This window comes from Sceloporus occidentalis, unplaced genomic scaffold (genome assembly GCF_023333645.1).
Source record: "Sceloporus occidentalis isolate IW3139 unplaced genomic scaffold, rSceOcc1.0.p SCAF_5, whole genome shotgun sequence".
Taxonomy (NCBI): Eukaryota; Metazoa; Chordata; class Lepidosauria; order Squamata; family Phrynosomatidae; genus Sceloporus; species Sceloporus occidentalis.
Window position 1 is genome coordinate 116,103,268 of NW_028316985.1, and position 288,358 is coordinate 116,391,625.

The 288,358-nt window shown below is 39.5% G+C and overlaps 2 protein-coding genes across 6 annotated transcripts in view; both read right to left on the reverse strand.

The window, feature by feature from the left end:
* Nucleotides 1-31,189: 31,189 nt before the first annotated feature.
* On the reverse strand, nucleotides 31,190-144,070 carry GABRG1 (gamma-aminobutyric acid type A receptor subunit gamma1). Its single transcript, XM_089525187.1, has 9 exons — nucleotides 143,966-144,070; nucleotides 96,570-96,718; nucleotides 85,020-85,087; nucleotides 64,624-64,844; nucleotides 53,090-53,172; nucleotides 48,143-48,280; nucleotides 47,171-47,323; nucleotides 42,830-43,041; nucleotides 31,190-31,622 (listed from the first exon to the last, which is right to left on the reverse strand). Exons 1-9 carry the CDS (start codon nucleotides 144,064-144,066, stop codon nucleotides 31,344-31,346), a joined length of 1,404 nt encoding a protein of 467 aa, XP_089381313.1. The 5' UTR covers nucleotides 144,067-144,070; the 3' UTR covers nucleotides 31,190-31,343.
* A 58,572-nt stretch (nucleotides 144,071-202,642) lies between these two features.
* Nucleotides 202,643-288,358, reverse strand: part of GABRA2 (gamma-aminobutyric acid type A receptor subunit alpha2) — a 91,740-nt gene continuing 6,024 nt past the window's right edge. For 4 of the 5 annotated variants that reach the window (XM_089525189.1, XM_089525191.1, XM_089525192.1 and 1 more), the window contains 8 exons: nucleotides 288,207-288,322; nucleotides 245,778-245,845; nucleotides 229,518-229,738; nucleotides 227,772-227,854; nucleotides 216,953-217,096; nucleotides 216,130-216,282; nucleotides 210,482-210,684; nucleotides 202,643-204,178 (listed from right to left, as the gene is read on the reverse strand). In XM_089525189.1, coding sequence (XP_089381315.1) covers nucleotides 203,849-204,178; nucleotides 210,482-210,684; nucleotides 216,130-216,282; nucleotides 216,953-217,096; nucleotides 227,772-227,854; nucleotides 229,518-229,738; nucleotides 245,778-245,845; nucleotides 288,207-288,322 — 1,318 coding nt within the window. In that variant the 3' untranslated portion in view covers nucleotides 202,643-203,848. The remainder of the gene's footprint in view (nucleotides 204,179-210,481; nucleotides 210,685-216,129; nucleotides 216,283-216,952; nucleotides 217,097-227,771; nucleotides 227,855-229,517; nucleotides 229,739-245,777; nucleotides 245,846-288,206; nucleotides 288,323-288,358) is intronic. The other variant, XM_089525193.1, reaches the window with a different exon arrangement.

Consider the following 288,358-nt stretch of genomic DNA (forward strand, 5'->3'; position numbering starts at 1 on the left):
GAAAAACCAATTAGTAAATCTGTGCATCAGTTCTGTTTTGAAGCATTGCTAGACAGAGAGAGAAGTTAGTGTGGATGCAAAACAGCAACATCAGTCTGGCAATTATTTTTAAGATTAGTTGATATAGTTCATCCATTGAAGAAGCCATGACAGCAATTAAGCCACCAGGGTAATATATAAGCAGTGGGGAGAAGAGATGAACATTGCATAGACTGAAACCAAAATATAAATCAGACTCTAGTATTCATCCGCTGCTAGTGTTTGTAAGTTATAGCCTAAAACTGAGAGTGCCAAAGTGAGCCAGTGACATATTAAAATCCCAAGCACAAATAGGTACTTCAGATATTAAATGTTCCATATTATGGATTCCAGTCCTGTTGGTTTTTATCTCAGGCATTCCTGACTTATAGGCTAGTTTAATATTGCAAATGGAAAGTATATTCTTCATGGTAAGCCCATGGGGTTTATCTACAGGCTGACACACCATAGTGTTCACTGTATCCAAACTGGCTTCAATCAGCCTAACATGTCTAGATAAAACTTTAATTTGAAATTGTATGCAGTGGAGAATATTTGATGGGCCTTTACCCTTCTAAACTAGGCAGTTTCTGCCCTGGTAAGCAAAAATTTAACAATGTGAGGGTTTGATTGACGGCAGCTAAACAAAATCTAATTCTTAATTTATTAATTAATAACCATCTGATTCATTTTTTATTATTTCTGCAATAATTTATAATTGTGTAATATTATGAGAAATCATTATTTTGAATAATGTATGGGTTATCTAACTATTGGTTTGATTACTTAGGTTTGATTTATTGCTTCTATTCATTCTGCAGAATGTTTCATGCTATTTAACTCATTTATTTCCTCTTCTCCCAGCAACATATGAATAAGACAGAGACAGAGACAAAAGCTAAAATCAGGAACTGAGACCCTATAGTAGTGAACAACTTCTACAACTGTCCATTATGCAAGTGGTGTTACTTTCTCTGCACTCAAAGGGAGGTGCAGGGCATGGAGAAAGCTGCTCACTTGTCTTCTCTTTCTCAATGTCTGCCTTTGGCAGAACCCAAGTACTATGGGAGACAAAGCACTATGAGAAGGGTGTCTTGGTCAGTTGCTTGTGCCAATGGATAGATGATTGTCCAAGACACAAGCCCTATAGTCTTTTGGTTCCTCAACCTGGAGTCGGGCATCTGAGAAACAGACAGAGCTTGCAGCTTTCTCCCATTTGGTCCCCCCCCCCCCCCCGCACACACACACTTTTGTCACTGCTGTTGTCTTTGCCTGTTGATTCTTTGTTTAGCACTGTAGTTTAGGAGATTATGTGAAGTCGAAGGAATATGAAAGACACTGCAGACTGAGTCAGCCAGAAAAATCAGCAGAAGCAAACACATTAAAAACCATCCTGGGCGTAAAATGCTGTATAATTCTGGACCATGTTAACAACTAACAAGTTAGAATGGAAACCATGCACTATGAGGAAAGACTCAGGGAGTGGGGATGTTTAGTCTGGAGAAGAGAAGATTAAGAGGTGATATGATAGCCCTGTTTAAATATTTGAAGGGATGTCATATTGAGGAGGGAGCAAGCTTGTTTTTTGCTGCTCCAGAGACTAGGACCCGGAGCAATGGATGCAAGCTACAGGGAAAAGAGATTTCACTGCAACATTAGGAGGAACTTCCTGACAGTAAGGGCTGTTCAACAGTGGAACACACTTCCTAGGAGTGTAGTGGATTCTCCCTCCTTGGAGGTCTTTAAGCAGAGGCTGGATGGCCATCTTTTGGGGATGCTTTGATTTAGATTTCCTGCATGGCAGAATGGGGTTGGACTGGATGGCCCTTGTGGTCTCTTCCAACTCTATGATTCTAGGGAAGCCATTGAAATCCACAAGCATCTGGACAATCTTAACAGGAAATATGAAACCCTTAAAGGTAGCAAAGTTTGGTTATCAGTCCTGAAAAACACTAAAATCAAGACCCAGCAAAAGCAAATGAAAACCCAGGGTCAGGGGTTTTCTCAGCAGACAATGGATCTCTAATTAAACAGACACTAATCCTCTTTGTATATCTTCCCACCCTGAGGCCTTGCCATTCAACAACAGAACAATACACAGATTGACATGGAAATCACTCCTCCCTACCCAGGGTCACAAAATATATACATACCCCACTCACTTCCATGCAAGCATTCTCTGAAGATGCCAGCCACAGATGCTGGCAAACATCAAGAACAAACTCTTCTAGAACATGGCCACATAGCCCGAAAAACCCACAAAAAACTTAGGAGATAACTCTATATGTTGCTATTTAGCAGAAGTAATTGGCTAAACTAAAATTCCCAGGTTTGTGTAGGAGGCTGTGGCCATGACAGTAAAAGTAGTAAACTGAAACAATTAGATAATATAGATGCACTCTTATTTTGTCCTTTCTTGTCCTCTTCCTCCTTTCTCTCTCACTGCAGCTGTACTGCAGAATGAATGCAGTTTGACACCACTTTAATGGCCATGGCTGAATGCTATGGAATTCTGGGATTTATAGTTTTGTGAGATATTTGGGCCTTTCCTCTCAGAGTTCTGGTGCCACAACAAACTGCAAGTCCCAAGATTCCATAGGAAACAACAGTGGCAGTTAAAGTACTGTAGTGTCAAACTGTATTAATTCTGAGTGAGGCAGCAGTCCCCCCTGCCCCTCACATTGTGTCTTCTCTTTTTGCTCTGTTTTTTTTTCACTGGCTTCCTATGTCTCAAAACTCTAGCCACTCTCTTCTGCTGCTGGTAGTATTTAATCATGAAGTAAGGTGTAAGTAAGGCCCTAGTATTGGCATCTACTGGCATTTATAAAAAAAGGCCTGGATCAATGCCACAACTGGGGAAGTGGCAGAGGGAAGATTCAGCATACCCTAACAGAGGCTAACAGAATTTAGAAGTACCGTATTGTTTGGGAGGGAAGTTTTTGCTGTTGGTGTGTGCCTTCAAGTTGATTCTGACATAAAGCAACCTAAAGGAACCTACTATGTTTCCCTGGAAAGATTTGTTCAGAGGCTGAGTGGGGCTACCGTTGCCATTGCTTTCCTCTGAACCTGAGAGGATGCCCAAGATCACCCAGTGAGTTTCCATGGCTGAATGGGAATTCAAACTCTGGGCTCCAGAGTCCTATTTGAATACTCAGACAACCATACCATACTGCCTCTGTGTAGGAAGGACATGTAATATTAAATTACACATTGAAGGGAAGCTATTTATTTTGATAAATTTGCTTTGGGTTTTATTGTATGTTCTACGTTTTAGTCCAAATCATTATAAAATCAGACTGTGGCTTGCCTTTACCCTTTAAAGTAAAACCCTCCATTGCCATTGCCACCTCTTGCTGTAAAAATGTTCATGTAAAATGTGAGTTTCTACTTTTTCTCTGCCCTAAACCCAAGGAATATCATCCACCACAACAGGTTCTAATACCGTTGGCCCTGCAGATCCATAGTCTGCATCCATAGAGTCAACATCCATGGCTTGCAAATATATATTAAAAATTCCAAAAAGAAAACCTTAGTTTTGATTTATATATATTTATATTTGATTTTTATAAGAAACCACCATTTTACTGCACCATTTCATATAATAGGAATTGATCATCCACTGGTTTTGGTATCCAGAGGAGTCCTGGAACCAAACTTTTGTGGATACCAAGGGCCCACTGTATTTATTTATTTAATCTGTGTTTTTCCCCCTAGTACTGCTAAACATAAATACAAGAGAGATCATGAGCTCTTAGTTTACTGAAGAAAGCTTCTACTTCCATGTAGCCTTGGACTGAAAAAAGGAAAGCAAAAATTAAATCTGTGATAGTTTCACTGGGAAGCCATTTTCTGATCATAGTTTCTTGGCTTCCTCTCCCTGCATTTTAAAATGTAAAATGCTAGCATCAACCATCTTGCCTAATACATGTTTTATTTGGGTTAATGAAATAATGATTATGAAGTCCTTGGCTCTCTTAATGCACTGTATAAATGATGGATATAATTTGTATAAATGATGCATATTCTTTTAATGGTTGATATTAGAACATATTGACTGATTGTGTAAGTAAAATGGAAACCCTCCAAATGCTTGGAGTTTTACTGAGAGGAGAATGATAGAAAACATGAGCTTTTTTCTTTTTTAAAAAAAAAAAATTTAAAGTGTTCAAACTACTCCTTTTAAAAAAAGCTGGTGTATTGTTATAGATTGAAATATCATTGAAATATTACATTGGTGTACCACATCATACATTACCTAAACACAGTAATACACACAGAGAGAGAGCATGCCAGCCCTCCATATTCATGGTCTTGACATGGTTTTGATTATTTGCAAGGTCAAGGCTGCTAGCCCAGGCATTCCTCCTCTTCCCTCCCAGGCTTTTCTCCCCAGGAGAAAAAGCCCAGGAGCAACTCCCATCTTTTTATCAGCCATCCAGGCAGTGATCCAGCCAGGAAAGGGAAGAGGTGTCTCCATCCCCTAAGTCCTTTTGCCTGCCCCATTGCTCTCTGGGTGGAAGGGAAGGGAATGGGAAGGGAACGGGGGAAATGTATGTTATCACGTGGAAGAATGCCGCTGATGCTGCAGGAGTACCCAAACAGTTCTCCACCCGGCCCACGGCAGCCAATTTTGAAGGATTCAGAATCATTCTTCAAAATTGGCTGCTGTGGGATGGATAGGAAACTGTTTGGGTACTCCCGGTAGCATCAGCGTTCTCCAAGTCCCGCGAGATAAACTTACATATTTCCTTCTCATCCTAAGCTTTATCCCTATTGAAGCATTTCTATCTAGCCATCCATGAGTGATTTCAAATCCAATCAATGCTTTCTCACTCCAAAGTTAAAGCCCATCAGCCTTTCTGGAGTCCTATTGCCAATACCAAGGGGAGGCCACCAGGTCATTCTTATACTGCAGGATAGCACCATGTACCCCTCGAAGTGCAAGAGAGGATATAAATATCTACCCTACACGTTGTCAGTTTGCTGCTACAGACCAAAACTGTCACACAGGCCAGAGCTCTGCTCTCTGTATAGCCCTCGGACTCTGCCTGAGCTACTCTCCATCTTCTATGGGCTCCCCTTTCCTGGTCAGGACTGATAATTACCACCCCTCCAATTCCTAATTTCTTGCTCTCCAACCTTTCACACCTTTCTTTCTGTATGGTTCTTAAGGTTGCAGTGGATTTGCTTGTTTGCATGCACCTTTGAACGTTTCTAAATAATGCCATTTTATTTATTTGAAACTGAAATCCCTTTGTAGCGAGTATACATAGATGAAAAAGCTCCCCTTAAGTAATCCAACCTCTTGCAGGCCTCCTATTGAGTTAATCATTCCCCCAAATATCAAGGCGATTCAGTCAGTGTTGGTGGGGACCCCAAGTCCCCCCACCTTTTGGGGTAACTCTTGCTATAAGTAATACTAAATGTCCAGAGGGCCTCCAGAGGAAAATAAATCCAAATGAGTGGGAATTGCAAGTTGATAATAATAATAATAATAATAATAATAATAATAATAATAGGATTTAATCTGGGTGGCTTACAACAGAGGGGATAATAGGTAGTTCCCTGCCCTCAGGCTTACAATCTAAAAAGACACGACACAAAAGGAGAAGGGAATGGTGAGGGGGGAGGGGATCAGGTCCAGCATTCTTCTCTCCCTCTGAGGCCTGGACCAAGGCAGATGGACTGGAGGGAGGGCTCTTCTTCAGGCTAGCCCTGATGGAGCTGGGCCTGCCTGGTCAACTCCCTCGCAGGCCGGAAGATGACAGTTATGGAGGGAGGAGTCTCTTCTTCCAGGCTAGCCCTGATGGAGCTGGGCCTGCCTGGTCAACTCCCTCTCAGGAAAAGTTAATGCATGAGTAACTGCTCTACATTCATGCCTGAATATTTTATTGGAAGGTGACTGCCATTGCATGGAAGCAAGTAATGCTCAGGTGACTTTAGTTAGTTTGAGCATTGCTCAAAGATAGACCCTGTCCTAGTCTGAGGATGTAATTCTTTGTACCTTTATAGCACAAGTTATCCTTCGTCACTCCTGCTGTGATAAAAAAAAAATTCAAAGGGATTTCTAAAAGAAAAAAAAATGAAGCAAGCACCTTACTGGGTGCTCCTATTTTTCAAGATACTAGACACCTTCCTATCCTTAGGGAAGTCTTTGCTATCATGTAATGTGATGCAAATTCCAGGTTACAATTCCACTTGAAGGAAATAAAAATTGCCAGAAACTGGTAAACAATGGTAAATATATATTCCAGCCTCAACACACATCTCTGCCATAAGGCTGATCAATCTACTATTCCTTTCTCTCAGACCTATTTCCAACCCTAGCAATTCTGTTCCTTGCCTTTTAATTTTTTACCGTCTTTAATAATCCAAACAAATTTTATCAAGGGCAACATAAAAACCAGTCTGATGAAAGAAAGGAATGACAAATTAATCGGCTTTCAGCAAGGACATACAATAACAATGTTTGCAAAGGAATACTTTAAATGCCTGAAGTATTTCACCTCCTCTTCTTCTCATATGTCATGAGAAAATGTGAACAATAATTAATTGCATACCTTTTAAATGATGGAAGGTGTGCTTTCCTTCTTCAGTTTGTAACTGTGGTACAAAAGAGTGAAAAATAAGACAATTTCTCAGAACAAATGGGCATAGAAAATTGTCCAGTGGCATAAAATTTAAAGATATATATGGCTGTACTATCTATGATTCATTTTAAATAATTTATGAATATTTTTATGCTAGGTTTTCTAACGCAACATAGATATAATCTATAACTTCCCTATGGCACTTTAAATATATATTTAAAATAACATGATTCACATTGACTTTATGGGAGAAGGCATGGCCTTTAGAAGGTGGCACTTTTATACCAAACCTGTGAAGTCACTTTTTGGGATAGGGAGTAAAGTATGCTGCAATTGTTTCAATTCTCTTTTCAAAATGGAGCATCTGACTGCAAGAAGAGGGAAATGAACATTTCCAATAGAGAAGGGGATGATTCCCAATAATGGTTTATTTAATAGATAAATACTTCCAAATAGGAAGGAATATTCCAAAATATTTGAAAAAAAATGCCAAAAATGAGTGTTAAGTGTTGAGAAACTCTCAACAAAGAAATTCTTGGCCTGACAAGAACTTTTGCAATTTCAGACTTATTCTGCACAACACTCACACTTTGTTTTTTGCACAGGAAACACCAAGAAACAGCATTGCAGCAGTATGATTTTCTATCCAGAATGTGCTGTTTTCTGTGTAAGAAAATGTTGTACTGGATAAATCCCACACTGCAAATAGTTTTCAAAAATGGCAGAGTTTTCAAAGGCATTCTTGCAGTGGGAAGAAAATTGATACAATTAATTGTTTCTTCCTTTGAGAGCAAAATTAATGAAAAACAACATCCCTATTCTTGTTATGGCAAAGAAGAAAGAAAGAAAAAAAAAAACCCAGCAGATTGTGCAATGATCTTACAAGACCCTGTTTGGCTATGAGATCCAGGAACAACATTTGCATGCTGTCTTCTGTCCAGTCGTTGAAAGATTTGGCAGTCATCAGATGGCATTTATCCATTCTGTGTCATATTACTACCAGAATCCCTCTGAAGACCCTTGGTAACTATCTTCATTTACTTTAAGGTGAGATCTGAATATTTCACATTTGGGGAAGGACCACAGATAAATGGTAGAAAATATGCTTTGCATGCAAAAGGTTGCAGGTTCAATTCTTGGTATGACCAAGAAAGGCTCAAACAATTCCTCTCTGAAAATGTAGCGCACTGCAGCCTGAAAACAGTGCTGAATGAGAAAGGCCAAGAGAATGACTTAGTATGAGATTTTTTTCCCTACGTTCCTGTTTATATATAAAAATACTTCAAATCTTTATGAAATGGATTTTCAGTTAGGAATCAAATAATAAAATAAAAAAATGTTATCATCATGCCGTGAAATAGCACCACAGTGAGGGACTTCTGGAGAAAATGGCTTCAATCTAAATGTTTGGCCCAAATGGAATAAACTCACTGACGCAAATGTGAACTTGGTAAATCAACACTTAGGAAAGTGCCATTGACTCTGTCTGTCTCCTCCAGCTGGATCTAAGAACTGGATTTAGGTAAGTGAAAATTGCCAGTGAACACCTGGAATGACAAATGCTGTGACCAGTACTAAGATGAAATGTAGGCTACAATACAGTAAAAGGAAAAATGGGATAAGCAATTTGTGGGATTCTTCTTTTGCCTCTAAAACTACCCCAGTGTTAAATAGAAAGTTGTCTTTGAAAAAATATTTAGCAGCTGAAGCTTATTTTTAACTGGCGAAGCAAGAGACTGAAGGTGGAAACTAATGCATGAAAAACAGGTGCTCACCAAGAAAGCAATGGCACTTTCACTAAGTTACACAAGATTTTCCAAGGCTCTTTCTCACTGGGTACATTGAAAGAAGAAAGAATCAAGTGGTCCCCAAATATTTGGAATCTTGAAGGTTAAAAGTAGAATCCTCAACACAGTGTAGAAACACAGCCAGTGCGGAAGCTACATCACATGTGTGCGTTTCTGTACTCAGAAGCTGATAGGATAAGGCTGCCTATTTCTCTACTATCTGTCTTCAGGGAATCAAACTGTGTGTTTTGAATAGTATACTTTTAAAATTTTGTTATCTTTTATTTTTAGAAATAACATACATTATAGCTACCTAGCACAAATATACCTGGAATTAACTGTCTGAACTTTATCTGGGTGAACCCCTCTTTATGGCCTCTTGTACCTCCAAATGGTATGTGGATGCTGAATTTAAAAAATAAAATAAAAATCCAACTTTGCCTTCTCAAGGAACTTTGATGGGGGAAGACTGGTGATCCAGATTCTTGAATCTTGTTAACCCTGATCAGAATGGCTTTGGTCTGGATTGATCTGCAACAAACTGAGCAGCACTGAGTAGTACAGCAGCCTTGTGAAATGGGATGGGAATTATTAATTTGAAAAGACAGAATGATTGAACATACAGATGTGAAACCACTGAAGATATAATCACTGGATGTATCCTCAATCCTTAAGAATGGACCTTGAAATGAAAGATTCCAGAGTTGGTGCTGGGATAAATAAAGAAACTATGTGGTACCATTAGTCCTTTAGTAATTATGACAGGAAAGCACTTGTTATGTTTTAGATGACATGCACACTGCACAAAGTTATCCTGGAGTGGCTTCATGACAGTTGAATAGGAACCACCTCAAAGCACTACATAAAGCAATGATTCTAGGAATTATAGCATATAATATCTTTTGGGAAGTTCTTTGTTCTGTCATAGAAGTCTGCAAGGAGAGTCTATTTTATAGGGAAAAATAGTAGCCACTAAATTGTACCCCCAGTTCAGTGTTGTCCACCTCATAGCTTCTCATTGGCCTGCTCTTTTCAGCTTTAACTACCTCATACTTTTCCCCGAAGTGCTTCATAATTTGAACATAGAGAGTAATACTAAGCATATTGTAAAAGCTTCAATTTCAGTATCTCAATTTTTAAAAGATAGTCCCATTATGAATGGCTGCCCTAAGTGGTCATAAGGACAATTTAGCTTTAATTTATTATTTCCCTTAGTGTCCTTTAGGAATATTGGGATGACAGCACATTCCCATTCATCTTCATAGTAGCTGCTGAGAAATGTGAAGGTTGTCTGTAAAACAATTTTCCTATTTAGCTCAATAACCACTTAGCAGTTTTAGCTACCTTCTCATCTCAGCAGAGTCACAAATCTTGTATCTCATAGTGTGTTATGAACCAGTATATTAAAAGCACTATTTTAAAAAAAAGCAGGGATAAAACCTACGTACTGTGATGCAATCCATGCTACAAAGATCTTACTACTTGTATATGCTGTCAATCCATCATTACACTTTGGAAGGGGGGGCAGTAGCTTGTGTATTTTGTGAAACTTTGGCGCATTACAGAGTGCCGAAAAGCGGCGCTCTGCCTGCGCCGTCATTAGCTGCGCCGAGAAGCCCCAGCGGCCAAACCGCGAGGCTTCTCGACACAGCTAAAAAGAAGCGCCAAAATGGTGCTTCTTCTTGCGTCACAGAAATGACGCAATGAGGCACCAATGGCACACTCGACACGTCATCTTCACGATGCTATGTGCGGACGCTAAGCGTCTGGCACGTAAAAACGACCGCGCCCGTGTGTATAGGGCGCGGCCATTTTTACGCCCCCGTCACGTACTAGGGGTGAGGCCGGTATGGACTCTAGGTCCTCGGCCAACCCCTAGCATGTGACGGGGGCACCGCAAAGGTCCGTGCGGAATGGGCGATTGCTATTCCTTAGAAGCTTACTAGGAGTTCCATCATCTAGTGAGATCAGTAAAGATACAACACAGTTAGACCTTGATTGTAGAGATTCCTCTGAAAATTATAATCCCAAATCCTGGATGTTCTCTGCGTCCACTCTCAGGTCTGCTCTATTTTCAGGCAATGACCTGAGTAGACTTGGATAAAGCTTTTTGGGCACTGAGAGTGCTTTTTAGTCCAATACAGAATACTCAAGAATTCTGCCGTAATCAAGTCTTTGTAAAAATTGAAAAGTTTGAATAGTTGATATTCTGCAGCTGTAAAAAAGTAAAAATCAGTGCTAGGAATAATTATTAAAGGGACAGAAAAAATAATGGAAAGCTGTAGTGTGGGACATCTGGAATGGTGTATGCAATTACAATTATTCATATCAAAATTGACAGTATGGCAGAAAGTGCAAAAAAAATGTTGAGTATATTGTCCTGGTAACTAAATAATCCTCCTTTCAGGAAGTTTAGAACATTTGGCATTTGTCTCTTCCAACTCTCTGATTCTATGATTCTATTCTATGATTAATTTTGTGGGGGAGCAAGTAAGGAAGAATATGGTAAAGGTGTGTGGCATCATACATGGTGTGGAGGCAATGGGGGAAAAGTTGTGTAACCCCCTCCCCCTCATTTCTTATAATAGTAGAAGTCAGGTTCAATAGTACAATTCAAACTGCCTGACTGTCATTTCAAGGACAGACAAAAGAAAGTATGTGTTCACACAATAAATAATTCACTTGTAGAGTTGGCTGCCACAAGATGTAATGGCTGCTGGCTTTGATGGCTTTCAGAAAGGATTAGGCTTGTTCATGAAGAATGAAACTATCATTGGACATAATGGCTCTTTTCAAATTCCAGGTTCTCAAATATGCCTCAGTGTACTAGTTGCTTGTGAAGAGCAGCAAAAGTAGGCTGTCAATTTCAAACCCCACTTCTGGGCTTCCCAGAGTCCTTTGGTTTGACCACTGTGTTAAGCAGAGTATTGAAATACAGAAAGGCTTGATCTGATCCACCAGGGTTGTAATTATGTTAAAGCCATTGCCCTAGAATCAAATGTGGGAGTTTAAAATATTGCTGGCTTTGTATCTGTGGCCTGGTACAGATGAGCTAAAAGTGGTGTGGCGCCACCGATACTAGTGTTCGGGAGCATGCAACAACTGCACGCTCCTAAACCCTAGTACGTACGGGCACCATCATGACTGCGTGGCCTGCCCACATGGGGTGCACATCCATGATGCAAGCGCTGCACAGTATCTATATGTTGCTGTGCTGTGTTTGCATCACTGATGCGCCACAATGTGCTAATGGTGCATTTGTGGCATCAGGCACGCACTCCTAAAAGAACCTGGTTTTTCCAAGTTCTTTTAGGTGTGGAGGGTTTGGCTGCTGCTCCGTCCCTTGGGAGCCGAAAGGGGTGGCTGCAGACCGCCCTTTCAGGGTGGTCTACAGCCCCACAGTGCAACTATGACAAGTTGTCCTAGAAACTCCAACCTTGTAACATGTTGTATCCCTTCCACTGTTAGCAGCACTATCAGTGCAGGACTTCAGGGCAGTCATAAAGGATACACTCTAGCACTGAAGAGTAGCATGGATTAGGACCTGCTGAGTGCTCAGTGGCTCAGAAGGGTTGTTACGGACAAAACATTTGCCTGTAGCATGGCACCCCTTTGCCAATTTGGCAATTTGCTCTGTTCCACAGCAGTTATCTATCATGCTGTATTTCACAATGCCTGACACAACAGCATAATGTGTACCTACTTTAGCAAACACAGAGACGTAAATACTACAGCTGTAGCCTTTGAAAATTGTGGTTAATTTCATAGGAAACTACCTGACACATTTATTGTTTTTCTTTCCCTCCAACATGTTAAAATGTGAAATAAATTGTGTTTGGCATTACAACGGATTTTGTTTTATTAGCGTCTTCAAAGGAGAAGAAAATACACATCCTGTGTCATAAATAAACAACCTAAGAAGTACTCTTTCATTTATCACACGCTGACCAATCAACTACACAGCAAGTCACCCAAGTAAAAAGAAGCATTTGAAGAGCTTTATAAAGTGTGCTGTTTAACCACATATGATTCTTATCGCATTACTGTCTGGAAAATCACAGCACACTCCTATCGGTTTCCTTTGTTAAAAGGGCACACTAATAGCTTGATTTAAACTCGGTGGTTATAAAAAATGCCTTTGCATTTGGAAGGCATTATCTATCTTTGTCAAAATGTATGCAGACGTTCTCTTGGGATTTACATCAGACTGGCCTAAAATGGAAGGGAGCAAGGACCCGAATTATCTGTTTTTCTTGCTCAAAGATATAGTTCTAAAGAGAGGTTGGTGTTAAGGGAGAAAGGACCTGCTGATAATGTTACTGCACAAGTGTCATTTCTTTCTCCTGTCCAAGAACAGAAACATCATATTAGGCCAGGGTCAGGCAATTTGGTGTCCTCCAGATATTTTGGACTACAGTTCCCATAAGCCTTAGCCAATATCGCTAATGATGTTGTAGGAGTTGTAGTTCAAAGCATTTAGAGAAAACAGATTGCATATCTGGCACTAGGCTGTCCATCATGGGTCCAGAGTTACAGATGATGTGCTGAAGGTCATATTGAAACTTATAGATTTGCCACCAAGCAACTTAGAGATGGAGTGTATCACATGGAAGAGTACAGGTATTGAATGGAGCCTTGCACTTCCAAATCAGGCCTGTTTGGAACTCTGGATAGTCATTCAGTGTAGATAATACTGAACAAGATGGTCCAGTCATATGACTCAGTGTAAGGCAGCTTTCTCCATCCATGTCTTTTGTTTCTTTTCTCATTATTCTAAAATGCTAGCAAAACCTATCTCCAGAGAAACATCTCATTCTACCTGTTTGATTTTTAATGCACCACATTATTTTGTCTTGCAACTTGAAACACTGTATTGATAACCTGCACAACCAAAATGTTCTTTTTCAGTGAATTATTGGCAAAAAGACAGGGGCAATTTGTGGTGTGGTGTTTTTTAAACTATTTTAGGAGAACTTGTCTGCTTCATTTAATTGCATCCCCCTTCTCCCTTTTTATTATTGCAAATCTTTGGCAAGCTTCTGCAAAGGGGGAACCAAACAATGAAATGCCATTTAGTAGGCACTCACTGTGTTTCGATAAACACATTGCTCATTCTCTAGAAATGATGTGTAAAGGCCACAAGTAACTACTGAGCATTTTATACAGCCCTGTTCAGATCCCTTCTTAGTGATTACCATGTATTAAAACACCTATTAGCAATAATAGCCCATAAGCAGAATACTAAGTCCAAATTAATGGCCAGTGAAAATTAATGGCCTATGGCTTATTCCAACTGGTAATTAATCCCTTGGCATTGTTCAATGTCTCAGTTTTTATTGTTTATTTTTAAAGAGCTGTCATGGTGGTGATGCTTGTTTTCTTGCAATCTGACAATGCTATCCAGTGGACTAGGCTGGGAGAGAAAATAGCAAGCTGCAGTTACTAGGTCACAAGTTTAGAGTCCTGCCAGCTCTAAATAGGAGTTGACTACAGTGAAATAATGAGCCATATTTAGAATTAACAAGGGCAAGACAGTGATTTGATGGTAGACGAGTGAGAATGCATTCTCCAAATTGGTCTGTCTATTGCCTTTTCTTTCCATTTAATGGAGATAGCATGGTTCATTGGCTTAGTGGGGTGGTGGACATCAATCTTTGGTTCTCTAGATTTTGGGTTTCAACTTGCATCATGCCTTTGATCAGATTGATAGAAATTTGAAATTAACAGCATTTGAAGGCCCATGGATTACCTAGACTGGCTTTAAATTGCCCCAAGGTTTTATTTATGTAGCAAGGGACTATAGGAAGTCTGTTTGTTGGATTTATGTAGCAAGGGATTGTAGGAAGCCTGTTCCTTCTGCTCATATATGACAAGCCTTATTTTTCATCTGTAAAAACTGCCCTTTTGGCTATGAATAAGCAAGCCCTTTTTGGAGTATTTTTCAGAAAGACATCCCTTTCTGACAGACTTCTCCTTATAATGCCTTATCCTCAACCTTGTGACTATGTTTGGGTAAGAAAGGCTGTCCATTCCATGCTTTGGAAACATGATAAACAGGAAGTGGTGATGGGGACACTACCTGAACATTAATCTGAATTGTTGATTAATAATGGAGAACCTACTAAATCATAGGATTATGGTAGTGATCACACAAAGATTTTTGGTTCAGCTGTTTTGATGACAGCAGAACAAATGTCCCATTATCTTTCCAAGGGGACTGGGTCTTTATATTTAAAAAGAGGTGGTGGAAAGAATAGGTTCCTTTTTTTAGTTTTAAGAAAATTATTCAGTATCTTTGAGCTGACATAAATCACTCTGCTTCTTTCCTGCCATGTTTGCAGAGGAAAGATGTGGTTAACTTTAGATCAGGTGGCCAGGTGGGGCTTAGTTTTTAAACCTTTTAAAAGCCCTTTGGCAGCTTTGTGTCACTGTAGTGCTCCCCATATCCTTTCTGCTGCATTTGGAGTCCAATGCCTATCTGTGTTGTATGCTCAGAAATGTGACTGAGAGAAAAGGAGAAGTGTGAAGTCGAAGGCTTATATAGCTTGCATCTATAGTTTTTTTCTGAGTTTTTTGGGTTATGTGGCCAGCCATGTTCTAGAAGAGTTTATTCCTGTCGTTTCGCCAACATCTGTGGCTGGCATCTTCAGAGAATGCTGGCATGGAAGGGACTGGAGTATATAGATATATTATGTGACTCTGTGTAGTGAGGAGTGATTTTCATGTCAACGTGTGTATTGTTCTGTTGTTGAATGGCAAGACCTCAGGGTGGGAGGATATGCATAGAAGATTAGTGCCTGTTTAATTAGTGATCATTGTCTGTTGGGAAAACTGTTTGTTTTTTTTTCCATTTGCATTTTGCTGTGTCTTTCCTGTTGAAGTTGTCTTGGTGTTTGTGGATTTCAATGGCTTCCCTGTGCATTCTGACCTGATCGCTGTTGGCATGGTCTAGAATTTCAGTGTTTTCAAATAGCATTTTATGCCCAGGGTGGTTTATAATGTGTTCTGCTACTGCTGATTTTCCCTGGCTGACACAGTCTGCAGTGTTTCTCATGTTCCTTGATTTGTGTTTGAACACTGTGTTTGGTGGTCCCTATGTAGACTTGTCCACAGCTGCATGGTATGTGGTAAACTCCTGCGACTGTGAGAGTGTCTCTCCTATCCTTTGCTGAACATAGCATTTGCTGGATTTTCTTAGTTGGTTTGTAAACCATTTGGAGGTTGTGTTTCCTCACCACCTTTCCTATTCTGTCTGTGACTCCTTTGGTGTATGATAAAAATACCTTCCCTTTGGGTGGTTGTTTGTGTTCACTCATCTGGGTTTTTCTGGGTCTGGCAGCCCTTCTGATGTTTGAGCTGGAATAGCCATTAGCTTGTAGAGCCCAGTCTAGGTGCTTCAATTCATCTTCCAAGAAGTTGGATTCACAGGTCTGTTTTGCCCGGTCTACCAGTGTTTTTATTGTGCTTCTTTATTGTCCTGGGTGATGGTTGGAGTTCTTATGCAGGTATCTGTCTCTGTGTGTAGGTTTTCTGTATACTGTGTGGCCCAAACACTGGTTCAGTTTGTAGATGACCAGGACATTCAAGAACTGTAATGTTCCTTCCTTTTCATTTTCCATTGTAAATTGGATGTTTGGGTGGATGTTGTTCAGATGTTTCAGACAGATCTTCTTCTCCATGGGTCCAAATGGTGAAAGTGTCATCCACATATCAGAACCATGTTGTGGGCTTTTTTTTGGTGCTGTTTCCAGGGCTTGCTTATCTTATCTTCTGGATTTTGAAAAAATATTGCCGCAAACCATCAGCTATTGCAGTTTAGCTATCACAGGGCTAAGAGGGCTTCCCATGGCTACCCCATCTGTCTGCCTGTAGAATCCATTGTCCCACTGAAGTAGCTTGTGCTGAGGCAATGTTCAAACAGGGCTGTGATGTCTTCTGAAAAAAAATTGCCGGATGAGTACCATGGTGTCCATTATGGGGACTTTGGTGAACAAGGAGACCACATCAAAGCTGATTAGTATGTCCCTGGGTTTAAGTTCGAGATTGCTGATTTGTCTTATGAAGTGGGCTCAGTCCTTGATGTAGTGGAGAGTTTGCCCTATATGGGTTCGTAATTGTGTGGTCAGAAAAGGAGGTGTGTTGTGGTACTTTGGAGCTTCTGTGAGTCATTTAAAAGTGTTGGAAAGATTCTCTGTCCCCACCATCTCAACTTCAACTTCAGCGACATTTTATTTTAATAAAGCTCAGCAAATCATTTCAGTTCCCTGCTTTGGCTGTAAATCAGTATAGCCCCCCCCCCCCCCCCCCAAAACACATTTTTCCATCACCTGAACATCTATCTTGACCATCTTCTGATTTATTCCAACTGGTCTTTCCTCCTCTGCCAAGACTTCGAGGTTATGTTTATGGCATAGTGTATGCAAACAGAATGTCATATTTTCACTCACTCTTTCTTGTTTCCATGTTCATGGCAGCAACCAGTAAACCCCTGAGCCTAAGGGTGAATCTACATTCTATATGATGGAGCTACTGCACTTAAAGTGGTGTCAAACTGCAGTGTAGATGCACCCCCATAACACAATCAGTTAAGTATCCAGTAAGCTTTTTTTTATTTCATAACTTAAGTGTTGTGAAATGTTTGTTGTGCAATGAGAATGCCTTCTTTCAGCCTCATACCAGAGAATTGACTAGTGTCACTTCACAGGTCTATAACACATGGATTCGTCTCTAATAGATTTGTTGCTGGAATGCAACCAATGTGAACTGTTCTGCTGAATTTCTCTGCTATCACTTCATTTCTTTCAGCGGAAACTTGTGCCATGAACAGCATTATAGGACATCTTCAAATATTTTTTAGAATTAAGAGCAAATACCAACTATTTGAATTTAATATGATTCAGACCAATTCCAATAAAAATAAATTCTAGTAATGGCATCTTTTTGGTATGTAGTGAGAACACTGGATGTGCAACATACTTTGTTCCTTCATTGACTTGTATTCTCTGTTTCTGAGTGTCTTGATAATATCTGTAACAGAATTAATGAGTAAAGATTTTTGTAGGTTTTTTGGGCTATGAGGCCATGTTCTAGAAGAGTTTATTCCTGATGTTTCACCAGCATCTGCCAGCATCTGTAGCTAGCATCTTCAGAGAATGCTGGCATGGAAGAGAGAGAATTCATGAGTATTGCTATGACAGGAGTCCTACATAAGCATTACATGAAAGAGCAAACCGAGTATGAAGGGTATGCTGAATCATACACAGTCCTTGGGGAAAATATTTGGAAATGTTATTTCTGATTTTGAGTTGTAGTCCAACAGAGTTATTTATCCCACCTCTGGTGACATCCTAAATCCGTACCCTACGACATTTCACAGAGAAAAACCAAGACACATGTGGCCAAGCAACATCAGAGTGTAGTCATGATGACAAAAGTTATCCATGGGGAAGAACAGACAGGCTGCGAGTGTTGCAGCAGTATGTTTTTGTCTGACTATAGGGAAGAATGAATTAATTAAGTGCAACCTACTTTTGCAATTTGAATTCAGCTTGCAGCAGCTCAAGTAAACAGGTGATGAAGAGGGAACGTGGGAGGATGAGAGAGAAATGGGAACATTTTAAAAGCAGTTGAAAAACTGGGATGACAGAGGCTTAATCGGGACCATCCCTGCCAAATTGGGATGATTGGATGGTATGCTCAAACCATCACACAATCCTTCCTTTATCCTGTGTGCTCATGGAATTTTTTTGCAGGACAGAGCCTGTTCTGCTCATGTAAGTTTCTCTATGCGACTTAGAAATAAAATCTACAGACCCTACCTGAGCAGAAAAGTCTATCCCCATTGACGATATTCTATTTGAATATGTGTGAAGCTGGAATAACAGAATTACAGAATTTCTCTTTCAGTTAATTATTCAATCTCAGTTGAGATGGGCTGTCTCAATGCTTCCTGCAGAGAAATGAACTCCTGCAAGACTTCTTGCCTCCAATGTATGAATGGGATGAATACATTTTTCTCTGTTGGGTGTCTACAATTTGTACAAAATATCTCTGGCTACCTCTTGGCTTTACCTTGGTGAACCAAAGCCCACATGTAGACAGCAAGCAGAGAAAAACTACTCCATTGATTAAAAAGATAGAAACGGCCTAGCTTATCTTCCGGATTTTGAAAAAATATTGCCGCAAACCATCAGCTATTGCAGTTTAGCGATGCCATTTTCCCATTTCACACAGTTTGAGTAATTGATGCAATTTGTTCGATTTGCACAAAAACCATTCTTGCAAATACAAAACCTCTCTAGATACCCTGACATCCTGTGGGCAAGAATGAGACAACTGAACATAATTTGGCTGGTCTTGACCAGTGCTTTTATTTGTTGTTTCTAGTAGGGTTGATACAAAACATTTTGGCATAAAATACCAAATAATACAGGTTTTACTTTAAATCTTTTTAATGCAAAATCAGTGGTTGTTGTTTTTTTTAATCCCAAATGTGGAAAAAACAACTTTTTTTGCAGCAATATTTAATCTCCATCTTCAGGGATAAACTTGGTATATTATTTATTCAATTTTTTTGTGTGAGAGTGGATTGAGGATTTACATACAAAAAAAGTGACTGGAGGCAGATATTTAGTTGCAAGGGAAGAGGCTTTTCCTGTGTTAGGGCTCCTCTTAGGTAGCAAAATGCCTATAATTAAGCTATGTCTGTGGCCCAGTAATATAAGCCTCAGATTTTAAAGGTGTTGGAAAGAGTGTATTTCTTCAATGTTAAATCCTACCTACTGTTCCTTATTTATTGTGACTGACTTAGTCCTCAAACTTGAAATTTGCCTCTGGAATCTGTGTGTTTGGTCTTCAGAAATAGAGTGGTTAAACTATGAACTGCTATTTAGCTTTGGATCTCCATCACTTGGCTTACCTTACTCTCTGAGAGGCCCCTGTTCTCTGATTCTTCTTCTGGATTCTCCTTTATTGACTCATCTGTTTGTGGCACAGCAGGGCATTACTGCCATTTGATCTGCCCAACCAGGAACAGAACAACTTCAAACAGAGCTGAGGCTGGCATCCTGCCTGTTTTCCCTTCAGCCAGTGGTCAAGACCATGGTTGCATCTGCACTGCAGAATTAATGCAGTTTGATAGCACTTTGGTTCCCATGGCTCAAAAGCTATGGCATTCTGGGGTTTCTAGTTCTATTTAGTCTTCTCTGTCAGGGAGCTCTGGTGCCACAACAGACAACAAATCCCAGGATTTCGTAACATTGATCAATGGCAGTTAAGGCAGTGTCAAGCTGCATTATTTCGGCAGTGCAGATGAAACTTTTCTTATTCAAGCAGGGTTTTGATAACTAACCTGCTTCTGTAGAAGGAGATTTAATGGTGTGTGAGTGCCCTATCCCCCCCACTTGATGTGTTTTTAAATTATTTTATATCAGCTGTTTTGACATGATAGAATAATTTGCTCATTGTTTTTTAAACAGTGCAAACTGTTGTATTTTAGGTGCCTGCTTTGAACCACCTTAGGTCCCAGCATTGAGACAAAGGTGGAATATAATTAAAGAAATGTTGATTAAATCACTCACTCTTCCTACTTTTTGCCAGCTCCCATGAAGTTCTCCACGAAAATGGTTTACAAACAGATGAAAACAGAAATACTCCTAGGTTCAGGGGAAAATACATTTGTTACTGTCCAGGTGATGGTTCATTTCATTCTCATTTGTTTTTGCACTCACTGCACTAGAAAAAGCTGAAATTATTCCACTAGAAAACAAATGAGGTACACAGAAAATTTTGTCAACAGAGTGAAGCAAACTGTATTCATAAGCCAAACACCCATAACATTCAATAGGCTTAATACACCTTTCCAATGTTTTACAGAATTTAGAAATACAAGTCCTTCTTCCTTCACTCCTGCCAATTCAGGATGTTCTCCATTTCCTAATTCAATCATGGGAAGCTTGCAAGTAAACGGAACAGAAAGCAAGCCCAAAGAGGTGCCAAATGAAGATGAAGTACCTTTCATTTGGCCTCATCTTCCAGTGATAGATGGAGCTTCTCCATATCACCTTTGTATAAATGGGGAAGGCAGACCTGTGATTCTTAGACTTCAGTGGAGAATTCTGCCTCTGAACAACATGGCATGTAATATGCAAAATCAAAAGGACAGGTATGGCTGAATATGAATATTGATATGGGAAGTGTGAAGCACATCAATTTGTATCAAAATTCATTAAGATGCAAGGAATCAAGCACCTACATTAGCAGTAATGATGAGAGTGGCTGGTGTTGTGGCCTTCACTAGGCAACAGATTGTGGGTGCCCGTTTCATGAGAGATGGCCTTACTAAGGACCCAAAGATACTGGTAAATTCTCATAGGGTTGTTGACACTTTCAGTGTTTTTGACGTCTAAGGAAACACATGGGGAGGGAAAAAGAAGAGGGAAATGGAGTATGTATTAGGAGGTTAAGAACATGAGAAGCTGCCTTACTGCAAGTAAAGCCATTGGTCCATCTAGCTCAGTATTGCCTGGGCAGATTGGCAGTCAGTCTCCAGAGTTTCAGACAAGAGACTTTTCCAGCCCTACCTGAAAGATGCCAGAATTCAAAGACATAGCCACGTTAGTCTGTAGAATCAGTATGTAGAGAGATCTTGTAGCACATTTGAGGCTAACTGAAAGAAAGAAGTTGGTAGCATGAGCTTTTGTAGACTTCAGTCTACTTCCCTATATGCATCTGAGGAAGAAGACTGAAGTCTACGAAAGCTCATGCTGTCAACTTCTTTATTTCAATTAGACTCAAAAGTGCTACAAGAACTCCCTACATACTGAAAGATGCCAGTGATTGATTCTGGGGCCATTTTTACCAAGTACAAATGTTTCTCAAATGTTTTTGTCCTAGGTCAATTTGACCTGGGAATCTGTGTATGTTGTTGTGTGTCTTCATTTCCAACTTATGGTGACCCTGAAGTGGCTGCATCATGTGTTTTGTTTGTTTGTTTGTTTTGGCAAGATTTGTTTAGAGGAGTTTTGACATTGCCTTCCCTTGAGGCTGAGAGGGTCATCCAGTGGGTTTCATGGCCGAGTGAGGAATCAAACCCTGGTCTCCAGAGTCATGGTCTAATACTTTAACCACTATGCCATTCTGGCTCTTGTGCATACGCTTCATCTAACTGTACTGAATCGAAGCTTGCAGGCCTTATAATGTTCTTCACTGGGAGAACCACGAGGGGCTTGGAAGGGAAGATCTCCAGTTTTTGCTGTGTTCTTGATGCTGTTATTGGGCTGGAGTCACATCCAGAACAAACAGAGTGGACCTCAGTTGAAAAAGAACTAGTTCAGACTTCCTGTAAATCAAGCCCAAAATAGCTCATACGTGGTGAGCCCATTCTGAAATCTGAAAGGCTTGGTAATTGCTAATAATATGGTAGTATTAACATTAGTCTTCCTTACTGGACAGCTGTAAAGACTACTATGTTATGGTTTATAAATAGCACTTAAATGTACAACATAAAGGCTAAATAATATTATTATAAAGAACCTTCTTCAGACTCTCTGCTCCTGTATTTTAAGGCATGTTTGTTCCAAGTGCTATCATTCTGCATAAAGCTTTCATTTTAGTAGGTATTCCCAGAAACCAGACTGTGTGCAAAGATAAATTAATTTTAAGCAGCACAATAAACAAGTAATTTCAAATTCAGTGGCTTGTACTTTCCATTTTGTACAGGCTTCTCACCATGTCATGCATATAAGACTATTCCCAGGTTACATTTTCCCTTGATGTTTACTGCATTTAGTTAAAAGTTATATAAGCTTTGCAGTAATCCTTGTAATTAATAAAATTGTAGGTCTGGATGTCATCAGAAGGCCATCCAGCCAAGATGCACTTAGGCATGACCAAGGAACTCTTCAAAAATAGCTCATGGTCTCCAGATTATAATATGCGAGAACTGTAAAATAAGAAAAGAACAAGCATATTTGACTGATGGCTTACCAACCTGTGTTGTCAGGTCTTGTTCAAAAAAGAGAATATGAATATGATCTCCATGGTCCTGCTCCTGGTGTTCTCCACAATTTGAACAACAGATATAGGCAGGAATTGGATAGGTGATCTATGTGGGTTGTGCTCCATGTGGTCCAAACATAACCTGTTCCATGCAAATCAGACCATTATGTGAATGCCAAGGGAATGTCTCTTGGAAGTGACTCAGCAAGCCATATGACTCTCAATCTCAGTATTGAAAAGGGGCTTTTAAAGGGGATGTGTTTCCTGAAAGAAGCAAATCTCAATGAAAAACAAACAAATTCATTGTTGGTACAAAATACACTGCAGAAATAATCCAGTTTGAGACTGCTTTAACTGCCTTGGCTCAGTGCTAAGGAAGCCTGGGGATTATAGTTTATTGTGGCACCAGAGCTCTCTGACAGAGAAGGCTAGATGTCTCACAAAACTACAGTTCCCAAAATTCCCTACCACTGATCTAGGGCAGTTAAAGCAGTCTCAAACTGGATTATTTCTGCAGTATGTCTTGGGCAATAGTCCTGGAAATGGCTTCAGTGTAGGCTGGGCCTTAGTTGGACAGTGGATACCACTCACATACATCACAGCTTAGATGTAGCCAAGTGATATCATTATTGCAGACAATAAAAAAGTATTTTAAAATGAGAGTAATGTTTCTTGATTATATGGTCTCAGACAATCAGAGGTCACACTTTGAATATAATAACACCATTATACTATACAACCAGTCAGATTGGACTGTGTAATGACAGCAAAAGAGCAAGAACAGTGTAAATGAGTGAATTTCATTGTTAATGTAGCTTAAAAGTCATCAGTGTTCTTTAGAAACAAAGAGTAGCTTCTGTTTAGCCTGCGTTTTAAGTGTCTATAGAGTAAGGACCCATACTGTGGGCACTTCATGAGATGGGATTACACAGGAGTGAAGCAGACGGGCAGATTGGAGTGGCTAGAGGCAGCCCTATCCATGATCGAGCCCCAGCCAGCCCAGGACCATGGCGAATGGATGGCCTGCTCTTAAAGCAGGCTGCTGCCACAGTCCCAAAAGGACCGCTGACAAGGAGTGGCATATCAGCAGCCTCAGAGTGGCTTCCAGCTGCATTGGATGTGTGCATCATCTGCACACCACGCCCCCAAAGCAGCCAGAAGCTGTACTTTTTGACCATCTGTTTCGGGCCATACTAGAAAAGGCAATAATGATTGGTAAAGGGAAATAATTCAAAGCTATAGCTGTGTTAGTCTGTAGAATCAGTATGTAGAGAGATCTTGTAGCACCTTTGAGACTAGCTGGAAGAAAGAAGTTGGCAATAAGAGCTTTCGTAGATTTCAGTCTACTTCCTCAGATGCTTCTCTGGAAGTAGATTGAAGTCTACGAAGCTCATGCTGCCAACTTCTTTCTTTCAGTTAGTCTCAAAGGTGAAACACGTTCTCTCTACATACTAGTAAAGGGGAAGGCGGTGGGAAAAGTGGAAGGCTACATTACCAGATGGACTGATTCAACTAAAAAAGCCAGAACCTTGAGTTTGCAAGACCTGAGCAGGCTGTTGATGACTGATGGTCATGGAGTTGTCTTATTCATAGGGTTGCCATAAACCTAGGCTGAATGTTGAACAAACAACAGAGTTAAGGACACAGTTAATATGAAACGACAAATTATCAGCAGCTATGATAACAGCTAACATGGTGTAGTGATTTGAGCATTGGACTATGACTCTGGGGACCAAGGTTTTGATGCCAGCTCAGTCATGTAAGCCCACTTGGTGATCTTGGGAAAGTCACACCCTCTCAGCCTCAGATGATGGCAATGGCAACCCCCTCTGAAGAAATTTGCCAAGAAAGCCTTGTGATAGGTTTGCCTTAGGGCCTCCATAAGTTAAAAATGACCTGAAGGAACAGAACAATCAACAACCTGATAACAGATTCCAGAGACTGTATGGAAAATCTGCAATAGTATTATAATTCAAAAAGATGTTTTAAATAAAATATGTAAATTGCATAGAATTAACCTCAAAGCTATCATTTAAATCAATACATAGCATTTTCCCCTTTATACTGCTTCACAAATGAATGCGAAATTTCTGTTACAAATGTAATATATGAGCGTTAGCATTGCTTGTATGAACACCTTGTCTTGTGTTGTGTTCACTTTCTAAAAAGGAAAACGGATGTAGTGAATTAAAATTGGCAGGAAAAAAATCTGCATTTTAAGATTTGGCTGTTTATTTATTAACATTCAGCTCCTGATTGAGCTCATCTTTCCTCTCTAACCATTCCCCAGTTTGCTTCCGCCCCTTATTTTCCCTCTGGCCTTTTGTCTTGCCTTGATTTATTTGAACCACTTCTTTTTCCAGTCCTTTTCCCATTAACCCACACCCAGCTAGGAACTAAACAATTAAATTCAAATGTTCAATTAAGTTGGACGTTTACTAGCAGGATTTATTTTAAAGTAAAGTTATTTAATTGGGAGAGCCAGCAAGGTGTAGTCTTTTGAGTATTGGACGAACAACTCTGGAGACCAGGGAACTCAACCTTGGAAACTCAGTGGGTGACCTTGGGCGAGTCACATTTTGTCAGCCACCGAGAATGGCAATAGAAAATCCTTTCTAAAGCAACTTGCCAGGAAGTTCACCTGTGATAGGTTCACCTTAGGGTCACCATAAATAGGAAATGATTTGAAGCCACACAACAGCAGATTTAGTTGAATTCCAGTATTAAGTTATTAAATTATTAAATGGGAGAGAGAAGGGGGGAGAACTAAAAAGTCAACAAATTTTATATTTCCAAGAGCATTGTTTACCCAAGGCCTAGCTTCCATGCATTTCGGCAAAGATACTTGCTTCTTGTTAATCCTTCAGGGTTGTGGAATTACAGGGTTTCAGTTGCAAGATCCCAACCAATGGGTATTCTTATTTTGTTCTCTTCTGGAATTGCTTAGAGCCTCCTATCTGTTCCAGGTAACTGAGCTTTGGCACTCTTAACCACGGAACATTTGCTGGGATCTATGCAGGAACCAGTAAGTTAAAGGTGACAGGTTAAAATGAGATCATAAGGGAGGGGAAAATGGAAAGTCAAAAAGGGTTTTGGGTGGGATGGCTGAGAAACTGAGTTTTCAAAAAGTATGTGTCTGCATAATTTCTCTTCCAAGTTCATAAAAGAGACAGGGTGAGATGAGATGTGGGAGTAAAATGATGGGTGAGATTCTTTGTCTTAATTAAGGTAAGCCTTTTAGTGCTAGGATTTATTAAGTTTAAATGAGAATTTAACATAAACTTAGTTGTTAAATGTCTTCCTCTCAGTGAAATTAATTGAATTAGGTTTCTTTTGCTTGTGAATGACTAACTGATCAACCTCTTTCTAGTCTCTTTCCTACCTCTGCTCCATATCCCAATCCCCATTTTCTGCGTCTGCTATTTAAATGTCCATTTGGTCCTTTCATAGTCTTTTCAAGCCCTCCTAGCTTAGGCCTTTTTGCTCTCCAGTTCCCTTTTTAGTATTTGATAAGTTACCATGGCAGCCAGAAAATATCTGCGTGTCTTGTCTGTGGCTTTGTCACCACTGCCCCTAAAAATTATTGTAGGGCATTATAATATAGATTGCAAATCAGAAAAAATAAAGTGGTAGCTTTTATTAGATCAGTTTCTGTGAGTTAAAGAATATTGAAGACAATGAGTTCACAGAACTCTCCATCAGGCAGAATAGGAAACCAGACAATTCTCTGCCTATACAGAGACAAAAGTTTTTGAACACCAATATTTCCAGTCACTTTAGACACATAGTGGCCTAATCACAAAACACAAGTACATCAGACCATTTTATACAAAACAATTAAACCAAGAAGTTAGCAAATGACTCCAGAAGCAAAGAGGTAACTATTTTCCAGACACATCTTTTATAAAGATTAGCCACATCCTATCTAATGCATCATTCATGGCAACCAAGTATGCCTATGTTCCACCCATGTTTCTATGTGAGACAAATACTAAGGGAAAGCACACAACATGAAACATACAGTGGATAAACACCATTAAGCCATAGTTAGTCATGGCACATCCATTCACATTAATAGCATGTCCCTGAGTCTGTGGGCAAGATATCTTCCACGTGCATTTCATGTTTTTACAGCAAACAAAACACCAACATACTCAGGCTACAACATAAAAGATGAAGCCACTCACTGATTCTCATTCATAAGGAGGTCATGGGAGTGGGCAATAAGTTGTTTTGGCACAATCATTTTTCCTCATGTGAACATGGTGAAAGTTGATTTTTATCCTTGGAGGGGCAAAATAGACCATCTTTTTTGTGCTGCCTTCCAGGTGGCTTGGAGTGTGGTGTTCACACACCAAAAGCTCCTAAACTCCCCAGAAGCCACCCTTGCTGACCAGATGTGGCCAGCTTCATGATGCTTCAGGCTTGTGGCGCTTACATAGCGCACACTGCTGGAGTGCCAGGAAGCCAGCTTCGGGCTGTGGCGGGGCCAGAAAAGCCAGCTTTTTGCTGGCCCAGATAGGAGAGGATCTTTTCTGCTTCTATTTGAGGTAGCTCTGTGGTAGATTGTGGCCATGATGTGCGGTTGCAGCAATGCCATGGCATGTGGCTCTGTGGCGGCCCCAAACTGCCATTTTTGGGCAGTCTTTTTTGCCCCATGGTCACTCAGGAGTGGATCTATTCATGTTTCCTATATAGGTACGTCAGAAGTGATTACAATAACCACAGTTAGCTTCTGTATGACATGATTTGTTTTCAGGATCTATGGAGCTCCGACAGAGGAAGTGTGTCTTCAATTAACCCTAGTCGTCTTGTATGATCAGATTCACTTCCAGTCAAGCTGATAGCAGGACAAGATGGGGCAGAGATGCAGTGAGACAAGGAAAATAAGCCAGAAGGATCAAAACACAGAACACACTGAAAGCACCAGTGGGACTGTAACCAGAAATAAGAATGAAATTCCCAAGTTCCTACTTTGCTGGAATTAGTGGCAAGACTCACAAAGATGGTTCTGTAAAATCAAGTAGTCTTACCAGATCTGCTATGAGCCATGATTTCTAAGAAGCTTCCTAGTAAATCAGATTAATCTCTCTATGGTTTCTTCATTTTGAAGATTTTCACACGGCATCGTTATATTGTTCCTTTATCGTCCCAAAGTGTCTTAACAGATAGACAATTCCAAAAGATTTTCACACGAGGCTGTTAGTGTTCTTAAAACGTTGATATAGCAGAATTCAGCAATAAATGATTACAAAACGATTTCAAAACAGTTGAATTGCTGAATTCTGATATATCAATGTTTTAAGAATACTAACAGCCTCATGTGAAAATCTTTTGGAATCGTCTATCTGTTAAGACGCTTCCACTACACTTTGAGATGATAAAGGAACAATATAATGATGTTGTGTGAAAATCTTCTTTGACAGAGATGGGAGGAACATTTACCAACTGACTTGCATGGCTCAGAGGACCTAATTGCTGAGAGTAAGATGTTTTCTCTAAGGAACTGTCCTAGGAACAAAGTGGATTTAAAGTCTATCAAATTTGGTGGTAGATGGTTGCCACACTATGGCAAAAGAGATAGGAGCATAGCGTGATGTCATGTCACAAGATTTGGTGAAGATTTTCAGATGATGTTGCGTGATGTTGCTATAATGCCACCATTATCCCATGAACAAAGAGGAGTTTTCAACTCACATTTCATTCACAGGACTTCCCATGAATGAAAAGCTGCTGGGAAACTCCTCTTTGTTCATGGGATAATGGTGGGATTATAGCAACGCCATCTGAAAATCTTCACCAAATCATGTGACACTGACAGGAGCATCAGGCTATGTTCCTGTCTCTTTTGCCTGTATGAAAAATTTCTAAATGTTATCCTGTGGTAATTAGGACCCCCAATTTATGTTTCACACTTAAACCTAAATCAATGTTACATGTTTCATTTAAAATTTTCTAGCCTACATCGCAAAGCAATGCAAAAAGCTCAGTCAGGGCTGGTACAGACTGTCACTAAAAGCTGCCTTGTGGGTGGGTGGGGGGCATGGTATATGCATGACACATGCCCCCGTGCCACCCAGAAGCCACCCATCTGCCCACACATGGGCTGGCTTTACAGTGCTCTGTCAGCATGGTGTTTAGATGCCACATATTGCCTGAGTGCTGCAAAGCCGCTGCAGCAACGGAAAAGATGCCCTTTTGCTGGCTCAAAAAGGAGCGGCATTTTGGTGCCTCTTTTTGAGCCAGCCAATTGCTGAATCGGGTCACATTGTGTGGCTGCTGCGGCCCCAATCCAGAGTTCAAAGGGGTGATGTGAAGCCGCCCCTTCAGGGTGTCTGTTTCAGCCCTTACTTTCCATAGCTTATGGCCAATGTTACCGCAAGAGAGTTTCATAATATAATGAGAGTGTTCATGTTAAGCTTTCCCTCCAAGAGATGAAAATAAACACTATCTTTTGAACTGTAACTCATTCTGATACCACTATATCATACTTATTTCCATTATTCTCAGTGTTTGAAGAATTCTATTCTAATATGAAGAAGAGCTTTCCACTACACATCTGGCCTTCTGCATCCATGGATTCTGCATCCACAGAATCAACCAACCATAATTTGAAAATATTTACAGACAAAAGAAAATTCCAAAAAGCAAACCATACTTTTGCTTGTTTTATGTAATGGACACCATTTTACTACACCGTTGTATGTAATGGGATTTGAACAGCCACAGATTTTGGTATCCACATGGGGTCCTGGAACCAAACCACCAAGCAGATACCAAGGGCCCACTGTAATTGTGAGATTGTTAAGTAACATCTAATGGTCTTATTAAAGGAAACATAACTCATCATAATAAGTGGATTTTCACTATCCATATGATGTGTGTGTGTGTGTCACTATATATCTCTGTGTACACTCTGTCTCTGGACTAAACCCAATGAAAGTCCAAATTATAGTAGGCCTATTGAAATGGATGGAAGTTATTAGTCACCATTTCCCTAAATTTCACTGATTGCAAAAGGTTTATTCTAGTTGGAACTGAAAGGCCAATTCTACAGATGGCATGGTTCTTACATTAAATGTTATATTTGCCCCCCCAGGATGGTTTCTCTCTATGCCATAATTAGGATTGATGACACAATTTGAGAGGGGCTAACACTGGGGTTACTGATCACATCAAATCTCGAGCAAGGAGAAGTAACCTTGTTGAATTATATCTAATGTTATTGCTCTCTACTTATATTCATGCTGTGGCAAATTGTATGAAATGTTGCTTAAGTTGGTCAAAACTAATTTGGTTGCTGTGTATCACTATATATGATATGAAGAAGAGTGTGCCAGTGTGGTGTAGTGGTTTGAGTGCTAGACTAAACTAGGACCCTGGGAAACTACAGTTCAAATACCTGCTCACTGGGTAACTTGAAACAAGTAACCCTCTCTCAGCCTAAGAGGAAGGAATGGCACACTCCCTCTAAACAAATCAATCTTGAAACAAAACAAAACTGTGATAGCTTTGCTTAGGGTTGCATTAAGTCAGAAATTATATGAAGGAACATGACAACAACAATAACAAGTCATGAACAAGAGTAAGCCAAAACAAAACATATTAGGCCCTAACAAAAAATAATTACAATGCGTATTCTGTGGCATTGTTCCCAAGCTGTAACATTTTTCTTTCCAGATGAAATCACCAAACAGTAGTGGCAACCTTAAAGCAACTTTTTCAATGTATTTCTCTCCATCTATTTTGGGTTACAACTTTCATCATCCACATCTGGCAAGGTGAATGACCAGAAATGATGGGAGTTCGCAGTTTATGCTGCAGATGACTGTGAGCAGGGACTTCCTCCGAGGGTTTTATATTCTGATAGAAATACCTTGATCTTCTTAAAAGTGATACAAATCACATTAAAAACAACAAAAAAGGTGAGCACATAAGGCATATAACATGTAGACAGAAATATCTCAATTTTAGTAACATGCTGGCTGCATGTTGCTCTCATATCTTTAACATACTACTAGACAAACTAATAAGTTGTCCACAATGTTACACAATTCCATATGAAATGATTTTTATTCAAGGAACAATGAACTACGCATATGAGATGGTAGTTAGTTAGCAGTTTCAGCCAAGTCCAGAGAGAACTTGGGATGTGTTAGATCCATGCCTTGAGTTTTCTGGTTATCTTTTTCAGCCTTAAAATAGGCTTTGCAATATGGCAAATCCTTTCTAAAGAAAAACTTAATTCCACCCTCATTATTTTTGAATGGGGGGCAATATATGTGGCTAAAATCTGTTTCTATTGGAGTAAGTGTGTAGAGTTATATCAACACCCACAAATCACAACTCCAATACCTGTCATGTCCACCTTCATCTACACACACCACCCCCCCATGGATATTTTCAAAGATTTTATTTAAAAGACATCCATTATCAGCACCATTATTCATCCCTATCCAAAAACTGGTCAAGCCAGTAGAATTAATCTAATTTCATCCTAGGAAAACATTTTTCATCAACGGACTTAAAAATTCCTTCATATGTGTTTAGTCTGTGACCAGAATCAATTAAGCAATTCTTTTTCAGTTTCCATGATCTTAAGGCTTTGGCAGTTTTGGTCTAAAAGCTGCAAAATACTTGTCCTCTTTAAATGAATCATGAAGACATTCTTAGTCTAGCCTTTAAGACACTGATCATCATTGTAATTAGTTCAAAAATGAAAGGAAAGTGCACCTTCATTTTCCTTTCAAATCTGTATGATTTGCAACAGTTTTGTAAGTAAAATGGGCAGAAGAGTTTTCTAAATATTTTTCAGTTTTAATTTTGGATCTTGAAAGAAATATCAAACATGGGAAAACTAAAGAAAAAAAGAAATGAACATTTTCATCTTATTTGCTGTGATGTGTTTAAGAATGTCAGTTCTCCCATTTCAAAGACAAATATGTCATATTTATAGGTAAAGATATCCAATCCAGTAAACAAGGTTGAACAGAGCAAAGGCTGTAGGAAAGAAGATCCTAGAATAGGAGTCAATTTTGGCCACCCGGATGTGTATTCTTCCTTCTCTCCATGATCCTGTGCGACAGTCATCAAAGCAACAAAAGAAGCTGGTGCAGTCTTTACCTTCAAGGCACTCGTATCCATAACTGTCATCACGTTCTTGAAAGTGACGGATATTGTTAATTGGAATTAATGTTGATCCAGGACGGACAGGAAGCAGTGGTGGGTTCTAAAGAAAATGATCAGAAGTTAAAGTTATGTTTGTAAAAACTAGTAAAGGCACGTCCAGCTTGAAGGGTGGAGTAGAAAGGATAAGATAAAGGCTGGAATTCTGCTGTGGAATCACACAAATGGTTGCAATTTCTTAGAGGCTGCCCAAGGAACCTACTATTCATGTTTGTGTATGCCAAGATAAACCACTGTGCCTGCCTAGGAGTTTCAGGAAGTGCAGCCCTTAGTGGTGGATGGAAACTTGCATCAACTGTTGGGCAACAGGAGAGAGCACAGTTGTGGCATGTACTGCACAACTGCACAATCCATTGCTTCATTGTAGCTATGCTGTTTAATTTTGCATGGTGAACCCCATGATAGGTTCACTTTAGGGTCACCATAAGTCGGAAATGACTTGAAGGCACACGCCAACAGCAACTGGTAAACACACGTGTGTGCGTGTGTGATGCACCTGTTCCTGGATTATGTCATTCAGACAACAAGTAGTGTTTCCAAGTTTTCAAAACAGCAATAATGGACAGACAAAATTGATGACATGCAGAACTGACAACTGACAGGAAGCAACTGTTAAGAAGCCGGTGTTCTACCTAAGTGTTAAGTACCAAATTAAAAAATTGATTTCAGTTAACTTAGTCATCTCTTACTTTATAAAACTAACATATTGTTTGCATTCATACATTTCATGATGCACACATCTACCTTTATGAAGAGCACACAATTCAAACACAGGATTTTTGGCATCTCATTTAATCCATATAAAAAGAAAAGCTTTCCAAGCCTCAAACACCTGCCAGTTCTATAAGAGAGAGACTTTCCAGCCCTCAAAGAAGGGGCATTCCTTACAATAAGGCCCACCTGCTAACCCTAATTACAGGTGGAGATGTTCTTGTTGGAAAATTTGCCTGTATACCACCACTCCATGCTAAATGAAGAGGAGTTTGCTAATTATTGATAATATATTGTATTTTTCTACATACCGAGGCTTGTTTCGATGTGATCATTCAAATATACAATATACCATCCAAAGTAGTACAGTTTGCCAAAAGCTGTGACTCATGATTCGGCTTCCTAAGTAAATAGAGGTGGGGTGGGTGGGTAGTCTGCTTCTTTCCTTCAAGTTCTGTGTTTCATTGGCTGTGCCCTCCTCTTAGCACTCACTTTTCTTCGTCGTCTCCCCCCCTATTTTCTTTCCCTTGTTTCTCCTTCTCCTGGCTCTTAAATTAGGTATTTTTCAAAACCAGAACATCTTAAGGCCACTTCACCCATGGACACTTAAAATACCTATGTGCCTCTCTAAGTGTAATATTTGAATGTCATACCTTGTGACAAACATATCAAATGTGCACAGTCTGGCAAGCCTGGGTTTTCTGCAGGGATATAATTCTTTGCTAATTTCATTTGTGAAGGAAGCAGTGAGTAATCTTAGCAATTTTCTTCCTACTGCAATAAAAATGCTGTTTTCTGCAGAAAAAATGCACCATACACGTTTAGAATAAATACCAATCTGCAAAGATTCCAGTCAGTCCAGGTTTCTCTTTGTCAGGTTTTCCTGACACCCAAGAAACATATTTTGGATTATTTTTTCAATATTTTAAAATATTATTTTAGTTCTTACTTGCTGCCTTGTAAAGTTTAGCAACTCTTGCATCAGTTTTACATTCCTCATTTGTGTTCCTACCTATCTTTACTATTTTCAAGCTAAACCAACAATTCTGGTCTCTTCATGTGGATTATGCATCTAATTATCAGTGTTCTTATGGTTCATCAATCCAAATCTTCATGAAGAAGATCACATATGCCTGGAATAATTGCAGATAGGTGCACTTCATTGTATCAGAGAATGGGGAAATCTAGAAACGCAAAAATCAAAGGTATGAGAGAAATACGCCTTTTGTTTACATAAAATATGTTCAGTCACAACATTTTCTAAAGAGCCGATTCACAGTACATCTAACATTCTTAAGGATGCTAAGGACATTTTGCGGGTGCATGTGTGTACGCATCTTCAAGTCACCTGTCGACACAGTGTCCATCATGAATTTTATAGGTTTTTCTTTGGCAAGGAATACTCAGAGGTGGTTTTGCCAGGTCCTTTCTCTGAAAGATAGCCTACTGCACCATGCATTCATTGGCAGTCTCCCATCCAACGACTAACCAGAGCTAACCTAGTTTAACTTCTAAGATCGGATGGAATCTGGTGCCTTATTTAGGCCCTACTTTGCAGATAGAGCTGGACAAATTTACTGTAAATAGTTACAGTAATTAGAGATTTGTGTAGTTTTTTTGGGCTATGTGGCCATGTTCTAGAAGAGTTTCGCCAGCATCTGCAGCTGGCATTTTCAGAGAACCTCAGAGAATGAAGGTGCCAGCCACAGATGCTTGTGAAACATCAGGAATGAACTGTTCTAGAACATGGCAACATAGCCCGAAAAACCCACAAAAATATATGGATATTGGCCATGAAAGCCTTTGAGTTGCAGTAATTAGTTACAGTTATATAAATATCATTTTAGTTGCAATTTAAAGTAACTCTTTATTTTCTGTTTTCTCTGAAGTATTTCTCTACATAGTTACTTATAGTTAGATTTAAATACTTGAATCCTGCAAGTTGCTGGCCCATGATACAAACCACACTGTGGAGGGAACACAGGCAGATCAGAATGCTGGGAACAGCCAATGAGAGTTAAGCTAGAAAAGGTGGGGTCTGCTCCCAGGAGTGAGCATAAATAGAGGGTCAAAGCAGTGCTTGGAGTTAAGTTAGGAGAGTTTTATTATTTATTTATTTATTTATTTATTTATTTATTTATGGTATTTATACCCCACCCTTCAGACCTAAAGGCTATCAGATCGGCTATCTTACTCTAAGGGGTTTCGTAGCCATGGAGGCTGGGGAAGACTGCTATCAGATGCAATTAGAAGGGGGTTTATGTACCCAAGTTAGGGAGAGATGTTGATTGTACCCTGAGGCTAGGATAGGGCAGTGAAGGGCAGTTGGAAAAGGGTTTTTAGGTACTTGAGATAGGGACAAGGAAAGTTCTTAATTAAATTGTTAAATATCCTGCAGGAAATATAGTGCTTGGTGACTAGTGGAGTCACAGATAACCAGAAGGGTTAAAAGATACAGAAGATAGATAAAGGTTCTGTGAGAACGTAGACTGTAAAGGAACATTTATAAGGTGCAAAGATAAGCAAAAGAAACTGTTAAGCCGTGTAACTACATCCTGAATGCCATCCACTAAGAAAAATTCTGTATTCAACCTGATTTGTAAATAAAGCCCTTTTGTTTGTTCAACAAGCAGTTGTCTGAGGTGGTTAAAGAAACATGCTACCAACAGAGGGCCTGAACAGACAGGCCAAAATAAAGTTGCTTCGGGTCACTTTGGAGGTATGCTGTTTAAATGGCACACACATCTTAAGCGGCCAGAAGCTGCACCAAAGCTGTGCTTCAGTCCTTAGGACTGGAGTGTGGCTTTGGCGTAGCTTCTGGCCTCTTAGGACACATTTATTTATGTTTGGGACACATCAGATAGTGGGTGTGTGGTTGTCAACGAGGAATTGGTGCCAAGCTTGTGTGTGTGTGTGGGGGGGAGATTTGAAGACCCAGAGGGCTGGCAGCTATGCGGCTCTAGAGGTGACAACTGAGTTTGAGTGTCATGTCACAAATTAGGAGGCAATGTAGTGGGAAAATTGCCACCCTGTGACATATTGGTGGCAGTAGTGAGATGAAAAAGATTAATTGTGCTACCATCCGAGAAAAGTAGTTGGGTGGGTGAGCCTCACCTTCACACACACACACTCATAATTTCCACTTTGTTGTCACTTCAGTGCTGCAAAAGCACATGAGTCAGCACTGGAACCATGTGGCATTCCCACTATACAATTTAGTGAAGCTACAGCCCTGTACTTGAAATAATAACTTTAAAAGTTTCAATTAAGTTATCCCTCACTGAGTCATAATTATGCTGCAATATAGTTAAACCTTTGCTATTCAAAAAGGGAGTTAATTACAAGTGATCCATTGTGTGTAACTATTTACTTCTAAGCTCTGCTATCAAATATATATATATATATAAGATCACAGAATTGGAATGATAGAGCTCTAACATCACAGCATTTCTAAAGATACCATTATATAACTGCAGTGAATAGGAATGAGGCTGTGAAGCTTAATATGTTGTATTATAATGTTATTAGACCCAAAAGCTTATTTCAGTTAATGTGCGCATATTTTCCATGATGGTGCTTTATCTCAGAATGACTATCTTTACAGCCTGCTAGCATCCTAGAAATGGGTCTGAAATGGAACTCTATCCAATAGCCAATTGGTGCTACTCAAATGGTTCAATAAAAGTAGCTGAAATTATGTGATTAAATTTTAAAGAGGTATTTTAGCACAAGCTGCTTTTTCAGCATTCTTGGTAACATTTGGGATCTAACAGAGGCAATTATAGTTTGCTGTGTTGTTAAAATGCAGGGCTTAAATACGTTATAATATAGGAGGCAGATCATTTGCTCTTCATGTGAAGAAATAAAAGGTTTTAGTTACGACTCATTTTTGAAGGACTACTTGCTAAACAACTATACCTTGTGAGTATATTTTCCCTTAGAATTCAACAGTAAGCATTATAGAAGGGAAATGGAATCAGTGATCGGCATAATGTCTTAGACACTCTATGGACATATTATATATTTGCAAAAATTTTATTGCTTCACCATTAAAGTTTGTATAATTGTAGTTTTTTAATACATCCAGCTCTCTAAAACGTATAAGGAGATTGTATTGCTATTGGTTTAGATGTTTTATTATTTCTATTGTATTATTACATACCTGTTTTTATTCTAATGGGAAGATTTCTTTGAAGGGTGAGTGGGTGGAAAAACAACAAAAATAAATACATAAATAAAAGTCTTGTGTAACCTATCAGGCACGTTGCTGTTGTTAACTGCTTTTAAGTCAATGTTGACTCATGGCGACCTTCCAAGACCCCCTTTCCTCAATCACTCTACATAACTCCTTCAGGCTCCTAGCCAAAGTCTCCTTGGTTGAGTCTTTCCATATGGTATATGGTCTACCTCTTTTTCTTCTGCCCACCATGCTTCCTAGTGTTACGTCTTTTCTAGTGAGTTATGCCTTCTCATGATGTGGCAAAACTAAGCCTCAATTTGGTTATCCTGGCTTCTAGGGAGAGCTCAGGCTTGATCTGTTCCAGTACCTATCAGGCATATACATATCTGTTATTTTGCTGACTTTACCAAATATATACTCCAGTGAAAACCATTTTGACTTCCATCTTCCTCCGTTCATGATTTCTAAAATGCAACATAACTCAACTGCAAATATCTGAATGAGGAGATGTGTTGTGACATCACTATGCAACTCCCGTGCAGAACAGCAAGTTTTCACAACACGTTAGTGACCGAGTGTCACTGCACAATGAGCAAGCACAATGCATAATGCTCAACAGTGGTACACAATGTCTAACTGCAGTGTACAACTACAATGCATAACAGAATACATCTCTTCAGTATTCTGAATACTTCACCCTGCGTGTGCAACATGATTAACACATCCCAAACAGGATACAAACCACTGTGCAGAAAAAACTGTTACTTCTGCAAAACGGTGGTTTTTGTGTGCAGAATGGCCATGTATATTTCTGCACAGAATAATGCCCTCAATTTTTTTTTCCGAAGTAGAAATATCAGGAGACTATAACATAATGGGAAGAATGCTATGAGAATTATTTGTTCTTGTATGTGGGGATGAACAATGTGAAATTAAATTCCCTACTTCAAATATATTGTTGCAGCTTCTCCTTTGCCACCTTAGTAACATACACAGGAACTGAGGTGACATCAGCTGTGCCTGTAGTGAAATGGATAGCCTTTTTAAATTAGTCATTGGCTAACTAGGCATTTTGTTATTTGTTCTTCCACTACTACAGTTATACATTTATTGCTCCAGCAGTGATGTCTTGGTTACATCAGTTTGGATTACTATAATGAGCTCTATATGGGGCAACTTTGAAAAGTGCCCAGAATGTCAGTTGGTCCAGAGATCTCCAGCCAGATTGCTAACAGGAACTGGATACACAGAGTACACAACTCTGTTGTTGCAACATCTCCATTGGTTCTAGTTCATTTCCAGGCACAATTCAAAGTGCTGGTGTGGACATAAAAAGCACGATATGTTGGGTCTAGACTATTTGGAGGGCCAATTGTATATCGCTGTATGAGTCCATTAGCACTCTAAGATCTTCTGTAATGGCCTATCCCACCATCTTCTTGGTTTGGCTTGGTGGGAAGAAGGGAGAGGGCCTTCTTGGTGGCTGCTCCCAGTCCCTCCCAAGGAAGGGCAGAATAGCTCCCTCCTTGCTCTCCGTACACCAGGAAGTTAAGACATTTTTATGCTATCAGGCTTTTAGGATATGAATAACATTTAATGATGTTCTATGCTGTTTTATGGTTTGTATAGTCTTTTAAGGAATGTTAATATTTTTAACATTTAATATTTTAACTTTACAAATTGTTTAATTGCTCTTTTTAAATAACTTATATTTATACTTTTTGTATAAATACAAGTTATAATTTTTTAAATCTGTATTGCTTTTAAATATGCTTTAGCCACCTTGAATCCCATTACTGGAAGAAAGGCACAATATGAATGGATGGGGGAGAACTAATAAGAATTACAATAATAACAAACCTCAGGTACGGAGATGAATCTAGATTGAACCAAACAAATTTCCTATCTTAAAGTGTTTATTTATTTATTCCTTTATTTGAGTGCACATTTGCTCCTGCAATTTGAAGTGAACAAGACCAAACACAGATTTACTACCTCAGTAAAAGAAGACCAAGATGAATGTATGGGTCTTGAGCCAAGAGAAGTGCAGGAAAAATAACAGACTAGCTGTTTATACCCTTATCCCATGCGTTATCTAATTCTTAATTAAAGTCCTGCAAGCTGGTGGCCATCACGTCATGCGGTAGTGAATTCCATGGTTTACTTATTCACCAATAATAACTTCCTTTTGCCTTTTTTCAGCTTTTCCCTATTTAATTCATGTGACATCCGCATATTTTAGTAGTATAAGAAAGGGAGGAGAAAAATCCCTATCTGCTTTCTCTTCACCATGCATAATTCTGTTTATATCTATCACACCCTCACTTATTCACCTTTTTTCCAACTAAAATTCCCAGACCTGGTACTCTTTCCTCACAGGGAACCTGATTCAGCCCCTTCATCAATTGTTTTTTTTCCCCATTTTTGTTTCTTTTTCCAGCTTTACAATATCCTTCATAAGGTACAATTAATATAACTGTTCGCAGTATTCTACATATGGTCACACCATAGATTTGTATAAAGGCCTTAAGTATCAGCATTGTTTTTGAATCCTAGTGAGACTTCAATTCCTGGTGAAGATGTTCCCAAAGCTTTTGTTGTATAATGGATATTGATGCTGGATTTGAAGGGGAAAGGCTGAATGAATGATCGTCTGGTTTAAAAACAGAGGGACCCAACAGAGAGTAATAAAGAAAATTACAAGCATGTTGTGAAGGGAAATATTTATTTGCCTTCATTATTACTTCTGTTAGATATTGTTACCTCCTTTAATTGCCTTAAATATGGACTTATAATTCACTGAGCTATACAATGACATAAACATCTAAAAATAATATATATTGTAGATGTAAAACAGCTCCAAAGGTTTGTGTTGTTTTGGCAGTGGCTTCAATCTTGAATCCCTTCCAAGGTTTAGTCAGACTTTATAGGAGCTATCATAGCTATCCTACCCTACTTATTTTGAGGACAGAATTTAGTATCTTCCATACTTCCTTGGAAACTCTGGCTAAAACTAGGAGCAGATTCAGTGCCCTGCAGACATATAAACCCCCAACCGACACTGAGAAGAATGCATCATCATTTCACTTGGCATCACACTCCAGTACAAATGTCAAAAAGGGAATCTGGGGTGTTTATTCTACAGGTAGGGAACCATCCATGTTGGAAATAATAGGCAAGTCTAAACTGCAATATATATCCTTGTACTGAGTACTTTACTATGGGGGAAGAGGAAGAACAAGGGATGGATGGGTGCAGGATGGCCAGGATACATGGGGGGGGGGGGGAGCTTCTGAATGAAGTAGGCCTGTGTGAAGCTCACAACAACAATCCACCCCAAAGGGGTGGGATGGAAAGAGTGGAGGAGAGAAGTAATTCTGGTTACTGTCAAAAGAGCAGATTGTTAAAAAGCAGTTTGTCTAAAAGCAGGAGATAGCTGTATAACAATTCTGAATAGACATTTCTTTGACAATATTTAAAAACTATTTAAAAAAACAAAACAAAAGATCTATTCTTGGATTTGGAACTACAAATTTGGCAGAGTCACACTGTGCTATAAAGATTAGTTTCAGCATTATGGTTTTAACTACATATAAAATAAATAGATGGAACTTGTTGTTGTTGTGTACCTTCAAGTCATTTCTGACTTATGGTGACACTAAGGTGGGCCTATCATGGGATTTTTGTGGCATGTTTCTTCAGAGGGGTTTGCCGTTGCCCTCTTCTGAGGCTGAAAGAGTGTGACTTGCCAAAATTCACCCACTGGGTTTCCATGGCTGATTTGGAATTTGAACCCTGGTCTCCAGAATCCTAGTCCAGCACTGAAACCACTACACCACTCTGGTTGAACTAAGAAGTAGCTTTTTATCCTTTTAGCCACTGTTCCACTTATGAAAGCTGTTGGCAGATCTCATGATTCCGGTCCAGTGAGGCATTATTCCAACTACTATGCTCAGAGATTTAGGTTTGGGTTTTTTTTTTTTCAATTTTAACATCATAGTAACTAAAAAAACCTCTTCTTATTTATTTATAAGAGATGGCTAAATTTATATGTTTCTTAATGATCTGCGGCCTATTAATATTTTAGTATGTTTACCCTTTGGGAATTATTAAATGTTCATGTTCCTCTGCACTAATCTCTTTTGAAGTTCAAAATCACTGAAGAGAGATAGTAATTGTTATTTACAGTGGCTTGAGAGAGTAGCATAATAAAAAAAGTTATCTCCAAATGTAACAAGATGATTATAGAGCATCGCCCAGATACCCTGTGACAGATAAAGTTTGTCCATGATGTCAAAATGATTAGAGAAATAGAGCTTAAATTCATATAAAGGAAAAAAAATAGGTTAGGTTGAAGATGGGCAAGTGAGAAAGAACTTGCTTTGGATTTCAGTGTCCAGCAGACAATTTAGTGATATGTCACCACAACCACTAAATTTAACAATATGTGGGCATCACATATAGAAGGTATCTGGTTAGACAAGAGAGCACTATTGTTTTTGTTTGTTGCCTCTTCATATATAGCCCTTCCCGCTAAAATAAAAACTTCACACTCTTTCCATTATACTGTCCACCATTATACACTCTAAGGAGCTTCCATCAAGGTTTCAGCTGTATTGAATTTCAAGTTCATTAATAAGATACTGTTGGGTAAGTGTTTCTACCAAGCTGATATAGAAAAGCTAAACCACAGAACAATGCTTGTTGGTGAAGCAACTCTACTCTTTTGCTCTTGAAATGTCTCCTTCATAATAACTCTCAGAACAGGGATGATGTAATTTCAAAAAATCTTCAGAACACAAATGGGATTGCTGCCTTCCTGATGATGTTGAAATGTAACTCCTTACCATTGGCTATGCTGGCTACAACTAGAGATGTAGAATTTTCATATATTTTGAAGCCATGGGGGGGGGGGGGGGGTGTTCTAATTTTTTCCAAGAAAAATATCCAAACAAATCAGAATGTTTCAGAAGAATTGGGGGGGGGGGCACTTCCTCCTTTAGAGACTGAATTTATTTGTTACTTTATCTAGCTTTGTTTGACATAAACTTTTCAGCACAGTTTATTCAGGATACAATATAAAAATACATTATTTATTTATGTATTTATGCTACAAGCAGAACTAGTTGAAAGCAACCCTCAAAATAAAAAGAGAACAGAACATTGACATTAGTAAAAGAGAACAATTTTTTTCTCCACTTGTTCTCCATAGTGTCAAGCAGACATAATGCCCTTATTTCCATAAAATGAAATTAGGAAAAGAAACCAAAATCAGGAATTACAGTGATTTGATTCTGTACTGTTGTCGTTTTGGTTAACTGCCTTCAAGTCGACCTCAACTCATAGTGACCTTGTGAATGAGACATCTCCATGATGTACTGTTCTGTTCAGGTCCTGCAGATTTATACTTGTGGTTTCCCTAATTAAGTCTATCCATCTAGCATGCAGTTTCCCTCTCTTTATGCTGCCTTGTACCTTTCCTATCATTGGTGTGATCCACTCTGGTGCTTTGTGCTGGCTTGGCCACGTACTAGGGTAGCTCATGGGGGCCACCATGATTACGTTATGCACGCGCTGCATCCAAACGGTGTTGTGTGTGCCTGACATCTCTGTGCTGCCTCGTTCCCACAGCCACCAAATGACTGCGGGAATGATGCTGGGGAGAAAGGGGCCGGGCGGACCCTTTCTCCCATGGCTGCAGCTCCCGGGGTGTCCAGGGGCATGAAGCCCCAAGGACACCACTTTTCTGCACCATAGAGAAGCAGCATTTTGCTGGTTCTTCATGGTCCGGAAAAACTCTGGATTGGAGCCGCAGGGCTGTCAGTGAGGCTGCCCTGCCCCCAACCTGGAGCTAAAAGGGGCGGGTGCAGGCTGCCCCAAAGGGGCGGTTTGTACTCCGCCTAAATTGTCTTTTCTAATGAGTTATGATGTGGCCAAAGTACAACAGCTTCAGTTTCATCATCTTGTCTTCCATGGTGAGTTCAGGCTCAACCTGTCTAGGACCCATTTGTTTGTCTTTTTGACTTTTCACAGCATCCTCAGCACTATTTCACAAATTTCTACTTCTCACAAAGCTTTTAGAAATTATCTTGGGTACACAAGTATGTGAACACATGTTTTAAATATTTTATTCACCAGTCTAAAATAAAATATTCCACAATCTATTTTTTCCAATTTTTCCAGAAAAAAGGTTTCAGGAAAAAGTGAGATTTTTTTCCCTTAAAAATTTCCTAGATTTTTCCAGTCTCTCTCCCCAGATCTTCATTTCTGTAGCTATGATTGCTAGGAGTTTTAGTTTAACAACATCTGGACTGCCACACAGTTCCTACCCACATATTAGAATTCCCATTTATACTTACCGATGACTTGTTTTTTGATTTCTTGTCTTTCTCTTTGGCCCCTTTTTTGTTGCTGGTGAAATAATGCAAGGTGCCATACTCCATCAAAGCAGCAAATACAAAAATAAAGCACACAGAGACAAAAAGATCCATTGCTGTTACATAGGAAACCTTGGGAAGAGACTTTCTGGCAATGGTACTCAGCGTGGTCATAGTCAACACAGTGGTGATGCCTGTTGATAAATGACAAAAACAGTTTTATGACAGGACCTTGGAACAGTATTTACACATTAGGATTCCATGGGATCACTAGACTATGGGGTATTCTGAGACCTACATGAAAAACAACCATGAAACAGCTGCCAATGATAATAGCAGTTCGGCACTTTTAGGGTAAACAGAGAAACAGAGATCTGCTTATGGCTTTAATTATGCGTTTATGGTATTTTAATTGGATTACTTTTGTCAGTCATTTCAAGAGGCTTCTGAATGAAAAGCAGCAAGTAAATCATGTCAAGTCACTGCAGGCATAATTTTCTACATTCAAAATATATGTATCAGAATCCAAATAAGTTTCAGAATGTTCAAAGCAGCACTGCATTCATATTTTAAAGTTGCATATATCTCTTAAGACAGTTTTGTTCCAGCAGGTCGACTGACTGTTTTGTTTATCATAATATTTTTAAGGCTTTAGATAGTTTCTGCATTTGTTCTTTTGTATTTTGATTTAAGGAATGTTTAAAATATGTTTTATGATGTTTTTACTGTAAACCTCTTAGAGAGTATTGAGGCCAAAAAGCAATATATAAATATGAATTAATATAGGCACATCACAGCAAAGGGGATAGCATATTTATTTTTAGAGGTGTATATTTCACTTTTATTGTACTACTCTGTCTGACAAACAAGCTTGCAGCTCACATAAGATCTATGGCCTAGCATAAATGATCTGTTATCATAACAGACGAAACTTTTTAACCCATATCATATGCTGGGTTCTGTTCAATGATTTCATCTAGAAATTCAAACAAGATTAAACAATGTGGTAATGCAAGAACGTAAGTGTTGTTGAATGAGACCTAACCAGAAGGAACCATCTGCAAATATTAATTTCTTTTTAATTCAGTTTTCCAATAAAATAAAGATAACATTACTTTAAAATTGTAATTTAACATGAGACAACACTCTTTTCACAGTGTAGCTGCATTTTTAAAATTGCTACTATAGTTCTGTGGGTGTGGCCTCACTAAATTATGGAGTAGACATATCACACATTTCAAATTTTTACTCATTTTTACTCAAAATCTACTCAAATATTTTCTCATGCTGTCTTATGCCATGTGTGGGTTTTGAAGTGATAAAAAGTTTGGCTGGAGAAATACATGCTTTGTATCACATGTTAATGGATTGTAGCATTCTAATATAAATGCAAGTGACTAAAGGTAATGTAGTTACTTTTGAAAAATAAGTAAAGAAAGAGTAACTTTTCAATTGGCAACTAACTACTTTGAGGGCTTTGTAACTATAACGGCTCCTTGCCAGTGGCCCATTCAGGGTTGCAGCAGTGGCCAGCTTCAGGACCATGGCATCCAGTTGCCACAGTCCCATGTTGATTGGAGTCCAACTGGGGATGGAGCAGCCAGAGGCCACTCCATATGCTGCTGGTCTGTTTGACTCCTAAGATGACAGTTGAACATCAGAGACTATTCCTTGTTATGTTGCATTTTTAATGTAAAGTATACAACATAGCATACTTTTGTTACTAGCAAACAAAATTAAGGCAAGAAATTGAAAAACTGAGGTACCCAGAATAGAATGCAATAGAATAAATCTTTGAAAGCCATTAAAAATAATATTAAAAAGAATCCTAACCATCTTTTTACTGAGCAATATGCATTAGGTCTGACCTGCAGCTTCGGTCATCGTCTAATAAATTTTAAGCACTGTTGCACAGGACCTGGCAACATTGTATGTTATATAAGGATTTGTATCTGAGAGCAACAGGAAAGCAGAAAATTGTCCTGTTCAACTTGGATATTTATGAAATATAGGCAAAATGAGGTTAGTGTAGATGTCTCTTTAATACAAACACTGGAATAACACATGCTCTGTTGTTTCTATATAACCAATTCATAGGGGCCTGTATCTCCAAATAAGATACCTATATGGGCCTTCAAGGAGAGCTGAAGAGAAAGCATAGCATTGTGCTAAAGACTTTCCAATGTTTAGGTACTTCTAAATTAATTCAATATGCCATAAGGGAATTGAAGAACCTGTTAGAGTCACTAACAATAAAGGCTGGACACTGAACTAAATCCAATTGATGCTCTATATGTCTGCTACAAGCTTTGGCTTGATCATACCCCATGTTGAGCAAAAGGTCTGAAGAAAAACTTATTGATGAGATTTATTTATCGCTGCCTGTTTCCACATAGATTATAAATCATCACTCAAAGTTAGTGAGGCAAGGTTAATGGGAATAAAGGATAATCAAACCAGTAGGTAAGTATGGACACCCACACTCTAGCGTCTACTTTCATGAAGCCTGACTCCAACCTCAGGGTAGCATTGGAAACACATTTTGGAACTTGAAAAGCCAATCTCAGAAATTTAGATTGCACCAATTATAATGTTGCTAAATTGGAAAAAGGGCCCAGCTGGGCATTGTGAAGAAGTTGTGCTATTGATTTGGTTTCAAACAGTTTAAGAGCTGTAGATATATACTCCTCCATTCCATCCATACTCCTCCACTTGCCTTGAGGCATTTAAGAATAGCTGTTGTGCTCCTCTGTGCATTATAAGCAACATAGGGGCTCCACAGACCACCCATAAGGGGTAGTGGGATGCTGGCCCTTTCCTGGCTGCATTGAGGCCATGGCAACCTCACACTGTGGTCCCAATCTGGCCTTTGGAGGGCGTAAAAAGGAGCCACAAAAAGCAGCTTCTTTTTGCACCAACCAAAGGGCACCATAACTGCAGCAGCATGACGGTATGGTGCCCCTTCAGCGCTGCATCATCTGGACAAAGTGCCGGAGGCATGCCATGATGCCACATGCTGTCTGGAGAGGTGCACATAATTATGGCGCCCTGAGGGTGTCATCAGGAAGCTGTGCCCAAACTCTGTCCACAGACCAGCCTTTTGGGCTAGTCTGTATAGGGCCATAGTGCCCATGGATTTTCATACTACCAGTGGAATGGAAGACTCCCAGATATTTAAAACAGAGACCTGATCAATGTTATGGCTATCCATACTCCAGGAATAACTCTTAGGTTGTTTGGAAAATGCCACGATTTTAGTTTTGCGATAGGTTAAGTTCTAACTGGTCCTCCTTGAAATACTGTATTAGTGCTTTCAGTGCTCTTTTGAGACTAGTAGGTGTTCTTGAACGTATTGCTTCATCGTTTGCATAAAGTAGATCAGGAATATATTTTTCATCTAGTTTTGGGGAACGAAAGTTTGTGTTGTAAAGGTGGCCCACCATGGAGTTAAGATAAAAGTTAAACAAGAGTGGAGCCAATATGCAGCCTTGATTAATGCCTTTCTTAGTGTCAATAGCATTGGTAAAGTGGCCCTGATGGTTACATCTTACTTTGAGTGAAGTCTCTACATAAAACACAGGTCTTAAATGGAGTAGATGCCAATCAATCAAGGAGGGCACCATTTCCCCCCCACAATTTGGCTTGAGATATATAATCAAATGCTGCTTTAAAGTATATAAAGGCAGCATAAAGAGAAATTGTATAGCAGGGAGAATATTTTTCAATGAGATGATGAAGTAAGGTGTGCCTGTATCATATGTGGGCACCTTTTATGTGGCTTCCTGCTTATGCTGAAAGCTGCGCGACAGAAACAAAATGGTGCATGCGCCCATGGTGTGCTCACTGTGCCACACCGCATTCACGAGCCCCATTATTATCAATGGGGCTCGAGCATGCTCACTATTTGCTTTACGCGGATCCCTGCATAAAGCAAGGGCGCACTGTACTAGGCACTGATCTATAGTAGATTGACCTTCCCTTCCCATCTAATCTACAAGTTTTTTTTTTTGTTCCAGCCAGGCCTGAATTTTCCATTGCAGATGTCTTGAGCAAAGTTTGCTAAGTGTGTTGTATTGTATTGTGAAGCCCAATTGGCCTATAATCAACAGGATTATCCTTTGGCCCCCTTTTACATATATAGGAACTATAATTGCAAGTCCCCAATCCTTAGGGTCAACGGGGTGTAAAGAGTGAGGTACCCAGTTATTTGTAGCAAGCACTACACAAAACAAATAGGACATTACAATACAAGAAAATACAAGAAAAAATATTAAAAACTGAAGCACAATTAACACTGGAGGTAATTTGGAAGAGAACAAGTACCTAAGGACGTCCTAGCAGGCACTGCATCTTTATTAATCCAGAATGAGACCCAGGAAAGAACAACAGTCAAGATGCAAGGAATGTATGTCTGGATTGTAAAATATCCCATACGTCTGCTCAGGACAAAGAAAATTGTCATGACAACATAATCCCCTGCAAGGGAAAAAAGAAATCCACAGTCAGTTTTATCATGCATATGACCTCTTGCTACATCTTCCTTTCTGTTCTTCTTCCAGAACAACATCTTACTGTGGTTGGCAGTTTTCTACTGCACAAATGAAATAATCTGCTTTATGGACGACTGATGGACATGGTAAACCTCTCTGAAAAAACCTTGCCAAGAAAGCCCCATGATAGGTTCAACTTACAGTCACCATAAGTCAGAAATTACTTGAAGGCACACTACAATAATGGATGATAACCTGGACACTAAATCTAGCAATTGAATAGAGGTACAAAAGTGAGTGTTGGTTCACACTTTAAACGGAACAACTTGGCTAGTGAAAGCTGATGTCCCCTTCCTCTCCTCTACACAATATCATGAAGAGAACCTCAAAATGCTATGAATAAGTTCAGTCTATAGAAGAGGTGGGCTATGTGCCAGGCTTCATGAGGAGTCTAATTTTACCAGCTAATGTACCTAAATCCAGAAGCAGTTGCCTAAGGAGGTGCTGTTTTCTGTGTTTTTATAGAAAATGAACCAAACTAAAAGAGTGAACCATTTGGAAAGAGGATGTAACTGTAATTATAATGATTATGCTTTATTTGTAAAGGTTCAGAAAACTTTCTGTTTATTGTTTTCTAATATTTCCTGTTATGAATGAAATAAAACAACAACATATGACAAAGAAATTTCAGCAAACGTTCTACTTTGTTTTGAAGAAATGAGGCAAGTATAATTGCATTTTCTTTATTATAGTATCAAACACAATAGGAATATTTCACCATATTAAATTGCAGGTGTTTCCTTACCAGACTGGGTATGAGAGATATCTGTTGTATTTCGTAAGCCTACGAATGCAAACTGATACAGCCGCCAGTATTTGGGATCTGCCACTTCAACAGAGGATTTCTTCCATTTGTACACAATTTCATTCTTTGGATATCCATCTAGAAAACAGGAGTACAATATGTGTGCAAAAAAAATATATATTAGTATTTCACAACATAATCCTGATGTAGAATGTTTTGACATTCTGCAGATGACTGCATGGATACATTCAGTAGTGCGGTTAGTTACTATATATAATCTTTATTCAATTCAAAAAGGAAAAAACCAATGACAAATTATACTTATATTTAGTTGTAAAACAAAACATAATAACTACACATCTACTTAATTCTTGTAATCACCTATCTTAATTCTCACTTCTCAGACCCTATTCGCATTAAATTCCCTTCTGCTCTTTTCAAATATTCTACACATAAATTCCAATCTCTAATAAATAAATAAACCTCTAGTCTGTCTGTTAATACATATGTTAATACATATTTGTTTTTATTTCTCCTCTGGTTTACTTTGCATGGTATTCCAGTTTTCTGAATTCCAGGATGACTTCAATTGCACAATAAATAAGAGCATGCACAGTTACCAAATCCTTTCATTTCTTCCATTTTTGTACCTGATTTGCTTTCCCTAAACCATTGCTATACATTGATAAAACACTACCAAAAAGCCATTGAGATGCGATGGTATGCAAGTCTGTATTGATATGTTTTCTGTGTGGTGTCTTACTTGCAGTCCTGCATATTAGTAAAACAACACAGAAAATGTATGATTATAGAATCCAATATAGAAGTTTGCTTTTTTCTCCCCATACTTGTACTAAGCAACATACACATATGCATTAGTAAACCAGTATATCAGAATATGTGGAAGGACAGATTCTGAATGAACTTTTAGTGAAGCTACTGAAGTAAAGATGAAGCAATAAATAAACTATACAGTGGTTATATTTCACCCTCTATTAAGTTTAACATTTAGAAAAAAAATTGTACTCAGTGTTTTTTTCTACCCATTACAGTTTTATGTTCTTGTGAGCAAATTAAATTTATATGCTTATTAGTGTTTATAATACTGAAAGCTAGTCAAGCTAGACATTTTTTGATAAATGTAGGTTCGCTGAGAATAATTTTGATGATTTGTTTAGGATATGTTATTCTATTAACAATGATCTTGGTACTGATGTATATGAGCGGATCTCAGAACACATTCTAAAGAATTATTATTGATGCAATTCTGTATAATTTATTACTGATTGACTGGCAGCTTGTATTTGTAGCTCCTTCCTTGACACAGCTCAAAACAGCAAATATATCTTTGAGACTGGGCCACAAGCCATGGCAAAACAGAATATTTTCATTAAAGTAGATTTCTGTGGAATTGTCATGGCTAGTTCCTCAGCAAGTGGGCCTCATATTGCAATTTTATAGGGCCAGAAACTGTATGAGCTCTGCATTCTGCTGGATTTGGAAACTGCAGTAAACCGCCTGGCTCGACAACAGTACATATGAAAGGGATCTAGGAGTCCTAGTAGACCACAAGTTGAATATGAGTCAACAGTGTGATGCGGCAGCTAAAAACGCCAATGTAATTCTAGGTTGCATCTGTAGAAGTATAGTGTCTAGATCAAGGGAAGTAGTACTACCATTCTATTCTGCTTTGGTCAGGCCTAACCTGGAATACTGTGTCCAGTTCTGGGCACCACCATTCAAGAAGGGTGTGGACATGTTGGAGCATGTCCAGAAGAGGGTGACCAAAATAGTGAAAGTCTGGAAACCATGCCCAGTGAGGACAGGCTTAGGGAACTGGGTATGTTTAGCCTGGAGAAGAGAAAGTTAAGAAGTGATTTGATAACCGTGTTTTACTATTTGAAAGAAGGTCATTTTGAGGGTGTGGCAAGCTTTTTTTCTGCACCTCCAGAGAATAGGACCCAGAGCAATGAATTTGAACTATAGAAAAATAGATTCCATCACAACATTAGGAAGAACTTCCTGACAGTAGGAGCTGTCTGACACTGGAACATGCTCCCTTGGAGTGTGGTGAGGTCTCCTTCTTTGGAGGTTTTTAAACAAAAGCTGGATGGCCATCTGTCAGAAGCGCTTTGATTGTGTATTCCTGTATGGCAGGGAACTGGACTGGATGGCCCTTGTAGTCTGTTCCAACTCTATGATTCTATTATTCATTTGTAATGGTGGTCTGCTGAGATGGGTCTGTACTTTCCTCTGACTGCAGACTGTCAGGGTTATGCAGAGATTAAGAAGATTATCAGAGTAGCTCTTACCATGAGGTAAGCACTGGTAAATCGCCTTTAAAACATTGAGGAAGTGCACGTGTGTGAAAGCCTGGCACGCTTCTTCAATGTCAGGGAATCGTTGGCTCCCCTCCAGCATCACTGAAACTTTTGGGTAGAGGGAATTACCTCTGAATGCAAAGTTTCCATTCAGAGGAAATTCCCTCTCCCTGAATAATTCAGTGATCCTGGATGGGAGCCGACAATGCCCTGATGTTGAAGAAGTGCGTCAGGCTTTCACAGGCATGTGCTTCCTAAACATTTCAGCAGCGATTTACCAGCGCTTAAGTGCTGGTCTGATAATCTTGTAAGGCTCCTGGTTCATGTTACCAAAGTCCTAGTTTCAGATCCTGAGACCTGCAGATGTTAAGTAGCTTCAGTTTTCATGACTTTCCTCCAAACAAAAGCAAAAACACCAACTGTAGGAATCATCTGTTGAGGATTCTCTTTTATGCATTCTAGCACCACCACTACCCGGTCCAAGATTTAATTCCTAGAGATTACTGGAAGAGGATGTTATTGCTGAATTAATTTAACATTATAATCGTAGCCTTGTTGTTAACTGCCCTCAAGTCGATCTTGACTCATGGCAACTCTATGGATGAGACCCCCTGTCCTCCACTGCTCTTCTTAACTTCTGCAACCACATACCTGTGACCTCTTTAATAGAGTCAATCCATCTATTCAACTGTGATTGCGATTGATTTTATTCATTTTATTGGGAATTGTTGTTTTAACTCTATTTTAGGGTGGGAGGGAGTTTTAGGATGTTTTTTTACTTGTGGTTTGTGTGTAGCATTTTTATTGTTCTCTTGTTTTGTTGTTACCCGCCTCGATCCAATACAGGGAGACGCAGGATACAAATAAATATTATTATTATTATTATTATTATTATTATTATTATTATTATTATCTAGCATCTTCCTACTTCCCTCTACCTTTCCCAGCATTATTGTCTTTTACAATGAGTCCTTCCTTCTCATGATGTGTCTGAAATACGACAGCTTCAGTTTGGTCATCTTGGCTTCCAGGGAGGTTTCTGGCTTCATCTGCTCTAGGCCCCATTTGTTTTTCCTTTTCGCTGTCCATGGAATCCTCAGCACTCTTCTCCAGCACCACATCTCAAATGAATGGATTTTCTTCCTATTTTTCCCCCTTAACTGTCCAGTTTTTACATCCATACATGGTAACAGGGAATACAAAGGCTTTTATGATTCTAATTTTGTGCTCAGTTGTATATCTTTGCATTTTAGAATCTTTTCTAACTCTTTCATAGCCACCCTCCCCATTCTTAATCTTCTTCTGATCCCAGGTATGAGAATTCTTTTACTATTTCTATTTCTTCATTTTCTAGGTTGAACTTGTGAAAGTCCTCCGTGGTCATTATTGTTCTTTTCTTTATTTTTAACATGAAAACTTCCATTGCACTTTCTTCTTTGATCTTCCTTAGTAGGTGTTCCAGGTCTGTGAGCTTCTCTGCTAGTACTATGGTGTCATCTGCATGTCTTAGATTGTTGATATTCCTTCCTCCTATTTTCACTCCACCTTCTTTTGTGTCCAAGCCTGCTTTTCTTATAATAAGTTTGGCATACAAGTGGATCAGATAGGGTGAAAGGATGCAGCCTTGTCTGATCCCTTTGCCAATTGGGAACCATTCTGTTTCTCCGTGTTCTGTTCTGACAGTAGCCTCTTGTCCTGAGTACAGATTGTCCTGAGTACAATCCTAGCCTAGTCACACTTTAAAAAAAGCTAATTGAATAGAAGGGGACATATTTCTTTCAACAGAACAAAACAACAAACAAACATACAAGCACAGTATTAAGCTGCCACTCTGTAGTATGATTATGTTTTCAAATCACAAATTATCGGACCTTGGAAAATTTCCTTTTCTCAGAATTCCTCAGCCACAATTTGACACTCTGTGAGTTGTATCTGAAAATGTAAGCTTTCTCAAAAATTGGTATTTGGTCTGCTCTTTGCTTTTTGGTATGATTAATAAAATAATTTTTGTATGATTTTGTATGATTTGCATTTCTGTGGACCTCTGCAGCCATGATATATATATGAGACTTCTTTATCATTAGTCCATCCTGTGTATATATTGTGATCCTAGTAAGCTAGGCTGGGGAATGTTTGGGCCCCAAACGCTCATAATTCCTCACCACTGGCTTTACTGGCTAATGCTTCTGGGAGCTGAAGTCCAAAGTATCAAGAGGGTCAATGGTTCCCTACTCCTACTTTATCCTGTCTGCCAGACTAAAATGCCCTCTCTCAGGATTAGTCCCATCCTAACTCTGTGAACACCATGACATTCACCCATCACTGTCCATCTGTCTTATTGCTTCCAAATCAAGAACTCTCCCTGACAGACTTTCATGGATCATAGGGCATATATATAAAAACCCTACAATATAGAGCTATATAACAGGTTTGAGACTTTGAAGACTGCAATGATTTGCAGTGTCACTTTTCTCACTGAGAAACTACTTCATCTAAATGGGAAAAAATGATATGAGGCACCAAAGAGGTAAAGTCTTTTTCAGCTGAAAAGCAGAAACACTCTGGAGCATCTCAATCAACAGGGTTACTTGAAATGAAAGAAATATATGAACTCTTTACCACCTACAGCTTGAAAACTCCAGCGGGCAGGAATGCTCATCCATAGGAAAGTTATGAAGCTGAAGATAACATTCAGCATTAATCGTCAACCTGCACAGAAGAGGAAAATGGGTTATGAAACAAGTTTCAGGACAATGAACCAAAATTAGTCCTTTTAAATAAGACAACAGCATTATTTTCCTTCCATGGGAGATATCCTAAGGGACGCTGCAAACTGCTTTTATATTTATCCTGTTACAAAAATGGTTTCTCATGTGTCTTGCAGAAAGGCTGCTTACAGTGCTGTGAAAACTGCAGGTGTAACACCTCATTAATGTATGGGATTTACTGTTCCAATAGTTTTGTAGCTTTAAATGGTACTCACATTTAAAGCCTGGAAAAAAATCATTTTTTATTTGGACCACAGTTCCCAGATTTCTCCAGCCGACATGGCTACTGACCAGAGGTAATGGTAGCAGCCAATAGGGATTGCTAGGTGGTGACCAATGCTGGGAGGCATAAGGACTGCTAGTTCTTTCCTTCTTTACTTATATTGTTGTACACTGGAAGGTCGGGATGAGACTAACAAATATTGTAGGTAGGTGATATTCTGCCACGGTAACTAAACAGATAGCCAATAGAGCCACAATCACTCAGAGAATGTTCTGAATAGGGGGGAAAACAACAACCAGAAAGTTAGGCAAACTTCATTAAGCTCTACCACAAACTGCCATCTACTAAAATGAAGTTGCTAATGCCTGCCTGTTAGGGAAAATATAACAGATTGCAGTCAGATGCAGAGAAATTGGCTTTGGACTCTGTAAGCGAATGGCATTTGGGAATGCTGGCTGTCTCTTACAATGGCCTCTTAAATATATATCCTGCCTGAGAAGGAAATGTATTAGCAGAAAAGAGGGTTGGCATTTACATAAAGTTTCTTTATGTTAATTACAGATATATGGTGTATGCATACTAAGAAATAGTATCTATTATTACTATTACTATTGTATTATTCTGTTTTAATAGGGTCATTTTATGATAATAAATAAATAAAACTTTTATTTATATACCGCCTTTCCTCCAGATCAAGGCGGTTTACATAACAAATTATAACATATGATAATTTTAATGTTTGGAATTTGTATGATTGTATGCATATTACTTGTTGTGATCCCGCCTCGATCTGCAGGAAGAGGAGGCGGGAAATAGAAACAATAAATTATTATTATTATTATTATTATTATTATTATTATTATATTTTCTTATACCCCACCTTTCTCCCAATTTAGGGACTCAAGACAAATATAAAACAATATAATTTAAAAACAGTACAACAACATTAAAATATATGAATATAATTTTTATAAAAAATAAATAATTTAAAACAGTTATAAATTAAAATGTAATATGTTAAAAATACAAACTTAAAATTTATATTGAACGTTTAAAACCCAGCCTTTATCTGTTTAAAAAAACCTGACTGCACAAAAAATGTCTTTATCTGGCACTGGAAGGATAGTAGGAATGGTGCTATCCTGGCCTCTGGAGTTGCAAAGCTTGGGAACAGTCACTGAGAAGACCCTCTTTCTTGTTCCCAGCAAACATGCCTGAGAGGGTGGTGGGACAGAGAGAAGGGCCTCTCCAGATGATCCCAAGACTCTAGTGGGATCATTCAGGGAGATACGGTCCTTCAAATAAACTGAACACTGTATATGTATAATGTTTTTTGTGGGATTTTGGGGCTATGTGGCCATGTTCTAGAAGACTTTCTTCCTGATGTTTCACCAGAATCTGTGGCTGGCATCTTCAGAGAATGCTTGCCTGGAACTCTTCTAGAACATGGCCACACAGCCCCAAAAACCCACAAAAAAACTATGGATGCTGGCCATGAAAGCCTTTGACTATCTATAATGTTCTTAGAAGTACAATATACCTCACCCTGACAGGAAAGAACAAAGCAACATATACCCTTACTCAGTCTGCTTCATACTATCTGCCAATCATAAGCACAAATGTACAGTGGACTCTTCTCCTCCATGGGGGGTGGGGAGGGGGGTTCAGTTCAAAATAAAATAAATAAATAAATAAATAATAAAAATTGTGGATGGATATGCCTCATATTATTCAATAGGTGGTGACATGCAGGTGTCCACATCAGCATGTCCATGTCCATGCACCACCATTGAATAATATGGGGCATGTCAAATCAAAGACCATCTAGCCTATGGATCATTATCCCACTGACATGGCAGGTCCACTGTAGTCTGTTTTTTGTACTTGGAAGTGTGCAAACTACTGGATAATTTCAAGACACTAATTCCGGGACCAAATGGACAACCCTTGAAACGATGCCTTCAAGTAGAGAATTGTCCTTTGTAAAATAGGAGATCTGACTCTCCCTAGAGAGCTGGTATAGGAGCAATGAACTTAAGACTTTTGAAATGCTTTACCTATATCTGCTCGAAGGCTCAACCTTCAAATTTTAAAAATAAACAGGGAATTCAAATCATTGTAAGTTTCATTTCAGCAGGCAAGTATAAATACTTTTATCATTTTTTGTCTCCTCGCAGTGAGAATGTCTTTGAAAACTGTGCAGTTTGCAAAGACTATTTTCAGTTCAGGACCTCTGTGTAAAAACAGAAACAAAAACACAGTGGTGGGTTGTTTCAGTTTAAAAAAAGAAAAGAAAAGAAAACAGTATTTTCTGTACAGAAAATAACATTCCTGTGCAGAAAATGCTGTTTTCTATGCAGAAAATAACATTTGTGTGTGTGTGTTTGTGGGGGGGAGCCACATTTACCGCCACCCCACAAGAATAAGCCCTGAAAAGTGTCTCACAACTGTCTAGGAGTCTCCATTTTTTATTTTCCCATCACCCAGGAAAGCTGCCTTTCAGTCATTTTTCAAATATTTTCTAATATCCTTTCCATCTCTAAAATAAAAATTCGAACCCTAAAACAAGCATTTTTAACATTTCTTATTACAAAATAACAAGTTTCCACCCGTCTCCTTCTAAAAGAAATCAAAATTAGGAAAGGACTGTAGTCCTGTAGCTTCCTTTTCATCACAGAGAAACAGTGAGGTATGCTAGCAGCACTGGGTTGGCAACTACTGGAAAGACTACACAGGTTTTTTGTCTGATGAAACAGAAATCTTAGTTCTTAAGCATTATGTTCCCTTCCATTTTTGATATGTTTCAGAGCTCAGTTGTCAATATGTTGCCTTTGCACTTATTTTTGTTTTGCCTCTAAGAAATTATAGCTGTTTGCTCAACTGGCAAAGCCAGAAATGAGCTGAAATGTCTCAGAAGACGCCCCCCCCACCCCGAAAATGTTTGATGCTTTTCTTCTTTTCATCCAGCAGTATCTGCCAACTGAGAACAACATTTCCTTTATCCAGTTAAATGACCTCTGTATATTGTGGGTTTTTTTTAAAATAAAACTTCCAAAAGACTCTGTGTTGTTTGTGCCATGATTCATATTTCTTAGTAAATCTGGCTGTATTATTTATAAGCTATTAATGCCCCCCCAAAAGAAATAATCTTTTATTCTAAGTTATAAAAGTTGCACAGATTCATGTTTTACTCACCATAGGTGTCTAGGTGAGTAGTCTGCCTCAACACCATAGCAATCATAATAATTTTAATAGTCAGAAGTCTTTCGTTCTCTACCATAAGGGCGTGTTGCATGTGCAAGGTGGCACCCAGTAAGCCAGAATTGTCAAATATTTCACTCCCCAGATAGTTTGCACTACAGGTATAATACTCATACCATTAGCCATGCTGCCTGGGGCTTCTGGAAACTGAAGTCCAAAACATCAAGGGCCAATGGTTCCTGAACCCAAGAGCAAAGAGTACAAAAGCCATTGAAAAGCAGCCTTATTGTCTGAGACAGGGATCTGTCTATCTACCCATGTGCATGCACATGCACACACATATACATATATACACATACAAGCACACAACACATTTTTGACTTTAGAAGGAGGCATATGGTATAGTGGAGGAAAGGTATGCATCACCCAATAGGTTCTTGCAAGCATTCTTCAGGAAAGTTCAAATTAGCCAAACCAATACTAAGGCAACTAAGAAACAGCTGCCATCATTATCTACTCTCTTATACATACAAATGGCCAGAGCCCAGAAAAATATTTGTAATTTTACCCTAACCTATTATGTTACTTTGGAAATGTGGCTTCAATTCACTTTTATTGCCCCAAAAGTAACCAATTATTCCCAATGAGTGCAAATGTTTAAGTACATGGACTGCTATCATACTGTAAGTATGCGCATATATATATATATATATATATATATATATATATATATCAGTTGATTAATTGCATTTTATTAAACAAGTAACTTACTAATAATAGAGCTGCTTCAAACTACAGATAGAATCTACTATAGTTCTAACCAAATTCTGTAAAAAATATGGAAAATGAAACAATGGTCCATAGATTGAAAACAGTCAATGTACATTCCAGTTCCCAAGAAAGGGGACACTGAGGAATACAGTAATCATAGGACCATTACATTAATTTCCCATGCAAGCAAAGGGATGCTCAAAATTCTACACTAAAGACTTTTACCATATATGCAATAAGAAATGCCAGATGTCCAAGCTAATGGAGTGCTCCAAAGAATTTCAAAGCAAATCAGCCTGTGATTTAAAGATTATATAAAAGCATTTGATTGTATAGATTGTGAAAACTATAGTTCACTCTTAAAAAAAACAAAAACAGGTGCCTCAATATTTAATTGTAACCTGATGCGTATGTAACCTGTATCCACGACAGAAGATGGAGAATTACAATAGTTTCCAATTGGCAAGGAGGTCAGTCAAGGCTGCATTTTATCACCATATCAGTTTAATTTGTATTCTGAACATATCATACATAAAGCAGGATTCAACTCAGAAGGAGGAGGTATGAAATAGGATGAAGGAATATCAACAATTTAAGATATGTAGATGATACCATAATATTTGCAGAAAATAACAAAGGCTCAGAACTATTGAAGAAAATCAAGAAAGAAAGTGCAAAGGCAGGTTTACAGTTAACATCAAGAAAAAAAACCTAATAGTCAAAGATGATTTACATAACTTTAGTAGATGATGAAAACATTGAAACAGAATGGAGACTACATTAAAAAAAATCAGAAGAAGGTTAGGACTTGGAAGGGAAGTTATGAAGAAACTATACAAGACCCAAAATGTAAAAATATATCACGGAATACTAATGTTAGGATTGTCCATGCCATCATGTCTCACTTCTGTGCATGGTTGTGAAAGCTGGACAGTGAAGAAAGCTGAAAGGAAGAAAATCAACTCATTTGAGATGTGATGCTGGAGATGAGTTCTATGGATACAGTGGACAACAATAAATAGGTCCTAGAGCAAATCAAGGCTGAACTCTTCCTAAAAGCCAAGATTACTAAAATGAGGCTTGGTCATATAATGAGAAGACATGACATGCTAGATAAGACAATAATGCTTAGTAAGGTAGAAGTAGTAGGAAAAGAGGAAGACCATATTCCAGATAAATACACTCAATCAAGGAAGTCACGGGCCTGAGTCTGTAAAACCTGAGCAGGGCTGTTGATAAGATGACTTGGAAGTGTCTTATTTATGGGATCTCCACAATCTGAAGTCACCTTGACAGCAGTTAATAATAACAACAGAATGTACTATATTAGTCATTACCGAAAGCTGGTTTAGCTACACTGATTATTCTATACAAAAATATAGTTGGAAATACAAAAATGGCAATAAATGTCCCAAGAAAGCTAAATGCCCCCCATGAACCACCAGAAATGTTTCAGGAGTAATTAATGAACGTTACTCCTGGTACCTGAATAAATGCTAGCACCACTAGTTATTATGTTACCTTTTAAAGAACCAATGGCCTGGTACAGATGGAAGATTGTCAGCATCCTCGCCGTGAACTATGGCTAGATGAGGCTGTGCATTTACATGCCCAGCAGCCCTAGTTCACGAGGAGGCCGCCATCATTGTTTGCCCCATCCACATGGGCAGCGCCATGATGGTGCAAGTATGGTGCAGCACCCAAACTGCACTGGCCGGAAGTGACGCAACTAGGGCATGTGAGCTCACCAATTGCATCCTTCCAGGAAGCTGCTTTCGGCAGCTTCTTTTTGCTCTCCAGAGGCAGCACATCATTTCCGCACCTTTTGGTTGCTGCGGCAACGATGCGGGGCAAAAACAGGCGGCACACTCATCTGTCGAGCTCCAATATTGCTAACACTGTTTCTCATTAGTGGCTGGTGACTTCCATGCCAATGGAATAGTGGTTTTTAAAAGAGCTGTCCAGTGTGCTGAAACCACAGGAGTACCTTGGACAGCTCCTTTAAAGTTCCCCACAGCACACATATGGATGCTATCAAACCCCCCCCACCCCACCCACCCGTTTCTCACTCTGTTGGAAATAAAGAAGCGAGGCACCAAAGACTGGGAGGTGGGCAATTAAGTGGCCAACTGGGCATGCAATGAGTGTGTGAAGGCAAGGCAAGCTGATGAACAAGGGGATATATCAGAGGCAGAGGGTGCCTTTTGAAACTGCAAAGCCCCATTTTCTTGCATCAGTGTTGTGGCAACACTGCACCATAACATATTTCCCCTCAATCTCTTTTCTGCTGGAGGAACAAAAGATGCTTCTCCAAAAGTGAAGCATTCTCCAAAAGAGAAACCTCCTAAAGGGAAGCATTGTTATGAGGCCTAATTTATTATATTATTTTCAAGTTCTGAAATGTACACATTTTAAATGTCTGTTTGCATACCTTTTTTCAATAACAGTTTGTTTAGACCAAAGTGAACAAATGGGAGGAGGGCACATTTCCTCCTGTGTCAGCCATATGATTATTTCCCAAACAATCAGAAGTAATAGCAGGTCATTTCCTTGTCTGGGAGTTGGTTTTTTTAACAAGTGGAGTTTTGCCACTGACAGGAATGAAGTGCAAAGGGATCCAAACTATCATATTTTTGTGGTGTTTGGGATGGTTCTTTTTGGGGGGTGGGGGGATGTTTTTCTGTCAACTTTTCTGATGGCTGAATGCTTAGCATTTGAAGTCCTGAGCACTAAGTGAGTTGCCTCCAACTTAATGGACACTGGACCAGGCAACAGAAGCCTCACTCTTTTTAGTAGCCTGGCAGTTCTGAATTATTATTCACATACAGAATATATAGCTTGGAAATGTAAGAAAGGGAAATATTTACCCTTTATCTAGTGAAAATCTCAGCCATCAGATTGCATGCAAAAAGCCTGTGGAAGCTGTTCAGCAAATATGTTTATTTCTCCCCAACACATATTGTACATGGGTTCACTCCTTTACTGATGAAGCATTAACTCAAGAGTAGGTTTTTAAAGTCTGGCAGCACACAGTAAAAAGAGCAAATTATCAGCCTGACAACAAAGATACAGGTTGAGAGATGCCAGCTCAGTCTCCCATGGAAACAGTGCCATACAGAAAGGGAGGGCACTAGAGACTGTTGGGGAGCCAAATAGCCTCAAGTGTTGTCAGATCCTGTTATTGCTACTTCAATCACGATCATCTAAGCATTGCTTTGTTTTCTGCAAAGTTCTCACCTTGGGCAAATCCAGTCACTTCTCTGTTCCATGTACACAAATATGCAGCTGAAAACTACTGGGTCCATGCTCAACCTTAAAAACTTTCTTTACACTGACAATAAAGCTGCATTAAACCTGCATTATCCAACAGCAGCTATACCATTTGCTGGGAGCAGAGGGAAGGGTATTCTCTAAGCTCTGTGGAATGGCTGTCTTTGGCTCATGTTCTTCCTCATCTGTCATGTAGAAGTAGCCATTCCATCTACCACCCTGAACTATTTCCACCACACATGGTTCTTTCCCAAAAGTATATCAGCTGCTTGGCTTTTCTCCTTTCTCTCCTTCCTTTACCATTTCTTTTTCCTTTTGTGTCATATCTTTTAGACAGCAACACTGAGAGCATAATCTGTCTTGTTTTTTATTGCTATGTAAGCCACTGTGGAAGGTTTTTTTGGCTGCATATGGGTAAAAGGGATGCTTTAAATAAAGATGTGTTATTCTGTAGAGCACTACTGAAGAACCATAAGCGCACATGCCTTCTTATGAATTCCCATTACAACTTTTCCATCTTTTCTTCTACTGCTGATGTTTTGGAAGTGACATCTTTTCTTTTTTCTTTTAACAGTATGTAGACAAAACAGTACTATGCACACAAGAGGAAGGTACCAGAGGGTTTGAGGCAACTCTGTTTTTAGATATATTTAAAAAATAGTGGGAGGGTCCTCTAAAACTCATTTCCTAGGGAGGCTCAGTCAGAGCACTGAAAACTACATTTGGCTTTGTTGTTGCTGTGTGCCTTCAAGTTGCTTCCGACCTAAGGCAACCCTTAGTGTTTTCTTGGCAAGATTTATTCAGACAGGTTTTTTAGTTTGTTTTAATTATGTTTTATGCTTTGATATTGTGTTTTTAATCTGTCATATTTTTTAATACTTTCTTAAGGAGGGGAGGGATTATAATGTTTTTAATTTTATATTTTGTCATATTTACTGTTGTCAACCGCCCGGATTGGTTCGCCACAGGGCGGTATACAAATAAATATTATTATTATTGTTATTATTATTATTATTATTATTATTATTTGCCTTTGCCTTCCTCTGAAGCTGAGAGTGTGTGACTTGCCCAAGGTCACCCAATGAGTTTAATGGCTGAGCGCACATTTGAATCCTATTCTCCAGAGTCATAGCCCAAAGATCAAACCACACTTGCTCTTTACAGTTTCCTAAATCCCCAGACCACATGAATACCAGCCTGACTGCCTAAGGGATTCTGAGAACTGTTGTACAGTATATTAAAAAAACAACTTTTCCAAGTTCTGCTGTCTTCAGAGAAGGGTGAGCATTCCCAGTAGCTACAAATTACTTACAAAAGGAATTCCTCACCTGTCTTCTAGCAGTAGCCAGATAATAGTAGTCAGATAATAGAGTAGCAGTAGCCAGATAATAAAGAATTTGGAATCCCAAATAGCAGCAGGCTTATGCTACAGCATTTTCTTTTAAGTCCAGCTTGCAATTTTTGTTTACCTTCAGTCACTGCTTTATTTCCTGCCCCTTCTCCATCTCTGTGTTGATTGTGTGAGCCTTGCTATGAGATTTTTTAGAGAGATGAAAGCAGCTAGAAGAGCAAGGGGCAGTGTAATTTCCCTCCTTGGAGATGCTCTTCAAAGCTCCTTGTAGCCAAGGCCATGTTTATAGATGAGAGAATAGTGTCATGTATGAGAAAGAAAACATTCATACCTCTGTGGATTATACTGTAGCTATATACCTATAGATGTGTGTGTGAAGTGTGGTCAGGTATGCTCTTCAATATAGTGCATTGGTCAATAAACATTGATAGTGTGATAATCAAATTCAGTGTGGATAAAGTCTTGGATCAAGGAGACCAAAGGTGAAATCCCTGCCCAGCCATAAAGTTGATTGGGTGGCTGTGAGACAGACACTATCCCTCAAGCAAGACTTCCATCACTGTGATCATTGTGAGAGGATAGGAAATAATAATTCCTATATATACTACTGTAAGCTTCCAAGAGGAACAGAAGAATACAAATGCAAGTGAGAATTTTTATTCTGGATGTACGGTATGCTTTGCATATGGGACATCAGACCATGATAAAATATTATTATTTTTATTCAATTACATAGCAGCTATATAGTGCTGCTGGGAGATAAAAATGAAAAACTTTCTTCTAAAAATTGAATAAAATGGCTGCAAGAGGATATAACAATGAAGAAAGAGAAAAGGTAATTCAGATTACAAGGAGCTCAACTAGTGAGTGGGAAGATGGAGAGGATTCATTAGGTTTGCATTTTTATATCAAACTTTCCTAATTCACATTTTCTGAACCCATAAATGAACATAAACATAATAGGAGCTTATTGCATGCACAATAAGACGGCTTACCTCTTCTGGCTTCAAATCAGGATCTGGAATGTTATCAGACCTAAATTGCTGCTGATCTAGCCATGATGCTGATGCCCAGATGCATCCCGTGTTGAAGCTTTGCTCAGGCGGTCATTTTTCGAAGTCATAAACTCCCTGATTTTTAGAAAGTGGTGGCTGATTGAGGTTTCGACCCAGGATGCATTCAGGTGGCGGCATTGTGGCTAGATTGGTGGTGATTTAGGACTGATAACATCCAGGGGTATCCTGGACCCTGATTTGAAGTTGGAACAGGTATGCTGGTTTATTTGTGCATGTGATAAACTCAGTTAACCTACTCTAGACATATTACCCCAAACTTCCAGTGCAGTTTTCAATTTTAACAAATGTACACAAAATCTATATATATTACCAAATAATATAAGTATGTCATTAAATCAAGGGGAAATACAAAAAATGTGTAAAGAGAAATGAACATGAAAATGTATCTGAATTTTTGTGCATATTTTGTTTTTAAATCTGTTACCTCACATGGAATTAGGGTGTTGGAGTAAAGCAAACAATTCTTCCACATGTAGAGCTTATTTTGAGACTCATATCAGAAAGTGTAATACATGAATCATCAGAAAGATTAAATTTTTCCATATACACATTTTCTTGGAAGCATGTCTTATTGAACTCAATAAGACACTATAGTGTGTATGTGCCTTCATAGACACAAGTTGCCTGTTGACTTAAGATGATCCCATGAATTTCACAGGATTTTCATTAGCAAGGAATACTCAGAGGTGTTTTGCCAGCTCTTTCCTCTGAAATATAGCATACAGTATCTGGTATTCATTGGCAGTCTACCATTTCAGTACTAAGAGCTGACCCTATTTAGCTTCCAAGATCAGATGCAATATGTTGCCTTTAGGGTATTTAAGCCACTAATACACTAATATTCTATATGAATGCACATAGCACCTGACTCTTAACTTCTGTACAACAGATGTGTTTCCTACTGTCATTATGTCAGAATTCTAGACAGCATATTTTGCTCAACAATACTATGCAGAGGAAAGAATCCTCTTGGTGATCTATGCTTGTATAATGGGAGAGTATGCTGGCACAAGTCCTTTTGTTGATGTTGTGTAATGAAGTTACCAGTACCTCATTGTGCAACTACTTTCCCAGGCTGCAGAATGATTTCTTAACAATTGCTGAGCAATGGTGGCAGCTTTATCCCATCTGATTCAAATGGCCACTGACTGGGTGCAGGTGCAGCAGAAGGGAGCTCCCTCATGCCGTCAGCCAGTTGGCAGCCATTACCCTCGCATGCTTCCTGGACTTCCTGTTAAAAGCTCTATCAGAACGTTATGCCCTGACACTGACAAATAAGACCTTGGCCTTAGGTTGTAGTTCCATGATCACCTATCTGAAGGAATTTCAACTGAAGAAAGTATGACTTGCTTCTCAATAAATATGCATAGGATCAGACTCCAAATACTATAATTTGACCTTTGAAAAGCTGATGTGAATATGAATGTTAAAATGTTAATGGGGGTGGGAGACAGACAATATAAAATAAAATATATCTCCTCTGTTAGGAAACACCTCTACCTTAGGGTATATAATACTCGTCCATCACTCCAAATGCGAAGCAAGCGGTTTGGAGTTGTGATCCAGTGGGCATCAGATTTCCTTGAGTTTCGGAAGAAAGTGTCTGGAATCCATATCTTTCCAACCATATTGCTATTCAACATAAGTACTTTCATGGTGCTATTAAATTTTAAGCGACTATCATACCAAGTCTGTGCAAAAATGATATCTATAGTGTACTCCTAAAAGAGAGAGAGAGAAGAGAGAGAATAATAACAGCATAAAATACTGTATGAAACACTGAACACTGTATAGTAAACAACACTGAAATCCATGTCAGGAATCAGAACTTATTCTCTAAATGGTGCGCCATAAGAGTGATTATGGGGCGAAACAGGCCGCTCTGAAGGGGTGGCTTAAAGCCGCCCATGAGAAAGCCAGATTGGGGCTGTGGCAACTACACGCCGTGGCCACCATCCACATTTTTGCTAGCCCAAAAAGAAGTGGCAAATAGCCCCTCCTTTTTGTGCCAGCAAAAAGCTGGCTTTTCTGCCCACTGCAGATGTAACCTGGCTTACAGGTGCTCTGGTGGCATGTGGTGTGTAAACACCACTCTGCTGGAATGCCCAGAAGCTGGCCCACATGTGGGCAGCTGGGTGGTGTGAAACCAGCTTCTGGGCAGCTTCAGAGCATGAGGCGTCAAAACGCTGCGCTATGAAGCTGCCCAGACAGTGGTGCAAAGGGGCGGTCTGTTTCACCCCTAAGATTTCCTAAACCAATTTGCTGTGCCAAAGAAATACAAGGTGGTAGCAAAATAAAAATTACATATCAAGTATTTGTTTTAGCGATGAATGCAATGGGAGGATGTATTTAAGCCACAGAGTGCCAAGGATATGCTAAAACCTGGTATCCACTGTTTTACCATGAACTGGTGTAAAATTGATCACAGTACTAGTGCCACAGCTTTTGAGAGCATGGGAGAGGGAGGGAGAAGGAGACAGTGGACAATATACAGAAGGAGGGCATATCCAGACTGCCAAGTGTTGTGGAAAGTACTATAGAAATAGCAATAGCAAGAACATTTCTATAGCACTTATCAGTGCACTTAAGCACTCCATAAGGAGTTTACAAAGTGTAAGCTAATTGCCCCCAACAACCTAGGTACAGTGCTACCTCGGGTTACGAAATTAATTCGTTCCGCGGCGCCGTTCGTAACCCGATACATTTCGCAACCCGAAAAGGCTTTCCGTTAGCGCTGGAAAGCCGCTAGCCGCGCTTCGCATTTAAATTTCGCGCCGAAATGAATTTCGTAACCCGAAAAATCTTTCGTTACCCGGAACAGTTTTTTCCAATCTAACTTTTTCGTACCCCGGAAATTTCGTAACGCGATCTATTCGTATCCCGGGGTACCACTGTACTCATTTTAGTGACCTTGGAAGGATGCAAGCCTGAGTCGAGCTTCAGCCCTGGCTGGTATTGAACTCGCAACCTTACGATTTGTGAGCGGCTGCAGTACAGGCATTTAACTACTGCACCACCATGGCTCTTCTTAGAAACCAACCTGTAAACTGGAACTCATTTTTGGTTTTATTTTATTTGACCATCAGTAGACTTTCCCTCCTTCTCTCCTACTCCCCCCCCCCCATCCTCTGTTTGTATTCTAGACTATGTCTATACTAGGACAGATAAAGCTGGATTTACCCAGGTAGAAATCTCCTTATTCATTCTCAGCATCCACTTCCACTCCTTTACATCACTGGTTGGAACAGACAGATTTTTGTTGTTGTCTCTGACTGTATAGGAGGTTGGTCCAGTAAGTTTCCCAATTGTAGGGCAAGGTTTATCAGTGGCAGTGTATGGTGTTTAATAATAAAATACTGCATGGGAACACATATGTATCTGGTGAGCTTTTCCTAATCTGTTTTTGAGCTGTAATGGAACAAAAAACCCAAAACACGAAACAAAACAAAGATTTCACAATGGATGAAAATGACAAGGGGTGGTTACTTTCTGATGCGCCAAAGAAATGCCCTGGTGGGGGGAGAAAAATGTCACCTTGATTTCAGAAATTGTTGCCCCATTTGGACCCATCTGGAGATGGGAGTTAAGAAAGAGAAGTCTAGAATACAAACAGAGGATAGGGGGAAAAGAGAGTAGGGGTGAGAGAAAAACAAGTCTACTGATGGCCAAATAAAATAAAACCAAAAATGAGTTCCAGTTTACAGACTGGTTTCTAAGTGAGGATAGTTTGGAGGGCGCCTCTATATTACTCCAGATTTGGAAGATTACATGTTATTTCAACAATGTGATTTAATAGAGTTCAGGCTGAGAAAAACCACACTGTGTGGTTCTTCTCAGCCTGGACTCTACTGATCTAAGGACCAATGCAGCCAGAACAGCCCATGCAGCTCATTCCTGTTCTAAGTGAGGAAACATCCTACAGAGAAATGAACTGAGTTCTGGTCCTCTAGTTCAATATGGAGCCCTGACTGATCTGGATTGATCTTACTCCACTGGTGTCCCTTGGGGAAGGGGGGGGGGGGGGAGGAAGCTATAACCTCTGTTGTTTTTTCACACAACCTCATGAAATAGGGAGACACAGTAGACCAGGGGTCCTCAAACTCCAGCCCTCCAGATGTTTTGTACCTCAGCTCCCAGAATCCCAGGTCATTGGTCAAGCTGTCAGGGAGGACTTTTTGAGGAAGGAAGGAAATTTGCATGTATGTGGTGATTAGCTGAGGCTTCTGGAAGATGAAGTCCAAAAACACCTGGAGGGGCAGAGTTTGAGGACCCCTGCAGTAGACCCTAAAGAGGAATTTAATCCACCCAGATTTCAGAAAGGGAAAATCCCCACCCCATTAGATAACTCCCCTCCCCATAGACAATTGCAAAATTTTGTTTCAGTAATTGTAAAGAATGTTGACTGCTCAATCTTGACAATCCATGCTGCTTTTCTTCTGGCATTATCCCTTTACAGCATCCTGTTAAAGTTTAGCTTAGATAATAAATTATAACAAATTTCAGTGAAGAGAAAAATGCTCACAAAACTGTGCATGCATTTGAAAAATGCAGATGAAAAAATGTGGGTATTTGAAAAATGTGTACATATAATATGGAATGGGGATAATGTGTAAATAAAAATGCACATTGCAGTAAAATGCATACAAAAATACTATTATTATTATGTACCAAACCCACACATGAGTTCCCAATACCTCCTGAGGTCTTGTGGCGTGACACTGAACTGAACTGAAAGCTTCTGGGATTCTGGGAAATGTAAGCAAAATGGAACTGGCAGGTTTTCATGTTGCTGCTTAAGAGTAAAACCCTGAAATCTCGATAGGATGAAGCTTTGAGTAATGGTACAAATGGGACTGGCTTAAAACCAGATCCTTGTCACTCTCATAGCTACTGCATCTTTGGGTTCCTCTTCACCAGTGGGTGCATGCATTGTTTATGGTGAGGCTTCACTAACACAACTGTAATTCAATGTTAGATGACAGTAAATAAACTGTAAGGCTAGGCCTTGATCACCTTTGCAATAGCATATGCAAGATTGAGTGCCATTTCACACAAAAAACAGAAGCAAACCCAGGCATGCCACCGTGTGCACTCCCCCTATGATGTCACAGCTGAACAGCACAACCTGTTGTGGACCAAGTATCTGGTATGCAAACATATTTATTGCATTTACATTTTTGCAAAGAGCTTAGAACATTAAACCTAAATTCAACTGCAAACTGAATGAGAATTTGGCCCAGAACAGATGTCCTGGAAGGAGCGGCCAGAGGCTACTCCAGCTGTGATCAGGCTGGGACCACGGCGACTGCACGGCCTGCTCCCAAAACAGGCTGCCATCATAATCCCAAACCAGCAACACCAGGAGTCAGATTAATCCACTCCTTTTTGACTTGGTCCAAAGGAATAGATTGTGGTGCTGAAGTGGTTTCTGGCCACTTTCGGGGTGTGCATCATTTCAATGCCATACCCTCATAGTGGCTGGAAACCACCTTATTTGGCCAATATGTTTTGGACCTTTGATAAGCCAGTACGTATGTATGGTGATGGCTACACAGGCCAAGATACTTTGGGAGTAGCAAAGAGTATTCTGACCCCAGAGCAGCCCTGGCCTCCTTCCCCCCCATAAATTGGGGACCTCCATCCTAATGCTATTCAGCTGTTATCACAGGTGCCCTACTGTGCCACCTAGTGCAGTGGTGGCAAGTCACTTGCTCTGATGTCAGAACAATGAATCTGGCCTCAATCACATGGCTAGGTGGCTTGTTTTGACCTCAGTGTGAGTTGCCACTGCTATTGCCATGCTGGGTAGCATAGCAGCACACATTTTAAACAGCTGCCTCAATGCTGCTTCAGGGCTCCAGATGTTCCAGTAAGATCTGGAACAAACAGTGGGATTTTAAGTCTGTTTTAAAAGGATTATACTCCAAGCTTGGTGCTGAATAGACCAGACATCATCCAGAATGTTCATGCCAGGTTTAGGGATTGGGCTCTGCATTGTCTGGACTCCTTGCTGAGAGGAGGGGGAGCACTTTGTTTGGCCCATGCAGACAGGGCCCATGTTCCACTAATTCAGTGGGTCTACTCTGAGACTAGCAATTAGATGTAGGCCTTACATTTAAAATGTAATGTCTTCTGTTACCTATTATAATCTTATAAGCTATACAGAAGAAGTTGAGTAACTCTGGAAATCCATTATGATTGCCATTGCATTATGATTTTTTAGGAACCCATTGAATTACTTTTCCCATTAGAAATATGTGGTTGTTACATATATAACAGTTTCATCTTTCTCTGTCTCTTCATCCCATCCTACAATCTTAACCTGTTGACTTATTTGATATTTTTCATTGACTTAAAAACAAACAGACAAACAACAAACAACAGTAACCTTAAAGCAGATAAGAGAATGGCACAAACAGTGGGAGGGGGGAAAATCTCCTCTCAACACACCAAAAATATATTAACAAGTTTACTAGAAAACACATTTTTAAAGTTATCATCGTCCTCGTCTGAGTGCCTAGTAAATGTGCCTTCATGAAGCCTTCATTCTCCCTGCAAAAAAAATAACCAGTTGCAGTTTATGGGAATACTTGCAATGTGGTACTTTGCAACTCCATGTTTGCATTTCATAGGCAGACTTTAAAAATCTAAAATAAAATAAAAGTTAATATGGGAGGGGGAAGTGAGATGGCTGAGACTGGCAGAGGCAAAGCCTGAACTGACTGTGTGGCACAAAGCTGGGATTTGACCCTTTATGTTTGGTTGTAAATTCTAATGAAGTAATCTGGTTTCTTTCCATAACAAGTGGGAAGTGAACTAAGTAACACGCGATGGGGAGCTCCCCTAATCATTGCTGCCAAGAAATCTCCCCCCCCCCCCCGCCCCAGTTTTAATGAAAGCAGCTGGATGCCAAGCTCTTGAAAATCAGCTTTGTTCAATTACAGATCTCAAGTCTAACTTCAGGCATCTAATTCCAGAAACCATGTCTGCACTTTATGTATGTACACTGATAAATTCCTGGGGTATGACATGATCACATTGTTCCTCTTTCAACAGGCTGGATTAATATTTTTAATACAACAGCGGCAGATCAAAGGAGGAACATCAGTCATTTAGATTTCACTGAAGAGCCATGCTGGGCTTGCCAAATTCACCTTTATACATGTATTTGTACGTTACAATTTCTGCCATAGTTTCATGTCCTTTTCTGTTGTACTGTGGTTCATAAGTCTTTTTATTCTTTTGTTTAATTTCATGAGGCATATTTTAGCCCAGTACTTCAGTTTTAAATCTAATACATTTATCATCTACTCAACGCTAAGCATGACTACCTTTATGCAAGGACGTCATGTTGGGGACACGATATACCTTGTACTGGATGGATATGTAGTTCATTATAAGCACACCTATATAGTAGAAGTGGGGAACCTTGGCCCATATGGATGCCTTGAACTACAAATCCCATTTTCTTGCCATTGGCCATACTGTGAGAGTTGAGGTACAAAACACCTGGAAAACTTACTTGTCACACTGTCCATTTCTCAAAATATTGCAACAATGTGTTTTGCAGAAAAATTAATATCAATACTACGTATTTTAGGGGAAATGTATACAAATATGTATATTCTAAGGAGGGGAAAACAGTTACAATTTAATTGTTAATTTTCACACATTTATTGCAGATGTGGAACTGGAACAGAACAGACATGATTGGATCTGTGCAAAACTGACACAGTCAATCCATCCTTGTGGTCTTGTCTGGTTGGTTCTGATGCTTCAAGATCCTTGACAGTAGGACTGAACTTGGGACCTACTGAATGTCAAACCTGTGCTCCACTCATCTATGGTCTCTCCTCCTCAGTGTATCCTCTACATAATCCAAATGCATCATCACTACACTACACCCTGTAATGCAATGTGGCATAATAGGTGGAGAGCCAAACTTTCACCATGAGACTGTGGGGGCCAGCACCTGAGCAGAGAGAAAGAGAGAGAACCACAATGACCATCTGAAGGCTACCTAGAGGAAAATGCTGGTGTTTTTGCTGCTGCCTTGGACCTGTGTTTCACTGCTCTTTGCAGGACTGAGGCCCTGTCCACCATCCAGAACAACTGCCTTTCCTGTCTGGAACATAAAAGCAGAACTCTTGCATAGGTGGGTCCACAGCCAATGGGAGGTGAAACCAAAGGGAGTGTGTCCCCTTGGGAGAGTTACTTCAGGGATATGTGAGTTCTTGTTCTTTTGCCTGTCAGAGGCAAAGGTTCGGTACCTGATTTTACCAGCAGTTTGTCTGTATAATGTATTGGTTGTTTTTAATAGTTACTGCTTTGGTTGCCCAATGCAGGAAAGATGTGTTTTCCAGAGGCCAGAGGCCACTAGAGTCACACAGGGCAGAGGGAGATACTGAGGGAAGAGGCAAGTACAATATCATTGAACAGGGGAGCGTAACAGGTGCTCATTCCCCCAAACTGTCTCTCAGGTTATACAGCCTGTATAGCTTTGGTAACAGTCACCACTGGGTCGAGAATGTCCCTGCCGAATGGCATGTCAGTGGATGAGAAAACAAGTGCTATCAGGATTCATTTCTGGATGACCATGACAACCATGAAAAACATTACAGAGCATGTTTTTTTAGCATGGTTTTCTAAGCAGTTATACATCCATTAGACAGTGCCCCCATTTATTTATTCCATTTATTTATTCCCCTAAAACATTTTAGGGTACCTTATCAAATGATTTTCTGAAATCCAGATAAATTACACCCATGGCATTCCCAACTTCTACTAAACTGGTGACCTGATTGAAAAAAGATGTAAGATTAGTTTGGTATGATTTATTCTTAATAAATGCATGCTGGCTCCTCCTGATCACTGTCATCAAGATACTTACAGATTCCTGCATAATTTGTTCAAATAGTTTTCCTGGTGTTGAGGTCAGGCTGACAGGTCTATAGTTTCCTGGATCTTCTTTTTGCTTGTTTTAAAGTGAGGGACAATGTTTGCCCTTCCTCAGCTTCTCTGTGCTCCAAGATTTTTCAAAAAATAATGGCAAGGGCTTCGGAGAGAACATCACCAAGTTCCTTCAGTACTTTAGGATACCCTGCTTGGAACTCATTTAGGTTAGCTAGGTGACTCCTGATTAAGGGCCTTTACAGACCAGCCTGAAAGATGATGCAGTGCTGAAGGGTGCCATATAGCTATGCCAACACAGCTTTGGTGACCTTTGGAGGGTGCAAAAAGGAGCCACACTTAGTACAGTAAAACTGCACTGTACTAAACACTCAGACACAAAACATAAATTTCAGAATGCATTAAAAATACATTTTAAAAGAAAACATATTCAACTGTGAATTTTCCATCTTTTAACAAATAAAACAGATTGCTAGAGCAAATACATTGGTAACAGCCTACTGAGTAAACATTTTTTGTCAGAGACACAGATCAAAAGCAGGCCAAATTGCCTATCCCTTTCTTTCCAGATTGAAAAACAACAACAGTATTGCTACCTGTAAGAGCCTTCATTACATCAGTGTAGTAGGTTTTGAGAAAAGCCCTTAATATAGGAAGGGATGGATGGGATTGAAGGGGATGAAGGATCCCAGGCACAACACAATTCAATCAGAATTTAGAAAAGATCTCAGAATTCTTCATCCAGCATAGTTACAGCAGAATCAAAAAGTAACATTTCCAGACTCTTGAGATAATGGAGAAAGAGGCAGCATCCCTACACTATTAGAATGTGAAGGCAGAAAGAGAAAATCTTCCTTTTGTTAGTCTCAAAGCATTTGAAGGAAGGGCATTTTATCCTTGGGATAGGAATATAAATCCTCACCCCTCTCATTATTGTTTGTAACTTGTATGTAATAAGAAGAAAACTCAGGCTTATTCTCATTTCCTGCAAGATGGGAAGATGTTTGTGCACATTCTCTGAGAGAGTATTCAAAATGTCAGAGGCCAAAGTAAGGTGGAGCCATACAGGAGAAGTATTCTGAATCAAGGAACATTTTAGAAATTACAAACTCTTATGAATCTCAAGGAAACATAGGTGAATCATTACCAGAGCATTATGACCCCAACCATTGACTGAGGCTACAATGCAGTGCAGAAAGAATGAAGTTTGACACTGCTTTAACTGCCCTGGCTCAATGGTATGGGATTCTAGGAACTGTGGTTTTGTGAGACATTAAGCCTTATCTGTCAGGAAGTTCTGGTGTGACAACAAACTACAAATCCCAAGATTCCACAGCACTGAGCCAGGGCGGTTGTCAATAAGCTGGTGGTGTCAAACTGCATTATTTTTGCAGTGCAGATGCTTGGTTAGTAATTTTCCCTTATGGAGCTTATTGTTTTATGATTGGCTAACGTATCTCCTGTGATTTCCTGTATGCTTGCTTGTGTTTTCCAAAACTGCTGTAAAGGGCATTGTTTGACTGATACAACGCTAGATGGTGCAGAATGAATGCTGGCATCCAGGCCAGCACTGTGTCATTATACTGTATAAAGGCCAAAATAAGAATTACTGTCTTCAATTTACTGTGCTTCCATTCCTGAACCCCAAATTGAACAAGTTCCTTTTCATCGTACAAGAACATCATTTGTGCAAATTGTACAAACAATTGTTGCACAAACTTTCAAAGAGTAAAAGGACTGTATAGGGGAGATGTTGCATCTTTTAAATCAATAAACGTGTCCATCCCTACTTGGTGTGTGTGCTTTATTTCACAAAGAATAAAGAGACTGGTTTTGTGAAGAGACATCTTGAGAAAATTGTCAAAGCCTTTGACAAAAAATTGAAGGACTCATTGTCTTGATTTTATGCAGTGAATGAGAAATATCACAATTTCTTGACAGGGTGGCTGAGCATTGAGAGACACCCTGTCTCAGTGAAAACAAGAAATGTTGCAAGTATCCATCACACCTAGGAAACCAAAATCAGAATATAGTGAAGAAAACATGTTCCTCTCTCTTTGGAAGAGGGACTTTTATTTTTAATTTACAGATTTTATTTACAGGAAATGCCATCTACAGTAACAATGGTCACATTGATCACCAAAGTCTGGTATCTTGAGATGTGAATACAAATGGCCATCTGAGAGACTTCCAAGTCACCTTGTCATCCACTGCCCTGGTCAGGTCTTGCAGACTCATATTTATTGCCAAAAAGGGTTCAGCACCTTGAATACCTCCACTAATGCTGCATCTACACAGCAAAATTAATGCAGTTTGACACTGTTACAACTGCCATGGTTCAATGCAATGCAATTTTGGGACTTGTAGTTTTCTGAGATATTTAGCCTTCTCTGTCAAAGAGCTCTGGCACCACAACAAACTACAAATCCAATGATTTCATAGGATGGAGCCATGACAGTTAAAGTGGTGTTGATCTGCATTATTACTGTAGTGAGGCAGCAGCCTAAAGAATGCAATCTAGAGTAGATTCATTACTCTCCAACAGGGAAGTCTTAAATTGGCCCTGGAGTACACCACCTCCCAAATAGTAATTATTTCATCTGCCTGTAATTTGTATTGCCTTGACATATAGTGAGAACATGACTGCATCAATGAGAAATCTAGAGGTCTATGAGAATAAAATTCTCCTAACTGGCAAAAGAATATGCATCAACGGCTTGTTTATTGCTTCCATGGACACAGCAGTAAATTGCCGCTTGGCAAATAGTTGTGTTTATTCTCCCTCTGACTATACAAATCTGTGGTAGCAGCAGTCAGTCATTATGAGTCTGCAGCTGACAGGGAACTGAAAAAGTTGATCTTGGCTTGTGCAAGGTACTGCTGGAATCCTATCAGTAGAAATATTCTGTATGCTAGCACAGCCATAGGCTTGGGAAACAAATCATTCTGCTGAAGAGTAAAACTCTAACAATTTATTTCTTTTTTTAAAAAAAAAAAGTTCTCTTATATGGACACCGTTGTTCATCTACCATGTAAGATATAATGAGACAATTAAACAACCCTTGCTCTATTTATTAGGTTCTTCTCCAGACAACATTCAGATCCATCCCATTTTAAAAACTGCATGCCTTTTCATCATAAAAAAATTACTCCTGCTGGCCAAGATATTTCTCCCCCTTTCTTGCGATAATATTCTTCTGTATTCCTTAATGGGCCATTAAACTTTACAAATTGGTCACTTTCTCTCAGGGAGGAAGGGGGGGAGCCCTCTGCTGATCTGTAATTGAGTTTCACTATTCACCTTAATCCCACGACAAAGATAATGTATTCATTCAAATAAATTACTGTGTTGCCCAGAATACTACGCTAGCATAATACAAATACAAAACAAAGTAATGTTATAGGAAAGTAGTATCAAATGTATTATGGAGTGGGTTTAGGTGCTGCCTGTATGCATAGGTTCCTCTAAGATTTAACTGTATCTTATTTTATTTCTTCCACCTCTACCTCCACCACTATCACACACATGTATGGCATGAAATTCATGAGCACCCTGACTGTCTTTATCCAACCTTCCATGATACCCCATTCACATTCTGGAACAGGTGGGAATTTTTAGTCCTTCCATTCTCCTTGCTAGTGTCCATTCTGGCTAGGGCTTCTAGGAGCTGAAGATCAAAACATATGGAAAGCTAAAGGTTCTTCACCCTTCTCTAGAATGTGAGCAACTCATGAGCAAAAGAAAGGTATGCAAAGTGATTCCTCACACTGACTGCTTATATGGAGAGGCAGAAAGGAAGTGAGACTCTGTACCTCAAGGAGGCAATCCTAGATAGCAGCAGTCAACCACTGGCCAAAGAAAGAAGAGCATTCCCCAGATGAAGGAAGACAGGGGGTTCCTGGGACCCTTCTACTGCTAGATGTGGGCGAGACCTCTTCTTCCAGCCCTTTTCTTGGTTGGTGTCAAGGCTTCAGGGCAACATGAAGCACTGAAAATGGACAACTATGGCAAAATGTACTTGCCATCACCCAGCAAACTATCAGCCCTCCAGAAAGCCTGTTGCTGGGAGTAGCCACTGCATCTTGCAAATAACTGGGGAGAGATGGTTGCAGTGTAGTTCTTTGCCACAGTGCTAAGTTGATGAGGCATTTGGGGATAGTGCAACATATTTATTGGTGATCTAGATAGTGGTGATCCTCCATAAGCTGTTGCAGGAGCTGGTGCCTAGTGAAAATTCTCTGGTGCACATGAAGTTCCCTTGAGAGAAAAGCATGGCTGTAATCACTTCTGCAACCAAGTACATGTACGCCCTGCTGTACAGTAAATGGTTTTACAAGTGGCACCTGAGTTATTTCCTCCTGCTCTTCTGACCCAACTTCTCCAGCTGTATCAGGGTTTGTGCACATTTATGCACATGCATAAATGCATGTTTCTTTCACAGGGACTGGATTTCATTGACTTACAACTCCTTCCGGTTTCTGTGCCCCTTCTTCAGCTATTGGAATAGAACCCACAATACAATGGAACCACAGAATAATAATGCTAGAGGGACTCATCCAAATTCTAGTCATGAACTAAACTTGACAATGCATTACTTCTTGTGGTATTTAACACACAGACACACACACACACACACACACACACACACTTTTGAAAAATGTGATCTACTTCATTTCTGCACATCTGACTTTCAGCAGTCTTTCATAACCTAGGAGTCAGGCCATGTTCTAAGCTACAGGTATATTTGCATTTACGTTTACAATTGTTTTCCAAAAGCTAGGATTCAAGCTAGCTTACAACACAAAAGAAAAACAAATAAAAATCAGTAAAAACTTGAGGCTCTCATCCCAACTTTACAAATATATTTCAAAATGTTCAAACTTAATCTCGTTCCCCACCTTTCTCTGCATGTGCAGTTTTTCTTTTAAGAACAACTTGCAATGCTGAGCTTTGTGTGAATTCTACTAACAAAATGACAGGAAAGTAGAACATCCTTGTTTTGTATGTGGCTCTGGAGCAACTAACGATCATTATAATTTGTGCTTGATGAAGTCTGCACATGATAATCACAACATGAACCATTTGTAGATCCTGGTTATCTATCATTTTCAAAATCAGGCATCTCATCATAAAATCAACCTTAATTTTAATTTGGCATAAAATCATACTGAATGGTTACATTCAGCTGGAGCATGTCCAGAGCAGGACAACCAAAATGGTAAAAGGTCTGGAAACCATACCCTATGAAGAGTGGCTTAAAGAACTGGGTATATTTAGCCTGCAGAAGAGAAGGTTAAGGTTAATGTTTAAATATTTGAAGGGCTATCATATTGAGGATGGAGCAAGCTTGTTTTCTGCTGCTCCAGAGATTAGGAAACAGAGCAATGGATTCAAGCTATAGGAAAAGAGATTCCACCAAAGTATTAGGAAGAATTTCCTGATGGGAAGAGCTGTTCAACAGTGGAACATGCTGCCTCAGAGAATAGTGGAGTCTCCTTCTTTGGAGGTTTCTAAGGAGGCTGGATGGTCATCTGTTATAGTGGCTTTGTTTTTTCCTGCATGGCAGGGGGTTGAATTGGATGGTCCTTGTGGTTTCTTCAAACTCTATGATTCGATGATTGATAACTATCAAGGATCATATCTTAGTTGAATGACTTGTTTCACATCCCAAAATCCAAAGTCTTTGGAAGTGGGCTTTAGGATGGAGTCCTTAGTGAATCCCTTAACCTTAACATGCTAAAGAAAAGGAAAAGAAAATGAAGACAACAAAGATAAAGATGAAGACAAAGAGGAGGGGTGGAATGAGAAAGAAGAACTACATTCATTAGAAATAAAACTGTAGGTCAGGTTGGGAAACTTTGACCCTCCATATATTTTGTAGCACAACCTATAATCCTTTTTCATAGGACATGCTGAGTGAGGCTGATGGGAAGTGTAGGCCCAGATATCTGAAGGGTCAAAGTTCCTCCACTTCGGTGCAGATGCTTTGCAAAATTATGAACATGTTGGCTGCCTGAAGAAAATCAGTAAACAGAGGCATTTATGGCAAGCTAATGTGGAGGAACACATGCCTCTTACATATTTGTTTAGTAACTGTCTTTCTTCCAGTACCTGAATTCCTGTATGAGAATTTGCTGTATCTATTTAGTTGGTTGATATGACTAGCAGCATAAAATGGATAGTTCATCTTTCTCTAGGGCTCAACAAAATTGCTCAGTTTAGCTTTCCTTCTGCATTTGAGTTTTGCAATTTGCTAAATTATGATTTTTTAAAAATGAACTGAACTGAAATTGTCACCCATCCTCTAGTTATCACTATTGGCTTTGAAGGGAGTTTCAGTCTGGCTTGGTTCCATTACTATTTGTTACCACTGACACATAGTGGCTAGTGCTGGAAGTGCTTCTAACACTTTTAAAGAGACAACACAGGAAATAATTCAAAAGATGGATGAAGCAGTCCTTTCATTTCCTAGCTATGGATGAGCTGCTATCTGATTCAGTCTCTAGCTAAAAAGTCCTAAAAATACTAACTGCTGAGAAACAACAATAACAGCAACAAAAATAAGAACTTCACAAATCCAGGGGTCCTTTTCTCTGTGTGTCTATGATGTTTATCACACTATGCTCTTAAAGAGCTACTATTCCAGTGTGACTCCTCTAGCAGCCTCCTGTTGCATGCTGGGATTGGCAGTTTTAAGGAGCTGAACTTCTCTGCCTGAGAATTCTAAATACCCCTCCTTAAAACTGCCAATCCCAGCATGCAACAGGAGGCAGCTAGAGGAGTCACACTGGAATAGTACCTCTTTAAGAGCATAGTGTGATAAACATCACAGTATCTGAATGACAGGCCATGAGCAACTGTGGTAGGTAATTAATGCATAATGTTTAGCAATATCACCCAGGACTGTCCCTAGAGCTCAAGTTTTGGCCCATAAACCTCAGGGTCTGGGATGATCCTAAACCGGAAACCCTAAGCAATTTTTTTTCTGTTCTAGATCTTTCCCAAAACATCTAAGAACAAATATTTGAATTTTTTTGAAGAGATCTAGCGAATGAAGCTCCTCTTGCATAAGCACATAACACTTGTGCAAACTTTGGATTTGTATCATCAGCTTTAAGACAGTGCCTTAAATGGATGGGGAATGTAAAGCCCTGGGGCTGCATGCAGCCTCCATGGCTCTTTTTGACACCCACAGCTATGTTAGAATCCCCACAGCTTCCAAATTGTAGGTTGCTTCTCCTGCAAGCTTCCAGCAATAGCAATTTACCCTATAAGTAGGCTGATGCGCCCTCTCTAGTGTTCAACATAAAAAAAATTACTTGTTTTCAAACCCAGTCATTTCTGCTCCCCATTTCTGGCCATTTTTCCAGCCCCGTGCAACTCCAGGAGAGTCCTTGGACAGAAAAGTGACCCTTAAACCTGCTGCACTTGCCCATTTCTACTTCACCAATTCAAAAATGAAGTCTATTCATGCAGTTCCCTGGAACTGAGACAGCTGGAAAATTGAACTGTCTCCTTGCCTGAGAACTGCAAATTCCTAAATTAGGGAAGGTAGGATGATTAACACTAATGCTACTAGTAATAATACTAATAGGTAAAGGTAAAGATATTCCCCTCTGATAAGGTTGTCAAGATGTGTCTAACTGTAGGGGGTGGTGCTCATCTCCATTACTAAGTCGAAGAGTCAGCATTGTCAGAGACAATGATCAGCATGACTGCACAGAATGCTATTACCTTCCCACCAAACTGGTACCTTCTATCTACTTGCATTTGCATGCTTTTGAACTGCTAGGTTGGCAGAAGCTGGGACTAGTGATGGGAGCACACCCCATCATGCAGCACTTGAGCCTTGAACTGCCAACCTGCTGATCTTGCAGTCAACAGAGTCAGCATCTTAACCACTGAGCCACTACTACTAGTAGTAGTAGCAATAATAACAATAACACACACATTAGCCCTTAGTAAAAGGCCCTAACACCCACTATAAGATATTCACATCTCCTCAGTTTATCCTAATTTGAATTTGTTTGACATGACACAAAATTAGCTACTCTTCAGCTTCTATGATAATTTTTTTTAAAGACTGAGGGCTGTGTGACAACCATGGCAAAAACCAGGCATGGAATGTCTTTACCAATGTACACCAACAGTCTGGAAAATCCTCTCCTGCAAATATGCATTACACTAACAAAGATAATGTATAAACTCAGTGTGTTGAATTTTGTATTCATTCCCACTCCTGCTTTTAGGAAGTGTGTGAAAACACAATGACATTTGATCTTTACTGGTTGGTAATTTTAATGTTTTTATAGTTTAAATTGTTTTATTGTGGTGATTTTAATAGTTTCATTGTTAGTTTGTTTTCAAATATGTTGTTGGGCTTCTTGAATGATATTGTGTGTGTGTGTGTGTGTGTGTGTGTGTGTGTGTAAGGGCGAAATAGAAATGTGATGATTAAAAAAACCCAAATACAGTGAAATTTAGTGGAAGCGCAATTTCTAGATCTTGTCAATTTTGCTGGAACTGTTTATTCACCCATTTTTTTTCTTTCCATTCTGAGAATGCGATGCTCCTGAAGATGCAGAGTTCTGAATAATGATTAAGTGGGTTGCAAACAGTAGGGAAATGAAGATGATAAATAATAGCAATATGGGTTAAGATCCAAGTATATTTTTGTGACTTGAACCAATGGTTTCAGGCCTTTCTTTTCAGACATTCTGTGAGCTCTCTATAGCAACTGGAGATCAAGAGGACAAAAGCTGTTTCTTCTGCAGCTTCCCAAGAGCTGCTTCTGCTTCTGCTGGAGTTTCAAAAAGTAATGGCAGTTTCTCCTTCCCGAAGATGTTCACCCACAAAAAAGAGATGCTGCCGGGGGGATCTCTCCAAGCAGTTGGTGGCCGGAAGATGAAGCTGCACCCCAGCACTTTCCATCTCCACTGCACAGCCAGGAAAAGTGAGCAGCGATCACACTCCTAGATCTTGTGGAGGTTGGGGACGAGAGGGATGGATTCTCCTTCTAGCTTAGCTGTAGGCATTAGGAAACAGTTCTACTCCCCCATCCACTGACTGGCTGTAGAGGTGCGCTGCCATCCAGTAGCTTAAGAGAAAGAATGCTTTGGAATTTATTATGTGTCAAAAACGTTTGAGGTGTGTGTCTGTGTGAAGAAAATGGCATTTTCTGTGCAGAAGGAAACATTTCTGTGCAGAAAATGCTATTTTCTGCTCAAAAGCTTGCATTTAATGCACAGAATAAATCCCAAACAATAATCTTCAAAAACACTAGTTTGTGATGACTTTCTGAACTAAACAAAAACATGGTAAAATAGTTCATTCTTGCCTTGTTGCTGTGTGTCTTCAAGGCATTCCTGACTTATGACAACACCAAGGCAAGCAAAACATGGAGTTTTCTTGGCATGTTTATTCAGAGGGAGCTTACCATTGCCTTCCCCTGAGGCTGAGAGTGTGTGACTTGCCCAGTGTCATCCAGTGAGTTTGCATGGCCGAGCAAAACAAAATGTATAATGTTTGACACCCCTAGCAAAGAGGGAAAGGACATTTCCTTGCAAACCACAATGCCTGGAAAAGTACTTATATGGGTTTAACCCTTTTTCAGGTGAGTGCAAGCCAACAAGAAAATTCTGTTCTAACCTATGGTACCAAAAATGTGATCTAGGGGATTGACACTACTGTAGCTTTTAAAAATACGCTGGGATTTGTAGAATGGAGAGGAGGTAACTGATTCTGGAGAAAGCAGGCTAACCCAGAAGAAATACACTACTGAATTCTGGGTATAAAATGCATCAAAAGAGACAATCTTTTAATAGTGCTAAACACAAGACAAAATTAATTGACATCCTTTTGTAAAAATAGTGTGAAAGAAAAGTGTGTGTAGCAAATGTAAAGCTTAGAAAGACACTATTTTAAAAAAAACCCATGAAGGGGCAAGGATCCAGAAATGATTCCAAATTAAGCCATATTTCAAGATTTTACAGTAATCCCAAAATTTAATGAACCTTTCAGCATTAAGTATGCTATTTATGCCTAAGTGTTATGCAAAGATATCAAAATATTTAAACAAATAAAGCTCTTACCTGGAAATTATCATCTGTTTAGAATATTTCAAAAATCTAAGCTGTGAACTGTGGGGTTTGGCATCAGTTTATGAATACTAACCAAATCACCTTGCTGAATAATTATGCAGCCCCCAACATGAAAACAAACTAAATGAATACTCACAAACGTTTGCCACATAAAGGTAACTGATGCAAAGAGAAAAGTGAGAGGTTAGCTTTTTGACAAATTCAACTCCATTTGTGACATCTTCCCTTCAGCCCCTGATTTTTATTTACTGCATTTATTTTTAATTTTGCAAGCCAATTTTTAGCCTAAATGAATCTCAAGGCAGCATTCAAAAACCATCAATTTTTGAGCTACAGTTGCTATTTACTAGTATGTGGACTTATCTGAAAGCACAGACTTTAAAAGACTCACAGATATTATGGACTTTGGATTGGTCTAAGGGCCAAAGCAGACCGGCACTAAACACCAGCTTGGTGGGGGCATGGGGTTTAGATGACGCACACCCTGGTGTCACCCCCAAGCTGGTGTCATGCCATCCACCCAACCAGCCAGTGGCCAGTGTTGCAGTGCTCCAGTGGAGTGGTGTTCAGATGCCACATGCCACAGAAGCACAGAAGAGCTACTGCTGTGGTGGAAAGGGTGGCTTTTTTCCATCCTCAAAAGGAGTGGCATTTTGCCGCTTCTTTTTGCACCAGAAAAATACCAGATAGGGGTCACAGTATGCGGTTGCTGCATCCCCAATCTGGTGCTCAATGGGGTGGCGTCAAGCTTCCCCTTTAGGGCCACCTGTACTGGCCCTATGTTATCTTTTGGAGTATCTCTAATATAATGACTCTAGTTCAGGCATCGGGAATGTTTGACTTTCAATGCAACATGTTCGACTACATTTCCCATAATCCTTGATATGCCAGCTGAGACTGATGAGATTCAAAATCCAGCAATATCTAGAGGACCACACATTCTCTCTTCCTGTAGATTTTCTTTTCAGATATGTCCCTGAGTTTGCTGAATGGTTATCTTCTGTCACCTCTGTGACTGGATCAGGAAGGTGGGAAACATAATTTCTTTCTTCCACTCTCTAGCAAGGAATGTGCTAATGGAATTTGTATGGAGAACTATAGCTTTAGTTTGAGGGAGTCGCAGCTAGAAACAATTTAGATAAGATCATGGTGGAAACAAAGAAAGACAGACTGAGCATCTTTAAGGTGCAAGGTCCATTAAAAAAATTAATGTAGAGTGGGTCCTCATGCTCAACAAGCTAAGCTTTCAATGTATGTGTGTATGCCTTCAAGTTGCCTGCCATCTTACGGTGCCCCTATGAATTTCATAAGGTTTTCCCAGGGAAGGGATACTAGTTCCTTCCTCTGAAATATACCCTATGGCACCTGCAGTAGCTCAAATGAAACTAAAACCCTGGATAAATTTGCACTCCTTGTGTTCTCACCACTTGGAGAATTAGGGTCCGAACAGACAGGCTAAAATAAAGTTGCTTCGGGTCACTTTGGAGGTATGCTGTTTAAATTAAGCATGCGTCCTCACAGGCCAGAAGCCACGCCAAAGCCACGCTCCAGTCCTAAGGACTGGAGCACAGATGTGGTGTAGCTTCTGGCCTCTTAAGATGTTCATATCATTTAAACAGCATACCTCCATAATGACCTGAAGCAACTTTATTTTGGCCTGTCTTTTCGGGCCATTAGTGTGTGAATTGCAAAGTTGTGCACACAGAAAGAGATCACTACAAATGATTCATGAATCAGACTACATCCGGATGGTGTCACTCTCTCTTGTTTTCATTTATAATTCTATCCAATTACTTCAATAAAATATCTGCATTGAAATATAAATTAAAATATAGATTTTTTTATTTCCCCTCAAGACACAAATGTTAATATAATTTTTGAGCTGATAACTTCACTGCAAGAATTTTAGAATCTGATGGAATGCCTGCATTTCAAACAACAGAGCAATCCTGGAAGGGAAGATCTGTTTACATCTGAATTCACAGGTATTAATTCTTCAAGCATTGCAAATAATCACACATATATTATTGTTACCTTCTCCCTGCCTCTTTACTACCTGCTCTTAGTTTTCAGTGAAAATCCCAAAACCTCCAGAGAGAAAGAACCTGTTTCCTTAAGAATGGAAGCAATAATTTAATCAGTTTTGTCCCCACTGTGGGGATGTCTTAGATACCTGGGAATGGGGTAGAATATAATTGTCACACCATCACTTTCTGAAACATGCTCTCAGTAAAGAAATGGAACCACTGTCCAGGCAAGCCCCATCGCTAACAGGTACTAATTTAGAAGAGCACCATGTTCAGTAGTTCTGAAAACTAGTGAGAGGTCCAGAACAGTCAACAAAAATAAACACCTTTTCTGGCCAGATCCTAGCAGAAAACATTCATCAAGGTACCTAACCAAGATACTCTCAGACTCAAACTCTTCACTGGAAACTAGAAGGCAGGTATTTTAAAGCACATTTGCTCTATGCAGTTATCTTACCCTGCATATCTCAAACATCAAATGCATCTAATTTATTTATTAACATTTAAAATGTACTTGGTTCATGTTCAGTTTGAGTCTTACTTAGTTTTGATCTGCCAAGGAGTCCTTTCCAGATTGCAAGGAGGATAAGAAATGAAAAGGACTCATTTGAATAAGGTTAATGTGGTTTTCCTACAAAATTTGGATTTCTCTTTTATGTCTCTAATTTAGTGAGATTTTCTTTGATAACAAAATACTTTCTTATGGGATACTTGATGTTTCAGTGATCTCATCCAAAGCAATAATCACTTTTCAAAAGGGCAAGGTCGCTCTTTCTCTTGATAGCACTCGAAGTGTGTGCATAAAATATTGGACCAAAAAAATTCTTACCTTGAATTTTTATTATAATTATGACTTACCATGTTAATTGGATCAACTGGACCAATGCTGTTGACATAGACATCGGTTTCAATTACTGTAGTTCTCACTAAACAAAACAGTAACCATAATTACATGTAAAATTCAGTATATTTCTATAGTATCTCACAACATAATTTTGTGAATCAATGAAAAACTAATGACATGGTTGAATTATCCTTTTTTTTATGAACACAGAACTGTGCATGAGTATTTTCTATATGTACTGGGATCATCATGGGCACTCTACAGACCCTGGTACTAGCCTTCAGACTGGGATACTCCAATGTGATTGGTGCACTGCAGCACTCCTGGTCATTTTCAACCATGGGAAGTCCTATTTTTATCATATGTGCACTAATCCCCAAATCTACAATATAGAAGGTGTTTGCTATAAGGACCATATGGAACACATAGGCCCATTACAGACGGGCTCTTGAGGCGCCCCTGTCACGTGCTAGGGGTTGGCCGGGGACCTAGCGTCCACACCGGCCTCACCCTTAGCACGTGACGGGGGCGTAATAATGACAGCGCCCTATAAACACAGCCGCCACCATTACTACGTTCCAGACGCATAGCGTCCACACGTCACGCGGCGCTTATGAAGTTGTGAGTGCGCCATTGGCACCTCGCGGCGTCATAATCGCACCGCGGGAAGAAGCGCCATTTTGGGGCTTCTTTTTTGCTCCACACAGGAGCCATGCGGTTTGGCTGCTGCGGCTCCCGCACGGAGCAACCAGCAGTGCTGGCAGACTGCCGCTTTTAGGCGGTCTGTAATGCGCCATAGTGCAGAAAGTCCATCAGATAGGCGGTGATGAGAAAGGCCTCTCCTATCAGATCTGACAGATGTTTTAGACTGCAGACCACATCACCCTCAGACACTTCAGTGGCTGGGGATGATGGGATTTGAAGTCCAAGACATAGAGTATATTGCATGCAGTCTCTACCCCTATGCAGACAGTCTGAACAACTGAGTTATGATTGGGCCTCTTCCTGCATACACTAACATGGAACACAACTGAAGTTTCTGAAGCTAGCATATAGAGAAAAGGCTGTCAAGTGCCAGTATATAAGGTATGATCAAGGGAGTTTATCAGACAAGGGAAATTGGAAGTATAATCCATTGGCAATCTGAATGCAATCATGGGGTTTAACGTTATTGCGTGATAACCCACTACACACAAATTCGAGCAATGGGAAGTCAGTCTGAATGCAATCATGTGGTTTCATGTTATTGCGTGATAGACTGCCACACACAAATTCGGGCAATGGCATGCTATTTTCAGGCAATGGGAAGCCAGTTCGAATGCAATGCGGATTCATGTAATTGCGTGAAACTAGCGACTTTAAGTGAATGCATTCTGGTCCCACTTTCTTTTCATTTGAATTTAAGAGAAATTCCTCCCGTTTGATAAACTCCAAAGTGTCAAATGGTATACTAAGGAAGCAAGTTTGTTTAAATTAAGCTATTATAGGAACAGTATCTCTGCAGAGGGCTAGGACAGAAAAAGGAGGCTCCCTACAGACCATTGAGGATCACTTGTGATCACTGGAATGCACAGTTCTTCTCTTAAACTAGGAGAGAGTGGCTCATGCTATACATCTCTAACCTAAGAAGAATAAATGTTGACAGTAGAAATGTTCTGCCTGAGACTGTGCACATCATCTAAAACAGACACAGCTCTTTTAGTTAATTCACATAAATTGAAACACCAATTGAAAGGGTTTTTTTTTAAAGTTATTTAAAAACCCAATAACTTTAAAACTCAGAGAGGTATGGGAAACAGATGGCAAAAAGCCACAGTGTACATTGTGATTAATGCACAGAAGTAACAAATGAGGAAGCAAAATCAAAGTGTGCCGCTAATTATGCAGCCTGTGAATTAATGTACTGAAACACAAAACCAAAGCTTTTCTTTCAGTTCCATTGAAACTCTGTTGGAGAAAGCCATTAGCTTTTTCAGCCCTTGTAATCATACTCAGACCAAAGCACACGTCAGATTTATTAATATCTCTTCAGCTAGAGTTTTGATCAATACACTACACTGGGCACAAAATCAATTACTTCTATAAAAGAAAAGTGAGACAAACCCTAAATATTTTGTTGAAAGATAATCCTGAAGAAGAAAAAAGCCATCCTTTGACTATGTCTTCATCCTACCGTTACAGCCCCCTTTAATTTGGACCATCCCACATCTTTCCCACCGAGCAATTACCTCCCTCCCTCCTAAAATCTTACTTTCTATTCAGGACGTGTGGTTTAAACTGCCATAGGTGGTCAGTAATGGTAACTTTCATGATACCTATCACACAATGCCATCTCTCTCTCATACCAGCCTTTTCTTCCAATCATGGTCAATACACACCTTGCCATTGATGGGGAAAACCCAGCAATAATTTCCCAATCACACTGGTATAGAAGTAGTCCACAAACTCACACACACACACACACACAAATGAAAGGCATGCTGGGTAGAATATAGGGCAGAGAGGCAGTGTTAAGGACAAGGGTGGAACTACCCAATTGTGCTAATGGATATGTGGCAGGGACTGCTCCCAATCCAGTATGTACACATTTCCCTGATTAACACAATCATTATGAGAATAAGGGTGATATGATAAAGTCCTCAGAGTTACATGGGGCAATGTGCAAGTTTTCAAAATGCAACATATATCATCTGAGTGTAAACCAGATTCTAACAAAGTGGAGTAAAAATAACCACAGTAAAAGACCTCACAACTGTCTCCTTTAGGCAAGATGGAACTGTGCCTTCACCCACTCAGCCAGTCCCTCTCTGGCCTGTTTCATCAGCCAAGAAGGACAAGGGTCTAAGAAATGTGTGGTGGCTTTCACCTCTCCATGTCATCAGGCTGCACAAGTTGAAAAGTATTCAGTAACACTGGACAAACAGGTGCTAAGGTTACATCCATTGGCACTGTATCAACTACAGCATGAAAGTTGCAGCGGATCTGTGACTTCATCTGCAAAGTGCCATACAAATTCTTCCCAGTGGGTCACCAAGTGGTCTGCATTTTCTACTTGAGGGTGGGTATGTAAAAGACTCCTGACCACTCAGAACAGCTCTGCTGGATGGCTCCGTGCAGATGTAATGCTGGCATCTTTAACAGCCATAGCTGAATCCTATGGAGTACTGAGCTTTGTAGTTTGGTAAGGCACTAGAACTTTCTGACTGAGAATTTTTGAACAGTGCAAATCCCGAGATTCCATTTGGCTCAAACATGGCTGTTAAAGTGGAATCATAGTGCTATAGACAAATAGTGTGAAAAGGTCCCAAGGTTTTGGAAAAAAAAATAAACAAACCAAAGTGCAAAAGTTATTGTACTAGTTAACTATTTTCTTTACAGAGGGGCTTAGTTCTTTAAAAGTCTGGCTTTAAATCACTATGAGTTCAACCATGGTAATGGTGTGGAATTTAGGGCTACCACCTCTTTTACTGAAAGGCTTCTCATCTTTAACAACTACATGGCAGACAGGTACAAAATTATTTTTCCTTATATTGGCAATACATTTGGTCAGTGTAGGTGTCTGGGAATTCCATTCAGCTCTTCGGTGATTACTTATCAAAGCCCACATGTTAGTCCAAAAATTTAATGGTAAGAACTTGATGTTTTAAAAATAGGAATGTGGAGGGAAATGAATCTGACTTATTGGTCCACCCCTAATCCTAGCCTTCTCTTTGGTCCTGACTGTTGGGTTCTCCATGCCTATGGAGTAGCCCTGACAGTAATTCCAACAAAAACTCACATTGCATGAAGTGTGTATAATAAGTCAGTAGCAACCAAGATTGCTTGACTGAAAATGAAACAAGGGATGTAACATGTTTAATAGCCCTGATGCGAAATCTATACTTAGGACAAAAGGCTACTGTCAGAATACAACAGGGGCAAAGGAGTCAAGCAAGGCTGCATCCTTTCACTCTATCTGTTCAACATGTATGCAGAACATGTTTTATGAAAAGCAGGATTTGACACAGAAGGAGGAGGAGGAGTGAAAATAGGAGGAAGGAATGTCTAAGGTATGCAGATGACACCACACTAGCAGAAAACATGACAAATCTAGAGCAACTACTAAGGAAGATCAAGGAAGAAAGTGCAAAGGTAGGCTTATTGTTGAACATAAAAATCCACAAAAATAATGGCCTCGGAGAATTTACACAAATTCAACCCAGACAATGAGTAAAAGAGTTCTTATGCCTGGGATCAAACATTGATCAGAGTGGGGACTGTAGTCAAGAAATCATAAGAAGAATAAAAAAGGGGAGGACAGCTATGAAAGAACTAGAAAAGATCCTACAAAGTAAAGATATATAAGTGAGCAATTAATTTGGGATGTGATGCTGGAGAAGAATGTTGAGGATACCATGGAGAGCCAAAAGGTCAAACAAATGGGTCACAGAACAGATTGAATCATAAATTTCTCTGGAAGCCAAGATGACTAAAGTGTCATACTTCAGCCATATCATGAGACAGCACGACTCACTGGAAAAAATAATAATGCTAGGAAAGGTGGAGGGAAGCAGTAAGAGAGGAAGGCCACATGCTAGATGGATGGACTATATAAAGGAGGTCATGGGATATGAATTTTCAGGAACTGATTAGGGCAGTGGTGGACAGGGAGTCTTGGAGATGTTTCATCTACAGGGTGGCCACAACTCTAGGGTAGAAAACAAACAAAAAAACTACATGGCTGGCATCTCAGTAGCTCTTCTCTCTATCTCTCTCTTTCTCTCTGTGTGTATATATATATAATATCAGGCCACATGTTAACACAAATTCTTTTCAACATATTTTGTGCACTCTCAAAATCTTTCCAAACTGTAGCCTGATTTGGATGTTGTGTATTTTTAGAAATCTGACCCTGCTTGTTGAACCAAACTGAGTGATGGAGATGGTGGCTTATGTGTGCATAAAAGGAAGGGCTTAATCCCAGAAATATTAATCAAGCGTCATTTCAGGCAAGAGAAAAATGCTCAGTACGATTTGGCTTTAACATGGATATGAAGATATACCCTTACCAACTCCACTGGAGGCTATGCCTCTGACATCTCTAGATCTCCCACATTTGTGACTGAAGTGTGTCCAGCTTCATTCCTCCCTCCCATTGACTATACAGAGAAGACAGATGCAGGGACAGTGAAGTGCACTCACTAGCAGCAGTTCAAGAGCCATCTGAGTCCTGACCAACTATGTGTGCCCCTATTTTCCTTCCCTGTGCATAGTGAGTTGACTTACAAAAGCTGCGTGAACCAGATTGGAGCCATTGGTGGGCCAGATGATTCAACAAAGAAAATTGTCAGACAGATGTCTATTCTTTGACAGCCCTTCACATCAAGAATGCTCCTCAGTAAAGTAGAACACTCCTGCCTTTCTAAGAGTCCTGACTGCTCAGAGAAAGCAGTGCATGTGTTCAGTTATATACCTGAGCTTTTCTCAGACCTTATGATGTCCTTGTGAATGATGCATAAGATATGTAATTGCATATCTTCTTTCCACATATTCACAAACCACAAGGACATATTTTGTCTTTAACTTTTATAGATAAAACTACTTCACAGAGAAAGTGGAGAATATAATAGCAAACGGAGTGCATATTTTGCCTGGCTCTTTTTATTAATGCAGCTATCTTGATTTTCCACTGGAAAGATATATCAAATCATGAAGAGAAATAAGGAAGAGTAGATTTTGCTAGGTACAGATGATGCCAAGTTATCAGCTTAGAGTTAGACCATTTGCCCACTTAATCTACTTCGGCTAGAAACTGGTCTCCAAGTTCTCAGCCAAAGCCTTTAAAGTAACTGTTTTCCTGAGACTTTCAACTGGAAATGGCGATGAATTAACTTGGGTGCCTCAATATACAAAGCAGATATTCTATCACTGAACTAAGGTCCCTCATAGACAACATAGGCATTATCTTCAAGTGCAACCTTTTGCTAACATTCCCCGGAATGGCTGCATGAGAAAAGAGTAGGGATGCGTACATCTATCAGCCTTGAACCATGAACACTCTTCATTTCCAGCATCCAAATCCATTCTATATCTAGTTCCATTCTTTTTTGGGGGACTCAAGATAATTTACAATACAAAATACAAAAAGAATAACACAGCTAAAAATGTAGAAGTGAGCATTAAAATGGAATTAAACTATTCCTAATATTAAAATGATTTAAACCTACACATAAAAAGATAAAAGGCAATCAAAAAAGATTTTTAAAAGCAGTGAACGCAGTTAAGTTTAGAAGAGTACAACACCAGCTACTTATTCTTTAAAATCTGTTTTAAGAACCTGCCAGAATAAAAAGAACAATTAAAGAATAAAAAAAAATTGTTTGGTGACAGAAAGACAACAAGGATGGCACCATTTTGCTCTGCTCTAGTAGGGAGTTCTGAAGTCTAGGGGGAGCCAGTGAAAGGTCCTTATCTTGTATCCCCAACAGCTGTACTTGTAATGGTGCTGGGACTTTGCTACAGGATCTCTGGGCACAAGCAGGTTCATGTTCATTTGTGTGCATGTATTTGAAAATACATGCTTTTTAAAAAATAATATGTGCATGTATTCCTCCCATTGACTCAGCTGAGATTGTGGTATCTTTTTGCATGCATATTTGGAAGGTGTTCATATTTCAATTTGGTATATTTCTCAGATTTGTGATGTGCAGACACTGGAAGATAAAAAGTATCAAGTCGGCACCTAGTTCAGGCAGTTTGGAATAGGGTAGGATAGAGATGTAAATTCTTTGACTATTTTGCCCTTGCATGTGAAGGATGAATAATTGAAGTAGCTTTCTCCCCATTGCAGGAGAAAGCAAATACTCTGCTGAAGTATTCTACTACAAGAATACACAAAAAATGCAGAAGAATTATTCTGAGGAGCAAAACAAGTACTTGGCATCTGTTTGTTCAAAAACTGTTTTTTTTTTCCTGTCCAGAAGACAGGTTTTCTGAACATAAATGTTTCTGTGCAGGAAACACATTTCTGCATGGAAAAGGGGGATAGGTTTGCTAAAAACAATCCTCTGCAGAATAATTCCTGTGCAATACTTAAGAATGGCAAAGACCAGGAGAAAAATAATGCAGAATTCTCACTAGTTATTATTCTTCCTGGCAAACCCATTTTTTCCCAATCCTAATGATAATAATAGTTTTTATTTGTATATTTCCTGCCTCTCCCTGCAGATCGAGGCAGGAGTACAACAGTACATTTAAAATTACAATTCAGTTAAAATACATTCAAATGACATAAAATCCAAAAAACACAGCAATAAGGGTTTGTTATTGTTGTTGTTACTGTTGTGCACCTCCAAGTCATTTCCAGCTTATACCAACCCTAAGACAACCCTATCATGGGTTTTTCTTGGCAAGATTTGTTCCCCTGAGGCTGTGAACATGATTGTTATCCAATGTTATTTTAATTTGTTGTCTGTCATATTTTCTTGTTTGAATGTTAAGATGTATCAATATGCCTAATGTTTAATTATTTTTGTAGAATGTGTGCCATAGACAGGTTTATTTTATCAATTTTAATTGATTGTATGTACAGAGCTGTGTGAATTTACAGGGCTTTTAAAATAAAGCCTAATAATAATAATAATAATAATAATAATAATAATAATAATAATAATAATGTGACCTGCCCAAGGTAAGCTGGTGGGTTTCATGGCTGAGCTGGAAATCAAACACTGTTCTCCAGAGTAGTAGTCCAGCACCCAAATTACTATGCCATGCTGGCTCTCTCTCTCTATCCTAGGGTACAATCACAATGAAACACGGGTAGGAATTGGGAGGCCTTCCAGAAGTAATTGAATTGCAGCTCCCAACTCAATAGCCCCTTAGTATTGGCCATACTGCCTTAGGCATCTTGGGATTGAGTCTGAACTTCTGTAGAGCCAAAGACTCGCCACTCCTGGGATGAAGATGTGTACAAAGATTTGGGGGGGGGGGGGGGGAATCATACAGAATTGATGCAGTTAAAGCAGATAGACTGGGTGAGATTACAAAAAGATTAATAACTTCCTGCAAGTGCTTTTCATTTTTTTTTTAAAAAAAAATATCTGCCTTACACTGACGAAGAACAAATACTATTCTATTTCTATGCAGAGCTGATGTACGTTTGGAGCAAAATGTACTGCTTAATAATAGAATTTGCCCCTTAAACCTTTCAAATCATGTTAACCTTGAGAGTCAGGAACTGATAGAGAAATAAAACAAAGACTGATGGTAAGAACACCCTACTTGTAACCAGTAAAATTTATTCAAAGCAGCAAGTGTCAGAAGTGGGAAAAATACATTGCCTGACTTGCAGGTAAGGTCTCCCTCTCTTCATCTTCAAAAATATAGTTATCAGAGAGAATCCAAGGCTATCTTCACATGCTGAACAATGGACACAATGTTCTATAGCAAGGATTCTACCAGAATTTTTCATCCTTGAAAAATAATTTCTCTCAATGACAAATGATAACATTTGGGAATTCCATCCCATCATTCACCATTTATTAATGCAATGGACTGAACTTTAAGCAATGATGAGTCCTACAGTAGAGAAGGAAGGTAAGTTAAATCAATTACACAAACAACTTGGATAGTCCAGCTGCAACATTAGGAGATACAATTTCAGCAGACTTTAGTGCTACATAGGGCAAAATCCAACACTGGTTAGCTCACCTGCTGGACAATGCTCACCTAAGCCCAGCCTCTGGGGTATCTATGGAATTGTGGGGATGGAAACCACTGTGGTGTGAACTGTTGTATGAATATCATTCACCATCAGAGGGTATGTTCAGACAGGCCAGGCCCCAAAGTGGCCATGTGTCTTGTGAGAACTGCTGTAGCAATCTCTCTGGCTTTACTTCGTGAGCGAAGATTCGAGAAGAATTCATCCTGCGCTTTCTACAAGCACGTTGATGACTAAAAAGGCCAATCCAAGATAAACAAGTCCGGTTGCAGAAAGCACAGCAGAAAGTTTCCATAGGTGATGTTTCCGGGTTGTGGTTCTTTCTGCATTGTCGTTTCTCTTCGAGACTCGTTTGGCGTGAGTTTTCAAAGACGGCTGCAGCATTGTAGATAGTGTGTCTCCATGCCTCCCGATGCGAGGCCAGGGAGGACCATTGTTGGTGATCAATTTGGCCGAGCCTGAGATGTTGTTTCAGGGAGTCCTTGTATCTCTTTTTTGGGGCGCCCCTCTTATGCTGACCCGTGGCGAGTTCACCGTAGAATACTATTTTTGGGAGGTGATGGTCCTTCATCCTATTAGCAATAGATCCTTGCCAAATCCATCAAAACCTCACAAATGATACATTGTTCCAGATGAGGCAAGGTTCATAGAATCTACGAAGAGTTCCTGGATTGGAAGAGACCACAAAGGCCATCCAGTCCAACCCCCTGCCATCCAGGAACTCTCAATTAAAGCATCCCCGACAGATGGCCATGCAGCCTCAGTTTAAAGACCTCTAAGGAAGGAGACTCCACTACACTCCAAGGGAGTGTATTCCACTGTCGAACAGCCCTTACTGTCAGGAAGTTCCTCCTAATGTTGAGGTAGAATCTCTTTTCCTGGAGCTTGCATTTATTGTTCCAGGTCTGGTTCTCTGGAACTTTTGTCTCAATGGTATTAAAACCCTACAAAATTCATGGAGTTGATGGGAACGAGTAATTTTCTTACAGATACAACAGAGGAAACTTTTAGGGTTGGATTTGAAAGTTAGTAGGATTTACCAATAGTAGAAATTTAAGATAAAGGATTGACAGAAGAGGAAGTTATATATCATATCATATATAACTATTAGTTTAAAAGTTGAAAGTCATCATTACTATTTCCCACCTTTTTATTTTTGTAGTTGTAGTAACTGCCATTATCACCATTATTTATTTATATAGTGCCATCAATGTACTCCAATGTGCACAGAGTTTTTTACAAGTAAAACAGCAGCAAACAGCAGCAAACAACAGCCAGCATTGTCACGAAGGCATACAAGCCAGTACACACAAACACATAGAAAAGGAGTAATGAAAATATAAAACTACATCCTGAGCATCCATTTTTACCCATTCCCATCAGGTACCAGGACTCTCTGGGTCAGGTTTCACATGTGTGTTGCAACTGTGCAATAATGGTCCCCATGAACATATGGACTGCCACCTCTTTAGATTATTTTAAGTCTGAAATGAAGACAACTCAGTTCAGAGAAGCCTATCAACTCTTGTCTTAACATAATGATTTTCTGATTTTATCATCACTTATTTGTGTTAATTTGCACTATTTTAGCCTACTGTGTAAATTTAGTTTAATCTTCATTTATTAATTTTATATCTCCTCATTGTTGGTTAGACTGTACACCATAGGCAGGCTTTTTTTACTGTTTTGGTTTGTAAAATGCTGTACAAAGCCTTTAGCACTCTATAAAATGAACACAGAGCCAGAGGAGTGTCATGATGTTGCAGGCTGTCAGGGCACTTTTGGGGGCAGAGTCAGGCACATGTCGTGAGGACGCTATGCCCAATGCCGCCCCCACTCCGGCAGTCAGTGTGTACAGGGCCTCAGATGGCTTTAAAGAGGAACTTGACAAATTCATGGAAAATAATGGGTACTAGTTATGAGGATTACAGTCTATCAAAATACTAAATGTTGTGAAACAATAGTGTGAGAAAGCTACTGACCTCATGCTCTTAATGTTGTCTTTCCCTAGGCTGCTTCTTGGCCAATGTGGGAAACAAGAAGTTGGAGTAGCGAGGCTCTTGGTCTGATCCATCATTGTTCTTGCTCTCTCTCTCTCCAACAGAATATTTTTTATGTAGGGACAATAGATTGGAAATGTGGCTACTCTCAAGTAAGCAATTAGAGAATCACATTTCTTAGCTTGTTTTAGAAAAGCCCTGAATAGCCAAGTGATTTGTCCATTTTAAAAATCTAGAGAGTATGTATAGTGAAATCAGGAGTAAAATAAAGTAGCCAAGTGCACTCCCAGACAGATGCTCCTAGCACCAGCAATCAAAAGGCATTGTGCAGCTTTCCCTCCTTAATGGGTTTTTTGTAATTCAAAAAAATACAGGAAAAGTATTTTTCTGTGGTGGGGAAACATGGGTTGGTTACAAATGGAAGGCAGCATCATCTAGACCCCCTGTAAAATTGAATATTTCATGGCAGGGCAAGCCAAAAGCATTGTCTAGAAGCACTCCAAGAATCAGTCCTCAGTTTAAATCATCATATGGAACATGCCATGTGAAAGAAATGACTAGTCATTGTATGTAAGTATCAGAACAGCATTTTAGGGTTCTGCTTATGGCATACTCCATTAAAGAGGCTCTCTCCTGTGTGAGAAACCAAAACTGAAATCCTTCTTGAAGCATTCCCAACATAACATGAAAAACAACAAATCTGTCCCCAGAATGTATTTTGGGAATCTGAAAATGCATCTTTAAAATCTCAACTGTGTTAAAAACTATGCCTGAAATCCCAAAAACTATGCTTGAAAAATTGAATAAACTTTTGAAATTTATTCAAAAAATAAATTATTTATTGAAATATGAATGCCACTTACCTCCAATGTCTGGCCGAAGTTTATTGTCATATCCTTGGAGTAAAGAGTTCAGTATATGGGTGACTTCTCCTTCATGGATCTTTGGGGCAAGCACCCACGTTTTGTTCACTGTTAGGTCTTCATCATCCTCATCATCTGCTTTATCAGTGCTAATGACAGTTGAATGAAATGTTGGAGAGGAGAAAGAATGAAACCAAGGTATGTGCAGAAATGAAAGAGCAGCAGCATTGTACAAAATAAAAATGCAGCTCGAAATAACAGCAGGAATAAGAATCAAAGGTAAAGGCAAAAGCTGACTTCAAAATGTTGGTTAGCTATTTATTTTTACAACAGTAATCTTAACCATCCTACACCATTATGAGAAGCATTTTACAAATCTGATTTCACAGTCTAAGTGACTCCAATTAATTCTCATTCTTACACATTATATATAAAATGTTACAAAGGACCTGAACAGACGGGCCAAAATAAAGCTGCTTCAGGGCACTTTGGAGGTATGCTGTTTAAATGATGCATGCGTCCTAAGAGGCCAGAGGTCGCACTAAAGCCATGCTCCAGTCCTTAGGAGTGCAACTTTGGTGCGGCTTCTGGCCTCTTAAAATGCCTATGGCATTGTACAGACCGCCAAAAAGTGTACGAGGGCCGGTATTAGGGTTAGGGAGTGTGCACCATGTACACGCTCCGTAACCCTAATATGTGCTGGCAGCATGATAATGGTGGCACCCTGTGCACATGTGTGCCGCCATTATGACATCATGCATGCACTGTGTCCAAACGGCACAGCGTGTGTGTGACGACTTCACGCAGTCCCAGGCCGCTTATGGCAGCCTGACTGCAGCACAAGAAGGAGCTCTGAGCTCTGCAACCAAACAGCTGCAGGAACGACACCAGGGAAAAAGGGGCCAAGTGGCCCCTTTTTCCCATGGCTCTGACTCCTGGGGTGTCCAGGGGTATGAAGCCCCCAAGGAGACCCGTTTTCCAGGCCATGGGGAAGCGGCATTTTGCCACTTCTCCGTTGCCCGGAAAAGTGCTGGATTGGGGCCTCTGGGCTGCCGATATGGCTACCCTGGCCCCAATCCTCTGCAGAAAGGGGTGGATGTGGACCGCCCCTTTTCCGTGGTCTGTACTGGGCCCTAGTCATTTAAACAGCATACCTCCAAAGTGACCCAAAGCAGCTTTATTTTGGCCTGTCTGTTCAGGCCCAAATATTCCCAATTTAGTATAAAACTATGAAAACAGTTTTTAAAATTATTTTTCAGTAGAATAATCAGGGACATAGTTTAGAAGGTGGTGGCCTGGAGGTAAGAAATGGAAATATCCTCATGTCTCCTCTGCTGGCCCAGGAGGGACAGATCTCCCCTCCCCCCCATACACACATATACACTGCAGTTGTTGGGTTGCTCTCTAGAGCTGCTGCCCCTCCATGGTATGCACAAACACACACTTTTATACAATGTCTGCCATGACTGGTTGGCCACTCTAAGTGGCTGGTGAGGCAGGAGGACTCCCCTTCACCCATACCTGATATGAGCCTGGTTACAACTATACAAGGACAGTTTTTGGGACTGACAATGAGCACCAACATTGATTTCAATGGTACTGACGCAGACACCTTTCCCTTCACTTGTAAAGCTCCTGAAAGAGGGTATTTGAGGTTTCCCCCCACTAAGATCCAACTTTGGTATCTTATGGGCAAAACAGACAAGCTAGAAACGCCAGCATCAGGGTGGAGTGGGTGCGTGACGACTGTACTCCGCATGCCCCAACTCCGCCTCGATGCCAGTGTCATGCCGTGTGCCCAACATCATGGCAGGGGCGTCATAGCACTCCTTTGGTGCAGCATTTATATACTCTGTGCCAAAAAAAATGCAGAAAAGCAGTCACCATGGTGGCAAGGGTGGCTATTTGCTGGCTCTAAAAGGAGCAGCATTTTGCCATTCTTTTTAGATCTGGCAAATTACCGGATCGGGGTGCGGCATGTAGTTGCTTCAGCCCCAATCTGGCACTGAAAGAGGCAGCGGGAAGCTGCTCCTTTGTGGCCATCTATCAAGCCCCTAAGTCTTTTCTCCTGCATATTCCTGTGGAGCCAAAAGTTTGTTCCAGAGAGTTTTCCAGCTCCCTGTAGCAGGTTTTTCAGGAAGCATGGGAGGAAACTGCAGGAAAGAGTAACAAAATGCCAATTCAAAGAAACTAGACAGGGCCTACATCTCCAGTAACCTGGATATGCAGTGCTTCATTTGCAATATGCTCTCCACCACTTCAGGGTCTACCTGACTATTGGTTTGTTTTTTTCAGTGCAATCTTCAAATCTGCCATATATGTGAGGCAGCGGTATTGCCACAAACCAATGAAATCTTCCTTATTGTAGGAGATATGAACAGCTAGAAGTGTTATGCATTATTTATTCACATGCATTGCACTCTTTTATTGTCTACAGAAATATAAAGGAGAAAAACTGGAGAGCACTCAATAAAATACACAGGGGGAAAAATACAGACGTGCCTGGAGGTCCTCAGTAGATGGTTGCTCAAAAGATGGCTGCAATGATACTTAGACCCAGGTATGAATGCATACATTTGTAGAATTAACAGGTTTGGGAAGTAGTGCTATTTAATTTGCATATAAAATCTGCGTTTATGTCAATGTATTCAAAGTAGTTTAACATTTAAAAGAATAGTATACAATATAATAAAATATGTGAGAATGGTAAACTTTTTGAAGTACTGTTCCCAGCATTCCTCACCACTGGCAGCATTTTCTGCACAGAAAATAACATTTATGTACAGGGTTTTATGGGCAGAAAATCTGGTTTTTTGCACTAAAAAATGTGCACATGTTGTCCATAGGTCCTCCCAAATAAAGTTTCTTTTTAGCCCACAATTGTCCTCATCACTATTTTCCAACACTTGGGAAACATGTTTTTTCAGTCATTTTTTAAATATATATTTTGGATCATTTTCATCCCTAGTACTTAAGAGGTAAAACCTCTTCAATGCCAATCTTATTTAAATTACATCATCCTGTCTCTATAACAACAACAACAACAACAACCCGTTCTGGAACCACAGTGTATAATGTTGTGGGGAAGAACTGGTATTGCTGGACCCCAGCGGGAGGAAGCCTAGGATAAAGTCATGGTACACAGGGTCATGATTTTGAGCATGAGCTACAACTTTTATTAGTCTCTATTCCCTTTGCTTCTTCTGGCAATCAACCCACACACCCAGCATTCATGCATTTTAATAATAATAATAATAATAATAATAATAATAATTTTTATTTGTATTTTCCTGTCTCTCCCTGCAGATCAAGGTAGGATTGATGGTCACTTCTAGGCCAGATAGGAATTTCCCCTCTTTTCCAGTTGTTTATTATTATTATTATTATTATTATTATTATTATTATTATTCAGCCTACTTTACATTATATCTTATGGAATTGGCAATTGGCTTAGTGGGTCTTTAAATAGGTAGTCACTTGACAGGTAATGAAGTAAGAAAAGTTAACGCACAGTGAAAACCTATAGGAGCCATTCGGGTGGCGGTATGGCCACTGGAACTGCCTTTTTAGGGCATGACACCAGAGGTAGGGAAGGTGAATCCCCGTTTAACTGGCTTAGGAGCTGTGCCCTCACTTTAAGTCTTGTGACGTGGGGAGGGATTCCCTGGGTTCAGCTTGCATTAGGGAACAACCCAGGTATTTGAGTTCTCCTTGGGACTCTGGTGTTCGCCCAAAGGGAGCTGAGGAGGGAGTTCTGGTGAAGACCTACTGACTCAGTTGCTCCCTCACCAGGTTGTTCCCCCATTGCTTATCACAGAGTTTAAATCTGCTAAATAGTTTAATAGGTCAATAAAGAGGTCCTTATTCAGCTCAAGTTCTTGTGTATTTATTTATCTTTATTCCCACTGTTGGTCAGCATCAATCTTACTTAAATCACTGCATCCTGTTTAAATAAATAAAAAATTAATTAATTAATTAAAAAACCGCCAGCTGATAGGAAAACAAGGGATCGGGAGCCACTGTTGCCTCTCTTGGCAAAGATTACTGGAGATCACAAAAGGTGTACATGGAAGTTTCTTAGAGAACAAGCTTAAAGGGTGTTGCTTCAGCTAGGAGGTTATGTTCCCTGGTCCCAGGACACTTTCTGGAGCAGCAGCACTGTTAAAAAGCAGGTAGCAGGATGCCCCAGTCCACTCACAGCCTACTTCTGCAGATTCTCTCTTTTTCTATCTATCCTAGCAAGCAGCAGCTGATAGAATTTTTTACATGGTTATCATTTTTATACTCCCCAAACATACAGAAAGGTAAAGCACATCTTGCATCACAGGAGGAAACAACATATGACATTTTAATGCAAATTTAGAGGCACAAGTTTCTTTTTAAAATCCCACAAAAGTTCAACAGTTTTACAGTTTGTTTCTTACTTGACATGTTACAATGAAGAATAAAATACTGTATTTATTTATTGAATTTATATTCTGCCTCTCTCCCAAGATGGGATCCAAGGTGGCACTAGTTCAAATATACTCTATAATAGATATTTAAAGTCATTGTATACATTTATAAATATAAATGCTGCTAATTCTTTTCTGAGAATTTGCCACTATTACTATACATGAGAAATAGTGCTAGTGTGCATATTTGTCGGTCTATGCACTATATCTTTCATAGATGCAGTGTGTGTGTTTAAACTTTCCAGCCAGTGAATGTTGAATAAAACTGAATAAAACAGATTGGTTAAATTTCCAGCTATTAAAATATCCCAGTTTTATCTATAATACACTAGTATAACAGATGGCATGCACCTCTGTTCACAGAACAAAACGCAGCAAATAATTTTACCTGTTCCTTTCCTTCGACCAAATTTCTCCTGCACTATATCTCTCATTGTCCTTGTCTTCTATTTTAGAGCTGGAACATTCAAGACACTTTAGTCACTCCAAGAAATTCAATCATGATATCAGGATCATCTCACATTCTTCCCTTAGGAATTCAGATCATCACTAGATCAACTCTCTGGGCTAGGAGTGACAATTGCTATCAAGTTAGAGCCTTCCACACAAAAACACACATTTGCATCTGCTGAAAGCTACAAAGGTGCACACTGAAAGCCACTTCCAAGCAAGGCTATCAGGACTGCAAGAAACCATGCAAGTAATTCCATGGATTTTCTCAAGTTGCAAATACAATCAGCTCTTGATACTCAGTGGGATTTAGTTCCAGGCCCCCCACCCTCGTGGATACCTAAATCCATGGACGTTCTAGTCCCATTAAATACAGTGACATAGTAAAATGATGTCACTTATATAAAATGGCAAAATCAACGTTTGCTTTTTGGAATATATACTGTGTGTGTGTGTGTGTGTGTGTGTGTGTGTATTCAAGCTATGGATGGTTGAATCCATGGATGAAAACTCCACGGATACAGAAGGCCAGCTGTATCATATTCTTTCTCAAACTAAAGACAATTTTAAAAGGAACTTGCAGTGTGGAACAAGAGCTTTTTCTTAAAATAAAATAAATCAAATATCCTACTCAACATGTGCATGCTTGAATGTGGCTTTCTGGTTTCTGGCCATCACAATTTCATTCAAAAACTGAGGATAGTTCACTAGTAAATTATTTGTCCACAAATAAACTACAGTTCGACTCCATATAATACATTTTCATTATTATCTACAACCTCTTATCAAGATGGAAAAGAAAAGAGATGCAGAGTAAAACCAATTGCATGTCCATTTATTACTTACCCTTCAATAGATATAAATTGCTGCTTTCCAAATATATGCAAGGAAATAAAATTGGTAAAGCTTGAGTGTGTCTGCAAATTCATTCAGATGATCCCCTCAAAGGTCAAAGAATGCCTAGAAGTAATTTTCTCTCTATTTGAATCAAATGAGTTTGGACTTTAAATATTCCTCCAGTGCTAAAGTTTGCAATCTCCATTACTCATTCCAACAAAATTTCAAGCAGTTGCTGGAGGCTTCAAGTCAAACAAAGTGCACTAAAATTAAAAGTGGTAACCATAGCAGTTTTGAACATATTTTGACAGACAGACAATGGTGATCATTAATTAACAAGTAAAACATAAAAATGTACAGAAGAGTGTTCTAAAATTGTATGCCCAGCTACTTTCTGAATAAGAGAAAAGAAAAACACATATTTGATATTCTTGTAATACACATTACTTCTTGTTCTTACATCTAAGTGTTTGATCCAGAAGTCATTATGTGAAGCAATCATGAAAACTGGCATATCACCCCCATTTCATTGGAAAACTACATATACAAGGAATGCCCAATACTGTATGGTTTTACTTTCTCCACTGAAATGAATGGTAATTGCTGGCTGGATCAAAGTACTTGGCTTTACAATAATTATAATATCTAGTTGTATATTTGAACAATGAGTATAGTTTTTTTTAATTATACAATTGGCTGTATTGTCTGGTCATAAAAATATGATGGCTGTGAAGGTTTAATGTCAGGCACAAATCTAGAAGTGAAAATGATTAAACTGAGGCTGTCATACTTTGTACATTTGACATGTGACTCACTTCAAAAAGATAGCAATGCTGGATAAAGTGGAAGGCAGTAGGAAAAGCAGGAGAGCACACTATAGTTGGATTGATTCAATTAAGGAACCCATAGCCTTAAGTCTGCAAGACCTGAGCAGGGCAGTAGATGGAGGTTTCTTATTACCAGGGTTACCATAAGTCAAAGTTGACTTGAGAGCAAATAATAATCGCAGCAACAAACCTCTACAGCCAGGACAAAATCCTCTTTGGCCAGCTCATTTTAGATATCCCTGCAGTCAACTTCTAGAAGATTTTTTTTAAATCCTGTTGGGTAGTCTAGAGATGGCCCATTGAACTACCTGTTGAATGATGAGTGAACATGCAGTTTAATGCAACTGGCTCATCTGCTTTATTTGTGACTGAAAACAGGATCCAGGCCCTTCTCTGCTGCCTAAGATCTGCTGGCAGAAAAGCCAAAGAAGTTAGAGGAGGAGAGAAAAAGAGCCAGGTTACACCAGATTCAAACCCTCTCCAATCCAGGGACACAGTGACAATGCAGGCATAAAATGAGTCCAAGGTGAGGGTAGTTTTGAGTGATTCTGAACACTTCTAAGTGGATAATGGGTTAGAGTCAGCAAAACCTAATTTGGTGTAGTGTCACTTTTGGCCATCTTGGACAGTTTAGAATGCTGTGGTGCAATTCTCAATTTTTCTTAATGAGGGACTTAGGGGAGACCGTTGGTAGGCATTGGAACAACTTTGGTAGGTCATGGGTGCACTGTTCTCATGCTAGGGGATTTACTCTGCAAGGGGATTTACTCTCATGCTAGGAGATTTACTCTGCTGTTTTACTTCAAGTCTCTTTCTTTTTCAAGAATGTTTTGACTGTATCTTCCTGTATGGCAGAATGATGTGGGACTGGGTGGCCCTTGGACTCTCTTCTGACTCTATGATTCTATGACAATGATAATCCTAAGTGAAAACCTTTATATTGTATGTGGGAACACTCTTACTGCATTTTTGCAAAGAAAGGCAAGTCGAGTATCTTGTAAATTCAGCCTTCTGTTTTCCAGATAATTAATTTAATTTCCAGAGTTTACTCTTCCAGTTTAATGGACTCTAAGATTTTCCCGCAATCTGCTCTCTGGCCTGCTCCCTCTATCCTATGAATATAATTTTACACTGCAGACAACAGTACCAAAACTAATACAGGCAATGATGGTATTAAAAGAGACAGACAGACAGACAGACATGCAAGGTAATTAATATGTAAATTGCTGATGCAAGTCAGTGATGCCTCATTCAGGGCCTCACTCAGCAGAATGATCAACAGGGCCACAAAATGAAGCAGGAGTGGGCTACCACATTCTGAAGTATGAGAAGTAAATGGGGTATGTGTGTCTCAAAATTACTTTATTGTATTGCTGCTGGCAACTGCCTTTATGAAAGTGCAAAAATGACCCTAAATATATGGGGAGGGGGAGCTGAAGATATTTTTAAAATTCATGTATTTTCAGCAGAGAGAAAACTATGGAAAATTTCCATTTTGGTATGCCAGAAAAATCAACATCAGATTTGCATCCCTAGTTTCTTTGAGCCTCTCATGCACTTCCTTTCTGAATTTGTTTTGTACCAGGTTGCAAAACTAGCATCTAATATGCACATTTATTTGCAAATTTCATATAATTTACATATTATTTCCATTGACTAAAGTGTGTTTGGATGTATTTTCTTTTCAGTGTTATGTATCACAATGTGTGCACTGATTGTACAAGCTTCAGGCTTATCCAGACCTTTCAGTTCAAGGTGCAAAAGTCTCTGACACTGCAGGCTGGAAATGGCCACTGCCATGTTATTGTTGATCTTCTCATCATAGTTATTAATATCTTATTTTTCTTTCTCCCAAGAATAAATATTCTGCAAAAGGGATGAGGGCTAAATGTTGTCTGGGAAGCTAAATCTCATAATGTAATGGCTGTATAGATATAATAAAACTTGTCTGTGAAATTGAAACAGGGAGAGTGCCTGTGCCACTTCATAAGAGAAAGTAGGACAACTCTAGGATGCAGGTTTGCCTTGGGGATTTTGAACCGCCCACCAGGCTTTTCAGACTCTCTTTGCTGTTCACTTGAAAGAAGGAGATAATGAGTATGATTGAATTAATGACAAATGCATATTAGTAAATCTCTCATCACTAGAGCCACAAAACAGGCTTTCTGCAAGAGAGGGACTAATACTTCCACTTGTTATTTTGAAGCAGCTTCATTGTCTGCTGCACCCTTCTGTTCACTCCAGCAAGCTTCCCTGAGAGCTGATTTATAATTAACTTTTGGAACTACATAGAAAGAAGTACTCCATTTTGGATGGCAACTCCTCCCCCCCCCCCCATTTTTTTAACCTCAAAAATGACTTTTCTTCCTAGACTGTGTGTGTGTATTTCCCCACCTTTATGACTGTTTGTCCCACGTAGTAAGGATGCAGGGCCAGCTTGTTGACTGGCACCTCGTGGTGAATGGCAATCAACTTGCCAAATCAGAATTAAGAAATGTTAGACGCACTTCCATAATCATCTAAATATTAATTAATGAAAACACCAGCATAGCTTTAGATTCGAAAAAGCAGAAAATAATTTAGACAAAGGAAAGGCAGTCAAAACAGGGGACATGAACTTAAGGGTTTTTTTTTATTGCATTCAATGGTTAGGAGGATCCTCTTATATTTTTATCTGTAAAATATGATTCCCATGCCACTCAGAACAGCATGGGACCCACTCTGTTGCACTTGCAATCATTTCCCTTATGTTTGAGGTAGTGTAGGAGGCAGATGCTGGCACTTCTTGTAGTACTTACAGTGCCCTATTAACAGTGTGATAGGACCCTCAAGACATGCCAGGAAGTTCAGGAAGCTGTTGGTTGAAGCAATAGAGAGGATTATGTTCTCCTCTGAGTGGTGTAGGAACCTTATTTTTCCAGTTAAAAATAAAACTGGGTTTGCCCCAGATCACCCTACATAATGAAGATAAGCAATACTGGGTAACACAATGACCAAGTTATTTTGTCCCAGGGTAACAAGTAACCATAATGGCTTGTCAGGGTTGTGGCTAATGAGTAGCACAGTGCATGACTTTGGGAAAGTAATGTTCAAAGTTAGTGATGGAGCACAAATGTAGCATGCAGGCATCTCCAGTTAAAGGATAGCAAGAAACAAAGCTAGGGAAAACTTCTGTCTGAGACTCTGGGGAGCAGCTGTCAGTCAAAATAAAGAATACTATGTAAAGGATAGGATTTTGTATAAGCAGTTTCATGTAATGGTGGTGAACTCTAGAAAAGCATTTAAAATAAATAGTTTCATTTCATTACACCACAAAAAAAAAACAAAAAAACAGGGCTTTGGATTTGATCTTTTCCTAATCAATCCTTCAGATTTATTATCAAGCTAAAATCAGCCAATTTAAAATTCACATTTGCACTTTACAATTAACGCTGCCACTTGTGTGCTATGGCATTTAAATTTGATCACTCAAATAAAGCATGAATTGGCCGTGAGGCTTATGTACATGTTAATAAATTTCCTCCTATATCAAAACTCTTTCCAGTGGCTTGGTCCCTGCTTAGGACTACCCTGCTTAGATCCCCGTGATCTGCTATAACAGTTATAAGAAGATACTTCATTCTGACCATGTATAGGAAATTAGATGTTGATATTGAATTTTTATAGGTTTATTGCTGTGTTTTTGGATTTTATGTCATATGAATGTATTTTAACTGAATTGTAATTTTAAATTTATGGTTGTACTCCTGCCTCGATTTGTGGGGCGAGGCGGAATATATATAAATAAAAACTATTATTATTATTATTACTATTATACCAAAACAAATTTGAGGATAGTCAAGCTAATACAAAGCCATTGTGTGTTTGCTGGTTTTTTTAAAAAATATTTATTGGTAATGATTGTATAGAAATATGGAAAGCAAAACAGTGGTTCACAAACTGGAAAAGAACAATACACATTCCTGTATTCAAAAAAGGAGATACAAAAGACTGCAGTATCTACAGGACCATTGCACTAACCTCCCATACACAGAAATGTCATACTCAAAATTCTTCAGCAAACACTCCTATCATACATGGAACGAGAAATCCTAAAGGAGCAAGCTGGTTTCAGGAAAGGAAGATGCATAAGAGATCACATTGCAAACATACATTGGATAATGGAGTGTACCAGGGAATGTCAAAAGAAAATCTGCATATGCTTTATTGACTATAGTAAAACTTTTGACTGCAAAGGCCACGAAAACATGGAATACTCTCAACAAAACAGAAGTACCACTGCATTTGATTGTCCTGATGTATATAACCTGTAGCTAGAACAAGAGGCCACCATCAGAACTGAGAATGGAAAAACAAAATGGTTCCCAAATGGGAAAAGGGTCAGGCAAGGCTACATACTATCACTCTATTTATTCAACCTGAATACAGAAACATAGTATGCAGAGCAGGCTTAGAGGCAGGAGAAGTGAAGATCAGAGGCAGGAACATTAACAATCTAAGATATGCAGTTGACACAATACTATTAGCAGAAACCAACAAAGACCTGGAACAATTATTAAAGAAGGTAAAGGAGGAAAGTGCCAAAATGGGTTTCACGTTGAACATTAAACAAACAAAATAATGCCCAAGGAAAATCTACAAGAGTTCATCCTAGATAACGGGAAAATTGAAATAGTCAGAGTCCCCCTACCTTCATTCAAACATTAATCAGAATGGAGATTGCAGCCAAGAAATTAGAAGGAGGATAGGATTGGGAATGCCAGCTCTGAAAGAAATGGACAAGATCCAAAAGACATAACTCTGATCACTTAAGGGAGGATCATCCAAGCTACTGTACTCCCCATCATCATGTACAGATGTAAGAGCTGGACAGTGAAGAAAGCTGATAGAAAGAAAGTCAACTGATTTGAGATATGGTGCTGGTGGACTGAGGATACCCTGGACAGCCAAGAAGACAAACAAATGGGTGCTTGAATATATCAAGCCTTAACTATCCCTGGAAACCAGAAAGACTAAACTGAGACTGCTGGATAAGTTGACTCAGTTTTTTGGGGTCATTTTTTTGACTAAAATTTCTAGACCTATACATGAGTATATACAATGTTTATCTACTTGCATTTGCATGCTTACAAACTGCCAGGTTGGCAGAAGCTGGAACTAGTGACAGGAATTCACCTCATCATGTGGCCTTGAACTGCCAACCTTATAAACGTCAGCAGTGGCATCTTAACCACTAAACAACTGTGTCTACTAAGCCACATGCGTCAAAACTGTGTCCTTGTGCAAGGCTTGCTTGACCTGGTTGTTTCATTTCATATGTGCATACTGTTGATTTTGAATAAAGGTTTACTGAAAGATGCTAAATTGCTCTATTCTTTCTATGTTATTTCTGCCTATTGCAGAAATGTTTCCATTTAAGAAGTAATCTGCAGGAATGTTGCATACTTGATTTAGTATGGTAGTTTTAGTATATAATAGCTTTACAACTTGCCTGGCTTGTGCTGTATCCATCAGCATGTAGTAAATGCATTTAAACTTCCATATTTTGTAATTAAACTGAGTTTTTCATTGTTTCTTTAAGAACTGATATCAATTACAATGTCATTCACTGAGAGCCAGAGTCACCCAATGGGTTTATGAGCTTCAGAGCAGATGTGATGCTGGGGATTTTGCAATGGCCTTCTGCAAAGACAGGATGTCTGGTGAGCAATATGGCAGGGCTGGAGCAGAGCCCAATGATATACAAGGACCTACAGAAGGGATCCCTTGCTTTGTGGAGACCTAGATCATTCTAATTGAACCCCTCCTCAATTAAAATGCTGACAAATAGTTAGCAGCTAGATATCTCCGGGAAGAGTTATAAAAAAGAAATTTCTTCACTTTTTATCCTGAATTCCTATCATCTGAATCACTTCAAATACTTCTGGTGATATTCAAAATATCACCAAATAAAAGAATAGATCATTTGTTACCACAGGCATGGAAACGTACACAAGTAAATTAGATAATCAGAAAGTACTATGAGTCAAAATTTGAATAATGCTTGAGCTGGTTGTTTATTCTGGACAATAATTGCTTGTGCTCTACTTTGAGTTACTAAACCATTGGTGTGGCTTTTAAGCATGGTCTGAATACCCTGATGTGTTGAACTGTTTTCTAATGTGACTGGGGACAATACCATCATAGTGGATTGCTAGTGTAATATGCAGATGCTCAAAACTTTGATATTACTTCTTCTCCTAACCTCAGTATAGCTTGCTCCACTGACTTCCATGATCAATTATTCATGTGTATCTTTTCCCACAAACAACTAGCACATCTTGAATTCTAGGGCATGGGATGGGAAACATGAGAAAACTTCTTCATTAACTAACACAACATATATAACACCAAATTAAAAGGAATCAAATGATATATAAATAAATTATAAATTATTTCAAAATATTATTGTGGAGAGCTGGCAGAGATGGGCCAGCCAAGCAACAACCAATAGGAACAGAGCTGGTGTCAATATCTTCTCATATCTTCAATCACAGTGAAGGCTGAAGGAGATAAATAGGGCTGTTGCTGAGAGAGAGAGAGTAGATAGGCTTTTAATAAGTCCAGAGATGGACAGTTGTAGTGAGGGTTCCAGTGTGAGATAGGGACTGTTATAGTAAAAGTCCAGAAGTGAGGGATCTATAGCCTTGGTGGCTGGTGTAGGTTTAGAAAAAGAACCTAAAGATAAGGATGTATTCTGGCTTCAAATAGAGCCTTGTTTGGCACTTGAGTAATTTACCACGCTACTGTCATTTACAAAGAGGGAAACAGTTTTACACCCCTAAGTTGGTGTTCAGAAATAAAGTCAAGTGACTGTCACAAATGGTGGCAGTGGTGGGATAATAAACCTCATTGTGCTGCCACTTGAATAAAAGAGTGGAGTGAATAGGACTCATTGTGACAAATGGTGGCATTGGTGGGATGAAAAGGCGCAGGGTGCTGTCATCGAAGAAACTTAGCAGTGGAGAATAAAGTGGTTGTGACAATTATTTTAATGAAGTATATATTTGACCTTTCCATAAAGTCCTGCCCTCCTGTCTCATTATGGAATGGGCATAACTATAGCCTAACAAAAGCAACACCAGTGGAACACAATCTCCATCAGGTTCTACCAAATTGAGGAGGCCTTGAGTACAGGTTCAGTGGTGGACTGTGCATCTCTACATGAGGACCAGCCTATCTATGTATGAGGAGCTTGTCACCAGTGTTTATGAACTTCCCACAGAAGTTTATGAATTTGCCATAGCAATGATGAACACAATTGTGTGCCAGTCAAATAATGGATCTTCATGGGTAATAGATTCCACTACCATTAAATGTAAATCCTGTTCTTATGGTCAAGTGGGAAATGAGTGAGTACATGATGGAGGAGATGGGATCATGATCACATAACCCAGCTGTAACCTCTATGCATTCATTGTCTCTTTTAAAAAATCAGATTTCGCAGTCTCACAAACAGAGAATATGTGCATACAGCTTGCACATTTGCAGGTCCTGTGAAGATCAGTTAAAATATGGAGGACAGGGCCTGATTCAGCAAACGGTACTCTTGCCTTCTTAGATTACATATTTCTCACTTTGCTTAATGGTTCGGGTAGCCAGAGCTCTGATGAGGTATCATGAGCTATGAATTTCCTCAGTTCTCTCTCCTTTTTCTTCATGAGTACATAAAGCCACAGTACAGGATGAGTATCCTACAAAATGGGGAAGATAGAAGAGAAAAATATGGCATGGAGCTACCATTTTACCAGCAGCCTTGTACTGTATTGATACAACATCTAAAATATTTTCATAGAAACAGGAAATATTTCATACCTACTCATTTATTATGGGTAACGGTGAAAGTAGCTTAATTGTGATTTCCAGCTAATTAGAAACAGTATCAAGAGTAGTAAATCCCTAAGGATAAACCAACAAATGAATTAATAAGACTTCTCAGTAACAGGTAGTAAGTTCATCTTTACACACAAACATCAGAGCCTTTGTTCGCTTTATAATATGAGGAAGACCGATTAGCTGAGCTTTAAGTTGTAATTAACACCTTCCACAGTGTGCAATGGGCTCAATAAAATAGAAGGAAAATGCCCTTCTCTTTGCTCCCCAGGATTTCAGTTTAGGCACTAAACTCAGATTACATGAGCACTGTAAATGTGAGTACCCAAATGAAGCTAATGAGCATGAATTTTAAAGGCTTCAGCTAAATGTGACATCCTAGTTTCAATAAACAAATGATATGGCTGAGATGACATTTTATTTTTACACAGCACAAGATTATGATGCACAAGACCCAGGGCAGTGTGCAGATGTCCTTGTCTGATCAAACATTTAAGTGGGCAGCAGCCTTTGTGATTTAAGACACTGAAAGTATTAGCAGTATCAGTCCTTGTTTATATAACTCTTTATATGAACGTGCCATAGTAACCTGATCTTCATCATTTTCACTAGCCAATATGATTCAGTCTGATGAGTCTTTATGTATTAGAAAAAATAAACTTAAGGAATTCACAAAACAGGCATTCAAAAAGGCCAGGAGTGCCACCACAGGGCAGAGTAGTGAGGATTAGTGCTTTTTTTTAGGTTCTCCCCGGATGGACTACACTCTTGCCTTTTGCTACTCTATTCAAAGAAGAGCACCATTCCTTTTTTTGAGAAGAGCTAAGGCACAGTACTTACATTGACTCATGGCTAAGCTGACCCACGTTTGTTAGGTTGATTTTTTACTAAAATGTCTAGACTTATACATGAGTGTATGCAATTAGTATCAGATTTGTTATGAGCATGTCTTTCAAAAGACAAACACCAAGTCTAACAAGAGAGAAAATATTCCTGTCTGAAGTTTTTCAAACAGAAAACAACAAACTTTCCCTAGCAATGGTAAGAACAGATAGGAGTTGTAGGTAGTCCAGGGAAATATTTTTTCCCCCTTCTCTTTGCTTTGAACACAAAACAGTTCATAATAGCAACTCCAAAGCAGTCTGCAGCAATAGAACATACAGAGCTAGCTAATCTTTAAAGGTGATTCTCCCACCCCAAGATTTATTTATCCTGAGGACCAGAGAAGAGGTGCTAGACCCTAACACATGGTAATCCTATTTTCATGCAGTGCGTCCTTACTTATAATACACATGACATATGGAAAGTTTCCCCAGGCCCTATGCTTCTTCTGGAGCTTGTTGAAAGCTTTCAGAAAGTTCTCCTCCCAGGCCATAAACAAGTGTCACCAGGGCTTATGCAAACTGAGTTCAAAGTGCAAAAGTAATTTGCACTCAATTAACTCAGCAGGGAGAGGGGAGAGGAGGGCACAATCTCATACCCTCCAACATTTCACAGATGAAAACCAGGACACATGTGGTCAAGCAATATCAGAGTATGGTTAAGATAGTAAATGTTATTAATCATGAAGAACAGACAAGCTAGGGGATGCTGAATCTGTTCTTTAGCTTGAATCTACTGGAAAGACAAGATTCTGCTCCCTCCTACCCTGAGTTAACTAAGTACGAACTACTTTTTCATTGTGAATGTACAACACAAACTGGGATGTTTTAAAAGCAGCTGAAAAAAGTAGGACAGCAGAATATTAATCAGGACTGTCCCTGTGAAATCAGGACAGTTGGAAGGCATGCTTATGCAACAAGAAGGTGCAAAAGTCAAGGTGTTAATGTTCCACTCCCTACTATGCCTCAAATAACACAATGAGATCGGGTGTATCTCCAAACTCTCTTCACAGTTACTTTTAGTATACTCATATTGGACAAATGCATCATTGCTACAAACATCTTCACACTGCACCAAACCGCCCTGGCACCAGATGGGTGCCCAGTCTTTAGAGCCACCTCAGATACAAAAAATTAATGTTACATCTCCTTCAGTTGTACTTTCCCTGTGATTTTTGTCCTAGAAAAGTCCATAAATGTACTGAGGTCCTGGGACCCAGGAGATCTAATGTAGTTAATAGTTATATGCTCAGAAATGGCTCATGGTTCAGGTGTGGTCTCCTGTTTTGCCTCATGGTGCTGTTGTCTTATGTTCTATTGCTGGGACTGATATAATTGCAGGGTAGAAGGAGGAGAGCATGCTTTGTACTGCAAGCCAAAATATTTCTACTTTTATGGGTTTTTTGTGTGTGAAACTTACCCATTTTTTAGTATACTATCCCATACTTTTACTTTTTAAAAACAATTAAATCAGTATTATTTAATACATGTCTTTCATTGCTTTTAGAAGAAACTTTCCTTCCTCTGGACTAGTTACAAGGCTCTGCAGAAGAGGACCTTCTATGAATGTTGACACTTAATGTACAGAGGCCAGCTTGAGGGGAAGACATACTTTCTCCTTTGTGGTTCACAAATTCTGAAAATGTCTCCCTCAAAGGTGTGAATGTTTTCTGCTTTCTCTGCACTTAGAAAAAAATGTCAAGATGCCGTTCCTTGAAATAGCTTTTAAAGTTATTTTACTCTTCATTATTGTTGTGATTTTAAAAGTTTTACTGTTTCCAATGCTTTTCTGAAGTTTTTAGTGCTTAGCGGTTTGATTTTTTAAAAAAATCTTTAACACCACATTGCAGACTCTAGTGGTACAGAATACAAATGAAAATATATTTTGAAAAATTGAACTTGCTTACATCAAGGGGTACTAATTTACACCAAAGTTAGTTATAATTATGAGTCTAAATTTAACCAGGTTGTGACCACAGAATCACATTAAGTGAATAGTCCACACACTTATATCACTCTCATATTTATCTTTCAGAAAATATTATGATGACATTATGATTTGCAATGAGCACAGAGTTTGGAATTAAATTATATGAGAAATGTGTTCCTCTCTCAATAGCTTCCTTTAAAAAAAAAGACACAGACTCAGATTATAGTTGCTATATTCCAGGTCTTTATCCAGTCATCTAACATGCACATCATGCAAATTGTTATAACTTACGTATTATTCATTTGCATTTTAATTATGCACATTTAGCACACTAGTAATTATATCTGGTACCATTTTTTCTACTACTTTTCTAGAAGAGCTAGTATAATATTAAAAGTAAAAAAGGAATCATGCAAAGTGATTGTTTGTTTTCCTAGTGCAATGACAATGACAGCAGCAGCAACAACAACAACGTTGTGATCATCAGATCATTACAGGCTTTTTGACTCATTTTTAACTGATAGAGAAAATGTACAGATTTTTAGCTGACAGAGAAAAGGTACACCTCCTATTCTACCCCATTCTCCCTAGCTTGCTTCACTTTACCTCCATGCCATACTTTTACTACCTGCAGTTGCCACTGCACCTCCAACTCTCTCTTCCTTTCCCCAGCTTTGCTTCACTTCATGCTGCTGCCTCTTGTCCTCCAAAAAAACAGCAACTAGGCAAAGTGGCTAGTACCACCTTAAACATAGGGCAGATTAGCAGGCAGTGGTGCCCCAATGCTGGAAGACAAGAAACAGGGGTAGAGGAAGATAAAGTAAGTTGGGGTGAGTGGCAGGGAAGGGCAGTGGCCAGGAATGTAAGGTGGGATTGTGCGACGGTAGCAACAAGAGGAATAGCTCTTTCCCTCCCACACCAGCCAGGGGAAGAACCCTCATTGTTCTTCATAAAATGAAACTTGATTTTTCCTCCCTAGACATTGACTATAAACATGCACCAAAAAAGTCATGAAAAACAACAGATTCCATGGAAACTTATATAATATTTTATAATAATTTTGCAGCTATTTCCCAGCTTAGTTGCATACCTGCTCCCTCACTCCTATGGTTCTGTTGGTTTCTATGCAGACTCTGCAAGAGCAAGCAGCTCTGTAAGACAGACTTCAGCTTGACTTTTTATAAAAAGCTAAATTTTCCAGGAGAATTATAATACTGACACAGGGAACTAGAAGCTGGAACTGAGAGAGGAAGGGTTACAATGCCAGTCACAGGTAGGAGACCTCACTTATTGCTAAATACACTCAAAGGCAGGGACAGGCTCAATTTTCACTAATGGAATTTGAAAGACTGACTGCACATTTTCTCCATAAATCTGCTCCTACAAGGCCTAGAGACTTGGACTTTTTTTAAAAAGGTAAAGACTTGGAATCTGAGCCAGACGATTCTCCTAACTGACACTAAGGCGGGATACAGACGGGCAAAAAGGGGTGTGTTCATGACGTCATGAAGGTATAGCCTTCAGATGGCCCTTACCTGAATGCCGCCATGAACACACCGCCCGCACGCCCCAAGCGGGAAGAAGCGGCATTAAAAAGGTGCTGCTTTCCCCCGCTTCTTTTCTATATACTGCGCAGCTGCGCATCTCCGTCTGTAAGCTGCTGCACCGGTACGCCAGAATTGTTACGCCGCTAATTTAAGTTGCCCATTTAAAAGCTCCGTGTCTGCTGCGTCGCATAATGAGTCGGGGTCCTGGAACATGCGCAGTTTGCACCGAGGCTCTAATTAGAGCGTCAGATGCCATGCAGATGTGGAAGCTGCAGCAAAGCTGCACTCTATTTTAATGCTCGTAACCCTAACCCTAACCCTAGAGCAACATGTACGCAGGCGCTGCTAGAATTGGGGAAAGTTTGGAATTTAAAGTGAACCCCTAGACACATTCCTGTGCCATTTTCACCTAACAATAAAAAACCCCTAAAACTTTAAATATTTACATATGTACAAGGGAGGTGATGGGGGATGGCAGGGGGACAGCGGTGGCAGCGGCGACAGCTGTGGCTGTGCATTGCAGATTCAGCAAGAGCATGGGGACCAAAGGAGAGGAGGCATCCATGATGCTGGTGACACTACCAACGTGCAAGCGGACAAGGATGCCAACACCAGCTGATCACCAGCTGGCAGGAGACCACCATTGTTCTTGGGCAGGGTGAGGGAAAAAGTTTAAAGGGGCCTGGGTGTTTTAAATGTGCACATAGGCTTTCTGCTGCCGGTGCTGAGTGCCACAGCTGCGCAGCTGCGCATCCGCCAGCCGGCAAAAGAAAAAAAAAGCCCCGTTTTTGGCCGCCCGTGCAGAAGCTGCCTCTCTCTTTGCAGCGTCCTCCGAGGCGGTGGTATGGAAACTGCGGGTCAGAAACGGCCCCAGGTGAGGCGTCTTCACTGCCCCCCATGTGGAAGCCCCATCCACCTGAGCCACGCCCCCGGGGCGGGCGGTCTGAAGGCTCCGTATTCAGAATACACCTCCAAGACGTCTTCCCCTGCCTGTCTGTACCCCGCCTAAGTGTCTTTCTTAGGCCTGTTACAGACTGCCAAAATAAAGCTGCTTCGGGTCTCTTTGGAGGTATGCTCTTTAAATGATGCATGGGTCCTAAGAGTCCGGAGGTTGCACCAAAGCCACACTCCAGTCCTAAGCACTGGAGTGCAGCTTTGGTGCAGCTTCCGGATTCTTCTGATGCATGCATCATTTAAAGAGCATACCTCCAAAGAGACCCGAAGCAGCTTTATTTTGGCAGTCTGTAACAGGCCTTAGAATCTACATAAATCCAGTCAAATGGTTGGAATGGACACCCTAGCCCAGGGTTGCCATGATATCTGACTCCATGGCTTTTTGCTACCTGATTTTTTTTTTAGCAGCAGTGGAAATAAGAGAAACTGTGGTGTCAAGTAAATTTAAAATGTCCTGCTTCCTCAGCTTCATGAGCCACTTAGATGAATTTTGTATCACACAACTGGTTCAGTGTTTCCATGAAACAAAACACTTATACAGTAGATATCCTTTGATCTTGCTGTTCCATTTCATTCACTAGCACTTTATATACCTAAAAATTAAATAGCTAATTTGCAAAATACACATCACTTTTACTGTCTTTCTTTAAGAGCTCCACAGTGTGCACTATCTAAGCACCATCTCACTAAAACTCTGCAAGTTAATGTAATGTTTAACATTATATTGAAAACCCTACAGTGGATTTGACTCAAAAAAGAACAGCAACAAAGCTTTAATTCTTCCTTTTTAATACCAAGACAAATTACCTGCATTACTTCTGCTACGACCTGGGAATTTTCACACAATCAAATTGTACCAAACAGCCTTCTTTAGCTATTTCTTGTTATTGTTGTTACGCAATCCTTTCCCTGCAAGAGCTGTTGCTTTCAAACTAAAGAATTCTTCTTCTCCATAGGAGTATGATTACAATCCTTCTCCATACCAAATTAATATCCCCGTGGGTTGTCAGCAAAGCAAAAACAGCTGTGATGGTAAGTGTCCTCCACTGAAAACCTGAAGATGATGACCAACTGTCATGAGTTCCCACTTCTACTCCTCTGTTTTAGATAGTACCCCACTGAAATTATCTAGCTGAGCTGCCACCACTAACTGACTTTAACCTCCTTAACCAGTAACTCAGTGTAAGTTACTAGGGAACATGAAATGCTTTTTCCACTTCAGACACTGCAGAGACTTCCCTTCTCCCTACTCCCTTCCCTGTGGGAGATGAGAATACTACCTGCATAAACAAAAGGTATGTGAAAGAGTGTGGGAAAAGTTTTTGTGGGTTTTAGGGCTATGTGGCCATGTTCAAGAAGAGTTTGTTTCTGATGTTTTGCCAGCATCTGTGGCTGGCATCTTCAGAGAATGCTCACGTGGAAACGAGTGGGATACACACACACACACACACACACACACAAACACACACACACTCTGTGTGACCCTTGGTTGGGAGGAGTGGTTTCCATGTTAATCTGTATATTGCTCTGTTGTTGATGGCAAGGCCTCAGGGTGGGAGGCTATGCAAGGAGGATTTGTGTCTGTTTAATTAGAGATCCATTGTCTGCTGGGGAAACCCCTGACCCTGGGTGGTTTTCATTTGCATTTGCTGGGTCTTGATTTTAGTGTTTTTCAGGACTGGTAACCAAACTTTGGGGCTTTACAGAGTGCCCAAAAAGGGTGCTCTGCCGGCGCCCGTGTTTACTGCACCAGGGAACCGCAGCGGACAAACCGCGCAGTTCCCTGGCACAGCAAAAAGAGCCCGCAAAAAGAGGGTTCTTTTTGTGGCGTGGAAATGACGCCACAAGGCGCCAATGGTGCACTTGCGGTGTCATTTCTGCGCCACGACGTGCGGATGCCAAGCGGCTGTGACGTCAAAATGGCGGCGCCCATGTAGAATGGACGCCACCATTTTGTATGTGCTCGGCACGTACTAGGGTTAGGGGCGTCTGGAAAGGACGCCCCTTCCTAACCCTAGTATGTGCCGAGCACGTACTTTTTGGCGGTGTGTAACCCACCTTTGTTAACTTTAAGGGTTTCGTCTTTTTCCTGTATAAGTTGTCCAGGTGTGTGTGGATCCCAATGGCTTCCCTGTGCATTCTGACCTGATAGTTGTTGGCATGATCCCGAATTTCAGTGTTTTCAAACAGCATTTTATGCCCAGGATGGTTTATAAAGTGTTCTGCTATTGCTGATTTTTCTGGCTGACTCCAGTGTGGGAAGAAATGAGATAAAGGAAAGCTTTATCCTAAGCAAGTAACCAACATAGCAAAAAGATATCTGAAGGCACCTTCCTTTAGGCAGTTACTTGAAGTTACAAAGTTACAATAGCCTTGGTCATATTCAGCCGAGGTTGAAAAGAGCCATAATTTCCCAAATGTGTCTATTTATACATTCCTTGTTCTATGTATTCTGAGTCCTGGATGTCAATCTGAGAGGGAAATCTGACAGGCTGGACCCCATCTGGCCCAGCCTATGATCAGATCTTTCTCTAGGTGAGACAGACACCTTAGTCCCAAAGTCTTTCTCCCTGTGTGTTCCTTGTGGCACCCTGGGGTTTTTATAACCTATTGCTCTGAAGCATCTCAAAGCTCATCTCAAAGCTGCTATCTTATTGAGCAATTGTCTCTCATGGTCTCTGTGACTCTTTTGTGATGCCAACCATAAAAAATACAACTTAAAGCCAATACATTAGCCCTTTCTGTACCTGGAGGGGAGACTATGTCCCTCAACTGTGATGACCAAAGCAGAGCCCATTATCACACAAAGTGCTCAGGATTGTTTAAAATGTATGAAAATGTTGTTAGGAAACATCACAGAGATGTATAAAATTATCATTAGTGTGAGAAAAGAAGAGATAGAAAGCCTTCGACTTCACATTAGAGATAAATTTTGTTTCTGAGGTATCCACTAAGGCTGAATGGTAAGGATCCAGGTCAGATAAGAAGAAGACTTTCTCATGCAATAGATAATTAAAGAGTAGAATTCACTACTATAAGATCTATGGATGACCACACACATGGATGGCTTTGGAAGGTGACTGTACAGACTCATGGAAGATGGAGATATAAGTGGTTACTAGTTATGATGTGTATGACTGTGCACATATATGTGTGTACTCCCTTCAGTACCACAGCAATATGTCTTTGTATAGTAAGTCATGAAGAACAAATGTGGGAGACTATTGTTGCAGTCATGTCTTGCTGGCAGGCCCTTTATGAACAACTGGCTGATCGCTGTGTGCATAGAAGCCTTGACTAGATAGGCCTTTGACCTGATCCTGCATGGCTCTTCTTATGTTCTTATGCTGACAACAACTGACTGAACCAGGGTTTGTGCTGGCTTTGTTCATATTTGAATGATCACATGCTGAATCTTCTATGTGGAACAACCTGAGCAGAGATCCTGGGCAAGCCAAGTGACAGTGTGGAAAGACACTGAAGAACAGAAAACAGAGCTCTAACTAACCCAATCCATTCTGTCCTTGCTATCTCTTCTTCCCCAGGCACCTGACTAGAGCTGAGCAGCATGAGAGAAGGCCCAGCAGGAGCAGGATAAAGGACAGCAGAGGAGGAATGAGAAGTAAAGGTGGGATGGGGTGGGGGAAGTAACATTTCCTTAAGCAATTGAATCCTTGATCATCTTTATATTTTGATCCTCAGCCTCCAATGAACCCTGACTTTCTATTCTAAAATTATTTGCTTACAAAACTATTGAGAGCCCCCAGTGCTGTAGAATGACAGCCACTCCCAGAATTCTTTAGGAAAGCCTTAATAACCAAATCTTTTATAAGCAGGTGTACGATTATTAGTTCAGCTATTCCTAAAGTTGGGAAATTTAAACCTACCAGGAGTTTCTAAAACATGGTGGCTCTCCAGATTATGTGGCCTTCCAGAATGTTTTTAGTATGCAGCTTCCACCACTCCTAGCTAGCATTGCTAGTGGTCAGGGATGATAGGCATACCAGTTCAGTGGCGTTCCCCATTCATGACCAGAAGCTTTAAAGTGACTCTTACTGTTTTGCTGCATTTAACAACTGCTTAATCATTGTTAAACTAAAAAGAAAAAAAAAGAAAAAAGAAAGAAAAGAAATACGTCTTCCACCTCTTCACAAGTTCTCTTCTATTACATTTTTGTCCATTTCAGCTTTTAGCTTCATGACAGTGGCAGTGTGCATGTGGTCTTCTCTATATTTTGCAAGATTACAGTTTTATTTGCTTAAAGATTTTTTTTTAAAAAAAGAAAAACTGATACACCAAAGGCAGTTCAGTGCCTTTGGTGTATCTATTTCTTAGTCTTAGGTCCTTCTGTTGCTTTGGATTTCAGCTCCCAGAAGCTCCAGCCAGAATGGCCTGTGGTAAGGAATTGTGTGTGTCATAGTTGAAAATCTAACAAGGACCAATGGCTGAGCATAAGTGATGTAAAGTAGTAAAATGTTTGCCCAGTTCCTGAGCTTTGGAAATAACTCACAATAAATAAATAGTTACTCACAATTAATTCTTTTGACAATAACCAAGCCAAAACTATGTTGCTCTACAGTTGTAACTTTGGCGCGTTACAGACCGCTGAGAAGCGGCGGTCTGCTGCCGCCGCCGGTTGCAGCATCCGGGAACCGCAGCAGCCAAACCGCGTGGTTCCCGGACGCTGCACAGAAGGAGTGCGAAAATCGTGCTCCTTTCTGTGCCCTGGAAGAGACGCCGCAAGGCGCTAGTCGCGCACTCGCGGTGTCACCTCCGGGGCGACACATGCGGATGCAACGCGTCCAGCACGTAAAGATGGCGGTGACCGTGTGTATAGGGCGCCGCCATCTTTACGCCCTCGTCACGTGCTAGGGGTGAGGCCAGTGTGGACGCTAGGTCCTCGGCCAACCCCTAGCACGTGACGGGGGCGTATTAAAGGCCCGTCTAGAACACGTCTGAGTGAGGAATAACTTCCCTATTGCCACCTTGCAGCTGTTTTAGTTACTATTATAATTGTGGAAATGTTCACAATTTGTAGCATTCAGATTGTTTTAAAAGGTGAATATTTTAACTCTAGTTGAGAAATGTTAGACTAAATAGCTACTTTTTAGCCTCCAATCACAATGGTAGCTACATTCTTTTTGAGCTTTGGTACTGTAACTCTACTATTATCTTTTAAAAGTACATCCCCCAAGTTCTGCCTAGTACAGTCAGCCCTTCTTATACACAGATTTTTTTATACACGGATTCAAGCATGCATGGTTTGAAAATGTTCAAAAAAAGTATAAATTTCAAATATCAAACGTTGATTTTCCATTTTTTTTATAAGGGACACCATTTTTCTATGTCATTATTTTTAATGGGACTTCAGCATCCACGGATTTTGTTAGCCACAGGGGATCTTGAAACCAAACGCCAGTATATAACAAGGGTCCACTGTATATACATGAGGAACCAGTCCACCAATGAGTAAAGGGCTTTTTGAAACCAAGATAAATATTCCACAGTTTTTTTTTAATTGTATTTACTCTAGAAAATGATACCCATTGCTTAGGGCTTTTTCACCCTTATTTTTTTAACGGCTAGGTTATCAAACTTGTGGTAGCTTGATGCATACAGCAGGTGCTACATCTCTTCTGAATCATAGCAGCTGTGAAGTACATCTCCAAATGACATTAAACATTTTCTTCTCCACATGATCAGCTCAGTATAATTAACTAAATTCCCAGCAAGCTCCTCACTTGAAAGAAGGGTTCCTGTGTTTCTAGTGAAATTATTTGCAGCACATCAAAAATATTCACAGAACGCAAACTGTCTTATCAAACGCAACTCTCTGAAATTCAAAATTCATTATAGAGGCAAGTTACATCAGCTGAAAGGGAAGGAAATGGCTACATGCATTCAGATTATTTGGCAGAGAAAATAAACTTCAGAGTAAATGTTTGGATGAATTTCACTTGAACAGTTATAAGAGCAAAACAGATAATTAGTTTAGACCAGAGCCGAAACATTTTATGGCGCATGGTACTAGTTAATAAGAGAAGGTGAGTTGGTAATTTTTCATTGGAGCAGTTTCTGTTAAGGCTAGATCTTTGAATTGTTCTGAATTCTCTGTCAGGATGGAATGGGAGCTAATTTCATACTATAAGCAAAGCAAAACATATTTGAAATGCAGCTAGTTCTGGTCATTTTTTAAATATATTATAGTGCCCCCAGAAAACAATATTCCTCCTCAATTTCCAAAACAGTATAGGCTACAAAGGGATGCATGAAATGCTACTGACAACGTCTGTTGTGCCTTCAAGTTGCCTGTTGACTTATGGTGACTGAGTGAATTTCATAGTGTTTTCTAGGTAAGGAATACTCAGAGGTGGTTTTGTTAGTTCCTTATCTGAAATATAGCCAACAGGTTTTGGCATTCCTTGGTGGTCTCCCATCAAAGTACCAATCAGGGCTGACCCTAGTGGCATCTCTAGGGTTGGTGAGACCCGAGTGTGGCTCATGGTGTTACCTCCATAGCCATCAGCCAGAATATGTGGGGAAGCTGTCACAGGAATTGAGGAGGTCACACAATGTGCAAAACCAATTTTGCACATTCTCCACATACAATAGCACATGCTGGGCCCAAGAGAAGCCCCCTACCCACAAAAAATCCTCCCTTCACATTCTTGCCTTGCCAAGGCACCACTACTCAACTGGGAACAAACATCCTGGTGGCTCAGTGCCGTGGAACCTCCTTCTCTTCTTCAGCAAGAGCAGCCACTGTGGGGGCCACATAAAGGTGGTGGTGACCACCACAGAGACACATTAGCGCTCATTGCCAGTCCCATTGCCAGGGCTTCTGCCAACCAGGATGAGTTCCTGAGGGTGCCAGGCATGCCACCATCACTGCCCACTTCCTCCCTGTCACCCAGTGTGATGCACACTTCCTGCACCCCCCTATTAATGCATCTGGCTGAGCCTGCTCTCCTTCCAAGATCAAACAGGATCTTGTGACTTTAATCCTTTCAAAAACAATTTTCACATTTTATCAAAATTCCTCCTCCTGCAGAACGCCCAAATTTCCTTTGAATTTATGATGGAATTCTCAAGGGAATGCCAACTGTATATTGATCAAACTGTGCTTTTACACACAGAGAAAGATTTACATGCTTGCAGCAATGCTTCCTCCATCAGAACCACATATTAGTGCAACTCCTCATAGTGCAATGGAGGATGGAATAAAACAGTCATGACAATTTTGGGGGCATAAGGGGACCTACAGCGCTAAATGAGCGATTGTTTTGTCCCACATGTGCAATTGCCACAAATCTGTAACCATTCCCTCTTAACCAGTGAGACTGTGCATTTTAATTATCAGCAATAAGGTTAGTGTGGCTTAAGCATCTATTCCCTTTATCTCATGAGGTTCTTCTATGAAGATGACTAAAGATCAGTTGCCAATATTTCATGCTGACAGCCCAGATCAAATGAATAATCATAATAAGACTTTGCAATACTGGACCTATTAGATAACATGCCATTGTTGTCTGCGTTCAAGTAGTTTCCAACTCATGGTGACCATAAGGAGGCTCTATCACAGGGTTTTCTTGGCAAAATTTGTTCAAAAGTGTTTGGCATTGCCCTTCTTTGAGGCTCAGAGAATGTAATTTGCCCAATGCTGAGAGAATGTGATTTTCCAAAGTTGGTTTCCATGGGCTGAGCAGGGAGTTTGATTCTGATCTTTCAGAGTTCTAGTACAACATTCAAACCACTACATGACATGGCTCTGTAGATGACATTTATTGGAAAGAATAATGTGTTCAGTTGCATTCTCATTTACTATTAGAAAGGAACAATAGCAATAGCAATAGCAAGTAAATTTCTATACTGCTTATCAGTGAACTAGCAACCTCTAAGGGATTTACAATGTGTAAGCCAATTGATCCCAACAATCTGGGTACTCGTTTTATCAACCTGTAAAAGTATGGAGGGCTGAGTGGACTCTGGAGCCCTCCCTGGAGTCCAACATAGAAACTTGGCTGCAGTACTGGCATTTAACCATTGCACCACCAGGGCTCCAACTTCTCTGCATAGAGAAAAACCAGCTTTTTTTGGGAAAAAGTATTCTACAGTGCGCCCGTGCCATACGCGGGCGCGCCATACGCGGCCTGGAGCATATGCGCTCAAGCCGCGGTGCGCACGCGGGGCAGAAGGGGCGGCACGTCCCATTCAATTGAATGGGCGTGCGCACCCGTTGCGCCCCGCGCGCACCTGCGCCGCTGCGTCCCCGCGCACGAGCCCCATTGTTTCCAATGGGGCTCGAGCATAGGCGGAATTCGCCTTACGTGGAGGGATCCGGAACGGATCCCCCGCATAAGGCGAGGACCCAATGTATTCCATTCCAGAGTATCAGAATTTTCATGTGCAAAAGCCCCATGGCAGTGTATTGCTTGCTTGCTTTCTAACAGAAAGACCCATAGGGGAAAAAACACCCCCAAAAAACCTTTCTGTAGCTGGTGAAGAAGGCAGAGGTATTAATGCCACTCTTTCATTTACTCCATGGGTGGGCAGGCTTCTAAATGTTGGAAGTTATTAAACTGCAACTCTGAGCATCCCTATCCCAATGGTAAGGAATGTTGAGAGTTGCAATCCAAAAACATCTGGAGGATGGTATGATTTTTACCACTGATCTACTCTATTAAGTTATTTTTTAAGCCACTTCAAATCATTTCTAATTTTGGTTTATTGGCCAATATAAATACTTATTTCTTTAGATATCACACTGAAGCATAGACAGGCATGATTCTGGAGAACTTCTACAGTGATAACTGAGTGGAACACTTCATTTTCTGCTGCTGGTTTCTGCATTTTTTTTAATGAACTGTGGATTCACAGTGGTAGACACATTAATCTGTTAAAAGACACAAGTATAGCTTGGTTCTAGCAAACTTCTATAGAAATCACAGATCAAAGAATTACTAAGTTTATATAGCTCAATGTATATTTAATATGTAATCAATATAAATATATGTTCTCATGCATAATTCAACATATGAAATAACATACTATATATTAAGACAAAATTGCAGCGTTGGAAGTATTAAGCAGTTTAGGTTGTATCCTTCTAAGGATGAAGTGAGGTGAAATTAATATGAACAAAAGTTTTGTAAACACATGCTAGTAAGACGTATTTGTACTTGTGTACCTTCAAGTCATTTCTGACTTATGGTGACCCTAATGCAAACTGAACCTATCACAGAGTTTTCTGGGGCTGAGAATGTGTGACTTGCCCAAGGTCACCCAGTGGGTTTCCATGGCCAAGCAGGGAATCAAACACTGATCTCCAGAGTTGTAGTCTAACACTCAATCCACTACCCCACACCATAATAAACTGCCTAATGTATAAATTATCAAAAGATTATTTGTCCATTTTGGGGAAACTTTGGCCTTCCAGAGCTTTTGGCCTGCAGTTCCACAATTCCTCACATTGGCCGTATTGACTACAGAGATGAAGATTGGGAAATTCTGTCTAAAATATCTGGAGGATCAAATTTTCCCCACTCCGGCTGTCTGTCATTTTGGTAAGCCTTGTTAAGCTTATTGAAATATTTTGTTCCCTCCAAGTTGTTCAAATGTTCACCTAAATAAGAACCTCCAAAACTGATCTTAATATTTATTTCTAGTAAAAGTAGGATAAGGGACACCTGGCTGAATGAGACTATGTGAGAATGGGATCTAGGAGTCCAAGAAGACCACAAGTTGAACATGAGTCAACAGTGCGATGTGGCAGCTAAAAAGACCAATGCAATTTTAGGCTGCATCAATAAAAGTATAGTCTATAGATCAAGAGAAGTAATGGTACCACTATATTGTGCTCTGGTCAGGCCCCACCTGGAATATTGTGTCCATTTCTGGGCACCACAATTCAAAAAGGACATTGAGAAACTGGAGCATGTCCAAAGGAGGGTGACTAAAATGGTGAAGGGTCTGGAAACCATGCCCTATGAGGAACGACTTAGGGAACTGGGGATGTTTAGCCTGGAGAAGAAAAGGCTTAGAGGCGACATGACAGCCATGTTTAAATATTTAAAGGGATGCCATATTGAGGAGTGAGCAAGCTTGTTTACTGCTGCTTCACAGGACACGGAGCAATGGATGCAAACTGCAAGAAAAGAGATTCCACCTCAACATTAGGAGGAACTTCCTGACAGTAAGTGCTGTTTGACAGTGGAACACACTCCCTCGGAGAGTGATGGAGTCTCCTACCTTGTAGTTCTTTTAACAGATGCTGGATGACCATCTGTCAGGGATGCTTTGACTGAGAGTTCCTGCAGGACAGAATGGGACTGGACTGGATGGCCCTTGTGGTCTCTTCCCACTCTATGATTCTATGATATTGAACCTCTTCACCTCTTCTTTCTTGCTGTGAAGTTGACCAGGAAATAACTCCCAAAGTTGCCTTAAACTGACAGCAACTCTAGTTATTTGTCACATCATAATGGGACTAAAGTGTACCTAACTTTGGCTCAGTACAGAACGTGGAAAAGGGGCGGTCCACAGCCTCCCCTTTCTGTGCCGGGTTGGGGGCAGGGCATCTTCACTGGCAGCCCAGAGGCCCCAATCTGCTGCTTTTCCAGGCCATGGAGAAGCGGCAAAATGTGGGAAAGAGATGTCCATGGGGCTTTATGCCTCCGAACACCCTGACAAGCGCGACGAAGAGGAGAAAGGCGCGCCGGTCTGTGTGGAGGTGGCACGTTCATGACGTCATCATCCCACACTTTGTATGGACGGTGCGCTTCCAAAATGGCCAGACAAACTAGGGCTGGGGAGCATGCAGTTGCTGCTCGCTCCCCAGCCCTAGTTTTGGCCCAAGGACAGCACTTCCACTCTGGCTGTATTGGGCCTATGTCTGCATCCCAAACAGAGTCCAAATTGGATTTTAACATATCTCCTCCCCAAACACACACACCCCTCCCTCATTATCCAATTTACATTTCCCAAGTTAAACAAAACAGCCACATGCAGGTCATAATAAAGTAACAATACTACCGAATAGTACAAAAATAACTTCAAATCGTACACACTTAATCAAATTTGATACTTCAGTCTGTCAATCTGTAATGCAAGTAGGCACAACCATGGCACTCTAGGTTTTTTGTGGCTACAATTCCATAATGCCACATTAATGGCTTTCCTAGCTAGAGCTGATGGAAACTGTATAGTGCAACAACATCTGGAGGACTTTGGTTGTTCTCTCCAATGGTAAAGCATTTTGTTTAACAAATCTCACAAAGACATAAAACAGAAAATAGAAATTCATCAGCTAAAGAAGATGCCACCAATATAAGCAGCAACTATGAACAGCACATTGTTGCTCTATAGCATTACTCTAACAGATCCTGAAGTCACAGCTCACAGCTTGGGATTTGGCACAACTCCCAATGCCCTGGTGGCTAAGAGATTCTAGGAAGTGTTGTTGTTGCTGTTGTTTTTAGGTAACTCTCTGATGCTCAAATCTATACTTTTTATATTTATGTTCTGATTTTACATTACATGCAAGGCCCAGGTATGCAGCAATTTTCAGGTGCTTCCAGGCCAAAAATAAATAAATAATAATAAAATATTTATTTATATCCCGCCTCTCCCTTCCGGGATCTTGGCGGGTAACAACAGTCCAATAAAACAGATATACAGACAATACTAAAATTCCCTAATCCCTTTAACCCTCCTTCCTTCTGCTAAAATTGCACATAAACAACAAGACACAATACAATATCCCCAGTATAGTGTACTTAGTTACAAATTTTGTAACTAAGGATCAACACAGGTCAAATTATTCCAAGAGACCATCAGGAGAGGTGGTAAAAGAGTGAATGGATCAACTTGGTTAATTCAGCTGGAGGTTAGTCTGGAAAGGCCTGCCTGAAGAGATCCATCATTATCGCCTTTTTAAACACCTCTAAAGATGTAATATGGCAGATCTCTTCCTGCAGGTCATTCCATATTTTAAGAGTGGCAGCCTGGTTTTCTTTGGCTGGAGTAGGTTCCTCCCCGTGGATCTGAGTGCGCGGGAAGGATTGTATGGGAGGAGGCATTCCCTCAAGTATGCTGGACCCAAGCCATGTAAAAAGTCTTAAGTGCAGCTTAAGAGCAGATGTAACATACTAACATTAGCTCACAGGGCCCTGGCAATGTCTGTGATCAGTCAGTATTTACTTGCTCCTACCACCTCTACACATTGTGCCAAGAAAGTGCATACTGCAGTGCTTTTTTTGTTGGCCATATAGAAGCAGCCTACTGCATAATTATCCTGACACTCCCATCCTCGTACATGAGCAATTCCATAGGATAGAAGCCATCCAAGTCAAGAGCACTATGCGTCCTTTCAAATCAGAGCATTTCAGCCATGTCCTGGAAGTATATAAATTAGATAGAGGTGAGAAAAGTTGTGTTTTCTGACTACAACCCCCACAGTCTCCTAACCAGAATAACTTTTCCAAGCTCTGAAATTAGATTTCAGGTATGCCCTAACAGGATGCTGAATCACCGCCTTTATTTTTGTGACCAGTCATCATCTCCCACTGGACATTTGTCTTTTCTTCAGTGATTTCCATTGTCATTTATTACCACCTCTCCTCCAGGCTCTTGCTCAGGATTAGATGAAATACATCTATTAGAGAATAGCTCAAGCACAATATGGGAATAAAATTTATTAGGAGGATGTTTACACTTTCGGTAAATTAAGATACATACATTTCTGTTTTTGCCTCTGATTCTACATATTAATTGCAACTGACATTCAATTGATTCATTTCTCTCTCCTAAGCACACATATGTACAGCAAGGTTTTTTATTTATCAACCTCACAGCCTCAGCAACTTTTGCCCAGCATTGCCAAATCAGGATATACAGTTTATAGTTCTCAAGTAAATTTATTTGTTAGTTAAATTTATGCACCACCTTTCTTTCAGTCAGCTGCTTGCCACATATCCCTGCTAGATGTAGGTAGGTCAATGTGAACAAATGGCTGGAATTCACACAGTGAGTTTCAAGGCTTAGTGGGGACTTGAACCTGGATCTGCTAAGTCTCATTCCAGCAGTCCATTTGCTATAAAAACTGATGATGGGATGGGTAGAATGGGAACAAGTCAATGGCAAGTATCAAAAATAAGCATACAAACAGCTTTCAAGAATTGGAAATAAGGAAAGGGCAGGCCATTATGCTTAGAGAGGCAGCTACCTCAGGTGGCAGATGCAGGCAGGTGTGATGGAGAACAGCATTAGGTGTGCCAAACAACCTGTTCTATATTCTCTAAGCTATCCTGCAGAATACTTCCCCATTAAAAAGCACTAAAGTAAAATTCAATTGCCGTTGTTTGAATTCCATATGTAGAACAATGGAAAGAAATCTTCAGCCCTACCTGGAAAAAACTGGATATTTCACACAGTAAGAAAGATATAATACAAGAAGCAACATTGACAGTAGCCTGTGTGGAGATGAATGACAGCGATGCATTATTGAATCCCAAATTCTTGCGGTACCTTAGGAAATCTTTCAACCCATTTCTTATACAGAAAAGTCTTCAGGGAAGTAAATAATCCATATCCAACATCCAGGTGGTTATGCATGATTATGATCCCACATTTCAAATGGAACGCTTTAAAATAACCAGGACATAGTTCCATGCTTTTTTCTATAGTTCTTTTCATTTAGGAGTTTGATATTTGAAGTAGGCTGGTCTGGGAAGGTAGCTTACTTGGACTACAACTCCCCAAATCTCCAAGCTAACACTACCTATATGGCTAGAACCTCTGGTAGTTGTAGTAAAAAAAAAAAGCATTTATTCCAAGTGGTCTGATTATTGTGAGTTGATGATGGATAAAAAGACTGGAAAATTAAACACCTATCTAGAATGTACAAATTTGGTTTAAATGCATTTCACTGTACAATTTTAGCCATTTACTGCAAACGGTTTCATTCCTCTTAAACTCATCAATTTGTGTGCCTTCCAATAATACACAAAATGATGTAGCTAATATCTGCTAATTGAAATTTATGTTTTCATCCTTTTCATGGAAGATGCTTGTTCATATAACATAGTACATGTATCCCAGTTGAGAGGGGCTTTTTTCACTTAAAATTGTGTATGCAAATGCTCCATTTTTATTCAACACTTCTATTACAGAAATCAAGTGTAATGCTACTACAGAGAAGGAGGTCTCTATTATTCATTCAGGAAGAAATGAAGCCATTGACTGTGGGACACTTCAATGTGCAGTCACATTCTCCTGATGAGAGCCAGCAGAGAAGTTGTTGTACACTGTGGTGCTACTTTTGCACAGGAAACTAGATCGCTAGGCCAGTTTGTCCCAACATAGATGGTGTGCTTCAGATGGTTTGGACTACAACTCATTTATCAGAACAAGCAAGCATGGCCTGGGATTATGGGAGCAGTAGTACAAATGTCTAGAAGGCACACTATGGAGAAGACTGACCTTGGTCATAAAAGTATACTTCTGTCATAGGACAACTGATGTAAACAAGAATGATATATACACAGTCACACACAAGTGACCAGTTTTGTTTAGAGCAAGGGTACTACAGACATGCATTGCCTGATCAGGGATTCAAACATGATGATCAGCATTCAAGTATACAATAGTAAGTGGCCTCTTTAAGGAGAAAAGAACAGCCCTGGTGACTAGCTTGCTAAAGCAGAAAGAAAAATAGTCTCCCCCCTCCCCCCGCCTTACATAGGTTCTGGAAAATTGCACTGATTGCTAAGCTTTGTATACATATGAGAGGCGATTTTACACAAAGGTTTGTGTGATGGACTGGAACTCCAGGAGATCAGGGTTTCAATCCCCACTCAGCCATGGAAATCCACTAGGCAATCTTGGGCAAGTCACACATTTTCAGTCTGAGAGAAAAGTAACAGCAAGTATCTTCTGAAGAAGTTTTGCCAAGAAAATCCTATTATTGGGGGCCATAAGTTGGAGTAAACCTGAAGACACAGAATACCAACATTTAAATGCAAGCTTACACATGGCTGTCGGTTGGGTTCAGATTTATGTGCATGCAGCCTGGCAGAGTTAAACACACTTCAACATCCACCCCACAGCAGTCCCACATCCACTCCCAAAATAGTGCACAGAAGTTTGAGAGACCTAGCTGAATAGAACAGGCTATGGTGGAAAGAGAAGGATCCCTGAAAATTAGACAGGGGTATCTTCTATGACCTGAGGTTCTTGTGTTACTTACTTCAAAGTGACCACTGTGGAACAGATAAACTTTTAAGGATGATTAGAAAGAGAGACTGTTACAACTTCTCAATGAGTTAAATTGCGTCTCCAGCAGTCTCAATTGGGATAACCATTTTTCTAAATAATCACACTAGTGAATTATGTAGTTTACCCAGAGACAGCATATTTATGTTGTCAGTAGCACTTTATGAATAGCTACTGCAATAGCAAGATTACCACTGACTGTATGTCCTACATTTCAGTTCCTTCTAATCTTACAGCTACCATCCCTTCCTTTATGTACTCTGTGTGCATTAGCAAATGCCATCAGCCTCACTAGATTCTAACCTGCCATCCCACCACTATCCCAATGCTATTTCTTCCTTCCTTCCCCTCCTCTTTCTTTCTCTTTGATCATTCTCTTACTCTGCTACACTATTCATTCAGGTTGGACTAATATCATCTGGGATAAAATCCCACACTTCTCCTTCATCCCTTGAATATAATCTTTTTTTCTCTCCCATAGTCTTTCCCCTCTTCTTCCTTGGTGCTCAACCTTCCTTCCCTCTCCTAACTCTCCTCCCCATCATTACCAGACTGCAAGTGTTTCTCTCCCAGTTTGGGTTCCCCTGTTCTAGTTCCTTGAATATATAGTGCCACAAATGTTTATTATGCAGATTGTTTCCTCATTATGCAGATCATGATAGTGTTGACCATCATACATGTGCATCATCACTCACTCCTACCTTCTTACTCAGCAGCAATCCTTTTAAAATAGCTTTATTGACTGTCTTCCACTTCTTCTTTTATTGTAATTTATAGGGGCACAGCTTGCAGAACTAGGTATTTTGTGCAGAACTTTTGTCCTCACAGACCTCTTCTACCTTTAAGAGTTACAGAAGGTGCAGAATGTAGAGAGATCTTGTACCACCTTTGAGACTAACTAAAAGAAAGAAATTGGGAGCATGAGCTTTCGCAGACTTAAGTGTCCTTCCTCAGATAATAATAAATAAATAAATCATTTATTTGTAGCCCGCTTTTCCTGGGTAGATCAAAGCGGGTAACATGGTTGTATACAATAACAACAGTCAATCAATACATCAATATAAAAACAATTAAAACAAGGTTAAAAAATACAAGCTAAAACATACAGACTAGCTGACTCAAAAGTGCATGTGCAGTGTGGAAATAACAGATGTTACAATGTCTGGGGAAAGGCTTGTTCGAAGAAGAAGGTTTTTAACCTCTTCCTAAATTGGTCAAGGGAGGTGACTGAGTGGAGCTCACCGGGAAGAGAGTTCCAGAGCTGCGGGGCCGAGATAGAATACGCCCTCTGAGCAGTTGCAGCATATTTTGTGTCTGGAATCCTCAACAGTTGCTTCTCGGCTGATCTGAGAGCACGGGGCGGATTGTATGGGGAGAGGCGGTCCTCCAAGTACCCTGGGCCCAGGCCATTTAGGGCTTTATAGGTTATAACCAACACCTTGTATTGCGCCCGGAAGTGAATAGGCAGCCAATGTAGATCTTTCAAGACAGGTGTTATGTGGCTGGTCCTGGAGGATCCAGTGACCAGTCTTGCTGCCATGTTCTGAACCAGTTGTAGTTTCGAGTATGGTACAAGGGTTGCCCCAAGTAGAGCGCATTACAGAAATCCAACCGAGAGATCACCAGAGCATGTGCCACCCTTTCAAGGTCCCCCCGGCCCAGGTAGGGTCGCAGCTGGTGTATCAGCCAAAGCTGATAACAGGTGCTCCTGACCGTCGCATCCATCTGAGATGTAAGGCGGAGCGACGAGTCCAGAAGCACCCCCAGACTGCGAACAGAGTCCTTCAAGGGGAGCGTGACCCCGTTCAGGACAGGTGGACAAATATCCTTCCCCGGGCCCAGGGAACCTATCGCGAGCACTTCCGTTTTCTCTGGATTCAAACTGAGTCTGTTTTCCCTCATCCAGCCCATTACCAACTCCAGACAGGCATTTAGAGGAGAGATGCCATCCTTGGTCTCTGCATCAGTCGGAGACACAGAGAAACATATTTGGGTGTCATCAGCGTACTGATAACACCTTGCCCCGTGTCTCCGTATGATCTCTCCCAGTGGTTTCATGTAAATGTTGAATAGCATGGGGGACAAAATGGCTCCTTGAGGGACACCAGATGTAAGTGCCCTCTTATCGGAGCACACGTCCCCCAGCTGCACCATCTGGAGCCTACCCGAGAGGTAGGAACGAAACCACTGGAGCGCAGTGCCCCCGATACCCAACTCCCTCAGGTGTTCCAGAAGGATACCATGGTCAATGGTATCGAAAGCCGCTGAGATGTCTAAGAGCACTAACAGGGTCGCGCTACCCCTGTCCATGCCCAGATGGAGATCATCGACCAGGGCGACCATGGCAGTCTCAACTCCATAGCCCGCCCGGAAGCCAGTTTGAAATGGGTCTAGAAAATCAGTATCATCCAAGACCGATTGAAGCTGGATTGCAACTGCCCTCTCGATCACCTTCCCCAAAAAAGGTAGCAGCGAAACAGGTCAATAATTATTATGCATCAGGGGGTCTAGGGAGGGCTTTTTTAACAGCGGTTTTACTATGGCCAATTTTAACCTGGATGGAAATCGCCCTTCCCTGAATGATGCATTGATTATGCGGCGCAACATGATGGTTACAGCCCCCCCCCGAGCCACTAGCCACAAGGGACAGGGATCGAGAGAGCATGTTGTCTTCCTAACACTTTGAAGGATCTTATCCACTTCCTCAGTACTCACCGACTCAAAATGATCCAGTACAATTGAGCCCACGGAAGCTCTGGAGACCTCTACTCTGGTTCCTGAAGAAATGCTGGCGTCGAGATCAGCCCTTATCTGAGAGCTTTTATCCGCGAAGAAGTTGTTAAACTCGTCACAGCAGGCCTTGGATGGTTCCAAAATAGAGTTCAGGGAGGAGGGTAGCTGAGTGAGCTCCCTCACTACCTGAACAGCTCTGCCGGACGCGACTCCACGGACGCGATACGCGCAGCACAGAACGAGTTCTTTGCTGCGCTTATCGCCACTCCATAGGCCTCCAAAAAAGAGTCTAGGAATGCCTTGTCGGCTAAGTCCTGGTGTCTTCGCCATTTGCGCTCTAGTCATCGCAAAACCTACTCCCTATCCCTGAGATCTTCCATATACCAGGGCCGTTTTTTGGAAGCAGGTCTGAGAGGACGCTTGGGAGCGATACTGTGTATAGCCTTGGAGAGATCAGTATCCCAGGTGGTAGTCAGGGCATCAACAGAATCGCCGTCAGTTCCAACCATATACCCCTCTGGGGCTTCTTGGAACCTTTTGGGTTCCATCAGCCTTCGAGGGTGGACCATCCTAACAGGTCCGCCACCCCCGGGAGGGATCTGGGTAGATGCCTTGATTTTGACCTCTACCAGGAAATGATCCATCCATGACAAGGCGGAGATATTTGTTACCTCCGCCCACAGTATCTCCATGTCCGTGCAAAAGACCATATCAAGCGTATTACCAGCAGAGTGCGTGGGCCCTGTGACCAGTTGAGACAGGCTCATGGCAGTCATGGTAGCCATGAACTCCCGAGCTGCACCAGTTGGACTGTGGCTGGCCTCGATGGGAATGTTGAGGTCCCCCAGGACAAGAAGTCTAGGGGACTCCAACACCAGCTCCAAGACCAACTGTGTCAGCTCGGCCAGGGAGTCTGTTAGTGCACGGGGTGGCCAGTAGACCAACAGAATCCCTAAATGCATTTGGATATTGTACAGGTATAGTTTTCCTAGGAATGGGGATGCTACAAAGCTTGGGATACTACAAAGCTTGAAGTATACAAAATCATGTAACTGCCTCTATGCTGAGTGTTATGCCCACACCCCATTTGCAGAACAGGAACATTCATATTTAGATCAAGCTTAGGGTTGCTTGTAAGGATTAACTGAGCTAATGTGAGGAAAGTGTTCCTATGCTGAAAGAAAGAGAAAGAAAGAAAGAAAGAAAGAAAGAAAGAAAGAGGGAGAGAGGGAGAGAGAAAGAAAGAAAGAAAGAAAGAAAGAAAGAAAGAAAGAAAGAAATTGGAAAAGTTAGGTGTTGTGCTACAGCTCTGCCATCCCCCAACCAGCATAGTCATAGAAATGTATCCAGGTTTTTGTTTTTATTTTATTTTATTTTTTAAAGAAAAAACACATTTAAAATACTAAATACCACAACAGGAATGGTAGAATTAAATAATACCTCTCAAGAATGCCTTTAATCTGAAACAAACTGCCTTCTGTTTTCAGGTATGAATCTAGGAACAATTGGCTCCAAATGTATGCAGAAGCCTTTCTGCCTCCAATATGAAATTACTTACTTTTTAAACAGTCAATGAACATTACAATGCTATACATATCCAGTCAGAAATAAGCTCCACTGAATTCAATGGGCTTACGTCTGGCTAAGTGGACAGAGAGTAGCTTGAAGACTGAAATACAGAATAATTCTGAAAGGGGACAAATTTCATTTTTCTATGTCAACAATATGATAGTATACATATGTACAGACATACATGGATACATACTTAAAGAAAAGTATAGGCATAGTTCACCAGATATCTGAGTTACATAGCATTAAGGCCTGTACTTTTCCAGAAGTGGAAAGACCAGAAATGAAGGCTTTTGTATCTCAGACCTCTGTAGCCACAGCCATAACCATCTGCAAATATTTAAACCAAAACTCAAGGCTTCCTCTGAATGAGGAGATACTTTACTTCTGCGGACTTCTTCATCATCAGTAGATTACTTACCATGAAAAGTGTGTTACCATTAAATGGCCTTGTGACTAATTGATACCCAATGACTCAGTGAAGCCCTGTAGATTATAAGTATCTATAGGTATTTATTATACCTATAGGTAGATTATAGGTATCTATAGATAACTATAGGTATCTATATGTAACAGTATCTAATCCATTAAAAACAAAAACCGAAAAACCCTGAGATGCCCACTGTTTGGCGGGGGGGGGGGGAGGTTTTGCATTCATGTTGTCTAGCTTTAGCAGTCTTGGAGCTATGAGGAGGCAGATACAAACTTGTGTGTGTGTGTGTGTGAGTGTGTGTGTCTATGTTGTGTGTAGATCATAAAAGCAATAATCATAGAATCATATGGACCACAACAGCCATCCAGTCCAAACTCCTGCCAACAGATGGCCATCCAGCCTCTGTTAAAAAACCTCCAAAGGAGGAGACTCCTTGAATTTGTTACTATCTGAAGTGGCATAAGACAGTTTTGCTATGGGAAACCAACATGGCAATGACCAACCGTTCTAGAAATGTCCTTTTAGTTTCTTTACATCTTATTTTGCTTCCTTTCTCCCATTTAAATTAAGCCCATAAAAAACTGGACAATTTCTTGGTAAAGAAATTATGTCATATACATATCTTTTTTAATGGGAACATTTCCTCCTCAGTTCATACTTCAAGTGTTTTTCACAGTGCAACGTACTGCACAAATGTTTTCAGATGACTGCTTGCTACTTACCAACAAGGTCGCATCAAATGGAGAACATCATTCATCACAGCTAAGGATATATAACAAGATGTAACAGCTGTATCAATTTTAATGTGTTTGTTTTGTATCAAGAAAATTATGTTTTTTCAAAGAAAGACCATGTAGATTGTTCTTTCACAAATATATGGCTATATGAAGATTTCTAAAAACTGGATTATAAAAATTACCAAAATTATTCAATTAACTAATGAATATTATATTCCCCACCCCATACCAAGTATGTTTTTTGTACTTCCTTATGTATTTCACTATATTTAATACCAAGCTATCAGCTACTCATAGGAAGGCAATAGCAAACCACCTTTTGAGTATTATTTATTTAGGAAAATCCCATGAAATTCATTAGTTCACCATAAGTCAACAGAACATTTGAAGGAACACACTTCATTTTATGTTTTCTTAAATAATTAAAAGTTAATACTTTTTTTTCTTAGTCACTTAAAATGCTTTCCTCTGAATTATCTTGAGTACAATTTTAGACCTGAGTTCCAGAACAAGGAGTTGTTGGACAGCTTATTAGGAATTCCTCCATAAGGAGATCAGTAATGCTGAACAAGTTATTTGGAACAGTCCTGGTGGGCAATCTGTCAACCTTCCCCAGTAAGAAAACTTCGGCTAAGTTCTTCCATAGATTCTTAGTTCATATTGGACAACGATAAACTTCAAGAAGCCTGTACCTTATTTAAACCAGTCATGAACTCTGAAACATGCTTCAGAAACACTTTGCAATGGGTGGGGCATCCAGAAATCATGTACAGAGTCAATATAAACAGCATTTTCTAAAGTAGAAAGATTGAGATACACTGTAATACTTAATCCTCCTAATTAAGATTCTGACAATAGTGCCCTCTCAATGTTTTTGAACTGACAATATATCTTCATAAGCTAAGAAGACTAATGGCAGTTGTAAGCCAAAACATAAGAAATGCCACTGTTGCCCAACCCTGCCCCAAACTATTTATATTTACATTCAGTCAGTCCACAAATTATGCAAGTGATCCATTCTGAGACCCTTCATGTAACATGATTTTCATGTATAAACTGGAATCTTATTTTTATTATCCAAAATGACAAAGTATTCTCTCTAGGTATTTTCCAGGTCCTCCAGTATAATTCTATTGCATGCTTTCACTAGACGTTGACCACAAAGGTCACACTGACCCAGAAATGCTTAGAGAAGCATTCTTTCAAGGAATCCCTAGGTCCTCCAGAGCTTTTGGCAGAGGTATACCATAAAATCATGCTATAGGAAGTGGAAAATACCTGAAAACATGCAATACAAGCTTGCATAATACCTGGGCTGATTGTATTCATCAGTGAGAATAATATTTAGTTATGAGGCAGTACAGACCATTATTTTGTGCTAGCCTGACTGCATACTAGGGCTGAACTAGGGCAGAGCATTCACATGCTCTGATCCCTAGTTCTGCCGCCCCACTGCTATCATGGTGCATACCCCTACACACAGGGCACACCATGATGACGTCCCTTGGGCGCAGTGCCCAAATGGCACTACTCACAAAGGGTGTCATCATGGCACCCCTTCGGGGACGCAAAAAGAACTCACCCAGAAGCGGGTTCTTTTTCGTCCCTCCGGAAGCCATGGTGTCTGGTTCCCACAGCCTCCTTCCATGGCAAAAACGGGAGGCATGGGGCCGCCTGTCTGCACAGCCCCTACATTAGTATATCGGTGCTAGTGACATATGCTAAAGAATTTCTGGAAATGGTGGGTTTTCAAGAAAGAGGTAACATCACACAACTGTTCTAGAATAGCAAGATCTTCAGCGGCCAATGGTGGAACAGACAAAGTGTTTATGGAGCAAAATATGAACAAAGAAACTGACACAATAGAAGGTTTTCTTTGGCATCATCTCTATCTTCACCTGTGGTGGATATGAACCTGTATAGAATAGAAAAGATGGGTGGAATTTCTATCATGAAAAATGAGTGCATATTATCTTCTCCATAATGTCCACTAGTTTTGTTAGTTATAATGCATTTGTTCAGGAGATGCTAGTTTAATAATTTAAAGTCATATCCTCATGGCTGATCTACTCACATGACATCCTGCTGCTTGAGACCAAGACCACAGTGGAGCACCTCATCAAACCTACAAAAGACAACATGGCTGGCCCTGGCATCTTTCTTCAGTGCTGCCAGCTCCTCCTGAAAGTAGCTAAGAGGATGTGGAGCAGGTTGTAGAGCACACAGTTTGCTTCCTTAACATCTTGCTCCTTGCCCTCAATATCTACTACCTGAGGCTTCCATCTCACTGTACCTAATGGTCATTACACAAACCTCTGGCTTATAGAAATAACACTACCATAATAGAGCTACAACCTTCATTTCTCCTAATTAAGTGTGCTGGCTTTCCTATCTTTCATCATCCCCTGCCATGGAGGCAATCACAGGCATATTATGTAGGCAGCCTTGAAATGTTTACACACAGAATGATATGAATGGATTTGTAGATCAGTAAATGGGGAAAAAACATGTTTACCCACTTGGTCACTTAGAGCAGGTTTGGAGTTGTATATTTGCTTCACAAGGAAACCTGAATAGACAACTTCATAGAAGAATATTTCAGTGTTGAGAGTTGAATAAGGCCAGTTTACTGAGCAGCATACTAGGTAGGCCTAAATACCTTAAAGGAACCAGAACCTGTTTGATCCTGAAAGCGAAGCAGGGTCAGCTCTGGTTAGTGTTTGGATGGTCTAAAGAATACTGGGTGATATCAGCTACATTTGAGAGGAAAGAACTGGCAAAACCACCTCTGAGTATTTCTTGCCTAAGAGAAACCTATGAAATTCGTGGTGTCGCAGTAAATCAATAAACAATTTGAAGGCATATACATCCACAAATATATTGACATGTAGGTTTATGAACATGGTGAAACTTAAAACAAATATAAAGCAATATATCAGAGACTTTGAGATGTATGTCCTTTCAACTACTGTGCTGGCTTGAAGCTTCCATATTGGTGTGGCAGTGAATCCACTCCAGGTTCTAATCCTTAAAGGAGCTAACCTGGGTGTTGGAAGTCTGTTCCTAAAAAGGTCCAGCACCTTGGATAGCTCCTTTTCACCGCTTCATTGATCTAGGAACCACCTGCTGTTCCAGTTAGATAATTATCCAGTTAAGATCAAGCTTGTTAGGATTTTCTTCTCCCTGAGTTGTTTGAAGCTGGAGATAATTGGTCTATTTCTTTAACAAAAATACAGGCTTGGCTTGGTGGAACTGCCTGCCACAATTAAAAAAGGACATTGAGAAACTGGAACGTGAACAAAGGAGGGTGACAAAAATGGTGAAGGGTCTGGAAACCATGTCCTATGAAGAACTACTTAGGGAGCTGGGGATGTTTAGCCTGGAAAAGAGAAGGTTAAGAGGCCATATGACAGCCCTGTTTAAATATTTGAAGGGATGTCATGTTGGGGAGGGAGCAATCTTGTTTTCTGCTGCCCCAGAGAACTGCACATGGAGCAATGGATGCAAGCTACAGGAAAAGAGATTCCACCTCAACATTAGGAGAAACTTTCTGACAGTAAGGTCTGTTTGACAGTGGAGCAAACTCCCTCAGAGTGTAGTGGAATCTCTTTCCTTAGGGGTCTTCAAACAGAGGCTGGCTGGCTGGCGATCTGTTGGGGATGCTTTGATTGTGATTTCCTGCACGGCAGGGGGTTGGACTGGATGGCCCTTGCGGTCTCTTCCAGCTCTATGATTCTATGATTCTAAGGCTGACAAAATAAGAATAAAGAAGGTGTGGATGGGGAAAGTACACTAAATTTTAAACTTGCTAAGAGGATATTAAGTAAGTGTACATCTTTTACACAACCATTGCTGAGCTAAGAATACATTAAACACCCCAGTAACTTCCACCAACCTGGCGCTGTTGAAACACTGGCTGAGAATGATGGACATGGTTATCCAAGAGATCTGAAGGGCAGTAGGTTGGGAAAGGACAGCTGCTCAAGAAGTTTAAGAATTCCAGGAGATATGTCCATGTACCTAGCTTAGAAAATCTCATCATAATACCATTTTTCTATTAGCCAGTTAATGGGGAAAGACATGCCTTTAGAAAAAATCAGCTGATGTAGCTGCAGGTGTTCATATAATGAGCGCAAGGGATGTAAAGAATAATACTTGCACATTTTTATCTTCCTCATCAATGAAAAAGAATGTCTCTGCACATTGAGACACAATGTCTAGAAAATGATTGACTGCTGTGAGATCTTTTTCCTTCATTTTAAAAGGGTTTTTTTTTAAAAAATATCTTCTGTGTGAAAAATCTACTCGACATGTTTCGTGCAGAAAACATCTTTCTTACACTAACTTTTCTTGTGAATAAATGCTTCAAAAGACATAAAATTCAATAATAATAATAATAATAATAATAAACACAAGTATAAACACTTTCAAAAAATGAAGGAATTTTTTTGATTCCTTCTTTTCTACACACAACAATGAAATTAGCAAAGATTTACATCTCTAGTGACCAATGGGCTGAGAAAGTGCTGCCCTACTAAAAAAACCCACCTTACCATGTATCAACCAACCATCCCCTCTACTTACAAATTTTGAAATGTTAAGATAATTACCTTGAATTATCCTAAACGAACCATTTCCCCCAATCTTTGTCAGTTTTCATCTTCAAGTCCTGTTGTCATGGTTGACTTCCTCTCTTACCCAGTTTCTAAACTAATGCCCCTTGCCTTTCACAGCAGTTGTTTCAACTAGTTAATGATACAGATGTGTACTCTCTCTCTCTCTCTCACACACACACACACACACACTTTTTGGTACCCAAAAAGCAGCAAGTTCACAAACATTCTTTCCCAAGATGTATCGCTGCAATTGCATTTCTATGATTTCCATGAATGCCTCTGAAAAAACTAGATCGTGCAATAATCTTCCAAAGCCAACCCACCACCACCACCACCACTTAAGTTAGCCCAAAGTATTGTATATAGCTAAGTGAAGGAATAATCCATAATGTTCCAGCTGGTGTCCTATAGCAGCCTTCTGAGGATGAGAGATACATCTGCACAGAGACAGCTAAAACAGGATAGCAGAGCATGGAGGAGTTCAAGCAGTACGTAACACATTTACATGGATTTTTAACCACCCCAGACACCACATATATGCTATGTGTATGCCACCCTGCCACCTGCATGGATAATTTGGTCCGTATTGCTTAAAAGAGGAGCGACAGTCCGTTGTTAACTTGCACTGAAATGTAATACCTTTACGAAAAGTACAAACTGTTGGCACAAAGGCACATTACTTATGAATTATTAAATTCATTGCAAGGGAATAATTGATTTGGTTGCCTTCCCGTTAAATCTTTCATGGGCACTTACAAGCAATATGTTTACATTGATCAGTGAGCAACAGCCTCCGTAGGGTTCAGCCTAGAAATCTCTTCCCCATGTACGCCTTACCAATTCAACAGGCTTCACGAATTTCCGTAAGAACATCCCAGCTGTTCCATGTGTATTCAAGGAGCACAGATTTGTCACCGGTGCCTAGCCAAAATCTATCCCAAGCTAGGTAAAAAAACAGGGAGGTGGAGGGAGGAGAGAGATTAATCTGCCTTGGAGTTTCCTGACCCAGAAGTACAGCAAAGGTTTCTGAGCGCAAACATGCTTTTTTAATATATACAATCATTTCCCTTTTGGTTTGTGAGATCAGTTGCCAAACCGAGGCTTCTCAGCCAGAAGCAAAACCTCTGGACTGCAGAATTTTCATTTACTTCACTGTTAGCAAAAGAAAGAGTGTAAACTTCAGTCCGCATGGAGGCAAAAGTGCTCTTTTGAGAAAGAAATCCAGAAGAATTGCCTGTGAAGAAAGCTCCCCCCAAATCTCCGCCATCCCCAATACACTTACTTGTGGAAGAAACTCCTAAAGACCTCAGTGGAATTCATTCCCAAGAGGGACAAGATCACCACCTTAAAAAATAAGCCCAAATTGATCCAGTCTGCCCAGTTACCTAAAAACTATCCCCCCAATACTAACCATATTTACTCCGAATTTATAGGTCACCCTTTCAACTGGAGTTGCTTTCAAGAAAAAACCCAGTCTAGTACATTTTGTCAGAGAGAAGTAATAGCTGTTTCCAGAATCCCCATCCTAAACTCAGAAGAAATGCACTTAGAAGCTGGCTTAGCACTGCAGCCTCTTGCGCTGTCTTCATCCACACTGGAGAAATAAGACGGTTTGGCATCGCTTTAAGAGTCTTGGCTCAAGGCTATGGAATTCTGGGAGTTGGAGTTTGTTGTGGTGCCCAGAAACAAACTCCGGTTCCCAGAATTCTATAGCCTTGAGCCAAGATTCTTAAAGCAGTGCCAAACTGGGTTATTTCTCCAGTGTGGATGCAGTTCCTGTTGTGGTTGGGTGCCTTCAAGTCATTCCCGACTTAGGGCGACCCAATCTTGGCCAAGATCCCTGCAGAGGAGGCTTCCTTTTGAGGCTGAGAGAGTGTGACTTGCCCAAAGTGGGTCTCAGTAGAGCAAAGCTGAGAAGTGAACCCTGATTTCCATACCTGCCACTGCCTTTCTCTGAAGCTGAGAGAGTGTGACTTGCCCAAAGTGGGTCTCAGCAGAGCAAAGCTTAGAAGTGAACCCTGATCTCCAAACCTGCCATTGCCTTTCTCTGAGGCTGAGAGAGTGTGACTTGCCCAAGGTGGGTCTCAGCAGAGCAAAGCTGAGAAGTGAACCCTGATCTCCAAACCTGCCACTGCCTTTCTCTGAGGCTGAGAGAGTGTGACTTGCCCAAGGTGGGTCTCAGCAGAGCTTGTCCCTTTCCTTTCCCTTTCCCCCTAATGAGAAGTAAGGGAAAGAAAGAGCCTCAGCCTTCCAGCCCCTGAGGCAAGCAGGGCGCCGCCTACTCACCCGCTGCTGCCCAGGAGGACGGTGGAAAGGAGGAGCAGGAGCCGGACCCCTCCATGGGGGCTCCACCCCAGAGGCCACCAGAGGCAAGGGACCGACTCCATCGGCCAGGTCCTGCAGGGCTCCTCAGAGGCAGCGCAGCGCGGGCTCCTCTGCCTCTGCCTCTCTCTCTGCCTCCAGCTGCTCCAACCTCGGCGCCACTTGAAGGCGAGAGACCAGCCAGAGCCAGGAGCCCCCCATCAAACAGGTAGCAGCCGAGCCAGCTGGCCAATCCGCTCCTCCACTTTGGCTGTCCATCACCCCCAGCCGCCAATCAGTCTGGCCGAAGGGCGGGGCTTGCCTTTGCCTTTATTTATTTAGGTCCCCAAAAAACCACACTGCAGAAATATAATCATCCAATTTGAGACCCCTTTCAGTGCCCTGGCTCAATGCTAGGGAATCCTGAGAACTGTAGTGTTTGGGAGACATGGAGCCTTCTCTGTCACAGAGTGAGCTCTGGTACCATATCAAAAATGACAATTCCCAGGATTCCCTAGTACTTTGAGGCAGCTTTAACTCAGTGCTGGGGAAATCTGGGACAAAACTATAGTTTTGGGAGACATGGAGAGCTCTCTATTAGAGAGAGCTCTGGTGCCAGAATAAATGACAATTCCCAGGATTCCTTAGTCCTTTGAGGCAGGTTTAGCTGCTCTTGCTCAATGCTAGGGATATCTGGGACAAAACTATAGTTTTGGGAGACATGGAGCCTTCTCTGTTTAGAGAGAACTCTGGTCCCATATAATAAATGACAGTTTATTCCCAGGATTCCCTAGGACTTTGAGGCAGCTTTTAACTGCTCTTGCTCAGTGCTAGGGAAATCTGGGACAAAACTATAGTTTTAGGAGACGTTGAGCCTTCTTTGTCAGAGAGAGAGAGCTCTGGTGCCACGATAAATTACAATTCCCAGGATCCCCTAGCATTGGGCCAGGGCAGCTAAAGTGGTCTCAAACTGGATTTATTTCTTCAGTGTCTTTTGGACCTTATTTGTTAGGCAAGGACAGCCTCGCTAATAAAGCCTCCTCACAACTGGGATGGGCAACAAGGGCCTTCAAGGCCTTTATGACTTTTTGTGGTGACCCTTTGTGAAAGAACCACATGTGAATAACACTCATTTGTTGTGGTGTGTGTGGGTCTTCAAGTCATTTAGGGCGATCTTTACAAAATATGGTCCAAAACATACTGCAGAAATAATCCAGTTTGAAACTGCTTTAACTGTCCTGGCTCAATGCTAGGGGATGCTGGGAATTGTTGTTTATTGTAGCACCAGACAGAGAAGGCTCAGTGTCTCCCAAAACTATCGTTCCCAGATTTCCCTAGCATTGAGCCAGAGTGGTTAAAGCTGCCTCAAACTGGATTATTTCTGCAGTGTGTTTTGGACCTCTGTTCAAGGAAGTGCTGGTGTTATGTGCCTTCAAGTCAGTTCTGACTTCCTTGATGGAAGGCCATTTGTTCCAGTGCTAGTGCTTCTCTCCATTTGTTGAGGTGTGCCTTCAAGTCATTTCTGACTTATGGAGACCCTAAGGCAAATTTCTGGCTTATGGCGACCTTTATGGAATACCTTTATGTTCAAGGAAGTGCTGGGGCTTCTTAGTTTGTTGTATTGCACCTTCAAGTCATGTCTGACTTATGGCGACCCTTTATGGAAGGCCATTTGTTCCAGTGCTGGAGCTTTTCTTGTTGGTTGGGGTGCGTCTTCAAGCCATTTCTGGCCTTATGGTGATCCTGAGGCGATCTTTATGGAAGATCATTTCTTCAAGGAAGTGCTGGTCTGCCTTTGGGGTTTGCCCTCAAGTCATTTCTGACTTTGTGGAGACCCTAAGGCGACTTTCTGACTTATGGTGACCCTTATGAAATACTTTTATATCCAAGGAAGTGGACCATTTCTTCAAGGAAGTGCTTGAAAGCCCATTTCTTTATGAAAGACCATTTCTTCAAGGAAGTGCTGGTGCTTCTTTGGGGTGTGCCTTCGAGCCAATTTCTGACTTGCGGCGACCCTATCATGGGGCTTTCTTGGGAAGTTCCTTCAGACACGGTTTACCGTTGCCAGCCTCTGAGGCTGAGAGAGTGTGACTTGCCCAAGGTCAACCCAGTGGGCGTACCTGGTTCAGCTGGGATCTGAACCCTGGTCTCCAGAGTCATAGTCCAACACTCAAACCATAACACCACACTGAACCTGTCTTTTGGGGATTTTTAGTTAGTTGTGCAGCAAAGGAAGTGGTGGAAGGTGGTGTTTTGAGGGGGAAAAGGTTAACCAGTGCCCAGCAGCTGTTAGGTTCAGCCCAGGCTGGCTAGATGTCCTAACCACAAAGGAGGCACTGCAAAATGTAGGACATTCAAGAAAAATGGAGGCTATTCCCAAATAAAAGCTAAAACCGCATAAATGTAAACCCATGCTTTTAAGTCATATGCAAAATGGAGGATATTTTCAAGTTCCTCCTGGACAGAAGATTGAAATGGAGGACATGTCCTGGAAGAGGAGGACGCCTGGTCACCCTCGGTGGCTTCCTAAGGAGACCTGCCCTCCAGCAAAATTTTTATCAGGAAAAACCAAGGAAAGCTTGCCATCTCCAGTGAGAGAGCTGGCAGGAGGATTTCATCTCTGTATCTGCCCAGGGAAGTGGGTCTGCTGTGAAGCATCATTCTGCATTCCCATCTTGGGGAGCAAATTTTTCATCCTTCCATCCCTCCCACACTCTCGTATGTTCCTTCTCTTTCCCCCTTTGGAGTTTTCAATCCCTTGTGATTGCAGAAAATCAAATTATTTTCTTTTGCATTTAATATTTGTATTTAACATGGGATGCTGCCCTTTGCGGAGCCCAAGGAATTGACCCCCTGAGGGGAGAACATTTGGAGTAGTTGTTGTGTGTCTTCAAGTAGTTTCTGATTTAGGGTGACCCTAAGGTGTACTTCTCATGGGGTTTTCTTGGCAAGATTTGTTTAGAGGAGGTTTGCCATTGTTTTCCCTTGAGGCTGAGAGTATGTAACTTGCCTAAGTGGGTTTCATGGCCAAGCGGGAAATCAAACCGTGGTCTCCAGAGTGGCAGTCCAACACTCAAACCATTACGCTATGCTGGCTCTCTAACAAAGATTTGGATAACGAGGAATTAATAGATGCAAAATAAAACAAAACCAACCCTCATTACTTTGGCTTTATTTTCAGTTATAGCTACCTTATAATATCTTGTCATTCAGCACATGGTCTGCACACTTAACTCTCAGGTGTGTGTGGCCTCATTGCTGGATTCTTTCCTAATTGGTTGGAGTAATTATTCTCCTGTGTTCCTGAATTCATAATACTAAAACTGAATAAAATGACTATGTTGTCTATAAATAAAGTGGAAATAAATAAAGTGGAAAAGTGGCCCAATTCAACAGACTGGATGTATGATCAGTTTTCACATGTGGCACTGAAAGGTGCATTTAAGCATTTCTGTCTCCTGGAAATAGAATTCAGAGACCTAGCCATGTTAGTCTGGAATATCAAAAACAAAGGGATCTTGCGGTACCTTTGAGATTAACTGTGGGAAACAAGTGGTAGTTTAAGCTTTTGTAGACTTGCATCTGAGGAAGTAGACCAAGGTCCAAAACACACTGCAGATACTATCCAGTTTGAGACTGCTTTAAGTGCCCTGGCTCAGTGCTAGGGAATTCCCAGGGCAGTTAAAGCAGTCTAAAACTGGATCATTTCTGCAGTGCGTTTTGCACCTAAGTCTACAAAAACTTATGTTACAGCTTCTTTTGCACAGTCTCAAAGTACTGAAGATAAAATTGCCTGTTCTGTGTTAAACTGGACTGAAATATGCATCCAAAATGCAGAGTTCCATCAAGAGTAAGGGACAATGGCCTATATAACAAAGCTCTTTCCAGGATTTATTTGACATTAAAAAATAATTAATAATTGGAAAATCCAAGTTACATTGATAGACTTGGAATAGTCCCTTCTTCTAGCTTGTTGACCTTGTTCTTATGTAGTAGTTGTTGTGGTGGTGTGCCTTCAAGTCATTTATGATTTATGGTGACCCTAAGGTGGCCCTATCATAGGCTTTTCTAGGACTGGTCACTCAGTGAGTTTCTTTGTCTGAGTGAGGAATCAAATCCTGGTCTCCAGAGTTGTAGTCCAACACTCAAACCACTACAACTGGATAGACGGTCTTTCATATGTACTGGGTGTTATGTGCCTTCAAGTTGTTTCCAACTTATGGCAACCCTAAATCAAACCTGCCATGGGGCTTTCTTGGCAAGACATGTTCAAAGGAGGTTTGCCTTCCCCTGGGCCTGAAAGCATGTGACTTGCATGTGACTTGCCCATGGTCACCAATGGGTTTCATGGCCAAGCGCAAATCGAACCCTGGTCTCCAGAGTCATAGTCCCACTACTTCAATATAATAAAATGCCTTTAGGCCCTAGAAGCTGCAATCCTGTGCATACTTTCCTAGGTCTGAGCAGACATGCATAGGATTAGGCTGTAAAGCACTGTTAACTTTTAGAGTTGATGCTGAGGGCTGATTCATTGACCTGGCATGCATCCAAGAAACCATTCACATGAAGAGAAGCCTCCATTGGCTGTAGTAGTTATCAGTTCTGACACCTGCTACAGCGGCTCACAAAAAGCTCATTTCCATCTAGCACTGCCAGCATCATCTTCACCATTGATGTAGGTCTGAGCTTCTTCATGCAGCGGCAGAGAGGAACAATGAAATCATTGAATGTTGCTGCAACCATTTTTGTCCTTTTTATGGTGTTCAAAGGAACAAGGAACTTCTGCATGTTATATGAATGGACAGGTGGAAAGCAGGCTTGGAGGGCTTTCAGAGGGTGACTTTAGCAACTGTATGAATTCAGTATTATCTATCCAAGCTTCCCACCCCACCCCAATATTTACAATGTTTGTGGGAAATTATTTCTGGTGAAGAAATAAGGACTCTTTGGCCAATTTGTCTTGGTCAATACAGGTTTGCTACAGCACAGTAAAACAGGTTAGTAATACTAACTAATACTAATATAATACTAATATAATACTAATATAGGATTACTGATATAGGATTACTATAATTCTAAATTTCCTAAATTAAGAAAATTTTAAAAAGAGGTTGTGTGCCTTCTTGGAGGGATCCAAAATTTTAAGTCCATGGTTGATTTCAGTGGCATCACTGGGTGTGTGTGTGGGTGGGGGAGTAGGGACTGCACTAGGTGACACCTCAGAAGAGGGGTGACTTCCAATCAGGCCCTCCTGCTGTGTGTGTGTGTGCACACGCACACCTGTGTGCAGTGCTTCTGCCAGCACCCACCCTTTTTTCTCCACTGTCTTGGCTCTCTCTGCTGAGGAGAAAGCCAAAAGCAGTGGAGAAAGAGGGGCAAGCATGCCATTTCTACCCTCTCCTGCTGCCTCCCTTACCTGGCAGCCCCCAGCAGCCCCTGGCAGCCTTGAGCAGATGACATTGACTGGGCAAGTGATCACTGTGCAATGGTCAGGCAGCTGTGCAAGTATCCAGGTGAGCGAGTGAGGCAGTCGATGGGGAGGAGAGGCAGAGCAGGGAAGGCCACCATTTCTGCCCAGCAGCCCTTTGTAGTTTGGCCAGGTGGCAGGTGGCTGGGCAGAGGCATGCAAGCAAGGCAGAGGAAGGGTATGGCATGCCGCCACCACTGCCCAGCAGCCCCTTCCAGTCTGGCCAGGTGATGGGTGGCCAGGGAAGGGGGGTAGGTGAGCAAGTGAGCGGGAGGATTGGGGAGATAATAAAGGCCACTGCTGTCACCCCCCAGCAGCACTTTCTGGGTGACACCAATTTTAGTGATGCCACTGGTTGATCTATTATGATTTTCGACAGGCTTGTATAATTTTTATCTATTTTAACTGATAATCCAGCCTTTTAAGTTTATTTTATACCGTTTGAATTGTGTGTTAATTTTACAAAACTGTGCAAAACTCTCATTTCTAACTATATCATTATAAGCTTATAGAGTTTCATTTAAAAATTGGTACAGTTCAGACTATTACACATTTTAAATGGGGGGGGGGGACACAGAGATATCTTTTCAAAGAACAAGAAATATTAGATATATTGTGTTGAACGCTAATTGATAAATATAAAAAAGCACCCATAAACAGTCTGATGGATGCAGCAAGATCCACAGGCCACCACACCGCATGGCGCACAGCATCATGGTGCTCCTCTCATGCTGTGTCCGCACAACGCAGTGTGAAAGGAGCGCCATAAAGACACAGTTCCATGGCTATCATGCCCTTTCCAGAGCGCAAAAAGGAGCTGCTTTTTGCGGCTCCTTTTCATGCCTTGTAAAGGCCAGATCGGGCCACAGCGTGTGGTTGCCACGGCCCTGATCTGGCTGTAAAAGATGTGGCTGGAGGCTTCAGGGCTGTCTGCACATCCCCTTGATCATCTGTAATAGCAGCTTTGTTATGCAGTATATGGTGTTCAGTGCAAATATGAAATATATATTATATATAAATCTCTGACCCTGGGAGGATTTAACAATCTGAATTTCCTTCTCCTATTATAGTAAAGTTACTCTGCATCATAAATGACAGACATGACTTTTCAGATGGTTTAGATTAGATACCCTTGAAAGTTTTCTCACCACAGTCTCTCAATCCTCTCCTTCTTTCTGACCATTTGTTGAAATGTATAAATAAATAAAAGTTAGAAGCCTATTCCCTCTTTTATTGTTTAATGGTCCATTTAAATGGAGAGAGATTTGTTGACACCTCTAGAAATTTCTGCTGTTGATTTATTGAATGGCACGTATATGTTTTTTTTTAATATTAGCTATAATTTATGTGACTCATTAGAGTATTTTCATGAATGTAATTTGAATTATGTGCTGTCCTCTTCAAAATTTTGAAATTTAATTTGCTATTGGTATTTATGTTTATTTTTAGACTAGCCACTGAAGAAGGCTACTCAATACACTATCAAAGTTGAAACGCACTGGACCTTTTACAAAATGGAACAGTCACAAAGATTTTTTAAAGAATAAAGTATAGACCATAAATAAGTATGTGTTGACTATTCTCTTCCTTTGCCCATGGTTTATAATATGTGCTTCTTAGTACCTGTTGTTGTTAATTTTATGTAGATACATAGTTTTGGTAGCTACCTGGATTTTGTGCATTTTCATTTCTGACTTATGAATCTAAGGCAAACCTATCAAAGGTTTTTCTAGGCAAGATTTGTCTTTGACTTCCTCTAAGGCTGAGAGTGTGTGACTTGTTCAAGGTCACCTATTGGGTTTCCATGGCTGAGCGAGGATTCAAACCCTGAACTCGTGAGTGCCCAGTGCTCAGTCAGTATACCACACAAGCTCTCAGCTGTGTAGCATCCTTTATTAATTATTTGTTTTGCTAAAATCTCATGACTACATAAAAAGAAACAAATATCAAACTAAATGGGACAGCAGTCTAAGCAAACACATGAGTCACAGTCTTCCATACAAGATTGCATTTGTATTGAACTAAGTCTTTATTCTCCATTTTGCTTGTATGCATATACAATTAATATATGCAGCTAGGGCTACCATAACCCGGCTGCAACCGGGATTTTCCCGGTTTTGGCGTCACCTCCCGTCACGGGTGCCGCCAAAAACCGGGATAACCCAGGTTGCAGCGGGGTTGCGCTGCAACCTGCGGGGCCTCGCTGCCCTCCACCTCGCATGGCCGCGCGGAGGAAGAGGAGGGCAGTGAGGCCTGGGGCGGAGGAGGTAAAAGGGGAGGCGACGCCTCCTGCGTGCAGCTGCGCCACCCTCCCCGCCTCCCTGTGGCCTCCTCCCTCCTTCTCGGCCTCTGAGGAGACCGGGAAGGAGGGGAGGCCCTGGTGATCGCCGGCGGCCCCACGCCCTCTTTCCCGGCCTCCGCGGAGACCGAGAAGGAGGGGAGGCCTTGGCGATCACCGGTGGCCCCGCGCCCTCCTTCCCGGCCTCCAAGGAGACCGAGAAGGAGGGGAGGCCCTGGCGATTGCCGGCAGCCCCGCACCCTCCTTTCCAGCCTCCGAGGAGCCCGCGGCCTCTGCAGAGGCCAGGAAGGAGCGCGCGGGGCCGCCAGTGATTTAATTATGAAATGTAGGACACTTTTTTTAAAATGGAGGCTCCATTTTTTAAAAAAAAAAGTGTCCTACATTTCATAATTTTGTCCTACATTTGTCCCGGTTTGGAGGTCCTGATTTATGGCAACCCTATATATGCAAATATTATGACTTCAATGTATTCTCCTTTTTTGGTGCTACATAAGTGGCCACCAGAGGGGCAGTTATAAAAAGCCACCAGGCTCTACGATTAGGCAGACTAAGGTAGCTGCCTCGCTTGTCATGAAGAATATAGGTATTTAATTCACTGTTGTAGTATTTATATTGCCAGAGAAGGAGAGAAAGGTGGGATTTTCTACTTTACATGCTAGTGTAACTTGATCAACAATGTGTACTGATATCTGTGGGTGAAATTATTCCTAATTGCTTCTGTATTTTTTTAATTCTTTGCTGCCATTTTAATGCTGCCATGTTTGTTTAAGATTCTGAAGAATAATGTATTTTGTTTGTCTTATCCTTGAACCTTTAGGACTTCATCACATGGGGGAAGTCAGGGGTTTAAAAAGGCATTTTCCTGGAATATTCACACAATCAAGGCATTTTCCCGGGATATTTGCATGATTGCAGGAAAGATTTTCCCACACATCGCATTTAGAGAGGACTTATTCCAGGAAGAACCAGGAATGCCCCAGCAACAAATTATTCACAGGGAAATCCCATGAATAATTTGTTGCTGGGGCATTCCTGGTTCTTCCTGGAATAAGTCCCCTCTAAATGCAATGTGTGGGAAAATCTTTCCCGCAATCATGCAAATATCCCGGTAAAATGCCTTTTTAAACCACCAATTTCTCCCCGATTTCCCTCATGTGATAAAGACCTTAGGAGGAAAGGTGAAATGGAAAAGTTTATTCAATATTAATTAATCTGATTCCAAAGGCCACCTAACAGAGCTTTCTTTTTTTAACAGACATCAAGGCACCTTGCCCTTTTAGCTTTGTGTAGTCTTTCATACTGAGACCCAGCATGGTGTGGTAGTTTGAGCATCCTCACTTGACCACGGAAACCCACTGGATGACCTTGGGTGAGTCACATTCTCTCATCCTTGGAGGAAGGCAAGGACAAACACCCTCTGAACAAATCTTGCCAAGAAAAAACCATGATAGGTTTGCCTTAGGATTGCCGTAAATCAATAACTATTTGAAGGCACATAGCAACAACAATAACACCAAATCTGTATACTTCTCATAAAACATACTTCAGTTTTAAATTTCATGTGCTTCCTAATCCACCTTCCCCAGCCTTCTTCCCACACTCATGACTGAATGCACCAGCAGCGATGGACAGATTAATACGCAACCGAGCCTTTTGAAGCAATGTTAATGAGGAGCTTCTTGAGCCTCAGCTGTTGCTATGGGAATGTAAAACATCTGGCAGTTACAGGAGCCACCACAATGCATACGTACTAGCTGAACCCCTTTTAGTTCACAGTATGCTGAATTTTTGCATCCAGGCAGTTCAGCATGGGCCACTGAGTTGAGATTCTGTTAGGAGGTGGATTAGATACATTAGAGCTTTGCTGCTATTCATCGGCCGCCTTCTGTGCTGGAAAGCAGCACAGCCTTTGCTTTCTATTTGAGCTGTGCTGGCAAACACCCTCTCAAGGCCCTTAAGGCTCGAAGTATTCATAGGGTAAATATGAATTTCATGACTGAAAATGCTAATTGGTCTTAGCCCAACAAGAACATTAAGTGAGAAAGACGGCTGTTGGTTCTTTTGCTAAAATATTCCTCTTTAAGACTAATATATATATTATATCTTACATTATTTAATAATAATAATAATAATTTGTTTTATTTATATACCGCTATTCCAAAGATCATAGTGGTGAACAGCAAGTAAGCTAATTAGCAAGTAAGCTAATTTGCCCCCAACAGTCTGGGTACTCATTTTAGCAACCTTGGAAGGATGCAAGCCTGAGTCGAGCTTGGGCCCTTTTGCTGGTCTTGAACTCGCAACCTTGTGGTTTCGAGTGAATGGCTGCATACAGGCATTTAACCACTGTGCCATATTGAATTATTCAATATTATTTCTAAAAGTGCTAGAATATTCTTAGTTATTTTGCTGAACTGGATGAACACAGCAGTGTGTGTGTGCGTGCGCGCAAGTGCACGCACTCAAATCACCTGTCGTGAATTTTATAGGAGAGGAATACTCAGAGTTGGTTTGCTTTCACCTTCCTCTGAAATATAGCCTACAGCACCTAGTATTCATTGGCAGACTCCTATCCAAGTAAGGACTTTATCGCATGGGAGCTGACCCTGTTTAATTTCTAAGATCAGACAAATCTGGTGCCTTTAGGCCTTGTGTATGAACACAGATACCTCTTGGAAAATTTTGCCTTGCTTAATTACTCTTCTGAAGCCCCAACTAGTATATTACTCTTTGGTTTCCAGAGGAGTTCCATTGTTTAGACCAGTAGCACCCAAACAATAACCTCCAGATGTGCTAGACTATAACTACCATCATCCCCAACCCAAGTAGTCATTGGTTATGTGGAGGCTGATAAATTGAGTGAGAGTTTTAAAGACATTTTTCTCATACTTTTTGTGGCCAGAGCCCGTTTTGTCCATTTGGCTGCTCGTCTTGTGCCTAAACCACAAAATATCCATCCCTCTTTCAATCATTCTGAGACCACATTTTGTCAATGTGCTAAGGGGAAGTGTATACATGAGTGCCACAAGATAGTAATAGGCCTTGTTCCCAGGAGGCTTATGGTTACTAGTAAGGGCTTTCAGGAATTGTCTCTTTGTTCATTGAGATACAAACTCTTCTGATATACATGTCCCAGACTAATGCAAGGATCAGAAATAACTTCTCCATTGGATTTTGTACTTCTTGACTTTTCCAGTGCAGTACTTTTAAACCTTCTTGTTTAATAAAAACAGCCACAGGGAAGCCTAGGGTTACCATATTTACTTCCTGAGATCCTGACATCAAATATACATATTGTGCAAATTATTTTAATTTTCATTCATATTATGTAAATTTAGCACATTAATTTTTGCACTTTTCTTCCATTATGATTCAACTAAAAATCTAATCTAAAAGATTTAGAGACTTATTTTATTTTATTTTAAATGAAAGCCTCGGATCTGGGGCAGGTGATGATCCAAATTGTAACCAGGTGGCATACCTATAAATTTAGGAGAGAAACAGCCAAACTGATTGTATGGCAACCCTATGAATGCCTCAGTGCAGCAAGGCAGAGTTTTATCACACCTATAAGAGGCTGTGGTGCCCTGGTGCCACAGTAGTTAAATGCTGGTACTGCAACCACAACATTGAGTTTGATCCCAGGGCCTCAAGGTTGACTTAGCAATCCATCCTGTCATAGATCAGTAAAATGAATACCTAGCTTGGTGGAGACAATTGGTTTACAGATTATAAACTGCTTAGAGAGTGCTGAGTTCACTATGAAGCAGTATAGAAATGTAAATGCTATTGCTATTGTTATGGTGAGGTTTGTCAAGACCATGTTGCACCCTGGTCTGAAAAATGACATGGATGTGGCCACTAGGTGTAACTGGAACAGAGGTTACTACAGTTCAAGTGGCAGGTGCATGAGTCAGCATTTGGTGAGCTGTGCATCCTGGGAAGTCTGATGCAACATGCACAGAAAGTGAAGACAGCCAGAGGTGTGTCATGGGTAGTATTCTGATGCACCAGGTGCTGGGTATGAAACCAGCCTGGTTTCATTGGTAGCATGGCTGTCACATGACTTCCAGGAAGACCACCTATATATAAGGGAGAAAGTTACACCTGTTCTGAAATCTCTCCATTGACTGCCAATTAGTTTCCGAGCACAGTACAAGGTGTTGGTTATAACCTTTAAAGCCCTACATGGCCTGGGTACAGACTGCTTGTGGGAGTGTCTTCCTTCACATAATCCACCCTGCACACTTAGTTCCTCTGGGAAGAATTTGCTGCAGCCTAAGAAGACCACATTGGCTGTGGTAACCCAGAGGGCCTTTTCATCTGCTGCTTCTAGGTTATGGAACGACCTTCTGGAGGAGATCCATCACATCACCACCCTAGAAGCCTTGAAAAAGGCTGTTAAAATGGATCTCTTCCGGCAGGCCTTTCCAGATTAGCCTCCCCTTCACTGATACTGATAGCCCCCATCTACTCCTAGAAGAGGAGTTCCTGTTCTTGTAATCCACCTTCATTCCTTTGGGAAAAGGCACAATATAAATAAAATTATTATTATTATTATTATTATTATTATTATTATTATTATTATTGTCATCATCATCCCTTTTGGGAGCAAGGCTCTGGACAGCATGGTCCCAAGTTCACAGTTCCAAAGGTTCCTGGATGAACTGGATTATCTAGATGCATTTCTGTACCACTTTAATTTTGCTTTGGTCATTTTGGTGAATGACCTATGCTGGGAATTGGATAGTGGAAGTGTGTCCCTGTTGGTTCTGTGGGACCTCTTGATGCTTTTTATGCAATTGACCATGGTACACCTTCTAAGTTCTAATCCACTTCTCTGGAATGAGAGATGGGGGCACTGTTTCACATTAGTTCCAATATTTCTTGGAGGGGTGCACTCAGATAATCATGCTGGGGAATTCTTATTTGACTCAATGGCTATTGACACATGAGGTCTCCTGGGGATTAGTTGTGTCCTCTATGCTATTCAGCCTCTACAAGGAACTGCTGGGACAGGTTGTCAGGAGTTTGGGGCTCAGGTATAACCAGTATGTTAATCATACACAAATCTCTCCTTTCCATCTAATCCCAAGAAAGCTGTCTCAGTGTTAAACCAGTATCTGCTGTCAGTAATGGACTGGATGAGGGCAAAGAAATTGAAATGTAATCCAGACAAGACAGAAGCGGCCAGTTGTTTACAGCCTGTGGTGGGAGGGGTTTCATTGTCTCTGAAATCTCAGATTTGCAGATTGTGTGCACTCTTGAATTCAGCTCTTAGCCTGGACGATCAGGTGTTGCTCATGGCCAAGAGTGTATTTAGCCATTTGAAGGTAATGCAGCAGCAGTGCATGTTTCCTGAGATGTCACATTTGGCTATAGTAACATATGCCTTGATTATATCTCCTGTTTGGATTCCTGTTAACATATCTTATGTGAAGCTACTTTTGGAATATGTTTGGAAACTGTGGGCAGATTTCTGACTGGGGCTGGTTATAGGGAACATACAACTCCCCTGTTGAAACAGCTTCATTGGCTACCAGTTCATTGCCAGACAGTATTATGATCTATGAAGCCTTATGCAGCCCCATCCAGCCTATTTGAAATAGTAGTATTTCCCAACATGAACCTGTCAAGATATAAAATCCTCAGAGGAGGCCTTTTTCTTGGTCCCACAACCAGTGCAGGGACAGTTAGAGAGGACATGTAAGAGAACATTCTTGGCTGCCACTAGGCTATAGAATTTCCTCACATGTGTGGTTACATTGGTCCTCTTTCTGCTTATTTTTCACCAACAGGCAAATACTTTCTCATTTACCCAGGTCTTTGATGAGAGAAAATACATCTTAGAATATAGTATTTTCAACAAGACTATGTAGTAACAGGGGAATTATTTTATTAGTTAAAAAATACAGATTAATGGGATGAATGAAAACATGCAAAAGTTATATAGACTGAAAATAGACTGATTTGTATCTGCTATGCTAGTAATTGTCTGTAAACAGAGTGGCTAGTATCCAACAGCATGATCTCCATTTCCTGCTGCATTTCAAATGCCCTAAAACTAGTTCAATGTACTGAGAAATTTTGATATCCCAGTGGGCTGAAGGGGGCAAGAGTAAGAAATCCTAAAGTTGCTAGAAATGTAGTGTTGGATTAAGCCCAGTGTCAGAAAAATTGCAGGATTGTCCATTAAATTTTGCTGCCCGAGAGACAGTAGCAAATGCCCCCTCCCCCCAGGTAAGGCACATACTAGCTAAAACCAGTAAAGTTATTTTGGCACAAGAGGTGGCCTGGGTCTGACTCCCTGGCAATGAATGATTCTATGAAAAATAGAAGTATACCAACATAGCCATATGGTGCCTTTTAATGCTATCACAAATCTGTTGCCTGAGATTGTTGATTCAGGGCCATTACAGACTGGCACTTTGTGCCAGCCTGTAGGCAGAGTTAGAGCGCAGCGTCCACATGCTGCCTGCCCTAACCCTGCCCCCAGGGTGCCATTTTGACGCATGCCAGTCCACACAGCACACACCATGATGACGCCCTTCCAGTGCTACATCCACATGATGCAGCACCAAAGGGGCATCATAAATCTGCACTGCTGCGGCTATGGAGCCCTTTAGAAAGCACAAAAAGGAGCCGCTTTTTGCAGCTCCTTTTTGCGCTCTCCGGAGGCTGGATCGGAGCTGTGGCATCAGGTTGCTGTGGGCCCAATCTGGCCAGAAAAGGGGCGGTTCCATGCCACCCATCTCTACAGCCCCTGACTCTCTCTAACGTAGGGCTGGTTCCGAAAGCTTGTTTTAATTTGTTGCTTTTGCTAGTTATGAACATTATCAAAAGCAGGCCTTTGGGGTTTCTTTTTTTATTACTCTTCTGTAGCCAAATGTTTCAGAGCCTTGCATAAATTTGTCAAAAGGTAACATAGTGGTTTAGTCTGCCTGGAAAACTAGTTTTTTAAAAAGATATAACAGATGGGTCCAGTCAATACTTCTTTCATGCTTTTCCTACAAAAGAGTAAGGTGTGTAGGACAGGGTATGCCAGTAGATCTCGAGGGGATGAACACATACACACACCCTTCCAAATCCTGAAACACATGCTTATAAAAAGAAGAGAGAGATATTTGATGTAGCTGAAAGTTTTCCAGGTGTTATCTGGCTACCCCATGGAGATCTTGAACGGCCTCAGTCTCAGGGAGTTCCTTTTACTGCCTGACTCACTTCCAAAAGGAGTGTTAAAGGAGAAGAACTCAGTGATCACTCCACTCCATCCAGGCATTGAAACGTAGCATCTGTGAACTTGCAGTTGTAGAGCAGGCAGGAAGACTCTTTTGGGCACAACTCTCAGTGGTGTGGTGTTCACAAAATGATTTTCACAGGTGGCAGACTTTGTTATTGTGCTGCATGCAATGATCTGCAATTGAGACAAGAAATAGAAACATGAGAAGGAAACTGCGAGTGACAGGCATGAAAACCTACTTGCCTAAGAATACCACTTCATTTCAGAACTTCACAGAGCAGGTGCCATTTTTAATATTATGACACCATGCATTTCTGTGATGAAGGAGTAAGAAAAATGCTCTGCTAGAATGTAGCTGGCAAGCAGGCAGTAGGTTTTGATGTAATGATTTGTGCAGCCATAGTGGACAAAATTTATGTCAGAGTCAGCTTTTTATTGGAAGGTGAATCACAATGGGACCAAATGCAGTTTTCAATTATTTTTTAATGAGTCAATTAAAAATTTAGACTTCTAATACTTGAAAGTGCATAAGAACCATGTCAGTTTTAAGCTGCCATCTTACACATATTTACCTCAAGATAAGTCCTATTTAATATAAGGAAGCTTACTTCTGAGTAAGTATGTCCTTGTTCCCAAAGTCATGTTTCATTAGCTGACATCAACTTGTTGATGACAGATGCGTATGGGAGGGGAAGGAGACTCAGACATAGAGATATAAAGAATACTGGCCACCTTTTCATGTTTTTTAAAAGCCATCAAAACTGCTGCCTGTTTGGAAAAAAGCCAAACACCTTGCAAACACACACACACACACACACACACAATTTTGTGGTCCTCTGCTCAAAAAATTAGCAAATCCTTGCTTTTAAAAAAACTAGAACAATTTGGTACAGAAAAATGTAATCTTACCCAGTGCATGAAATGTGTACTGGACTCCAATTCATTCAGTGCTAGAGAACATTTTTAATGTCAAGATACAGATGAAACCAGGGATTTTCCTACATGGAATACAGGCTAATCAAATTGAGAAGAAATATAAAAAGATATTACACTATATAATTGCAGCAGCGAGAATAATATATGGCCAGAGATGGAAATACTGACACTTCAACGCAAGCACATTGGCTGATGAAGTTGACTGATCTTGCTGAAATGGACAAATTGACAATGTCGATCAAAGTAAATATTTGAATAATTCTAAGAAAGATTGAGAATTGTTTAATATATATTTGTCATCTTACTGGGGATATAAATCAGTTTTAGATTTTATTAAAGTAAACAGAGTTGTTATGAGGCAGATATGAATACATAATTATAGATAAAGAAGTAGAAAATATTGGCATATATTGATAGGTTGTGAGTGGGGAGTCAGTAGTAGGAAATCCAAAACGCACTGAAAAAATAATCCAGTTTGAATCCATGTAGATGTATTTGAAAACAATTACGCAAAGAAGTGGCAAGAAATTTAGGAGGATTTAATAAGATGGAATAAATTGAAACTTTCTTGGTTGGGGAGAATTTCTATAATTAAAATGAACATTCTCCCAAGGATACTTTTCTTGTTTCAGAATATTCCAGTTATAACAAATGATAAACCATTTAAATAATGGCACCAAAATGTGAAGTCAAAGCCCGAAAAACCCACAAATGGTACCAAAACCTTTCAAGGTTCATATGGAGTGGGAAATGACCCAGAGTAAAAATGAAGACTTTACAGGATACGGTTCAGAGAGGGCTTTGCCCAATCTAAAAATATATTATGAGGCATGTAGTTTCGAGTAGTTATTAGAATGAATTTACTTGGAAAGTGCAGAGTTGTTGTCATTGGAATGGAAGGATTTGAGCTATGGATTTAATGCATATCTGTTCTATGAGAAATTTAAAGTTCATCAAGATTTTGAGAACCATTTTAGAGTAAAAACTCTAATATGTGTATGGTTGAAATATAAAGAAATCCTGTGTAAGAACATCCCTTTATGGGTTACCACAAATGAAGCACATTTTAGACGGGAAAGGTTAGATAAAAACAGATGGATAAAGTATGAAGAATTGATTGACATAGAAAAAGATACAGGTAAAATAAGATTTAAGACAGAATAAGAACTAAAGATGAAGGGCTATCAGTGTGGATGATTTCTACACAGTCAGCTGAGGAAAAGATTTATTCAAGATAAAAACACTAAAGGCATTGGGAAAGCAGATTCAGAATTTGAAAAGATTTTAGTTAATAAAAAGTAAGTCTAAAATATCTCAGTTCTATGCCCTTCTGTTAAAACTGGACTTGGAGGTAGGAACTATCAACGAAAACACGATAAAGTGGGCTATTGATCTCAAACAAAACATACATTTGGATCAGTGGGGAAAATCTTGGAGAGACAGATTAATGTTGAGTTATGACCTTAGAGAAAACTTCCACAAAATGCAACATTGCTGGTATTTCACACTGGTCAGACTGGCTAAGATACAGCAGGGAATAAGTAACAAGTGCCGGAAATGCCAGGAGTAACTGGACACTTTTATACATATGTGATGGCATTACAAATATGCCAAACAATATTGGAATGAAATACATAATTCAGTTATTCAAGTTCTATCGTCCCAAGAAATATAGACCCAAAATATTATTTGTTGTAGATGCATTCAAATGAATTATTGGAAAAAAGACATGGCAAACTTTTATTTTATATGGCAACAGCTGCTAGAATGATATATGTGGCCAAATGGAAAAAAAAAGAGAGAGTGCTGGGATTAAGGAATGGATATTTAAGTTGTTGGACTGTATGGTGGCAGATAAACTTACAGCACTACTGAAACGAAAACCATGGGAAAAACCTAAAAAAGAATGGGAGCCTTTAGTATTGTTCTTGAAAGCAAATAATTATGGGGAAATGATCATAGAATTATAATGTATAATCATGAGAATAAGATCTTTGTTTGTTCTTCTGGAAGTAATAATTTCAGTGATATGTTGAAGTTAAATGAGATGTATAATTATTTAAATGAATTATGATAATCTATTTTCATTTTAATAAAATAAGAAGATGCTTTAGAATAACTATAATTTGGATATATGATTGGATTTATAAGCAAAAGAGATAGGTATAAGATATATTGAACTGATTTAACCTAGATGGAACTCAGGAGGTTTCTACTGTTGTGTTTGTCTTTAGATATATGTTGGTGTGGGTATAAGGGGTGTATATGTTTATATGTTTGTATTTATGTATTTTATATTTCTTAATGATAAAATCATAAAAATAATAAAAAATAATCCAGTTTAAGACCACTTTAACTGCCCTGGATCAGTGCAAGGGAATCCTGGACATTGTAGTTTATTGTGGCACCAGATCTCTTTGACAGAGAAGGCTAAATGTTTCACAAAACTACAGTTCCCAGAATCCCCTAGCATTGAGCCAGGGCAGTTAAAGTGGTCCCAAACTGGATTATTTCTGTAACAGGTTTTGCACCTACATTTATTTTTGTTCAGTAGTTTAGTTTGTTTTGGTATTGCCATTTGTGTCATTTTGTGTGTGTTTTAGATATATTCATAGCATTTTGTTCAGAATGATGTTTATGTTTAATAAAATTGATTAAATAATGAAAAAAGAAAAAATATATAACATTTGTTCCTATTTATGATACAAGCGGTCTTGGCGAGATTTGTTCAGAGAGAGTTTATCTTCTTCTGTGGCTGAGAGAGTGTGACTTGCCCAAGGTCACCTAATGAGTTTCCATGGCCAAGTGGCAGTTGGAACCGTGGTCTCAGACCACTACACCACACTGGCTTCTACTCAGACATAGCCAGTGCTATGGCCCTATACAGACAGGCCAAAATAAAGCTGCTTCGGGTCACTTTGGAGGTATGCTGTTTAAATGATGCATGTGTCCTAAGAGTACGGAAGCCGCGCTAAAGCCACGATGCAGTCCTAAGGACTGGAGCGCAGCTTTGGTGCAACGTCCAGACTCTTAGTAAGCATGCATCATTTAAACAGCATACCTCCAAAGTGACCCGAAGCAGCTTTATTTTGGCTTGTCTGTATAGGGCCTATGTGCATTCAGCATGTAGTAGCTCTGTTCACAGACAGATGGGGAATTATGTTGAAGGCAAGGCCAACAGGCATAACCCTGCTCAGATTGCCACATGTACGGTTGTTCCCAGTTGCTTCTTCGAGGAGAAAAGGAATGAAAAAATAAAATATTATAAAGACTTCATAGCTAGAATAAGTTCCTTCATTTCATTTTTAGGTGTTGCTGGACTCATACTGCTAGAAATCATGTTAATGAGTAATGTAAGCAGTTGAGGCATCTAATCAATGTATCTGAGAGGAAATTTTAATTAAAACGGTATTTAACTGAAGGAAATAAGGGCTTTATATAATTTCTTTTACAGGAGACACATTGACTACTCAGTAAAATGTAATTGTTTCACATATTTTCCTTCTTAGACAGAAGGAGCGTTGAAGAGTTATGTTTTTATAGTCTATTTTCTTTGCCCTTTAAACTAAGGCCTCTTCCCCTTCCATTTTACAAGAGCACTTAAAAAGGTCAGTGCATTATTTTATGTGGCATTTAAAAATGAATCTTCAGGCACTTCTGCAGCTTCTAATCCCATACTTGTGTACTAATTTTCTGATGGCAAAATTGATAGTGTGATTTAAAAAAAGCCTATCCTGTGCTTAATTCATTGATGTTCTTCAGGTGATAGATAATAATATTTGCACCATGAAATGACTGGTGGTTGTTAAAGAAACTGTGAGTAGTCCTGGTAGTCCTTCCTACAATTAAATTGATACTGTATACAACTGACTTCTTGCAATCACCTTATTTGTGGGTGGAGAAAATGGTGAGAAAATGTTACAGAGTTGCTCAGGAAAGAGGAAAAATTTGGGATCAGTTCTTCTGGTAGGTTTCACTACTAGTAGTAGCATATAGCAGTGGATTTGGTATCTAGAACTTAACTGATGAATTAGCAGGGTGGCTGTTGATAAGATAAGAAAATGCACCAAAGTGATATGGAGTGTTGTGTTAGCCCAACTAGTTTGTTATGAATGGATCTTCTAATAGGACTTGTAGTTCCATCCTTTCTGTAACATTGGTGGATGAAGGGGCTGTGCAAGCAGTAGTTGGAGTCTCGTTCTCAGCAAAAGCAAGAACTACCAAGTAACATCTGTTTGGGTTTGCTGTCCTCCTTGTTCTAGGGCAGTGGTTCTCAACCTGTGGGTCGCAACCCCTTTGGGGGTCGAACGACTCTTTCACAGGGGTTGCCTAAGACCATCAGAAAACACATATTTCCAATGGTCTTCAGAACCGAGACAAAAATAATTTTATGGTTGGGGGTCGCCACAACATGAGGAACTGTAGTAAAGGGTTGTGGCAGTTGTCAGATTCCTGTGATATTGGATGATCTGGGAATGTGACGAAGGAAAACTATGTGGGCCTATAGATTCTGCAAGGTATAAGGGTGACTGTTCTACCTGTCCTGGAGGCATCAGTGAGACAAGCAAGTTCTTCCACTCCCAGGATGTGCTTGAACCTGTGTAGAGAACTATTTCACCTCCTACTCCTGAAACTTTTGTTTTTCAAAAGAAAAAGTTTTACATTATGGATATGCATGAAGGCTCCCTTTCTGCATTTGAACTGACATCTTAATACCTATTGGGTGAACACTTACTGATTAATTATTTGGATGCACTAACTTTTGGCCAACTAATTACATCCCCTATTCTTTTTTTTTTTTGGGGGGGGGGGGGCAAATCAATTGGTCAGAAACAAGTAGAGCTTGCTTGTCATTACTCATTCAGAAAGGCATAATGAAGCTTTAGATTCACCCTGGGTTGATACTTTCCTAGAATGTGAGCAGGGAATAGTGTGCATTTGTTCCAAATCCTTACCTCCTTCCATGCTCCCCCCACCTTAACTGATCAGTCCAACATGATTCATTGACCAATTAGGGATGATTTTTAACCAATGAATCTCCTGTAAAGAGCAAAACTATTTGTCTTTGAACTCTGTGTGCGCTACCCTAATTGTCTACTCTTTAAATTTCATCTCCCGAAGTCATGAAATCAGCTGCTGTGGCAGCCTTTCCTACCTCAGCATTTGCACAGTGGGCTTCACAAAGCCCCCATGAGTTGCCTTCTATTATATTATGATTTGGTGATGTAGATACTATATATATGCTTTGTTTAGGGTCACAGAAAGCCTCAAAAATAGCATTGAAATCCTATTTGAAATGCCATGAAATAGTTTGAAATATTTCAATAAATATTCAATTACTATTCCTTACCCAACTTAAACTTGTAATTCTGTATATTTTAATCAAATACTTTGCACTTACATTTACAGAGTAAATGAACTATATTATTAGAAATCTTGTCAAGTTTTCAAATAAACAATGCCACCTCCACATCATATTGCTCAAATTATGAGCTTCTTTAATAATCCATGTTGCACATTATATTATTGAACTGTTACCTTAGGAAGTTATTTCAATGTATTTGGAAGTAAATTTACTTGAATTCAATGATACATACTTTTAAGAAAAATGAGATTAGCCTACAGTTCTAGCTCTTTCTATCTGTACCCTTTGCAAAATAGCTATCTTGTCACCATTTCTGCAATTAAACAGAGTAACTGTATTTTCATGTTATTTTCTGCCATATATGAAATTTAGAGACTGAATATTGGAGACAATGATTTCACGTCAAGTTGACTTACTTGATAACTGAGTTTCATTAAGTGGCACCTGCTTGTTTTAGCTCAAATAAACTTCTGTGATAGGAATCTAGTGTCATAATGAAGAGCTTGTGTTGATATCTGATGGTTTAATTGCTAGTCATCCCAGGATTGCGTCTCATTTGTATGAGCCAAGGGGGGAAAATTAGGTTTCATCTCATGAGTGGCCTTAGTTCATTCAGCAAAAATTATCTTGCTGAAGTTCTGCTTCTACTGTTAATAAAAGAACCATTTTCCCTCTATAGTTTCACCAAGTTTGAAATCAGTTCAAACTTTCTTGAGTCTCTTTTTCTCATCTTCCTTCCCTCACTGTGAACAAATGATATCATCTGTTCACCTAAATAATCTTGACACTATGAAGACAAAGGTATTGTAACTAGATTCAAAGAGACAAAGCAAGAATAACCTAATTTATTTTGACAAATACAATATCTCCTTTTGGTGAGCATTTTTGACATCTTGACCAGAGGACAAGTGTGCCAGATGGTATGCAGGTGCTGAATCAGTAAACACAGATACTAATCCACAGACCTTTGTAGAGAGCAATGGCCTGTTTATGTGTTTCAGGCTGCTGAGATATTCTTTAGGAATCCATCAGACAGATGGCTGATGTGGTCAGTTTTGATAAAAATTCAGCTCATTTCCCTCCCAAATGTATTCTAAATCATTGACAGTGTTGGCCACATATTAGCGATGAAACCAGTGAACTGAAGTTCTTGTGACACTTGAAAAGCATTCCTCCCATCCCTATTTTTTCATCCACCTCCTTACACCCTGCTTGTGTGTTGTTGCTTCCTCCTCCTCACCTCTCCCTGCCCTGCACAACAAGTGCCAACCTGGTTTTGCCAACTCAACGTAAATATGTGTTGCTTTCCTTAAATGGCCATCACATCTTTATATAGAGTGCAGGAAAGTAGCAGGAGAAGCAGAGCCTCTACTGCCGCCACTGTTGTACAAATGAGCAAGGGAAGATGATACAACAGTCAGATAAGGCACAAAGGACAACCTGGGAAGGAAAGACATCTCGAGGAAAGCATCCAGGTTCTTCCCACAGCAAAAGCAACAGAATTTGATGCTCCTTGGGTGTGAGGTAGTTACTTCAGCCTGATGGTATGGCTGGCTATGTATGAGATAGTATGAATTTTCCCATTACCTCATATTCAGATTTGGCTGATATTGTAACCACCTCTCACCCAAGGAGTAGCCCCGCACTTCAGGAGCGGGGAGGAGGACTGGTCACGGGTGTCAACAGCTTCCCAAAGCCAGGTACTGTGTGCACATTCACACACCCGCCAGCTTTGGGAGGCAGTTGGCAGCCATGATGGGACTCATTCCTACCTTTCCTCACAGAAGGTGGCATGTGGCAGATCATACAACCATGAATTGCTATAGTGCTACTGTGTGGGAAAGTGTGATAAGAAATGATGCCAAACTGATGTGCTTCCATTCTTAAACTAGTATGACTGTGTCAGGACAATAGACTGGTGTGGTAAAATCCAACATCTGAAATCGGGTTAGTGCTACATCCTCCTTCGATGAAGCCACATCCTTTGTCTCAGCTTAACCTTATCATCAAGGCTCAAAGATAACTATTTGTGGGAGTGATCTACATGTAGCAGCAATGTAAACAGGTTCAGTTTCAGCAGTCAATTGCTGTGTTCAGCATACGTCTTCACTAGGTTGACCCTTGGTATCAGCATTCCTGGCTTTCTAGACCACTCTTTTGTCTTCTCCTTGCTTTAGGTTATGACCCAATAGGACACTTCTCTTTGAACTTCTTTGACATTGTTTACTGGGCATGTTCTTTGCCTACCAACACTTAGCATGACAACATTTGTGGAATGCTGTACAATGGCTGAGGCCAGACTCTCCTTTCTCTTCTCATTACTCCCTCCAACCTGTTGCATGTCTCTGGCCTGCTGTGGTAGGATTTAAGCTACAGCAAAGAAGGATGGTTGACTATAATGGCTAAATTGTGGGAATTGACTTCTCATTGTCTAAAGCAGTTGGGAAAAATCATGAAGGAAGAAGTGGGAGAGGAAAGTTCCAGATCTTCTTGGGTGTTGAACTATGGCAATTATTAAAGCCACTTTCATGATAAAAAGCTGACTGTCAGTAGCTTAGAAGAAGGTGCCTAGAGGAGGGCTTGTTGTTATTTTTAAATACACATTTCCTCTGCCTGTACTTGGTAGAACTAAACAAAATCCATACATCACAGTTGTGTCACCACCTCCCACAACAGATATCACTAATATGGAAAGCTACCATCTCACAACTTGGCTGATTCTAATTTCAAACAGTATCAGCATGATGTGGATTCCCACAGTGTGGAATTCCAATGCAAACATATGAATCTGGGCTCATGTGGAAGTAATATATAATGGCACAATAAAGCTTCAAAGTAATCTACAAATTTTTTATCTCCTCCCTTAGTACATCTACTTCAGGGTTTCAATCAGGTTTGTTTAAGGCAAAACTTTTTGTTGCATCTAAAGAAGAAATCTCTGGTTTAATGTCCGTTCATTGATTAGTATCTTAAACTGTGGTTTGATCATAGTTTAAGATCACAGTGAGTACAAAAACATCAGATAAGAGTTTATATTTTTAAATATGGTGAAAGATTCTGGTTGAAACAGATCAGGTTTGAAGCATCTGTGTTGACATGTGAAGGGGTGAGATAAGCAAGATGTCAACACAGTACAGCAGAGCACAAACCTGATGAATGAAAATTACATTGTGTTTGAGAAGATGTCTATGATGTTTTATCTCTGATTTATGCCTGAAAATTTCCACTCATGACTCCAGTGCTCATTAGCCATTCATATGCAAGCCAACCAGCAAACAATATTTAAAAAGCTGTGGAAGAATGAAGGGTATAAATCAGGGTATTGCCTTTGTTTTTTGTTTTTGTTTTTAATGCTCAAGGGATGCATAAAGCAGCAGTTCCTGCTTCGTGGGGCAATGTGAACACATTGCACACTCATCTCCCTTGGCTGATCATAGTTTAAAATTGACTCCCTGGTGGTGATTTATTAGACAGTAACAATTCTTTCTGAATAGCAACATATTTTTTCTGGAACCTTTCATCTGATACAGAGGCACCTTCTTCTTTCCTTGAAGAGGAAAGCTGCTCTCCATTTTTACAGTCCTTCAATTTCAGAGAGCTCCATTATTCATCAAGGTATTCTTTTAAATATTAATCGCCTCAGCATTAAGAACATAAGAAAACTCCATGAAGTTTTCTTAAGCTTTTGCAAGGTTCTTATCCTGCCCAGGAAGTTACATTGTTACTTATAGAGTGTGAACAAATGTGTAGAAATAGTTGTATGAGAGTAATTCTCATCAATCTCGCGGTGTAGTGTGAAAAGAGACTACCCTTCTGAAATGTGAGTTGTTGTTGTTTTGCTGAAAATATTCCTATAAGGAGTTGTTCAGAAATTATCAATGCAAGTGAAGTTGAAAGTAAGATAAACGGCTTCTGCAAACATCCCTTCTGCAATGTTATGTTAATAGTTCTTAAGAAAGTTTTGAAAAGTCATATAAATGTGATTGGCTATAAAACAAACCTACAGATCTAAATCCAAAAAGCGACCAAATAGAATGTACTCATAGAATGAATGGGCCTTTCTTAAGAGTTGACTTACCAAATCCTATGCATTTAATGGATGCACTCTAGTTGGAAAAAACAGCTGGGTTTAGCCTAGAGTCTACTCCTTGGTGGTGTCTCTGTTTCACAGCAGGGCTAAGCAGTTGATTATAATCCTACCATGGGCCCTTGGTATCCACTGGGGTTTGGTTCCAGGATGCCCTGTGGATACCAAATCCATGGATACTGAAATCCCATTATATATACAGTGGCATGATAAAAGGTGTCATTTATTTATTTATTTATTTTAATGGCAATATCAACATTTGCTTTTGGGATTATATATATATTCAAGCCATGGATGGTTGAATCTCTGGATGCAGAATCAGTGAATATGGAGGGCCAACTCTACTCTGTTTTTTAGACTACAACCAAGGGTGTACTTGGCTGCACAAACCGGTCTCCATTAAGGAGTGGAGAATTTTGTTTTAGTTTGCGTTTGATAGGTTTATAGTGCCATCTCCAATTATGCATATTTCTTCACATTCAAAATGGTAGGAACCTGAAATTTAAACATTCAAATGAGGGAGAAAGTGAGATGAACAGATTATGAGAGAAATGTGGGAGAAAAATGACAGATTAATCAATGTAGGCCTAGAATCTTACACTTAAAAGTCTGTGTTGAATCTCTGATTCTTCAGCTAGGTTTATGGAGGTGATTTAGGACTGCTACCTCCTAGTGATTTGAAGTTTTTACTTTTCTTTCTTTCTTTCTTTCTTTCTTTCTTTCTTTCTTTTTTGTCTTCATATACTGGCATAAATAAATACAGCAGTTTTCTCCACACTATGGGAGAAAACAAATATGACCCCTCAGTGTTCTCAGTACTCTCCCCACAGTTAAACATCCCAAAATGTTGAAGAATTATTCTGCACAGAAAAAAACAACAACAACATGTGGTGAGTGTTACATGTTAGAATCATAGAATCATAGAGTTGGAAGAGACCAAGGGCCATGCAGTCCAACCCCCTGCCATGCAGGAACTCACAATCAAAGCACCCCCAAGAGATGGCCATCCAGCCCCTGTTTAAAGACCTCTAAAGAAGGAGAGTCCATCACACTCCAAGGGAGTGTGATCCACTGTCTATGATTCTTACTGTCAGGAAAATATGAATGAATGTTAGATTTTGATGCATAAGACCGGAAAGCTGCTTGTTGCCAAAGTCTGCACAAATTGTTAAGAAAGCATACTGGACAGCCTAGGGCTGCTGTATCCTGGAACCTTTGTCCATCTTAGAAAAGCCAAGCCTTATTCGAATGGAAAATTGGGAATTGCCAAACTCCCCCCACCTTCTGCTGACAAGGAAATAGTTGTGTTGATTGAGAGCAATCAGTACTTAACTCTCTAGTTTACTTCCATGGAATGATGACCTGATAAACTTACTCAGACTGGTACACCCCCGTTGAGAGGTATCCCGCATACTTCAGAGAAATTTAGAAACCTATCTGGATTTCAAAGAGGGTAAATATCTATACTGAAGGGCTTTTTGTATGGAGTATGCAGCCTATTGTCTCTTCTGCTCAGACCACTTAAGAGCTATTGTCAGAACCTGAACAGCACTTTACCGTTGCCCTTTTGCAAGAACATGTTGAGATGTTTCGCCCCACCCAGAGGTTTTCCTTGACTCTTATGAGACCAGCCCCCTCCTCCCCAAATTAGAAAGACCTTTAAAAATGGACACACACAGAGAGAATCCCTCTTTTAGCTTCCAAGCTGTTTTACTCCTCTTTTATTTTGAGAAATAGATTGCATCTGGTATAGACTGTTCTGTTGGTTTCTGCTGCTATCTTTTTCTGTATTTTTAATAAAGAATTGCTTTATTAAATAATAATTACTTTTGCAACAAAATCACCTTGGTTAACTGTGTGTTTTTAAAAGCTGTACCCTGCAAGGTCTGCCGAGAGCTAGTGCCTAGAAGAACCCACCTCTATCCCCAAATTAAGACAGTGCACTGCTCTTAACAAGAGTTGCACAGAAAATGTGGGCTTTTGTAGACAAAACGGGTTTTTTTTTGGGGGGGGGGGGGAAGGCATGTATTTTTCAATGCAGAACAATTCCAGAGGGACATTTGAATACAGGGAAAAAATTGAAGAGGAATATTTATTTCCTCCTGCAGTAGACTTGGAAATCTCATTTTTCAACCTGGGAAAGAATAATAATGAGCATTCAACTCTGTAAACACCTATACACATGCATGAACTACACTGCTTTCCCCATGCCTGTCATAGCTGATATACACTGAGTTTGGTACAAGGAAATGCCTGATTTTGTTTGTTTATTTGTAGCATTTAATAAAATTCACAGATTTCTTCATATTCATGCCATGTTATGTTTCTGATTTAGGTTTTCCCCAAAGATGCCATTTGCTAGAGAAAGTATATAGGTACCACATTGGTACCTGCATATTATTACCCATAAGGTCAGCTGAGGGTGAGCTGGTAGACCAGAAAGCATGTGAAGTACAAGAGGTCTAAAGTGATCCTTATCTCTTCAATCAGATGGTATGGACCATGAAATGAGAAAGAAGACTGGGTTTGTATGAGACACATAGTGAGCTTTTCTTCATACAGACAATCACATTGGGTTTTATTGATATCTCACATTCATCTGCAGCCTCTTTTTCTCCCAGTGGCACTCCTGGGTTGTTTTAGACTCTGGACTTAAAATGATCTGACTGGACAGGGCAATGGTAATGTGTATTACTTTACTTACTACAAGTGATCTTGGAAAGGCCCACACTTTTTAGATAGTAAGAAAAATAATAAACCCAGAAAGAAATGTGTGTTGCTTCAGTTACTTCAAAACATGATGTGCCGGGCCTGCTGTATTTGATGGAAATCCAGCTCATTCTGCTGAATGGAGCCTTGAATCTCTGTTCCAAAATGCTTAACTGGGAACACTTCTAAATCCACCGATAGATTGGATGACACAGACAGAAACAATTTCCTATTTGTTTTGACTAGGAAGAACTGGGAGCAGAAGCTCCCTCGATGCATTGTTATCTTATTTTTACCATATTGGTGTATGTGTATGGCTATGTTGTTTTAACATCTTTGATTTCTTTTTATTGTGATGTAGATTTATTCTATTACGCTGACTACCCTCCTTTCCTTCTAGCCTAAGAAGCAGGAGCAATGTATTATTTATTTATTTCAAATACTTGAAATAAATAATACATTGGGTTGTGAAGCCATAGTGAAATTATTATACCTCATTGTTGTGGTGGAAGGCAGTAGCTCCCATGTGTAGTAGCTTAAATATTTTGGTAATAGCACCTTGACTAGCTCCTTGAAAGTTCACAGAATAGACCCATTTACAATAGAGCCACCACTCTCCACTGTTTTGAGTTAAGTCAAATTTTTAGCATGGAAAACCCTACACAATGAAAGCAGTGAAATTTACATAAGTGTTGACTTATCACTTTACCACTGATTCAGTGTCTTTACTCTAGTTGGGCCTAAGTTGAATTTAGACTTTTCTAAATCAAGTAAGCATTGAGGAGTAAACCTTACATTCTTTAGCTAACCCTTTGAAGAAGAAGACTAACTCTTTCAAGAAGACAAAGTAGGGTAATTAAAGACAAATACCTTCAAGGAGAAGAACACTACTGTAGAAAAGCAAGACTCAACAAGTAACTAAAGTTCTAAACTAAATCTACTTTGATTGAGCAAATTTAATTATTTAAGTGACTACACTTATACATTAGCACATTCATCTTAATACTACAGTGCTGTGCTGGCCATAGCTTGTCAGCCATTCCTACAGCATTGCTGCTGCAGTTCTACAGTGCCTTAGGGATTTGCCAGTTACATGAGAATAAACTCCCCTAGTTGTCACTTCTTACTCCATGTTTTTAATCCGAGTCAGCCTGTATAATGTGACATGGGAAATTTTTGAAGACATAGATCTTTATACTTTCTCCATTTAAAGCTCCTTCCTGGCTCCAAATTGGCAAATGACTCCATGTAAGGTTATTTTTGTGGTTTGCTTTATTTAAACTGTACATTTAGTAATGAGACAGAAATAGGTGATCCAACAACTAATGCACAAATTTAAACAGATGATGTCCAGTATAAATAGTAAAAGATTACAAATTTTACATGCATATCTAACAATGGCTGTGACCTAAAGACCATAGACGGAGCCCTGCTAGATCAGATTACTTCATCCTATTTACCATAGGAGCCAATTAGAAACAATGGCTGCTTGTGGCTTCCATGTTTGTGGGGCTGTGCATCTACTCCCGGTTAAATTTAAGCATTAAAAGAGCTATCCAGGTGCTGAACTCCACCCCTAGGTACCTTGGAGAGATCCTCTGAAACAAAAAGGAAATTAAGGCAATAGACCTGTCCTTTTGTTGCTCCCAATAGGTGTTATGCAGTGAACAACTTAGGACATCCCAATTGCTGCTTCTAGTCCTTGAAAATCTATTCTAATGCTTACAGATAAATGCAAAATAATGGTAGCTGGGTGTCTTCAAGTTGCCTGTAGACTTATGGTGTCCCCATGAATTTTCACAGGATTTTCTTAGGCAAGGAATACTTAGAAGTAGTTGTCTTGCCAAAGGCAAGGAAATTGTTTTCTTTGATTCAGAAGCAATACAAAACACCTGTTGTGGTTGCAAAAGCCTTGTCATTTATTGTACACTCAGTAGTCTATACAGAAGAATATGCATAAATCATAACAAGCATGCTCCATGCTGGGAGCCCTGGAGAGATAACAGTGGAATGGACTCCTTCTGTAGCAACTCAGAAACATGGCACCACAAGTCACTTCTGCAGGTCTTTGCTGAATAGTGATGTAAAGAATTTGTGTCAAATTTTGCATCAAAACAACTGGGCTTCTTTAAAAAGTCTGGGAGAAGCTCAGAGTGGGTACAGGATAAGTACCGCCTGGGGATGGAGCTATGTGATACAATCCATTCCTGTGAGTTTACATCCTGTGCCTAGCGTGGGAATGAAAACTGGTGTGTTAATCTCCCTTGATACACCTCCTTGATACAATATGTCTTACAAGGGGTGCCCATATAGTTTGGCCAGTTTCTTCCTCTGAAATATAACCTACAGCATCTGATATTCATTGGTCATCTCCCACTCAAGAACTAACTAGGACTGACCCTGCTTAGCTTCCAAGATCAGACAGGCACTGGTGTTTTTAGGGTACCATTATGTTTGCTTCCAGTCTTCAAAGAGAGAGAGAGAACTCTAGAAGGACTTTTTAAAACACCCATCAGCAAGAAACAGCATGTGAAATACATACTTGCCCTGCAACAATCTGAAAGGAAAAGATGGTAGTTGATCTATTTAAAAGGTCATTAAGTGAGAATGAAAAGCAGGTGTTGAACAAAGTTTGCAGTTTGTCCCCATCTCCAGATATGATCCAGTACAAACAAGAGTGGAGCTATTCCAGTGTTTTAGAAATATTAAATTAAGACAATATTTTGGAAATAAGTCACAATTAACCAATAACCACTTCTACCCCAAGATTCCCTCTAAATTTATTTGCCCCTCCTTATGACACTTTTATCATAATATTTGAAAGACTAATAATGCAAGAGTTAACAAGGCTAGAAACTATAATATCTCAGCCGTGGAATAACATGAGTAGGAGTGAGAGGAGGGCCTAGAAAGAATTGGCAGCAGACATTTCTATAATTATGAAACAAGCAAACAAAGGAGGGGGAATAGTAGTACAAGATAGAGAAGAATACAAAAGAGAGGTGTTTCGGCAACTGGTTGATGACACAGCTTATAGTCCATGTAATAATGATCCTTTAGGACACATTTCCAAGATTATTGAGGTACAAGAAGGAATATCTATTACACATAAAGAAAGTACATTCCTCATAAAATCTAGTCCCAAGACACCTCTTTTCTATATCTTGCCTAAAATACATAAAGGAATGTTTCCTCCCCCAGGAAGACTGATAGTGTCTGCCTTGACTCAGTTCTAAAGCCAATAGCAATATATGTAGACCATTTTTTGAAACTTTTTATTTCCCTAATTCCATCATACATGCAAGACACCACATATAAACAAAACAGTCCTGCTACAATTGGAAAAAGATGATTTAATAGGTACCATGGATGTAAAATCATTGCACACTAATATACTACAAGAAGAAGCTTTAAGTATTAGATATTCTACTTAAGAGAGGAGAGAGGTTACACATTCTCCTTCACATTTTTAACTCTCTTGCAGAAATAGCCATGACAAAGAACTATTTCCAATTTGAGAATAAATATTGTTGGCAAATTAAGGGGGTGGCTATGGGGTGTCTTCTAGCTCCTGAAGTGGCAAATTTAGAGAAGCATTTGTGCTAAAGCTTAACATAGGATAAGCTTAAAATGTGGGTCAGGTACTTAGCTGATGTGTTTTTTATATGGAGAGGTAATGTAGACGAATTTTTAAGAAACACCATTGATATCAACATACAGTTTGGTCTAGATTACAGTAACACAGAGGTCCACTTTTTGGATTTAAGAGTTAAAAAAGAAGGTGATCATCTTATCACATCAATGTACAGGAAACCTAGAGATGTAAATACTTAGCTGCCATCCCAGACCTATGAAAAATAACATCCCTTATGAACAGTTTCTAAGGGTGAAAGAGGAACAATTTATGATGAAATTGGATCTATTAAATAAACAGTTAAGAGATAGAGGTTATCCACAACATGTTTTAGATAATGGCTATCATATAGGTCTCACTCAAAAGAAAAAGGATAAACCCCCTACATACATTGTGCATTGACATTTAACCATGTCACAAATAGTATACAGCAATCTATAAAGAAACAGTGGTTTTTTATTGAAAATATTTCAGGATGTAAAGAAAAACTAATGATTTCATACAAATGATTAAGAAATATTAAAGACATGGTGATGAGGGCAGACTTTAGGATCCCCAATAGAAAATCCAGTAGCACTGTATTTGGGGCATATATGCCCACAGGATATTGTCCATGTGGCCATTGTGTATGCTGCAAATACACAACCAAAATGAAAGGATTTAACCATTTTGTAGATCAAAAAAGATATAGGTTGTCCCATTTCAGTACTTGTAAAAGCACTTTTGTAATCTATGCAATCCAATGTAAATGCAAGAAAATATATGTGGGGAAGAACACCGAGATCTCTTAAACAAAGATTGGCAGAACATTTGTCCAACTTGAAAAATAACAGAATAGGGGCATCTCTGGTGAACCACTCTGAACAAATGAAACATGCAGCACCTGATATAAGCTTTTGAGGTGATAAATAATAAAAATGAAAATTATTTAAAGAAGAAAGAATTAACGTGGATTTTGAAATTTAAAACTTTAGTACTAGGGGGTTTGAATGAATATTTGGAAATACATATTATCTAAAAATGTGTAATAAATGGCTAAAAAAAATGTTCAACATTGCATCAGCTAGATAGAAGAGAGCTCAGTAACCTGGACAGACTGCATCATGTATCTTCTCATTGGTTCTCTTCATTGATATTACTTCAAAAATCCATAAATATCAACCCATTAGTAGTCCTAGTCCCTTCCTTCTCAGAGTGTCCACTTTGTTGAGAGTGCAGGCTGCAACTCCAGAAATCTCTGTATCTATAGGATAATATGGATAATAGATGCTATTTGATTTTTAAAGAAATTTTGTTTTAAGAGATGATTTATGTGTTGTTCCAATACCACAGCTAAAATAATTGTACTTTTATTTATTTTATATCTACCCCCTGAAGAAGACCAATTTGTGGCAAGGCCAAAACGTGTTGGGCTTTTTAAGATAATAAAATTTGTGGACCATCAACAGCACGTGGGACCTCATTTCCTTTAACTTTTCTGCTGCTTCCTTTAAACAAAATATCATTCTCATTCATGTGCTTGTTTTCTTTTTGAGACCTCCACCAAATGAGTTATCCTCTTCTTGGGTGAGGAGAATAGTTTTGTGCCTCCTCATTCTCATCAACAAGGATGAGGCAAGCAAAGGTTAACAAGAATACTTCCTTAGATACAACCCCAGGTCTGAAAATAATGATGGCATCTGGGGTGGAGGACCTTTGGCTTTCCTACCTTTGCTGTTTCTGCAATCAACTCTGCATCGTGGAATGAAAAGCAATTTAAAACAGTAGCTTTAAGGGAGTGAATTTTTTTGTTGTTGCTGTGAAAATTTTTGCAAATCCAACAGACTTAGAAATAATTGCTCCCTCTTTAGTTCCCTATGATTTGAGACACCATGCAATATTAAAGTAGCACTGGGAGCTGGGCTTGACAGAAAGTGAACTTTCAATGCTGTTAATTAACGTCAATTGTGCAAAACCCGCCAGCATCTTCCCTATCGGCAAGGAATGGAGTCTGGAGACACTTCCTCCGTAAAAGCCCTCTCCGGCACTAGCAGCTTGGCACAGTCCTCCCAAACCTGAATCTCTCTCTGCCCCCCCCCCCCTCCACAGTCAATTACATTTTAAAAATAAGTTAATTATTAGACTTATCTAGCACAATGAGCTGCTAGCCTCCAAGGGCCATGCTATCAGGTTTTTCACTTGAGGTTTTCAACTTTCACATAACTGCAGGCTCATTTGGAAACATAATATTTTATGAACACAAATTTTTTGTGTTTTTTAATGAATTTCCAATGACTCTGACGTCACAAGGAAAAGCTGGCCACATGGCTTGATAAAATCCTCTGTCCTTGCAATTGGGAGCAAGCATTGGTGAATTGACATGGGCTTTCCTCTGCGTAAATATTCAGCGTCCTTAGGTACTCTCTGTGACACTAAACCAGTTTTTTTCTGGATTGCCTGTAAAGACTTTGAGAATGGATCACACACACACATACATGCACACACATGCATACACACACATACACAAACAGATAAATTATAACAAAAATTATAGAAGATCATAGTCGTGTTATTAAATGAATCATAAAAATAGTTTTTGTGGGTTCTTTGGGGGGCTATGTGGCCATGTTCTAGCAGAGTTTATTCCTGACGTTTCGCCAGTATCTGTGGCTGACGTCAGGATGCTGGTGACACATCTGGAATAAACTCTTCTAGAACATGGCCACATAGCCTGAAAACCCCACAAAAAACTATGTATGCCGGCCATGAAAGCCTTCAAATCATAAAAAATTTACTTGGTCCTTTGAACACAGTAAGCCTTTACAGATCTAATGAGAAGTATGTCTCATGGGATTCACTGGGCCTTACTCCCAGCTAAATGGGTATGGGATCACAGTCTTAATATGTGAGAAATCAATGGACACCATATGTTAAAGTGTGAATTAGGGATACACTAAGGTATATTCTAAAGGTGGCTTGCTTCTTACTATATTGAATTTCTAGGCCATTTAGACATTACTTCCCCACCACAGTTCAAAATTATACCTCCCATTTCTCTCACACTTTTTTGTTGTACCTTTTGGTATCCTACTTGCCAGTATCACCACTCAGGCCTTTGATGAATCTTGGGTCATGTGAAGGCTCCTTTTTTTTTTTTAAGTCCCATATAGAAATAATCCCAAACAGCAAGTGATCAGTCCTTATGGGGATGTAGCAGGCTTGGAATGGTAATAGGAAAAAAAAATGTCCTAAATTTTTTAGGGGCAGAAGTGAGGGGGGGGGGTACAAATGCAAGGAAATGTGGATCCTCCAATCCTATGGGGAGAGGCAAATGTACCTCTTAACCCTTAGGAGTTGACCACTGCTGCTTTAAACATTTCTTACCAATCATATTCTTTATTCAGTAGTTATTAGGCTTATCTTTGAAACTGATAGTTTCCAGGGCTATTTTAGGCCTTTTGATTTACATTTAATTTAATTTAGGCCTTGGTATTTGTCGGGGTTTGGTTCCAGGGCCCATGTGGATACCAGAATCCACAGATACTCAAGTCCCATTAAATGCATTGGATAGTAAAATGGTGCTTCTTATATAAAATGGCAAAATCAAGATTTGCTTTTTGGAATATGTAATATTTCCAAACCATGGATGCTTGAATCTGTGGACAAAAAAAGCCCATGGACATGGAGGCTGACTGTATTCAGATATCTGAAGTACAACTGCTGGCCCTGCTGGCTAAGGCATCTGGGAGTTTAAGTTCATACTATCTGGAGAACCATTAAATAAGCAATGCCCTGAAGGGAGCTGTGTCATCACATCAGTTTCACAGCTTAATCCTTATAAATGTACAATACAATCTTGTGTTAAGGAGTTTTCACTTGGAGTTAGCAGAAGCCATGCTCCCAGGAGTCCATGCTGAATTTTCTGCCAGACAGGCAAAGAGAAACCTCTGATTTCTGGCGTAAAAGTATATGTGACAATTCTCTGTTGGAGTTGAGTAGGCAAAAACTTGAAGCTGGCAAAGTAGTGCCCAATTTGATATCAATCTCATTCTCTCTCTCTCTTTCTAGAATGCATGTATCCTATTGCTATTTAACTCAGTGGGTATTTTAGGGTTAATCTATTCCCATTAATATAGCTGGAACACATGGATACTCAGTGAATTCAGTTTACCAGTGATCACCTGAAGTGTCAGTGTAAGGATACATGCAGAGAGTCTTTAAGCAGTACTTGCCAACTTTCGGACCTCCAAATGCTTTGGGCTTGAAGCCCTAGCCAGGTTAGGGATTCTGAAAGTTGGTGTCCAAGACATCTGGAGAGCCAGCCATTGAGAAACCTGCTCTAAAGTTGCCTATGGATATCACAGCTACACTTCTTTCTTCTATTTCCTTGGTTCTCTTCCCTGCTGTTGAAATGTTTACAATAAAATCCTTGGAACAATTGCTATTTTTATTGTTCTCTTTGTGCCATATAAGTTGATGGTGGGTGTGCAGCATGGTATACTTGCTTTAGCACAGTCAGCCCTCCTCATCCACTGATTTTTTTATCCACGGATTCAAGCATCCACAGCTTGAAGCTACTTTAAAAATATACAAATTGCCATAGGCAAACCTTGATTTTGCCTTTTTATATAAGGGACACCATTTTACTGTGCCAATGTATTTAATGGGACTTGAGCATCCAAGGATTTTGGTATCCGAGGGTCCTGGAACCAAATCCCAGCAGATAACAAGGGCCCACTGTATAGGGCTAGGATTCCAGGAGATCAACATTCAAATTCCCAGTCCACCATGGAAACCCACTGAGTGATTTTGGCCAAGTCACAGTCTCTCAACCTAAGAGAAAAGTAATGGCAAACATCCTTTGTATAAATCATACCAAGAAAATCAGATGACAGGGTTGTCACAAGTCACAGTCATTTTCAAGGCATGTTACAATAAAAACCGATGGTGTCATATTCCTAATATTCCCTTTTTAGCCTTCTTGCCTGTGATGTGTGTAGCCTGAGAACATTCATTATCTTGCAGTGGACTGTGTTCTGTTTCACATGTTGCACAGAATCTCGCCCAAATTTGCTACTTAGAGCAACTAACAAGACTTGATCCCCTGTGCTGTTTGCTATATATCCTGTTTCTGGGGGTTAACAACTTAAATATGAGTGTGGTTTTAAAAAACAAACACGACTATCCCAAAGCACAGAAGGGTATATTTAATGTGCTCCCTTCATTTCTCCTGGATGGAAGAATTAGGTGGATACCCTGCTCTAACAGGTGATGTCTTTGCAGTTCAAAAGAAAGTGAAATGCTAAGCCATGTTTTTCTATTCTATAGCTTTTACTGAGATCGTTGCAATGAACCCACTAGCCCATTGTCTATTTTATGTCCAGGAATACCATATGGATATTATAGGCCTCTTTTATGTCTGACAGAAATGAGAATGTTATAGAAAGCACAGCTATTTTTCAGCAGAGTGAAGCAGACATGAGGTAAAATATTTGATGTGAATCAATATATTTCATTCATACAGAGTTTCAATCAATTCTATGTACATTTGACAAGGAGTATCAGCTGATCAGCCCTCCCTGAAGAAATCTGCCTGTAAGATATATACATTTACAAATGATTTCATTACAGTTTTTATATATTTAGGTGTATGCTTAAAAACACAACGTGTGTAGTGGCCTTGCTATGTTTTGGGGTATCCACTGTTGAAAATATGTCTTCCATCAGCTTTGCTCTTGATCAGGTACAATCACTGAAAAGAAGAGGTTGGATTTATAGGTGCAAATCTTGAACTATTCAAATGAACCTGATCATTTATAAGAATTCACTAACTTCTGCTTACATAGTCCTTCTGGTGGTCTAATGAGAAGCAAGTGGTTTGAGGGCTGCAAACCTAAATTGAAGTGGGAGATTAGTTTGGTAGCTAAATGCTTTGAGCCAATCCGCTAGGAATTCTTCTTAGAAGGAATAATCTTTGTTTAAATATAGCAAATGCTCATCTTTAGCCCTTCTTCCTTCTGAGCTTTGAGCATATAATTCCTTTCCAATTCTTCTTTGCCCTTCCCCTGCTATGTAAGTGACCTGTCTGTTCATCCAGGTTGGTCTGTTCATCTTGGTTGGCAGGGATTGATAGGAAAGGTGACCAATAGCAACAACAACAACAACAACAATGGAAGAATTGCCAGTCCTGGGGAAAATGCCACAAGCTCTAGAATAAAGATGTGTAAGGTGTACTCTTTTGTTTGATCACCCATGCCCAGATGTTCCTAATCCATTCTGCCCAGAAATGGATGATGACAGATGGATTTTGTGTAGGCCTGTGGCAACTATCTTACACACAGGGAAAGGGCTGCTGTAGTTTGTTGCTGTTGTGTGCCTTCAAGTCATTTCTGACTTATGGTAACCCTTCCTCTGTGGCTGAGAGAGAAGATCACTCAGTTAGTTTCCATGCTGTAGTTTACTAATTATAATTTGGGATTTTTGCAATGAATTTAACTTAATGAGTATTATGACCATGGCATCTGAATACAGTGTTTTGTCTTTCTTCTCTCAGTGAATGCTTTATAATACTTTGCATCCCAGCTTTCAAAACTTTTTGAAAGTAGGGTGGCCTCCTATCCTTTTTCCCAAAAGAGGAAACACATTGTGAAGTTGAAGGCTTTCATAGATGGCATCCATAGTTTTTTGTGGGTTTTTCGGGCTATGTGGCCATGTTCTAGAAGAGTTTATTCCCGATGTTTCACCAGCAGCTGTGGCTGGCATCTTCAGAGAATGCTAGCATGGAAGAGAGTGGAGCTATACATACTGTTAGTTGAGAGCAAGCGATTTACATGTTGCTCTGTGTATTGTTCTGTTGTTGAATGGCAAGGCCTACAGGAGGTCCATTTATTTAATGATCCAGTAGCTGCTGGGAATCTCTCTCACCCTGGGTGGTTTTCATTTGCATTTGCTGGGTCTTGATTTTGGTGTTTTTCAGGACTGGTAGCCAAACTTTGTTTACTTTGAAGGTTTCTTCTTTCCTGTTGAAATTGTCCAGGTGTTTATGGATTTAAATGGCTTCCCTGTGCATTCTGACCTGACAGTTCTTGGCATGGTCCAGAATTTCAGTGTTTTCAAACTGCATTTTATGCCCAGGGTGGTTTATAACATGTTCTGCTACTGCTGATTTTTCTGGCTGACCCAGTCTGCAGTGACTCTCATGTTCCTTGATTTGTGTTTGAACACTACGTTTGCTGATCCCTATGTAGACTTGTCCGCACTTGCATGGTATGTGGTAAACTCCTGCGGGTCTGTCCTGTCTTTTGTTGAGGACAGAATTTGCGCACTTTCTTGGTTGGTTTGTAGACCATTTGGAGGTTGTGTTTCCTCACCAGTTTATAAACCTTCCTCTCTTCCATGCCACCATTCTCTGAAGATGTCAGCCACACTGTTTGCAAAACATCAGGAATAAACTCTTCTAGAACACAGCCTCATAGCCTGAAATACCCACAAAAAACTAGGAAACACATTTCGGGCGGGGGGGGGGGGGAGAGAATAAAGCCCTGTAAAGGTTTGCAGAACATTTGTATTGTCTAAATGTATATGTTCAGCTACATGTTCTTGCAAAATTCCAATAAACCTTTTCTATGTTTTTAGCTAAAGTGTATTGTTTTAATTTCTAAGCTGCCTTCCGTGTGTTACATATGCATATTAACAAAAATTACACAAACCTTGATGTGGATGAATAATGAGAAACACATTAGCAGAAAACCAAATTATAACAACAAAGTTTAAGAACACAAAACAGATAATGTCACAAATTATAATGACAAAAAGTCAATGGAGACAGAATGATTAGAATGACATGAAACTGGCAAAAACAGGGTCATCTTAATCTCCTTCAGATTAGCCGTAACATCTTGAAAAATTGCCAAGATATGTATCAGAGTCAGCTACATAAATTTAAATTATGAGAGATAGCCACATGTTAATTAGAAACCCTCACCACTAAGATATCTTCTAAGCCCTGGATTTCATGGTGAAGAACTGAATTATTTAACTCTGTTTCTTGAGACAGAAAATCTCCAAATCACAATTCAGTACCAAATAAATAAATCTTCACAGTCCTGAAAAACTCACAATATTGACAAACATTACTGCATGACTGAAAAATGAACCAGATGACTGACTTTAGAATTCAAACAACTATGTGTCTCTCAGAGGGGACATAAAAATAATGGAATGGCTTCACATAGATAAATTGCAAAGTAAATGCAAAAGATTGGAGAGGGCAAAATACATTCACATGCATTCTCTCTCTCTCTCTCTCTCTCTCTCTCTCTCTCTCTCTCTCTCACACACACACACACACACACACACAGAAAGAAAGACACACACACGTTAAATCCAAAGTGGTATTTAACTCCTTGGAGTAACACTATTTAATCTGAAAATCCACTTGGTATTCCTTCATTGCAGGAATTTTTCACACTCTGTCCCATTTTATTTATGACAATGATTCTTGTATACACCTTCAAGTCATTTCCAACTTATAGTGACCCTAAGGTGAACCGATCATGGGTTTTTTGGGGGGAGGGGGGTTGGCAAGATTTGTTCAGAAAGTGTTTGCCTTTGTCTTCCTCAGAGGCAGAAAGAATGTGACTTGCCTAAGGTCACCCAGTGGGCTTCCTTATATGTGCAGTTGTACATTAAGAAATAATGAATTTAATTTAAATAAGAAATTCAATCTATTCCTTCACAATGGGACTGCAGGCAGGTGACCCACATGACTGTTCAGTCAGTTGTCTGGGTATTGTTCATGGACACCTTTAAAGCTTCTGCTGCTTTCACTTCCAAGGGTCTTTTATCTTTGAAGTAGAGTTGGACTAGATGTACCTTCAGGTAGAATTACTGTTGATAACACATCAAAAAGAAGACTATTCTCTCTGAAGTCAGAAGGGTGGGAAATCATTTCTGTGTCAGGGCCAGACTCTGGATGGGGGCCAGATAGTGGGGACATGGCCATGACCAAACCCCAGACAGATTCAAATCACTGGCCAAAGCATTGAGTGGTGCTTGTGTAATTGACACTTGTCCTGCTCTCCTGCTGCTGCCTCCTTCTTCTTTCTTCTCCATCTCCATGAATGAAAGAGTAGGCATGCACATGACAGATTTGGGGAAGAGACACATATATGCACCATTCCCTTAGTGCTTTATGCTTTTATGGTGATAAAGCAGAGAAAGGGAGTCAAGCTCACCCTCAGGTTGGTAGAAGTGTGATTGAATAGGGAGATGGGACTGGTGCAGTCTCCCACTTTTTTCCAAAGCACAGAGGCACCAGTCCATCTAGTTTGATGTGGCTCCAGAGAGCCAACTATGATACAAATCTTGAGTGATAAAGTTTTCTTCCCACTACCTGCTGTTAGAAGTTAGTGCAGTTCAGCAGCACACAAGCCCTGATTAAGGAGCAAAGACACCAATGGCTCAAACTATGGGGCAAAACAGACTGGCTAGAAACGCCGGCATCGGGGTGGAGTGGGGGCATGGCAACTGCATGCTGCATGCCTCGACTCTGTCCCGATGCCGGTGTCATGCCAGATGCCCGACCGCATTGCGGGGTCATCACAGCACTCCTTTGGCATGTTATGTATGCTGCTCCAAAAAAATGCCAAAAAAAAAAAAAAAAAAAAACCAAACAAAAAAAATGCAGTGAAGGTGGCAAGGATGGCTTTTTGCTGGGTCTAAAAGGAGCAACATTTTTTCATTCTTTTTAGAGCTGTCAAAGCACCAGATCGGGGCAAGGCATGCAATTGCAATGGCCCCAATCCAGCACTGAAAGGGGTGGACGGAAGCCTCTCCTTTGGGGCCGTCTGTTGAGCCCCTAAGTCTTCATTACATGGATTCCATTCTTAGATAGTAAAGTTACTTAGGGAGCTATTCTAATCTAATTACATCTCTAGCATGGTCTGGGAGATGAGAAAGTATGAAAAGGAGTGGAGGTTTCCCTGAGAATATCAGTTTACATCACAGATGGGTCAGAATAGGTAGACAGAGAGGAAAGTCACTTCAGGTCACTCAAACTATCTAACCTTATTCTTACTGCCCACTCTGAGGCTTTCTTTCAGGGCAGAGCGTTGTTGCATTTCCATCACCTGCCCATACATTCATTAACTGTCCCTCAAAGCTGGAGAAACTGTCCTTGTCTTCATGGGCCAAAAGGCCCATTCCCCCACATTCTATTTGGATGATGCACAGCCCAAACCTCAGTTCTGGTGTGAGCAGTCCAGATAACATCCAGCTTATTCAGTATGGGAACCAGGATATAACAACCTTAAAACAAATTTTAAAAACATACCTTGTTTGGGATCTCCAGGAAGATTCAAAGCACTCATTTTCCACATTGGGGCAGCTGTTTGCTTGGGCTGCCCAGTATGCCACCATAGAATCATTATTGGGCACCTTGCTCTGACCTCAGAAGTGATTGACTCATGGCAGTGATGGATGTGCCAGGTGGCTTAGTAGGATGCCTATGCAGATAGCTGCACCAATGTAGAAACGGAGGGCCACCTAATGGGAGCGAGGCTGGGGTAGTCTTGCAGACAAGGGCATTGTTAGTTCAGTTCAATGTGGGCATTCAATACCTAGATATCAGAGTTCAGTTATCTTTTGGGGACACAAAGAGTTCATGGTCTATTTGTATCCCTGGAATAGATACATCACTCCAGACACAAAGCACTCTGCTACAGATCTCCATGTAGCCAAATGTTAAAACCTGAGACTGAGCAGTTGATTGTAGTGGTACTATAATGAAGGATGTATCTGGGTGCAGAGGTGTTTTTCATTTTTACAATTTTACACAAGTAAAATTTATGTACTGGCAAAATATTTTTAGCACATTTGATCAACACATTTGTACCTAAGTTCTACTTCAGGTTGGGTATTTTCCCAAGTGTTTTGCAGCCCTCAACTCAAGCCAGACAGCCTAGAGTGACCTTTATCTGGAAAAAATAAAGTGCTGTCCCTGAAACCCTTGAGGAATGGCACTTTAAATGGCTTGCAGAATTCCCCCTGCATTAACTTCTTTTAAAAAATAATTTTTCAAAACCAGAAGAGGTTTTGTTCTTGCCGTTTCTGGGTATCTGGGTATATTTGGCCATACAGCCCCATGGCCAAATATAGTTCTTAGAGGCAGAAGGTTGACTCCTGAACTCACCATATTGCCTCTGCTAGATGAAGGCTGCCATATTCAGGAATAAACCTTTGCACTATGTGTTCCTTAATCTACAAAAGGAGCCACTTTCTGCAGTCTGTAGTCCAACTTTCTCCAGCCATACTAGCTGTGCCTTAGGGGCACTGCAATCTCCAACACATCTAGGCAGAACTAGATTGAAGACTGCAATACTCCATTACCTATAACAAAGACTTGTGCCTTGGATAGGTGTGTGGAAGAATATGTGTACAAATTTATTCCCCACACATATCATCGTATGTTTGCACTCTACCATCATCCAGCCCAAGGAGGAGCGAGAGGCAGGCCAGCTCCATTGGCCAAAGTAAGAAGAAGCCCCTTCCTCCTTCAATCCACCATCATCCGGCCTCAGAGGGGGAGAGAGGCAGGCCAGTTCCATCAGGCCTAGCCCAAAATAAGAAGAGCCCTCTCTCCAGCCCAACTGCCATGACCATGGTTCCAGAGGGAGAGAAGAATAGTGAGCTTGTCCCCTTCCCCATCACTATTCACTTCTCCTTTTGTGTCATGTCTTTTTAGATTGTAAGCCTGAGGGCAGGGACCTGTCTAATTAAAAAAGTAAGCCCTCTGAGAACCTTTCTTGCTGAAGAGCAGGGTATACATACTCCAAATAAACAAATAAATGGTAGTTGCATCATTATGTAGAGAGCCATCCATTCATCAGTATATGTGCACACTCATATCACCCAATGTGGTAACACACCCTCGTGTTCATACAGAGATGGCTCAGTCATCACTACGACAGACATCAGCCTCTGAGGAAGATCTAGCTCTGTGCTAGAGAATGTGTCTTTAAAACACTTGATTTCAATCCTCCCACAAAAAAAGTGAAATAATAGTCTTGCTGAAAAACAAAAGAACTTTCTCCTGGTTCTCTAGATTCTGGTGGCTAGAACAACAGCAAAAGGAATAGACATAGATACCTTGCTCTTTGTATGACCATGGGGGAACAAACATATTATTCCGGTTGAAATTTGCTATATTGGTCCTTAATATGGAGCATACAGTGAAAGGACTACTTTTCATTAATGCCTCTTATCCTTGATTTCTTTTCAAATGCTAGTCCAACGGTCATCTACTGGTGATAGAGTACAGCAAATGACTGAACTGTTGGCTCACTAAGCAGTTTTTACAGTGTGAAGCTGTCACACAGTGGAAACAATTATGTACAATGCTCCACAACAGTAAGAGACTTTGACTGTCCTTAAAGCATGGGTCAGCAACCACATCTGGCCTGCACAACCTCTGTTTCTGGTTCCCAATCTCCCATCCTTGGGCCTACTCCTTTCTTACATGACAAAGAAAGGTTTGATTGGAACCAAAGGCTTTCACTCTTTCTTAGCCTTCTTGTAATCTTTTTCCAACTAGAAGGGAAAGGATTAACCCTCCTTTTTTCACATGTTGCAATTTCAGGGAAAGGAAGGGAAATTCATGTCCAATTGCTACCCCAGCCTTAAAGAGTTAAAATATCTATTGGCCTGGAGTAAAGTTGGCAACTGTCTAGAACAGTAGAATTACTGCTTCTCAAGGCTTGCTGCCTTCAGTGAATTCAATTAGTTAATTGCATTAACAGATACTTCTTTATAATAAACATGAGAATAAAACTTCAAAGGGAAAAGAATAAATGGCACATGAGAACACAGAATATTTCCTGCTCCCCAACAGATGTTTTAATGTGGTCACCTTCCATTACAGTTGCTTCATTCTTTCTGTTTTAAAGGGGGGGGGGGGACAACAAGGATGAAGGGTGAGTAAGCCAAACAAAACATAGTATATTTAAATTAATTTTTAATAAGTACCAAAAAGATAATATTTAGCAGTATTTTGCATGGGGGTTAATAAATATTCTTTAACAGCAAGCAAAGTGACACATTCAAACATTGGTCAAGTTATTTCTTTTACATTTTCATGAAAGCAATAACTTTCCCCCCAACTAAACAAGGTCACAAATGACAGAATATTATAATCCCCTTTGTTTGTGTTTGTGTTTTCTCCATAACTATATAACATTGAAATGTGAATTGCCATCCAGAGATTTTTTTTTATGACACTGATGTTTAAAAATTACATAGACTACATTTATCATGCAGATTTTTTTATTGTGCAAGTGTATAATTGTGTGTGTGTGTGTGTGTGTGTTCCGTTTTTTAAAAAAAGCAAACAATTCATCCTCTGGTATTCCTTGTTACTTAGGTTACTCACTCAAAAAAGAAAAGATAACCAAGGTCACAACATAGAGATGATTTTAGACCCAGTACTGTTCCTGGATGCCCAGGTGGTCATGGCTACAAGTACTTCTGTCCTATTTAGCATAGTGCACCAACTGAAATATTTCCTGGAGAAGTTGGACCTTGTCAGTGACACATATCCAATGACATCCACTGGATTGTGCCTAGGATGGTCTTGTCTTTGATATGTTTCTGAGAACTTCACATCATTGAAACTGCTAAAGATCTCACTGGGGTCTATTATTAAAATCATGTAACTAATACTGTATCATCTTCTATGATTTCCAGTTTGTATCCAAACCCAAGTGCTGGTCTGGATGCCATATGTTTCCAGACTCTAATGACATGTCAAAATAAATTGGCTATTAACAAAGCATGTATAACTTGTGATCTACTTAGCAAAAACAGTCCATTAGACATAAATCTCACCAAGAGTTTATCAAATCTGCTTTTAATGCTAGCATGGGATTGCAAAAGCAATGAGGTTGTTATCTGGTAGGCTACAATGCCTGGCTGATGGTTTACAATAATTTTGCAGGATTCCAAGATAGATAGGCCTCCTGTAAATAGTTCATATATCCTTCATCATTAGTTTGGCTTCTAAAAGCCATCACATGCCATCGCCCCTCCATACCAAAAATCATCTTTTTGATGAATATGAGTGAATTAACATTTAGTGCAACCTCATCTGTTGAATAGAAATGCCACCAATTTCCCCCCCATAAAGTGTCAATGTTTTCTTTTATCAGTAGTTTTTACATTTTCTCAGTGATTGATGCAAAGTATGTGGTACATGTATCTTTTGATGCATTCTGTGCTAAAAGGTAAATGCTGTAAAACACATTACTACTAGATGCAACTAACATGATAGTCTAAAATTGATTTGCTAAAAGCAAAGAATCAAAACAACTCCTTCTTTCATATTTTGTGTTAATTTGAACACAAGGGATAGAAGAACACATCTAAAGTCCTCTTGGCCAAATATTTCATGGAAGCTCAAAATCATTAAATATCATGAACAAAATTTAATTTAGTGCAATCCTGAGCACCTTGAACACATGTGCGCTGCAGGCCAACAATGTATTAGGCTGCACTGAACAATTAACACTTTCAGGTATATGATAAACCCAAGATACAAAGCCAAATGCATATATGCATGTATTACGTATGAGGAAAAGAATACAGACTGTCTTGCATATTATTTTATAAAACAGATTTTATAATACTTTTCAGGTGTATATCAAGCCATGATGCACAGCAATTTCTTGGTGTTCCTTACATAAATACAAGTAGAGTCAAATAAAATTCAAGAAAAACAGATATAAGACAGGTCCATTTTGAAGTAAATCAGATTCCTTTACTTTATTTAACTACAAGAACACAACTGACTGGCAAAAAGAAGTCAAAAAGGGGGGGGGGGGGTGTCATATTAATTCCCGTGAAGGCTTTTGCATTTTTAAAAACGGTACAGAACTGCAAATCATGTACTTTTTTAAAGTTAACTATTTCTAAACTCTCTTTCATGACTTGAAATTCTGGAAATTTAGTCAAGGGTTAATACACAGTACAGTTCCAGAGAATGAGTTTGACAACTGTATAGAATAATCAATGAATGAACACCATATAAGAACTTACATCCTGAAAGTAAACCCAGTATGTGCAGACTGGAAAGTACAATCTCCAGCCTTGCCAAGAAATATCTATTTGAACATGGGTCTAATGCTTCATATATATTAATGTAAAATCATGTACTGTATGCATTCAGAACTCAGCACAAATAGGCTTTATGAGTACTTAGAATGCCCCATGGGTGGGAAAAAATGAATCCACCCCAAACAATACTGTATCTTTGGACTGTTTCACAGTTACACGACAATCACTTGATTGTCACTATCCACTGCAGTCACTAGCCATTGCACAGACAGAACTATCATACCTGCCTTATGTCAAACACAGAGTTTTTGACATGTTACAAAGAGCCCTCTGGCTGGTTCTCTGGCCGAGCGCTGATTCCATAAGTAAAACACACCTCTGGTCCTATGGCTACTTCACTACAGACTTTTTCCACAGGGGCACTTTGTGGGCCCACTGAAAAAGTACCTCCTACATCCCTAGTGTAATGTTTAAATGGAAGCTATGTTTGCAACCTGATACCTGGATGTATCCAGCAGCCCAAATTAACATCAAACCTGTGCATATATATTTTTTCCTGCCATTCCACTTAATTCAATGAGATTTGCTTTCTAGAAAATAGGATTTTGACACTAAGCAGTTTACATATGGGCAGCTAACCAACAGAACAAGCGCATGTAACATGGTGGTAACTGTAACCCACTTTACTCACACAAATGAGGCAATCCCTTTGTGCATGTAGCTCCCTGCAATTATGTGGATTTTTAACATCGACAACACCAACTTTCATTTTCACATTAGAATCATGGCATTTTCCACCAGTGCACTTCACAAAGCCCAAATCTTTGGATCCAATTCTTTAAAAATCCTATTATAAAACATTTTTCTGATGATCAGGGATATGGTTTCATTATTCCGGCAAACCAAGGAATAAGGCAGAGGAACTAAAAGGATACTTTAAGAAACTAGAACATCATAAATTGCAAGTTATTAGTGTTCCCATGGAAGACACATTGGCCAGATCCACAGTCTACTTACAGTAGTGAACCCCCAACAGGATTACTCTGAAGTAAACCTGGTCTGGTCTGCAGCTATTATAAGGCTACTGAGAGAAAATGCTCTACATAGTTCAACAAGCAGGTTCCTGTTTCTGAGGATTCCAGTTAACACCAGTTTCTCCCAAGTACATTCTTTTCTCTAGTAAACCTCCAACAATTACATCTTCTACTTTGTGCAAACGAAATGAAATTTTATTTATTCATCAGGTTTACTAACATTAAAGCACTTCAGCCTTTTGGAGTTCTATTGTAAAAATACATAATACATTTCTATTAAAAGTTGCCACTGCTTCACCTGCACTGTAAAACCACACTTCTTAAAATCTCTCTGTGCAAACCCTATCAGTATGCTATACGGCCCATAAATGCTTCAATACATACAATTCTTAACTATCTCATAGTATAGAAAAGTCCTGTTTCACAGTCAGTGCTCTGTAAATTGGGGGCTATTTCATACACTACATAGTTAGTAATAAACCTGGTTTTAGCCTCTTTGAATGAATACTCAACAGTTAACTATAGCTAATCCCAACTGTAACATGTGTAATCAGGTGAAACACGTTTTCAATTTTCTCTTTTTTCACAGGTATACTTTATATTTTGGGATAAACGCTTTAAACTATTAGAGGGGGAAGAAATCTCAGCATAGGTGTGATCCTAGGTGAGACTGGCTATCTTGACATGGTAAGACAGAGTCTCCAGGATTTTTCAACCTCCTTGAGAGAACGTGCCTTCAGCATCATAGCATGACACCAAATGGTGGTGGTGGTTGTGCAAAGACTCCTGTCTCTGTGCAAAACTAGTTTCTTTTTGGAAAACTAAGCACACATATACACAGCAAACACAAAAAGACAGACTGGTTGATTGCAGAACCAACAACAACTCATCCACTGCTACTCCTTTTACCAGTACAAGGCAAGATCCCCCCTTCATTTTGCATATTCAACACAAATGTCCAAATAACAATCTCAAGAAAGGCAAAATTTATCTGACAAAAAACAAAACAAAAATAAAAGACCCCACTTTGCTATTTCATAAAGAGGATTCCCTTTTCTTTGGGGAGACATTATCTTATTTATCAGGGAAGGAGGAACCAAATCATGATTCACATCCCTGATATTAATGAAAAATATAGTAGCCTTGTGTGCAAAAGAGAGGGTTTCCAAAGCTTTACCTGAATGGCATTAAAAAGACTGAGAACAGTGGCTTAGGTAATCATTGGAGCAGGAACTACCATATATACTTGACTATAAGTCAACCTCATGAATAAGTCAAGAACAGGTTTTGGTGCCAAAATTATGGATTTTGATATGACCCATGGATAAGTCAAGGGTAAAACTTAGGGGTGTGTAACAAAAGATTTAAAGGATGAAGCAAAAGAAAACAATGTCAAATATGGGCAGTGCTTTCAGGACAGATTATACTCTTGCCTTTCACCAGGGGATGGTTCCTTTTTTTAATAAGAGTTAAAGTACAGAACTTATGTTGACCCGTGGAAAAGTTGATTCAGTTTTTTGGGTAAATATTTTACTAAAATTCCTAGACTTATACATGAGTATAAGCAATATACCTGCTGAACCTTTACTTGCCATACAGATGCTGTAAAACACAGCTCCAGTAACATGTTCTAAATGAAAATAAATTCACAAGAAGATGAAGTGAGGATGAGCACCTTGGCTCTACCCTCCCAGTGTCATTTTCATCACTCTTCATGTGCTTAGGGCAACCATCTGAAGGGGGTATCCAGTTCTACCTGTGTGAATTTTATGAATCATTTGAAATCTCCAAAAAAACAGAGTTCCAGATCAATGAACAGAAGAGGCTCTTGCCCTTCAGAAAGCCATCCTACATGTGTAGAAGGGGATGCAAACAGTGACAGAAGCAGGAGGGTGAACCTGACATGCTTGTTTACTTTAAACCCATTTAAGATGCATGGATAGGGTTACAATCTCCTTTGTATAAGGAACTGACAACTCTACCAGAAAACAACAGTTCTGATCTCCAAATGTAAATTCAAATTTGTGTTTACCTTAGATGCTACTGACCTATTTAAATCAACCCAATAAAACCCACACAAATTATTCCACAGTAACACCAGAGTTAAAGGTCAGTTTCTGATGTCAGCTCAACTGCAAACTTCAAAATATGCACCTAGTGCTGTTCTTTTGTTGAAAGAGGTGTACTTCCATGAGCACAGTAACCCCACAAACCTGCTGAACTTTTAGTTAAGCTTCCTTTAAAGGAGGTGATGTTGGTCTCAAAAGATGAACACTCAATGGTCACTGCACAAGGCAGCATTTAATGCAGCTCGAGGGTGAAGATTATGCTGAATTGAAGAGCAAGTTTTTTCACCGCAATATATCCACTATGATTTTGCAATAAAGCATAACTGTATTTTAAATATAACTTCTTTTTCTAGATTTTTGAAAATAAAAGACTAATGTGGAAAAGATTAACAACAGAACATTTTTCACTTTCTTTCTTAGTCATGGAGCAGGGGAGAATACTACCATTAGATGTTCTCTGTAGTGGAATACCATGAATCAAGAGGGAAAACTCTACACATTCTGCTAACCCTAGCAAAATCTACCTCCCTATATATACATATAAGAATATAAATCTTCCATTTACTCCTACAGTGCAAAATCAACTGCAAAATGTCTTTCCATGGCTGTATCTGCACTGAAGAAATACTGATTGACACCACTTTAACTGTCATGACTCAAGGCTATGGAATTTTGGGAATTGCAGTTTGTTGTAGCATCAGGGCTCTCTGACAAAGAAGTCTAAATGGCTCACAAAACTACAGTTCTCAGAATTTCAAAGCATTTAGCCATGACAGTTAAGTGGTGTAAAACTGGAGTATTTCTACAGTGCAGATGCAGCCCATATCTCCTTATTCTGGATCTCAGACCCTTTTAAATTCTCCTATTCATGTCCCCCAATATGAGACTCTTGTTAACCATAATGAGCAATGGACCAACAGTCTAACACAATGTAGGGAAGCTTTTGATTTTCCTATATAGCTAGCAAATCTTTCTACTGCTAGCTAACTCCTGTCATTGTCTTCATCCCCAAACCTATACCCCTTTTGAAAACATACTGAATTACTTTCTTGACTTGGAAGCTTCATGGTCTATAATGGCAACATTGAATAATCTGTTACCCCTGACCACACTGTGCTGTCCTTCATCCATGTGGGAAACTCAGCCCAGAAAACCCTAGATAGAGCTGGACATGAGCAGTTCAGTTCACAGTTACCAGTTCCACTATGAGCAGTATGAAGAATAGTCATAACAACTCCTCACCAGGAGTTGCTCCACCACTTCATCTTGCTTGTCTCATAACTATGTTGCTGTCAGGGCAGAGCAATGTCTTGGGATTCCATGTTGTATGAATTCTTTGGCTTACTAGGCACAAATTCAAGTAAAAAAAAAGAATTATGAACAAAATGTGGGGAGTGATGATTATAATTACATATTGGCCATTCAAAGCCTGGACCCCTGAATTTGGGAGATTTACTTTTTCTGTTCAGGCTTAAATGCTTAATGCTTAAAAATAACAACAATAAAATAAAACACTATTTAACAGTGGATTTATTTAAGTCTTTAATTTCATACTTGATTATACAGATCACTTAAGATTTTGTTTCAATTGCTTTTCATTAAGAGTGTGTGTGTGTGTGTGTGTGTGTGTGTTTGTGTGTGTGTGTGTGTGTGTGTGTGTGTGTGTGTGTGTGTGTGTGTTTGTGTGTGTGTGTTATACATGGGGCTATTGGGAAAATAGGCAGGCGGTTAGGTAAATCCAATATGAAAAGCTAAAGGAAAAGCTAGATATTATTGGTTGGCATATCTGCAAAACAGGAAAAAAATGGGGTCCTTATTATCTCTGTGCCAAGATAACATCAACAGGGATCTAACCTAGCATTCTGGAGTGCTACAAGAGATGGGGTGAGGAAACTCGCATGGCAATAGTTACCATTACATTGCACTGCAGAAAGCTGCTCTAGCTGTGAGGAAATGTTAAGTGACTCTCTAGTCCCCAAAGCTGAAGATGCTATAGCATCAGTTTTATTGCATATAATATTCACAACCACCCTATCATTTCTGCTCCCTTGTTTTGTAATATTCACAAGCATGCATGTGTGAGTACATACACATACACAGCCTATTTGATGAGAGATGATAGTGGGATAAAAGAAATTACAGTCCTCCGTTCTCGCGGAGTTGGGATCTGTGCCCCTTGACTATCTGCAAGGGGTGAATGGAGGGAGTTAAAATGGCATTCACATGGACGCTTCCACGGGAGCATGCCTCCATTCAAGCCAATAGTGCTTGAATGCATGTGGTTTCCATTTTTGCAGGGGGGAGCTGGAACAGATACCCATGAAAATGGAGGGAGGACTGTAGTATATGTCAGCAACACAAGACCCATCATGCCATCTCTAACTCTCTAAAAATAAATATACCTTTGCCTTCTGCTCTGACGTCATGCAGATTGGATCATGAAAATGAGTGCAATGGAAAAACCTCAAGGGACAACAGTGGTTATGAACCATCATAAACTCAAACATACCTTCCCAATATGATTTCTAAAACTACTCTTTAATATATTTAGCATTTATAGAATGCTAGACACCAGTGCCATCAATATCAGTGCAACTGTGCACATCTGCTTCATAGACTAATAAACTGTTTTAGAATGCAGTCATAATACATAAGCAGCAAAAACAGATGGACTCGCTTTGTGTGAGTCACAGCTGTAGCTTGATACTTACAACCAGCCTTGTGCCACTTCTGAAACTAGCTGTATTTAGAATTTAGAATTAGGGATTCAGGAACAAAAATTCAATTTAGAAATTAATATTGTTCTCTGAGACATAAATTTGCTAAAAACAATCAAATCCCTCATTTGTTTAACTAGGTATGGGATGAGTCTAGTCATGGACTGGATTTATTCTTTTGCAGTTATTGATAGTTTAGCTTAATTGGTACTACAGGTGCTTACTGCCATAGAATAACTTTGAAGCGGTTACTCTCAAGTAGAGTTATCAGATCTCAAGGCTTGGGCTTGGGCCTGAGTCTCTAATTTTCATGAGTCATTTCCAGGATGCAAATCCTGCAGTTTTGGGGAGCCCAGCTGCAGACATGAGGAAAGGCTGTGTACAAATCTCCAGTTTAGCTACAAGAGCAGACACTTGCTACAATTTGCAAGGCTTAATTCATTTATTGTTGCAACCTGAAAAGACTCTCCAGCAGATTTTTGTGCTTCCTTCCCAGTCACTGGGCTTTATTGCACAGGCCCCTGGAATGGGCCTGGCGCATTACAAAAGGGGGCATGATGAGAACAGAAGGCGGCATAGAACACATCTTACCACACCAGAATGCCGCCACTGGAAGTTCCCATCCTGTTCTGGGTGCATCTCAGAGGAGGTGATTTTCAGGAATGCTTCTAAAGTGTTCCTAGAAATCGCCTCCTCTGGGATGCATCTGGAACATAATGGGAACTTCCGACAGCATTGGAAGCATTCTCCTGTGCATCAAGATGCATTCTATGCCGTCTTCCATTCCCATCATGCCCCCTTTTGTAATGTGCCAGGCTCATTCCAGGAGCCTGTGCGATAAAATCTACTGTGGTACCACGACTCACCCTTTGCTCTGCATCCACCTTCTGACTAGAAGCAGGTAGATTAAATTAAATGTTCCTTATTGAATCCTGAATTGGCACCCCACAGGTAAGGGTGCTGAAGATATCACTCTGTGTATTCCAATGCAAACTTAGGGGCTGTATATACAGGCGGTGCAGCCCTATGACACCCCTTCTGTGGAGAGGTGCCTATATGCTGCTGCACGGCTGCGCAGCTATGGCTCCTGCCATGTAGATGGACGTTTGCACGTGCAGCGCTAGTAGGGCTGGGCATGCCTGGATGCCCAGACCTATCTAGCCCTAATTTTGGCCCCAGGGCACCACAAAGTGCCTGTCTGTACTGGCCCTTAGATCTATTACAGCATGTATTAAATAAATGATTTTTAAAGTTACTACATCTAATGTTGGTTTGCAGCTGTTTCTAACAGTTCTGATAACTTCAGTGGGGTTACAATAGGACCCTTTATACAAGCTCAGTGTATAAAACATACAATTATCTGTGTGCAGAAAAAGATTTAGGACATATATTACATCGATCAGAGGAAAGAATAGAAACAATTTATTTGATTGTGCAAACAGTATTTTCCATACAAGCCTACTGTTGTTAAGAACATATGCCTACTGCAAACCTGAAAGATTTCTAATCCCACCCTCTTCTAGAAGGCAAAGTTCTGATTCATTATGTTTATGAGTGAAACATCACAGCTGTTCACCTAGATTACATGAAGATCTGAGAAACACTTAGGATGGGGGGGGGGAACATTATCTTCCTCCTTATTTAAATGCATGCTCCTGTGCAATGCTGGCAGCCAATGAAAAATAACAAAAGAGGAGAGTTTGTTTCATGTTACAACAGAATTATCACACACTGTACAACAATGAGAGATGTTGAAGTGTTATATTCCTAGGAACTGTCTCAACCCATATTTCATCTACGTATGTCTCATTTTCTTCACCTTGGGGAGACTAAACTGCATTAAAAAACACAACCAAGCAAACAAACACATAATCTCTGAAATCAGATGATCTACCCTTGGATGGAATCAGTATTTTAAAACTGAGGAAGTCAGAAAAAGAGAGATGGCCTTAGTCATTACCAGTAAAAGGTGGCAAGAAGTGGTGGATTTGCATATGCCCAACATTAATAAAGGTTGAGCAGTCTCCCTGGAAAGTAACATTTGATCAGGCCAAATCAACACCACTGAGATGGGCTTTGCATCAAAATTATGCCATCAGAGCCCTTTACCAAAAACAAAGAGAAAATTAAAGAAAACTTTCTACAATACTGGTATATACAGGTGCTTTACATATATACATATTTATATATTTATTAGTACCTGGAGAGTGTAGCACTGAAGGATAAATTTATAATTTACAAATAAAACATTTTAGATATGTTTAACTATATCATGAAGAACTTTTTATTGCTCACCTTCAAACCTTACACAGCTTTATCACACTATTGCACACATTTCTGTTATTACACAGATCTACATTATATATAAATAAGTATGAAAATAAGGAAATTCTATATTTAGGCTTCAAATAAAGTGCTCATTTCCCCAACCATTGTTGCAGAACACTACTGAATTTGTTAGAAGGATTTAAAATAATACATCATGGGACAGTAATGCTTCATTCTACCAGTCTTTTTGTATTGTATGAAATACTTTGTTTGATATAATGCCAGAAGATCTGTCTTACGTCTGTGCTCTAACCAATAAAATGCATTTGTAATCTTGCCATCAATATTTGTCATGCAGAGCAAAGACCAAATTCACACTAAATGAAATATTTTTTTTAAAAAAATACAAGAAAATAAATAAAGAAATAAATTAAAATACCTTTTGATTTGTATATGAGTGACATACCATGTCTTTAAGGTAATTTTAAATTTGTTTTAGAAATATTTATACAGTGTTGATAGACTTTGTAATATCTAGTTTATGCACTATACTCAAACTGTACAAAACTGCAATAAATGACACTATACGACTACATATGGTTCTACTATAAAGACACCATTCTAAAGGTGTATCCTTTTTTAAAAGGTCAACTAATAACTGCTAATGTGTATGTGAATCAAAATACTTTTGATAGGTCAAATGTGTTATTAAAATCTAAATACAGTACATAATCCTTTGTTGATGGTATGATTTATAGGATCTTTAGGGGCATAAGGAATGTTAGCAAATGTCCATGAGAAACAGTTAATGGATCAGTATTAAACATTATATAAAAATGCAAACAGAGACTTGAATTTTGTTTCCATTTGTACTTAGGAACTGATGATGCACTGAAGTTTAATTTCTTTTTTTAAAAAATGTACACCTCTTAGCAAAATCATTTCTAATATATAAAGTTGTTTTAAATTCATTCCAGCAAATTATAAAGAAGCAATTTACAAAAGCAGCAATTCTCCTTAATAATGAGATCATTCTCGTAAAAGTGAAATTAAAACAAACTACAGTTTTTGCGGACTTGCAGTTTGCGTCCTTTGCCTGTTTGCAGGGGGGGCAAAACGGAGGGAGACAAAATGGGGCGCATGCCCCTGGGTGCCCCCAGGAGCGTACCACCATACAAGGCAGTGGGGCTTGAATGTTTTTTCATTTTTGCAGGGGGTGGTCCAAAATGGATCCTCCGCGAAAATTGGGGGGGGGGGGGGCTGTATTTCCAGCATCTGCTATGTACTCACCAATATTATGAAAGAAACCCTTTAAACAGATTTCAAACAACAACAAAAAATTTACTGGAAAATCTGTATTGAGAAATCTGAGAGTATCAATATACCTAATCTAGGACAATATTTGAAAGCTTTTTCTGAACATTTGGTTTTGCTTTTTGAAAGTTATAAAAGTATCAGTTCACCAAGACTGAATAAATGCTGAAAATTAGTTTGTTGTTGGCTACTGTGTACTATTTGCTGCCCTTTATTCCAGGAAATCTACAACCCAAGATTGGGAATGTTGTCCACAGGACTGGAGACAGCAAATTGTTGATATGTATTATAACCCGTTCACAAAATATGTTTTTATCTGTATATACCATAGTTTCTAGAGTTTCTTGTTAAGTGTTACCTAAAGTCTGATAATGAAGTTTTGTGTACCAAAACTGTACAGAACTGGCTCACCATTTGGAGGAATTACTATGTTAGGAGTGTACAAGTGTGGCAGGTCTACAGATCAATTTCCTATCGCCCTGAGGGTCAGATGTGCCAAAATCATATATTACTGTGGTATAATGTAAATAACTGCCAGCAGAATAACACCTGCTTGCATTCTGCAGTCCCTGCACTGCTTCACCACTACAGTGAAACATATATGGATCACTGTTAAAAGAACAGCTGAAATCTTGTTGCATCACTGTGCAGTGCAATATGCATCTGTAAATGTGCCACAATGGGTCTCTGCATGCTCCAGATTGGGGCTTTCAGACTCATTATAGAAGCAGCCAATGTCCGTTGCAGATTGCATACACCCTGCTCAGTGAAAACCAGTTTATGTGCTGCATGCAGCCATTTACCTCTCTCCACATCACCTGGATATGACTATTGTGCAAAGTCCAATAAAAATACTTCACATGCATAATTCAAGTTACACCTGCATACATCACTGACAGGATACTGGTCACAGACTGTCAAAATGCCACCATCCTAAGAACAACAAAAAAAAAACCCTGGAAGTTGTGGGAAGTCTGGTTTTGGTTTTGAATAGCATTGTGTTACAGCAGGCCCTTGGTATCTGCTGGGGTTTTGTTCCAGGACTGCCCGTGGATACCCAAATACATGGATGCTCAAGTCCCATTAAACAGAACGGTGTTGTAAAACGTTGACCCTTATATAAAATGACAAAATCAAGGTTTGCTTTTCGGAATTTATATCTTTTAAAAAATATTTTAAAGCTGTAGATAGTTGAATCCGTGGATAAAGAATCCTTGGGTACAGAGGGCTGACTGTATTTTCTTCTCAAGTTAGCATAGTGGAACCTGTAATATATTTAAAAGGTGAACTGTCTCTCATGGAGGACTCTTCACCCTCTTTTACGTGGAGTGGAAAAAAAAAGGTGGGAGGTTTCCATAAAAATCTGGACGAGTCAAAGGCTATACAAATAGATATTGGGGCTTCATATGGCCCCATCAGGGCTTCACTTTGCCATTCCCTAGCCTTTGAGAATGGAACATCATCACAGATATGACACTACAGCTAACAAACATTCCTCATATCACTTCAGATATATGGATTGGGTACAAAGAGTGCAGAAGGAAAATGATAACTTGCTTTGATATGCAAAATGTTTCTGCAAGCATTAATTTGCACAGTATTATAATAGATAGGTTTTATAGATGCTTTCACAATTCTGCTTGTACAAGAGTGTGCAGAAGATGTCTCACCACTGGAATAATATTTTTGGATTTAGTTTAATTTCTCTCATTCATCATTCCAGTATATGGTGTAAAACAGTCCTTCCACCATTAAATTTGTGAAGTCAAATTGTACAATCAGCTGCAAATAATCAAGTGCACAGCAATCAAGTGGTGTGAATCCAAAACCATCCTTAAAGCTGCTCATCTGAATCATTCAGAATTTATAATACCTGGAAAAGTCAAGTTCTTCTACTGTATATCAACTTTTACTTTAAAAACAAAACAAAACAAAAAAACACTGAATCTCATCTTCCTTCTCATTATTTGCACCCCTGTTTCTGAAGGCTCATTTGAAAGTTAAGTCTGTGTGTGCCACTATGGGGCAAGAGGAAAAGATAAGAGAAATCTTAATTTGAAAAATTTGCTACACTTGCCAGACAACTATTCCTTTCTCTATTTAGGAGTTTATCGCATTGCTAAAAAAACCCGGCTTACCTTTCCCGTTTTGAATTCTAATTCAGGATCCAGCCAGGTATTATCAGTACATTTTGCCACCGATGCTGCTGGCCAAGAGCAGCCCAGCTAACTTCCGGCTAGAATCCGAGCTCAGCCGGCCAATTTGCAAAGTCGGGAGCTTCCCAGTTTTGAAAAGCAGCCGGCTTAGCTCGGATTCTAGCCAGAAGTTAGCCGGGCTGCACCTGGTCAGCGGCATCAATGGCAAAATGCGTCTGATAATACCTGGCTGCATCCCAAATTAGAATTCAAAACAGGAAAGATAAACTGGAGTTTTTTAGCGATGCGATAAACTCTGTAGTTTCCTAAAAAAAATTCAGGACCTGAACTGTCCCTAGAAGACAACATGAAGGATTTCATATGAAACCATTTACAGAAAACATCTGTGACAAAGCAAGTAAACAATGTATGAAATTTGTTATTAACACTGCTACACTTTTGGAATGTTTATACAGTTTCTGCTTATCAGATGTTCTGAAATTCTGTAAATTATATTTGAGAGAAGAATGCACTGGAAATTGATAAAGGCAGAATTATTTTAACAAAAAAAAGACTGAATGAATTATATAGATCCAATAACCAGAAGTGAAAAGGTTTATGTTCTTTACTTTGGTGTATCACAGCTGTTTTCTATGTACACAGCCGGTGTGGTGGGTTCAGCTTCAGCTCCCTTGATCCCAATGATTTGTCTCATCATTGATGCCTCACAAGTGGTTATGTAACACTCAAGTGCTGGAGAGAAAGGGGAAAAAAGGTTCTTGCTGGAGAAACAGTAATATGTAAATTTGCTAGGTCACCTAGACCACTGGGAATCTGTTTGTTTGTTTGTTTGTTTCCCTTTTGGAAAAGTTTTGGAAGAACCCTCACATCTAATCCTTTTGCTCCAGCAGCAGAGCATTCATCACATCACAGGTTTAGCCATCAGTCATTAACTCTGAAGGAAGAAGTTATTAACCCTGACATTCCAATAGCTTTTACACATACCTTGCATTCAGAATGGTTGCTAATAAGAGAATACTTGAACTCACCATACATATATAATATTTACATGGGCACTGCTTCCGTAAGAAATTATTAAGATTACTTTGCTTAAAAAAATCTCTCTCTTTCAAATGATAGCTTCTTTTCATTAAAGTAGAATCAGTCATTTCATAGAAAAATATTTTAAACTTTAAATTAAAAAAATAGTGTTACTAAATAGTTATGTAGGACCATATATGGTTGTATGGATATAATTCAGGCAATTTGAATCTAGGATTAGGGGAACTCACATGGGTAGGAGAGCAGACTATATTTGTCATGGGTGCCATCTGTTTTTCAGATCCCATGAATAAGGTTTGTGTACCTCCTTTGGAGATAGATGGACACGATACCTATATACATTCTGTACATATTGGTTCACAGATTAGCAGTTATTAGTCGTAAACTGTACATAGGAAAACAATCTGATTATAATGATGTCATACACCCTCATCATAAAATTAAGTTTTTAGTGTGATGGAGCAAACCCATGTAAGACAGGTTCCCTGTTTAGATATGTTGCCCAGTATACCAAGTTGAAACTACCAAATAAGACGGGAAAGACTATTCTTGACATCCTGTCAATTTTACTAACACTGTTGAAGGTTTTCTTTGCTTCTGCTGGTTTGGCATCTGGCTTTGCCTTGTTGGGCTCTGCAGTGGTAGTGGCAGTAGTTGTGGTGGTAGCACTCTTGGAGATGGTAGGGAGAGCTGAGTCTTTGGTGATATTCGGTGCATAATTGGCAACAGCCACTGCATAAGCATTGTTCTTCTTCATGACAGATGCCTTTTCTTTTTTCTGTAAAAAGATGGAATTTGATTAATCCTCTTCGATGTTTGACTAGAGGCAGGAATGAATTTTAAAAAGGTGGGAAAGGATACTTCCTAACTCTGTCTGTATTGGGGGTGAGGAAAATTTCCCCCCACCCTCCTTTTTTCCTACATGTTCTCAGGACTAATTGTCAGAGACTATGTGCTGGCGGTGGAGATCTCTTGCAAGAGGTACTAGGTAAAGGGCTTTTGAATTGAGATCAAGAGACATATGTGCTCAGACTGACAGCTACATGCAGCCCAAAGGTTGCCTTTCCCTGGGGTATGCCTACTCTTACAGTGGATCTTGATGTGGAACATGCCGGGACAGTTCCTGCCATTTGTAGACTGTGCTGCTGCCTCTAGACAGGGACCATCATCTCTCACTCTTTTTCAGCTCTGTTTGGAGCAGGAGTGGATGGGGTTACCCTGAACTGTTCCATGACAAAATGGAAGAAAGAAGGAAAAAACATGTTGTGAGGGTGGGAACAAAAAGGTGTGGTTTCTTCATGCACCTTCCTAGGAATGCCTTAGGATAAGGGGAACATTGTCTGTTTCTACCAAGTCCAAGTGGTAGAATCAAAGGAAGTGCCTCCCCTGATGATCTTGGGCAGGCCCATATGGGGAGATATGGTCCTTCGGGACTCAAGCTGTAAGTATTTTTATTTTATTTAGTTTCCATTTCTGTAATACAATTTAAAATGTCTTATGCTGTATAGATTCATATGCTTGATCACCAAAAGGAGAGCAGGGATTGGGCCATCCTGGCCTCACTAGGGAGGGACTTCCAGAGCCTGGGAGCTGCCACCAAGAAGGCTCTCAAAACCAGCATTTTGAATTGTGCCTGGAAACAAACTGGCAGCCAGTGAAGCTGTTGCAACAAGAGAGTTGTGTGTGCCCCATAGCCAGCTCCAGTTAACCACCTGGCTGCAGCTCTGTGGGCCAACTGCAGTTTCTGAGTATTTTTCAAAGGCAGCTCCACCGAGAGCACATTACAGTAATCCAAATGTGATGTAACTAGGGCATGTTCCACTGTGGCCAGATCTGATTGCCTCAGATGTTGCTGTCAAATAACCACAGTACAACATGTTGGAAGTAAGGCCAAAACTTTATTTGCAAACAATTGGTAGGGTTGGCACAAAGCATAAGGTCAGGTTCTGTGCAATCAAACCACCCGATGTAGTCTGATTATCCAAACCAGGCACCCACCCGGTGCTTGGGATGACCTAGGGGCTAAGGAACACAACTTGACCGCAAACCTTGTCTTGCGTTCACCAATTCACAAAGCCCCTAGTCACCAGGAGGCGCTCCTGCGTTCTGGCCCCCACAATGGCCAAACGCCTGCCCTATTCGCCCACGGGTACCTATTGACTCCCAAACCAGAGCTCCATAGCCCTGGTACCACAATGTGCAGATCCTGGCCTATGCTGCTGCCAAGTTGTGACTAAAAACCACCTAACAACAGCGGTGGGCGGGCGGGAGAAGCACGAAGACTTGCTCCCTTCCACAGCTTGGCTCCGCTCTGCTCGAAGCCAAGCAACCGACTGAGGGAAAGGGCCAGCAACATGGCCTTATACAGGCCTAGGCCCCTCCCTCCCTGCGTGCTATGCGGGGCCCCGCCTCCAAGGCCCAGCCCACCAATGGGCAGCCTTGGAGGACCGGAAGCCCCGCACCAACGAAACCGTCTCCCAGAGCGTCGTGGAGCGGAAGGGCCGCCCCTTCCGCCCCCTTGCACCAATAGGGAGCTGGGCAAGCCCCAGAACACTCTGGGGCTTGTAGTTCAGCCGCGTCTAACGGCAAAACGGTCTGCCCTGCAAGGCAGGCGACCGTTGCCTTCTTCAGGAACACATGATACCCATGTGTTCCTTTGAAAAAGTTACAGAAGCTTTTCTTGAAATACTTTGTTGAGGTATTGCTAATTCTCAAACCTAAGTGGAGTTATGAGGACATCTCACCCCAGGAAAAAAAGAAGTTTTCTATCATATTTGTTGCCAACAGTTTTGAAGCAATGGTTGAATCAGTTAATCTAAAATGCCTACAATGTTCATCTAAAATGTCAGCTTCCATCCATTATGATAAATCTTTTAGCAAGAGCATGATTACTTTTTTGATTCTGAATCTTTCCATAACTAGAAAGTTGATACCATGTCATTGATTAGCATCAACATTTATTATGTTACACTTTCTACATATTTTTTAATCTTCCAAACATAGCAGAAGGTCTAATTAACCTGATGACTTATTTGCAGTTCAGTTAACTTTGACTTATGGTGACCCTATGAATGAGAGACCTCTAGGAGCCCTGGTCAGGCCTGGCAAACATAGGGCTGTGGCTTCCTTGACTGAATCAATCCACAAGCAGTTTTGTCTTTTTCAGCATATTTATAAGAATAAATATTCTTCTTAATGTCTAGTTTGACTCTATGTTGTGGTCCATCATAAATGGAAATAAGACTCACTTTATATGATCAGTAGTATTCCATGCTATCTCTATTGCCAATATGTCAGAGCCTGTCTAACTCATTCAGACAAAAGTTTCTAGTCTTGCATTCTATGGCCCTCTTCAGACGGACCTTTGCGCCCCCCCCCATCATGTGCTAAGGGTTGGCCGATGGCGCACCGCCCATACTGGCCTCACCCCTAGCAAATGACTGGGGCTTCAAAATGGTGGCACCCTATACACACGGGCGCCACCATTTTGATGTGACAGACGTTTAGCGTCTGCACGTCCCGGCATCATTGGTGCACTGCGGCATCACAATCGCACCGTAAATAGAACCCGCTTTTTGCAGGTTCTTTTTGCTGCACAAGGGAGCCGTGCGGTTTGTCTGCTGCAGCTCCCTTGTGCAGCAAAACAAGGTGCTGATAGACCGCCCTTTTTGGGCGGTCTGTATCCTGTCAATGCTACTTTTCTACGTACCTGGGACACAGAATATAGATGGGCTTCCATATATAAAACCTATAATCTGAAATACTGTAGAGCTCAGTATCACATGTTTTACCATTTCTCATCTCGAAGAAGAACAATTGGGTGGGCAAAATTTGATGCATCAAACAATTAGATCAACAGATTTGTATAGATTGAAAGGATGCTCTGATTCAAAAAGAGAATATTATTTTAAATATTTTAAAATTATTTTACTATATGAACAAATATATGGGTGGTGACAGGTACCTTCTAAAAGAAGCATTTTCTATTTTACACAGAAGGTAATGTTTCAGTTGCAGTTGTCCCCATACTATTGCCAAACTGTTACCCAAAATTCCCTTCAGCCTCAGCCACTATGGTTTAGTCTCCAGGGATGATGGAAGTTCCAGTCAAAGCTGTCAGGGAACCAAATTGGGGAATGTTGTTCTATTGAGATGGTACCCAGTTCAACATATATAAACATGTTTTACCAGAACAGAAATAATATATTTTCCTTTTAAGCTATTTTTCCTTAATAAACAATTACACTTAGCTAAGTAGATTAGATAAATCATTATAATGTATTATTATTTATTTAATATGCAGAGACAGGTTGTATATTCCTTATCTGAATATCCAAAATCCAAATTGCTTTAAAATCCAAAACTTGCTTCCATGGGTGGTTGAGATAGTGACACCTTTGCTTTCTATTGGTTCAGCATACTCAAACTTTGTTTCATGCAGAAAATCATTTAAAATATTGTATAAAATTACCTTCAGACTCAGAGTATAAGGTGTATATGAAACATAAACTAATTTCATGTTTAGACCCATCTCCAAGATATCTAATCATATATTCCGAAATCCAAAAAAAAAGTAAAAACAATAAAAATTCAAAACACTGCTGATCCCAAGCACTTGGGGTAAGGCTCAACCTATATACTGTTTCTCTCCACATCTGACTGTTCCCACAGCAGTTCATGATTAGAACAGTTCATTTGGAAGACCACTGATGGTACTAAGAGTACAGACCACACCCAGTAGTGTTGGGCTACAGTTCCCTTCATCTTCAGCTAGTATTGTAAATGGTTGCACTGGTTGATCAGGAGTTATAATACAACATATCTGCAAGGCACCAAGTTGGGGAAAACTTATTACGCAGAACATTATTATAAAATGCTTACATTATGTGTGTGTGTGTGTGTGTGTGTGTGTGTGTGTGTGTGTGTGTGTAACATGCTAGTCATATGTTATTTTAAGAATAACATGATGGTAATATCTTAGTAAGAAAAACACAGGCTGTTTTTAAAAAAATCTTTTTATCGAAAAATGGGCAAAAATGCCCTCAAATCCCCAAGCATAACCCTTCTCCTAACTTATTAAAAGTGAACGTAACCAGTAAATATCACTTGCAGCATGGACTAGTGTTATCATCTCATCTCCTAGCATGCTGCAGAAAAGTAGTAGAGTAGTTTGTGGAGTTGATTTTGGGAGCATGTGATTATGGGCTGGAGTGGATAATGGAAACCAGAGAGAGAACTGAACTGAAAGTTTAAGCCATGAGTGGGAGGCATCATTCAGGCATCTGTCTTACTAATAGATATTGGAAAGGCAGATCCAAGTTCATCAGTGAACCAGTCTAGCCTAGATTTTCTTACTCCTCAGTCACCAAGTCTACCATTAGTGGTCAACTTGTTTTTGACACTGCTATATATACTCATGTATAAGTCTAGAAATTTTAGTCCAAAAACTGACCCCAAAAAATTGGGTCAACTTATCTACGTCAATGTAAATATTGTACTTTTAACTCTTCATAAAAAAACTTTCCCTTTCTCTGAGTAGAGTGGCAAAAGGCAAGAGCTTAGTCCATTCCAGAAGCACCTAAAAGAAGCAGCGAAACCCTCTACTCTCTCCACCGTGGTGCCACTTCTGATCTTTTTTAATGCCTTGGTGGGAAAATGGTGGCAGTGGCAGCTCTTTGGAGCTTCTTCTCAAAAAGCACTGAGAGAAATTGGACTTTGAAGGATTTAAATAAGATGTTTTTGTATGTTTGGTTAAAATCATATTAAAGTTAAATGCTCTAATCACTGCCAACATAGTCACCATTTTTTTTGCTTTGCGTTTTCATCCTTTTGATATATGTGCCTGGTCATCTCCCGAACACATCACACAGTCACCATTTACCACAGATCCCTTTTCATTCAACCAGCCTTTTGAGTGAGGACAAATAGTTATGCTTGCCAGAATGTTGTTCCTCTTTGTTTAATCTTTGATATACTTTGTTACATGCCTGCTAGTTTTGCCTTCAACTTATCGACAGGTAATATCAGGTCATATCAAAATCCATAATTTGGGCCCCCAAACCTACCCTGGATTTATACATGAGGCCAACTTATAGTTGAGTATATGCAGCAGTTATATATACTTTGTCTCCCTCTGGCTCCAGAAAAATTCCTTCAGGCACTCATGGAAAATGCCTCATGATATAACCATAAAACCACTCCCTTTCTGCCACGCTGCTAAAACTGCTTTGTCAAGGCACCAGAATTCCTATATATTGAACTCTCAGTATGAGCCTAAGTGTAAGTAGGATGGCTGGTTCTATCAAATGCAAGTCTTTCTGAAGGTTTTTTTTTAATGCTACCAAGCTTCTTCAATTCTATATTACATTTCCTTTCTGACAGAATTTGTGCACATTTCTTAACTGTGTGCTTTTATATGCATGCATTTTTTAAATGTACATATCTTTGCATGGAAAATTACATTGATTAAAAGGTTTTTATGTGCACTTTAGAACTATATACTGTTCTCTGCAAAGTTTTAAAATATGTGAATGTTGTCAAACACAGTTATTCCTTTCACATAACACATCACAAGCTTAGAAGATTGTTGAATGAAGTTGCATTCAGTTTAGTGTTTGCGTCTGGGAAGTTGTGAAATGAGTAAAAAGAAATTTGATAGAGTAAATTTCTTGCCTGTCCCTAAACATGGGGTTTAAATATGAGTTGCTGGGCTTCATTAGGACTCATTCATTTCTCGTGAAGAATTGCTGAAGATAATGAAATCCTGTCTAAGATTATTCTGAATGTTTAGCAGGCAGAAACAGGCTATTGTTTAATTTGTAGACAGCCTTGGGACGATATTTGTTTCTTCAAGATGAAACAGATGGAGAAAGACTCCATATGTACAATTTAATTTCTGCTGTAATGTGTGCCCAAACTGTCAGCTTCTCTTTTTTTCCACTCTTGTTTTAATCTACTCTGTCTTTATATAGGTTTAAAACTGCAATTATTTTTCAGTAATAGAAAGCTATCAACATTAGATGCTGCTAAATTGATTTCTTAGAATCGGAAGGAACTTTAAACATGCTTCATTATCACTCACCTTATCATTTACTACACTTTTTCCATCCCACGCCCATCCTCGTTTTGTGAAGTAATTTACAGTGGCAAATTCTATCAAGGCAGAGAATACAAATGCATAACAAACAGCAATAAACCAGTCCATAGCTGTGGCATAGGCTACTTTGGGTAAAGAATTTCGTGCACTGATGCTTAAAGTTGTCATTGTTAAAACTGTTGTTACACCTGCAAAGAAAAGAATGGGAGAAGGAATGTATTTGTCAGGTTCATTCGTAAAGATCATGTAAAAGACGTTTGTCATGAGAAGCTTAAAACCTATTAGTTGTCATCATGCTTGACCCAAAATACAGCTGAAAGTGACAAAGGAATTGCCAGTATGATATGCAACGTGATTAAGAAAATACACAGGGCACATGTCTGAAATAAGATATTCTGGTTTTTTTAAACTGCTATATTAAGGTAGTTCAGATATTACAAACTAGTATCAACAGATGAGTGGTTAATTTATGGATCCCTTCTTATCTATTGTACAACTACAAAACTGTGAAATTTGTGAATCTCTCCTAGAGGAAGTTAAGTGAGCTTCAAATATATCTCATAGAATTGTAGAGTTGGAAGAGACCATAAGGGCCATCCAGGCTAACCACCTGCCATGCAGGAACTCGCAATCAAAGCACCCCTGACAAACAGCCATCAAGCCTCTGCATGAAAACCTCCAAAGTAAAACACACTGTAAAACATGCATTGTACCAAGAGACAAATAACCATGTTTCTGTATCATGTCTTTTACCAGAACTGTGAATAAGAAAAAGGGGTGAAAAAGCATAAACCAATCATCCACTCTTTTTCAGCAGTGGATGGAAATGCATTGATCCTATATGCATTTCTACACATTTCCATTCTAAATTTAAATTACTACCATACTTTGGAGATCTGGGTCTGTATGTGTAGCAGACTAAGCTGATATGACAATGAAGTGGTATACTTCTGGTATGGTAGAAAGGTACCGCAAATTGGACTGAATAAACACATAGTCACAGATAAACATATAGAATAAAAAAAAACCCTCAGTTCTGAAATATAATAAATTGGAAACACACTCATAATGTATGCTACTCACTCCAGGTGCCATGGATGCCACCAAAACAGGTTTAACATTTCTGCTCTTGGAATATATGTCTTATCTCAAATCACTGGGCAGCTCTGGTAAAATGCTTCACTGCATTTTACTCACTCTGAGGTCAGAATGAGGTGCCATGCATCGATCACATGGCTGGGAGTCTTGTTCTGACCTCAGAATGAGTAACACACAGCAGTGGGAATGGCACCAGGCAGCACAGAGGGATGCATTGTAAATAGCCACCTGGTGGTGCAATAGGCCTGGAGCAAAATGTGGTTTATTTTAAATGTTTTTAAGGGAGATATATGGCAGGTTCAGTGCAGAACTGGTCAGACTTCATCCAGACAGTTTGAACAAGAACCAGGGATTTGGGTCCTTTGTTATTAGGACTACTCACCATGTGAATGGGGGAGGACAGGGCCTCATTCTTCTGAATCAAAATTTCTAAGAAAATTTGAAGAGTGTCAAGATTCAGATTTGTTCCTTTCCAGAAGAGTCCAACTTTGGTCCAGATTTTTCCTGAACTCATCTGAACCGATCTAATTAAATTTTGGATATTGGATTTCTCTGAATCCAAAGCACACCTCTATGGTTGATATAATGGATCCCAGAGCTTGGACAGAGGGGTTGAATTAATTCATATTGCTACAAAGGCCCATTTAGTTTGTTCATCCTTGCACAGTGGCTTTAGGATCATACCAGTAGTAGTACTAGCAGTAGTAGTAGTAGTCATGCTTACTTATAAACTGACTTTTATCCAGTTTGTGAGTCAAGGTGGCTTACAACAGTTAAAACAAACATAAGTATAAAAAATTACCTCATACAAAAGTTTAAAATGTCATTAAAATATCAATAAAATTAAAATAAGTAAAGCACTGGGCCAAGACTCTGGAGATCAGGATTTGAATCCCTGCTCAGCCATGGAAACCACAGGGTGACCTTGGGCAAGGCATACTCTCTCAGGATATTAAAAAATACATACACAACATAAATCTATAAATCTGACCACCAAAATAGAAATCATAAGAAGAGTAGAGACTACTGAAACAAAAAGGTTTCCCTGGGTGAATTTTAGAAGAAGATTTTAATCAGACTCCTTGTTGTTGGGTGCCTTGAATCCCATTTTAGGTGAAAAGCGAGATATAAATCCAATAAATAATAAATAAATTTCCAACTTCTGATAACCCCAAGGCAACCTTATCATGGGGTTTTCTTGGCAAGGTTTTTCCAGAGAGGGTTAGCCTTTGCCTTCCTCTGAGGCTGTGACTTGCCCAAAGTCACCCAACGTGTTTCCATGGCCAAGCAAGGATTTGAACCCTAGAATCCAAAGCCATAGTTCAATGCTCAAACCACTACCCTATGCTAATTCTTTTATAAATGGGCTCTAGATGGGTTCAAAATGTTTTTGTTTCCTTCTGCAAGACTTTCCAGACGTGAGCATTTAATTTCTCATGTCCATAGTATTAGTTTTGAATAAAAGGTTTGCTAGAATGTGTTCAGGACCCTATCTCTATTATTTCCATGTTATTTCTACCTCTGGTACCACATTTTTGGTCAAAGAAGCAATGCCCAGGAACACATCCACGTCATAAACAGAGGTATACCTGTATTTTGTTTTGTTTGAGGCATAGGTTTTGATTTTAACTATACTTTGCAGACCTTTCTTGAATCAAATATATTTATAGGCTAAGTATGCTGTTTGTTTTTTAAGCACTGGAATTTAATTGGCTGCACAGTATTATCAAAAATACACAAGTACTATGCATAAATACTATAGACAACTTAAGATTAAAAAAAAAAGATGAGAATCTTGAACCAGACAACTGTGTGCCAGCTTTATGCCTAGTCCCTGAAGGCACAATCAAATGCTTTCCAAATCCATCTTCTATGAAGAATATATTCAAGATTTATCCAATTAGCAGCACTGTAACTTTCTACACAGGCTAATTTGAAGCAAGGCAAAGACAACAAATCATCCGGTTGTAATTCACCATGGACACTTTAGGTCAACCACATTAAACAGATGTCATAAATGAAAGGAACAGAAGAGCTTGATTATTAAAACTGCCTCATTATCCCAAGTCCTTAAATGTAACCTACTGCTTAAAAGTACATTATGTCAGTAGAGTGAAAGAGAGAGGGGAGGAAAGGAACAGATTTCAGACAAGAAATATTCAACATCATTTTAAAAATAGATGCTGATTCTTTCCCCTCCTCTCCCCTGCATTCAGGAAGTGTTCCAGTATTATTATTTTTTTCTAAAAAAATAACCTTGCTCATACACATAAGAGAACACCACATTTTTTTCATGTAAAAGGGAAAGTTGAAATAATTCTGAGTTTATTCTGTAAGCACATTTGGGGTTGAATGGTCCCTGTGCACCTATTCTATTTGTAACAGAGGTGTGACCTACACCTGACTTCAGAACTAGCCCTAGAAAAGTTGCCAGTGTGAGGTTACCTCTCAAGTGATCCATCTGAGCACTTTCAAAGCAACCAAGAGTTCAGATAAGACAGGAAGACTTATTTTGGGGGATTAACAGTCTAAGGTTGCATCTGCACTACAGAATTAATGCAGTTTGACTCCGCTTTAACTGCCATGGCTCAATGTTATGGAACTCTAGTATTTGTAGTCTTGTGAGTTATTTAGTCTTCTCTGTCAGAGAGCTGTGGTGTCACAACAAAGTAAAATCCAAGGATTCCATAGGATGGAGCCATGGCAGTTAAAGCAGTACCCAACTGCATTAATTCTGCAGTGTATCAGCAGCCCAAGTTGGCACAGAGTTTTTGCCCAAAGTGAAACCTGTGAAGAATGCCTAGGACCATGACTGGACATAACATCAGAAGAAATTAAACTGAAGTTTTTTGTGATTCCTTTGAGAAGTTTCATACTTAACTAAATAACAAATATAACTAGAGTGTATTGCATTTACAGGATTTTGTGATGCTTAATATGGGGTATTTTCACTTGATGGCAACCTGGAGATTAAATTTATGAAGGAATGTGGAGACATATATACCACTAACCCATTTATTTTTGTTACTTTTAACAGCAAAGCATATGGATCTGTGCCAAAAAAAGGAGCAGCCACCAAAGAAAAAAGAGGTCTCTGCAAATTCTGGTGACCTTCAAATTGTATAAAAGTTATGCAAAATCCACCAATTCATGATTGTTCACAGGTGCACCTATCAAGCTATTACTCAAACTATTTTTCAAACTGAAGGATTTCACTTCTTTTTGTTTTCACATTCCATCCTCTGACCTACAGCTAGAGAGCTAGAGCCCTCCCTCCAATCCATCTGCCTTGGTCCGGGCCTCAGAGGGAGAGAAGAACCACTGGACCTCATCCCCTTTCCCTCCATCATTCCCATCTCCTTTTGTTTTGTGTCTTTTAGATTGTAAGCCTGAGGGCAGGGAACTGTCTGATAAATAATAATTGTAAGCCACCCTGAGAGCCATTAGGGCTGAAGGGCGGGATATAAATACCTAAATAAATAAATAAATAAATAAATAAATAAATAAATAAATTTGAGGTTCCCCATTGCTTCTTCAAGATGGAAAAGGAATAAGGAATGTCCATGGCTTGTGCAAAAATACAAACTGGCTTGCAAGATATGGACCTAATTCCCTGCATAGTATATTCAAGCAATGATTTTAAATTCTCTGTCAACTTCCCAGCCTGCACTTTCAAATGAAATTGGGCAAACCTTTCTGTCAGGTTTCTATCTTTTCTTCCAAATTTTGAAGAAATATTCAGAAGCTATATAATATGCAAACTAGGAAAATGAACAATGTCCAGGGTAGATAAGTGGTTTCTGTTGTACATCCTGTTTGAATACATCAGAGGTGAAATCTCATTTGCTGCTCCAGTCTGATGGCTTTAAAATGTGGGAATACCCTCACTGTGCAAAGTTTGTTTCATGAATTTTGTATGGGCAAATGTTTGCTCATAAAAAGTCTAGTAGGCCTCTCTACAGGCTAGGGAAGTGCCTCTCTAGCACCCAGCCTCTTGACAGCTTTGCAAATGAGGAATTTATCTCAGTCTCCAAGCTACAGAGCAGCCTCTATGCTACTATGTGTGGGAGGATCTACAGATCTAAGCTTTCTTTTAGCAGAGCAGCATTTCTGTTGTGGCACTGGTGTTCCTACTTGTGCACATAATAATAGCAAAATTTTATTTAAAAAGAGAGTGAGAGAAAGAGAGAGGGAGAAGGAGAGCTGGATTTACATTTGTTTTCAATAAGCACATTCCTAACACTGAGGCATACTTTTCCTGTCTCCACCATCAATTCCAGCAATCTACATGTTTCTCTTTCATATGTTAATTCACCTTCAAGATGCCTGGAGTGCTATAACCTATACCTGAAAGTAGCACTGAAAACCATAGCAATTTTTCACATTGCAGAATGAACTTCAATCGCAAAACAGAAGCATTGATAAAAGAGAACTGGAAAAGACATGAATTAAATGTGTTGCAGCTGGCACCTGAAATGTTGGGCTGCCTTCAGTGTTAACATGCACAACATCCAGATGTCCATCACAATACGCACCAAACACTGTCCTTGCTGGGACGGATTCTCTGTTCAACCAGAATGACACCTGGGACAGGATGACTGTCATAATGCAGGGGAGATAAGTCTGAATAACAAAATAACCAATCTTCCTCTTCAAATGAAAATGAGCTGTCATTACTGTATATTCACCTGGAGGAAAATGGATCAAATTAATAAGAATAAATATTATAGAAATCATTATGTATATTCATCTGGAAGAAAATGGATCAAATTAATAAGAATAAATATTATAGAAATCATTATGTATAACTCCATGTTTTTAAAATCATGGCAGACACTCAAGGAAAATAGTTAAAAGAGGAAGATAAATGTGCTGTGTATCTGTCTCCTCCCCCCCCCCTCCCAATTCAATAAGTTATGGAACCGAAACAGAAAGATTAAGATCATTTGGTTCTGTTGCCATTAAAGAAAAAATCCCTACTCATGAAACTTAATTCAGTTTCAAATGCATTTGCTGGATGGACTCTATGATGAGGAAGTGGACAGCAGTTTGCCAAACAAGCTGTCTATTGCCACTTATGAGAAATTCTTTGGAGCCTAGCCATGGGATTTTTCTTAAATTTGCAAGCTCTACAAAGGTCCTTCGTTCCTTCCTTCCTTCCTTCCTTCCTTCCTTCCTTCCTTCCTTCCTTCTTCTATATAAACCCACCTTTAGGTCTGTAAAGACTCTTGAATGTTAATACAAATGAAGACAAAAATTCAGGACAGCAGTCAAATAGTGGATCCCATGCAGTACAACAATGTTGGCAATTAGACAACAATGAGTTATTTGCTATATATCTTTCCTCATTCTACTTACCTGTGCTAGATTTAGCTGTTTCCTGTCCAATTGTCTGACCTAAGAGATCATACTGATTTAACCTGGAGCCATCAGGGGCCACTTCTACTGAATTAGATGCATTGAAAGTCCACTTGTAGGTCACTTCTGAAGTTGTATATGCATCTACAAGAGGAGGGGAACAAAGACATTTCTGTATTATCAAAAGACCAGAAGTGTTTGGGAATTAGCCTTTCAAGATATTCCATATAACTGCTGGATTAAATATTCAAATAATGAATAGTGAGCCACTAAAGCAGTGTGTTTCAAATATATCCACTAAAAATCTGTTATCAGTTTGAAGGGGGTGGGATGTTCAGCATATGGACATCCACTGTTCAGCATATGGACATCAGATCACAGTCTGAGGTCCTCCATGTCTCCCACTGCAGTATCCCAGTCAGGCATGTGTTACTTGCTTTTCAAGAAAAGAGGCAGATATGACAAGCCGTATTCATGATCAGCAAGTCTGCTTTGGGAAGGAGTGCACAAAAGTACAGTTTTCTCTCTCTACTCTTTCCCCTCCCCTTACTTGCCATTCAACAGCATCAGCCCTTTGGTATGAATGGACCTCCTTGTTTAGCTGCTATTGCTTATGAGAAGCTGAGAGGATGACATAGAGAAAATGAATGTGTAGGCAGTCATTCAGTGATAACACTGAGGCTAGCAGTCAGGACACAAAAATGCACTGTAGAAATGGCCTTCGAGCACCATCCTGAACCCCCTGCTCTTTTACTGCCATCCCATTCTTTTGTAAAACAGCAGTTCTTATCACTGCTCTTCAGTGCTGGAGACCCTCCACCCATGTGCTCATGCATGTGCTTGCACACAAACTTCATTTTTTCTGTATGCTCCCTGCCATGAGAGGCAGAAGAAGGCAGCCATCGTCCATGCAATGGCTGCTAGAATTGCCAAAGCCATGTTTTTCACTGTCTCCTCTTCCTCCTTCCATAGCAGGGGCCCAGGGATGGGAAGGTGGATTTTACATGGGAGTGCTGCAAATTTCTTAGCTCAACCCACTTCCCAAAACCTGAGCATAATTTTGTCACTGTAGCTTGAAATACTTTTCTTTTGTAAGGTAAATTACCAATTTCCAGGATAGTAGCTCTAATTTCTGAATTTTTTTTGAGATTATTGATAGCACCATGTCAATAAATAGTGTAGAATTTTCAAGTGCTGAACTCGGAGCCATCATTAAGTTCCTGTTTCTGCAGAAGAAAACTCCAAAGGAAATCCATAAGTGTATGCTGTTGCGGAGAAGCCCTGGCAAAGAGAATGTTCTGAGCAGACAATCAGAGATAGACTGGCAAAAAGGTAGGGGCCAACCTTAGAAGTGGCTATAAAAAGGAGGAAGACCTGTTAAGGCTGATGAGTGTGCCAAGCCTGCTGAGACAGGAAGGTGTCTTAGAACTGCCAAAGGAGGAGTTGGGAATAAGGGTTCAGCCTGAATGGGATTCAGATTCCCATATCAGGAGAAAGAATTTTAAAAGGACAAGAGAAATCTCAAATTTCAAAGAAACATCATCATTTCATGAGCACACCCTTGGTCATGTATGTTCACGAAGTTTTCTAGAAACCCTAGGCCTGGAAGTCTAAGAAGGGGAGAATAATATGCATTTTCTCTATATCTCATGCTGATACTATCATATTTTCCAGGAATTACTTAATTTACATTTTTATTTTATCACATTGGCTTGCATCTATAAAACAAAGTTACCAAGTCTGAACTATGGAGGCATCTGGCTATGGAAAGTGTACCAGAAATCATTCTTTCTCAGACATAGTGTAAATGAGATAAAAAATATTTAAAATTATATAAGAATAATACAGAGCTTTACAAAGTCAACCTGTGTGTCCCAGAACAACTATTCCTCCTGAGATATGTCTTACTTCATTTTGGCATGTTGACATAGTGGACCACCTAACTCTACATTTACTCCACTTCCCATTGACTGGAGAGATGGTTCCACAGTAGGTAGGCTTTTAATAGAATATATTGAGTTACTATCAATATATTAAAGGCCATTGGCCTGGTTCAGACATAGCACCAAAACATTATTTAGTCTGCAAACCATTGTTTGTGTCATAGATAAATCAGGCAGTCTGAGGTTTTTGTGGTTTATCTCTCACTTTTGACAAAGAATCTTCACATCTTGTCATTGGTTAGTAGCTGAAATCAGGAGGAAAAGCTAAACAGTTGCCTTCTCAGACATCTATAACCAGTTTCAGCATGGCTAAGGTCACGTTATTCCTCATTTAACCCTCTCTTCCCTTTACAACAAAACGACTACAACAAGATTGTTATTCTTGTTATATGTATTTGTGTACCATCTTTCTCCCAAAATAGGGACTCAAAGCAGTTTACAGTTTTAAAAGAACAATACAACTGAAAACATACAGGTATATGTTAAAAAAGAATTAAACTATTTACAATATTAAAACAATTCAGTTCTAAACTTAAAAGAATAAAAAATCAATTAAAAAGATAAAAAGTTATCAAAAACAGTTGAGTTTAAAATAACACAGCACTCCGTAAACCATTATTTAAACATTTCCCATATTAAAAGGCTGTTGAAATAAAAAAGGTTTTGGCTGCTGCAGGGGGTTATTCTGGCCTCCTTGAGAAGGGGGTTTCAGAGACTAGGGACAGTCACTCAGAAGGCGCTATCTTGTGTCTCTGTCAACCATGTGTCTGACACGCTCTGGAAATACATTCAAGCTCTGATTTTTAGGTCCTGCCCATTATGAACAAGGCCCCTTCTCTTCCTCTTTGGGGCATGGCTAATGAGGCATTCAAACACACAGCCAAGGCTAATTCTAATCAAACATGCATATTAATCAGCTCAGTCTAAGCATTAGATAGGATGAAGTGCTTCCCTCAGAGTTTGGGTATTGTGAAAACATTTTAATTATTTACTTTGTGTTTTATTTTCTATGTGGGCAAAAGGTACATATGTCATTTTTCCCCATGTGAAAAATAACATGATGAGAGCATCCAAAACGGCTGTGCCATACACTACTGCAAGGGGAAAAAACATTCAAATGACCTTTTATTATTATTATTGGGCAGTCACACCGTAAGAACAGTGACACTGAAGATTTGATTGTTTGGAAAGGGCAATGTTGCTTCCAGCTATATCAAAATATCTTCTTGTCTTGTTTTCTCCTGCCCAGCTATCCTATCCTGTCCTCAGTTGCTGTCAAGTCCTTTAATGCTGCATACATTTTCAAGGCATTTTCTGTCATGCAGTTTCTGATCTCTAGCCATATTTTTCATTCAATCATGAGTTCACACTTTTAAGAAAATAATATTTAAACACCACATAATGTAGCTGTCTTGCAAAACATTTAACATATTGAATCACACATCTTTACAAAGCACAAACACACTGGGATCATGATTCAAGAAGTGAATTATTAATGCTATCACCACAGTCAATCTTCTAAATGGAAAGTATTGGACAATGTGCTTGTATGAACTGATTGAACCATGACAGAAGAACATACATCTAGCCATCAGTGTCCAAGGGCCAACTTTTTATTATTATTTTATTATTTACTTTATTTATACACCTCCTTTCTCCCAGGCTGAGACCCAAGACGGCTTCCATAACACATCAAAAGCCTTGACAAAAAGACCAGTTTAAAAACATGTGAAGTCGAAAGAATCCATAGTTTTTTGTGGGTTTTTCAGGCTATGCGGCCATGTTCTAGAAGAGTTTATTCCTGACGTTTCACCAGCATCTGTGGCTGGCATCTTCAGAGAATGCTGGCATGGAAGAGAGTTGTGTATACACACACACACACACACACACACACACACACTGACCCTGGGTAGGGAGGTTTCCATGTTAATCAGTGTATTGTTCTGCTATTGATGGCAGGGCCTCAGGGTGGGAGGATATGCAAAGAGGATTAGTGTCTGCTAATTGGTGATCATTGTCTGCTGGGAAAGCCCCTGACCCTGGGTGGTTTCTCATTTGCATTTGCTGAATCCTGAATCCTGAAAAATAGCAAAATCAGGACTCAGCACACCCCACACAACTATCTGCTCAATTGCATGATTGACTGCCTGCCTGTATGGCACATCAATGTGTCCAGTGACACATTGGCAAAGCATGCACCTACCTAGCCAGGACATCCTACCTATACATACCCCCTTTCTTCCCTTTCCTATGCCCTTTGTTGGACTGACCATTTTTGTTAATGTTTTTATTAAATGCATTTTATTGCTAGTAATATGATGTGTTGGTGTTCATTTCACTTCATAGTGTGTGCAATGGGTTGATGGTGTCCCTAACAACCTGTGCACTTGTATGATCAATTTGCAGGCAGGTGACAAAAAAAAATATGGCTAGTCACTCCCTCCCCCCTCCTCTCATCTTTGCACCAGCATTTGTAGTAGTACCAATGCAATAGTTTGATCTTTCCAGCTTGAACTGGAACAATCTGGGGTTTATTTTGCTCTGGTGTTAATTCCCAGAGTGTGGCTTGGGCCTGGTTTCCTTCCATTTCAGTTATAAGAATTGTCTGCACAGGTGTGTTCCAAAATGGGATGAGGCCATTTCTTTCAGTCCATGTGGACAAACCTTCACTCTAAGAATTCTGGAGTCTCATTAAAGCCTATCACAAGTGAAAGGAAATCTTTCAAAGCCTCTGAATACTTACTATAGCTCAGATCAGAATATAAATCCCTGACCCCTGCCATTGTGTACTACAGCTCCATTCTTGGATTGTCTTTTTTCAACACCCACCTTTATCTTGCTAAAAATGGCCAATATTTTAATTAAAAAAAAAACAAAACAATTGTGTGCTCAGTTTGCTTGAAAATAAAGAGAGTAATGGATGTTTTGTGCCCAAGCTTTCCAACTCCCTTCACTCCAAAAAATACCACATATTCACTTAAGATTTCCTTTATTATTTTAACTACATTTTAAAACAAAGGTGGATCATAAGTAAGTTTCTATAAAACAACACTGCAAATGTATACATTTAATGATATTAAATAATATAATACAGTTGGCCCTTTTTATCTGTGGATTTAAGCATCCATGGCTTGAAAATATTTTAAAAAGTATAAATTCCAAATAGCAAACTTGGATTTTTCCTTTTTACATAAGGGACACCATTTTGCTCTTACTATATTTAATGGGACTTGAGCATCCACGGATATTGTTATCCTCGGGGGATCCTGGAACCAAACCCCAGCAGATACCAAGGGCCTAGTGTATTATAAATAACTGTAATTAATCTATAAGTGTATTCTGCTACCCATGATAAAATATCTATTTTGTGCTTTCATTACACAAATTGTTTCAATGTTTAATTTAACATTTAAACATAATTAACAGCATGAAATGACTGAATACACATAGAGACTGGGTAATATTTAATGAATAGCTTTCTAAAAGCCTTTCAATAGCCACTGGACCAGATCAGGACAGAATTTGAGAAAAACATTTTTAATTCTAGTGGAGGGGCAAGATCACCAGCTATATCAGATTAAATATGGTCTCCCATTTTTTTCTCAAACAGGTGTTGATAATTAATTTTGTTTTGCTGAAATATTTATTTTCATTATTGAGGATCATGTTTACATCACTATAATTATTAATTAAAATATTTATATATATTCCACCCTCTATCATAACATTTCTTGGCAGCTTTCAATAAATACAGTTGAAACAATTTAAAAATTAAAATAATAAAGATAATTATCAATTATTTCCATATAATAGTTTAAATTTTCATTCTTTATGAAAATGAACATCCATAGACTTGAACATAGCTTCAGATTATGTAATTTTAGTGTACACAAATACTGCAATGAGGCTTAATGCTTCAGCCATGTTTTCTTTGTTTAATTAAATCATGTTTTTCATGTTTCTATTTCCAGTATCTGTTCATAATGGGCATGTAATTCTTCACCAGTACTTTTTTCCTCAATGGAGGCAATGGGTAAGCTTAACAATTTTCATCCATCTCTGAGAAAGTCTTTGAAAACCATATGGTTATTGAGGCCTGTATAAATACTATAAATAAATAAATAAATATTTTCCCAATTTGGAACACATTCTGTGCAAAATTTGCATATGGTTGCTTTTGTATAGAAAAAGAACTTTTTCTACATAGAAAACAGCCTTTTCTGTACGGAGAATGATATCTCTCCAACAGAAATATTATCTTCTGTGTAGAAAAGGCTGTTTCATGTACAGAAAAATCTGTTTTTTTTAATTCAAATCAACAATGTTTGTGTAAAATAAATCTCTTTTTGTTTGCAGGAAATAACTTTTTCTGAGCAGAAAATAATATTTATTCATAGAAATACCAACAATATAAATTGCTGTTTCCTGCACAGAAAATGCTATAATTCAGAAGTTACTGTAGGTAAAATTTACACACATTTGAATTTCATAGAACATAGCCTTTTCTAGGCAGAAAATGCCATCCATCTATCCATCACTTTCTTTATATCCCATCATTCTCCCAGACTGGGATTCAAGGTGGCTTGTAGGGACAGAAAATTACAAGGAAACAAATATAGTTAAAATATACAAAAGGTGAGATTAAATAATAGTAACCTAATAATAAAATTAAAACTATTTAAAATATTACTTATGTTATTTTTGTGCAAAAAAAACACATGTGAATTTTGTGTAAAATAAGTCCCAAACGGTGAAAATGATCAGCCAAGATTCTTCTTGTCAGATTTTCTCAGCACTTGAAAGACATATTTTTAACCATTTTTTCAAATATTTTTGAATGTTCTTTACATTTCTAGAGCTCAAGGAGTACATTTTTTTTTTACTTTCCCTAACTGGTCGATGGTCAAATTCTTCACACACTGCAAGTAATGTACTTTCCCCCCTTTTCTTCATGTTAACAGGACATGTTTGGCTTCAAGTGTCCTGAGATGGCAGGATATCTTCTTCAAATACACCTCCACAATTTGGGGTGTCACATTACAGACTCTTTTCTATTTAAGACATTTTCTTTGCCTCCTGAACTGGAATTCTGCACCTGTGTATAAGATGAAAGACATGTCAGTTGAAGGTTTGGATTTGTGTTGTGACCTACACTTTTCCATGGAAAGTAAAGAACGCTGTTACAACTATATGCTATCATTTAGATTTATATCTTGCCTTTCCCTCAAGGGGCTCAAGGTGGAAAATATGGCTGTACTCTTCTCCATTTTATCCTCACATAAACCTGTGAGACAAATCACTGAGAGAGACAGGGATTAGCCCTCATTCATCCAATGAGTTGCATGGCTTGTTGGAGACTTGAACCTGGGTCTCAAGTCTTAGTCCAACACCTATAGGCTAACCATGCCAACAAACTGATTTCTTTCAGGCTAGTTTTGGCAGCAAATACAATAAGTGGGGATTCACCAGTGCAGAAGAATATCTTCTCTTCAGCTTATGCTGACTCACTATTTACGTTAAAAATACTTATAAGAGGCAATGCTTTGGCATTTCTCAGAAGAGTTACAACAAATTAGAAGAGTTACAACAAAATAAAACTTTTTGCTGTGCTTTGTATATAATATGTATGATGCAGAGGTATGCCTTTTCTGAAATACTTAGTTTAATTATGCCACAGGTAGGACTCACCAAAGGCACTTTCAAGTATATCACTACAATTCCATAGTTGCATCTTATGGAAATCCTGGGGGTTGTGATTTGGTGAGGCATAAGAGTTCTTTGGCTGAGGACTCTAATTTCTTAACTTAACTAAACTTCAAACCCCAATAGGATGGAGGTATGGCTGATGAAGTCTTATAAATGTAGTGAAAGGGCCTAAGTTTCTGCAATATAAATCAGGTTTATTAAAGTTACAAACAATGTGGACAACGAAGCAAGGGACATTGAAACACTCACCTTGAAGACAGGAGAGATTCTGCATGAATAGATGGAATTATCAGGAGATGAAACCACAGAAGCCACTGGAAAGTTGAGAATCTCTAAATGAGCAATTGAATTTATTTATTTTTTTAGGATATGTCTGTGAAAAGTCTTGCAGACAAATGGCCCACTCCAATTGGCCATATTCCACAAATATTCTCAACTCTTGTTCCTAATAATGGTTTGAACATGGTGTTTTCCAAGGCTGCACTGCTTTGTAGGATCAGTGGCAGTCCTTTCTAGAGTGTTATAAAGTTCTACCAGTTCAACTAATGACAATTCCCATGGCTGGCAAATAGTTGCTTTAACAGTATATTAGACCTGTGACTATCTGTGTTGTCTCATACTCATCAGCATTTTGCAATGTATGCTGGACATTCCTTGGTTTCATTATGGATGTGAAAGGTGATTAGTTGCCTCAGTCAGATCTGTGCCAACATCAGAGACTTCAATGCCATCTATGATATTCAAAAAGTATGAGCTTGCAACCCACCATGTTGGCCTTTGGGATTCTGACAACTGCAATATTAAGATTGTTTCTGTTTTATCAAGTAGGAATGATGCCAGCTTCTTCTAGAGTGTGGGGGAACGTTAATTTTGGGGGATAATGCCCTTGAAAGACACATCTGAGGAAACATGTTTCAGGGCTCCCAAAGAAAAATGGGTCCAGTCACCATATTAATTTTCCCAGATAACAGTAGTGCTCCTAGAAAATGTAGGAGGCTGAAACAGCTGGTGGACCCAACAATCTTGCTGTCCTTAAAGCACAGACCTTAATCATAGTGGGCTATGGCAGGATACTTGAAAACCTGGAAACCTCATGGAAACCAGGTCCTCAATACAAGGCCTATGGATACAAAATGATGGTTGTGTACTGGTTAGTCAATGTTTCTACTAGTGTAGAAAAATACAGTATAGATGAAAATATAATGGACTGGCCCCGATTAGGTTAATTTTTATTCATTTTATTCTGCATTTAAAACAAATGCACAGCAATACAGAGAAATATATCGGGTTTCAGGTTTTAGAGTGAACATGACAGATCAGAATTGTCTTTTAAAATGTGATTATATCTGCTCTGCCCAAAAGAAGATTTTTATAAAATATTTTCTCTATTTTTCTATTCTAATCTAGTCTATTTACACACCACATTTGGGCTGGAGTTTTCTTAGCCTACATGACATCTCTCATGTAGACTTATTAAAATGATAAAACTAGGGAAATCACATGTGGTAATTCATCCTCTCTTTAGCCTGAAAATACTGAAAATCTGACCTCAGATGCTGATATAAATTAGTTTCAGAGTACAAAACAAATTCACCCCCAGCAGCAAAGGTATTTTGTCAGATTAATCATATGAAGAATATGTTTTAACATAGTACATCACAAAAATGCCTAGTTTGCAAAACTAGTTTCAAAGTATGAGGGTTTATTATATAACACTGATATTCCACATTAGTCCCATCTTCTCCTGGAGTTTATTGTATTGTATAACATCATGACTCTCCAGGTGCTGCACCATGTAGGTGGATCATTTGAAAATCTATTCCTTTCACACTCGAAATAACCCACTTGAAATACCCTATCCTGCTATAGTTTAGTAACTACTTTGAGTGCAAATGTCTCATTCTCCTTAGTTCTGTTACTGGGGGCATAGTAGGAGAGATGTAGGCTGAGCGGATGCTGGAATTCCAATTCCAAGAATTCATTCTACATTCCTTGGTATGTTTTTTAAAAGAAATTGTAAAATAAATAAATAAAGTAAGAGGAGCAGTGCAATGGCACAGTTCTGATGTAATCCTATTAAGGATTACTACCTAGAGAAACCACAAAGTTCAGAAAAAGTTTTAAAAATAAATAAAGAGTAAATATATACAAGTTTAAAGAGTGAGAGAGAAAAGCAAAACTAGGCAAGTTTTGATTGGTGGGCACAAAGCATGTGGAAAAAAGTGATGGAAGCAGTGTAGTATGAGTTCATCTTCCTAACCTGGTGAAGGAGTGGGGATGGTTCCTTAATATCATCATTACATAATTGCACAATTTCAGAATTGCATAACTGTATAACTACAGCTTCCCATTTTTCAAACGATACATCAACCATGGAGCAGGAGGCAGCGCAAGCAGGGTTAGTATAAAAAGTATTGTCATATTTCAAGTGCAAGAAGCAAACACAGGAACTAACCCTATTAAGGCATAAATGCTGTGATGGTGTAAATGAGGACATTATCATTCTGCAACCTTTTCCAAGTACATGAGAAGCAGTTTTCAACCAGAACAACCCAAAACTACTGACTAGTGTAATATGCACATTAGTTTCATATCCCAGTTTGTTCGCCAATTACCAACCATGGTTTGTCTATTCAGATGCCACAATAAACCATGCTGTTTTTCACCCCCATGATTTGGTGCAAAGTTTGAACATAAACCTCTATTCTTCAGAAATCTAAAATGTAAGTGAAATAAATAAACTTCACCTTGTACAGCCTAATACAATACATAAACTTATCATTAATCAGGTGCCCTATTTTACTTTGTTTCTAAACTACTTTTAGTATACACAACTGTAGTTATGTAGGTGCTGGATTAATGACTGTATTACTATATACTGACAATATACTAGTGCCATTATATGAGAGAAAGTTAAAAAAACAACATTTGTGATAAATCATAAAATAGTATTTTTAAAAACAAGAACTCTGAGAGTCTCCTAATATGCACAAAGACAACAGCACTAAAAATGAAATTTAAAAAACCCTCAAACCCAGAATGCATAATACATAATGTAACACAATGTTGCTAAAACATATATAAATATGTGCAAATGAAACAATGACTTGTAAAACTGGTACATTACATATTTAATAGCTAGAGGCTGAACTTCTAGTCATGTTACTTACAGCTGCCAAATTTCAATGGGCATGAGTGAGCATCCATAGGGAAGTCTTCTAAGTGCATTGGACACTCGGCCTGGACTGTAAGCCTAGAAGGCAAAAGACTATATGCTTGCTTGCTGCGAAGACGTCACAGAAATCAATCACACAAAAATATATTCCAATCATAGAGATGAGCTGTGTGAAAGTAATTAAAACATAATCCAGTATTTCTTATAATTTATTGTTATTTAGTCCTTCACAGAGCTTTCAGTTATTTCTAAGAATGAATGAATGAATAATGTGCTGAAGCTATCTGTAACAAAACAATGATGGGACAGTACTCTGGGATTTATTTTACTCAGGATTTGGGCAACAGACTGGCTATTGAGGAATGAGTTTCAATGGCCTATACTGTCATTATTAAACACTTTCTCACGTGTTTTAAAAATGTTTTTCATTTGTTGGTTGTTTTGCAAAGATGATCAGTTTTAATAATATTTAATAGTAATGATGATAATTTGTGTTTTTAATTTATGTTTTTAATTATTGATGAGCTACCGATGATGATGATGATGATGATGATGATGATGATGATGTCCATACTTCTTAAACATAATTTCACATGCCCTTCTCATATGAAATTGCTTCCTTGTGTTAATCAAAAATAGTTGATTCAAAAACAATAAGGAAAGATCCCATGAAAGTTAATAACTCCAAGTTTTTTAATGACAGTCAGAAGAATATGGCACACAAATACAGAACTTTTGGTACATACACATGCCTTATGCTCAGTGAAAACAAATACAGTCACCCCTCCCTTTTTGCAGACTTGGAAGCCGTGTCCTTTGCCAGTTTGTGGGCAGCAAACAGGGGGGAGGACACAAAATGGGGCACGTGCCCATGGTGTGTGCCAGTGCATGCCCCTGGGCGAACACTGCCATTCAAGCCAATGGGATCCCTGCGAAAATGGAGGAGTGACTACATAATTTAGCTTTTGTTATTTCACTCCCAATTGCAAACAATAAGTAGATCAAACCAGAGATAAATCTTGGAGAACATCATAATTTATATATACAACAATTACCTTGGATTACACCACCTCTCCAAAGTAGCAACATTTACTAATTACCTTTGCTGGTCAATTACCGAATAAACTTTATTACAATTACTAATTACCAAGTTATCCCTCACCTTCAAATGTAACAGACCTCTCAATTACCACGGAACTCTACAAACTATATACATCCTTCTACTAGCAAATGTTGGCCATTACAACTAGTTGTATGCATGTGTGATAAGGTGAGTTAGAATGGTACAATCCTGGGATGGTGCACCTTTCTGTTTTTAGCACCCCAAAAAGTGATTTATAGCTGACTCATTCTGCTCAGCTAAAAGCTTGCTCATCTTAGACAACTGCTTGCAGTGGAATATAGTGATGGAAGTGCGGGGCTGCTGCTCATTGTGACATGGATCTAAAACAATAACAATCTTGCACAGAGGCAAACAGCCTTGGAATATAGGCAACCCAAGGTTATTCCCCCCAACCCCCAATTTTTCTGGGAAACAAGAAAGAAAGAAATTTCAAAAGTAGCAGTTCACCTTTTAAATAGGTTGCAGGGAGAGGGTGCCTGTGCAGCTACTGAAGCATCCCATTGGCACAAGGGGGCTTCCTTGACCCACCAAAACAGTCTACCATGTCCAACAGTGAATAACAGGAAAGTGAATATGAAGATAAATAAATTAATAAAAGGAGTGAAATAAAATGTTTACCTCATGGTATATAAGAGAGTCCCATCATCTTGGATTCTCAGTAGTTTATTTGGCATGGTCATGTTATGAGCGACTGACTTCTTCCCATTGTGAAAGAATGTATCTGGAGTCCATATTTTGCTGGCCATTAGATTGTTCAGTCGAAGAATATTCATAGGGCCCTTAAACTTTAACCTTTCATCTTTCCATTTTTGACGGAAAAAAACATCTATTGTGTATTCCTGTCAAGAAAAAAAGTGTGGAACTATATTCAATCTGTTTAAATATAGAAATAACACCATACTTCTGACTTTGAGCTAATAAGAAAAGGCTTGAGACGGCATCATCAGTAGGGAAGTAAATTGAAATTCTATAAATAAATTTAAAAATTCAGAAACATTTTCAGGATCCTTGGCTATATACATCTCTGTTTCACATGGGAATTGTTGTTTATGCTTCCAAAAGGTGTTCAAATTAAAATTTAAAAAGCTCTGTAGTTAAAGGTGTTTTGTAAAAAAAAAAAAAAAAAAAAAAAAAAGACAGCTACAAAGCTTCTCTTAATTTCCTTGGATGAGTGAATCTGCTGGTGCTATTAAGTGGTTCTCTCTGATTGCAATAGAACTCATTAAGATAGACGTAATATACATTTAAGAACTTCATTTTGTTGGACTGGTGAACAAAAGCCTTAATGACAGCAGCAGATTCACTCAACCAAGGCCACCTAGAATCCTCTGTGGGGTGGGGCCTGAAGGCTGCATAATTCTGACCCCTGCACAAGCAATTGCACTTTTACTTTGCCTGTCCATGAGAAGGGAGAGGACACAGAAGCAGCAGCTACTGAAGGATGCAACTGCTAGCTTTGAACCAGCTATTTCCATATGTGGGGAGTAGGTGTGACAGCCAAAGCATTTTAAGGGGGATAGTTTAGGAAATTGCCCATTCCTTGGTATAATTTTCTAAGCCACCTCTCCAGGAAAGCCTTAGTACCCTCAACCCTCTAGAGACTGAGCTTTGAGAAATAGGCAACTCAGAGCCTGCTGTAATTCCCTTCTACAGACACCACTGCTGTCTCTGCTTTCCCTGTCTTACTGTTGCTTTTTTCTAACACCTGTGTCCTTCAACATCTCTTTACCATCACTGCTGTCTTCTGCTGGCCTCTTTCACATTCATACACATTGAATTACCTCTCATCAAACAGAAAAAGGCAGGGGGAAAATCATTTTTTCCAGTCTATCAATAAAAAAGACAACAAATGTGGGAGACTAGATCTAGCTATAGAAGTCTTAAGACAATGCAAGGGCCAAAGCATCTGCGCTAAAATAAGCGGCTAGAGGCAGCTCCAGCCACTATTACTCCAGTACTGTGGCAACCAGATAGCCCACTCCCAAAGCAGGCTGCTACTGTGGCCCTGTATGAGCAACCAGCAGGAGTGGATTTAATCCTCCCCTTTTTTTGGGCCAGCTCTTGCCACCTAGGCACAGCCTTGGAGCAGCTTCTGACTACTTTCGGGTCTTGTATCATCTGAACATTATGCCCCCAAATAAGCCAGAAGCCACTTCTTTTGGCCCGTCTGTTTTGGGCCCAAGTTTATTTACAGTTCAAACAAAATAAAATTTTAAAATTTAAAACATTTTTAAATCTAGCAAAATATTATGGTAGTCTCTGGGTTCCCACTTCAAGATCCACCACCATTTACATTAATATGGCTCCTTTCTAACACTTTCAGTTACTATTGGCCTCTCTGCTCTCTTAGGGGACTATCCCAGGTTTAATACCTGTGCAAAGCATCTAGAGTTCTGCAGATGGGTGCTATATAAATAGGTATGTACACGGCTAGTGGGAGCACCAATATTGCAAAAGCAAATTGAAATATTAATGTGACTTTTAAGTTTTAGTTTAATAAACTAATAAACTATGGCCTAAATCCAGTTGTTTAATAAACTATGGTATAAATGCAACTAGACTATATAAAACCCATAAAACGTACACAACTATTGACCAAGTTGCCATTCACTGAATGAGAATATTGGATTGAAGTGTTAGGCTTGTATGAGTGATTTACTTCTAATCATTCCAAAGGTAATGATGCAGCATCTACAACTTGACACATATAATAAGTTTAGTGAATTTACAATGATCTACTATTTTCTAAATGAATAAAAGGTTACCTTAAAAATATAAACCATAGATATTGTAAACTGTTCTATTAAGTTGAAAATAACATATTTCAATGATGGGGTTTGCATCATTGTTAAAAGAAATGTAAACTGTAACTGTCATCCAGATTGGTTATTTTAGTCCTCCAAAGGCAGGTTTTTCAGCAGAATTCATACAGAACTCAACTTACATGGGAGGCATTTTTGGGCTTCAAAATAAGTATTCTGTTGCTTTGAATGGGAAATGGCAGTACAGTAGTCATATTTATAAGACATTTGCAAGAACAACAAAAAAATGTGGGGAAGAGCTGACAACTACTCAGAACCAACATTCCAAGTTATGTGAACAAAAGTTTTCTGATGTTGAGTGTTTGGGTATTGTGGAACAGCCTTGATTCTTAAGCTAGAAATGCTCCCATGGACATGGAATTTTTTGTACCCCGCAACACTGGAATTCCAATTCTGTTAAAAAATACCCTGCAAAGCACTCAAGTTTTCATATCTAACCAGATGAGGGTTAAATCAAATATTTAAATATGGATGGGGCATTCTTGGTAATTTAAATATTGATTGCAATCCATGATTTTAAATTTAATCTGCCCTGGCAACAACTAAAATAAATAAACAAAGAAAAATATTAAATCCTGCAAAACCATCCTAAGTATTATGTTGCCTAAACTATTCCCCTATTAAAATGCACACACTGATAAACTTATATAATGTTACTGGCTAATGTGTTTCTTCTCCTTAGTATTCATTGGGGAAGTGATTAGGTCTCTAGTGAACAGCTGACTAATGTTTATTTCTTTTTTTAAAAAAAAATAGGGTTTCTAAAATTTGTATGACTTTAACATTACTGTATTACTATGACTGCATGCATTTGCAGCATGGCATCTGATGCACTCCTCTTGTGTTAAATTTCTTCTGATTATGCAACTGCAAACTTCAGATTCAGCAGTCTGGAAAAGAGGAAAATATCTCCAAACCAAAAAGAAAAAGTCAAGAAAAAAATCTTGCATACACAGTTTTATTCTTTGCTTTCATTGCTAATATTGCATTCTCTCCAGATCACACTCAGCAGGTTTATTCTGAACAAATACTTCTCTGAGTGTCAAGTTCCTCTTTAGAGGTTTAGCGGTTGCTTTAACTGCCACTTCTCTTCACTTGCAAGGATGCAAATACAGAACCACACTGGGTGAAGAGTGGGCATTGACTGCAATGGGGGGAGACAATGAAATATTGCTGGAGACAAGTGGGGTGAACAAAGAATTGGCTTGATGGAAATATTTGTATGTATGCTTTATGAAGCAGAAGCAGAACACAGCAGTCTAAAGTTTTCAATACTATCCTATGTAGTCCACAGTACTATTTTTGACCTTGAAAATCCTACATTTTCAGCCAAGTGTTATTTGTCTTTGTTAAATTAAATCTTGTGAATCAGGCAATTTCAAATGCATTTTATTCCAGAAAGAAAGATGAACTTAGGCCTGAAACAGACAGGCTTAAAAAGCCAGCTTCTGGGCGTCTTGGGGGCATGGCAATTACATGATACACGTCCCCAACCCACGAGAAAGCCATGCTGAGGCTGCACCAGTGGCGCCAAAGTTGGACCAAAAAGAAGTTGTTGTTTTTTTCCTTCTTGCCAGAGTCCATTTAGGACCAAGGCAGCAGGCACCCTTGGGGTCACAATGTGTGGCCACCATGGCTATGGAGCAATCGGACCAGGAGCAGCTTCTGGCCCCTCCTTCCTGCCTATCTGTTTTGCCCCTTAGTCACTTTAGCTATTCAATTTTTTTAAAACAACAATAAAAAACAAGTTGGTCTCTTTCCCCAGCTAATCATCAGTTTAAAGTTTTAAAAGTATTTTATTTGGAAGAGTTTTTTGTGTACTTGTTTAAAATAATGTTGTACACTTCTGCACCTTTTAATAAAAGTTTTATGATTTTTCACACAGTATTTTGAGGAAAGCATGTTCTATGCACAACCATTACTGTTGTGAAAAACAGAATTTGTACTTTCCCACCTTTTTGCTGTTGCTACTGATGATATGAACAAGCTGCTTGCCTTTTTTTAATCTCACACAGTAGTGAAAAACCTCATGTCAGCTGATATTTTCCCCACTAAGAGAAGGTTCTGACACTTACTCAACAAGGAAAAGAAAAACTGTTAATATTCTTTATACCCGTAGTACTATAATTATTATTTAATGGCCCCTTAAATTCAGTGTTCGTATTTATCAAAATAAATAGTAAACATGGAAGAAACAGGCACAGTTGATTTATACAGATTATTCTAATAATCCAGAAAACTGTTCACATGTCTTTAGACTGAGTAGTGAAAATGTTAGCAGATTTTTTAAAGTGCTATTTTGGGTATGAATGTGCTTTCTGAGACTTATGCTGCAAGCATATTCCTATATAACTTTAAGTTAGCTCCCATTAAACTAAAAACGGATTGCATGGGCAAGAAAATGTTTACAAGTCCTATAATACCATCAATTTTATTCTTTACATATGCCTGCTCTCCAGTTCCTGGTATACATCCCTTTCATTAAAATATAACATGTTATCTTCTGGATCTTTTAAAAACTATACCTGCTCCTACACATTTGTCAACACAAAGCTGAAGGTCAGTGGACTGAGAGATAGAATGAGTTGTGTTTATACCAATGGAGTTTACTAGAATACCAGTTAATGTTTACAGAAATTCTATCCACCTGTTTCCATAATCCTGTCTGACATTCCCTGAAGACAATAGGTTTTTTCTCATGGTTTATTTGTTATAAAATAAGCTCTGAAGGATCAGAAGTTGATAAATTATAAGGACAATTGTCCTTCACTTTCTACTGCCAAAGGCAATGTCTTTAGCTCCATGGGCTTTAACAATACAGTTAGCCATCCATGGAACTAGACAGGTTCCTGAAGTATAAAGACACAAATATGGCCCTCCTTATCCATGGATTCTTTATCCACATCTTGAAAATATTCAAATAATATACAAATTCCAAAAAATAAACTTTGATTTTGCCATTTTATATAACGGACACCAGTTTAATTTGCACATTATATGTAATGGGACTTGTGCATCTACAGATTTTGATATCCATGGGTGTGTGTGTGTGTGTGTGTGTGTGTGTGTGTGCTAGAACCAAACCCCAGTGGATACCAAGGTCCCACTGTATCATTCAGTACTAAAGTTAGGATTGTCCATGCCATGGCATTTCCAGTTTCTATATATGTTGTGAAAGCTGGACAATGAACAAGGTGATGAGAAAATCAACTCATTTGAAATGTTACACTGGAGAAGAACTCTATGGATACTGTATACCGCTACAAAGATCAATGGGTCTTAGAGGAAACTAGGTCTGAACTCTCCTTAGAAGCCAAGAGGACTAAACTGAGAGAGTCACACTTTGGACATATCATGAGAAGACATGGGTCACTAGAAAAGACAATAACAATAAAGTAGAAGGCAGTAGGAAAAAAAGAAGAAAACCAATTACAGATGGATAGATTCAGTCCAGCCACAGCCCTGCAATACCTTATTGAGCACAGGAGAACTTTTTGTTTTGTAACATGACTTGCAAGTAATCTCATTCAATCATTCTCAATTTGTGTGTTTTTTTAAATCGGAACTGCATCTCTACACATCTTTGCAAGTTCTGTTGCTCACATGTGTCAGCACTGCAAATAAAGATGGAGTCAATGATGCAGATGTATTTGAAACACTTTCAAGGCATGCAAAGTTTTATCCCAGTCTATCTGCATCAGTTATTCTCACAGCCGACAATGTATCTTTCTGGAAACCTCAAGGGGGAGGAAATGAGATCGATTATCCCAGGTTAAGTGGGGGTGGGGGTGGAAGCCCCCCCAACTTAATTGAATGCATTTGAAATCCATGTGAACAATACAGATTCAATCTACATCCTACCAGGATTATTTTCACCTTCTGAATAACCCCTTGGAGTTTGAAGTCAATTTGACAGCAGTTAACAACAACATTGGCATATGGGAGTAGTGGGAAGAAAAGTGGGGCAGCAAGGATAATCACCACCAAATAAACAAGTAGGCAGGAGCAAGACAACAGTGGCAGTGAATAGTGGGTGTGATCAATAAGCAGAAAGATGCTCACTCTCATGCCTTCTAATCAACTGTCTGGAGCATGGGACTTAATGTCCTTTTTTGGAATTAAAGAGGCTGTGCAGACTGCCACTAAGGGTGCAAAATAGCTGCAAAAAGCAGCTCCTTTTTGTGCCCTGGAAAGGGCACGACAGCCACGGCGCCATGTTTTAAGCATTCCTTTGACACTGTGTCATGTAAATACAGTGTCAGAGGAGCGCCCTGACACTGTGCACCATGTGGAGTGGTGCACAGCATCATGCTGATATGGGGGTGAAGTCAGGGTGTGTGTCATATGGACACCAAGCCCAGGCCATCCTTAATGGCCAGTCTGCAAAGTCCCAAAGTCTGCAAAATTATGGACTGCAAAATCCATAATTAATCATGAGTTCTCAATCCCTCAGACTACCACCTCATTCTGTTTAATGGGAAGATTGACTTGAAACCAAGATATTTGCAGTCACCATGACACTGGAATACAGTGGAACCAGAGCTTCAGAAATGGTTAGAGGCATCATGGATTTCACCGTTAAAATTCTTTTGATAGCACTTAATTCCCATTCCATGGCAAATGCACCAGTGAATACAGAAAGGAATAAACAACACGATTGTTTAAATCCAGTCTTCCTTGCCCAGATTTGAAGCAAATGTTATACATTTTTCTAAGTGAACTAAAGACACTGCAATTAGCTACTAAAATTAGGATTTAGTGTTATAACTTTCCTTTGACAATTATGGTGATTAACCATTCAGATTTACTGGTTTTGTTTTTTTGTTTTGTGTTTTGGGAGAGTTCCTTTTAATTTTTTTTAAGTGAACACAGCTTTTCCTCTCAGGCTAATGTCACAATAAATTTATATCACTGGCCTCTCTAATTCTTTAGGGCTTTTCATCACAACACTAAGCTTACACATTTCATAAAAACAGCTATAAGACAGCTGAATCTCTAAAGGTGCAATCTGCTTTATCCTTACTCTTTAGCTTCCTTCTGTTAGCGTCCAATTTTCTACATAATGAAGTTGCAAATCATCTCTCCAACCTTCACCTATGACTCAAAGCATGATTGCTAATGCACTTATATAAATTTCTAAAGCAGCAATTAAAAGTTGGTTTGTACTGGAAACAAACAGATATAGCTGGTTTGCTTTGGTGAAGTCTAGAGAAAATTGCACATTACACTACTACTGTATACCCAAGTCCTGAAAAACCATGGAGAATGTCTGTGTAAGAAGATTTTTTGTAGTGGAAAGGGAATGAAGTGATAAATAGTCTTTTCCCTATGCTAGCCTGTTTCTCACAAAATACAACAAGAACGTACTTTATGTACTGCTGCACATTTTGTAGGCCTGTGTTGGCAAGCTCAAAATGAATCAGGAACACTGGTGGAGATAAAAGCAGCTGAGTCTAGTGTTAATATGCCCCCTGTGAAAATCTCTTTGCTTAAATAATTCTCACTATCGGCATGAGGCAAGAAGTCTGGCCGGAAGTCAACTAATATCTTATTTAACATAGATTTCATTCAGGGTTCGGTGATAAATCTATTGGGTTCATATTCTAATGTGAGATGACCCAATTTGCATCTCCTGGAACTGAAATGTTGACCCAAACAGAGTTTGTAATTATAATTTTGCACATGTCTGAGATGTATTCTGCACACATATGCACAGAATATTGAGAAATGTAAACTTTTGAAAAATGTATATTTTTATCAGTGGAACACATTTTGGTCAACAGACGAGGGCACACCAAAATTGAACATGTTTGAAAAATGTGCCCAAACCCACAAACATTTGAGGGCAAAATGTACAAGTATCCACATTCATTTCTAGGGTGGGGGGAGCAATTTAATGTGGATTTAAGCTGCAAAGAGCTTCCTGACTGAAACTGAAGAACCTCAAAAAAGTTGAGCCTACAAGACTTGTGCATCATCAAATTTGAGACACATAAAAGAGTTCATTTAAACTGTAATTTTATTTCCATAAAAAAGAAGTGCCCCCATGCTTCACCTGTGCACATTCTGGCATGCATACATACATTCATGAGCAATATTAAAGATCTCAGAAAATCAATCAGCTCACACTCAGTAGACATGAATTTTAGAAATCTCCTGCTTCAGCAAAAGACTGTAAACCACACTACTTACTTATTAATTATATTTGTATCCAACTTTTCTTCCAAAGAATTAAAGGCAATGAAAATCATTTCTCCCCACACCATTTTATCCTCATAGTAGTGTCAAGAGAGTATGGCCCATGGTCACTCACTGACATATCTAACTGAATGGGAATTTGAATATGGGTCAAATGTTTCTAGTCTGGTGCTTTAAACATTATACAGCTTGACATCAGCAGCAGCAAAAGCAGGAGAGAAGAAACAATGGTGTAGAAACAGAATTGCACTTGGAGCAGACCATTACACTCGTAGTACTGAACAGATTACTATTTATGTGTCATAACATCTAATCTAAATGTACTAATCTAAAATATTAATCTTCTGATTTTTTAATTTAATTTTTATTTATTTCAAGGATTTATATCCCACCTTTTCCCCACAATGGGATTCAAGGCAATTACTGGAATTAGCAATCCTGTAGCAATCCCTGGGTAGAAGCTTGCCTAGAGTATCTGTAATCATTTCTTCAGATGGACAATGCTGTATAACACTAATTAGTTGTTAGAATAATTGAATCATAGAGTTGGACGAGACCATAAGGACCATCCAGTCCAAACCCCTGCCATGCAGGAAGACACAAAGCACTCCTAACAGATGGCTATCTTGCATGCCTCTTTGAAGGCACTGAATACTTAACTCTGGAGCCTCACTGAAATACACTATGTGATTTATTGCACACTTTTATCCAGATATATGTATTTGTATTTTTCCCATCGATTGCTGTACTCTTACATACTTCCTTTGGCTCTATTCCACCACTTTGACTATTAAGTAAATTCTGCCTAAGCTGTATGTGGGTATGTAATACCATTCTTATGTCTTACCCTCAAATGTAGTCTATTCAGACTGTATCATAATCACTTAATGCCAGAATTATATGTTACCTTAGCATCCAGTAATATGCACCTGGTTATCTTAACTATATTGTGTATGGGGGGGTGTCTCCTTTCCCCTACTTCAGTTTGACAAGGTGTGTATGGCACAGTCATCTACTGCTGAATAGCATTTTCCTTTCAATGTTGCTTCATCATCCTTTTATATGTATTCCCACTATCTGTGTAAAATATTTGTTGCTTTTACTCAAATGTATTGTTGGTCACTGCCACCTATTGTAATTTTCCCAGCATCTCATTAAACTATCTTATGAGATATACAAAAGTATAAATGAACAAAACCATCAGTTGAGATTACCAGGCATCTATTCCCACTTGGTGTGTGAATCTTCATTAGCCCACAAGGGGCAGTATGAATGTTTCCCAAAGGAGGTGTCATCCTAATTTTGGCTGCATTTATGAAGTATGGTGGGCACTGCTTTCACTTTTAAAGGACACATGTATTTCATTGGTATATAGAGGAAGCCTCTGCCTTTTGACTCCCTGTTATCTGGTTACCCACTCTTTCAGCACTTGCAAATTAAAGACAAGGTCCATTCATCTGACAAGGGACCCACTCTTGTGTTATTTTTTCCTGCCTACCAAGGCATGCTTGAGATCGACCACACACATGCACACTGCTTTTAAACCAAACTGAGGGAGAAAAAGGCACCAAGCCAACAAAGACTTTGCAAAGTGCAAGAGGAGGGAAAGGAGAAATGAGTGGATGCAGGGAATCCTAAGCAAGCCACCATAATTCCTTCATGTTCCTTACCTGGGTTCTGCATTTCAACCAATTCTGGCTTTTGATAGTGCTGCAGTCCCTAACCTGCCAGGTAAGCAGGAGCTTCCTGTAGTATGCTGATTATTTCCTTATATACTGTGTTAACTTCCGTTTTGAAGTGCTTTTGTATATTTTCTATGCCCTAGGCATCTGTGTTCCACAAAGCTCTCTCAGAGTCTCTAAGACAGCAATCTCTTACATGTTTGCACACCTCTTATACTCGGCTAAGCCTTACTTTATACTGTTTACACAGCAGTTAAAAATACTGTTTAAATGTTCAGCACTCATGCAATTTCTGAAGTTTAGTGTACAGATCTTTAGCCATATTTTCTTTTCCTTATCTCGATGAGTTGCTTACCTTCCTCCACCATAATGATATTTTCATGGTCTAAATTGTTAAATAGTTATCTATTTTATCCCTACTTAAAATGTACCATAGATCACCTATGGGTAGCAGCATTTCAGCTTTGAGTTTCCTGTGTGGATAATCCTAATTATTCAACTTTTCCACTAGAAATGTTATCACCCGTTCTTCTTTGCCATCCTTCTCTCCTAATTATTTGGTGAATAGACAATGACCCCCCCCCACCCCCCTAGTATCACCAATATTCTAGTTTGCCATCTTGGCCATTCTAGACTGGATATCTTGGCAAGGTGAGACAGCACCTCAAGGAGTCTCCAATCATCCTGGAGAAATATTTGGCCTGGTGATAGACCAAGATGTTAAATGGTGTGTGAACAGAAAGGAATTGTCTTTTTTCCCCCTGTGTCTTTTTTCTTTTGAAATTTTCACAAAATATAATTAAGCATAACCCTCATCTCTACTAGTGGCTTTTCTCCTCCATGGAACTAAGGGACTGTAGAGACCACCCTTCAGGTGCGCCAGATCAGGGCTGTGGCAACTGCACACTGTGACCCCAATCCAGCCTCTCCAGGGCACAAAAAGTGGCTCCTTTTTGTACACTGGAAAGGGCGTGATAGCTGTGCCGCCGTGGTTTGAAGGTGCTCCTTTGGTGCTGCATCATGTGGACACAGCGCCAGAAGAGTCCCATGATGCTTTGTGCCATGTGGAGCAGCGTGCGGCATCCTGGCACCCTGGGGACAGAGTTGAGGCATGTGTCATGTGGATGTGACGCCCCGACTCTGCCCCCAGGCCGGCCCTAATGGCCGGTCTGCACAGAGCCTAAGTATGCACACACAACACTCTGAACAAAGCTGACCACATAAAGACATAATAAACCCTACAATATTAGTAATCCAGATTTATGCAACAAAGCAACAACTATTATATTTTTTAATATAGTGAGGGTTTTTTTAGAACTAAGAAATAAACATTCATGAAAATATACAAATCCCTTCCCCCCACAAAAGACCACAATCTTGCAGCATTTTCTATCATGAAAAGTGATTTAAAAGTTGCTCCATTTACCATGTGTGGTAAATCAAGTCACATTTTCCATCACTAGTTGGCATAATCCTCCTTTTTAAATCATGACTCATAATTAAATTTTATTTTATTTTTGGCAATTTTGCAATTTTCATTAATCTGCTTCACACAAACTTCAGTTATATTTTATATAACTGTTACTAAAACAAATGACTGCAAGGCAGAAAGAACAGAAACAGGACATTAGAGAGAAAGGTGAATTGGGGAATCCCCAAAGAAATGGGGAAAGCCCTAAGCAAGTAAGCAAATAGGTTACAACTTTACTGTTTAAGAATGACCAGTTACATACTTAGACTGCAGCCACATTGGCCCAAAATACTTCAGGAGTATCCCTGACAGTGCACTAAATTCCCCCCATTACCCTGACACTCCAGAGTGATGCCATGAGCATGCATGTGTGAACAGCCACCTGGTGTTGCTCTGAAGGACTCCAGATCTTCTGTGAAGATCTGATGCTAAAGGTGAGCTTTTACAATCCATTTTAAGAGTGTTATAATCCAAGTTCGGTGCTGAACTGGCCAGAATCAGGGATTGGTCCCTGTGTCATCTGACTGATCACTGTGAAGACAGAGGGAGGACATGTTATTTGGCCTATGCGGGCATGTACTTACTCATTACTGCAGTGTTCTAACCCTATTTACATGGAGTTGCCTCATAAACTGTATGCTATATTTCAATGAACTAGTTTCTTATTGATGTTCTTTGAACTCTGCAGTCAAAGTAAACAAGTTTTGCAGTGTGCCATACTCAGATGGTGGAACAGATGATGGAAAAATGCTATGCAATATAGGAAGCTTCCTTCAGTTCTCCTCATCAGACATAATAACAGCTACTCTATTTGTTCAGAACTATATTTATAGCTATACTTATAGCAGCAGTTTAGATTGGAGGCTAATATGTCATTATTTAGAGTCAATTCACCAGTTCCTTATTATTGTTTTCTATTCATAAATTGTTGGCACCATGCTTTCCTCCAACTGGTTTAAATCATGGTGCTGTGAGGTTGGTTTGGCTAACAGCAGTTTATTTAGGGTCACTATGAAAACTTTGTGAGTGAACATCTCTATCTGCATTACTCATCACAAAACAGATAAGTGGTAGCTACAAAAAAACTGGATATAATAATGCCATAAGAAAGACAAACAAACAGAAGATAAACACCCACCCACACCAGTTTCTATTTAAAATGAAAACAAACAAAAATAAAGCTCACTGGAAAATCAAATGACATCTTTTGATTCCCAAAATGCTTATTTTTTTCAGCTAGTAAGAAAAGGAGGAAAGCATTTTTATCTCATTTTCAATTTGCTCTAGGTATGACTTTGATTCCCTGCTCAGCCATGGAAACCCACTTGGTAACCTTGGGTGAGTCACATACTCTCATCCCCAGAAAACCCCATAATAGGGTCGTCTTAGGGTTGTCATACATTAGAATGACTTCAAGGCATATTGCAACAACAACAAGGCAATTTTACCTGTCAAGTATTCAGGAGACCTCTCAATAATGATTCCCTTTTCATTTATATATATTTTTAAATTATCATCTCAACAATTTTTTTTCTTTCAAAAGTATGGTGATAATTTCATGTTTGTTCCCACATATGTGAAAGTCGTTTATCCAACAGCAGTGTCAATACCCACTTTAAAGAAAACTCTTCTATTTTAGAGTTAATGTCAGCCCTTGGCATTAGTAAACATTTTAACCACTTTCATACAGCTGACTACTTATCTACAATCAGACCTGCAACTAATGGCTGTCATTTTGAGGCACAAATTTTCATTTCCATAAGGACTCTCTAGAGAGCTATTATGTTTGTAAATGCTAAATAGGATTCTATTATCTATTGCTGTGTGTCTTATGTTCTCATTTACACCCAAGCAAAGCAAGTGTGAAATGCTGCCAAGTGAATTCTCCTCCCAGCCATCTCGATTTTTAAAATTTCACACTTACATGTACTGCAATGGGAAATCAATCTCACAGTGCCCAATCAATAAAATGATTTATTTAGTGTAAGTGATAATATTTTGTGCCACTGGAAGAAACTCAAGATAGTCACTTGAGACACTTGAGATCTACTATAGCCAGTTGCCTATCTGAAACGACTTATTAAACTTGGTATATCCTCTTGTAGCAGACACTGGGGAATTATACAATAAAACAATAGGGAGATCTAGCCTGGACTAATCAGAATGGCAAATTGTTTTAACTTTTCATGTGAAAATATTATGTAGTCTTCTATGATAAAAAAAGAGCTCATGATGACACTAATATTTAATATTTTCATTACTGAAGAAGGCATTATTTTACTGCACAGCAGACTCAGTAGCAAGTGGTGACCCTGAGCTGTATTAAATATTACTGGGATCAAATGTGGTTGTTTGTATTCCTTTTGTAGAAAAAGGTACAACTGCTGCAACAACAATAAATGCAATATGTGCTGAAATACAACAAAGAAAGTGAATATAGGACATTACTGGAAAAGTAAATTAAAAAGAGAAAATTTAAAAAATTGAAAATGGAAAGGAGTGGTGCAAATTACAAGCAAGAAGATAAAATAAATACATATTTCTCAAAAAAGCAAGTATATTTGCATGATACCTTTCAGATTTTTTTTAAAAAGGAAGGACAGCTAGAAGGGAAATGTGAAGGCCAAATAACTTATTAATCACATCACATATATCTAAGAGGACTAGCACATCCAGTCACTATACAATGGATAGTTAAAGTGTGGATTTCCTGAATGAAAAGCCTATGTGTATTATGTTACGAAGCTTCCTAGTCAACATATCACTGGGACTATTCTATCCTAGCGATCAAATTATCCATCATATTTTGTTTTGATCTGCAAGTTCCTTTGTGAGTTCCTTATTCTTCATCAGTAAAAGCTCCCACTCTTGTTGCTAGTTAATCACTAGAAGAGGGCCAGTCTTCTGCAAAAGACTCATTATGTGCGATGTTAGTTACAACTCTAAATATTTTATTGCCCAAAACAGTAATTTATTCATGTGTTGATAAAGCATACTATCTCATGTTCAAGCTTCTGTTAGCATGTTCATTTCATTCTTTGACCCAGCAACATATTAACTTTGGATCATCATAAGAAAAGCCTTATAACTAGCTCCAGATCCCAGAGACTGTGTCATGTCAATCTTTTTAAATTGCCAGGTTGTAGTTTACTTAAAAGGCATGTCCTAAGCTGCCTGTGGGATCTTCAGTCTTCAGCTGTGCCTGACAGACCATGCTGCTGTAATTGGATTCTGTGAATCTGACACTGGGTCAGACTTGAGGTTTGCTTTCCAAGGTTGAAAGAGTAATTACAAGTAGAAACAAATCTGTAAGTGTTACTTTGATCATACCCTATCGTGGATTGATTTCTTGCCCTCAACACTGTAAAAATGGCTGCTTAGCTTCCCTTGCAAGGAAATAATAAAAAAAGGCACCTCCTGTGTATTGCACATATTATTGCATTACTGTCTGATGTACTTTCTTGAAAGGCAAGGGACCATTGGTAAACTGTGCCTTCAGGGAATCTTTCAATTACAGAGTTCCATGAGATCAGTAACTTTGTTAAGACATGGTTGAAGCTCCTTCACAGACTTCCCTGTCAACCCATGGAAGTCAGAAGTACAGAGGGGGCTGGAGTACACATCCCTAGTGCCCTCTACACACTTAGAAAACATATCTGAATAGGGCTGCAGTCTAGTTACAGAGTAAGCTTTACATGCATGGAGCATATGTGCTTCAATGTATGAGTACCTTGACTAATGGAATTAGGGGTGCAGTTTCTGTAGGGATGTGAAAAATATTTGCAGTCAGGGTAAGAAATATCTGTTCCAGGTCTCAGTGGACAAAAAAACCTTTAGCTTCAGTCTCAGGCTATGATTGGTGAAGGCAAGAGACATTTTTATTCCTATTACGTAAGCAATTCTACACCACTGTGTTTGGTGAGGGCTGGAGTTAAGTTGTTTTAGTAGTTGTGAGCGTGCCAGTATGATTATGAAACTATTTTTTTAAATTAATACTTCATGCTGCGATTGGTGGAAAGAATTAGATAATATCTTGATATAACAGACTTTAATGTTGGCCACTGTTGAAGTCAGTATGTCAAAATGTGTCTGGTCTTTGTTCAGATGTTGGTTTTTTACATCAATGACCATCCATCTTCTACCAGTGAATACAGTTGTGCCAAATGGACCAACACCTTTATTGTGCCTTTAGTGTTACTAAATTGTATGGGTTATGTATACGTTTGACTATTGGGTCTAAAGCAGAGATGGGAAGCCTGTATCCCTGCAAATGTTTCTTAACTCCAGTTTCAAGCAATTCTAGCCAGCTTGGCCAAAGTTAAAGCATGATGGCAGAAGCTCTTTAACGGCATCTGGAGGGTCTAAGATAAAAAGAGAGATCATAACAAAACAGCTGTAAATATGTATGAAGTAAAAGGATATAGTGGCCAAAAAAACAGTGTGGGTCTAATGTTTTTTTAACCAGGCTGTTTCACAAGCAGCTAGACTTTTTACTGGCTCAGACAAGGAGGACTCTGAGACCACAAAAGATTCCACTACAGACTGTGGAGCTCCTGGTAAAATGTACAGGCCATCTCCCACCCTGCGACCAATTCCCATGTACTCTTTCAGAGTTATATGTTATATTACATCACTTCGCAACAAGGTCTTGGCCACTGTGCTCTGATTAACATTATTCAAAAATTATTTCACTCTGGGGACTCACCATATCTGTATCTGAAACAGGCCCAAAACTGGTCACATAGATGTTTGTGAAGACTTCAGTTGTACTATCTGGCATAAGAAAAGAAAAGAAAGAAGAAGTGTATATGTGTGTATTTTCCTCTTTGAATTCTGTTTACAAATATGCTGAGACAGGTCCTGCAATGCATTTTCTTCAACAAACAGCAATGCATTTTTGTCAGCAAATAACAAACAGGTATTTTTGGAGCATAGCCACGAGTAGCTTTTTTTTTTTTTTTACCATTTATAAACACTGCAAAAACAGTTTCTAAAGGAAATTCAAGTGAAGCCTCTGTAATTCTTTGAAGAAATGAACAGCTGGTCATTTCTTTTGATAAGCTATCTTGACGTGTAGAGGATAAGAATATTTGTGAGAATAGCTTGCATCTTTTATTTTATGTGTTTAGTTTTTGCAGTTTTAGAGAATGCATTTGTTGTAAGTTTATTTATGGAACACTAGAAAGTAAAATGTAAAGTCCAATATAGAATTACCAATGCATAAAGTGGTCTATGAACATAACTTGGAAAGATGATTTTTTTTAGGTTGGGGGGGATATGATGTCAGAATACGTAGACCAAATTTTTGGAATGTATTCCAAAAATGTAACTTTCCCAAGCTTTGCCTAAGAGCCAAATGTTCTTCTACACATCAAAGTATGGTTGTATACACACTGCAGAAATAATGCAGTTTGACACCACTTTAACTGCCATGGCTCAATGCAATGCCTGGGATTTGTAGCACCAGAGGTCTCTGACAGAAAAGGTTAAATATCTTATCAAAAGTACAGAATCCCATAGTATTGAGCCATGGCAGTTAAAGTGGTGTCAAACTGCAGTGTGGATGCACCTGCAGAATTCCAGTTTTTCTTGATCTCACATGCTCCATTTTGGATAAAAATATCTTTGCCATTTTTACTTACACCAACATAATTGCCAAATCTTTTGGAGACACTGGTCTAATGCAACTGCTGGTCCCAACTAGATTAGACAAACAATTTCTAAATGGTAAATCAACACTAATATAAATCTCAATAATTCAATGGGGGTACCTTAGTCAGGGCAAGTAACTGAGTTTAGCATATCTCCAACTGTGGCCCTAATTAATTCCCTTCCATTCCATTTTCTCAGCAGCTTTTAAAATGTCCCACTTCTTCCCATTTCCCTCCTCTGCACTATATACATTGTTGTTCATGTAAGAATTTTGTTCAGGAAAGATGTTGGAAATAAAAATACTGTACAAATATTTTAAAGCCTTGTCCCATTTCTGTTCAGCCATCTTTTAAGTTCCACCTGAGGAATGGTGGAATATAAATGAAATTATTATCAACCATCATCAATCTTCATTAACATCCACCAACATTATCATCATAACTCTTTCAAAGTGGTGAAGATGAAGATAGGGAAATATGCATTGGCTTTCTATAAATATATGTATAAATCTTTTTACCCAAATGCTAAAATGTTCTCATTATTTGCACATATCAAGCAACTATAAATTCATTCTATAAATACAAAGAATTTCAACTGTCTGTGCAGAGCTCAATAGCAAAGAGCAAATGTTTTTGTATAGGCTCCTGCACAGAGAACTAGAAAACGTAAGCAAGGTGTAAGAGAGATGGGTATGGAACGCCATAAAAAAACTACTGTATGACTGTTTTTATAGACACAATTCATAATACCACTTAACAATTAGATTTTTAAAAAAGGAAATATACCAAACACTTATTCTACCATAGTCATCCTGTAAAAAATAATAAGTAGCTTCATAAAATAGTACAAAATAATTCCAATTTACCTCACTGTACAAGTAGAACAATGAAAATATATGAAAATAAAATTCATAGAAGGAAGGGAGTCCCAGTTTTCATAATATTCAATGATCCAATAAAGAGGCTAAAAAGCACCCAAGCATATTCTTTTGCTTTCCCCTTCCACACTTAGAAACACAAAGTTATATATTACAAATAGATATATGAGCAAGAGCCATAAGGAATCTAATAGGTTCTAAGGCAGTGATGGTGAACCTTTTAGAGGCCGAGTGCCCAAACTGCAACCCAAAACCCACCTATTTATTGCAAAGTGCCATGTCCCTCTGGCTTTCTAATAACGAACTCTGGCAAACTCTATGCTGGGGTGACAGCACATGTTCCCACAGAGAGGGCTCTGAGTGCCACCCCTGGCACGCATGCCATAGGTTCGCCATCACTGTTCTAAGGGTTGCTTTGAGATGTAACAAGTATTTCCCCCCTTTTCAAGATGGAGGTAAAGCCCTATCTTAGCCTTCACAAAATCTCCATATAAAACTGCAATAAAAGCAGAATAAAACCAAAATTAAAGCAAATATGACATAAGAAAAAATAATTGAGATATATTTGTAAGGTCCATGTGTGGTCATCCATTGTGTATCATTAAAAGGGCAATGGATTGGGAAAGTCATTTACTGCATAAAAGATTGTAGGGGAACTGAATTCAGAAAATCATTTGGAGTGCATATTCCAATGTACTAGTTATACATTTTTCCTTTCTTTCTCTGCTCCCTTGCTGTATGAAGATCTTACACAAATGTACATACATTTATTTTTCTATTATCTATTACATTTATATCCTGCCTTTCTTGCAACATGGAATTCAAGACGAATCTGTACATAAAGTTCCCAAGCAGTTACCCATTCAAGAAAAGCTGCTTAGCTCTACCATGGATGATATATGCATTTAATTTCATACCATATGAAAGAGATATATGAGCTTGAAATCACACAAATTTCCACCTAGAGAGAGTTCCTGTCCCTTTTCTTTTCCTTCTCTCCTTCCATTAATATCAAACACCAAAGGCAGCAGCTCAGCCAGTGTCACATCCTTAGATCAATACATCCTTCCAACTTGGAAGAGCAAGAAGTAAGGTGAAGAGGGAAGCCACTCATTTTCTTTACATCAGAACAGAGAAAACACAGACTGTGTATTGAACATGACTCCCCAACCTCCACTGCCCTGTATTTGCTACTACTAGCATCAGAACTGCTAACCAATGGTGGACAGAGTTCAAACTCCCAACCCAGGTTTTTGGAATTCACTTTTGGAAGGAAAGGAGACATTTTACACTGCAGAATGGCATGATGGATTCTATTGTGCACAATAGTACTCTGAAACCCTCTTCCACCAGAGAGAACTTCTTCAGTTGTGATTCTATCATTATGGCAATTGCGGCGACAGTGGGAACCTAGGCACTGGACACCAAATTTCAGCAGTGCAACCCTGGGTGAACTGGGAAAACAATGCAACCCAACCACCCCTGCAGTTTTCCCACCTTTGCTTTACATTACTGGAAAACTACACTTTAAAAGAACCTTCCTGAATATGTCACACCACAAATTATCAAATCCTGGGGAAAATTAAGTGAAGGTAGAGTATGTGCCTGCTCAAGTATGCACATTATTTCTTATATGCATCACTTATGCAATTTTGTGATTAAATACACAAGGCGTCTTGCCAACATTAACAATCCTGAGGAATTTGGGACAGGGGAGAGACAGTTATACAGCTATCAATCTTGAGATGGGAAAAACAGAAAGAAAAAGTGACAGACAACTAGATCTATACCAAGTATTCACAAGCAAAATCTTTCTGTACAGAAAACTGTGTTTTCAAAAAGATAGCAGTAGGGTGGTTCAAATGTAATATAATATAATGTGAACATAATCCATGGTTTAGCATTATGCAGTGTTATCTATTCATTCAGTATGTTTCAGTCCCATGCACTTCTTCTTGCCCTCTAACTTAGCCACTTCTATTTTACTTCTATTTTAAATTAGCCACTCTGCTCTCTTGCCCAAACACAAACTGGTTAACATGGTTTGTTTCAATTAATAATGGGAGAGTCTCTATTTTGTTCAGTTTTTCCAATTCCTAACTGTATTTTATTCCCCTCCTAGTTTTGCATCAGATTGCAAGAGTATGTATTTTCTTCACACACTGAAATTTGCACAGACGTGAACTATTTTCACAGAATCTTAGGCCCAAAACAGATGGGCAAAATGATGTGGCTTCAGGTTGGGGGCATGGCATTTAAACGATGCACACCCCAAACATGACCTGAAGCTGCACCAATGCTGTGCCAATGAAAAAGAACCAGGCCAAAAAGTAGTGGATATAATCCACTACTGCTGGTGGCCCGGTTTAGGACCATGGCAGCAGCCCACATCAGGAGAGAGCCCATGTTGTCACAGTCCCAGAGTGACTGGCACATCTTCCACCTAAGTTTCAGCACTGTCATTCTCCCCCAGAGACATGCACCATTTCCTGCTTTTCCAGAAAAGTCTATTCCACTCTTTCCAGAAAAGGTTCACCCTCCCTAATAAATTGAAGTGTAGACCCAACAGCTTGATGTTGTTTGTCTGTTAATTGTTGTTACTTCTTGTCTCAATCTGTGGGGAGATGGGAAATAAATTATTATTATTATTTATGAAACTAAATTATTTCAGCTAACCATGATTAAGATTGACCACAGTTTAGATCCAGGGTTTATAGAGAAAGAGAAAATTTATCACCTCACAGCTATGCAAGGGATGAGGAGAAGATGAAAATGGAAAAGTCAATGAATCACTGAGGGTCACCCATAGTATTAAGCTACTGTTTGGCATTATGAGAATGACATTCAGGAGCTTTGGCTTTAGTGTTATCTCCGTACACAGACTGCCAAATTGTTCCCTTGCTCCTTTCTTACATAGTTAATAATGCACTCTGTGCTATTTCATTCACTGTTCTCTAGTGCTATTTTATTTTAAAAACTGAGAAAGCAACCACAATTTATTTGTCCACAAAAACAAACAAACCCCAAATCCTTTATTGGGATCAAACAAACAGTGCTGTCCAATTCTCTGAAAGTTTTTATTAGCATAGATGTTAAGCAAAACAAACAATAAAAGGAGAAAAGCTGGCAACATGTTTAAATTCATATTGTCAGATGGCTAAAGCAGTCTTAAAATGAATTTCAAAAAATGTTCTTAAAATTTAATTATATTAGCCTCAGCTAAATGCAATGCAAATGATTAACGAGAAGAGATAGGACAAAACACAGCATTAAAACAATAGCAACAGCACACAACTAATCACAAAAAAAGCCTGCTTAAAAGATACAATTGCCCAGATCTGTCATACAGTAGTCTTGCATGTGTCACACAGAATTTGGCTTCTGGATTTAGGATTGATCAGTCAGATTTGGCGAACTGACACTATCAAGAACCCAGTTAAGAATAATGATTGGAAGCATGGTCCAATCCAACTCGTTATCACAGAGAGAGGATGTGGTTGTAATGTGAAAACTTTTTCCTCTATTACATTCCTTGACTGTTCCCACATCCCTCTTGAAAAATAATTAAAAAAACCAAAATTTTCAAGAGGAATGAAACTGAATTGCCTCTTTCCACTTTAGCTCAAACCTACTGACAAGCAAAAATTGTACAATGTCTCTAGAGCTTTTACAAGAGAAAAAACTGACAGCTTGCACCTTGTAGTACAAAGGAAGTAACTGATCCTTAATTCACATCTTAGTTTTAATTAGGTTGATTAGATGGAGTAAAGGGGGAATAAAGAGAAACGGGGGTGTGCTTATTATTTATTCCTATACCACTGCATCAAAATAAAGCTTAGTGGCCATTGCCTCCTCTTTTGCCTCTTGACTCCAAGGAAATACCAGACAGAGCATGAAGCATCCAGATAGGACAGTTTCTTGCAGTTCCACAGATCGCTGCACCACTGGTCATCTCAGAATTACAGACAATCTCTCGAATATAATGCCCTCCCTGAAATGTATTTGTCAACTTCTTATTGTGATAAAATAAGATGGGAAAGAAAGAATGGGGGAGAGAATATGCTCTTCCATCTTTGCCAAGGCAAATAGCCTATCTTAAAAGTGGGGATGCTGGAAGGGGGCACCATAACTCTATGGTTGTTAGGCCACTTCTGAAAAACCTTTCCTGGACCCCCTGGACATGAACAACTATAGGCCAGTGTCCCACCGGCAGGGTGATCGAGAGGGCTGTTGCTCTTCAACTCCAAGTGATCTTGGATAAAATCGATTATCTAGATCCATTTCAAACCAGGTTTAGGACAGGATATGGAGTTGAGACTGCCAGACAAGAGGTACTCATAGTAGGGGCCCCTAATCCAGGTATTGGGACACAGCAACCAGTCCTAGATGGGGTTACACTCCCCTCAAAGAACTGTGTTCGCAGTCTGGGGGTGCTCCTAGATACGTCGCTCCAAATGACAAATCGGGTAAATGTGACAGTCAGGAGTGCTTGCTATCAGCTTTGGCTGATACACCAGCTGTGCCCTTTCCTGGAACCGGGGGACCTGGAAACTGTGGTACACTGGTAACTTCATGACTCAACTTCTGCAATGCGCTCTACATGAGGTTACCCAGAAACTTCAGTTAGTACAGAATATGGCTGCCAGGTTGGTCACCAAAAAATCCAGGAGTGACCATATAACACCTATCCTGAAATCACTACACTGCAGACTGACTGCTACCTCCCTTCTCTTCTGCCACTAGCAGGTTGTGTAATGGCCTGCTGAAGCAGATCCGTCATATTACCAACTTAGGCCTGGTACACACTGGCCCTGAAATGCCACCCCTTTGTGCTGTGCAGCATTGCCACAGCAACCAAACGGCACAGCAAAGCTGTGCAGCAAAAAAGGAGTTGCCCAGAGTGGTTCCTTTTTGTGACGTAGCCCTATGACGCCACACCCTCTAAGAGATGTGTGGGCTCAGATGCCCAGACGTCATCTACACACCCCTGTGTGGGCAGTGCCGCTCAATAATGGTGCCGCCTACATATCATAGGGATCGGGAATGTGTGGTTGGTGTGCACTCCCGAGCCCTACTATCACCGCCAGGATGCCACTTCCTGGCAGTGTGTACCACACCTTAGATAGCTTTAAAAAGGCTGTCAAGACAGATCTCTTTTGGCAGGCCTTTCCTGAATAGACAAACCCAGTCATAAATTGAGTTCACCCATGTTTGTGTCTCCTGCAGCCCCTTCACCAGTCTGATAAGCTGAAAATTTTATGTATAATTTTATTCTATGATTTGTTTAACAGATTATTTTAATTGTCATATGTTTAATTGTCATTTTAAGGAGGGGAGGGAAGATTGGGCTATTACATAGTGTATTGTTGGAATCTTAAATTGTAAGCTGTTCTGGTTGTTTTTGTAACAGAGAAGTGGGATATAAATAAATATTATTATTATGAGGATATCAAGCAACAGTATTTATTTATTTATTTATTTATTGTTCTTGTATCCCACTTTTTCCCCCAAATGGGATCCAAAGCACCTTATATCTGAAAGGAAATTCCTCGAGCTTCCAAGCATAACTCTTATAAAGAAAGCTTTAGAAGTGGTGCTGTCATATTCTGCTTGGTCCAGAAAACCAGTCATATGAGTTTAAAAGTATTAAACTGACATATAGTTGGCTCTTCCTTTCCATGGGCTTTCCGTCCATGGATTGGAGCATCTGCAGATGGCTCTGAACTGTTTTTACCAATGCAAGTGTGTGTACGCACTGTGCCGACCCAGTCGCACACACAAAGTGCAACCATTGATGAGAATGGGGATGGAACCCCCGCAGATATGAAAGACCGACTATATAGCTGTGTCAGCCAGTGTTACTACATGGTACTATGATGGCAACTGTATTATAACAACAGTGGGAACAGTCCTTGAAAGTTATAGTGGTACTGCAGCATCTACTTCTACATCCAATACTCACAGTAATCTCCAACCCAAGAGGCTGGTGGCGATGGTAATATGTGAAAGAGTGAGCCAGTTGGCTGTAATGATAAGATGTTTGCTGTTTGGGATGTTGAGATAAAAGCACTTCATTAATAATGGAAAATTAAAATGGAAATCATGTAGCATGTTATTTAAATATTATTTTAGCAATAAGAGGCCCATGATACTGTCCTACACCATTGGAAGAATAGATATTATTTATTTTTAAAAAGAGTAACTACAGCCCGCCCTCAGCATATGTGCCCTCGCTTTATGCGGCTTCAAGCTTACGCAGACAGCAAGTGCACCACCATCCAAATAAATGAGACTCCAGCATACGCGAAATTTGCCTTACCCTGATGAGTCCAGAACTGATCCCCCACGTATGGCAAGGGCGGACTGTATTTCAAGATCTTCCCCTTGAAGATTCTCCTTTCTTCATGATAGAGCCACCTTTGTGTCACCCAACATGAATTTATCAATGCATTGCTGTTGTTGCAATCATTATCACCATGACTATCCTCATCATTTTCATCCCCATTGTTATCATCATTTTCTATATCCAGAACTGGGACTCAAGATGGCTCATAGCAAGAAAACCAAGTACAATCATCCCTCAACATTTGCAGCTTTGATACTGGTGGATTTAATTATTCATGAGATCAAGGGCACTGTGTACACACTCCTCCTCATCATCCCTCCTGGGCTAATCCCCTGGGGGGGAGCCCTGGAGGGAGAATCTGGAAAGGGTGCATGTGCCAATCCCACCCCTTTCCGGGACAGAGAGCTGCCTCTTTCCCCAAGCAGCTCTCTGTCTTGGGAAGCGGTTTGGGGAGAACAATCCCCCACCCTTTTCCAGGACAGGGAGCTACCTTGACACTCTTGACTTGGGAAGGGGTTTGGGGAAAATAAATGTGCACTCCCCTGCCCTTCCAGTGCCTCAGAGAGCTTGCTAGAGCTGTTTGAAGCTTCATAAGGGAGATGGGGGCATGCATGTATGCACTGCTCTCACTCCCCCAGCTTTATTCGAGAATTTTGACTTCCATGAGGGGGTCTTGTGCCCTTAACTTCCCTGAATGTCAAGAATAAATTGTAAAATAAAAACACAAAATTAAAATCATACAAAAATAATAGTTCAACTATAATTAAGCCAACTGTAGAATTGAAACTATTTTACACAGGGGTGTCCAGCTATGGAAGGCTAGGGGGCTGCAGTAGTCCCATCAGGAAACCTTGAAGGATCACACCGCCTCATTGCACTGCACTGTAAATAAATAAATAAATAAATAAATAAATAAATAAATAATGCTTGCAAAAGGCCTCTGATAGGCATGAAAGTATTCCCACCATCTTTTGGGGCCTTCTTCGCCATTTTAGGCCTCTCTTTCTTTTACAAGAAGAGATGAGCAGAATAATTTTGATCTCTGGGGGACCCACAGAGGACTCCAAACATGGTGGAAATTACTTCCATGCCCCCTTTAAACATTTTGGGGGGGAAAAGGCAAAATAAAATTGATCTTTGGGGCCCACAAAAATACATTGGACGTGTGCCACCCACTTTTCCCACCTTAATTCAAAACACATACACTAAAGTACAAGAATAAAAACAATAGAACAACACAGTCTGATAGATCCCCCCCCCTCCCAAATCACCTGGTAATAGAAGGACAGCAAGGAGAAAGCCATTCTAACCTCTCTAAAGAAGAATGGGGACTTTTTGGGCCCTCATGCCTTGATTTCTGCAATGCACTCTACATGGGGCTACCCTCGTGCTTGGTCCGGAAACTTCAATTAGTTCAGAACATGGCAGCCAGACTCTGTACATCCAGAAGAGACCATATAACACCGATCTTAAGATCACTCCACTGGCTGCCCATCAATTTCCGGGTCCAGTACAAGGTGCTGGTTATTACCTTTAAAGCCCTAAATAGCTTGGGTCCAACCTATCTTCGGGACCGCCTCCTTCCATATAATCCTCCCCACACACTTAGATCCTCAGGGAAAAATCTTTTACAGCCTTGTAAAACAAGGCTGTCTACAACCTCCCAGAGGACCTTCTCAGCTGTAGCTCCCAGATTGTGGAATGGTCTGCCGGACGAGATCCATCATATTACCACTCTAAACAGCCTTTAAAAAGCTATAAGGACGGATCTCTTCCGGCAGGCCTTTCCTGAATAGTTCTCCGGCTATATCTAATTGCTGACCTCTGACTTCACCACAGTTATTATATTTTTAAAGTATGTTTTAAATTCTACATTGTTTAATTGTATTTTAAAGGAGGGTGGGTTGAGGGCTCGGATTGTATATTTTTAATCTTGTAAGCCACCTCGATTGCATTTTGTAGAGAGGCGGGATATAAATAAATATTATTATTATTATTATTATTATTATTATTATTATTATTCAGCCAGCAGGAACATTTGCAATGGCAACTGGAATATTTAGGAAATAGTAGACTTAAAAAATAATTTTTCCATGCTCTAGTCCTTTTATCACTCAGTGACTGCACCATAAATGACAACATGATGCATGCATGAAAATACACTGTATCCCTCACAAGTAAAATGACATAGATAGAACTTTAGCAGCACCTCAGACACAAATACTTTTAAATGTAGTAAGATCATATGCATGATGGAATGTCAAAAGATGTACATGCATGTGCTTATCACCTCACAGACACCACTGTATTTAACACTGTCCCCTGGAATGTGTACAGAACAGTGTGCATACCTAGAGCAATTCAGCTGTGTTCTTGTTCAACACTGGCTCCTACCAATTCAACTTGAAGGGTGACATCCTTTACATTGCTCGCTTTCATTTTTGTCCTGATGAGTACCAGATAGCGGCAAGGAATTAGAAATGAGAGTAAACTATCATGACAGGAAATATGCAGATGCAAGGTTAAAAGACATGCAAAGGAGATAACAGAGGAAGGACAGAAATCAAGGAGCAAAGGTAAAGTAAAGCTTGTGGAAGAAACCTTTTATCTCTCCATCTCATATGAATTTATCATTCACTGCTTTTACTTCATGATCATCTGGATAAATAATATAATACTGTATGCAACAAGACCATGAATATAAGGTGATTGTCAGATGAGGCTAAAAAGTCCAGAATAGATGTGTCCATGGCCAAATCTTATCATATGACACTGTGATTGATCTGTAGTGCATCTGACCTCCATTCATGATTATTGTACAACTTTTCATGGTTGGGCATTCCCCAACAATTGGGTAAGTTGGGTAAAAATAGGTAAGTCTTATTGAGTCTGCTGTTCAAATACTATGAGAATGGTAGCACCTATGATCATCTCCTAAGGGAAACTGGATATTTTTCCTTCCATTTAAGATGTGCTTATTCCTCAGGAGGACACATTTCTTTTGTGAATTTACTGATACTTAACACTGATTATTTCTAGAAACAAAAAGGTCTTTAGATACTCATGCCAAAACCCTTTGCTTAAATACGAGTAAGTCTTATTGAGTCTATTGATCAAATACTATAAGTTATTATTTAAAGAAAAACCTTTTCAATACATCAAACATATAAAAAAGGAGTATTTTATGCTCCCCATTAGTTTTATACTATCTCCCATTATATATAAAATAGTTTTATCTTGGCGGAAAATAGTTGCGCTCTAAATTCTGCTCCAAACTTTCACTTTACTAGGTGGTGCCTGCATGGACCAGATTATTCTGGGAGCAGCTTGGAGTATTCTGGCCCCAAAGCTGTCCTGACCTCCTCCCTCCAGATTACCAGAGTGAAAGTGGGCAGCTTTTCACACGTGTGTCCTGCTGTGCCACCCACTACCGCAGATCACTCTCTCCGAGGCTGAAAACGAGGTGCCTAGTGTCGATCACATGACAGAGGGAGTGATTCACTGCAGTGGTGGCAGTGGGCAGCACAGTGAGATGCATTGTAAGCAGCCACCAGAGGACTTTGGAAGAACCAGAGCAGAAAGTGAATTTTTAAAATTGGTTCAGGGAGGGTATATGGTTCAGGTTTGATGTTGAACTAGTTGGATATGATATAGACAGTTCACATCAGAACCATGAATTGGGCCCTGTGTTATCTGGACTACATGCTGGAGGACAGGGGAGATACGTTGGCTCATACAGCCATGCCCTATTTCACTGGAAAATTAAATGCCAGGAATTTACAATTCAGCTGAAGTTTAAACTTTCTCTGTTCACTATGAGCATTCAAAAATGCTCATTCGAAAAAACATTTGAAAATCTTCTTGAGAACTGGTTATAGTTGTTGTTGTTCTTGTTGTTAATGCATATTGCAGTAAGACCTAGATAAAAGATTTCTGTATTTCGCTAAAAAATCTAGAGGACCAACCTATTCCAATGCTAGAAAGGATAATGTAGGAAACAAAGAATACTCATAATCAAGCAAAGACATGCTGAAATCACACATACATTTCCAAGTGTTTTAATTATCATTTCAAAGAATCATAGAATCATAGAGTTGGAAGAGACCACAAGGGCCATCCAGTCCAACCCTCTGCCATGCAGGAACTCTCAATCAAAGCATCCCCGACAGAAGGCCACCCAGCCTGTTTAAAGACCTCTAAGGAAGGAGACTCCACTACACTCTGACGGAGTTTGTTTCACTGTCGAACAGCCCTTACTGTTAGTATGTTCCCCCTAATGTTGAGGTGGAATCTCTTTTTCTGGAGCTTGCATCCATTGTTCCAGGCCCTGTTCTCTGGAGCAGCAGAAAACAAGCTTGCGCCCTCCTCAATATGACATCCCTTCAAATATTTACACAGGGCTATCATTTCACCTCTTAACCTTCTCTTCTCCAGGCAAAACATTCCCAGTTCCCTAAGTTGTTCCTCACAGAGCATGGTTTCCAGAACCTTCACCATTTTAGTTGCCCTCCTTTGGACACGCTCGTTTCTCAATGTTTTTGAATTGTGGTGCCCAGAACTGGACACAGTATTCCAGGTGGGGCCTGACCAAACAGAATACAGTGGTGCTATTACTTCCCTTGATACTATACATTTATTGATGCAGCCCAAAATCGCATTTGCCTGATTAGCTGCTGCATCACACTGCTGACTCATGTTCAACTTGAAGTCTACTTGGACTCCTAGATCACTTTCACATGTAGTCTCGTTCAGTCAGGTGTCACCCATCCTATATCTGTGCATTTCATTTTTCCACCCTAAGTGCAGTATCTTACATTTCTCTGTGTTGAATTTCATTTTGTTAGCTTTGGCCCAGCTTTCTTGTCTATTCAGGTCATTTTGAATTTTGATCCTGTCCTCTGGGGTATTAGCTATTCCTCCTAATTTGGTGTCATCTGCAAATTTGATAAGTATGCTCCCAATTCTGTCATCCAAGTCATTGATAAAAATGTTGAATAGCACTTGCCCCAGGACAGACCCTTGTGGGACCCCACTGGTCATTTCTCTCCAGGATGAAAAGGTGCCATTGTGAGCACCCTTTGGGTTTGGTAAGTCAACCAATTACAAATCCATGTAACAGTTACAATTAATTATCTTCACCTACTTAATTTAATGTGCATAAAAACTTTTTATAAATAATGTTTATTTTTCCTGCTCTAATTTTCCCTACATCCCCTTCAATTAGTGTGGAAAAAGAAACTCCACTATTTGCTGGGCACAGACACTAGTCCTTATTTCCCAATAGCTGGAGGTGGATTTACTGCCATCAAAACATGGTTACTGACAGTTTGAAAATGCCTAACCCTAATTTTGGCATTGCCTCACTCAATTTTCTTTACTACCCATTTTTAGGCTTTAGTGAAATTGGGAGTATTAAATAAATTCTTTTAAAAATATTTAAAAGTCTTTTATAAAATCTCCTCTCTGGTCTCTAGTAAAATTGATAAGGTTGTGGAAACCCTTGTCAATTCTACTCATACCAGGGGGCATGTTTTCAATGAAATTATCACTAAGTATGGTGATGGTATCTATGTATACTTGCACATCTCAACAGATGTTGTCTCTCTATGTGTGCACATTCTTGTGTGCACTGTTGATATCTACACTAGTAAAACTGTTAAGTTTTTCATCCAACCTTTACAATTTCAATTCAACCAGAAACTACAAGATGGTGAAGGAATTTGAAAACTGATTAAGGAAGTTGATTTGACTGGATTACCAATAACTAGATAAATTTCTGTACAGGGAAATAAGTAAAAATGTGAGAGGGTGGGATCCCACATCTATAGTTCCAATGCTGTACTATAGCAAAAAATAAAGTAAGTGAAAGAGTACAAATATATTGTAGAGATAACACATATGTTTACAAGGAACACAAAAATGCAGAATGGTTTAAAAGCTGCCATGAATTACCAATGTGGGAGATGCTGTTAAGCTGACAATCTGTTTATTTTAAAAACTTATGTGCATGCAAGCACACATTTAATATTACATTTCTGCCTTTTAAAGAACAAGAGAATGGTTTGCAAATGCTTTAAAGGATACCTGCAGGCAAAACTTTCTCCTTGTTTGAAAATTATTTTAAAAAATCACAAAGACCGTATTCTACTTTTAGAAGGAGGGGTCTCTTTGAATATGAATTACTTCATAAAATAAGCAAACTGACTTTTTTTTTCATTTGGAGGGTTGTATGTGTGTTTTGTTTTTCCAAATTACACCCTAACCAGAAATACTTTCTGCAGTACTGTTTCATTGCTTTAACAATCTGTTATGCAATCTGGACACAGTTAGATTGAAGTGCAGTTCTGTCCCACTTTTGCCTCTCAGCTTTCTCTGCCCCTCTCTCTCTGCAAATATCTGTAAAATGTACAGAGTAAAGTGTACTCTTGAATACCTAATAAAACCATTGGGCCACTATTAATGTTTTGAAACAGCAGGGACGTCTACGTTTTAGATTACTAGTCCTTGAAAAGCTCAACAAATTTAATTAACATGACTAAAACGTAATTCTGGCATCACTGGCAAACTGAGGTTAGTGGGGATCAAAAGATCTTCTTCCAAAGCCACTCTACATATTCACCCCACCCCACGATATGACACATTCCTCTATGGACACTGCCACTTCAACATCATTTAATGCTCACTCTTATCAAAGATTCCCTCTGTATAGTCCATTAGCCTAGACTAACATTCTTCTCTCTCAAATGCTATCTTTCTGAACAAGACATTTTTGACATGGAGGACTATTTGGCTATGCTATTCCCAACATTTCCTCCCTCTGTGCAATAGTTTTTAGCAGGGGACCAGCGTGGATGGTTGTTTAATCCTTTTCTCGCTTGCTGCTTTCACACTCCAATTTTCATCTCAAGTTTTTCCTTATGGTTTTAAACACATCGAGAGAGAGAGAGGTGTAGATGGGGGAGCAGATTTGAACAACAACAGCCTATGAAAAACCGCTCATTCTGACTAAACATCTCTTTAGTCCAATTTTCTGTTTGCACTGAGGTCAGTCAGTTGCCTAAGTGAAGACGTCGGAGAACATGTGTGATTGTATTCCTTACATGTTTTGGAAGTCCCAGAAGCAAGAGAAAAGCTGCCTGAGGTCTAAAGGATGGCCATTTTTACTGGACAAAGACTCTGTATGAGAAAAACTTTGGTTCACGAATTCCACGGTGGAATTTTGCACCTGTGATGTATCCACAATGGTGAAGCGACCACTTATTTGCAGATGAGCTAATAAAGGATGTTTGAAGATAAGATATCTCCAGCATTCAGAAAGGGAATAATTAAGTAAATTGACCTTAGCATAGTTTTTTGTTTTCACTTTTTACGAATAAGTATTTCCTTCTTTATTCACCCCCTTCTTCAAACTATACCATGCCCCCTTGCTCATCTCTTCTCTTTGGCTCTTCCTTCTCTCTTCTATTTTCATTGTGATTTGGGATTTACAGATTTCTGTTAAAAATGAGAGAAAACAGCTAACTTTGATTAACTTATTCGAGGCTTGAATTTTATTTTAAAATAGAGAAACATTTTTAGATGCTTCAAAGAAAAAATCTTGAGATTTTCTTTTCCATTCATTATCTCTCCTTATGTCTTTCTATGGATTATTTTTATTTATTTTGTCATCTAATTTTCCTCATTTTTGTGGTTGAATTTCATCAAGAGATACTACATTTCAAAGCGGTCAGATAGATTTTAAAAAGTAAGTAAAACTGCTAGATATGTTGGAACTGGATAAACTTACTAATAGGCTAAATGACAAACCTATAATGGTAGCAGAGGAAGAATGGCTACCAGTGGTTAAATATTAGAATAAGAATTGAAAAGGTATGATAATATAGTGCTCATCAATGGAATGAAAAACTGCAATAAATATATTATTGAGTTTAAATTCAAAATTATAACTTTTTTATTTTATACATGTTAACAAGTAGAACCACTATGAAAGATTTAACATGCTAAAGAGTGACTTTAATAAGATGACATTACACACACACACACACACACACACACACACACACTAAGGAGAAAGCATTAGAAGTTAATATTCAGAAGGAAATACCTGAAGAAGACTTGTATTATTATGTTCTAGTTATGCAATAGAAGAATATTTAGCAAACAATCTAAGTCTAGATATTAGATCTCATTTTATGTTTTATATGTATTTTTGGTATAAATAAAATATTTAAAAATACATTTTCTTTATGTTACTTTGGTTTTCAACTTGCTTTCCTGGGTTTATGATGTGTAGAACTGATCCAACAGTAATTCAGATATGTGATGTCTAATCAGAATTTCTGAAAGGGTTACTTTGTCAAATCCTTCTGCTTAGTTCTAAAAATTGTGCTATTTTATTGTTTACTTTGATTCATACATTAGACATTTTTATGAAGATTGTGGTTGAGTACACTGTATGTAATCCTGAGCAATTTAATAACCTTTATATCTAAAGCCTGGGCTCTCAACAGTAGAAGTGATGGACAACGTAACAAACGTCTTGTAGTTATTTGCTCAATTATAACTTTCCTTATTATCCATGCTGTTATAATTTCAGTAGTTATGTTCCAGTCAGTGTTTTATATTATTTCCTCCTTTGCTAGTCATATTATAGTTACTTAAGTTGTTATGCTGTTTTATATCATCATATATTGCTTTTTGTCATCTTATCTTTCATTTCAATAAATTTTTAATTTGCTTTACTTTTAAAGTATGCTGCTGGTGCAAAGGTCTTCTTTTGCTCACTGAAGCTATATATCAAATGTGTGTGCATGTAAAAAAGAACCCAGATTTTCAATAACTTTAGATTTGTATCTGTCTATCTGTCTGTCTCTCTCCCTCTATGTATTTAATCACACATATACACACGTATTTATTAGAATGATTACTAAACAGAATTTCCTCTCTCAAATTTCTTTGGAAAGATGGTGAGATAAATATTTCTTTTTACCTGAACTGTTCACTAGGTAGATTAGGATATAGCTTCTATGTAAATATAAATTAAACCCATTAGTAAACTTTTGTTTGAACTAAAAGTACTTGTGTTTGCTGTTTTTGAGTCAGTCTCAGTTCTTAGGGGAAGCACAGTTACACAAGAGCACATTTCTGCTACTCTGCTGTTTTAAAGCTAGACACTAACAGGCTTGGCTTTGACATTTTTGAAATTTAAATATTTTTGTTTCCTTTACAAAGGCTGAAGCCTTGGGAAACTTAAATTAGCCTACACGTATCACTTTATTTGTTGTAGTGTGTGTGTGTGTGTGTATGTGATTGACTACATCCTTCTGGGATCTAGAACTAACTGTTCTAGTACTGTTTTTAAATCATCTATGTATTTGTATACATTTTGTCCAAATAATGCCACTTCCAGCCACTTTGGGGGCATGACATTTAGGTAATGCATGCCACCAAAGTGGCTGGAAGCCACACTGAACTTATGCTGATACAGCAAAAGCTGATCTTTTCAGCAGCGGATTAAGGGGGGATACAGATGGGCAGAAAGGGGCAGCGAGATGCTGCCCCTTTCTACTGCGAATCATTGCTGCAGTGACCGCATGTCGCGGCAATGCAACAGAGGCGGCATTAGCGCCCTGGAGTGACGCTGTGACGTATCTCATGCACCGCGCTGTTTGGACATGGCGCACAAGGCATGGCATTGGCACACACGGCATATGAATGTGCACTCACCGAAATGGCACCTGGACAGTGCAGTAGAGCTTGGGAGCATGCAGACGCTCCACTCTCCTGAGCCCTAAAATCGGCCCCAGGCCGCCAGTCTGTACCTGACTTCAGTTCACTCCTGCCAGTGGCCCTTTTGGAACTATGTCGGGACCTGCTTTGAGAGGGGGCTATCCAATCACCATGGTCCCATGCCGATTGGTGCTAGAGCAGCCTCTGGCCTCTCTTTCTGCCCATCTGCTTCACCCCATGTCTATATTCCATGAAAGACATACATGACAAAAGTAGAAATTGAAGCATTTGATTCTGTTTATAAACACCCATTTTCAATAATTTCATTAAATTTTATTAAATCAACTTCCATTTTTATAGTATCTTTTTGGATAATAGTACTATTAGTTGTTTCCTCCCCAACTTTATTTACACACACACAGAGAGAGAGAGAGAGAGAGAGAGAGAGAGAGAGAGAGAGAGGTTGGAGGGGATGAGGGAAGGAAGGAACAGACTGTTCACAGAATGTGTGGGCCAAAGTGAGATATTAAATAAAAAGCAACAATCAAACCCTTTTCCCGAACAAGAGAACATTGAGAAACCAATCCCAAATCCATCCTAAAGGGTAATGAAAATCAAGTACACACACCAAATAAATTCTCTCCTGTGGTTTCCCTAAAAATAATCCTATAGGAGACTACTTAATGTCCTTCTGATTTGAAAAATCATACAGAAATTCAAAGCAGTACTTTGGGATAAATGTTGTCCTACCTAGGATATAACAGGATATCCCGTGTGGACGGGAGGCCGCCATTATGGCGCCGCCATTACATGCTAGGGTTCGGGAGTGTGAGGTCGCTGAGCACTCCTGAACCCTAGTTTCGGCCCGAGGGCAGCGCTTCCCGCAGGTCTGTTCCGGGCCAAAAGTCTTCCTGGAATGCAATAAGACATATGTCACCGTGGCCAGAAGCATCATCTCCAATTTGAGATCAATAGGATTGCAAAGGAGGAAAAAAGAATAAAACGATTCAACATAAAACAATAAACCATAACCTGCAATCCACTATAGTTATTAATAATTTAAAACCAGCATTTAAAGGCAAGAATAATCACTGTATAGCACTCTGTTTTACTCTGCATATTACTCGCCATATTACCACTATGACAGCCTTTAAAAAGGCCATAAAAACGGATCTCATCCGACAGGCCTTTCCAAATTAGCTTCCCCTCCTCAAGCACGACAGCTGCCCATCAAGGAATATAGACTCTCTCGCTTCAATTTGTCCCTTAGTTCAGCTGAACATATTTATTAGAAGGTTATTTGATATTATAATTCTTATTTTATTGTTCTGTTTCATGATTGGGATTTTTATTGTATTGTATGGTGTTTTTTAAAAAAATACTGTAACCCACCTCGATTCCTTGTGAAAAGGCAGGCAATAAATAAATTATATTATTATTATTATTAATTAATTTAATAATAATTTGTTTTATTTATATACCGCTATTCCAAAGATCATAGCGGTGAACAGCAAGTAAGCTAATTAGCAAGTAAGCTAATTTGCCCCCAACAGTCTGGGTACTCATTTTAGCGACCTCGGAAGGATGCAAGCCTGAGTCGAGCTTGGGCCCTTTTGCTGGTCTTGAACTCGCAACCTTGTGGTTTCGAGTGAATGGCTGCAGTACAGGCATTTAACCACTGCGCCACCAGGGCTCCATTATTATTATTATTATTATTATTATTATTATTATTATTATTATTATTATTAGAAAAAGTATCTATGGGCAGAAAGTCTAAATTAATACCATAAATATTTTGGCTACTTCTACAGTGAGCATTATATTGATAGTACACTACTATCAAGAAGAACATCATACAATTACAATTTCTTCTCTCTCTTTTTTCTGTCAGAGCAAAATTTGCAAGAGTCATAACAGCTAAGGAAATCTTAACCAAGGTTTGTCAAGCATATACAGTCATCCCTCCAGATTCGTGGACTTGCCATTCACAGTTTCAATATTCTCGGATGGCAAGCTCATGCTGTCCAATGGGACAACTGTTGCCTCCCTTCCTGCCTCATTTACCTCCTCCTTACCTTCACAGGGCCACACCGGCCTTGCCTCAAGTGCATTGGCCTTGCGGCAGCCGGCACACTCTTCCCTCGGCCACACCGGCTTTGAGGCAGCTGCGCCAGCCTTGCCTAGAAACACATTTTTTCTTGCTGATTTGCTGCACTTACTTGGCCCTGTCAGTCTGGCTTGGAAATCAAAGTACCAACTCATTTCAGAAGTAGCTTGGGTGGCTGAAAGAACATTTACTTTCATTCAATATGCAAGACTGTCCCATTGTAATTTCAGAAACAAAAAAGAACAGCAGCAAAAGATTTTATATTAGTGAATATTTATTACATATATGTGTGATGGCACTGTACCAGTTAGTTTAGATTCGAAGAGCAAACTCAAATTCTACCTGGCTCTTATTTGAACCGGTGTTGGGGGACTGGGAAAGGGGTTAATTATGAATTCATTGGATTGTAATGTTTTTATTTTCTTTGTTGATTGCTGTTGTATTTGTTACATTTGTATTGTATTGTTAAATTGCTATTGTATTTGTTAAATTTGCTTGATTGCTATTGTATCTGTATTTGTATCTTATTGTAATTTTTATATTATATTTCCCCACTGCTGTTAGCCGCCCAGATTCCCCATGATTGGGTGGGATACAAATAAACTATATTATTGTTGTTGTTGTTGTTGTTGTTGTTATAGCTTATTTCTTCAATCTGTCCCCTCAAATCTTTGGTACATGCCCTTGTTATTCTTCTCTAAAGTCTTCTACAGTTTCATCTTGGCTCCCAGTGCTCTGCATCTAAATAATCCAACTGTCACATCATTCTGTCACAGAACTTTGGAATGCTACTTTTTTAGACCAAAATATTCAGAATATTCTACTCAGTATAGCTGCTGGCACACAGCCCTAAAATTTCTACACTGGCTTCCTGCCCACATCCAACAAGAGATCATTGTCCATGCCTTCAAACCTATCCATCTTTTCTTGCTCCACCAGTATCTTTTGAATTGTACCATCCCTTACATCTGTACTTCAAATCTACCCTGAAAGACACTTCATTTTCTCCAGTGCTGCCTCTTATACTTGGAACCAAATCCCAGATTTCTTTTTGGGACTCAACTGATCAACTCTGCCTGTGCTTTCATGGCCTGGGTCCCAACACAGATCAGTCCCCAGGTTGGTGCTGGGATGGACAGGTGTTAATACACCCACTTGCCCCCATGTCATGGAGCTGCAACCACTGTGCATTTCTTACCATACTCTCTGTTGTAACTAATGATGTCATAGCCCTGCTCCCAGGCCCCATCACCAGGCAACACAGTAAAGTATGTGGCAGCGGATAACAGTCTCATTCAGTGGCAGCGTGCTTACCACTGTGGGACCATTTTCCAATGTCCAAAACAATTTCAGAGATCCACCAAACAGATGGGACTGACATTCCAGGGGTCAAGAAATCCAGAGACAGCAGGCAGGAGTTCAAAGTGCAGAATAAGAGGAGCAAGGTATAGATTAGTAACTACTGGTGTTGTATCCAGCATCTGAGAGCCTCCTCATGCCCTGCTTAAAAAGGGCTGCAACCAGCTGTTCCTCATTAGTGCCTTTCACCTCTGCAGCCTTAAAGACTAGCTGGTATCCAGTGGAGTAGCTTCATGTTCCCGAACTTTAGGCTGATGTTCAGCTAAATAAGCCAACTCCTGTCCCATGACAACTGAAAAACTCCTGTCACCAGGTCTGATATCAAAATGGGGTGCTTGACCATGTGCATTCAGGCAGGTGCTTTGTTTTAATGTCAGAGGAAGTGATGGGGTGGCCTTCTCACTAGCTGCAATGGAGGAGTAATGTAGGGGGTGAACAGGCTATCTAGTCACCATGAGGTTTGCCACATAGTTTAGGAAAAACTCTGCAGCAAATGGCAGGTCATATTGATCCGCACTATGGTCTTTGCCCTTGGTTCAGGTCAGATCCAACAGATCCATGCCTGATCTACAAGATTTGGGCCCAGTCCCAGCCCAGGACTAATAGCCTGCCTCAGCCAAACAGGACGGCACTTTTAAAAACCTCCAATGAAGAAGACTCCACCACTCTCTGAGGGAGTGTGTTCCACTGATGAGCAGCTCTTACTGTCAGGAACATCTTCTTAATGTTTAGGTCGAATCTCTTTTCCTATATTGCTCCATGTCCTAATCTCTGGAGCAGCAAAAAAACAAATTTGCTCTATCTTCAACCCCTATTTCTTTCAATATTTAAACAGGGCTATCTTATTACCTCTTAACCTTCTCGTCTCCAGATTAAACACACCCAGCTCCCTAAGTCTCTCCTCATAAGGTGTGGTTTTCAGACCCTTCACCATTTTGGTTGCCTTTCTTTCAACACGCTCCAATAATGAATTGTGGAGCCCAGAACTGGACAGGGTATTCCAGGTGAGGCCTAACCAAAGCAGAATAGACTGGCACTATAAAAGGTAAAGGTAAAGGTATTCCCCATTGACAAGATTGTCAAGTCACGTCTGACCATAGGGGGCAGTGCTTATCTCCATTACTAAGCCAAAGAACCAGCGTTGTCAGAGAATATTCTGTGATCATGCGGCCAGCATGATGGCACAGAACGCTGTTTACCTTCCCACCAGAGTGGTACCTATTTATCTACTTGCATTTGCATGCTTTCCAACTGCTAGGTTGGCAGAAGCTGAGACTAGTGATGGGAGTTCACCCCATCATGTGGTACGTGGGCCTCGAACTTCCAACCTGTCAATCTTGCAGTCAACAAAGTCAGCGTCTTTACCACTTGAGCCAACACATCCTGTGAGTGGCACTATTACTTCCCTTGATTTAGACACTATACTTCTATTGATGCAGCCTAGAATCACATTAGCTTTTTTAGCTGCTGCATCACACTAATCAAGATGTTCAATTTGTGGTCTACTAGGATTCCTAGATAACATTCACATGTACTGTTGTCAAATCAGGCATTCCCCCATCATATATATGTGCCTTTCATTATTCTATTACATATCATCAGTACAACCCTACCCATTTTTACTTAAAATTTAGTCCGCTTGTGGTCAATGCAATTTACCTTTAGACAAAAGTGAATAGGTTTAAGCTTCCTAGTTTTTTTATTTATATTGTTGTCACCTTAAAGATGATTCAGAATGGAAATAATTAATTAATATTATTAGCAAACTAGTAAATATTGTCTGTTTGCATGGTGAGCTTTGCTGTCCTGTGGTTATGACAAATTTAGCTTGGAGGAGGGGGAATTAATGATGATAATTTTTCAAGTTTTACTTTCTCTTGTGTTCTACTTGTTTAAAACTCAAATTCTTTCACCTTGAATATCAAGAAATTTGGAAAAATTAATAAATTCTTCAAAAACAGATACAAAATAATCCCCATTTGTTTACACACCACATCCCATAGTTACAGTGGTCTTATTTCAAGCATGGAAAAGGCTATGTCTTGTCTGCCTGCCTATCAACCTGAATGAGGAACCTCCCAGTACAAAGAGACATCAACATTAACATTATGGAATACATATGGATTGAGACCCAGACTTCGAAGAGCTACGTATTGGAAGTTTTGTTAAATGGATGGATACATCTATCAGTCTGAGTTTCTCCCATATTTTATTTTTATAAAAAGCTAAAGTTCTCTCCAGCATAAATATGGAGAAATTTGTGGATTTGGATAAATATTATAAAGGAGAAGCTGAAACAAAATTCACCATGATCTCCAACTGGAAAAAGAATTTGCCTTCTCACTATTCACATACAGGTTTTCCTAGCACTAGAGGTCAGCATGAGCACAACATTAGATCAGTTTATATAGCATTTCCATCATGAATAACATCTGTAGAAAGCCCTGTTCGGGAGACATGGAAAATCCCATACACAAAATACCAGTCAACCTCAGTGATGAAAGCAAAGATTTTCTCAACCAGACTAGTTTAATAGATGCATATTGGAACTGGATACTATGTTGAGCAGTACACTGCAGCTCATAAATAAGCACTTAATATGATGTCAGTGTTTTAACCAGAGGAATGAATAATATCATTATGTAATATTTTAATTACATGTTAGAGGGGCAATGCTTTCATTTGGGTATATACTGTCAGTGTCATGAAAATTGTAGTAAGGCATTTTAGAAAATGATGCTGACACAAAATATTTGCAGAGATCTCACTAAAATAATGTTTTCACCTTGTATCATTTGCAGAAATACTGATTTGATGATGCAAAATTCAACAAAGTCCAAAATCCACAAAACAATGATATATTTATTGGAACAACTAAAATGCATAAAATACATCATGCAAGCTTTCAAAACTTCACTGGCTACCGGTACTTCATCAGGTAAAGATATTAAAATCATACAGTATAAGAGAAGAAAAGTGATGATGTAACAGTCATAACTGTATGTTTTGTCTCAAATTTTGGTTTAGTTGTGTTTTGATGCATGTCCAAAACAACTGATCATGGCTATATATCGAGTAGGCATGAGATACAGATCTTTATTCACATCTTTTACTTTGAAATGTGCTTTTTAAAAAGTTAGTGCAGATCTTCTACAGCAAACCTCCTCCACAATATGCCTTTCTTATTTTGGAATACAGTACATATATGAGTGAGCACTATATACCATACTTAATAAAATAACAGAAACAAGAGAGTCTAATTCACGTCCCAAGGACATTATAGTTCAAATTTCAACAAAAAGAGGTAAAATAAAGGAAAGGAAGAGAGAGGCCAGAGTAACAAGGGAAATATTTACTGGTGCATTTAAACAATAGTAATCAGACTTTATTATGGCTGGTTATAAGACTATGGTTAGGCTATATGTCCCAAGGTAAAAGTGAAGCTTTTTTATTTCTCTATGACTCAGGGGTAGGCAACCTGCGGCCCATGGGCCGGATGCGGCCCGGCAAGGCCTTGGGATCGGCCCCCGCCTGGTCTTGCCGCCGATTGCTGCCAGAGCCTTTGGCCTCTCGCGTGAGGGCGTGGGGCCTTTGGCCTATCAGGAGGAGGCGGGCAAGGGGGGCAATTGTCTATAGAAGCCTCCAAAGCATGCATTTATATTAACATTTTTTTTAAATCAGCATTTTTTTTGCGTGTCCTCTATTTTTTAATAAAAGTGTCCTCCATTTGAAAATTTTGTCCTACATTTGTCCCAGTTTATTTATTTAATTAGTTTTTACAAAAATTATTTAATTATTTAATTTTTGGCTTCGGCCCCCCAGTTGTCTGAGGGACAGCAATCCGGCCCCTGGCTCAAAAAGGTTGCCTACCCCTGCTATAGCTGATGACATCTCCCAACAATTTGCCATATTTCTTTCAAAACCTCAATGGTTCTATATGGTAATTTTCTATCTATATGGTATTTTCCCACATGTGCTTTTACTGTAAATACAAACACTTGCATTTATAAAATGGAGAACTGAGCAATTACTTACATACCATATATATTCATGTATAAGTCAAAAAAATTATGCTATAAAATTGGTCCCAAAAACAGAATGCTGCTAAAAAAATGGTGGCAGTGGCTGTTTTGGGTTTCCAGGCCACAGCAGTGAGAGCACAGGGGGTCAGACCTTTTTTTACATTAGGTAAAAAGGTAGATGTAAACACTTGCCATATTCCACCCATCCCCTTTTTCATGCCATGGCTGGAAGTGCTGAAGAGCCCCTGCTGTGGTGGAGAGAGGGGAGGTCAGTGTTTCTTTTAAGATAGGATCTTCCCGGATGGACTCTTCATCACCCACCCACTCTATGTTGTTTGCAGACAGCATGCTTGCCTTCTCCTCTTCCTTCTCTTCTCCACTTTCTGTAAGGAGACAAGCAGGACAGCTGCAGACAATTGACGGCAGGCAGTGAAGCAGCTGGACAAGGCATGCATAAGAAAAGAAGCTGTCATCCTTCCAGCCATTGTTTCTTGTCTTTTGCCTGTCTTCTCTATCTGATTCCCCATCAGAGATTGGTTCAGGTGACAAAGAGGCTTGGCTCAGGGTTGTTTTGCCCCACGCCAGCCCCACTGCTTGTGACTGCGATTCTTGATCATCCTTGGAGGCCATGGTGGTGACAGCTTGATGTTGATAGCAGGATGGAATGGCAGCCTGTCTTGAAAGGACAGATAGATGGGCTTTGGCTTGGAAGAGTGGAAGGTGGATGGTAGAGCCCAAGATTTTACAGCACTTTATATGGAACTGTCTCACTATGCACACGGCAAACAAAATAGGTGTTTGGCCTATTCACTTTTTTATATAAAAAATAAAAACTTCTCTAGTTAAAAAAAAAGGAGCCAGAGAAGGCGGGCCCCCTCTACAGCCTCCAGCAGCCTTTTGCAATGCCTCAGAGGAAAAAATTGCAGCAACCATGGCTTTTTAGCATTTCCCCACTCCAGCAGTGAAGCAAACTCTGTCCACCATAGTGGGGAAATGCCAAAGAGCCACCAAGGCTCCGAGAAGTCCCATGCTGAACCCCAAAGTTTTACCCTCAACTTATCCATGGGTCAAATTCCCTAATATTGACCTCAAAATCTGTCCTTGACTTATATATGAATTCAACTTATAGTCAAGTATATACAGTAAGTAGAAAAACTTCTGCCTACAGATTTTGCAGAAAATATTTCATGTTAATAAAACTGTCCTAGTCAAACAGAATTTAGCAATAAATATTGCAGTGTTCACTGTTATGGAGAAAGAAGCCAACCACCTCCTAATATTTCTGTTTTCAGAAATGTTTTCACAAACAATAATTCTTTGTTCCATAATGAATGGCTAGTAATTTTAATACTTGCAACAGCTAACTACCATATATACCCAACTATATGTCAACCTCATGTATATGTCAAAGGCAGGTTTGGGGGCCGAAATTATGGATTTTGATATGATTCATGGATAAGTCAAGGGTAAGACTTAGGGGCATCTAAAGCAAAGGAAAACAATGTCAAAGAACTTACAAAATTCCAGCAGGCATAACTGTATGTGATCACACTAAAGACTGAATGGATGAGAGACTAGAGCGAGGTCAGTTTTTCCATGACAGTTTACACTCTTGCCTTTCACCAGGGGATGGTTCCTTTTTAAATAAGAGTTAAAGTACAGTACTTACAGTGACCCATGCATAAGTCGACTCAGGTTTTTGGGGTCAATTTTTTGACTAAAATTTCTAGACTTCTACATGAGTATATAAAGTAATTCATTCAGTTTGTGAATCTCCCTTTTGAGACTATCTACACTGCAGACCCCATGGCAACAACATCTAGCCTAATTTTTGGACTTCAAGGTTTCTTTCCCCATTGCCTGCTTTTTGTACTATCTATTGTGATATTTGTGCCCAAAATAGTGTAACTGAAATTAGATTTTCTACACTTCTATTTTGTCAAAGTCCTTTTGATGCTAACTTTATCAGTGACACTGACCAGTATTAATCTACTTGTTCAGTAGCAGAAATCAACAGTCTTCAGAACTTCTCAACAGCTATCATTTGTTGTACTGAATCAAAATGTCTTCTTCTAAGTAAGAACTTCTGTTGGAACAATATCACATTATCTCAACATTCACATTGGCCCCCTATTCAAAATACAATATTTTGTTGCTAGAAAAATGTGTCGCTTCCCCCACTAGTATTTTCACTGATGTTATAAGAACTCTGTAGAATCAGGTTGTGAAGTGGTCTTGATGAACCAATATAAGATAGTGCCCATAACACCACTAGTTTTAAAAAAATGTTTTAAAAAAATAATGTTTTTTAGTTTTGGAAAGCTGTGGGCTCTGCCATCTCTAGCCCTAAAACAATGGAAGGTTACTTATACTTAGAAAGTGAGCAGACTTGAAGCCTGTGTGATCTGCTCTGTTGTTGCTTTTCACTAGAACTTCAAATTCACCCATCAAAACATAGTCTGAAAGATAGATACAGTACTTATATAATTCCAGGCTCAAAAATGTGTTTTGAATATCAGAATTGAACAAACTTCTCAGGGTTGGGTTTTCCCCCCGCTGCTAAACAATTCATTCTGGATTACACCAGATTTTATTGATTTTAGCTGTTTCATTAAAGATGGGAATAGATTCATTTTGTTAATATTTTTTATTAAATCACAGAATCATAGAGCTGGAAGGTATTACAAAGACTATGTTGTCCTAACTCGTGCCATGCAGCAATCTACAGCTGAAGAACTCCCCATCCAACATCTGCTTAAAGATCTACAATCAAGGAGAATCCACCATGCTCAGTTCTATGTCAAACAACTCTTATTACCAGCTGTGGAGTCACTAGGAGTGTGGGGTAGTACACCTATAGAACAGCTGCTGGGCAAGGAAGAAAGGGTGCCGTGTTCCATTCCCACTTGGTCAGCAGCCATGGTAGTTCCTTCCATTTGGACATTGGCACAGCTGCAGCCATGTCAGGGCCCAAATGGACCTCATGGGGCCTGGCACTGCCCCCTCCAGACAGTGGTCTCTGAGAAGCCAGCTCTCTCCTAATGACACCATCTGTGGAGCTAATTGTTCACTTACCAAATTCTTGTCTCGCTTCCTGGGCCATGTCCTCAAACAGGAAGGTGTGATTAAATAGCCCCATGTTCTTCCAGGATCCTAGCCCATTCTGTTCCCAGAATGAGTTGGTAGGTTTTGAGTCTAGATAACTTCTCTGTTACATCATGAACTTTTGCTTTGGGAAAACAGTACACCCCTCAAGACACCTAATCAGACTTGCACACCATTGCATCTGTTCCTCTCAACAGGGAATCACCTACTACCACCACACATTTCTATTTGCTCTGGGAACTGACAGGCGCCCTGACCTCCAAACAATAATCCAAGATCATTTCCTTGCTCTCTGATACTGTTGTCCCTGTTCCTTTGTTACTGATCAAGGGGAGAATATGGACTTGATTGTGTAGGTCCAAACTCACAGTATGGTTTCTGTGTGTCACATTCTTCCTGCTGTGTTAGGGAACTACGCTCTTCCCTAGAGGCATCTGCTATCTGCTCCCTACCAGGAGAGTTTGCTGTACTCTGTTGAAAAAGTTTTCAAACCCCTTGATAAATTTAAGGGTAGATATGCAGCCAGCTTGCACTGCTGCTGGTATAACTCCTTACTTCATTAGGCAAAAACACAAACATAGCACAGCTGTTCCAGGTCACTAAAGCAGTTCCCCCATCATCCATATTCAGTCATCCTACATAGGCAATGCCACAGCGCTCTGGACCTGCCCTGCTAAACTTATTACATGCCTTCAAGTATTTTCCAAATTATGGTAACCCTAAGGACCCTGTGGGATTTCCTTGGCAAGATTTGTTGAGAAGAGGTTTGCCATTGCCTTTCCCGGCAGATGAGAGCCAGTGGCACTAGGGTGACACCAACTAGGATTGGTGTCACCTAGTGCGATAATTCATGGCGTCACCTCCCCTTGATCTCCTCTCATACCATATCATATGGAATCTTTAGGAATGTTTGTTTGTACTATTGTTACTCATAAATCATAATTCCCATATCTCACTAAATGTAATGGTAATAGTTGTTACATAAACAACTAGCATAATTAAATCCACACTTTTAAATTACAATATCATATGCACAGTCTAAATATATTTACATATACATAGTTTCATGTGCTTAAAGTGATACTTTTGTAAAATGTGATGTTTTTAAAATTTAAAAATGTTTTAATTGTTTCAATATATATATTGAGTTCAAGACCAGCAAAAGGGCCCAAGCTCGACTCAGGCTTGCATCCTTCCGAGGTCGCTAAAATGAGTACCCAGACTGTTGGGGGCAAATTAGCTTACTTGCTAATTAGCTTACTTGCTGTTCACCGCTATGATCTTTGGAATAGCGGTATATAAATAAAACAAATTATTATTATTATTATTAAATTTTCACATTTCCAACATCAAGTCTGACCTGACTTGAGTCTGCATCAAATTATTAATGTTCTTCCATGATGCATAAAAAATTGTGCATATTTCCATATGAATTCTTAAAAATGGGTGCATTTTGTCCACATTTTTTTTCAAATCGATGCACATGTTTATATATTCTCCAATAAATGGCCTAAATCCTGTTGGTAGTGCTGACTAGAGTAGAGACATTGACACAGTGGGATTTACCTATGAACCAGCCCATCACCCAACCTTTTGTGGCTCCTTTTAGCACCCGGAAAGACCAGATCGGGGTCACAGCATGCGGTTCCTGTGGTCCTGATCCAAAGCAGCTGGAGGCAGCTGCAGGCCACCCCTTAGTGGTCTGCACAGCCTCTTTGGCATTTTTATGAACCAACCCTAAGATGCAGCTGTGAATTCCAAAGCAAATCAACTCAGTCAAATTGAAGAACCCCATGCAATCTTCTTCTGCCATAGTATGCAGAAGATGAGAGCCTCCACTCTGTTCAGTAATACTTAAATCTCACTGAGCTGGCCTGAAACTTAGGGCTTGAACAGACAGGCGAAAATAAAGCTGCTTCAGGTCACTTTGGAAGTATTCTGTTTAAATGACACACACATCTTAAGAGGCCAGAAGCTGTGCCAAAGCTGTGCTCCAGTCCTTAGGACTGGAGTGTGGCTTCCGGCCTCTTAGGATGTATGCATCATTTAAATAGCATACCTCCAAAGTGACCCGAGGCAGCTTTATTTTAGCCTGTCTGTTCAGGCCCTTTGTTGTGGCTAGTGGCTTCAATGTCTGTTGGGTAATGTACCTGCTCTGGAATTTACTTTAAAGGATCTATCCGACGTGTACTTTATCCCTTCAAATAGCTTCAGCACCTTGGAGAAACTGTGAGCAGATTTCACTGACACAGGGTCGAAGAACATAGCCAATAAAGACAGTGAGTTGCCACCCCGGTTCCGAACAGGGTGCCACCAGGAGACAGATTATTTCCACCCCTTTTTTGATCATGGCATTGGAAATGCTTCCAGCTGCTTTGGAGGCGTGCTTTATTTGAATGCCACACCCCCATGGTGACCAGAAGCCGCTTCATTTGCCCCATGTGTTTTGAGCCATAGAAGCCACCAGTTACACCACCAAGACTGCAGTACTTTGCATAATTGAGGGAGAAGGAATAGTTTCCACTTAGGTCAATCATACATTTCCAAGTAATTGTGTTCCAAAGCTATGGAAATGCATACCTTGATTATATCTCATTTAGACTTCCATAACACACTCTATGTGGACTAGCCTTTGGAACCTGTTTGGGAACTGCAGCAGCTACAAGGAGCATCTAACTTCCTTGTTAAAATAGCTTCAGTGGGAACCAGTTTCTTTCCAGGCATAATTCAAAGTGCTATGTGGCTTAGGTCCTTTAGGGCTTAGGTCCAAACTATCCCCCCCCCCCAAACCCTTATCTCCCCATATGAGACTCCTTGGGTCTGAAGACCCACAGAGGACAGCTTTCTCTTGGTCCCACCACCATCACTGGCTTTAGACAAAACACAGGAGAAACACTTTTCAGTAGCTGTGGAATTCCCTTCCATGGGAGGCTAAGCTGCCCGCCCCATCCTGCTCTTCTTTCACAGGCAGACAAGGGACTGTTTGTTCAAGCAGGTTTTTTATGTGTAGTCAGTTGCAAGGTCCAGTTTATTCTTAGCTTTTGTATGCTTTTTATTATTTTTATAGGAGACGTCATGGTGCAATGGGTTGATTATAACTGAGACAAAGGTTTGACTCCTGCTCAGCCATGGAAACCCACCGGGAGACCCTGGTAAGTCCCACTCTCTCAGCCTCAGAGAAAGCCAAAGGCAAACTCCTCTGAAGAAATCCTGCCAATGATAGGTTTGCCTTCTCTCTCTGTGTACATGCTTTCAAGTCATCTGTCAGCTTATGCTGACCTCTGGAATTTCATAGGGTTGACGCAAGCAAGAAATAACCAACACTGGTTTTGCCATTTCCTTCCTCTGAAATATAGCCTGCAGAAGCTGGTATTCATTGCCAGCTTCCTAGCCATGTACTAACCATAGCTGACCATGCTTAGCTTCCAAGATCAGAAGGGATCTGGTGTATTTCACTTTAGGGTCGCCAAAAACTGGAAACAACTTGAAGGCACACAACACCACCAACAAATACTTTTATACTGTTTATAAGCTATCATTTTGGATGATGATTTTTAATTGTGTTTAAATGTTATTATTACCTTTTAGTTGATTCTTTCTGTGAGCCATGCTGGATCCCACTCTGGGGGGAAAGTGGCATACAGTTTAAATAAATAAATAAATAAAGACATACATACATACACACACACACACACACACATATACATACATGCATGCTCCAGAACATACTATAAACTAGCTTATAGTCAAGTATGGTGGCATTTCTTGGGTGAGTACAACCCATCTATCTCATTCAGATGAATCACTCATTCAAGTTCACTGAACTTCAGTCACTGTTTCCTCAATTTGTTTTCCATTACACAGTTGCATTTTTAATGCAAAAAAAACAACAACACCATTTTGAAGCAATCATGCTAACTCAGTTTGCTTCAACAGAAAGCAGATTTGAGGATTAAAGCCATAGGCTTCATTAGTGCCATAGCCAAAGACAGATTCTGTCAAGTTACTTATGCTGATGCTTGTCACAACTTGCAAATACCAATTAGAAATTCAGCCAGACTCTGGTCTTCTTTGTGCCAACCTCTGAATCATCACAAACTATGCTGAAATAAGTAAATCCTGGCATAAAACAGCTATTCATTGTTACAAGCAAAAGACCTGCATATATGCTTGTTAAATGATTCCAACAAACTGAGCCACAAATGTACTTATAACTCTTTGAAAGACATTTATTTTCTTCAAAGGGTTTGGAGCAAGGTGAATAACATTCAAAGCAAATTCATTTTCTACTCTTATTTGTCACATATTAATACAAAGCACCAGCCATTGCATGTTCATTTATGCTGGTCTTCTCATGGAACTTCTTTCAAGAAAACCTATGCAGTATTGTGTTCACATTATCTCTATCCCCTTTCTCCCACTCCTAATTCTTCCTCAAAACCTATATATTCCTATTAATCCCTTTCATCGTTCACTGAACCAATCTTATATTCATTGTTCATATTAATTACTGGCTATCTCTGACTCCTTCCCTTCCCTTCCCTTCCCTTCCCTTCCCTCCCTTCTCTCCCATTGGTTTTCCAACCACAGATGAAATTTGCAAACATCTTACAATAGGATCAAACTTTTTGATTGCATTACTAAAGCAATCCATCTCTCTCTCTGTGTGTGTGTGTGTGCCTCACATAAAACCTAATTATTGTTGCTTATAACAATAACAACCGCATCTGTATAATATTAAATGAGAACAAGCCAAAAGTTTGTTTTCCGAGCAGTGTCTTCAAATTAAAATTAAGAGCAAGTTGCATTGTTGGCCAATCTGGGTAGGGAAAAGCTCCTAGGTCACCACCAGCAAATCAGGGCAACCAGATTCCAGGAGGAAGAGAGAACAAGAAACAGCTGTCCTGGAAAACTGAGAGAGGATTTCTGCGACTGCCATTTCTCCTCCTCCTTCCATATCAGGGTTGAGGTGTGTGTGAGTGCATATACATTTTCTGAGGGAGCCATCAGTTCTTATCAACAGCCATAACAGCTATTCTTTAAGAAACAATGGAAAAGCCTTGGGTAGTAGCGGCAGTGGTGGCAGCAGTGGACTAGGGTCCTTGATCTTGGACCACCCACCCCTGGTGCCACTATTAGATGTCATGGTACAGGAGGATGGTTTTATAATACACACATTTTTCTGCTCCTTCATGGGGCACACTGTTGCCTAGTAGAAGACACATGCAACCTTTAAAATCCAACATTATTTTCCAGAACTAATTTTCACTTTAACACTGGAGGAGAGAAAAAAATCTATCCAGAGGAACCAAGAAGTCACATCTTCACATAATACAGAGCAACAAGGAAAGTAACATTGTTACAAAGAATTAAGAGCCACTGCCAGAAAGTGGAGCAAATATATATATTTCCTTCCCAAGTTGGTGAAAGGATAACTCCCCACAACTTCACAACCTGTGAGTGAAGTCCTGAGATTGGCATTTGGATTAGTCTAAAATTAAGGCAATGGCTTTTATTTAGATGAATAGTGTCACGTTACAGACCACCTAAAAGCGGCAGTCTGCCGGCGCTGCTGGTTGCTCTGCGAGGGAGCCGCAGCAGCCAAACCGGCGGCTCCCGCGCGGAGCAAAAAAGAAGCCCCCAAATGGCGCTTCTTCCCACGGTGCAGTTATGCCACTGCAAGGCGCCAATGGCACACTCGCGACATCATAAGCGCCGCGCGAAGTGTGGACGCTATGCGTCTGGCACGTAATAATGGCGGCACCTGTGTGTATAGGGCACCGCCATTATTACGCCCCCGTCACGTGCTAGGGGTGAGGCTGGTGTGGACGCTAGGTCCCCGGCCAACCCCTAACACGTGATGGGGGCGCCTCAAGAGCCCATCTGTAATGGGCCAGTGTGATCCTACTGATGTTTACTCATTGAACTCTGTGGAGTTTATTCCCACATAACTGTACATAGGACTGTAGCCTGGGATAGTCATGCTTTAATCTCATTTAAATGAGTAAGTGACTCATTAGAATTTACATCCAATTTGTTTCAACAGAAGGGAGGTGTGTCTTTTTAGTCTGGATTCAACCCCTACAGTTAGAAATCCTGTAAAGGAAAATTTATACGCTGGAGAAATACGGACAATGTTAAATATTTAAGATATTTAACAGCAATTAATAATTTGGGGTAAGAGATGGACCAAACAGAGCTTTACAGGTCATGATGACCATAAGGTTGCGAGTTCAATACCAGCGAAAGAGCTCAAGCTCGACTCAGGCTTGAATCCTTCTGAGGTCGCTAAAATGAGTACCCAGATTGTTGGGGACAATTAGCTTACAGTTGTAAACCGCTTAGACACTGTTAGTTCAGTATGAAGTGGTATATAAATGAAGCTATTTGTTTGTTTGTTGTATTCTAATGATCCTTCACTAGAAGACTGGAAAATATAGTATGTATAGTATCTTTCCTAGTAATTCTCCTGTCTTCATTTCCCTCTGCCTAACTCTGATACCAGCTGCTAACATCTTGTTCTTCTCTGCCTTAAATATTACTGCTCATTCTGTTTATAAGATGAGAGAGAGAGAGATCAATGTACTATTATTTGGATATATTAGGATTAGTGCATATTTGTTCTTTATACAAACACACACACACACACACACACACACACACAATAACATGAACAATGCATTGTGTATCTAGTGTACATTTTCAGTAACATTAACACCTGTCAGCCCTGGTCTTAAGAATTATTCTGATTGTATCTAAAAACATGGTAGGGTCTTTCAAACTTTCATAAGCATTCCTGGTTTTATGACACTGAAGAAATGTTATGGTGGTCAAGTCCATGTCCTGCCCTCTACCCCTACATAAATGGCCTCACAAATCCTTAAGGCAATTCTTGTTGACTTTTCTCCAACGGGATATTTCGCCTTGTTCATTAACCTTTTTTCACATTTTTAAATAAAGCCAATTTTCAACCTATGTATATGCTGTTTCTCTGTCCAAAATCGTTGTGGTCAGTTTTTCATACCTTGCCCAAATTTAAAGTAGATAATATCAAACCTACTCTCTATTTGAAATAACAAAATTGACATTTCCAGAAAAATATAACTGTTCCAAAAAAATGGCAAATCAAAAAAGATGATCATTCTCATCCATACTATTCATATGATGCCATAGCAGCTATCTGTTTTCTCACCCACCCCTCAAAAATCAACTACTAATCTAAACAAATCACTTTCATTCCCATTCATTCAATGAAGCATAAAGTAGTATTTCCTGCCATTCAAATGTAATGGCTTTGTAGGAGTTACATCCCTAAAACAAGCTCTGGACCTCTTGGCCAAAGTCTACAGACTTTGATTTGTACATCTATCTTCTCTAAATTAGAAGATGGAGCTTTCCCCCATTTTGACATATGTAAGCAGTTCTTTAATGTTATTACTTGTTTTTAGGAGGGAGGCCTCAGCATTGGCAGGCAGGTCATTATTAATTTTGACTACTTGCAAGTATGTTTTCAGAAAGTATTGAAAGCCTAAGATGTTACATTGAAACCACCACCATCATCTGACTATAGCTGGTAACAATCTGAGCACTATGTAAGCAATAGCAAAATAATGATCATTTAGATCACTTCTGATTGATAATACTTAAAGTGGCTCAACTACATGGGAATCTTGGTGGTCCAATTTTGCTTGATCATTGCATGTCTACCCTTGGGAGAGGGCTATTGCATCCATCATCTTTATGTACCCTTTATATTGTCAAAATGTGATACATGGGAGGTTCCATCTGTTGCACTGTGAATTAAAGAAGTACAGCCAACACCATTGCTGTATGGCAGTGGTTTACTCTTATGTGAGCCTGTTAAGTTTCTACAGTCTTCACCAAAAGCCTTCTTGTATATCCCACATACACAGAATAAACTTACTTGTGAACAGGCTATGCTCATGCTCTGGGACTCATTTTCAATGACTGGGCTGACAATCTGGGACTCCTTCCTGGATATCTTCTTTAACAGATTTCTGGATGGCCAAAACCTTCCAAATGTGAGGATTATTGAGGACTGGTGTAGGTTTCTGACTTGCTTTACTGTTGTTTTTTAATTGCTGTAAGGATGTGCAATCCTTTTAAGAGCTATGTTGTAGCTTTGTGTATTGTGATGGCTTCTGTAATTGTTTATATTATTTTAAGACATTCTGGCTAGTGGCCTTGACCCTTTTAAGGGAAAAGAAAGATACTTTCACCTCTATACATTTCTATTTTTATAGATTTTTAAAAATTATTTTGTCTATATTTTTGTGGAAACTTTATAAAAATTTCTAGTTTTGTTTGAATATTTTAAGTAAACATAGGCATCCATTTTAGGCAAATTAAGATGGTGTGGATGCAGCAACACTCACTGTGGAGACCAGAGCAGGATGCTGATGCAATTATTGTCCATGAGAAGGCATGTACTTCAGCATTTCTTGAACCATGCTGCTTGGCAGTGCTAGGCAGTATCAGGTATATGCATATATTGTTATTATAAGAAATCTTCAAGGAAAAAAACTATCAGAAATAGTCTGAATATACAAAAAAAAAAAAAAAAAGCTTCACAAAATAATGGAGGCATTAAGGGCTTCAAAGCAAAGCAATCCTGCAGTTTTTCTCTCTCTAAGAGAGAAATTACCTTTGAATTGTAGTGGAATTATTAATTCCTTTGAAACAAAATCAGTATCAGTATGAGTGAACTTTTTATATTATGAGAACATGTTAAACCATCCACTTTCCTAAACAAAGAACTAGGAAGTAGTGACAAAAGGGTACTGCGGCAGTGATGGAAGTATTTTCCATAGCAACAGTACTAGTCAGTAACTAGGAGAGAAGCAACAGCATCCACAGAATACTAGAAGGCTAGCCATCACCGTCTGTAATATTTTGCTGCAATCCTCCATGCTTTAGCATATATTTTAAAAGTGAGTAAACTTCCTCAAATTAATCACAAGATATCTTGCTTATCTGTTATTAATTCATCCTCAAATACCAAAGCAATAAACTATTTTGAATCCATGTTCCAATATTTAATCCTCTGGGCTATGTTAAATGCATCTCTAGCATTTGCAAACCAGCATGAAATCCTCATACAGTATAGAAATATTACCTGTCAGTTTGAGGCCTGTTCTTAGCAAAACTGCACCAGTAACTATATGAGCAAATGGGCCTAAAGCTGATTATTTACACAAGGATAAAACAGGCAATAGTTTTCTGCTTAATGTTTATTGCAGGATTCCCACCAAGAACTATTTCAAAACTAATGAAAAATTCAAATATATTAACAGAATTGGCAGATTAATGCAGATGAACCTGTTTACTGTAGTTGGGCTAGAAACCATCTGAATGTAGCAGTTTAACTAAATTTGATGTAAGTCTTAACTGTACAAATGTTTTCATGAACATGATCCTTTTTGCCTCCTTTCACATTATAGCATAACTATGTTTGACATACTTATTTTTTTGCTAACATGAACATTTCCAAGGGGGAAAAAACTTTGACACTAAGGATGGCTAGGTCCCTGCTAGTGGAGTGTTGAATCCACTTTCTGTTATGGTCCAAGCTTTAAGGAAGCTGTCCAAAGTGCTAAACTCTATCCCAATGTATATTCAGCACCTTGCATTGCTCCTTTCAAATTCAAACTAAACCCTTTAATGGATTCATCATCTCATGAAATTCTGACATGGAAGCCACCAGCTGTCCCAACCTGTGCTCTCTGCTCCGTCAATGAAAGCTGATTAGCCCAACATTTTGTTGGCACATGCATTACTCATCTATTTCTGAATACACATAAAAGTATCTGTTTCATTTACTGTTATTAATTTCACAATTACAATGACTTCATCAATATGAGGAAAACACTCCCTTTAAAGGAAAACTAATGATTTTGTATACACATGTGCACATGGTAGTCATTCACTGTGTGGAATAAGAGTATTCCTGAGAAATAATAAAACAGTCTAAAACTCAGTGGCTGTGCTAATCCATACTCCCCAAACAGAACTGCTGTGTACCATATATTTTCCATCTCCTATGCTTATCCAATCCCCTTTCTTTCTGACCAACTTCTCCTTCTTCTCCCTTTATCCATATAGGGAGTAATTAATAATATTGTCTAAGGGCCAAAAAGTGATGCTATATTTATGTTCCAGTGGTAGCAGTAGTGGATCTGTTCTCAAGAATAGGACTCCCTTTGCTCCTCTGGGGTCTGATGATAGTCTATGGCTGCATTCACACTGCAGAAATAACCCAGTTTGTCACCCCTTTAAGTGCCACTGTTCAATTCCCGTGGAATTCTGAGAAATGTAGTTTGTTGTGGCAGCAGAGCTCTCTAACAGAGAAGGCTAAAGGTCTAACAAAACTACAATTCACAGAATTCCATAGCATTGAGCCATGGCTGTTAAAGCGGTGTCAAACCAGTTTATTTCTGCAGTGCAGATGCAGCCCATGTAATATAAAAACAATTCTATCTTCTGTTTAAAATGAAATTATTCTGGAATCTTGAACAAACTGATGTGTAATAAGAATGCCTTTCATAGTAAGCAGGTGCTCCCCTAAGACACAAGTCCCTGAAATCATGCATACTCATTGCCAAACTATATTAGCAAAGCTTTTTTCTACCCAGCTACTAAAATGCTTCTAACATATATTTTATAGGATACATTTTCATTTCTTTCAGTGCATCTGGCTCTGTGCCAAAATATAGCTGTCCAAGCAACACAAACAGAACAATAAAGAGGGAAAAGACTCTTGCATAACAAACATGGTAAGCACAGTTCACCACTGAGTGTGAGTGGGAAGCTGCTGAGATGATACAGCCAAACTATAAACATGCTGCAGAGCACACAGAATGATACCAGGTTTCAGAACCACAGATTTCCTTTTCCTTCCATTTTTATAGCTTAAAAAGTCAATGCATCATGAATTAATCAAATATCTAAATATCTTTTAAAAAAAAAAACTTATGAACTGCCAGCAAATTAGATATTAAATTATTGTACCATCTGTTCCATTTTTCACATCTCGTTTTTCTGTTTTTCAGATTAAAGGAACAGGAATGCATCATGATGAAAACTTGGTCTTATGACTTCAGCATTATTTGGACTTCTGTTTCAGAACAGCAGGAAAAGGCACCTACATACTGCAAGGAGATACAGGAGTACCCACAGAGCCATATCTAATGAGGTATTCCCCCTTGTTCTTGGAGGCAGTCATCATTGCCTGCTTTCCTTATACTGAATGCCACAGTTGCAGCTGTGCTAGATATCTTATCTTGACACAGTAAGAACATTTTTTACTTTTCTGCTTTGAAAGGGTCTTTTTTCAAAATACACACTAAGGGTCTCAGGACTATAGGAGGGTTGCAACCCTGGCCAGGTAAAATGCTGTCCAGATCTGCTGTTCTTTCATAGAAACAGACAGAATCCCACAGAATATCATCCTCTGTCGATAGACATGATAAAAGAGAAATTTATAGAGGTGTTAGGACAACTCTTTCAGTAAAACATTGTAATTTTTTTCCAGCAAGGAACTCCTGCTGCTAGTCTGAAAACCCACAGGAGTCTCTAAAATAGTCTGAAAACTTATTGAGATGGAAGATGATAAAGTAAAGAGCTGCCTTAGACACTGTACTTTTTCTTGTGACCCTCTGCAGGGTGTGAAATGTACTCTTTTCAGAGGTCCTGTTGGTTTTAGCAATGATGTGAGGATACAACTCTTCCAATCAGTTTTTTTCTATTTTAAAAATACAAACTATTTCATATATATTTCATATTGTTGACTTTAATCTTGTAATTGTGGAATTTTTTTCCAACAAAAAAAATAGCAGCAAACCACAGGACAATTTTACTGCTAGTTCCAAATATAGATGCTACATGCTCAGCCAAACCAAACAACACACATACATGGAGAGTCACATAACAGAGACATACAATGTGCATCTTTCAAAGACATGGTTCAGATTTGGAAAAGTCCTAAATCTATAACTAAACTGGGATCAATCAAACAGATTAAGGAGCTGTCCTAGTAATAGCGAAGCTCTCCAAAGTAGACTAAATCTTTATAATCCAAAAGATTTCCTTGAATTTGGAGGAATATAGCCATTCAGGTCCAGGGATAGGGAAATTGTCTACTACTGATATAAGGGAAAGGGGAAAGAACAGGCATAACACTCCAGCTTCTGATCATATCAAATGGTTTTACTAAATATCTCCAGTCCTAGTGCTTTGATGGAGGAACAGTGAAGTAATGTATTTCAGGAGTGATCCAAAGTTCACTGTTATTTCCTAAGGGATAGAACATTAAAAATGTTTTGGATTTGTGGCATCTGGGACTTTTTGCCATTGGCTGCAGACCTCAGAAAATGCTGAATGTCCTTTTGTCTCTACTACTTTGGACTCTACATGTATATTCCACCTGTTTTACTATATTTTTATGACTTTGGATGAAACTGGGCAGGAAACAAAAGGTCTTAAACTGTTTTTTATTCACCATAAATCCCTAAATCTACCTTTCTAGAACTGGGACTACTTCTGTCATCTGATGCACATTTCCAGACAAGCTTCCAATGATCAGTAGCCTCAGAATTAGAATCATTTGGGATTTGCCTTTCCAGTGAAGATTTGTAAACTTCCATCATTTATTCATAAACCAATACCAGAAATAGCCAAAGGAAAAAAATGAAGTGATGTACCAGATGACAAAAAAGACCCTACAGTGTTTGTGAAATATGATTTGGTTTTCTTTTGAGATAAATGCACAATTATTTGCAAAAAGGAAAAGAAAATCTTCCCTCGCCCAACAACAGTTTATCACTGTAAAATTGCAGTTCCTTCCTGCCGTATCTAAATTGATGGCTTCTCTTGTACTAATGAATCAAATGACTAATGCAAATACCTATTAAATAATACCTGAAATATTACTAGTAATAAGCACCACAACTTTTTTCTTAATTTCTTAGTTTCAAACTTCTTTAATACCTATAGAACTATAAACTTAAGTAAAAGCATGTCTGAAAGACAGGCATTAAAAGCAACAACATACTGGCCAAGTAGCAATTCTCTTCCATATTCTAAACCATGCTCTACTCTCATATTGCCCCTTTCTCACTTCACCTCCATATGCATGAATGTTGCTTTAATTTCATCCTATGTAATATCCCCTGCAGAGAAAGTTAATAGTTGCTGCTTTTTAAAAAAAGGCAGCAGAGAGGGGAATTATTCCCTGTCCACCATGGCAGCAAGAGTAGTAGACATCAGGGACAGATCTGCAATGAGGAAGTTTAGCTCCAGATGACCTACCCTGAGCCCAAAAGGGAAGGTAATTCACAGCTGGGAAAGCATGGGGGAAAGCACAGACATTTAAGTGGCTTGTATGAGTCATCTCTAAATTCTTTTTCTCTGAGCTATGGCAAAGGTTATCCATGACAGACATGTTATGTATTGTCCCTGACAAATGCTATTTATAAAAGAAATGTTAATTTCCACTCATAATATTGGGAATCTTTCCCATAATTTCTATGCACACTTAATGGTCACAGTCTTGAACCCAATAAAATTAAGAGTGCTCACATCAGGTTCTTTGAATGATAATGCTTAATAACTATTTGTATAGCATGTTCTCTCAAACGATTGAGCCAATTCCAAATTAACCAATCAAAATAATATAGATTATGACCAAGAAAGCAAGCATTACCCTGCTCCCCCAAAAGCTTCATACCATTCACACTAAAAAGATATTTCATATGCTTAGATGTAAGAAATCAATTTCTGAAGTCCCTAATTAAAATTTAAGCATCATTTAGAATTACTAGGTCACCAGTTTTATGTATAATTAACTGGCTTTTTTAACCATCAAAATTCTTATAATATCAAAGGACCTTTGTTTTTCAAAAGCAAGTGTTATTCATTACCTCCCAATCCGGGTCTCAGTCGATTATCATAACCATCTAGGAGTCTGTCTAGAATTCTTGTAAAGATGGTGATGTTATTTTTTGCTTCATCCTCATTAGGGTCAGCCAACGATGATCTAAACAGACATTTAAAAAAAATCAGGTAAGAATGT

Coding starts and splice junctions, on each gene's coding strand:
- GABRG1 (XM_089525187.1), bottom strand. CDS start 144,066: ATGGAGTCGGTCCCTTGCCTCTGGTGGCCTCTGGGGTGGAGCCCCCAT. Junction 53,173..64,623: donor CGAGTATTATATACCCTAAG/GTAGAGGTGTTT, acceptor TCTTCTGTGCAG/GTTGACGATTAATGCTGAAT. Junction 47,324..48,142: donor TATCTCTCATACCCAGTCTG/GTAAGGAAACAC, acceptor TTTCCCTTGCAG/GGGATTATGTTGTCATGACA.